The sequence below is a fragment of the Hippoglossus hippoglossus genome, chromosome 13 (genome assembly GCF_009819705.1).
Source record: "Hippoglossus hippoglossus isolate fHipHip1 chromosome 13, fHipHip1.pri, whole genome shotgun sequence".
Taxonomy (NCBI): Eukaryota; Metazoa; Chordata; class Actinopteri; order Pleuronectiformes; family Pleuronectidae; genus Hippoglossus; species Hippoglossus hippoglossus.
In genome coordinates, this window is record NC_047163.1 from 4,547,377 (window position 1) to 4,819,912 (window position 272,536).

Consider the following 272,536-nt stretch of genomic DNA (forward strand, 5'->3'; position numbering starts at 1 on the left):
ATTATATCAATTTAATATTCATTTCCATTCCTATTTCCCTGCTGTTTATCCTTTTCCTGTTAATGTTATCTTCTCACTTCAGTAATACTCTTGCTCCATTTAACCTTTCCTGTGGGATTAAACTAATTATGGATGGATTCATATTAAATTTGTATAATTATTATTATAATTATTATTATAAGTAGTAGTAGTAGTAGTCTTAGTAGTAGTAGTAGTATTGTTATTACTATTATTATTAGCATTGTTGTTGTTTCTTTGACTCTCAGTATCTGGAGAGGTAGTTTTATTAAAATTAGCTTGAAACCCGTTTTAGATGCAGGTCAGCAGTTTAAGGTTTTTTGTTACATTTATGAATAATCTATAAAATATCAAATTTATCATATTAAATGTTGGCTGGATATATTCAGGGAAGATCAAATGTGAGACAGAAGAGCAGTATTCATATTAATAAAATCACTTTACTTTAGTCACCTCTGATTTTACCTTTTGACTGAATATGAAACTGGTGATTAAATACAGAAGGTAAAAAATTAAAATATTAGTCTCTCACTTTGTAAAACAATTTGAAATTCGAATGTTCCGGTCACTGCGTTTATCTGCAGTGGGTATGAAGGAAAACAGTGTGAAAAATGTGACACATTTTCTAATGCATGCTAAATCTACTCCTCGGGTCCACTGGGCAGAATATTTCATACAAATGGCCACAGAGCAGGCTGCTTCCTACAAGCAGGCAGAAATGTAAAATAGCCAAAGGAAAGGGCAACACATGTGGAGTGATTCAATAGTTTAATGAAGCAAGCAGAGCAGCTATCACAACCACATGGAAATCCTCTTTAATCTTGCATGAGGTATCTGCCGTCAGCGTGGAGTCCATGTGCACATAAACCTTGTTAATTCAATACCCACAACGACACTTGGTTTATTCCCACCATTTGCTGCCGGAGTAAATCAGATCATGCCAGCGATGTAATAAGATTCCATAGACAATTATTCACCTGGTCTCGCCTGTCAGCTTTGGAGCCCCTGGTCTGGGCCTGCCAGCAAAACACAGAGCCGGGTGTCTCCACCTCCGGCTGCTTGTGACACATCATCATTAAACCCAACATGATGCATTTGAAGAGTCAGCGGGGTCAATGATATTAATTATCTTCAGCACGGATGGAGCAATTATGCACATGGTCACATCTTAATGGGGAGCAGAACAATTCTATTTTCTGATTCATTGAGAAAGAGTGCGACAGAAAATGATGGGGGGTGAATTTTGCAGAGGTCACGTATGTTTCTGTGTCTCTGGAGCAAAGTTGAGACATGGTGACAGTCAGAGCTGTGGAAGCGACCAATCATTTTACAACTAAAGATAAATAAATACAGAAAAACAGGAAGTAATAATAGTAATAAAACTATATTTCAATAGCACTTATCTAAACAGGGTTATAAAATACTTGGAAATAAAATAACACAAAACAAATCAAGATCAAAACAGGGAGGATGACATAAAAGATACGGTTTTCTGATAAAATGTGTTTTTATCGATGACAGGAAATAATAATAATAATAATAATAAACAATAATAAACTTCATTTTCATAGCACTTTTCAAAACACAGTTTAAAGCTGCTTTACAAGTTAAATGTTAAAAATTCAAGGAAAACAATAGGAACGAGTTAAAAACAATTTGAAGACCAAACAGCTTTAGAGCACAGTTAAATAAAAAGTGTTACAGATGTGAAAAGAGTGAAAACAAGATTTAATAGAAAACTGTGTGAAATGGTAAAAAAAAAGAGAGTGAGAGAGTGAGATATCTACAAAAAATGTGTATTTAAGAGAGAATCAAAAGAGGATGAAGAGTGCAAGTTCAGAATGGGCCTCCAAAGTCAGGGATAAAGAGGTAAAATGGCAAATCTAAACTCCTCAAACAAGGAATTCCAGCCATAGTTTCCACCCTTGACTTAAAGGAACTCGTAGCAAATGTTGGTTGCAAGATCTCAGATTATCACTTGGAGCACAGGGAGTTAGAAGCTAGTAGCAAAACTGTGCTGTTATTTAGAGAATCTTAAAATCCTACTGGCAGCCAGTGAAGGGAGGAAAGAATTGGAGAGATATGGACCCTCTGCTTTGAAAACCTATGTAAAACCTGCTCTGTTCACTGTCACCATGTGCAATATCCAACTCCTCCACAGGGTAGTGCTGTAGCTCCATGAGACTTTCCATTCACCTTCCTCATCTCCACCAGCTGCAGATTTATTCATTTACCCCTGAGTTGCCTCCTGTACATTATTAATTTGCTCGAATGGAACCAAGTTGGGATTGTTATGTTCTCTCTGCAGTTCTAAGGACGTGCTGCATTTCACCGTCTGCAGAGAGTCCAGAGCAAACACCGAATTCATGTTTCATCCAAGAACTGTTTTCCACAAAACAGAAAACAGCGAGGTTGAGGTATATCCCCCAGTGTCCATATCCATAACTGTAATTTTGTAATTTCCTCCCTTTTTGGCAGGTCTGACACATCCTGTGACGACCTGCACGTGGGAGAGAGGCTTGATGCTGTTGCATGTAGCAGAGACTATTTATATTCCTACAAATCAGCCCACACGAACCACAAGGCGAGGCATGGAACAAGGTTGCAGCAGCATACTCTGCTGTCTGTGTAAAACTATAAGAAAAACACCCCGAAGTGAAATGTTACCCTGTTTACACTCCACATGTCGGCCTAATAAATCAAGAAGGGAAGTCAAAGGCTATTCCTAACGGGCGACGCATGGCTCCGTGTTCCCGGAGCCTCTACAGGTGGAGTAGGTGTTTGGCAGTGGCCTGACAACCTTATTTGGGCTTAACAACCAGTTAAAATCAATACGCGATTAGTCAGCAAAACAAAGGATTTTGCTGTAAAAGCTTGGATCTCGGGAGGATCTCTGAACTTAGAGGGCGAGTGCATCCTTTGCTCTCAGCAGGCCTGACTGTCCGGCGACCGCGGCGCCGTTATCGACAGCGGCTTCTGCCCCCGTCCACGAGCCTTCATCGGCTCCTCCAAATATTCTGCATTCTGGAATGGAAGGGTGCATTGATTTTGTGTAACATGGCTCGTTAAGTGCTGATTAGACCATTATAGTGATGTGATTTCAGGGAATGGGTTTGGGTGACAGGCGGCCAAACACAAATCAAAAGGAACTAACAATCCTTACACTGAGGGAGATTTGGGGCGAGCGCACCGCTTCACCTACAACTCTCCAGTTCCAACCAGAACAATGTGCCGGGGTTCGATTTATATCTAATGGAACAGCTTCAGAAAATCTGCAGAGTGAAGAAAATAATGTCCGTCAACAGAGCTCAGGACTTTCACTGTCGGGAAATGATGATGTTCAGCCATCGAAATCAACTGAAGAGTCAACTTGAAGACGAACAACCCAACGTCCCCTTAAACACTCGTAAATGTCAATTCCATTATTGTTTTCATTAAGATCTCTGAAATTATTCTCTGGGCAATTGTCTCTCCATGTTGAAGAAAGTAAAATCCTGATGATTTGCACTTTGTTTTCCTGGTTCTAACATTTTATAATTGTGTAAATTGTCCTGTATCCTGGTATCCTAATTTAATTTCCAATCAATTCCATGAGTTTGAGTTGTAGAAACATGGATTTAACTTGTTAGATTTAATTATTTTAGTTCAGTTTCAATGTAACTCATTATAACAACATTATATTGCATGAATGAACTTATTCTGAGTTAGACAAACACTATTAAATCATATTATATAGATGTACTTAGTTTGAGTTGGTGCTACATGTATTTATTGGATGTAAATCCTGCCCACAATTTAATAGCAGTTCATCCAATTGGCTATTTCTTTAATCGCATACTAAACTGAGTGTTGGGTTATATTTGGGTTTTGCTGGTGAGACAAGAAAAGAGCATTAATGTTTCACATTCTTAAATCATTTTAGAGCTCGATTCATTCATCTATTTTAAAACTCATTTACTAATAATGACAAGAAATGATTGGCCACATTCCTAATTCATGCAGGGACGTTTGCAGAGCGTCTGGTGAAAAGCCACGTGAAGAGAGAGCTGAAATTATAATGGGAAATAAAAAAAAAGTGCTTGACATCAGGTTTGACTTCTCTTCTCCTGGACGGACGAGAATAAATTAAAGATATTTAAGAAAAGTCTCCTTGAGGTTTTCCCCTCGGGTGCAGCTATACTTTAATTATCATATTTATCTTTTTCTTTTATTCAGCACATTTTTATTCGCTGCTGAACTGACTTGTGACGGACTGTAAAGTTTCTTCTGTTTCTACCGCTCCACTGTAATTTAGGTTATAAATATATTACCCTGAAGTCAGTTTTCTGTTCTATGAAACTATTTTCAATGCTTTTGAGAAAAGCTGTTGCTGATTCTGAGTCGAACTTGTCAAGTTCCCGCGGAGCTGAATAAGATCTTCTCTTTGCACTCGAACCTTCAGATAATTCACTCAGGGTGAAGAGGAACAATGTGGTGTAATCCCTGATTGCCCCATTGTTCTCACACTGCACTGCGACAAATTACTGTTTCTTTTTCTGTGACTTACAGTGACGCTCTTTATGAGAAATTGTTGTAGTCGTTCACAGTGGAACCATCGAATCAGGATCTGACGTGCACGTGTAATTTGGAGGCAACGATCCTGCAGTAGTGAGGCTGGTGATTACTGCGTGTCGAGCTGGAGCAAAACATGAATTTATCATAATTTAAGATTCAAACGAGACAAATACTCAAAGATTTCTGGGTATTTTCAGTTTTTTGGTGGAGGAAGTACTCAATTATTTTACTAAAGAAGTACATCTATCTATCTATCTATCTATCTATCTATCTATCTATCTATCTATCTATCTATCTATCTATCTATCCATCCATCCATCCATCCATCCATCCATCCATCCATCCATCAATCAATCTCTTCATCTGTCTATCTATGTACAGTATCCATCTATCATCTATCTATCCATCCATCTATCTGTAAGAACAGAATAGATTGAAATATATTAAAGTAAAAATACCACATTAACCTTTCTACCTGAGTAAAAGCCAGTTCTTGCTTTTGGATATATTTAAAGTATTAAAAGTGAAAGTACTACTACACTTTGCCAAGTGTAGTCTATTCACGATACTACATCATCAACTGTGTCTACTCTATATTTTGTTTAATATAATAATTATAAATTACTCTGAGTACAGAAACATAAAAACTGTACTTAAGTGCAGCAACAGAGTAAATGTACTTTGTTAGGTCCCACCACTGTGCGCCGGTCGTGTCGTGAGGAGTGATAAGCATATTACAACTTCAACCTTTAAAAAATGTCTCAACAGTTTAACACCTGAACTTTTTCCTCTCTGTTCTCTCGCTGAACGTGTCGTCAAAGACACGACTCTCCTGAGGAGGCTGAGAACAGAGGAGCGGAGAGGTAATATCCAAACACCCAACCTCATCACACTGTGTTATTCTCATCCGCACACATTGGTCACGCTCAAATTAAACAATTCATTCTCATCAACACTTTACGGGCAGCGAGGAAACAGCGAGGCCCCGATTCTCCGCCCGCAGGTTCTTTCATTTGACTTCCAATAAGGACGCGTGTCTCCCTCGTCCTCATTTACAGGATCATTTGCACAAATCATCCTAAATGTTAATCTCAACTGTGATGCAGGGATTTTAGTTTCTATCTAGGTCGGCCCAGATACAAGTGGAATTCATTTTCACACCTTGCGGGACGTACAGTATGAAGAATGTGTCTGTGAGAAACATGCAGCATTTGTTATATTTGTTATTTGTATGACTGCATGTTGTCATAGTGTGAAATATTAGAATGGAGCTCACTGTATTGAAAACACCTCAAAGCCTTGGAAACAGTATTTTGTCAGTCTGGGTCTACGACTGAGACGACTTTGAGAAAACATGTCGTATATTTCCAGGGAGGTTTTGAAAGGGAAACGCCTGCTGTGGGGTTTTTTTCTTTATGATCTATAGCTCCACCCGAAGGTAGAACAACTCCTTTGGACATTTTTAGCTCCCTAACGTCGCTGCAACTTGCTGCGACTTCACCTCATCTGCACCCAAAGTCTTAATTTTGAGGAATAGTTCAGGCAGGTCTTTCTAATCTCCCCCAGAGAGCTTATGCATTTGTGCAAATCCATTTTATACGAGTACAGCTGCTTCTCTCTAAGTAAAATAGCGAACAGAAATTTTGATATGGATTTTGAGGCCAACTCAATCGAGTGAAGAAAATCAGTAGTTGTACCAACTTATTATCTTTTGTTATATCTTAAACATGACACAAACTTAATATCTTGAGTGCTAACACTTTTAGCAGGTTCCAGAGATTTTCCACATCTCTCACCATGAACAGTTTTCTTTGCCACATGAAAATGTAAATGTCTAACCACTGCAGAGCCAGAATTTCGACTCAAAACCACTCACTGTCATTGGTCGTCAGCTTTTCCTCAAAGAGAGATGAGAGCATGTGGACACAAACCCCTGCAGAAATGATCAGTAGACCCCGTTTAGATAACTTTGACCTGGCCTCCATTCAGGTCGAAACTTACAACTTTGGTTTTTTTCCAGCACATTTTGGGCAACAAATAAAACTTAAAAACATAAAAATAAGTTGAATCAAACATGATGCTAAGTTTCATGGGCTCACCTGTTGGTACGTGCACCTTCACATGGAGGTTGAGTCTCACCCGGACCTCTGTTGCTGTTTTATCCCCCAATTCTCTTCCCATTTCACACGTGAGAGCACCGTTCACAGTTTTTTGCTTTTTACTTTGCAGCCTAAGTGAAAAGAGGTGTGGCGCGGGGGTGCAGCGGTGTGAATGGTGGTTTGTCTCTGTGTTGATCTGGCGACCCGTCCAGGCTGAACCCTGCCTCTCACCCGTTGTCGGCCACGATTGGCCTCAGCCCTTTAAGAAGCATAAGCAGTACAGATGATGGATGGATTTATTCATCCAAGAAGGAGACACTGACTTTTGTCGGCAGCCATTTCCTGACCTTTCTTTTACCCTCACATCAAACATTATCTACCTTACGCAACTATTTCATAATCTACACTTTAGATCCGTCTGCGAGGAGCCAAATGAAGGTTGATTTCGGCCTCTTGGCCACGTTCTGCTCTCTGCTCCGTTTCTTCCTGTTCAACAAGCACTTGTTTAGAGGCAAGACACAGTGTCCTACTTCCTGAATGCCAGTAAAATGATGAACAATTCACTAACAGCAAAGTACAAATGAGCAGTGAGAGCTGCTCTGCCCTATTTGTGTGTGTGTGTGTGTGTGTGTGTGTGTGTGTGTGTGTGTGTGTGTGTGTGTGTTTGTGTGTGTGTGTGTGTGTGTGTGTGTGTGTGTGTGTGTGTGTGTGTGTGTGTGTGTGTGAAGCAGTCCTCCTTGTGTTCTTCCCCGACTTCCATTTATTTTATTTACCCCCCCGGTTGAAGCAGGGACGATCTGATATGAAATGTTTTTTAGGAAGAACAAAAACAACGTATAGTAGTGTCCCGGTCCAAGCTGCTCTCAGCCAATCAGGAGAGCACATTGTCACTGTGCACGCTGCTGATTGGTGGAGGAAGTCGAGGTTCTCAGGTCAGTTCTAATTTGTTTTTTAGGTTGTGTGTTGGGCCTGAGTGTGAGTCACCGTGTTGCTGAGACACTGTTCATGAACTACAAATAAAATCGGAGCTAAACTACCACCTGAACTCCTCCTTTATGCACCGACACTATAATATTATCATGACACATAATGTAATTTCAATGGGGAAACTTCAGCCGATCCAGTTTGACACCAACTCCTCTGAAGCTAAGAATATCTGAGACATGTACTTTTAATCACAGAGGTCAGGGTGCTGAGGTAACGGGTGGGATACCCCCCCGGGGGCAGTTTGTCAAGGGCAGTTTGAAAAGTTGGACAATGTTCTTCTCCTGTGGTGGAACACGTCCGTCCGTCCTTGTTGCGTCCTTGTGTCCGGCGCTGAAGATTTTTCTGAAATTATATATATTTTACTGGAACACATTAAAAAAGAAGTCTCGTCTTCTCCGGCTTCCTCACTGAGACAATAATCCCCCTCAGTAGACGCAGGAACCTGCTGCCTCAGCAGCGCCGCTATAAATCTATGACTAATTACTTTAGTTTATCAAGACACACCAACTGCCCTCTAATTAGCCAAACAATGAATGGTAATGTCTTGCTTTTTCCATTTGGGCTTTTTTACACTCACTCACTGCATCAAACCGAAGATGTGAGTACTCAACCAAAGTATTTTCTGTTTTTCAGCGTATTTATGCAAACAAAGCCGGCTCCCATATGCTGTTTCGTTAATTATGGAACAATTACGACCTCTCTGAACAATCCCTCAAAATTAAGGGGCCGTCTTTTCACGTCCGCAGAACAGAGGAGGTGTGAATTTTTGGTGAAAGTAATGGCAATGCTTATTTTATTTATTTTTTTAACAGTAAAATGTTCTCCTCCAGCTGCAGGTGATTTGTGCATCAGATTTATTTATGCAGCCAATTCCCATTCAAGCTCCTTTTGTTGTTCAGCAACAGAGACGCTGAAATAATAAAGATTTTTTTTTTTTTATGGGATACAACAGAAACACCTGCAGTGTAACCTGGGAGTCGGCACAGTCGCTGCTTCTGAGACAGATGTCATCATTTAAAAAAAAAAAAAACAGGTCAGAGTCAGCAAACATTGTTTTCAGCTCAAATTCTACTTTTCAAACACCAAATATTTGATTTATCTATTTATGTCACTGTGTATTTACCCCTTTTTTGGAAGTATTATTGTATTATTATTGTATTATTGTTAATACTCATCATTAAGGGGGAAGTGAAAGACCAGACCACTTGGTATCAGCCTAGTTGTGAAAGTTGTCATCTTCCTTTGTATTTGTTTTTATGCAGATTTGATTATTTCTGACAGCCCCCCCCCCCCCCATGTCCCAATAAAAACAGCTTTTACTCCACTGGGAAATCACTTTATCAGAAAGTGAGAGCTATTCCTGATTTTCTGTTTCATGGCTCGAATTGAGAAATCAGCATCATTGTACAAAAGGAACATGTCGGATAAATACGTTTTTCTTATTTGCAAGTGTGGAGCAGCAGTAGCCACAGTGAGCGGTGAAAGCTGAGGAGTGTAAACAGCAGAATTATAATTTAATTCTGCTGCACGAACATGTTCTGGTCTGAGGTTTGTTGCCAATAAACAAAACATTTGCACATGTGTGAAAACTCCTCGTAAGCCAGGAGGGATCAGGGAAAACTGAGTCACCCTGATAAAATCATTTTCTTATGTGTGTGTGTGTGTGTGTGTGTGTGTGTCTTCCTGTTTCATATCTAAATGATATTCAGTGTGTCACACAACAGCAGAATTCAAGCTTTTCTAAAATGGTCTTTCAAATAGGAAGTGACTGTGAAAACCTGAGGTTAAAAACGTTTTTTTTCTCCTGACAGCAATAAGAATTGTGTTTTCATGCTTTGCCTGCGGTGCCGTGTGTGTGTGTGAGTGTGTGTATGTGTGTTAGTGTGAGGAAGAGGTGTTGGAGGAGGTGGGTCAGTGATTTTATCAATTCTACATTTAAAGAAAATGTGGTGATAAAAAAGGAAAACAAGTCTCTCTGTGAAATGTGCGAAGAATAAATAAATAAAGAATCTGCAGAACTTTAAAGCGCTGGGACTGGCAGGCTGATTTGTGTGGGTAAATGAAATGAGAGGCCAGGCGTGTCACAATCCAAACGCGCGACGTGGAAATAAATTCCCCCGAGGCTGATCTACATAATAGTATTCATAATGGGCCCAAAGGTTCTGTAACCAAAATAATTCCGTCAGACTGACTTCAGGCTCTGTGTCTGAAACTGAAAAGACACGATTTTGAAAAGAGGACGGGAAAGAAATACAAGTCTCTGCTGTGCTTCTGTTGTCTTTATAGGAGACACATCATTCCCCCTGAATCTGAGTGTAGAACAGAACCACATTTATACAAACACTAACTCCACTGCTCACAGGTTTGTTGAGCTTAGGAAACTCAGAAACACGAATATTTATCTTCGTTTCCTCCCCGTGTATTGCTTGTATCACTTGTCTGAAGGGAACATCTCGTAAATTGTACGATTTAATAGTTTTAGCGATAAAAACAGGGAATGTGACAGATTTATGAAGTTTGGGATTTCACCCTCAGTCTGGGCTGGAATCTTTTCTGTTGTCTGAGCACTTCACCGACTGTTACACATTCAAAAACTCCCACCGGAGCAGCAGCAGCAGCACAAACCCGCTCTCAACTTTTATCCCCTTCACCAAAAGTTTGTGACTAAAGCTGCAGTCAGACGTGCACTGAACTCACCGAAATCTTCCGGAGGAGCTGTGTGTGAGAACGCAGATGTCAGGAAGTCGTCCTGTCAGCAATACAGAGTGAGTCCATGTGAGGATACAGAAGGAAAACGTCCGGAACATTCACGGCGAGCGAGTGGGCGTATTGATGACGTAAAAAATACAAATATGAAAAAGGCTAGCAATACATGTAGAGGACCCTGACAAAGATGTGAACTTGAAGATTTGAAAAGCTTCCAGTTTAGTTTCCTGTTGTTGTGAACGTCTCTTCAAATGTGAAACACAGACTGGAAAATGTCCAGATCCAAATTTGGATAGATGAACATTTTCCGGAGTTCAGGTCTGAAAACGACTTGATTATCAGTTACAGCCTTAAAGGTTCAGGGTGTAGAATTTAGTGACATCTAGTGGTGGAGTTGCATATTGCAGCTGAATACCCCTCACCTCACCCTCCCCTTCCAAACACAACACATCGTTCAATTCAGATGAAACACACTAGTGAAAAGAAGGATTCTTATATTTCCAATTTCAGCCAATAGATCCCTTTCACCTAAATCTTACACACTGAACCTTTAAAGGCTAAAATCACAGGCAGCTCCTTCATTTTTGAAATACACTCTCTCCACTGCTCTATATGTCTTTAATATATCCTGCTGCTAAATACCTGCAGCAGCTGAAGCCTATTAAATATAGATGCGCCTTGTTTCAACACAGACAACAGAGAATCTCCACTGAGGACGACCCCCAACCTTTATGACTCATCTTTGATTAACGTCCTCTCTCTCTCAACACACTTCCACATGATTGACTGAGCTGCTTCTGTAGATGATGATTTCAAACTCTACTTTCCAAATCTTTGTTGCTCATCATCACTGTCGTTCTTTTTAAAGATGGCCCCCGAAATCAATAACACCTATTCTGTCATGGTCGTGAAGTGCTACACGATAAGTTGTCCTAAGACATTAAGCGTCCGTGAACCCTTCGGTCGACCACACTGCTCCCACACACTTTTTTTTATTGGATGAACAGATTTGACCTTAAGCATAATTACCCTAATAAAAGCATTGGATACGCTGTCAATATGATTTGCATAATGTGCAAAGGCAGCTTCGTCGCTGAATGCAAACAGCGTCCGAGTCACTTCAAAATGCTGCAGTGACATTTCTCTGGGTCCTTTGTTCACACCTGTCAGGGGAAATGTGATGGGAGATGGCAGCTGCAGCTGTGGCTTCTGCCTCCAGTGAGTCCACCAAGACCAGGAGTCCGGCTCTCATCCACCACACACACACACACACACACACACACACACACACACACACACACACGCGCGCACTCACAGTAAGCATCTGTGGAAAAGAGAAAAAAAGAATTTCACCTTGTGCTGACAGGATTAATTTCTTACCGCGTCGATTCCAACATAATCCACGGAGATCAGAGCGAGAATCGAACGTGAACTGTCGTTTCTTGGCCAGGTAACCAAGGAGACAATAATGAAAAACACACAGCCGAGTTACATGAATTCACATTTCACAAACCGTCAAGAAAAAAGGCTTTTCAGCGACACGCAAATCAATTTCTTCTATTTGTTTTTTTTTTTATATTTCTCATAAGAAAAGCGAACAGCAAGTAAGCGCGGTTACAGTCGACAGCCTCCCGCTTCCAATGAGAAGCTACAGGCTGCGAATGTGTGAGGCCGCTCTGATATGGCTGCACTTCACAGATTATTGATTATCCCTGTGATGTGTGTCTCAGTGAAAATGACTTCAACACTGAAAGCCATGTAATGAGTCCCTCTCACACTGGCACCAAACTGGTCGTGTTGCTCTCCAGTGGAGGCAGCCGACGCTCTCCCAGGGCTCTCAAGTCTCATTTTTGGGGAAAATAATGCCTCTCACATTACGAGCATGCAGCACTGAGCTGCTTAAGGTGCTGGTACTGCACATTTTCCATTTCCCCCCCCCCTTATGCAGGCCAGTCGCATGAGACGTTGGCCTTTGTGTGACCCGTAGAAATATGACACTATGAAAACCATCACCTCAGTTTTATGTCCGTCGCTGAGCGCTGCTGTCGCGGGTGCGTTTTGTCATCAAGGCGTCCAAACGAGAGCCAAACCTTGAGGAAAAATTCGCCCTCGCCTCTTCTACGGCCAGTTGGTTTACCATTCCTCGCGCCATTAGCCTTTTATGATTGGTCCGGCCATTTGCATAACCGGCGGAGAGGGGAATGTGGACGTGGATGATTAAAGACGGAATCTGCGGCGGCACAGCAGATGTGGACCTTCGTACCGACCGCTTCTTTTACTGCTGTTGGGGAAACTTGAGTGTCGCCGGTGTGGAAACAGCATGAACATGTCTGCGCAGGGGAAACTAGAAAACACATTAATACAGTTTATGTTTTAATCTCATCTTCGTCAACGTGGGCCTGGGTAATTTTCTTATCCGAGTTTCCTCATGTCGTACGAGGAAGGTGAGGCCCAGAGGAAAACCGGAGACAGGTGTTTCATTTTAGTGGTTTATTTTTGGATTGCACACAGCTTTCAGTGAGGCAGCGGAGAGCCGGACCTCGGTGGGAATCAGCTGCGTTTTTAACTGCAACAACCTTCGCCCGTGTTTATCCAACACTCGGGCTCAGAATGTTCAAATTATCAGTGAGAGGAAACAGATGGAGTGTGAAAGCAATGTGGAGATATCGCTTCTCATCAGGGCCCCAGCTCAGGTAATGGGAAACAGTTCATGCATGGTTCTTGGGGAAAAAAAGCCCCTGTGCCTCCGGTCGGCTGCGGTCGTGGATGTGAAATCTGACAAAAAGCAGGATTTTCTCCTTTTCCTCTAACACACACATGTATCTGGAAGGAGTAAGTCAAATCTCAATGTAATGGGTGTCGAGTGAGAGTTGGGGCTGCATGCATCAGAAACTGGTGTAGCTGTCAGAGAGTCGTCTCCGATTGAACTGGGAAACCAATTTCTGCAGAACAAGTTGTCTGAAAACAGGAGAGAAAACAGGAAATAAAGAGCAGAGCAATCATTTCCCTTTAACCTCGTCTGATTCATGAGACCTGATAACAGACAGAGGTCTGCTCTGTGTCGCATATGATTAAAAGATCATCGGCTAGTTGTAGCATCGTGATTTGTTGCTTCGATAAAAGCACAATTAGAGACGTTTTCCCAAACGACAGGAGCGAATTTGTGAGGTTTTAATAAGGTCGTTCATCAGCACCAGTGACTCCGCCATTACTTTTAACACTTTCTGGAACAAACTGTTTTCCTCACAGTCTCCAGTGTTGAAGTGCAACCACAGGACAGTTTGTTCTCAAGGCAGAAAAAGAGAAACACTGCAGCATTTCACATCATGATTGAATATTTACCAACAAATAACACAGAGTTTGAATTCTTGTGAATTTTGTGTCTTGCAATCATTTCGCTTCATGAACCTTTATGCTGTGGCTGCTCAGTTTCCCCAAATTGTACCGAATTCAACCTCATTTCCAGAAACACAAAAGTAAAAATGCAGTATTCTGTCATCAGAGTGCACTGTGTGTGTTCCCTCTGCACCAGGGGTTTAGGTGAAGTTTTTGTTATTAAGATTCTACCGTAAGACTTCAGTCCTCAAGGCTAAAGGATATTGCCTCTCGGCTGCAGAACTCATCCTGCACAGCCTCGATCTGCTCGCAGGACTTTCTGTTCCCCTGTGAAGAAATCCTCTTTACCAGAGCCATGTGGTGCTCGAGGCTCAGGCTGTCTCAGGGAAGATGAGAGCCGCAGATTTAAAATTTACTCAGCAAAAAAAACCCCACGTGTGTAGTAAAACTAGCCAAAGCAAACACTAGAGGGTGTGATCGTTTCCATCGACGCTCACGTATCACACAGGGACATCTGCTGTTTTCCCCCCCATAATGTAAAGTGAAGAAGAACAAAAGAGAGAGAGAGAGAGAGAGAGAGAGAGAGAGAGAGAGAGAGAGAGAGAGAGAGAGAGAGAAGTGTCTGCTGAGGTAAAACAGGCCATCACGCTTCCTTCTGGGCATCGAGCTCAGCTCCGCCTGCAGTGAGCGGGAAAGCTCCAGGCTCCCTCGCCGCCGCCACCACCACCGCCGCCGCCGCACACTGGCAGCTAACTCCCGAGCCGCCCCGCCTGCTAACAGGATTAGCCCCTGAGCTCCACTTGTTTCCACAAAGTTATCAAGTTTTAAAAAAACACAGTCTCTCGGTGGCGTTTGCAACATCTAAAGATCGGCCCACGACTCTGACAAGTTAATTAATAGTCAGGTTTCGAGCAGCGTTTTCCTTGAGGCTTGCTTATATATTATCATGACACTAAAATGCATTTACCACAGGGATGTTGTTTCTATATTAACAGTCTGTGTTTTATGTGCTGGTGATCGACCACATGTTCACAGGTGGAAGTGAATATTTAACTAAATAACGGCACGTGTTGTTATATCACATTATCATATCATTGAAGTCATGAAATGTGATGTCGGGTGAGAATCTACGTAATTAACTAGCAATTAAATATACAGTACGTTGATAATCCACAATCAGTGAATATAAGGGCGTTTCCACACCTTGGCTTCACGTTGTACTTTTGGAGACGCACTAAAGACTCTTGTATAACAAACCTACGTCCTGTCATCACCACCTACCTGCGTCTGCGTAGATTTGACATTGATTGGTTTGTAGATGGGCGTGTGTCTGATGTTGGCGTGTTGTCAGTCAATCAGTTAGTTTTTCCATTTGAATGGAGAAAATGAATGAACTGGGTCATTTTGTTAATTCAGCTGCTACGGAAATATTACGGTTTTCACTACCATCTCCACGCTAGCTCGTACGCACCGAATGAACGTCCTCGTCGTTCAGACATATCGTCAAACTTAGCAGTAGCGAACTTTCCTCCCTTCAATCTGTTCGAATAAGGAAGCAAATACAACATTTGCTTCTTGTGGGCGAAGAAAATCTGCAGCGTGGCTTCACAAGGAGTTTAACTTTGGAGAACTTTGACCCATCATATCGAGTATGTGTGACCGTGGCCTCATCTTGTGATCTCTGCTTTAGCTTCTTTTAATTATTCTGTAGTTTAATTCCGTCTCACTTTTACACCTGATACTTTGGTTTGGACTAAACTAAAAAGTCTGAAGCTCTGGACCAAACAAGATATGTTTGAATGAGCCCTAAGAGAAACTGATAACTTGAATAACATTTTTAAACTAACAATCTAGTAGCACTTAAATGGCACTTACTTATAGCACTTTGTAGTTTAGCTTTTTTGAAGAAATTGTACTTTCTCGATTCTTGTTGTTCTGGGTTTGTACCCTCATGGTTGAATACACTTATTGTAAGTCGCTTTGGATAAAAGCATCAGCTAAATGAAATGTAATGTAAATGTAATGTAATGTATCATGCAGAATATATACAGTACATGAAAGAAAATACACGAAATAAACACAAAATATTCCCTTTATTTTTTTTCTACCTTAAGACTACACAGGGTCACCGATGTAGCTCTAAGAGGTATCTACATTTGCATTTTATTTACAGCTTACTTTGATGTCTTCATATTTACATAGTCAAAGAGAAGCGCTAAAAACACAGTGTTGAGAACAAACCGAAACTCAAAATGAGTCCAAAACGTTAGAAAAAGATACAGTCTTATGACGCAACAGTTCTCAGTGCAATATTCCACAATGCAAATATCCTTCATTCATATAAGGTTGAGCATACATATTTTTAATTTTTTTTTTGGAAACAAAAACGTCACTGAATCAACCGACAGCAGAAAAGAATAAAAAATAAAAAATAATAATAACCGTGTACTGTTCGCTTTAAGGTTTGTACAGATTGAGACGCTCAGTCACGCTCCCACCACCTCTACACACACAAACACGTTTATATGTCTGATGGAACAAACGATGAGAAGAGTGTGCAGTGGATTGGCATAGTTTTAAAAAAAACAAAACAATAAAGTACCAGGAGTCAAAATCGATGTCACAATTTCCAAAATAGTCTGTGACTCCTTCTTTTACGTTTTCACACGTTTTTCAAATTGTCCTCTGCCGTCTCCACTGAGGGGGGGGGACACACGTGTTTCAGAGCTATGACTGTGCCCACGTGGGTTGTTTTCAAGGTTGGGCGTGTATAGACGACCTTTAGTCTGTAAACGGGAGCAAGTAGACCTGCAGGTCTGATGCATTTCAGCCGGCGATGGGGCCGAGCGGAGCCGCATTCTGGGGGAATGAAAGCACTTTGGATGCCGACCTGCAGGCAGCCCTTAGGGCAAAGGCAATTTGTATCTTCACCTCAACCACAACAGAACGCGGAGCCTATCCATCTCCGCAGCCAATATGTTAATGTGGAAAACATCCCTAATGAGACCGGTTCCTTTAGACATCCTGGTAACTTTTAAAAAAAACGTATTTTCAATCCGTATCCGACTGGTAATCGTGGCGAGAAATACTGACTCAAGCTCGATGATAAAAACAAACACTGCCTTTCATATGAGTCATCAGTAAAAACGTAGCTGGTCTAATAAAACAAAAAAAACACAGTAACTGATTTAACTAAACCACCTGTCATAGTTTATTCCATGTGTTGAAACACCCTTAAGTATTGTTCAAGTACAACAATTAACAATAAAAGGGACAATAGTTCACATTTTCTTTAAATTCACATTTGTTATACTGTTAATTCATATAGCTATTTATAAAACAAAACTAAAATGTAATTCAAAACCATTCCTGTAAAATACTTTTTGTCGTTTAATACACACATGAGCGCCACGGTATTTTCGTTGGCTCATCGCTATTTTCAGAATTGAGTTGTTTGACCACAGTCAAATCAAAAAAAGGACAATTTATTCTGTTTTCATTTTCTCTTACTTGGATTAAAAAAAACAAAACGATTCCAGTCAGAAAAGAAAAACCCCCACACACGATGAAATAAAAAAAGTGACCTCATATCCCTTTGTTGGCTTCACCACACATCGTAAGCATGATTAAGCAGTTCTGTTAATTTTGTAGTTCATGGAGAAGGCGGCCGACGTGCGCGCTCAGGACGAAGCCTTTCCACGCCAGGACCACGGCGTGAGCATCAGGCCTCCTCTTCAAAAAATGACAAGACATCACAGGAACGAAGGTGCCTCGACAAGTACAGCTCGTGGTGATGAAGGGCTCCACCGCCAAACAGAAATCTCTCTCATCATTTATGGATGACTGGGGCTATGAGGGTTTCAAGTATAAAAAAGAAGTGATTAAAAGAGAAGGAATCTCCTTGGCTGAGGCGCGGAAAAAGGCAGAATGGAGCGAGCTTGTGAATAACAATCTGCAAGTCTGGCACCGGAGTGAGCCGGTGAACATAATGCATTACCAGGACTCCTCTTGGATTCCTTTGAACAGAATCACCAACAGGGATGAGGAAATGGAGTCACAAAAATAAGTCACAGACATCGCAAATTTTCATCCTCTAGCAGCCGCACTTGAAGGGCAAAGACTGTTAAAGAATCTTCAAAAGGAGAAGGGCACTCTTCTATTAATACAGTGCAACTGATTGCAACCATGTTTTTCTCTTTTTTAAGTTTTTTTTTTATAGTTTTTTTTACGGTATTTTAAAAACCAAGTTGAGCACAGTCAAAGAAAAAACAACAACAAAAAAAAAAGTGGTCATGTACACAACTGTCTTTGGCAAGAAGTCCCCATGTCCTACATGTGAGTCCGTCCCTCCAGAGCCTCATGTTCATGTCACCTTCGGCCCATTTCGCTCTGTCTCATGAAATGAACGTTGTTGACACTGTCCGCCAGCTCCGGGTACTGGTCCACCGAAACCACGTAGTATCCGTCGTAGCCCTGCACCTTCCCCGAGCCCAGGAGCTGCTGTTTCTCTCCCTCGGTCCAGGTTCGCGAGCCCTCCTCTCCGTCCCTCAGTCTCTGGCGCTCCCGGGCCCACGCCTGGGCGACGGCTCTCTGCCGGGCCAGCTCCAACACGCGAGCCTTCTCCTCGTCCACGCTGCTGCCGTACCGCGTATTCAGACACAGGGCGCCGTACTGCAGCTGGATGTCAGTAATGCGCCTAGTCCTGCCATTGAGAACCGTGTTGACCTGAGACACCGTCACGTTGACGCCGGTCTCTAGCGTGCGGCGGCCCACCGTCATGCCAATGAGGGCCAGGTCTCCCTCCACCGAGCCCAGTTTGACAAAGTAGTGCGTGTCCGTGCCTGTGATGGTGAAGTGCAGGTCTTCAAGGTAGAACGCGTCGTTCAGCACCGCGGCCATGCGGCGCCCATCTTCGTTGGCCAAGCTGATGATGTCGGTGCTGATGCGACCTTCTCGGATGGCGAATTTCACCCCCTTCCCGAAGATGGAGCCGCCGGAGCCAAAGACCTTCTTGCTCTCGGTTTGAGCACATCCGGCACTTTTGGATCTGTAGATTTGGCCGAAACGCTCCAGCTTCACAAAAGCCTTCAGCTGCCTCTGAACTTCACACTGAACGCCGAGCAAGGACTGCAAGACAAAGACAACACGATTTAAAGACACACGTACACACACTAAAATATAATTTCTGTCAGATTTACACAATATCCCTCCATTGCTCGTTTTAAGACGTTCATCTTGACCAAATATTCACCTCTGATTGCTGCACACCGGGGATTCTAACCCTTATCTTAACCCAGCTGAGCTTAGACCGAGCAGGAGAGTGTGCTTCAAGATGACATTAGATTCAAACCGCTTCATTAACACCTCAAACATTTTACAGTCAGTGCTAAAATATTCTTTTTTTTTGTGTTAATATGTTTCGACTGGAATTAAAAGATTCAACACCTTTTGTAAAGAGAGTGTTAACGTGATGTCACACACGTACACAAACACTTTCACCCTGACTGCTCAGACCTGGACCAGGAAGGTCACAGCGCAGAGTTTCTTATTTTAATCTTTCATTCCGGATATAGTTACAGTTCTTTCTTTCATTACTATATATCATAGACTGTATTGATCGCCCCTGGTGGTTGGCTGCTGTATAGATCATAAATCCCACCTCCTCAATGTGAGATTGAATTCATTAATTCATTAATAATCATCCACTTATATAAGGATGACAGATGCCACCAATTGGTTTAAGCCGATGAGGTATAAGGTATAATAACATCTTACAGGTGGTACGAAAAAACATGTCGATATGAAATATCTTTAAAACACAATGTGCCGCATATAAATAATTCTGTAATTGTTTCACATTCATCATCAGAAGCAAACAACAAATCTGTGAAGCTTTGAAGCCGTTAATGAATCGCGCACAGCGGAGGCACGGGGCAGAGGTGTTGCTCAGCAAATGCAAATCTCTCTGATCATTCGTGACAGGCATGATATTTTGAAAAAGGGTGAAATTACAGTCTCCTGACGGCCGCGCTGCACTAAATAAGAAGCAGGGATCTGTGGGTAGCTCGTGTACAGTTTAGATCTCGTCCCCTACAGACGAGTGTCTGCGTCCACGGGCAAAAGACATCATCAACATGAAAAGCTGTTGCTGTGGCTACAAGTAAAAGAAAACTATCCTCATATGGAAACCTGCTTTTCTCCTTTCAGAGTCTCTTTTCATGATCCTGTGCAGCCCATCGATACCAGTCCGCCTGTTTACACTGCAGTCATTTCCAATATTAGATTCTGCTTTGGTTTAACACAGCTGGAAGTTTCCAGGTGTATTCTGGGGGAAGGAGCAGGATTCTCATATATGCTAATGCTTCAAATACAATAACCGCGGTGAGCACAGCAGAGCTCCTGACTCGTGCAGCAGGTAAACAGCATGACGGCGTTTTTTTCAAATGCTAATCTCGAGCTTTTAAGTTGGGCTGATGTGTTTCGACACACACAGGCCACGTCTCTCTTCCTGTGGAGTTAACTTTGTTGTTATAGTCTCGTGTGGCATCACAGGAACTCGCTGCTGCTCCTCACTGGAAGACGCAGCTGCCACGGTTGACAGATGTGTATCAAAAGGTGGCGTGTGTGTAAAAAAAAACATTGTTTGTAAATGGGAAACCCGTCTTTACTCACAGACGACTACTGTTGACCAACATTTTACATAATATTATATTAACATGCAAATGAAAGACAAACACTCGGATCTAACGCTGGAATTGAATCTTATTTTTCGAGTCGACCACGACGTGAAGTCTACGTTGATAACAGTGGTTGACCACAACCTAGGAGACCCAAGCGGCTTCGCCCTCTGAATTTTCAATTGAGATCAAGCCACGTTTCCTTTAACCCAAAATGAATCCTCTGTCTTAATACTTCTCGACAAGAGACGCTCTTCGGGAATAGAGAGAGATGTTAGCGATATGAAATGGAAGCTGGCCAGCGATGAGACGGTCGCCTGAACGCGTCTGTGCGGCGACCAAAAGGCCGTTTTAAACACGGCGCCTTCTCGCCGGCGCCCGAGATGAGAGGCTGCGAGCGTCCTGAGGAGTCTTTGTCAACCAGTCACATTCAAAGTCCTCCTGACAGTTTCTTATTCTGTCTCACTGTTAGACGGAGACTGCAGGCCGGGGGGACAGGGTGGGGCTGAGTGACGAGCACATCTGCCCCCCCCCCCACCGCTCCTTGACGCGACACCACATCAGATCCTGCATGAAGGGGAAACATATGACAGCGAGGGGGGGCAGCTGTGCTCTTGGGCCCCTGACGAGCGACGGCCTGGGGGGGGGACACTTCACACCATGCCACTCCGTGTTTGTTTACCGTGCCAACAGTGTGACCCGGTCAGACGTCCCGGAGGCATCAGGAGGAACGGGGGCAACGTCCTCCACTTTAGTCAAACAGCCTCCCGGGACACTCCCGGAGAGGCATCATTCACATCGCATGGGGCGCAATCAGCCTCCAGCACAAGGCAGAATGAGAGATCAAGCCTTGTGCAGCACAAACCTCATCTGTCTGGCCCCTCGTGGCATTTTTCAATCTGGGTGCGGATTCAGCAGCGCGGCGGAATAGGGGCTTGAATGAAAAGAGATGGAACGGCGGGCGTACTTTTGTCCTGTACAAAATACAAATAAAGTGCCAGGGATGCGCAGGATGTACCATGTGTGGTTTTGAAGCTATTTACGCTTCAAAAGAATCCTATATTTAATTAGGCTGGTGTGTCCATCTGCAGTGAGGATCAACATGACATTAACCAGCACGGGGCGCGAGTGAATGAAGCAGGAACTCCGCATAAGGAGAAATCAGGCCTCGGCACATACGTGGGTTAAAGCCTCATTATCTCCATCTTTCCTAATATACCGTTTACTGTTGGTACTTCAGAGGCGCGCTGACGGACGAGCTCCCCGCACAAACACAAGCAACGTCTTCCAATCTGGGCTGACGCTGCTATTTAAAGCCTCGATTACAGGGTTTTTTCAGAGATATCACAGTCGATCACGGATATTCTTGAACACACGCTTGAAAGGCAAGGGCGAGAAAAATTAGCTTTCAGGAAATATTATCATATCAACTTGTGCGTCGTGTCTCTGAGTGAAGCAAACTGAATATAGATGCATATGTGACTAATTCAATTTAGCAGAACACAAGTCCTTTTAACCCCGAGTGCTTCTAGGAAACAGAACGGTGGAAATAAAATGTACACAGCCTGATGTGAAGTGGAAATTACACATTTTACAAAGAAAGATGTTTTTAGTGATTAAGAAATGTAAAAAAAAGCTAAATTTGCTTTTAAATGATTGAAAAATGATTAAATTGTCAGATCTGACTCCTCCATTGATTCAGTGAGAATTGCGAATGCTTTCTTTTTGCATTTATTCTTTCTAATCTCTTATTCTATTCCATCACACAGTATCTGCTCTCAAATATTTGAAATGGAAATTGCCCGGGATGTCTCTGGATTGAATTAGATATTTCCTCTGTTGCCGCTCCTTTGTAGATCGGTACCTTGGGTGAGTTCAGAGATCCTCTGTGGACCGACGGGCACGAGCAGCGTGCACGTGTCCGTCCCCGGGGCCTTTCACACTTACCCCCACTCCCCGGAGTGTCTACGCTAGATGAGGACATAACTGGAATTTTCTACAACTACTATCTATTTCTTTATATTCTTTGGCGCCGCTGCCTCCTCTGGTCAATATGCCTGGTTGGATCGCCTGTTTATTATGGATGGCTGGTCAGATCAGAGGTCACACAACGAGATAACCTTGTATTCATCATAAGCTTTTAGGCTTATAAATAGACAAGAACACGTTTTTATATAACAGCAAATCCCTGCTGTGTTAAGGTGGCAGCCAGAGTGTCGCTCGACATGACTCTGACCTCCTGATGGGTGGCATTCACCAGTCGAGCTGTAACCAAACCCCAGACAACAACATTGGCCTCTTCAATAATTCAGGGGAGTTGGGGGCAACTTAAAAGGGCTGATAAACGCGGGAATCAGAGCATGTCTACTACTCCTCAGACCTTGGCTAACGGTGTAAGACTGAGATGAAATCAATGGGCAGTGGTGGAGGGAATCGAGAGTGAATTTCCCTAATGGCAGGACAATTACAAGAGCTGTTTAGCCTGACCCCATTCCCCAGGACGAGGACGAGGGGCAGGGCTCACTGGGCTGTGTGTTGGCCCGATGGCTGGCAGCTCCTCCGGGACTCTGGGCTACATGGAGCATGTCTATTCTCTAATCGTGCTGAAACGGAGGAGAGGGGCAGGAGGTGGAAGAGGGTGAAACTGTGGTGAGTTGACAAGAGGAAGAGGTGAGAGTGACTTGGTTTACCTTGGTGCTATCCCACTCCTGGGTCTTGATCTGGGTCCTGACCAACTCGTAGGACGGCTCCATGGCCTCGGTGTTTGGTTTCCGATAGCCGGGAATGACGTTGTACAGTTGGAAGCCGAAAGTTACCAGCCAGCTGTTAACATCTGCAGAGGAGGGATTCAAACAGAAGATCAAACAGTGATGTAGACACAGATGAGCTGTAAAATTAAAACCAGTTACTGTGTATATGTATATGGTTCGGTTCATAAATATCTCAATTCAGTATGTTTTCTGTTATTCTTTTGTTAATTTAAACACTTGTTTACTTTAAGTCTGTAGTTCGACATTCTCTCAGCATGTCTTTAAAACCTGTGTTCTGCTGCTGCTATAGAAACACCTATGGTATTTGTTATTAGAGTCTGGACACTGAACATTTGAAATTATATTTCAGGTCGAACTCGGTCGGGATCGAACAGAAAATTACCTAAAAAATAGCACAGAATGAAATCAGATTGTGTTAATATTTATTTTCTTACGTTTAATTTTCATGGCATGAATTGAAATACTCTTTTTTAAGTTGGTAAACAGTTTTCAGGGGTTTTCACTGCATTCGGAAAGTTTCAAATTGACTCCTGCACACGCACGTGCAGCACACATATTACACTGTGCATGCTGAACACTGAGGATTCATTTGACACTGGGGATTCTGCAGTCAAGTGCTTGTCTCCTTAATAAACTCCTCAGTCGCTCGGAGCACTTGATTTGTTTGTGGAAGTGGACGAGCTGTAATAAACACTCGAGGCGGCGTCACGGACTCGTGTCCACTCCTGCAGGTGCCACACTAATGACACACAGCTGGGGCCCACAAACGCCAGAGTGATATCTGCCAGTGTCTGATAATTACACACTGAAAGTTGATGTCATTTCAAAGCAGCCGAGACGCGGACGCAGGACATTCCGAGGACTCAGCAGGTTTTATCCTCTAATGAGATGCTAAAAAGCAGGCAAGTGACATGTCGGAGATTCAAATCCGTGCGATCAAATTAAACGCGGGTCATATAACAGCAGCTGCGTTTGTAGGTGCAGCTGCCAATTCCTGGTGATAAGTTGTCATTAACTCGGAAAAACACAGAAAAAGGCGACAGACACGACTGGAAGATAAAAAAAAAGAAAAAGAAAAAAGGCCTGTTTGTTACGGACAGCAGAATCATTGCCGTGACACTTCGGGGGTTAAGTCTGTGACAGACGGGCGACGCCACACTGTCGCACCTGACAAAGCTTTTTTAATTAAGAATTTGTTTGAGGACAATGAAAGGACCCGGGTAATTCAGTGAAAGGAATGGAAATGTCAGTGCCATCAATCACAATTGAGACGGAGAGCCACTACAGTATATCTAACAGTCTGCTTAGCATTCTATCGCCGGTCGGCCCCTAATGGTGGACTGTGAAGCCGAACGCCTTTCTCTGTTTGGCAGAAGGCTAAATGGCTTTGTTGATCAGAGAGCAGCGGCGAGCTGGAGAGCAGCCGGAACAAAGAAGTGGCTGTTTTTTCCCTCTCATCATTGTCTACACAGGTTAATAAATGAAGGATAACAGGTTAAAAAATTTGTTTTATTTCACAGCCAGCGTGAGCATCAACGGAGAGAATTCTATCTCGCAGTTGTGATGTGATCTGGCCGAGGCTTGTTTGGTTCAAACCACAGTCGTATTCAGCGAGTATCCTTAACAATGCTGTTTAACTTGCAGCCAAAGAGGTTGATACCACCGGCCCTGGCTGACGTTTCTATGGATCTATTGTGCTCTGCCTCTCCGCTGGGGTGCTTTCACTGCCATTTACCTCCTCCCTGCCACAAAGCAACACAGGACGATGTGATATTTCTGGGAAGGGACCTGAGTGTTCAGCAACAGATGGGGGGGTGGGGTGGGGGGGGGGCTTTGCCGTACAGCATTGTTCCCTTTGAGCACTTTCAAAACGACTGGGCACTGGGCACACGCATGCAAAGCAACACGCACGTGCACGCAGACAAACAGCAGAGCAGGAAAAACAAGCTCAGCGTCCCTGTGAGGAGGCTATTGGAAAAAAAAAACCTCTCTCTCTCTCTCTCTCCCCCCACACTGCATTTCAAATTTAATTTTGGCAGGATTTGTTTTTCCATTTGTGGCTTGTTGTTTAGAATAAATAAAAAAAATTCAGCGTCAACACCTGAAGGGAGAATAGTTTGCTGAACTGGGAGAAAAAGCAAGTTTCCTGCAGGTCTGAGGCTTAAGGTACGATCCCACCATTACTTTTAATTTCTTCTACATGAAGCGCAAATCCCTCCACCAAGGCCCAAGAGTCCTATTACTATGAAACCACATTTAAATTCACTAGATCCAGATTTTTTATCCTTTATACATGAATTATTCTCTGAGAAATCAATGTTAATGATGCAAAAACGCCCAATCTTGCAATGTTAAAGAAAGAACGTGCCAGAATCCGCCCCCTGAGCTGGATCTGCACCAAAATTAAATGGGCTCTTTTCCTACTGATACCACATCCTTCCACCAAGTTCTGTGGTAATCCATCCAGCAGCTTTTGATTAATCCTGCTAAATAACAGAAAAAACGAAAACATAACCTCCTTGGTGGAAGTAATGATATGAATCTAGTAAAGCTGACTTAATAAAAAACTGCCATTTACTGTATATACACAGTTATTTACCAGTAAAATTGTGATAATCTTGGGGCTGCTTCAAACCTATCTTCTTGTTACAGCTGAGTATTTTACAGAAAGTCCTGCATCTATGTAGAATCTGCCTGAAGAGTTGAGATGTTTGCTGCTTGCCGCTTTGCAGAAGATGGCAGCTGTGGTTGGAGAAATCTCCGTTTTGAAACTTGTTAACACATTTATTTCTCTATTCTCTGGGTTGCCAAAGCTTCCATCCTCTGCAAAAGAAGGGGTCGGGTGGATTTGTCTCTGTGTTGAACATGACGTGAACTCACCAGTCATGTAGCACTTTATCTCCTCGTTGTTGCTCAGAGGATTGTTATTCTTGAACATGTACAAGTTGAATGGCACGATGTGGTTGCTGTTGAGACGTTTCCAGATCTCGTGGTTGGGCGTGGTCCAGCGGCCAGCCAGGACGTCGTAGTCCCGTCTTCCCATGTGCACCAGTTTGCTGAGAGGCTCATACAGGCCTCCCTGGTAGCCGATGATTAGCTGGAAGCTGGGGTTAGTGTCGAGGTAGACCTCTCCGAACGCTGTGTGGAGAACCTGTTTAATCATCAGGCCTGAGCCGCTGAACACAGCCAGAGGGGTGCCTATGTTATCACAGGCCACATAAAACTCATCCCCGCTGCTCAGCTCCATGGCGAACAGGTGTCCCTGCAGGTCATAGTACAGAGAAGTGATCTCCGAGCTGGAGTGATTGTACATGTGTGTGACCCGAGTGGGGCTGGACAAGTCAGCATAGAAGAACTGCAGGTGGTGGCCGGCGCTGCTTCTGCTCGACACCCTCCTGCCCACGCCGTCGTAGCGGTATTTGATGCTCCAGCCGCTCACTTTGTTATACACTTTGATCAGCAGGCCGGCGGAGTTGTACTCAAAGTATTCGTTTCCTCGCTGCCTGAGGAAACCGTCCTCGTCCACCCTGTACTGGACGTCTCCCAAGCGAGTGATCCGGTCTCTGATGTCGTAGCGCAGCGGCGTGAGGCGTGCGCTGTTTCCAGGGCTGAGGAGATGCAAGTTGCCGTTCAGGTCGTAGCTGTATCTCCACAGAGGCTTGTCGTTGATGGAGACCACCTGCAGCTGGCCGTCCGCGTCATACTCGTACGTGTAGCGCGTGGTGTTGGCGTAAGGCCCGACCTTCAGCTCCTTGGCCACCACTCGGCCCATGTTGTCGTACTGCACCATCATCCAGTACATGAGCGAGCGAAAGATCTCATATTGTACCTCCTTCACCCGGCCGTAAGCGTCAAAGTGCTTGGTGTGGGTCATCACCGCCGTGGTGATTATCTGATTGATGTCGTAGTAGATTACCCCAAATTTGCCGAACTGCTCTGTTTTGCCAGACACGTCGTCATAGCGATACAAGTCGATCGGCAGCGGGGTTTCGTTGATGACCGCCTGCATGCTTGTGACTCGGAAGCTGTTGTCATAGACATAGTCGAATCTGGCGTTCACCATGCCCTCCTCACTGAATCGGAATATCTGCCGGTCAATCAGCGGGCCGATCTGACGGTAGCGGATGGTGCAGGTGAAGCCCTCGCTCTGCAGGTTCACCGTCTTCAGCATGCCCGCCACCTCGTCATAGGAGAAAGCGATGCGCGTGGTGTCGTAGAGGATCTCCAGCAGCTTGGCCAGCTTGCCGTATTTGTAGATGACCCTGCGGCCCGTGCCCAGGTAGGTCGTCTGCAGCAGCTGACCGTTCTCGCTGTAGTCCTGGAGCACCGAGGCGTTACCCTCCGGGGGCCGGTAGGTGTTTCTGTAGTAGCCGATGGAGCGGGAGGTTTCCAGGGTCTGCCGTGCCACGTTGGGCATGGTCACAGAGGAGAGTCTGTCGTTTTTGTCAAATTCAAAGATGTACTGCCTCTGGCTGTAGAGCAGAAGTACCATGGACTGTAAAGAGGAAAGAAAAAAGAAGTAATTTATAATTACATTTAACTAGAATGGCACACAGTAGAGTGCAAACCAGAACAGTCCCCTTATGAAACCACATTTAAATTCACTAGATCTGGATTTCTATCTGCACCAAATTGCACAAATATATAAATAAAAAACTAAAAACACTGTATCTGGATTCGCCCCCTGATCTGGATCCGCACCAAATTTTAAATGTGATCCTCCCTTCGCCACCCACCCCTCAACAAAATGTCATGGAAATCATTCATGTGATTTTTGCGTAATCCTGCAAACTAACAAGCAAACATAGACGGAAACATAACATCCTTGACGGAAGATACAAATTAAAAAAAGTACTAAATATGAATTATATAAAACAAAAGTCAAATCGTGAATGTACCAGTCACTCGTCCTGTCCACAAGAGGACGAACAAAATGTGAAAAGCAATAACATATCACGTAAGCAAGTCTGAGTCGGACCACATCTAATTTCCATCTTGAAAGAAAGAGTTGTTGATATTCCTCCGACATTAACATTTTCCTTCAGAGATTATCTCACAAACAGGCCGCTACTTGTTTCTTGGAGCTTTTGATTCAAACAGAATAAAAAGGGACCAAAGTCGGCAACTCAAAGGTTTGAAGTCTTAAATGAAGTCTTTAAATCTGTTCTGTGGTTGTCACAACACGCGGCCGCCATCTCGGCATTTAGAGGTTACTGAAAAACCGACAAAAGACCGTGGACAAGGTGACTCTGAGCTATTTTCATATCCCCTCGTCTACAGCGGAGAATCGCAGCGCTTCACCTTTTCCTCAACAATCTTGGCTTCAATTAGTAAGTAAAAAGTGACATTTCATTCTTACAGGTTGAACTCTGCTGTCAGGATAGAACAAAGTCTAACATCCGTGCTGCACCAGACAGGTTTTAATTACATTTCTGCTGATATCTGTTCTCGAAGCTGATAATGCGGCACAAACAGTGCTGAAGTATTACAAGTTAACTTTTAACTCCAGTCTAAAGACTCCCGTCAAGGTTCTTGCACAGACACACCTCCACAATTTAACGGTACAACATGTCCCCATCGTCTCTTATTTAACGTTTTATCTTTAAACCATTTAATCAATGTTACAGTGCAAACAATTCTTACCTTCTCAAGGTATGTGTAGCTCCAAGATTTACCATCAGCGAATATCTGGGAGGTGATTCTGCCGTTCTGGTCGTACTCCATGCGAACGGACATGGTGCCTCTCTGGATGCCGGCCACATGCCCCCCGGCGGAGTAGGTGACGTTGACCCCGTTCAGACGACTGCTTGGCGCCCACAGAGTGGGACGTCCAGCCTGGTCGTAGTGGATCCGTAAGGTGAACTTCCTGTGGTCGTCATAGACCTTCTCTGTTCTCGTGATTCGATCAAAGTCCAGTGACAGCAAGTTCCTGTTATGAACCTACAGAGGAGAGGGAAGCGGAGAATTAGAAAAATGTAATTAGACCTCATCAGCTCCACCACGAGGAAATAAACAAGTTTGGATGCTTGAACTAACAGGAGTCGGTGCCTGGCTCCTCCAAGGTGGGACCTTATGAGGAGAGCTTTAATCACAAAGTGATTATTTTATGTTCCTCTTTCTTTTCAGAGCTTTTAATTACAGCAGAGGAGCTGTATCTCAGGACTGCAGGAGCCACTGAAGTGATGAAATTATAAGAATTACCATATTTCTTTGTTTGTTTAAAAATCCAGCGGTATTAGGGGGAGTTTGTCTATTCATGCACAAAACATTAGAGTCACATTGATCATTAAATTCATTTTCACTGCGCACTGAAAGGAATTACCCGGCGCAGATGACTCTCATTTTATTTAGCCATTTCTGTAAATTGGGAGAAAAAAAAGAAAATCAATTCTCCTGCCGTGTGACTCAGAAGATTGTTTAAATGACACTTTGCATTGTTTGGCTCTTTTGACCCTTGGATCAGAGCCGAGCAGGGCTCTCAGCAGTGTAACGGCCGTGTCTGGGTCACAGAGACGAATCCACTGTCCTCCTCTAGTCAGGAGGCAGCTCCTGGGCTGCAGTCAACAAGATCAACCAACGTCGAGGATTCCAGACACTGAGCTCCGGACGTTCTTCTGAGAAGGGGCTGAATGTGGGAACACTGATGTCCGAGTCACTTGCTCCGGACATATTCCTGTGTTGTTGTGAATGCATCTATCTGAGCGTTAGGTGGAATAATCGGAAAAAATTGTTTTCAAGTTGGAACAAACTCGGAAATTTTACAAACAGCTCAAACTAGTAGCTTACAGTGTTAGTTTATTATTCATATTCCAACTTCAAATTGTATCAAAAGACTGAAGTTGGAAAAATGACTTTACAACTCAGGATCTAGGACCTTCAAATATGTAAAAGGCAAAATGTCGAGATCCAATTGAGTTCTTGTCTGAAAACGTCTCATGTTTTCCAACAGCCTCTGTGAGCAGAAGCTAGTGAGGAAAGATAAATGAAGTGACTTTGGGTTGTAGTTCAGAGCGAATCCTCAAACAGTCACTAACTTCATGTGGTAGTTTTTTGAAAATACAGCCGAAGACGTCTCTTTAAACTGCTCCTCTGATTCTGTGCTCTTGTCTTTTTTCTCCCCCCCCCCCCCCCCCCCTAATAGTTCCTCTTTAGGTGTGCTACCATTTGGCGAGCTGAAATACTTGGCAAGGCTTGAAACCATCTTGAGGCGGCTCAGAAAGCTGCTTCTGGCTGCCGCCCAGACACATGCCGCGGAGCAGGCCGCGGCGGGCTCGCTGAGAAGCCGCACTTTTTCAATTTCACGTCGGGGGGGGGGAAAGGATGCTTAGGTCTCTCATCTGTGAAGGGACAATTACCCCAGAGGCAATTAAGGTCACTGATACCTAATTGAGAGGATTACGTTGCACTAAAAGCAACAGATTCATGAGGAAGACGATTGTGTGTGAGTGGCACAAACAATCTGATCCCTGAGACTGGGGGTGGGGGGGGGTGGGGGGGGGGGGGGGGGGGGTGGGGGGGGGTCAGGGAATAGAAAGGTGGACCACATTTGTTATCCTCTATTTTACCTTCACATACAGATTTCACTGACAGAAAAAGAAATTGCTCCACTTGTTAGGACATTTCCTAAACTACTTATATTCTTACAGATAAGTGACTTCGGCAGTCGCAGGCAGCACAGGGCCGCCACCTGTCCGACAAGATTGTGTTTGAGGTTTGCTCACAAAATAAAATAAGGTGTAAGAGAGAGAAAGTTCCGAATGCCAGGATGGGGTTCGCCAGAGACTCAACAGGGTGAAAAAAAAAAAAAAACCCTCTCTCTCATATCAGAGTTCCCACGATCCCTCGAGAATGGAAACCCACTCAAGAGGAATCATTTTAAATTGGACATCGCCTCTAAAAAGGAGCTTCTAAAAGAAAAGGAGATGTGTAGAAAAAAGACTATTACAGAACATTAGACCCAGAATATTACATTAAGTCTCCTCAACATGAAACATTACAGACGACGTCTCATCTCTCAATCAATACGAGTGACGGTCGTGTCGAGTGACAACCTCAATCTGTCGCTTTACCAGTGAAAGCGTCTTTCAACAGTTTCATGATAATTTCAACAATTACTCGCTCTTCAATAACATCAGTTTTGTTTATTCCAACAATCAAAGAAAACTAATTCTATCATTTTATTTGTTGCCAACTTGTTTCCCTTTTGAACAAAAAGACATTATAAGACGCTGTGATGAGACAGAGATATCAGCCACGTATCTTTATGTTTTTATAACTTAAAATAACAGCTTCGACATCATTTAGATGGTTCACAAACTTAATAATAGCAACAAGGGCATGTCGGTTATTGCACACAGCGCCCCCTGGAGCACTACGACCTGCTTTACGGTAAACGTCACACAACAACCAGTGCCAGAGTTAGTAACTAGCTATAAGAGATGAGTAGCTTGACACTCTCAGTACGGACATCACGGCAGAGCAGCCGAAAATAACTGAAGAGGACGTTGGTTGGAGGAAACGAAGAAGGAGCTAAAAGATGCCAAATGAATAAATAAATAACTTCTGCTTGTTTGCTGTGACTTGTCCCTGTTCTCCTTGCTTGATGATGGGAAAACGTTTCTCATCAGAACCAGGTAAACCCATTTCGATAGAGGTTTAGCAAGTTAGCCAAACGATCCGATGTGATTTGATTTATTAGCTTGTGTAGTGAATGTGCACAGAATCTCTGTCAGATCCCAAAACCCTTGTCAGGCGACTTGGTTCTTTGGTGTCTGAGGTGGCCGGTTTGTGTAGCGGAGAGCAAATCTTAGCCTTTTGTCGCTTTCAAGGGATTGAGGATTCTTGCTCTCCTAATGTGCACACCACTGTAAGAGGTGGGCTTTTCTTCCGAGGAGATAAACCATTATTGTGCCTCGGCGGCGTTAATCATGATCATTGTGGTGAGGCAGGGTGGGGCGGGCCAAGGGGGGGGGGGTAACCCACTTACCCCGAGGACACGAGGAGCAGAACACGGCGAGCACACGCACGTGCAGTTCCGCAATGTAACAAAGTTTACAGTCTGATAAACAAACAGCAACAACCTAAATGCTTTGGTCTTTCCGAGCAGAACGAGGATCTGTGAAGTCTTTCTCCTTTTTCTCATGCATCACTCTGCTCTGCACACGAGACCCCCATCCCCCCCCCACCACCTCCCCCCCCGCTCTCACACTGCCTGCCACACACTCACCCAGCCACCCACATAATATCACTTGACATGCCACTCAAGGTCGCTCAATGATTCCAGCTCTGCTCATCCCCTCTGCTCTCGCCATTAGGCTGCTCCCATTTCCTATCTCGCCCCCGGGGCCATTGTCTGTAACATACATTAGAAGCTTTCACTTCCAAAGGGACAACAGGGCCATTAAATGAACAGCCAACGACAGACAAAGTGGCACCTCCCCATTAGCGGTGTCACCTCCCAGAGAATGTGGAAGACAACTTAAACCAAGTTGTTATTTGCCTGGGAAACCCTAAGAAAAACATAACAGGACAATCAGCCAGGATCTTTGGCTGCTTCTCCACGTGTTAATGTTGATAACCAGATGTTGTACGATTAAACATCGGCTGTTTGACCTGTCATGAGAAGGGACCTGTTGATTTACAGGATGGATGCATATAAAAATAGATATGTCAGCCAATTTATATGTATTTGAAAAAGAATCGGCAATGATTCCTAAGTTGTCGTTATCAAACCCCCTTTTGCATTGTTTATTCTGTAAAATAAAGATTTTCATATCGACAAAAACATAAACACAGATACCAATTTGTCTGCGAAAGCCTCATATTGGCAGATTTTTATCGGCCAAGCTTGAGTCATTGGACACTTTCAGAGGAAAGAAAAGAAGTCTGAGTTAAAAAAAAAATGCAATTTGTGTTGTGAAAAGCTTTGATATGATTCAGGAAGTTGGGTTTTGTAAAACACCTGAGAGACCGATGAATCCCAAAACACTACACGGCAGTTTATAGAGATGATATATACGATATTTTAATTCTTGCAAGCTTATTACAGTGTAAATATAAGCTACAAACAATAGGATTACACTATTCATGCTAAAATGACCCAAGGAATGTGTGCATGTAAGTGATAGTCCCCTGCAGCGCATTGCTAGATGAGAGGTTGAGCCAGATTCAATTTTCTTTCCTCAAATGATCTTGCATTTTGACACAGTACGATGCAAAATGCTGAGTCACTTGTTAAAAACCTTAAGATAAAAGCTGCTTTAATCATATTAGGATTCATTTGGCGACGCACATCCCAGTGAGTCTGAAAGTTGCCTCCTGACAAACTCACCTCCAGTGAAGAGGTTGTGAATGTGTCCGGCCCCACAAACTCAGACTCATGCTGAAGAATGCAGAGGTTTTTTCATTCAAGGATAAATTGCAGTGAGCGCGGTCACATCCAGGAAGAGGCTGGAATTCAATTCCATTTTGAGCCAGATAGAAATTTTCCTCACCCTCATCCATTTTTAAACAGTCACCTTGTGATCCTTTTCAAGTGTGTGCGAGCGCCAGTCACTTTTCGCAAGCTGGCACGCTTACCCTTAATCTGCGTCCATAAACAGTGACCTGGCCGCGGGCCTGCTCCTTCCTCTGCCTCCACTCCACCAGGTTGAGGCCATTGTCGATGGCCAGGGTCACGTTCCTCTTGCTGACTGTGGGGTTGACGGTGCCAGCCAGCAGGTGGGGCTCGGTGTGCAGGGAGACCTCCATGCCATTGGCCAGCACTAGCCGCAGCGAGCCATCCAGACCAATGAAATAGCTGTTGCGTACTTGATCTGCAGAGGGAGCGTGGGGGGGAAAATGATTATAATTAGGAATTCGCAATCACAGCCTCTTTGCAGCTGAAGTAAGAGGACTAAATCTAATATTCATCCCGGTCAGACACAAACATAATGACCCAAAATGGCTGCTCAGCGAAAAAGAAACCCATTAACAGCAGTATTTAACTGAACCCCTGCAATAATATTGGGTCTGTGACAACAAAGATCAATAGTGAGAGGTTTCCCAGCGCCAGTAAAGTTTTACAGCTGTTGCGGCAGCCTCGAGGATATGGAAGAATGAAAACTATCAAAGATTCAAGCTTGCCTGTGGCCACAGAGAAAAGGAGGGCGGAACGCAAGTGCAAGAACACACACACACATGCACACACACATACACACGCACAAGCACACGCACAAGCACACACACACTCTCTCAGGGGATAAATCTGAGCCTGTCTGTTACTGTCCCCAGGTGACGACAGCCTGTGTTCCAGCTCCAGACCAGTGACTAATGTTTCCACTGAGCATCTCATGTACATTCATCAGAGATGTCTCCTCCTCGCCTCCTATCGGTCCACTGACAGGGACCAGGATGAATATTATTCTCATTAAGAACAAAGGGAAATTAATGGCTTGTCAAACATTAAATTAATTAGTTGACTTCATTTAACAGAAAGGAAAAAAAAGAAAATCAAAACATTGCACTTTAATTTTCTCGTGTTGACACGTCAGGGCAAAGTGGCTGCGACGATTTCTTTATTAATCACAGAGAACAACAATAGACATCACGTGATCGGTCGGAGTTTCGCGCTTTGTTCTTACGCAGCGAGCGCCACGGGACACGTTGTGTTGCGGAGACAAGAGAAACGGGCGGAGGAGGAGGAGGAGGAGGAGGAGGAGGAGGAGGCAGGGCCTGACCTTGCACTGGCCCTCACCTCGCTCCATCATGCCGACACCTCGGACGGTTGACCGAAAGGCCTCTGGGACACACCCGGCCCGAAAGGAGGCCTCTGGGACCAGATGAAGCTGGAAAATACTGCTGAACTGGGATGTTCACGCTAATGCATGTGCGCACAGAGCAGCAGGGGAAGGATCTGACCTGCGCTCACATGTAAAATGGGGCTGTGGTCTGCTTACAGGAAAACAAATGATAGAACACCTGACCCTCATGCTCAGGCTCAGTATTTTCATTTATCAAATACAAATCAGGACATTACACAATATTCACGCTGTCAAAATAACGGCGGACAGAACGTTAACATAATTATGACATATTCATTTCTTATTATTAAATTTAAGATTTTTTTTTAAGACCCCGCGGAGCCTAGTTAGATAATAAAAATTTAATAATACAGTTACAGTTCACTTGTAGTTATTATAACTAACAGCTACTCAAGTGCAATACGATGACATTACTCCACACTTGACTCTCAGGCTGATTGATGATTTTTACTTTGGTTTCATCTCAATATTATATTCACATTTTAAAAAGTCATGTTTGGCTTTTATACACGACATATTTTATTATCTCGTGATGAGTCTTCACCTGATTGGAGTTTAAAAAAAAAAAAAAAATTAAATCTGCAATCTTTTTAATTTTATGGTTATCAGCTTCACGTAACGACACAATTAACCTTGCGGTGCGTTGAGGCTCGCGCGGAGGAGGAGGACAATCCCATTAACAGATGACCAGGAAGGAAATCTTTAAGGCCGTGCATTCGTGTGCTATGTGATCGCCACAGTTGCAGGCGTACAAAGACCGACAACAGTGAATTAATTAACAGCAGAGATTCCTGGCGCCGCTCCTCTCGCCAGCAGATGTCTAAGACAAGGTCACAACGCGGAGGTGACCGCTCCCTTTGTGCAACAGTGAGAAACTGGAGAGTTTCATCTTCTGTTGCAGCGAGTCGGGGGGGGGGGGGAACGACGAGAGGGTGGAGGACACGCGTTCAAACCCAAATCAAACATTAGCAGGTGTAAGGTGCGGGTGGAGCAGGTCCAGGCAAATTCAAAGATAACACCAGCTCATCAAAACAGAACATCAGTGAGACAAAATGATCAAAACAAACCAGGCGGGTTAAACCACAATATCCGTCCGTCCTCTGTCTGCATCTCTCGCTAAATGTCCTCAACCTGGAGGATCTGCTATGGACAACCAGCGCTGGGTTTTATGACAGAAAATCAATTCAATTTCCATTTTGGTAAATGGAGGTTGCACAACATTATTATTTTTTTTTTTAATAAAAAACAGAGCAGCAATAAACTCAACTGTGGGAAAGCTCTGTGACTGATAAGCAATGAGTCATTACATCTTCATTTGAAGTCTGTTCACTCGAAACACACAAAAATAATTACCTCCGCCAAAGAGGTTGTGTTTCCATCAGTGTGTGTTTGTCTGTCGTTTAGCAGGATTACGCACAAACTGTGGGACACATAACCAGGGAACTGCAGAATAATGGATCTTGATAAAGAAAATCCTGGCTTGTTAAGGAAACTGGTATCGATGAGTGTGTGTAATTTGGTGCAGGTCCAAATAAAAATCTGGATCTGGTGAATTTAAATGTGATTTCATAGGGGGACTGTCGGGTCTTGGTGGAGATATGGATTCTCTGAGTGCCTTTCTGGTTTCTAATCTGACTCCTGGTTTTAACCATGCAGGAGGTTAAAGTCTTATTTACTCAGGGATCTGGATCCGAGGTCAGCCTCCACCACAGAATGGTAAAACAATTGAAATATGTTTGTGTACTGAAATGTTTTATATGAAAATGTCCAGAGACAAAGAACAATTTACCAGGTCCAGTTTAAACTATCCACCACACCAGACTTTGGCAGAGGGAGCTCGTCTCCCATTCAGGAATCCCTGACTCTAGGAGGCTCCATCCCAAAGTGACAGTCTCTGAATCGCTCATTCTCTCGTCCCTTATCTAACACTACTTGTCTCGGGACGTCGTACGAAGAGCTATCGGCCCCGACAACACACCTTACAGGATCAGAGAAGCACATTAAACCCTGCAACAATGGCGACTCTGGACAATCCCTGACACTAAAGACGTTTTTAGACAAGAACTCTGGAAAATGTCTGCACAATGTGGTCCAGACCTTTTCTGAATTTTGCCTTTCACGTATGAAGAGCGCAGCAGGGGATTCTGGGGTTAGATCCCAACAGGATAATGTCCGGAGTGTTCTGGCGAAGGGGTGGAGAACCACTGACCCTGGCCTTGGCTCGTATTGCCACCAAGTTAGTAAACTTTTTGTATTTTTCAGTTTCCATCGCGTGTTTATAAACTTCATCAAAAACTTCAGGATAATCTCCTGCTGTATTCTCACATTGCCTTGTTTGGATTTCATCTGGAGTTGTATTGGGGAGCTGGCAAGGGAAACTCCAGATTGTTCAGAGCCTCTGACATTTGTCTTCTCACATAAAGCCCCTCCCCCCCAAGGTAATTTCAGGAGATTATGCCCGTTTTTGATTATATTTTACAATTATTGTGAGTTCAGTGCATGTCTGAAAAACGCTTAAATCTTTTAGAATAGGTGTCGCTTTCAGAATATATGTCCAGAGTACTTAAATATAAAAGTGTGATAAATGCAGCGCTGGAAGTTTATGATATTTACAGTAAGTGAGAATAACTTTATACATAAAAAAGTTTCCGTCACTGACATTGATAGAACACCTTAAACATCACCAGCTCCACCTACAGACACTTACCCTGCATGAGTGTGTAGAAGGTGCCAGAGGCTGACAGGTTGGTGGTGACGGTGATGTCCTCCTTGTTGGAGCCCTCCGCCTGGATGCGGACCGAGCTGTCGGCGGCCGTGCGGTAGCTGCTCACTCGGCCCGTCGGGTAAGTGATGTTAGTCAGGCGCCCGTAAGTGTCATACCTGCAAAGAAATACACCGATGTGAGCCAAAACGAAACGGGGGTGTCATCTGAAGCTGTGCGAAAAAACAGAAGCAGAATCATCTAAAGCGCTTTGCCCGGACTAAAGATTTACCCGGCGTGGGTGAGATTTGTTAAAACATAAAGACGCCATCATCATCATCATAAATGCTGGTCAGGTTTGCATAAAATTCATGAAGGTGCATAAATGTGACTAATGAGTTGCTCTGTCACCTCTGATTTACTGTGATTATGAGTTGTTCTGTAGGATGAACTGATCAAGCAGTAATTACGGTAGGAGGAGTGTTTTTTTGCCGAGCCTGAGATTTCCCTCTTGGTTGTCACAAATTGTGAAAATGCGTCAAACGCCGGCAGTAAACACGACAACAAATCCATCGACGTTGGCAGCCGGAGGTAATAAAACTCAAAAACTATTGGTTTTAATCACCGGAGCACAATCAGCACAACCTCGTGCAAAATGTGCAACGTCGCGAATGAGTTGAACTTTTCTAGCTCTTCCAACAGGGCGTGCACGAGACATGAATATCAATGATGCTCAGCTTGGGGGGTAACCTTTAAAAAGGATGGACGCACTTACTGACAAGGAAAAAAAGAAAAAAGCACACACCTCGTCACATTTGGAAAATCTGCTTATTAGTTTAAAAGATTAGCGATGTGGCCCTAATCTCGTGATGCAGTCTGTGAAACGGGAGCGGCGAGGTGCGACTCCTTCCAGAGATCAGTCGGTTCATCACAAACAGGAACACGAGTGGCCAGATTGTTTCATTTCACTCACAGAGCACATCAGCATGGAACAATTTGAAATCTCTCAGATTGCCAGTGTTCCAGAATAGGAGTGAGTGAACGGTGCATTACTTAGAATGAAGACTTTTATCTGCGCGCTGAATACAGATTGGAAAGCCCTCTGCGACGCTGCCGCCTGCCATAATAAAGCCTCTAATAAATGAGATGGTGGGTGCTGGTTTACGGATATTTCCTCAGCGCTGCCATCTCGAATATCCAATATGGAGAGGAAGAGTGAGGGAGGAATCATCTCCCAGAGATAAACGTTATCTGATTTCAACTGCAGGGACTGGGATTCATAGATGCATTTCAACCCCAGCCTTCCACTTCAGGAAACACTAAATAGCAGAGTCATTTATATCTAAAGCATTTGATTTCTTTTGATACCGCCTGTATTTTATCGGCGACTCGTTCTCCCGCTGTAACAATCAAAGTTTTCGCAGCGAATGCAAGACGAGCCGCACGTTATCTGGCCCGCTACTTTTAACTGCTCCATTCATTGCAGACAAAAGGGTGTATCCCTGTTTTGCCGTCACCTCCGCACGAGAGACTGAGGCCACAAGACAGAAATCTCAGTCTTGAGCGATGCTGCACACCCCAGCTTGATCACTGACCCAAACTCTCTCCGTCTCAATTAGGGCCTTGAGCTAGAGCCATTCCTCGGGCTCCGCCGCTGAGCCGTAATGGCCGTGCCTCGGCTCAGCTGCCTATTAGCTTACTTTCTCTGGACATGAGGGGCATGCGGGGGCAGCGTTCTCAGCAGAAGGGAGAGGACTGCTTTCCCCACGGATGGCCACACAAGTCCATTCAGATTGCATCACCCCTGTGTCACATGCTAACTCCGTGACCTTTCACGCTGGCGCCCAACAATAGGCCGGACACTTCACATCAGCGTCCCCTGTAGCATACCTAAACTCTGCTTTACACAGAGTCGCTCTCATGCTTTCACTTCCAGTTGCTGCCTGTACATTTCGGAACACGTGTGGCTAATGACCGTAAAGATGAAAACATACAGACAAGATGTTTCACGTGATTGAGGTGTTGCTGTTCCTGATGTACTTAATCAGCCGAAGAACATTTTCTCGAAACCCAGCAGCTTATTCACATTTGCTGCTAAACAGAAGCGTCACTGGCCTGTTAATTGGAGGCTAAGAGAACAATTAGGCATCCTTCAGATGATTTAATAGATTTACAGTAGCCCCTAAGTGTGAGCACTTATCATTACAACAGAAACATTAGGAGGTCAGCGGAGCATCTGCGTTTACTGTAGACGTCAGAGCAGATGAGACTGAAAGTAAGACGATGAACCAGATGTCCTTTGTTCTCCAGTCAATCCTCTACGTTTTTACTTCTGCAGACACACAAATGAATCCTGATCTACTGGCTGCAGGACAAGAACAGGGAACTAATTAATAAATTTAGATTGCATCAAATATTCAGCCACTTTGTTGAGCAGAGATAAAGGCAGATATCAATCTGGATGATAGCAACTTATTGTTTTGACCCTCAGGTGATTCCCAATCGAATTATTCTGGAAGAAAAACAACAACCACTCTATGAGGTGGAAATTAAAACAGGGATTATCTGCTTCGGTTGTAGAAAAGTATGGAATCGTTTCCCAATTTGAAAGAGAAAAACTGTAAATTTATATAAATATAACAACATAATAACAATACAACAACTACTAGTAGTACTACGACTACTACTACTAATAGTGACAGTAAAAATAATAATATGAATGTCACTCAGGAGAGCAAATACCTGCACCAAGGCCCAATAGGCTGTTAAACCACATTTAAAGTGACTAAATCCAAATTTTTAATTTTTAATTTTCATTTGAATCTGCACCAAATTTCTAATGACTAATTATTCTCTGAGATATCAACAAACATGTTGTAAATCGCTCAATCTCTCTTGACAGATACCGAATCCTTCCACGATGAAAACATAACCTTGGTTTAGGTCTAGTTCTCTCTTTTGAAATGCAAGTTTAAAAAGGAAATCAACGGCTCCACAACCTAAATTAACCATTATTCTTTCTAACCCTTACTTACACAGTAAATACAGTATAAAGCATCTACCAGAGGCCTTAACACTAAGTTGACACCTTTAAAACAAATCCCTTTGCATTTTGTATCTTGTTCACACACACACACACACACACACACACACACACACACACACACACACACACACACACACACACACACACACACACACACACACACACACACACACACACACACAGATGGCAGGGGGCTATTATACACGGCCTATCAGGAGCAATCGGAGGTCTAGTGTCCTGCTCCACTCAAGGACATTCTGAGTGCCCTTGAGCATGCGAAGAGCAGGAACTGCAGATTGAACCACCAACCCTGTGATTAGAATATGACCTGCCGTCCCCCCTGAGGCAGAGCCAAACAATGATGCAACTCTGGAATGAAATGTGTACATATCCCAGTACCCCCCCCCCCCCCCCCCCCCCTTCTTTCTTTCATGTTAACTCTGTGTTTGAATAAAACATGCGTCTTTCAAACATCTTGAAAATGCTGCACTTGTTTTTTCTATTTCCTTAAAGTCAAGGTGAGATATTTTTTCGATCGTTGTTTGCGTTGCATCTTCACAAAAAGCCCTTTGCCTTAACGCTGCTATAGCAACTCACTGTTTTCTTTACATAATGGGTAAGACTGAGCTCAAAGCTGATAACAACAGACGCCATTTACAGAGACATAATTCAGAATTCCAACCACCCACTGGATTTGTTTAAGCCTCAGGCAATTCACTCTACCTTGAGAAATGCCTATGCACGGCTGCGTTTGTGCCGTTTCCGCTGCGTCGTTTTTTTTTTCTTCTTCCAGTTCAACCGTCTCGGGTGACAACCAAATCAAACACAGGTGATAAATGTCTACTCAGACTAAACAGAGCACCTGATTATGTGTCAGAGAGTGTTCTATTCCTCCGGCGAGGTGTAACAGATGTCTGACCAGCCGATCTGCTTAATCACACTTTTTTGGAGTGACAACCGGTTAGCACAGTATCCCTCGGCACGGCATATTAAGCTAAGGGACAGATTGCTCAGTGGAAGTCACGAGGAACATGAAATCCTGGGCTTACTGGCTGCGGCGCGTGGGAGCGTCCGACTGTTCCCTCACAATGTGCGGGTTTGCCTCGATCAATTACTTCCTCTGTCCAATCTATTATGTTCCTGCGCCCAACAACTCCAAACAAGCCGCGGCCTGGATGCTGTCACTGCAAGCAAGGGTGCAAATAAGCAACATATCATGCGGTAATCCTGTAAACGGCAAATAGGATTACACCCATACCAGAACAGGTCCTGTATTCTGATTGGCGTAGACATCCAGGCATAAGGAGGCACCTCGCGTGCCAAACAACTCTGAACTCTTCAACTCTGAACATTTACTCACTAAAGCATCATAGCATTTACTGCCACGACAACTACTGCAGAGATATTCTATAAATGACTTTGTACAAATTGTATTTTGGATTTAGGAGATTTAACAGATCTATTTAGTTGCTCTCGGTGGCAAAGCGCTAATCTATAATCAGCTCAACCGGGATCCAGACTCCAGATTATGTGGATTATAAAGGTGTTTTGCAAAACGTTTCTTAAAAAATCACTCACTCGAAGAAGGTTGTCCATCCGTTGTCGTTCGTCTTGGTTGCAAGAAGTCCCGAGCTGCCGTGGTAGGTCATCACAGCGAGTTCTTGACCCTGAGCGGCGACAGTTTTAAGGGCAGTGTTGGTGCCGATGGTGAACCAGAATGTCTGCCCGTCAGGGACCATCAGCCACAGGGGCATTCCTGTCGTGTCTCGTCGGATGATCACCGTGTTCTTGTTCTTATCGGTGATGCTGCTCAGATCCCCTCCTCCCGTGTAGGTCAAATTGTAGAGGTGGTCTCCCGTCGTCAAGCTCTGTGTGAAAATGTGGCTGCCGTTCGAGTCGAACAGATAGAGCTCGTCATCAATGGGAGAGGACACCTCGTACATGCTGAGGGGATTCAGATAGGGCTTGTTTCGGCGCACATAGCGGATACGAATGTTGCCCAGATCTGCGATGTAAAGCTCTCCATCTGGACAAACCGCCAGCGAGGAGGGCGCGTTCAGCTTGGCGTCCTTGGCGTAGCCTTCGTCTCCGGAGTAACAATCGCAGTTGGCGTCAGTCTTGCAGTCACAGCCACTCGGTGCCCCTGCAACCAGCGAGATCTCTCCGTTCGTGGACACCTGTCGGACTCGGTTTATTTTCTTCTCGTCTGACTCGGCGATGTACAAAATGCCATTGTGGGACACAGCGAGGGCATTGGCAGACTCCAGGGTGGCGTGGATGGCCACTTTGCTCATTAGGAAATGATCAATCCCGGGGACCTGGCAGTGCATCGGGCGGCCTGCCACAATACGGACTTGATGGTTCGCTGAGATCTGGAGAACCACGTTGTTGTCCAGGACGTACAGGGAGTTGTCCATGGGACTCACGGCCAGGTCTGTGGGCCACTCGAGACGCACCTGAGAGGAAAACAAACACACACACCAAAAACATCAGCTTCAGGTCACAGGAACAGACCCAAGCCCTCATCGATCCACACACTTTTCTTTTTATCAGAGGGAAACAGTCCCTCAAGGGAAGAATCACTGAAAAGTGCTTATAAAAAAAGATCGGCTGCTGCTGCTGCAAAAAGAGATGGGCGATCTCAAAGTGTAAACTGGAAGCAGATACATTTTTTGAAATGATTTATTATCTGATAAGACGGGAGAAAAAAAGTTGCTTTACTCTTAAAAGGGTTGAACCACAAAAAACATGAAATTTAAGATCAAATACGATAACGGTGGTGGTGAGGAAGGGCAGACGAGGGGAGATCATTCAGAGGATCAGATTAACTGAAAGGAAAAAGCAGCACTTTCAATTGATCATGAGAAGTGTGGACACCTTAGGACCGGGCGTCCGCATCGCTCACCTCCACAAAGTCACTGTTTTCCCTCGCTTTGGGTTATTAATTTTGTAATGACGAGAGATTGCATGAGTCCTTGAAAGGAAACTGGAGCACACTTTACCAAATGAAAGTCTAGCCTGCCTCTGGCATCCTAAATTATGACTTATTGTTCTGCTAACAATGTATCAGGCTTTTAACAAATTGGAATGATTAGATTCATCCAATTTACCGGTCTCCCTCTCACTTACGATGCAACGGGGATCTCTTAGGAGCATAATATGAAGTGCTATATTTCAATAGAAGCCTTGGGGCAGCAACAATGGAGGCTGATTAAAATCTGGACCAAAATACAAAAACAGGTTCAGATTTTAGACACAAGAGCAGCGTTAGCAGTGTTTTTAATACTTTGTGCCACCGCTGGGAAATGGGAAGGTGAATGAATTCATGTGGCTTGCTACTGCGGTTGACTAATTTGTCATAATGACCTGGAAAGGCAAATTGCATCGACCTTTATCACTAAAAATGAGGAAATCTCCTGAGCATCGGGTCATGTGCGCTTTAATATGAAATAAATTGCCGCCTCCGCCACCGTATCATACTCCTTAATTATGCTTTTTAGAATAAAAAGAACCTTTTAGATTAGTCAAGTGAGACAGCTTTACGAAATAGAGCAAAGTAAGTGCGTTGTGCGATTGTGGGAGCCAGTAAAAAGTGGCCAGCTGCCTACTGACTGTCTGTGGTTAAAAATGCATGGAAAATGTGAATTAAATAACTTAATAGATTTGTGATAAGAGAGAGGAACAACACACGTATTTTTTTGAGAGAGCTATAAATTATACTTATTTGGGGGGAAAAGTACATGATTGTTATGATTAAAGACATTCTGAATTGTACATAGTATACACGGGATAATATGCAGTTATATATCTGTCCGTTTGTACCTGTACATGTACCCGTCTTTTTTCTTTTTCACCTGTTTCTTACTGTGTCTTTGTCCCATCATTACCACTAACATTTCAAACGGGAATCAAGTTTTGTACTTTTTCTTTTGTCCGATTTTTTTTCAAACGATGTGGAAACTGTCAAAACCAAAACAAACCACAGACAAATCGTGAATATGATGAGTTAAACGTGTCTTTCAGCAAGAGGTTTGTTTTTTCTTGTGCTTTATTTTATTGAGTTTATTATAATATTTCTTCTAACTAGACATTGCTATATTTTAGAACTGATGAGAGAGAAATTGATGATTTCTGATGCAGCTGAAAATTCCTGTACACTATAAGATTAGATATAAGAACTTAGATAACACTTGTATGTGCCCTTTGACAATGGACACTTCTAACCATAGCAGATAGGTTCTCTTTCCTCTTTTGTTTGTTTGTTTTTATTGACTGTGAAAAAGTCAGAAGTCAACTTGCCCAGCTCTTCTGGCTGTGAGCTCAAGAAGGATCCCGATAAATATAAAGAAAACTGCACAACAGTTAAAGTGCTTCAGGGAAATAGTTTCTGCTGATAAATGAGGAATAAAGTCAAGGTTGACTAATAACATTTCGTTTAACATTGCTTCTCTGCACCACAATCACAATATCACATTGAGCAAACAGTTGCTGAAAGCCATTTATTGCCTTTTATTTACCTGCAATCGGCAAAGATTCCTAATTTTCTAGACATTAACGCAGTGAAAATCATTTCAAACTGATTCTGGATATGGAGATGATTATTTAAATCTCTGCTCCTCTCTACAAGTGGTCCACCCTTGATTGAAAAACAGACTTGAGCCTCTCACGCAGCTCCAGTCTCATAAAACCTCACACAAAACAGAGGAGGTTTTAAATAATAATACCACACGTCGTTAGCAACACACAACAAACAGGAGACGGGCTGAGGACACATGTCGTCCCTTCGACGAGCAGAAAAATGCATTTGCTCGGGGGAAATGATGGAGAGACTTTCAATTTCTTAAAACCTATATCTTGTCAACAGTGGCGGTTAAATATTTCATGAGGCGGAGTGTGGAGTGGCTCGGGGGAGCTGCCTGTAAGGAGGTTTTCACGCCACTCTGACTGATGAGGGGGATATTTCCCGAGCTGCTGTCCCATATGCTGTAACCCGATCACACCCTCCCCTTTCATACAGTGGGGCAGCTGTCAGTAATGTCTGCCACTAGCCGAGGAACCCACAATGTGCTCATCAGCTGCGAGAGCCGGCCACGGAATCAAACAACACAACACCCGGGGACTATTTTTAAATGTATTTGCACCGGCATTAGAACTTTAATGACATTTTCCATTAGCGATCTCTCCTCTCTTTGCTCACACCAGCACGATGCCTGTCTGAAGAAAAGTAATATGTCATTATTTGAAGCCCCTCTCATATTTTAATTGAATGTCACAGTCAGAGGCGTGATAAAGCTTTCTGAAGCCGCTAACACCCTTGAAATATGTTCAAGAGAACTTGTTTTAAGACACACGGTTTTTCCCTCTATTTGAGATTGAACTCAGCAGCGGGGGGGGGGTGATGCGGAGAAGATTTCCAAGACTTTCCAAGCCGATTTCTGAAACACGGAGGAACCTAAGGGCCTCGGTGTAAACAACCGGAAAGATTCCTGAACAAGGTCAAACTCTTGTCCTCTTGAAGTGATAATAGGACGATAGGAAGATAATAGGACGTTAGACGGACGGAAGGTTAAAGCGACGGACCTGGAATCCTGAGTGAGTTTGGCTGCAGTTCGCTTCCTGCACAGATGGCGAGATAACAATGACCTCATCAGGGGCGACAGGGAAATCTGACATTATTATATATATTTTTTTGTGCCTTAAACAGGTGAAGTACAGAAGTAATGACCACCATGATGAGTCCTCTCTGGAGAAACTCGGGGCCTAAGTGAGGGGTTGGGGAGTGTTTGAAGTAGGAAGCTACAGCGTGTGCCCTGGATGAATTTTTAATGGATGCTTTTTACCGTCTGAGTGTCTCTGCTAGTGCTTGTGCGATTTGTCATCGTTGCGGAGCTGCAGTCTCCCTGTGTCCTCTCGGCTTTGGCACTGGGATGGCGAGCATCTATAGGCGCTTGTGTGTGTGTGTGCAGTGGGGTGGGGAAGGGAGGGGAGGGGGGGGTAAGAGAGCAGCGAGCAGGGGTCATGATGGGGATGGAGTTCCCTCGGGCTGGAAATGGGCAACTGGAGGCTTCGCTCCCTCCGCTGAATACTTCATTTCAAACAAAAAGCCTCCAAAAGACGTGCTCACGGCCCCTCAGGACATTTTTTTTATGATCGTTGTACTCAATAACACACACGATAGGGCAAGAAACAAACTGGTGCAGGAACACGCGGAGCAGAGCAAAGAGTCAATCAGATCCCATCATTAAAACCAAGAAATGCTCTGTTCATGAGAGTGAAACGAAAACAATTACAGATACTGAAGACAACACATCAAAAACACACAGTGTAGTTTTTAAATATGGCAAAACAACCCTCAACAGCTGCACGAATAAAAAACAGTGAAAGCTCTGTCTTGTCACTGAGCGGAGACCGATGTGACCTCAGTGCAGCGTCCTTGCCTCGGGGGGGTGTGCTCTGTCTGGTGTAGCAGTATGGTACATATGCCCATATGTGTGTGTGTCTGTATATGCTTTTGCGTGCATGAGTGAATTTAGAACACGTGGGGTCAAAGGTCACCCTTGTCATCCCCCTACAGCTATAGGTCAATGGCCCTTTGTGTTTGTGGAGGTGCGGCCACTTGACGCAGGCGTGGGAGCTCCTGGGACTTCGGCGCTCGTCTTTATGCTCCGAGGCTGCTACGTTCAATTCCTGTGATTTCCTCCCCAGTCTGGACCGAGGCCAATTAACTGCTCATTTTCAATTATTTATACGTATTTGTGTGTTAACCGTAAGATGATTTAAATTTTTATAATGCGCCAAAGCCTGCACAGCTGTGTTTGGGGCCCACTTTCCTCAATTCATTATCTCGTGGGCCAATTAAATCCATCGTGGTGAATCCAGACCGTCCATAATGCAATGAATTTAACATCCTCTCCTTTCTGGTCAGAGATGCAGGTTTTGCTTTAAAAAAAAAAAATACAGCAACATCAAAAATGTAATTTATTCTAAAGCTATAAACCGCACACGGCCTGCCTCTACTCACAGATAAGAACTTTATTTTGTTCTTATTTGGGATTTTTTATAATCACTCTTCATTTTTTTACCGCCGCCGAGGAGGTTATGATTTCATTCTTTGTTTGTTGTTTGTTATAAAGAAGATTAAAAGAGGAAGAAACCAATCAATTTTGGTGCAGATCAGGATCCAGGATTTGTTTTTCACTATATTTAACATATTTCTGTTGACGAAGAGTAAAATGAAAAGAAAAAAATAATATTTAAGGGACTGATATCAGATCAGAGTGAATTTAAATGTACTATGTATTCTACTTCTAGTTTTGCATTGTGTTTATAGTATTTACTTTATAGTTCTTCTACTGTCGTATTGTATTTTTATGTTTTTCTTGTTAGCCTTGTTAAAAAAGAAATTTCCTTTTTTCAAAATATAAAATGACCTGAGAACTATTTCATTTATCCCTCGTCATCATTCCTGACATACCACAGTTTTCAGACTTCACCGACACGGTTCAGGTGAACAAAGGAAACGGTAAAACTGCAGGCAGAATCCCAACAGACGGCTAAATGCCTGTAAGCTCTTACTTTCTTCCTCGGTATCCTCTGCAAGTGCTGTGAATCTGAAAAACTGGCATCATGTAGCCGATAAACAAAACAAAAAAACTAAACCGAGGGCTACTGGATCCAGGCAGAGAGTTTCCATCTACACAAACAAAAGCTCTCGGTGCCCCGGAGACCAGGGTCAGTCAAGGAGAGTGGTGTTGGCTGAGAGACAGGAAAGCACACGCTGGCCGCGCGGGTCAGAGAGGTACCTGAGAGATGTCCATCACAGCGTCGCAGCTGAGGGGTCGGGCAGAGGTCAGGTCATTGAAGCCCAGCAGAGTGGAGATGATGCCGTTCTGATCAATCCGGCGAATCATGGTCCCGTCCACAAAGAAGATTACACCGTATTTATCCACCGTAATTCCTGCAGATAAAGTCACACGGCGGACAGAGGAGTAAAACACTCATCGGTTATTTTGTTTATCTGGGAGCTAATGTGAGGACTGAGCACCGCTAATTGCAATTTGGGGCTATTTGTTAAGGGTAGAAATTAAAGAGTAATCACGGCAATGAAACTAATGCTAGGATTGATTCGTTCAATCAATAGCGGGGAACAATTGAAACATCAAAATAGATGAATAGTACTGTAGGCATTGATTCAATTACAGGGAAAATTCCATCGATGCAGTTCCTTTCTCTTTCGCTCTCGGCCTCAAACAACAAGGAAGCGGAGAACAGTGACTTCAGCTGTATTCTTCCATTACAACGTGTATTTAAACACAGATGAACATGTTCAGCCTTTAGAGCCAAATGTTCTCTTTTCATCTCAAACCTGGACTATACATGTTGCCCATCTCCGAGGGACCGGAGTGTTATTTCAGTACATATGAATCACGACTTCCATCCCAGCGGAGGACAAAGAGAGAGCATGTGATCTAATGACTAATGCATCATCCAAATATGGAAGCAACGAGAATAAAAAAGACCCCAGGAAAACACATGGAGAGGCAGGCTTTAAAAAAAATTAATTATGTTTTTATAATAAACCGAGAGAAGAGAATCTGAAGAGTCTACATGACGAACCGGCCCGACACACCACATTGGTTATAATAACATCCATTCATTACCTCTGGGGTTCGTGAGCGTGGCCTCGACGGCCTTTCCTCCGTCCCCGCAGCGGGTGTCGTCGTACGGGAGACACTGGTCCCCGGTGCCGGCCACCAGCTCCAGGTTCTTGGCCACGTCTTTCACAACGTTCAGGGACTTGACCTTGAACACCTTCCTGCTGCTGGTGTCCGAGAGGTACACGGCGCCGTTCACCGGACTGGTGGCCAGATAGTACTTGTGAGCGGGGCTGTTGCTGGAGGAAGGAGGGAACAAGAGAGGAAGAGGAGGAGGAGGAGGAGGTGGTCAATAAAGCTGGAGGGGCTACAGTGCTTTCAATAAGAAACATTGTGTAATACAATTAAAATGGATTCAAAAGCCATTTAGAGAGTCAATTGGGCACAATTAGAGTTTAAACCAATGACACGGAAAAAGGAAAAAGCAGAATGAGATTAAACATGACATAATGATGGAGCTTATAACTCATCTTCAAGAGTCGGCTTAGTAGAAAAATCCCTGTTGTCAAAAGTGAGTGGGTACTCCACTCCTCCACACGCACTGATATGTGAACATACTTCCTGCGTACGAATACACGTCTCTAACATATTTCAAATCATTGAAGAAGTGGTGATGTTGAAAGGGGAATGCGAGACGACAAAGAGAAATGAGGGTTTAGTTGGACTCTAAAGACTTTATGACAGAAATCCTAATTAAAATTCCTCCCCTGGCCCTGAGAAATCTCTGTGATACCATCTGAGAACAACAACATGAAACACACACACACAGTCGCACAGCGGCAGGGAGCTGCTTATCGCTGGAACAACTACACACATGTATGTTTTTCTATTTCCCCTGGGACAAACAGAAATGTACTGCTGAAGCTGCAATCCAAACACATTATGTATCCATCAGGCATCCCTTTAAACCCCCAAACCAAGTCAACAAGGTAAATCCTTCACACACACACACAGGAGGTCGCCCCCCCAAACCTGACAGACAGACAGACACAAGAGCCAAATATAGCCGATCCCTGCTGCGGCGGGATGTATGCGATCTGCTGGAAAACTCCTCGTCAGGGTGGGTGTCAGCAAACAAAGACGACTGCAGACACATCCATAGAAATACAGATGAAGTGACGGAGAAGGTTTATTCTCCAAACTTCGAACCCTCGCACTAAACCCACCTCATCCCTGACCCCCCCTATTCTTTGCAAAGGAGAAGGCCATGTGAAATATTAAAGCATGACACAATGAAAGGCCCAATGCCACTTTACACCACAGGATACTGGCACTGGTGGAGGTTTAACAAAGATTTTACAAGCTCGCCCGTGCTCCCATAAACACAGCACAAGGCCCAAATGGCCCAAATGAAAGCCTTTTGTCTGCAGGTGACACAGTTACGTTAGTTTCTTTGCTGATAACAGAAATACTGTGGCTATGTGCATGATTTCCTCGATTATAGGCGCATGCAGCATAAAAAATGAGGTGGATAGATCCGCCAACAAGGCAGAACCTGAATGATATTAAATGTTATGTCCAAGCCAGGCTCAGAAAATGTATCATCAACTATTTGGCTACTCGATAAAAGCATAAATGCAAAGTTTAACTGTAAATGTACAGGTTTGATGAGTTCATTCAATTGAATCGTTGTAAATTTATCATCCTTGTTTTGTTATGTCTTTATACTGCTGGTCATCGCCCCCCTTGAAGATAACCAGAGATCTCAGGTCAGGACACAACACAGTTCTGCCAGACCTGATAAGCATTATGGAGAAACCTGTCAGCAGGGCATCATTCAAAGTGGATTAAGACAGAATTTCAACTACAACCTTGAGCTTATGGTCGACATGCCAGACGGTGCCAAAGCTCATATTTTGTATAAGGCAACGAGGTCACAAGACTGGTGGGTCTGTGGGATTGTCAACTCCGGTGCATGATTTTAAATGACAATTGACCTTCATTGAATCAGTGTTGACAGTGAACCTCAGGCGCGCACATGTCAAAAGATCGGCCCACTGACCAAATTGACTGATATGTTGGTTTGTAGTTCCAGGTGCAAGTGGCTGCTTTAGAAAAACAACTGCTGCGTATGTTTTTTTAATGTTTTGCAAATCATACAATATATATATATTTATATTTTTGACCTTCAACAACCAAAATATATATATAACAGCAAAAATGAATTGGTAACGATTCCTTATGACAAAGAAGTGGAATTGATATTTTACCGTTTAATGATAAATAAATCATGTTTTTTTTACAGGTACATAAAACCTAAATGCATATCTTTTCTGTATTGTTTATTCTGTAAAATAAAAGATTTCACATCAGCAAACATATATACACTGATGCAGGTACGTCTGTGAAAGGCTCATATCAGTTGATCTTTATAGGCAAACCAATAAAAAAAACGTTATTAGCTGTTGTGGTTGACTAACACGATGACACAAAGAGAAAACTCTATCTACAGTGTTTGAGAGAATCTCCACTTTGGATGGAGCTTCTGCAAAAGGCTGATTTTTATTCACAGATTACACCCGAGAGGCCGAAAACACCCAGAATAAAGCCTTGTTTTAAAAAGATACCTGTGTATGTGTTGACAGGGGCCTCAGAGTAGGTCAGTGGCAAGCCTCAATAACCGGATCCTGCTTTGCATTCTATCTGCCATGTGCATTCAGCTGATACCTTATCAGCTCCCCAGTTGCATGTCGAACAGTTCTGGACCCCCCCCCCCGTGGTGTTTGAAACTATGAGGCGCTATTGCCTGACCTTGAGCCACGGCCATATATTCCATCTATATTCACTGACAACATCTAGTTTGTAGAAGATAATTGGATTTTGCCGCATGCTGGTGTGGCAATGGAGGGAGCGTGTTTGGAGTGGATGGGGACACCCTTAGTAGGGGGTCAATGAACACCGCGGTGGGATCACCCAGCATCCAGTCCGACCGCGAGCTCACACATGGACAGGAGGCAGCCACCCATTTTAAACAGACACATGCTGTGTTTACCAGGATGTAGCTCCTTTATAATTTGCAAATGTGCTCGGAGGGCCGAGGCCAAAGGAACAGAGCTCTGACATTTCTTTAGTCTCGCACTGGCGAACAGATCATGTGTGTGTGTGTGTGTGTGAGAGAGAGATTTATAAGCTCCTGTATGTAAGATAACATTTTTGTTCTGCACAAGGACATTTAAGAAGTAAAGAGAGGAGGTAGTTGCACAGAGGGAAGTAGAATTACTCGCCTGCATCCCCACGTTTTTATTTCCAGACTCATATGAGATCACTGTGACCCATGACCACTGAAATCTAATAAACTAATCTTTGAGTCCGAGAGACAACTGATCAGAATTGTCACCGTGACATTGACCTTTGACCTCCCAGATCTAATCCATTAATCCCTGAGTCTGAGTGAATGTTGGTGCCAATTTTGAAAGAATTATCTCGAGGTGCTATTAAGATAACATGTTCAGAAGGGGGGGGAAAATAAGGGTTGGTGAGGTCAGAGTGACCTTTGACCTCCAGATAAACCAGATGTAATGAAATTCCCGATATATCAAGTTCACAAGATCACCGTGACAGGAACCTTTGACCTACAACAACCAAAATTGAATCAGTTTGTTTTCGAGTCAAATTGAATGTTTTCGCAAAATTTGAAGAAATTCCCTCAAGGCGTTCTTGAGATATCGTGTTCACAAGAACAGAACAGACATGAGGCCGCTGTCTGTCGCTGCTGCTGCTGCAGAGACATTAACACCAGTAAACTGCGTCTGACTGTTTTATTAATCTGGTCATTGTTGAGGCCAGTGACCAGCATCACAAGCCTTTTCATCTTCAGCTTGACAACACGTTCCCCTGCTGAAGTCGTGACCCCCCCCCCTGATAGAAAGTCAATCAATAATCCTTTGCCGCAGACATGATATCTAAAGACAGCAACCAGAGATTTCCCCTGCTGCCTCCTGCCATGGAAAATTAGGTTTGTGCATCTTAAGCCATTGATACAATCTACACCGAGCTGCCATTTTAGGAGGCTTTGTACATAAAAACTTCATAAAATCACGTCTTAATCAGATTTTACATCGACACCGTCAGGAAGACGTTGATTTAATTCAGCGACAAATCTTTATTTTTAGGGCGCTTTCAATACATTTCAAATATTGCTCCTTCAATAGGAATTAGTTCATCCTGCAACGTTTCTCTGACACTGCCAGGATAAAAAAAAACAATCATGCCTTTCACGAAGGTTGGATTTGTTGCAGTCGAGTTGTGTTGCATTGCTCTGGATGCACGGTGCATGTTTTATATCCTACTGTACTCAGGTGTTGTTTTTTCAACACATCACTCGTTTGTGACAATTGCATAAATCATATTATATCGGACAATACGTGACTCCTGTTATTAACCCTGAGTGAAAGTACGGCCTCTATCGACTCAACAATTAACTGGATCTTCTCTCTGCAATCACAGGTACAGACGCAAACACACAGAAGTGAACAAGCCACTGAATCCGGAGATTAGCTCGGAGGACGTAGTTACTAAACCCCCCAAAATCTACAGCTTTATGAAGATGGAGCTGATGCAGTCAGTGTTTTAATAACGGATCTTCCCGCTGCCTGTGTGAAATTGGCTCAAAAGGTCAACTTCTGCATCAAGTATGTGGACTGTACAATCTTTCATCGTAATTTGGACAAATGCTGGGCGGCTTACCTATGCCTGAAGTCTTTATTTCTTTCAGTTTGACAAAAGCAGCAGGAAATGAGAGAAGGAAGAGAAAGGAGAGGAAATGTTAGTTGTTAGTAAAAAAGAATTAAATAAGAGAGAATCATGCAAAGCCTTCAGATTTCCACTCAAAAATGATCTGTGCTGACAAAGACAAACAAATTCATCTTATACTGGAACATTTTTTGCGCTAAGACCCCATCACATCCTCTTCATCCTCTATCAGGGCCAAGCTCCGGCTGATACAGGTGGACCAGAGAGGCGAGACCATCAATCCTGGGGCCTTTAGGGCATTTCTCTCGATCTCAATCGACCTCGGTGGTTTATGACCTGTGCGCGAGCCCATCTGAGGCCTCGGTTCTGAGTGAATGTTAGTAAGGCTACTCCTCCGTTACCTCAGCTCCAGGACACTGGTGACATTCCCCGTGGAGAAGATCCTCCTCACGTAGTTGAAGTCCCCCACGTACAGACTCCCGTCCGAGCCGCAGGCCAGAGCCACGGGGGCCAGCAGCTTGTTTCCGTCAGCCAGGCCATTGCAGCTGGGGCAGGAGATGCTGCGCCTGCGCCCGTTGCCCATCACGCTGCCGATTACAGGAGGCTGCTGGGAGATGAAGACGTTCTCCCCATTTCCCATGTGAAGAATCCCTAATGAGGACACAGGAAAGGAACAAGTAACACCTGCAACCTGTTTAGGTTGAGCAGTTTTAAGGCTGGGGGCTAAAATCGGAAGCAAGATGAAACCAAACAAAGAGCAGTGTGTCTTAAGTGGTTTTGAGGGCTGCCCCCTGAAAGTCATCAAGTCAAACAGCCTTCAGCCAACTGAGATTCTACAAGTCCAGCCTTGTTTTTGTGTTGTTTTTTTTTTCTGTGCTACTACTACTATTAAATCCAGGCCAGTTTCTCCTGAGAAGAAAACTTGTTAAAGAAGTACAATTACACAGAAACTAGAGCATCTAAAATATGTCACAAAAGGAAGAGGTGTTGAAGTTGAATTTACATTTTCAGCTGCGCTAAAATTCCTCCCCATATGTAATAATGTGCAAAAATATATTTTACAATTAATTTATGTAGTTATATAATGTTATAAAACTAGCTGTGGCAAAAAACTAGAGTCAACACTTACAGTGTGAAACGCATTAACATTTTTATAACCTCTTCTTTTCACCACAGTGATAATAAAGGCTGCACCCAATTAGTTTTTATGCTTACATGCATATATTAATTCCAGCTCCACAACTTGTTTATGCAATTTATATTACTTCATTAGCTGCTCTCATTATTATCCTGTTTACATAAAATGAATTCTTATTCGATTATATGGAGGAAATACTCTCTGCAGTTTTACTTAAATTTAAAAAAAAAGTATTGAAAGCAGAGTAAAGTTACATCCTGATTCTGGCAGCTACAGCTCCAGAAATATGCAAATCAACTTGGAATCTGCGGAGAACAGATTTCCAGTCTGGTGTGTGGAGACGCACAGAGGGCTTTGCAAATATGTTTGGAAATTTCATGTCATAAGATTTAATTAAATAACTAAGATACTCGCGCTGCTTCGTGTGTGTGTGTGTGTGTGTGTGTGTAATAATGTGAGGTGCAATTAGCGAGTGGCGAACAACAAGATTAAAGTGGGACGCTTAACTGCGCTTAACTGCTGGACGGGCGTAGTAGGAGAGAGTTTGAAAAGCAGAGGCCGTTCCAATGCACTAATGCTGCAGGTTCCCTATGTTTAAATGCAGATGAGATGACAATTTTAAAAAGAAACACTTTAGTTTTTGTGTGTGTGCAGCTCTGCCAACTCAGGCCATGAAAACTGCTCTGAGTGACTCACGTTTGCATATAGAGGTGAAACAGGCACAGACCGAAAAGCCCTCGGCACGAGTGGAATCTCTCGGAGCTAGAAAATTACCACACAGGCTCAGAAAAATTGACTTTCCTCAAGTCAAGAAATTGCATCTCGCCCTCTTTTCTACCTCCGCCGGATTTGTGCAGCGGCAAAAAATAGGCAGCATGCGTGCGGCTCGCGTGCAGGCATTCAGGCTTGCACCCACCCACCCACACACACACACACACACACACACACACACACACACGCACACTTTGCTTCCATTAGCGTTGCCAATCTTCTCTTGGAGAGATTTCAGATATGCAAATGTAAAGATGTTCCTGCTGCCCGGTCGATGTAATCATATTTGAAAGTCAGCATCTGCATGTGTTTCTGCTCCTGATGGTTCTTGGTGACCTGAGTTCTTTGAGCAGCACAACATTTGGTCCATCGGAAAGGATCAGCCAAGCATCCCCTTCTCGGGACATGATTTAATCTTAGGGGCCGCTGCTGCTGCCACCGCCGCGAGTAGCAGACTGGTGGCAATTAAATTAGGGATGATTCTAAAAATGCTGGGCATGTACACGACACTGAGGTGCCAAAGGGAGGATGGGCTGGAGGAAGCAGCGGCGGAGGTGATGCGGGGGCAAGTCGCAGCTCTCTCCTTCCTTCCGGACAGCACACATTCAGACTCAGCAGGTTTTAGTGCGATGGATCAAAGTGCCACCTTCCCGAGCACTTTTCATATAAGTATGCCTCATCTCCTCTGATGAGCCCCTTTGCAGACACAAACACACTGTGAGGCCCGGCTCGTGACAGCAGCTGCCCAAAGTTGTTCCGTTCCCCCTTCCTGCCTCTCAGGAGTAATTTGCTGGCAATAAGAAAATTGATCCCGCCCTCACCTAAAAAACGGACAGCGGTAATAAAAAGAGTGAGACCTATCTGACGGCACATGGCGCTGCTGAGGGGGAAAAAGCCCCAGAAGGCTATTGACAGGGGGGGCAATTCAATGTTACACTAAAAGCATCATATAAAGGCTCAGCGTGGACATGGTGGTACTTAGGTGCACTCTTGGCCACGTTCTGAGTGATATGTGTAAAATGTGACAGGCAGCAGCCAACTTAAGGCGTGAAGCACCAAAAATGGGGCCATCTTAAACTTAAGTTCAGTAAAAAGGTCATAGTTAAATGATTATAATTGTCCTTATATCTGTAATTTTCCAGGTCTTTACTCGTCGTTAAATCACTACAGGTCACCTTTACAGTTTCAGAAAGAAAACCTGCAAACCAGCATCACCACAGACTAGTGCTCCAGTTACTATAAAAAGCAATCTGCTTTGTGCTGAGACAAATTCTTAGAAGATTTCCTACAATAACTAGAACTGCACCGGAACACAGGTGTATTTACTTCTCTGTGACAGTTTAAAAAAAATTTAACAATGGAAGATATAATGTGCTGATTTTTAAGATTTCTTGCAGTTTCAAATTATCCTCGGAGTCTGTGTTTTTGATGAATGAGAGGCTGAGCATGGGAATTTAAAAAAGAGGATTAGGCGCTGACTCACCACTCTGGATATTTAAAGCGTGGTGCTTGTCTATGGTCCACCCTCCCAGTTTGGAGGCCGTGAGTTCGTAGCCCTGTAGAACAGCCGTCCTCTTCTCCCACAGAATAAGATCTGGACACGACTCGTACTCATAACCCACAGATACTGGAGACAGACGACAAGATAAATGTAGCATGAGTGAACTGCATGTGTAATCTAAGCATTATTGTATATTCGATTTATCCTGTACTTACCAAAGGCTTCAGACAGGCCGTAGACCTTCTGGCTGTAGACGTCAGCCTTGTCCCACACAAAGTAATACGAGAGGTTGGGGGCGGCAGGAAACCACTTTCTGAACAGCCGGCCTTCCACAGCCACCATGAGGTGAACCTTCATCAGGTTGAAAGGGATGCTGGAGTGGCTGAGGGTCACTCTCAGTATTGACTTGTAACCTGGGGTCCTGCTGCTTAAATAGCCCAGTTTCATATCTGATCCTGGAATAGGCACTTCCTCCTGCAGGGACTGTGGACACACAAAACAACAAATGCTTATCGATGACAGAAAGAAAACACAAATCGTTAGCCAGCTGCGCTGTGAATGCTAAACCGATTAGAAATTATTGTCTTCGGGGGTTAATGTCTGGATTAAAAAGCGATAAGTCATCTTTTCTTCAGGCAGATTATCAATTTGTCATTTCTTTGGTCAGCGGCCACTCTCACCTTTGTCAGATATTTTTCACCGCCTCATCTCCAGCTGAATATTTGGACCCGAGGGGAATTAGAAATATCAATCGGACGACAATTACTCTCATGCGTGATGACGGATTTGTTCATTATGTACTCCAGTGACTATTTTTCATAATTGATTGAATAATAGCAGGTCCTTCATTAGGACAATAGCCTTCCCCGCAATCCATATGACAAAGGCATCACAATAGCTCCCCCGGGCTCAGGGATTTTATAGTCCGATATTATTAAAGTTAATTTGGATATTTCAGCTGAGGTCAGACTTGCGACCTCTCGATGATGCAGGAGTAGGTCAGCAGTCACACATCGTGCGGGGTTTGCGTTCAGGATCAAGGGTCGACAGCGCAGGTCTGGTTCACCAACTCTGCTCTGCTCTAATTAAGTCACCTCTGGTCGCTCGTCTCCACGGAGCAGAAGAGGATGACAATTAAAACGACTACGCACAGACTCACTGGGCATCACGTCCGATCTGCTTCCTTTCATCAGAGCGTAGCTACGCCTGGTTAACGGATCAGAATCCCCCCCCCTTTTTTGTGGACAATTTGGATGATGTCCCTGTAAAGTGCAGTTACAGCTCAAGGAAAGACGAGGCTGCTATAAATAGAGCGGACTGCATAACTAAATTCACTGATATGCCATAAATCTTATGAAGCAAACTGGGAGACAAAGTAATTAGGGAAGGGCACAGAGATGCCTGCTAGTGCAGCCACACATTCAGCTGCACGCTCAGGCCCCATGCAGGTGTGTTCTGGCAGCAACAAGACAAATTACATGTGGTCATGGGGACAGATATCAAAATGTATACAGTCAATATAAAAACACAAATCCTTTCAATTGGAACCAACAACCCTGGAGAAATTAAAAAACGTCCAGTCGGTTTTCTGCCGCGCGAGGTAATCATCATCACTCTGCGGCCGGACAGTACAATGTACACTGTAAATTGTCCAAGTTCCGCAAGCCAATTACACCAGAGAGATAAAATCACAGGACCGCCCTGAGCCAGAGTTACTATCACACTTGTGCTTGATGAATAGTCTTCGTGGTCTCTCCCAGATGTGTGGCATGAATCATTTGGAGGAGAGACCCGTGTGGATCACAACCTGCGGGGCAGTGGCAGGAGGTAAAGCAGGCAAGGGGACAATCACCTGGATCTCGGGCACGACGTTCCCCCGCTCGGCGCAGGAGCCGGCGAAGGCGGTGAGCGCGGCCGGCGACACCACGGGGCTGGGCCGGGTGAAGCTGCTGAGGTCACAGCTCGGGATGTCGTTCTCCTCGTGCCGCATAACGATGGTGTCCATGACAAAGAAGCGTCCCCATGGCAACCAGAGCGTGTGTTCCTGGGTGATGAATGGAGCGCGCTCAAAGTGCAGGGCGATGGCTATGCCCCCATTGGTCACCAAGTCAAAACTGGAACACAGACAAGGATGTCAGGGAGGATGAATGTTGATTCACTCACAAGTAAATACATTTCAAATACACAAAGTAAACAATGCATGTAATACGGTAAAATGGAAAAACCAACAATTTGCAGGGAATATAATGGATAATTTTCTAATTAAGTGTTGTTAGAGCATATCAAAGAGTCATAAAGTCTTATTTTGATAAATGGGGGTTGAAAAAAAGATGGTGTTTCATTGTTCAGCATTATCTTTCAGGCACACAGAGGCGGAAAAATGCAATAGGATGATTGATCACAATCTTATAAGCACATCTCTTAATTAGCAGTATAATCGGTATATTTTATTTGAAGTACAGTAAACGCATGAGTTCAGATATGACTGTTTCACTTCTGTGTGTGTGTGTGTGTGTGTGAGTGTGATGCACTGCTCCTGTGCTCACATTTATATGTGGGAGAAAGAGAGATTTGTGCTGCAGGATGGAAGCAGCCGCCACTTCTCTATCGATCTCTTAGACGAAGGCTGTCCACTCTAACATCAGTCTAAAAGCCCTGCAATGCAATCCCATCTACAGTTGCATTAAGGGGCCTCTACCTCTGCACTGACCTGAGTGGGTCTCGGCAAAACAGGCTGAGCTCGGGCGATTTCATCACCTCTAACTGCTGCACGGTGACACCGGCACGCCTGCACCTGCACCGGACTTCTGCAGCGCTTGTCACTTCTCTTTAAGAGCCAATTAGCAACGGGTCACCCGAAGGCTCGGGGGACGGGGCCTTATCCTCGCATGGGAAACATCCTTTACAGGTAAAGAAGCAGGTCCAAATAATGGCCTCTAAACGGGAAAAATCCCTCTTGGTTTAAGCTCCTATATAAAGAATCTGCTCAATCTAACTTCCCTTGAGGGTGAACATCTGATTGGCTGTGGCGATAAACAACGGTTTGTTCCGCCCTTGGTGTTTTGCCCTTGGCTCGGTATGAGCGGAGTGAGTAAGCCCGGCAGTGCGGAGGCTGCGGCGCTGACGGGGGGCTGGGATGGCGCTGCCCTTGTGCTGCCGCGATCCGTCAGCGAGCCATGCAGCTGGAGCCGGTCAGCCCGCATGACACCTGGCTGGCTCTGGCTATGCACGCTTAAAACACTTCTGGACAGATACCCATGGGCGGCGCGGCCAGCCGATGGTGAGATTCACTGGTCGTTATCGATCATGACAACAGCCTTAAGCCATGTGACAAAACTTATTAAGCTACCTACAACAGCCTTGCTTGCTCGTGCCCTTGGGGAAATGCATCAAGCTTGAAGAGTTAACCCTGCCAATGAACTTGGCATGCCTCATACAAATTATACACAATCATTCCTCAGACGATGTGTATTTATAATGAACTGGGCGGCATCAAGGACACAGCAGAGTTCGAAAGAATGAAAAAGAGCTGTGCAGCGTCGACCCTGAGGATGTAGGTGTGGTGGGCACTTCAGAGTGTGTGTGATTGAAAGGGGCGAAATATCACGAGTACAAATTAGAAATATTGAATCCCCTTATAAAACTACACTTTCATTTTATGTGGATCTGCACCAAATTACACACACTCCCCTAAACATGCCTGATTTATTTCAACAAGATCCATGAATTATTCTCAGAGAAATCAAAGAAAATGTGGAAAAACACCCAATCTCGCAATGTTAAAGTTAAAGAAAAATGTAATCCTGGATCTGACCCCTGAACCGGATCCACACCTAAATGTAATGGGTTCTATTCCTGATCTACACCACATCCTTCCAACATGTTTCATGGTTGATCTGTCCAGTAGCTTTTGCGTAATCCTGTGATTTTACAGACGAATAAACAATAACATTACCTCCTCGGCGGTTGGAGGTAATCATTGTTATTTTAAGGATGGATCCTTTTAAATCAAGTCATAGAGAGCAGGCTGGTTTGCTCCTATACATCACGGCTCCTATAGAAGTCCTCGCCTCACCTAATAATGTAATAAGCCGGACTCCATGTCAGACTTTTACTCATTATTGGAGAAAAGCATAAAAGGGAACGGGTCTGTCTCAAAGCTCAGCCAGGCAGAAAATGGCTACACAGCTGCAAAGAAACTAAACTAACCTCTTTTGTTTAGGCCAGAAAACTTTTCTAGATAGTGGAAAAGGTAATTTAAAAAAGTAAGCCCTTAGACAATAAAGAACACATCATAAAAATGAGTTGAGACAGCTTTCCTATTTCTAAGTGGCTGAACAGGTGCATTTCTGATTTCACGCTGCACTGAGCGTGTTTACAGTGATTGCAGGGGAGTTGCTGGAGACTGGGCATGTTTACAGGGGAACCTGGGAGATGGAGTAGTGTTTACACATATGCCGAAAGAGAAGAAAGAGTACTGAGCTTTGCAAAAAGGGAAAACGGACGGATGCATAAGAAAAATGGGACATGCATAAATGGGAAAGGGATGGAGATGAGGAAAGCCAGTGTGGTGGAAAGGACATGAGACCTGGGCTCAAGGAAAGCACAGGAAGCAAGTAAAGGAGTAGCGCCCCGGAAAGGAAAGGCTTAAGGGCTGCGGGTGATTAGAGGAGGAAGAGCGTGAAGGGATGGAGAGCGAGAGGAACGAGTGAGGAAGGTCAAGCTGATGAGGTGAAGATGAGAGATTTTTTTGTGTAAAACCAAAAAAGAAGAGGAGAGTGACAAGAAGACGGAAGCAGGAATGATCAAGATCAACCCGGCTGGCAGAAATGTGGGCCTTTAGAGTGCGAGTGTCTGATAAAAGTGTCAGGAGGAAGTGGGGCTCGGAGAGCAAACACCGATTCATGCTGTGCTGTGATAGAGGGGCTTGGTTCGCCACAAAGCTTCTCTAACACCGACCACTATGAGAGATACGGGGGATTGGGGGTTGGGTGGGGACTGTATTTGTGCGCAATCTGATCTGGAGGAAAAAAAACAGAAGCTATAAACACAATATTACTCGACGTTTCTCTTTTTCACAGCAAAACCAATCCGAGGTGTTGGTCTGCGTGTTCTGTGAGGAACTCGCGAGGAGCTGAAGCAGGTGGCGCCGAGTCGCCGAGAGAAAAAGCCACACGGCGACTTTTTCCCACGTGTTATTTTTAGAACTCTTCACGACAACAATTCATCTTTTCTCCAAACGGCTTCTCGTGGTACCGGCCATGAATCAACCAGCACCTAGACAATGAGTTTATTGACAAGGTCAGAGGCTTCTTGCAGAGGCAGGAGATGTATGGATTCGTCTGAAGAAGATAGCGCTAATGATCCACGTCAATCAGCGCAGTCAGTAAGTGCTACTTTATGGATGCGGGTTTTTAAGACAGCTACATCAGTAATTTGGGTTAGGGACCAAAATATTTTCTCATGCGTGACATTGATGGCAAATTAAATAAGTGACGACAAAAGGAGGAGGATGCACAGTAAATTAATCGCGTGTCTGCGGCCTCAACTTAAATGTCTCACTTAACTCTCTAAATCCTCCATTGTCAAATAAATAATGTCCATCTGCACTATGCTTCACAGCCCCAGTGAGCCGCTTTGAATCGGCATATTTTATTCTTTCCCCTCCCTTGTTGCTACTGAAGCATAACTTATGAGTGTACCAGAAGGGCTTTGTTTGATTTCTCTGGGAATTGAGCCGAGAACTCCAAAATTGGACCAAATGAAAGCGCAAAGCAGATCAATGGCTGTACAGTTTGCTGTGGCAACTGTGTTTTTTTTTGTTTTTTTTTTCTTCTCTCCGTGCCGTCATTAGAATTCAGCGCAGCTAAACAACAGCATCTGACAATAATGTAAGCATCACTGTGTCATCTCTGCAGCGCACGTTTAGGGTAGCAGTTAGTAGTTGTGTGTGTGTGTCTGTGTGTTGCTCTTACCTTCCATCCTGCCGGGTGATTGTGTAACCGTAGGACGGGTTGCTGATGAAACTGATGTTGACTCCGACCAGCGGCGTTCCGTCCGAGGTCACCACTTGTCCACGAATGACACAAGCATGGCTGTTTGGGAGTGAGAAGGAGCCACACAGTTACAATGATGGAACACTTACAACACTTATTTACAGTAGATGAACCAGTGCAAATACACCACAAATACACAAATAACTTCTGTAAATTACAGGGTGGGTATTTTATTGCATTACATTTTAGTTTTGCTATGTTTCTACTGTTATCTGCCCACCTGACATTTGGATAAAATATTAAAAACACATATCAATAGTAGGCAGTTTAATATGTCATAACCAGAAAGTCAAAAAATACCATCGCGATGAATCAACACCACAATAAAAACGAGTGTTTTCAGTTTCGACAAAGTGTCATTTATTGAAGAGCAGGATCTTGGATGTCACTGCATTGTAGAGGCATCAGTGATCCAATGCACAATGTCATATATATAAGTATATGATTGCTTTCTTTCACCAACAGAAATCAACCAGTGGGAAACGGTGGCTGTTATCAAAAGGAAATACTGTACACAATAAAAGCAGAGAGCTCCAACAGAATCAGAACATAATAACACCTCCTAGGTTTTCTCTGAGGGTTTTTCTATCCAGAATGGCAGGATAATGAGATAAGGACACTTTATTTTGCTTTTGCTCTAATTAAAAAAAAAGGAGGAGGATTTATCTTTTCCATTACAGAATGCAAGAGCGGGAAATAATAGGTCTGCAGATTGCAGGACTTGCTTGGCTGGTTATCAAGAACCTCGACAGATTTCCAGACTGACATGGAGTCTCCAGAAGCCGCATAAATTAGATCTGATCATCGGTCCCCGCCAATCAATAGTGGGACGTCATCCAAACTCAACTGCTAATCTCAGTGAAGTGATGAGACCAGACCTCGCTGTATCACATCCCCCTCGCTGAGCTCTGCCCTCGTCATTAGCGAGACCCAACTTACGGTCAGCCGTCGTTTCTGTCGTCGTTTGCAAAAAAATCGGTCCCCTAACAAATGCCTCGCTGCCACTTCTTCATTAGACCGTGGCTATTTTTAATACATTTGGGTCTTAAACACTGCCACATACTGGAAACAATTAACACTGGCGTGTTAGTAGCTGCCCTCAACATGTCCTTACCAGAGGCAAGATCATTCACCCCACACTATCCCGGTCCCCAGGAACCCAGCTTTATGTTAATTAGGGCGGGTCTCCTTCAGAGGACCTTGGCCGTCCACCACCACACTGTTAACCAGCGAGGAGATACTGCTCTGAATCCTTGAGCTTATAACCAAAGATCTTTCTAGATTTACATAGAATTACTACTAAAGCTAACCCAGCGTTAGCCTGGCTGTCTACGATTAATCATTCATGCCGGCAGTTTATTTTAGAGTCATGTTTGAAGAGGCAATCATCCACACTTTCTTCAGACGGAGCTGTGAAAGTGGAACTATCTCCTCGCTGCCTCTGTGAACCACATGGGGAGATGATTCCTCGCCGTCAAGACAAATGATTTAAATATTGACATCAAATACAGCAGAGGGGGAAAAAGCAGCAAAGGAACCATGAAGCGTTCCGTTGCAGAAACTTCTCCCCCCCTCATGTGTGAGATTTCACTCGTCCAGGAGGCTTCACAAAGTCGAAAAAAGGACAATATCTCCAACCTCCAGTTTATCGTACATCATCCACAGAGGGCAGAGTGAGGACATGCGGTGAAAAATAAACAGGTGAGGCCCCCGGACTCGGCAGGACATCGTCTCTGCTTTGGCTTCTTTTAAGAAGGAGTATTTTGGACGACAAGACTTCAGTCCAGTCAAGTCTTGAGATGGATTTTGCCGCGCGTGACGCACACGCTCGTCTCTGCTCCGCTAACGTTGTGACATTAAGAACTTGCACCATTCGAAAAAGCAGTTCTGAGCAAACTGTCGATGTCGCAACAGGACAAATTTCAGTATCTGCCTTTTCTAAGTGGCGGTGTGAATCAAGGTCGCTGTCGGATAATAGTCTTTTGGGTTTCGTCTGTTGAGAGGAGCCCGATTAATATTTACAGCAGTGACTCACTACTTCTTCTACTAATTTACCACAAACCACAGAGGTGTGCGTGTCGCTTTGGAAAACCAATGACAGTTAACAACCACTGGTTAACAAACATAAATATCACAGACGTATGGCGGCAATACGGTATAAATTTGGAAAACAGTCCCTTTTACCAGCACGAGGAAACCACACTGCTCTGTAGTATTTCAGACGAGATACAAAAATATACGTTAGACTTAAGTATAGAGTACTTTCAATGAGCAAGGCTAATAAATGGCACCATCACCGCAGAGGCAACAAAAACATCATTACCAATGCAAATGACTTGATTATAGGGTAAAGCCTGCTGCAAATACAAGCGTGTCACTGCAGCACAGTTGTTGGAGGCAACAGAGGAGACACCAAGGTAAATTTCCCGCTCTCCAAATATATAACGCTGCTAAAAAGCCACTGAGGAAAAAAAAACAAACAAGAGATTTCCAGGCACTAACGGCCTAATGCTAATAAAAGAGTTGTAAATAAAATAATAAAAGTGCAAGCCCGTAAATTAAGGGGATGGCGTCTGCCTTGCTATTATAAGCCAGCTATCAATCTTCGGCCAAATTGTTCCACGGACAAAGTCCCTGTTTACTATTCTAGGCAGCGCCCATTGCCGGGCCTGGGCAGCGTCTCGTATTATGTGTCATGGTGGAGAGTCGAGACATTCTATGCAGTGGCAGATGCTTTATTTAGTGGCACCTTTGCAGCTTTTTGTGGTGCGAAACATCAGAAATAGCACTCCAACATGTCTACTAGCATGAGGAAGTGGTTAGTGGATCAATAGAGAGATGATCGGGTGACAGGGGGGGGGCAGGCGTATCGGGAGGATGCTGAGACCGGGCCTGGAAGGCTCATCTGCAGCCCAGAGCCCCCTGTCACAACTGCTCATATCTGTCAGTGGGTGGGGAATGAATACCAGGCATGAATAATAGATCACCACTGATATTTTTAGGTGAGCCCAGGCCTCCAATCTTGCAGCTCATCTCTGGATTCTTTGATTTTACTTATTTATGACTGCATCTTCTTGTGAGAGAGAGACAAGAGTATTACTCAATCCCGTAGGCCTCTGCCTCTGTCCAGTGGAGATCTGCAAAATGTTGAGTGGTTCTTGAAAATCCGGGGGAAAAAAATGTCAATGAGGGAAAATGTCACAATGTATGTTACGAGTGGTTCTCTGAGGCGTCCGAGTGAGCCCACGTGAGAAGGCAGCAGGAAAATGTAAATTCACAGCGAGCGAGTGGATGTGTTGATTATGATTTCTCACACGTGTCACCTCTAACCTGATCATTCCTTATTTCTTAAGCTGCTTTCAGACACACACCGAACTCCGTTTTTCTGAAATTTTCCAGAAGCACTTTATATGACAACACAAAATGTCCTAATCGGTTGCTATGGACATTCAGTGGAATTGTCAGAAAACTGAAGCGTGTGACGGACGCAAAACTGAAAAAAAGTAACAAATAGAATACAAATATCTCAGGATCAAAAAGAGAAGCGATACACGTAGAAGACACAGATCAAAATGGCAACTTGAAAAGAAACTGAGGTTGTTGTGACTGAGTCTGACCGACAGAATCTGCGGCTGCGTTCTTCATTTGTTAAAGACTAAATGTCCGACCAGATTTTTCTGTGCATTTTACGGAGTTCATGTCTGAAACAAGCAAACTACGGCGTTAAAGACCAACAGGCTGAATGCAGACTGTTTCCGTGAGGTGAGACTGAACACATTAGGTTGGCAATCATCACACTATTCTCAACAAGCACCCAATAATCAAAAGATGATTATACCAAAGGAAATGACTCCTGCTGGACCAGGAACACTTCTAGAACTGATCTGTCCTTCATGTACAAAGCAACAGCTCCACTGGAGTAAAAACAGTGACGTGTGAAACCTTCCAGTTTGTAAGCCTCAAATATCATCTGCTTAGTTTGTGTGATTTCTCTGCTGTTTTTGTCGCCATTCTATGAAATATTATCAACGGAGAAAAAAACCCAACTTTCCACTATTTTGTTGTGATTGTTTGTTTCGCAGTGAGTATAATGCGCCGAGATGAGAGAGATCCATAACCAAGCGAGATGCAAATAAGGTGACACAGCCTCGCGAGCGATTAAAGATGAAAAGAGACGGAGACAAAGGGAAAGGGAGGCAGGGGAATCTTATGGGACTCTGACAGCCATCCTGCCTGATATGAAAGCGTCTCAGATTCCATGGCTGGGGTGTCGTGAGCTCTGCCGCTGGGAGTGGGCCTCAGATGGATTACAGTAAGAGTAATCACAATACATGAATATGAGATGCCTCACTTGCCAGGGAATGCTCTTTGCTTTTTTTGCCACATTCTATGTTTGTCAATCATCATCTGTCCATCATCCTGGGAGCGGTGTGCGCCACCAGTCCCTGCCCATCTCAGCCTCCATCGCCCATGGCTGCCTCCCTCACACAGACATTTTGTTCCAGGGGTTGAAAAGAGCAAACATTTTACATCCACCGCGATGTCAGTGCAATAACCGTAGCATTGTAATTGCACGGGCCGACATAAATAAACGAAAGCCGCCGATTGATACGTGCTTGCACCTGAAAAGTCATTACCCGCGTGAGGTTAGCTCGGATGCAAATTCAAACTGCATCGCTGTTGAATCTAATGGAAATGAGCAGAGCCGCACAACTGTGTGTACAATCAAAGTCAAGCATACCGGGCGGCGGAATTAAAATGTGAAACGTATTGAATCCAGCATCTGACGGAATGAGAGTGGTCTCACTAGAAACCGATGCATGAAAGACCCAAGGAGGACGTGGAAAAAAGAAAATTCAATTTAATATTGATGTCAAAAAAAAACCCTCCCCCATGAAAATAATAGCTTTCGTCTGGCTGCGGAATCTCACACTGTGCGGGGTGTCTGGTGGGAGGAATGGACAAGTCACTCACTTGCCGTCGAAGGGGTTGGCCCCGGGGACGATGTGGGTGCTGTCCCTGCCCACGAGGAAGCGCACCCGCTCGTAGAAGGTCTGCAGGTTGTTCTGTGCGGAGGACATCTGTGTCTCCTGGATGATGTCCAGGGGGTCCGGGGAGCCCACGCACAGGACGGTGGTGTGACAGGTTGACTGCAGACAGCAGTCCGGATCCATGCAGTCCACCAGGCCATCTGACAAGGTCAAACACACACATCCTCTCGTTTAACAAATACCTGGACACACACCTGGCAAGAGAAACCAAGCACTTATGTATCTGAGTCACCGGGACGTTATTAAGTTTGGCTGCTGTTCTACTACACGACTGCATGATCTAATCCTGGAGAACATTCAAAAATCCAGCAGTGCTCGTTGTCATTTTTAATCTGTAATTCAGATGAAATAATGCAGGGACAGAGGGAGCTGCTGTGCAACGCACGTTACTTTGCTGAAGTGGGTCATCGGACTCCCTACTCCTTGCTTTCAGGGTCTATCTGGCCAGATGGGTGATAAAAATAAACCCTGCTGTCAGGAGTCAGTCAAATCCCCGGCAGCACCCAATCTTTGCCACTGAGAGCCGTGTGGTCCCTGCACAGTGTCACGGGGAGACAAACAGCCTCTGCATAAATAAGGGATGCTAGCACGTAGCTTAAGCCCAGAATAAGGTCTGGAAGAAAGGAAGTCACGTCTCCCACTTGGCCCTCGAGAGTGGTGCGGCCCCCTGGCCCTGGTGTGTGTGTGTGTGTGTGTGTGTGTGTGTGTGTGTGTGTGTGTGTGTGTGTGTGTGTGTGTGTGTGTGTGTGTGTGTGTGTGTGTGTGTGTGTGTGTGTGTGTGTGCCTGGCTCTGGCACACACACAGTTAGAGGGCAGAGCCGGGACTTTCTCCCGGGGCCAGCGAATGCTCGGTGCTTTACGCCCGCTAGTCTGCTTTTTAATAAAAACCCGGTGTCCAGCTGACTGACTGGGAGCCATTCCTCTTCCTCGCCTACAGAAGAGTACAAACGAGCCTGGGAAGCATAAAGCAGGTACAGTGTGGTCGATTCTATCGTGTAACTGTGTTCGAGTCCCTGATGATGCTCAGCCGGTGTCAGAAAAGGTAACGCTACACCGATTGTGATTTTACCTCCATCGTTGTCCTTGACGTCACTGCAGGCCGTTTCCATAGAGGTGTCACAGCCAGTGCCCCTCCAGCCCAGCTGGCACACACAGTACCAGCCATTGTTACCCAGAGTGCACCTACCATTGCCATTGCATAAACCAGGGCAGCCCTCTGTGTGACAAAAAAGGACAAAGACAGCGGTTGGCACAGAATATCAAGTAACGCAGGTTTAATGGGACACAGATGAATACTGTTAATAGAATTCAAACAGTAAAAACGATGACAACAAAGCAGCTTGTTGATGACAATGGATTGTTGCTAATATTTTCTAGAGAAAGACTAAAGTCATTTTAAGATTTTAAACGTGTGAGAGTGGCGTTAATGACCCTCCGCTGAAGTTGATTAATATCATGAACCTTTTGTGAAGCTTCTAATATCCCTTTGCAGTAAAAAATCAGATAAGAGGGATCTTCTAAATCAATATTCACTTATTACAACAGTACATTGGGCTTATGCTACCGAAGCTGGGTAATGAGGGTGCTGGTGTATATATGACGGCGTTCTCGCACATAATTGGATCCGTATTTTTATGCGATTTTCCAATGTGACCATCATTATGATCATAGAATTACCGCTGCTGTCGTCGGCAGAAAAAAAAGAAAAAGAAAACAGAATAGGCTGCAACAAAACTGCATTAGTTATTGAAAAAAAAGATGTATATCAGTACTTGCTCTCCGTTTTGATAAATGTTCTCCAGACACTTGTTAGAAATCAATAAGATTATCCTACAGGGAAAGTGGGTGTTTTGTCGTTAAGAGAAGGAGAATGCAGAATATTAAAAAAAAAAGTGGATGAGGCTGAGCTCAGACGCATTATGCAGGGGATGGAGGGAGGGAGGGGGGGGGGGGGGGGCCTTGGCTTGCACTCGCTGTGTTCCTGGGCATGTGACTCCAGGGAAGCTAAAAGCAGGCTGGAGCAGAACGACAGGTGGAACATTCCTCTGTTTCTCTCCGGATAGGTCTTCACAAGGGCATAGATCAGAGGATTATTTCGCCCCATTTTTTTTCCCGGGGCTGTTTGGAATTTATCTGGTAGCTCTCGCATCCCCCCCCCCCCCCCAGCTGGAGCAGAGGCCGAGGGTAACATCTCCCCGATATCAAAACGCACGAGTCTGTCACAGTCTGTGTTGTTAACAAGACGTCGAGATAGAGAGAGAATGCTAAGCTGACCCATTTTATCAACTAGAGAAGAGCGGGGCAGCCGTCTTGATGCTCTTACATCACACGGGGAGAACGGGGGGAGCAAGAGGAGGAGGAGGAGGAGGAGGAGGAGGAGGAGGAGGAGAGATGGGTGCGGTGAATGGGAGACATTCATTAAAGTCAGAGAGGAGGAAACAGTGATGAGAGAAAAAGTATTTAGAAAGATAAAGGTATAGAATCAGCACCAAGAACAGACGGGTATGTAGATCACAGGGTTCAGTGACATCAGCTGCTTTTTGGTTTGTTGTTGAGTCGCAATACAATGACTCAGAGAAGAATCCACATTTATACATATGATTGTACATTTAATCCTCATAAAGCAAAATCGAAACTTGACTTTATTTGAAAAACTCTGTAATTACATTTCCAACGTTCTGTGATTCCTTTTGATCTGATACATAAAAAAACACTTTAAACTTTATCCGACTGACGTCTTTCATTTCAACACAATAACTAAAGACCTGGCTTGATGATGCCGTGAAGCAGCAGGGAATCATGGGAGTTTATTTCTTCACCACAATTGCCAATGAAAATCTACCTGACGCAAAACAGACGCGGATGAAGTATTTCAGTATAATTCACGTTACGCTAACGGAAACGAATAATCGGGATCCATTACGAGTGACCTAGGAGAAAAAACGCTACCTGGCTAATTGTCTAACGGCGTGTTTTTCCTTCGTCACACATCATTTGCCCCCGAAGTTACAGCAGAGACGGGCAAACTCAAACTCAAGGTTAAAGCGGATGTGCCGCGATTAAAAGGCGATCAGAATGAAACGTCCCATTACCTGGAATTAAACTGGGGATTTCTCTGGATTTGAACATTTTGGATAATGTGAGTACACAAGTCAAAAAGTTATATGACAAAGGAGGTCTCATCGCTTTTTAGACATTTTAATGAAGAGCTGTTAGATATTAAAACTTTAAATTAATCAATTGTTATATAAGTTTCACATTAAATTATAAGGACACACTCAGTCAGGTGGAATGTCCTCATGAAAACAAATTTTAAAAATTACAGCAACAGCAATTTGTCCCTGTGCTTTCACAATCGCAGCCATTCATCTACACTTTACACATTTACTACAGAGGCGGAATATGGGTTTTTGTTGAGTTGTGAATAGCTCCTCAGAGACCGAATCAATACAGGTGAATAACAAAAGCAGCATGCACCGGTGTCACGCTATTCAACCACGGGGATGAATTGTGGAGCATTCGAATTTTTTTTGAAAAATAAATAATTCCATCTCCATTTTCCTCTTGTTTCCCTGAAGAATAGGACTGACCGTCGAAGGCTAATGCCATTAGATAGCGTCTTGCCTCCGAGACACGTTCGCGCATTAGCTGTCCTTTTATTGAGCAAATGGACAAAACAACTCCGGTTGGACCAGTGGAGACAGATGATTAGTGCGCTCTGAATGTTTATTACGAGGATAAATAAAGATCCGCTCTCTGCTGGCAACAGTTCAACTTAATTGGCAGCCCTTTCAGAGAGGAGCCCCCGCTGAGCCCGGCCTAAAACAGCTCCAAACGTGAGCGTGCGAGTGTTCGAAGGACTCCTCTGGCAGCCGCTCTAATGCCAGGTGGTCCATTACCAAGGACACAGTGAGAGTGAGAGAGGGTGCTGCAGGCGGAGAGAGGCGGAGAGAGGCAGGGTTGCAGCGCAGCCTCCACCCCCTGCTTGCCCTGCACCAACCAGACCATGAACTCTTTTAATTAGATAGGATGCGGCCTCAGCACCTATCAGGCCCCGCTCACAGCTGCACACTCATCCATAATGCATGGCACAGGTTATGAAGCCCCTTTCCACCCCCCCTCCCCACTTTTGAGAAAGCGAGGCTGCACACAAAACCCCAAGAAATATTCAACACGTAAAGAAAAGCGGCACAACTTGACTCACCAGGTGCGAAAGTGCTAAGTGAAGATAACGTGTGACGACATGGCAAAAACGTTGATGGCGGGGTGGTGGATCTTTAGAATGAGTCGTTTGGGGGCGACCAGGGGTGCGTGAAGTTTGCATATGTCGATGTAGGGGGGGGGGGGGGGGGGGGGGGGGGCATGGTGTGTGTGCATGATTTGTTACAATGGGAGGAAGGCAAAATTGAAGGAAGGAGGTATGCCATACCTTTCACTACCTTATCCAGATAGTGAGCTTGGGAGATAAAAGACACAGGACATATAAGGGAGGTTTGAACAGTGCCACTTCTATGACAAGACGGCAAGCCACGGTGTTAGTTTACATTACAAAATGTAAAGAGGAAAAAAGAAATGTGCAGTCATGAAGCAAAAGCATGCACTACAAGCACGACAAACACGATCCGACACCGAGGGAGGTGGGATGGAGACAGGAAAAAAGACGACGGGGGGTTGAGGGTGTGGAACACAGAGAGAGAGAGAGAGAGAGAGAGAGAGAGAGAGAGAGAGAGAGAGAGAGGGTAAAAAAAAATGATATGTTCAGAAAGAACATTTCAATCTGTCCCCATTTATCAACTGCCAGGATCGGCAGAATATCTCAGGGGAGTATTTCAAAAAGCAACATGATTGATGCACATATTACCGCCCTTAAATCTCTCAAGCAATATCAGACAGGGGGTCAGGATGTTCGACAAAAAGCACTTTTAATCTCGAAACACCGCTATAGACGATGAGGTCACCGGAGGCTTTGCCGGGGCCGCGCCGGACCTCCCGCGCTCTGCGGCGCGGGGCCCGGGGCCAACGCAGAGCTCTCAATAATGAAAATTGATTTAAATTGAGATCTTTGGCTTCTTAATGGATGACACCGAGGAATATTCTTGTCGAGGGAGTGGGGATCTCAATATGGCACTTATAAAAGGCCCATCAATTATGTAAGGCCGGCATATAAAACATTCACAGATTGAGTCGAGGCTCAGTGCTCGGGCGGCTCCGCTCCAAGATGTGCAGGAGAATACTGCGAGAGGAAACAGCTTCATCTCTTTGAACGTGTGACAAAGCTCTCACCTTTAAGACGAGCGCTCGGAACTTTTGTCCCGTCTGTGTATTAACTCAGATGTGTGACAGTTGCAAATTTCATGTCCATTAAAATGCTGCGGCAGAAGAGGGACGAGGCGGCCATTGTGATCCCCACTTCCCTCGGTGACGCCTGTATTCCCCTGTAAGGCCACAGCTGTCAACAGAGGGCCAATGGATCTATTACTTTAACGACAGGACGTTTTCGTTCCAATGATATATTATTTTGGGTTGTTTATCCAACAAGAACAAATTATACTTTACGTAACATTTTGTATGCAAGATATTAATCAGTAACATTCAAGTAAATGTGCATTACCATATTCAACCCCTATTTTATTTGATTATCTTAATTATTTATAGTGTTCTACTTTATTTATTTGATTTAGCTTCTATTGATTTATGATTGCTTGATATTTGAATTAATTTTGAATTGTTTATACAAGTTTTATCTTGTAAAGCATTTTTTTAACTTTCTTTATTGTTAACATTATTCTATTGCCCTTGGATATATAGTGGGATGGAAAAACAAAATAGATATATTGGAAATACTCTTGTGTACCAAATATCTCTAAATTACACATATGTATACATATATTTCATTGTTGACATGTTATAATTTATGCACGTTTACATGTATAATCGAATGTTCATGTTTACATTCAACAGCACCTTACAGGTTTTAAACTAAATAAGTTTTCCAAACAATTATAAGCTTTTTCACAGTTTTTCACTAAATCTCCATTTGTGTGAATTTACTGACGGGGTTGCTAATTAAACTTTAATTTAATCTATTCAGTAAATGAACTTAGTTTCTTCCCACAAGAGAAGAGAAGAGAGGAGAGGAGAGGAGAGGAGAAGAGAAGAGAAGAGAAGAGAGGAGAAGAGAAGAGAAGAGAGGAGAAGAGAAGAGAAGAGAAGAGAAGAGAAGAGAAGAGAGGAGAAGAGAAGAGAAGAGAGGAGAGGAGAGGAGAGGAGAGGAGAGGAGAAGAGAGGAGAGGAGAAGAGAAGAGAAGAGAGGAGAGGAGAGGAGAGGAGAGGAGAGGAGAGGAGAAGAGAGGAGAGGAGAAGAGAGGAGAAGAGGAAAACACAGGATGGTAAACTTGCAAACTTGCAAAGCAGGCATCTGCATGTCCTCTGGATGATCTCCGCTGATGTTCACAGGAGGTTTGAGAGTCCAGACTTTGAATATCGTGAAGATAAATCACATTAAAACACTCGTCGAAAACTGTCAAACCTCAGAACATCCATCAACAGAACCCCAAAATGTCGTCATGCCGACCTGGCAGTGGGCACTTCAACAGAGGTCAGAGGTCAACTATTGCTAATCTATGAACACAGCTTGGCTGCGTCTGTTGTTGCTGGTATTTACATATTAACACTGATTCCTTAGGAGAAACTAATGCTCATAACAGCAATATCCTCTCTTTAGGAAAGTAAATTTTCAATATATGGTAATTCAAACACTTTGGAAAGCAAGTTGGCTTCTTCTACCTTTTTCACTATTCCCTGCGTAGAAGATTTGAACAAAAAAATATAAAGAGCCAACATTTTAAACGCATGAATCACTGTTTGCTTGCTCTGCTGCACAGTTATGAAACAAAACACACAATGCTAGATAACTTCTCTCTCTCTCTGCAAACACAGTGAAAACTCTCAGAACTTTTGGGTTTAAGCGGGTCAGTGTTTTCAAGAACAGCTCTTGACATTCGGTCAAGGTCTCGAAAACTTCTCTTCGACAAGTCTTTACAGACAACTGTCGGTTTGAAGCTGCAGCTCGAAGTGCCGGTCGGCCGTGCTCACAAGGACTCACACGTAAGCATTGGAAATTAATAGTAAATGGAAAAAAAGGGGGGGGGGGAAAGAAAGAGATGAGGAAAAAGGATGAGTTAAAATGAAAGGACACCTTAGCACATTCCCACATTAAAATGCAAGAAGGCAAGCCTCAGATCCTTGAGTAAACCTGTTCATGCTTTACCGAGTTGCACAAATTCAATTAAGCATGCTTCCCCCCCCCCCCCCCCCCCTTCTCCGAATGGACCCTTCCCCTCACACCCAGCGCTTCACACACACACACTGGCAGACAGACAGCCCCACGCCTTTGTTGCCCCCCCCCCCCCCCCCCCCCCCCCCCGGACCCCCTTTTCTAAACACACACATACATTCCCCCCCCACCCAAACCCCCAAAACCCTCTTCCCATCCTACCAATAGTGCAGTGTTCTCCGTTCCAGCCCGGGCTGCATTCACATTTGCCGTCCTTGCAAGTGCCATGCTCGTTGCAGCGAGCGTGGCACGCCCTCTGGTCACACCCGGTGCCCATCCAGCCGTCGTCACAGCGGCAGGTGCCCGACACACAAATGCCATGGCCACCACAGTCCGCTGCACAAATCTCTGTGGGAGACAGGGACATAGAAAGAGACAAAAAAGAAAAAAGAGGAGAGTGAGGGGGGGGGGGACAGACACAGAGGAGGAGGGATGGAAGGGGAAGACAAGGCGGTGACAGGACAAGGCAACAAGGGTGAAGAAAAGACAAATCCAGGAGTTATTGTCAGGGAAAAGGCGGCCACGCTTCACTACCTTGTCTGATGGCGGCTGAAAAGAAATTCCTGCACCTCATAAGGGGCAATCCTTTCTGACAATACAAATCTAATAAGTCCATTACAAAGTAAAGACATGGATTGTGGCGACCTTTGCAGACTTATTCTTCCCCCCCCGTGCCTCCTCTCCTTTTTTTAAATTCACCTCTTTCTATCACAAAGGAGGTAAAGAGTGGGAAAAAAAAAAACATGGCAGGAGCCTCTCGCAGGAACAACATCGGCGCTACCATCTTGATTAAAGTGTACATTTTTATTTCCTGTGTGGTACAGTGCTCGCAGCTTTGCCATGGACTCAACTAAAGGATGGAGGTGAAGCTCCGCAGCTTCACGTCTATATCTGCTGGCTTTTATTCTACCTATAGGAGCAGTGTACCACCGGAGGGAGGACGTCCAGGGAATGAAGGGCGACTGAGCGACGGAGCCACAGTAGAGCTCGGCTGGTGCCATTGTGCGGCGGCTGAAAGACCTCCCTGCCAGGCTGAGATAGAGCCCGGGACATTACCCCCGTCTCATGAACTCGAGGGAGAGTATGACAAGACCAAGACTCAAAGAAATTAAACACTGACAGATTACTTATTAATCGCATTGAAATGTTAACCTCTTTATTAACCATTCTGTTTCAAAAGAGGCTTAGCCGTATGGGCAACGAGGAACAATAGCCGCGTATTTCTGGCTTATTAGCCAAGCCAATTCAAATATGACCACAGGGGACCCAACTGGAGGTAAAATCTTTTAATAAGTCAATTACTGCCTATTTTGTCATACAAATTAAATTTGAGGGGTATTTTCACCCACAAACCATAACATGACATTACCAGCTTAAAAGGCTTTTTAAAAAATCACTCTCCCCCCAGCTAATTACAGCCGAGCACTTTGTTAAACTAGACAAATGCTAATTTTACATCCGACTTTTGATTTGGAGTTACAGCGTCAGAGAAGCGTGTGAATATTGAAAATTCACACACGTACCCAAAACAATCATTACACATGCAAACATAAAAACATCCCTCATTAATAATTTTCTGATAACCATTAATTGAGGAACGATGCCTTAAGACAATATTAGCACAATTAACGTCTTGAGTGATTTCACTAGCACGTATGTCGACTTTAAAATGTAGAAACCGACCCTCCCGCATCCTTCCTCTGAATTATCAGAGCAAAACATGCTGGTCAGGGAGAAAACAGACTCAGACTAACTGTGAGACAACAGCTCACTTGTGAAGAAGAAGGGGGGGAACCTTTAACATGATAAAGCTGCAATTACAGCCTGCAGGCAAACCCTCATTATCCGCGGTAAGAGTCGTCCACGGTGAGAAACACCCTCATCCCCACGGTGGCCGTAACCATTTGCACTAAAGGAGCGTGTAAACAAACTTTCCTCTGGGTGGGAGAACGGCAAAAAAAAAAACGGCATAAAAACACACATATTAAAGGACATAAAACCTCAGGCATTGTTTTATGGGCAGTACCGGCCGCACTGCCGACCGCGCACGTCCAGGTTGTACTGTTCCGAAAGCCGCACGAGAAAATGAGTTTGTGACTTAAAAGTATTGGGGAAGGGGGAAGGGGGGGGGGGATTACAGAATCTTGAACGATATATTAAAGGATTTCCGTCTTTTGCGTTACCCCAGTCTCCAAGGTTATAGGCTAGTAGCTGTACTACGGCAGCAGCGAGCTTAGTGTTGTATTAGAGCACAGAACGCTCGACAATGAACGGGATAAAGGAGGATAAAGAGCCAACTCATCATCATTTACAGAGCTCTTTCTTTCGCGAGGCAGACTCAGACTAACTGCCCATTTCCCTCAAAATCCCCAGGATTACCTAATAGGTCATTGTGTCTGCTCGGAATATAAAGGGATTCGTTGGAGTTTACCGCTGGACTCCAATTTTAGTCCTCATTTCAGAAATGTTCTGCGAGGATCAAACTGTCTCGTCTTAATAACGGCAGCTGGAGGCGGGAACTGTATCAGACAGAGTTGACGTGATATTTACACGTGAGGTCTGAAGCTTATTTTATCCGACAGAAAATAACAATACAAAGTAAGAACAGTCTCATTAATATATTTTTACGGTTGATATAGGTGTATATTGTTATTTAATTGGTCTTAAAGTAAAAGAAGCTGCGGTTAATGTTCAGACCTGGTGTTGACATCCGTCCTGAGAGATCCGATCACGATTGGACAACGTTAAGTTTGTCTGTTCTCACCTGGGATTCAAATTCGTCCTGATTGTGTCTTCTGTGACCTCCTGGGATTAAATCTCACTTCCCTGCTCTACATGCAAAACAGTCATGTCCGTCATTAGAGTTCTCCAAGACCAAATGATGCTGATTTTACCCAGTCTGAGATTATAACAACGAAAAAATCCAGATGTTAGCTGGTGTTTTGACCAAGGAGCTAAAGAGAGCAGGTAGAGTCAGGAGGGACTGAATGAATGAATGTGTAGATCGATCATTATCATTATGTGTTGGTCTGTGTCAATGGTGCGACGGTGACCACAAACAAATCACCACATGGGCTCTGAAGAGTAAAAATAACAGCACTCAGGATGGATGTTAATAAAAAGGTCTGAACAGGGTCTTAGATTTACTCCTCAACAATATAACAACAAGTTCACTGAAGCCTCATTAGGAGAAACGTCCTTCTGTAGTTTGATGTGAGCTGAACCTAATCTCTCGTGACTTCTCCTCATCCTTAAGAGTCCAAGACGCTATATTCTGTGCGTTGGACTGTTACTCACGCTCGGCCGAGTCCCGGCGACTACCACGAGACATCAGTCCCCGTGGACGAAATAAAAAACAATGGCAACAATCCTCCGGAGCAGAAAAACTTATCGTCAGCTGTGAGATTTGTGCCAGCGTGAAGAAATCTGCAGCGCAACGAGGAGCATTAACTTGCATTAGATCATTCCTCTGACAACTTCTCCCTCGTCTCTGCCAACGAAGCATGTGGCGATAGTGGCTGAGAACCATTCACAAGAGAAATAGATTCAGGACAGAATCATACCGGAGATTGATTGCTAGCTGTGGACCTCCGACTGATCACTGATGTGAATAATTGGGGCTTTTATGTGACAATTTTGTTTTAATATAACCCTAAATATTTACTTCTGTGGGGAGCAATTGCCAAGATTATAATCAATCAAACAGTGAACGAAAAATTCTAAGGGGATGTTATCGCAGATGAAACGACAGAAGGTGTCAAGGTCAGAACATGATGTTACAAACATTGAACAAGAAGAAATTGTACTGGATACAGTAAAATATCGACTGTTTGTGAAAAACTGTTTGTCTGGAGCTGAGGATCAATACGAAAGAGAGATGACATAACTGAGAAAACGTCTAAAACTACAAATAAGGCAACGGCTAATGTTTTTATCTCCACAGCTGTGACCAAACTGTATTAGATCTCAGTCTTTTTTTTGTATATTTTCCTTTTTTAGCCAATGCTCCTTTAACATGCATCATTAAAAAAGCGGCTGAATTTATAGGCACCTCAGATGGTAGCGCAAATGTTGTTTCCACTCTGCAGGAAAAAAAAATGCAATGTTCTCCATGAATGTACTTATGTTTTACAACTTGTTTACAGCTGAGTTAGCACCGGCCCTTGGTAGGAAAAATGTTTGCTCTCAGTCGAGGGGGACGCACTCACCTGTGGAGCAGTCGTGGCCCGTCCAGTTGGGATCACAGCTGCAGGTTCCGGTGTCTGCCAGGAACGCTCCGTGTCCAGAGCACTGGTCCATGCAGGAGGCCCTGGGGCTCTCACATCCTGGCCCCCCCCACCCCACAAAGCAGTGGCACTCTCCCTGGACGCACACCCCTCGCCCTGAGCATGTCGGGTCCAGGCAGTCCACTAGAAGGGGGTCCAAAGAGACAATGTCAGACACAACAGTCACCCGCTGGGAATCTCTTTCAGCAGCAACCTGTCGCCTCTGTTTGAGCTCGAGTTAAGTGACAAAGGCGGAGGGAGCGCACAGAACAGAAGATGGGAGCAAGGACGCTCACTTTCTCTCAAGAAAAAACACAGAAAAGATTCACAAACAAGCAAATCGAACATCTGTTTTCACTCTGGGGGTCGTCTACAGGTACTGCCCACACTCCTGCTGTGAGTTTCCCATCATCTCAGAGTGAAAACTCATCCCAAAAAGAGAAGGTGCCTTGATGGGAGTTTGTTTATCGAAAGATAAACTCCTGAAATGTGAGTTTTTTTTCTGCCAGCACACGTGAAGAAACTCTAGATAATGTCTGAATGAGCTACCTGCGTTGTTGATGTTTCTACACGTGATGGATGCAGAACTGAAAAATAAAACTAAAATAATAGGAGCCACACGTAGAGAAGAAGAAGTCACAGACAAATATGTCAGATGTGAAAGATAACGAGATCCAAGGCCCAGTGGCCATGTGCTCTAAACAGAAATGTGGTGATCCCCTTGGTGGAGATGCTTGAACGCTCCAGAGAGTTCCCTGTTGTCGTGGACGTGTTTAACCGGATTATCTCCTGCTGCGTCCTTCATATGTGAAAGACAAAGTGCAGACCCCACTGCATGGACATTCTCTGAAAATGGCCACACTGAAGGAAACCCTCTTCCCAAAAGAGAAATAGCCTTAATAGGAGCTTGTTTATCTAAAATAAAAAGCCGAAGCTGGAAGTAACCAAAACTCCCGTAAACAGATTGTAAAGAAGAAAATAGGGTTAAGTGAGTAAAAGCCTGGGGCAACATGAGAGACTTCTTGGAGAGCGTGCTCGCTTACAGAGGCTTTGCACCGGCTTCCCTCCACTGTATCGGTTAAAGCTTAATTCGTATGCAAATATCAAATTAAGGGTCCGTTTCTATAGCTTCTCCTCCCTTGACTAGTCGTTAACTGAGCGCTCACGTCCTAAGGTGCAAGGGGTTGTGGGAGAGCGTACAATCACACTAAGTAACATTCCTCCTGCCAGACAATATCTGTACGGTACACACAGATGGCAAATGGGTGCCGAGCAGCAGCAACGTCTCGCCACGGAGAGAGCAGTGGGGCCGCGCCGTGGCAGCTCCCCTTTACCATGACACAAATGGGTATAAAGGCCGTTATGGTGAGACAAACAGCATCCCGCGCCTCTTAGCAGATGGTTTGGGCACAAGGCACAAAGATCAGAGGCTAACTGACAAGCAACTCTCTCCTGGCAATTAATCATCGCGGCTGAAGGTCGCCCGGAAGAAAGGTAAAAATGTTAAAGGGCCCTCGTCCGCCATCCCCTCCACTCCTTATGGCTGGCACTTCACCCGAAATAGAATGGGGGCCTATGGATGTCACCCACCCCCATTTATCAAACTCCCAGGGTCCATTTTTCATCCTGAACTGAGAGCCTTCAAGAGCTGACAAACACAATGGCTCCTTCAATCCTATCTGGTCAAGCTTTATCCAGAATCATGAATGTGGAGTTCCTCAGGGATTAACATCAGACTGTGTGTGTGTCTGCATTTCAAACAGCAAACGAACATTTGGGATTAAATTAATTCCTTATATTCATGATCTATACAGGAAAAATCACCTAATATGTATATAGTGATGAGTTACGGCTTTATTTCTATTAAGAGTATTATGGTTTGCGTTTGTTTGCTGTTAGCAGGATTATGCAAAAACTTGGAGATGGATTTCCACAAAATCTGTGGTGCAGATCTGGATCAGAGGACAGATCTACGAATTTCTTTTCTCTTTCTTTAACATTGTGAGATTTGTCAACATTTTCGTTGATTACTCAGAGAATAAATCATGGATGTTTAGGGGACTGATATTTATGAGTGTGTGCAATTTGGAATTAATTGAATTACGGGACTGTTGGAGGCCTTGGCGGCGTTTGTGCTCCTCTCCTCTGTAGTTAGCAAAGATTTTAAAATGTCATTACATGTAGAGTTTCTTTGAAATTTAGGATACGTGACCAGGACTTATTAAAACACTCACCTTCTTCGCAGTTTTCCCCTTTGTAGCCCGGGTTGCAGATGCAGGTTCCCACGATGCAGGTCCCATGGCTGCTGCATGTGATGTCGATGCACTGGTTGGTGGGAACGTCACACTCGGCGCCCTTCCAGCCGCTGTGACACATGCAGCGACCTTTAAGGTATTGACCATTCCCGCTGCATAGCACCGGACAGGCGGCTTTGAAAAGAGCAGACGGCACACATCCGTTTTGAATGGACCCCTCCAAGCATGGCTTCAAAGAATAGTGAGCTTGTGCTAAAAGCCTCGATCCGACAATGAGCTTCGGCAGCAAAACGATTGGAGGTTCACTTTCCTCTGTACAACATGCAGCATAGATTATTGCACTTGGAATTACAGATTCTAGAAATATCACTATCACGACTGTGTGGCTGTTAAAGAAATATCAGATGGATAAGAGATGTGTAAAGATGCGACTAAAACAAACTACTTCAACAAATACAGCCTTGATTTCAATCCTGCAATTTAAAGCTCTGTCCTTTACAGTTAGTCGAGAGCTCTTTTATTTGTGATCACAACGCAGCTTTAGAAGTGACAGAGGAAAAAGTGAGTCATGTGGAGTGGCATCGAACAGATCTGAAGAACAATTAAAAGTAATCGACAAATTAAAACGGCTTTGATCTCGTCGTGCGGTGAATACAATTTGGTCAGCGACGTGAAACGCTGTGTGTGTGAGAACGATGATGAATAAATAAAACTTTTACGACGGCGGGATGAACTCACCTCGCCCACAGTCGGGTCCTTTGAATCCCAAGAAGCAGTGGCATGCTCCGGAGACGCAGTCGCCGTTCCCGAAGCAGTTACTGGGACAGTCATCGAGAGATTCTGCAAGAGGGCAATCAGCGGCTTTTCTGAGTAATGTGGCTTGAGAAAAAAACCAAACAATTTTCCTCCCACACATTTTCTCTGGCTTGATTATTATCCCCTCTTTTCTAATGACAGTGATAAACACCAGCCTCCGATGCTGTCAACATTTCTGTTTCTCTCCGCGAAAAAAAACCCTTTTGAGTGTTACTAATGTCAGGGGGAGAATTGACTAAGAGAGTAAACAAGTGTTGTGATCATATTGGGCTTCGAGCAGGAGGCACGAAGCAGATAAATGCTCAGACGTTGCACGGAGTGATAAGTGTGATAAGTGGCACACGTCGCTCGACAAACACAACTCGACACTTTTAACACAAGCAGGTGATTTGAAACTGCAGCAACACTAGAACCTCCATTTCACCACTGAAATAAGTCATAAATAATAATAATTAGCCCTTTTCAAAGCATACAATGTGGCTTAAGGTGCTTTACGGTGGCCGAGTGCAAAAGTGACAACAAGAGCCACACAACGGAAACACAACCCACGACGGAATTGAGCGACAACTGATGTTGACGGTGAAGGAGCAGCTGTACCGTAACACCTCAAATAGACAAGCATCACATTTTTAAGCGGCGACTGGCTCGATCACAGAAGGTAACTCTGCTTGTTTCATTGTCAACACCATTTGTCACTCGCTTCCCATTGTGTTGTGGCTTTTGTTGTCACTTTTGCTTTTGTGTTGTGGCTTCTACGTTTGTGTTTTCCTTTAATGTGCAACAGAACAACAGAAGCTTTCAGGGACAGGACACGTTAGGACAGTAAAAGATCCAAAACTTTGGTGCATGGCTACAGAAAGCTGCTTCGCCATATTTTTTGCAGTTGACCACTGAGCAATCATGAACATATTTTCCTCTATGGTGTGAATTTAAATAAAATCTTATGTATGTCTGCTTCATGTACTTGCAAAAGCAAATTCATCATATACACACAATTGTGTTGTATCAGGTTATAGAGGAACCTTGTCTAGCTCCATTTTGGCTAAAAATCAAATAGTGTGAGATTTAACTTGATTGAAAAATCACTGGTGCGATTGATTTTAGGAAAATTAATTAAAATAGCAAGAATAAGAAATACAAAAATACTTGTATTGTGTTCCTCTCCATGGAACATGCAAATAAAACTTAGTTTTTGGGCTGAAATAATTTTGCAGTGATTAAAGCCTCTGATCAGAAATGTGGGTTTTTAATGTGTCTGCTCAGTAAAACAGTTTATAAGACATTACAATCAATATTTCTAATGCTTGAAAATCGCCTTCAGTCGTCTCTTTCCTATTCAAGTTCTAAGAATATCATTGTTTCTCTCCTTCTAAGAAAAAAACTGCATAGAAATACACGTTCCCTATAAATAGAAACCAGTATTTTCAATGGGAGCTCGGCTGCATTTGACATTACAGTATTTACGTCTTGTGCATCCATTGGTTGTGATTCATCTACTCTCCAGTTGAATGTGTAGCTTTATTCTTTTTTCTCACAATCTAGGGCATTTTTTATCCAACGCACACAGAGCATTCAGCGCCCCCTCCGTCATCTTGTCTGCTGATTTAACTTAAAATCAAATAAACGACAAAATAACTATTTCTACCACCGAGTTCTGGCACTTGCTTTTATTAGGAATAAAAGTGACCAGTGATCTGAGGAACTCGACAGAGGCAGCATTTCGGGGGAAACGCGATGCTCGCCGAATTAAGCCTGAAATGGTGCTGAAAAATATTCAGTCTTGTCCATTGCCTTCAGGCAGCAGAGGCTCTGAGGCAAAACTTACTGAACAAAGGATCTCTTGTGCTCCACAAAGGGCTAGAAATGTGAGCCGTGGATTCAGCTTCCCTTTACTCTGGAGAGTCAATCATCACGGAGGATGCAACTCAAGACAGAGAGAGAAAAGACAAAGAGAGAGAGTGGGGGGGAGAAGGAGACGGAGACGGAGGCAGACCAGAGGTACAGTAAAAAAAGAAAAAAAAAGAGAGAGAGCTGGGAAATGCTGCTGATGTCTTCTGTGCTGCCGGCTTGCCTTTGCCATGTTGGGTCTAACTACAGTAGGAGGCCTGGGCTTTTCTGTTTCGCTCAAAGCTCGGGAAACCAGCGGAGCGTGTGTGTGTGTGTGTGTGTGTGTGTGTGTGTGTGTGTGTGTGTGTGTGTGTGTGTGTGTGTGTGTGTGTGGGTGGGTGTGGGTGGGGTGGTGGGTGGCAGTTAGGAAAATGAGGTGTGGTGTGTGTGCATACTTGCCATTAGAAATTCCTCCCAGAAGTACAATTATACTGGGGAGATTCTTGGCGTGAATCTTGCAGCTCATGCACACAATGCTCACCTAGCGAGGCACGGAAAGATCTAACTTTCAAAACTGCATTTCCCTGACATATTAAGCATCAAGGCAGTTATTCTGTTCCACATTAATGTGCCTCTAATTAAGGTTATCTTATCTTTATCTATCATGGGCATTTCTTTGGTGAACAACAAGCCGAGCAGAGTTTAATTGAGTAATCTGCTCCCATTCTGACTGCTGACGCAGTTTAGCAGACTTCACACTCCCCATGTCGAAATGCCCGTTTCCTCCGAGAGCAGGCAGGGGAGGCCATGAATATCTCTTAGCCACACACTCGACATAGGCCAACGCATAAATCATGGATTCAAGCAGAGCTTCATTGAAATTCATTACCCTTCATATCAGGGGAGCTAACTATTGTGTGAGTCTCTGCAGTCGGCGAGGACAGAGTCGCGCGCAGTAGGCAGGTTTAATCAGAGCCTTGCCACGCTCTCCGAGGATGCTCAGCACCTCTGAATGATGGTCCGCTGCGTACAGAGTGAGACAGGATGGGCTAAGACGTTAGCAGTAAGTCTTTCTTCCCTCTTGCTTTGCTCCCCCTGTATAGGAAGCCACGTTTGGACTAAAGCATGTCTGGCACCAGGCAGCAGGGACAAATGGCTTCATGCTTCAGAGGGCTGTGAGACAAAACATTCAGTACATCTCAGATTGCCACGGAGCCGCTGCCAAGTAATGAGGAGTAACCCAAATTAAAGACGGGGACACTCTATCCCCCAGATGCCTCGTGGGCACGGCTACGTGCGACGTGCAAACCTTCCATTTAAAGTGCAACTTCAGCCTCGGCTCAGAGACTCACTCCACCCACTGCATCATTTTGAACAATGCTCAAAAAACTGGGCAGGTGGCTGAGGGAGTGGGTGAATGTAACGTTAGTCAGACGGCCAACGTTAAAGCGAACGTTAGAGTAATTTGCAAAGCTATGTAATTGCGATGACATTAAAATGTCCATAGGGGACACTGTGATGTCCTCTATCCAGGTGTGTGTTGGCACTGCGGTGACATGTCTCCCTTAGAGAATGTGTTGTTGGAGGGAGGTGCCCGAGCCAAGGCTACGCTACTGGAACAAGACCAAACCACATTTAGTAAATTAACACAATTTCCTGAGTCTGATAATGAACCCTTAACTTATAAATCTCTAAATGATGTAGAGAGACGTCAGAATCCATAGCCCCTTTTCCACTGGTCTAAAAACCCACAGACATCCGCTAACATTTGGCTTTTGTCTACCCGCTAACTTTGGTTTAAAGGAGCGTGTCGTAGGGAGGTGACAAAACCAACGCTACTGGAATAACATCCACCCACATTTGATTAGAAGGCATTAACGTGTAAATGTCATGATGCAGAGACGTTTTAAACATCGGCCTACAAGGTCCAAGACGGTTTTGAAATGACCTTATGAGCCATGTTCAACCGGTGATATACAGATTTTTATACATCTGGTAAGAAAACAATAATGTTTTTCATCACAGTGCATTCATAGTATTGAGTTTACAGGTAAAAAAAAACACATTCTGTGCAGTAGTAGAGCGCACGATGCCTCACTGACGGTCAAATGAGACATTTTCTCTCCCACCAACACCGCTGCAAACACACTAAAATCATTTTACTGCCGGTGTCTTATAAACAATGCAGCTTGTGTCTCTCGGCGCGCCTGTTCTGGATATTGCTCACATACACTTCTATACCTGGGTTCCTCCATTTGAAGGTCAACTCCATCCCTCCACGGCTCAATACAATCCAGGCAGTTGGTGAGATTCAATTTCTGCTGAAGGGCACTTAACCGGTGACCCATTTTAGAAAGGGCCCCTCTGCCTCCCTCCGAGCTCCCGTGGGCGGATCAGCTCCAATACAAATGAACAGACGCAGAATTCCAGCTCTGACTAAGACGGCCCCGCCCCGTCCTGTCCCCGGCCGCTGCACAGAATACCTTATCTACTTGTGTTTACCGTGATGCAAACCACAGGAGGCCTTCGTCGACGCTCAGCCAAGAAGACATATAACATGACTCCCCCTGCTTGTGTCATATCACATATTACGTATTGAATTACGGTCGTTGTTGGCACAGCGAGGGACTGGGGGTGCGGGGGGGGGGGGGGCCACGGTGCATCTCTTGCCTGTCTCCTCTTGGTGTTACATTGATGTTGAGGACAGCTTCTCATCGATCCGCTGCCTGGCACAGCCCCTGTCACAGATGGACTCTGGCCCAGGAGCTTTTAATTAAAGACCATGTGAGAACAGCTCCCAGCTGCCATCCCTGTGAAAGTCGACACCTCGGGCCCTCTCACACCTTGCTTGATACAGCAGTGCTAATCAAAGGCGCTTTAGGGAGAACAAAGAGGAGCGTACAAACCCAGAATCACCTTCAAAAAAATAAAATAAAAAAAGACGTATGTCTGAAACGCAGCTGTGTGCCGAGCGTGGAGTCAGAGGAGAAGGAATATCTCCCCGACTTTGATATATGGAAAGTAGATGGAAATTGGAGCAAATCATGATCAAAAATGGCACTAGCAGGAGGGTACAATCATACTTTGAATTGTATGCAAATGGTTCCCAGAAGCCGGACCCCTGATTCGCTCGGAAGACACTCAGGCTAATGAGGATATTATGATCTCTCAACGCTCCACTCTGGGGCATGGCAGGATAGCACTGATGTCCTGATTTTTGTAATATTCAACTTCACCTTGATTAACCTGCACTTTCCTTGACTATTGAAATCTGTCAAAAACGGTCTCTGACTCATGCCCCCGAGTCGAGGCTGTTGTGGATTGCTGCTGGTTGGTATTATAGGGATTATGTGGGTTGCTATTACAGGTTCCAGTGGCGGGTCATGCTCGGGGCGCTCACCTATGGCAGTGGTGAGGAAGGAGACGGTTTCGGTTTCTTTCCCGTCGTTGTAGATGGCCAGATGCCAAATGCCCGAGTCCATGTACTGGATGAAGCCTGTGTCGTGCGTGGTGATGGGCACCAGGCTCCGCTGCATCGCCACGGGCCCCTCCAGACCGTGGAAGTCCTGGGCGAGAAGCCGCCGCCCGTCCAAGAGCTCCACAAAGTCAAACTGTGGACAGACACACGGAAAGTGAGACAGAACGACGGAACGGACCGCAGACATGCCATTAGAGTGACATGTGAGACTTGAGTGCTTTCAGCCCTCTTTATGTGGTCTGCATGAATAACTCATCATTCCAGAGGAGCTTGAGTAAGTCCTGGAACATCGTGGCTGGATGGGCTGTGTGATAATTTCCTCTTCCTCATATCTCATGTGAAAGGCTGTTAAAAACCATCACAGTAAAAAAAAAGGGAAGCTAGGGTGGAAAATAAATTTTACTTACTTACTGTTTACCAAATAATGTCTGCAAAGATTTGCTTCATATCAACAGTGACTCAATGAATAGCAATGAGGCAGCGTTTCGTTTTTCATCTGCATAAAGAAAGAAGTCCTGACTCATCCGCCACTCCGCGTGCAATCAGTCACAGAGCGAAAAAAAACTCCGGCAGATTATATTCTTTGAAGTAAAAATAGAGGGAAGAGACAAACATGATGCTTTGACGGAGAGAAAATGAATCACACCGGACATTAGTGCAGACGCAGAAAAAGAAACAAAGCTACGAACAGTATGTTGAATTACAGTTGCGTTTACAGCACAAATGTAAACTCTGTGAACCGAGCAGCCAGACGTGATTAATAGCCTGATGCATCTGATTCTGTGCAGCACATAGATGGGGAATTAGTGCAAAGAAAAATCTCCTGTTCTTGGCCCCTGAGCTCTGTGTGTTTTTTTTTGTGTGATTCATTGATGATACTGAACCTGAAAGAAAGTTGCCATAAATCCTTTCTGCAACAAAGAAAGTGATTCATAACACAATAGAGAGATTTATGAATTGGTTTGTATTCATGACGCGTAGCAACACGGTGAGATAGATTTTATTTTATTTTTTTCAACAATATCCCGATTCGTATTCTGCAGCAGATGAGGGAGGAATAGGGGAAAAGAGGCTGAATCCTTATAGGACACAGGCAGAGTGATTTTAAGTTGTTTCACAAAGAATCATATTTTTTACAACTTGCTGCTGTTTTTCACAAACAAAACATAACGATTTCCTCACTGAAAAACATCGAGATGGGCCAAGTTAGAGCCCCAGACACATTTAGAGTTTAAACTGGGATTAAACACAACAGAGGCTACATCCATACTGATACCATCTACGTGTTTTATCTCCGTGTTTTTCAACATTTTGATTTCACCGCTCGTCCGGACGACAACACAGCTACAGAGTTTTCAATCTAAAACAGCAGCGTTTTGAAACTTCTCTGCTTTAGGCACTTGAAAACTCTGCAGTAGTTCGGACGGCAGACCTTTTAAAACGTCGTAGTGTGGATGTAGCCAGAGTGAAACACTAATACTAAATACAGAAGAGACATTCATACCTGTGTGTGTGACGGAGGTAGACCTCTCCTTCCGTAGATTCCCACTAAGGCATCTTTGCTCAGGGACACGTTAAACTTCAGGTACATGGGATGATCAATGAAGACCTGGGACCTCCAGAAGATACCGGGGGGAATCTGCTGCGCGACCTTGCGCCCCACGTCAATCTCCCCCATATCTATATAGCTGTCATCTGGGAACAAGCTATCCAATTTGCCTGCAATGCACACAAAGTAAATCGGTCAAAGAGATCACGCCATTAATCCAGCGTGTGGAGGGCAGGGAGAGTCAGTCTGCTGGAGCATGATAGTCTGACCATATCACACATATTCAATCACATCGCTGACAAGCAGAGGAGGGAAATATAATGGATGGCCCCGTCTGACCGCTGCCAGAAAATGTTGTCCAGAGAAAGAACAAAAGCAAGAATAATCTGAGATCTAGTTATGTCCTCGAGTGTTTTTGTGTCGATTCCTCTGAGATGGAAAGCAGGTCGCACCGATTATATGAAAACACCAACATCCAATAACTGAACCTGATGATCTGGCTACGTTTATTTTGTTGAGGCTGGTTTCCTAAACAAGGTAAATTTGTTGTTTTTTATGAATCTTGTTCATTAAAGTAAATATTCAGGACAGGTTATGAATAATTATTTAAAAGACCAAACATATGGTGCAGAGATTGCAGTGAAAATACAGCCGCTTCAATACTGTGATAAAACACATTTATAATTTAAGTCAAAATAATAAAATGTAAAACTGTAATGACAGTGGAGAGGGATCTCCGATGCTAGTGCCTCGCTCAGGTACTCGCACTTTCGCTGCCAAAAGAAATGCGCTCATAAGCTCCATAATGCAACTTATATTGGACTCTGTGGAAATGGCAACATCTGTCGGGCTGTGTCGATGAGCTAATTTCAGCAGCGATGTCGACCAAAGCAGACGTCCTTACAAACCACCCCCAGGACTCGGTGGCAGACACGGCTTTAGGTTACACGTGGCACGGCAGATGGCGGCCTTCTCAAAAGTCCATCAGCGGCGGGCGTGTCTGATCCGAGCAGACACGACACACTCCCCCGTCCCTCAGATCTGGACTTTGCATAAGGCTGCAGCACCCGGGCTCGTTTTCCACACGTTGGGGTTGTGTGTGTGTGTGTGTGTGTGTGTGTGTGTGTGTGTGTGTGTGTGTGTGTGTGCATCTATGCAGCACATTAATGGGGTGCTCATCAGCTTGTTTATATAAATCATAAGCCGAGGCCTGGGATAATAAGACTCATGGTTAAATAAATGATTATTGTTCTTGGATGAAAACAAAGGACTCGGATGAAGAGTTACACTGAATATCAAAAAAACTGTTCACTTCTGCATCACCTCGATAAAACATCCGACGGCTCCACGTTGCTTCTGGTGGAAACCGGCTGCAGAATGAGACTTATTTAGAGAAACAGCTATTGATTAGGTATCAGCACCGGCTGCCATGCAGGGTCTAAAGCTCAGCTGTTGTCATGCTTGCTGTTTGCTCGACACACTTTCTTGCTGTCTGTTAAATGAGAGAGACAACTCCTGGATTCATCTATATGGTAATGACCCCATCTTCTACCTATTGTCGTCTGCCAGTGGCAAATCACTTGGTTAAATCTGGGGGCCCATTTTGCCGGAGAATGGAACAGAGCAAACTTTCCTCGAGTCGAGCAGTTGGTACCGTGGGGGTGAGCACATGCTTTCTTTGGCTGCCAGGGAAGGCAGCCCAGGCAAAGGACATGGAAGGATCACATCCGTTCTGAAGGGGACCGAGTGGCTAATCCCCCTCCAGCCCCTGGATACTCAGTCCCTTAAGCTGTCCCATTTTCTCCCTCCAGGAACAAATAACACTTTCCCCACTTACAACAACTTTCATAGGATTACAAAGCAGATCTCTTTGCATACCGGGGAGACGAGCAGAAACAATGTGGAGCCGGACAAGGAAAATCGTAAGAAACTCGCTGGAGCTGCAAAATGTCATCTGTAAACTTGGAAGATTTGAAAAACTTTCTTTTCCCCCCCAGTGCAGTGTTTTCTGATGTGCACCAAACAGCTTGAGACGCAAATGGTCCTGAAAAACGAAAAAGCTGCTGCATTTAGGACGGGTTTATTTATATGAATATATCCATAAACAAAAGAAATATTGCACTTACTTTCATCTTTCCCTTTGCGGTCCGGTATTTCTACACCAGTGTTGCCGAGTGGCGGCAGGCTCAGGTCAGTAGGGAAGGGTAGGCCACTGGTGTTGTCCTCAGACAGCTGGTACATCTGTCTCTGCATCGGCTGCAGGTGCCAGTTTAATCCGAAAAGGTGCATGGCTGAAATGTTCAACATACGGCAACGTCAGAGTCGATTTGCTTTTAAGTGGCTTTAAACATATTTCAGCATTTTATCTGAGTGAAAAAATACTCTCCATAAATTATACAGAAAATACGAGAAAGTATTTGGGCCCCGTTGAAGGAAAAAAAAGTATAAAGTTGTAAAATTATGAGGAATAATTTGTAATTTTACATGAATATGTATATATATTTTAGAAATAAGCAGCAAGGAGAACCTCTGCTTGAGTTTCACTCCTGAATCACATGTAACCAACAACACATTATTTGTGAAATTTTTATAACTTTCTGATATTTCTAAGGGTGGGAATCTCTAGGCACCTCCCGATTAGATTCAGATTCAAAGGGCTACGATTCCATTATAAAACCATTATTAAAAAGTTGTATTTCCATACATGATTAATTGTGTGACTACTAGAGGTGTGCATCTTCACTAGCCTCTAGATATTTCCCTTATAAAATAACACGCAGCCTGAAATTAAGACTTTATTCTTGTAAAACTACAACTATATTCCAATAATACGACTATTTTCATAATATTGTGACTTTTTTCTCTTGAACCTTGGTCCTTAAACAGCGTCTTAAGTCAGCAACACCCCCAAACTCTTGAGTTACACTTGCAGTATTTTTTGGAGGGTGCTGGGCCTGTAATTAACTAAAGGTGTCAGCTGCGAGATGGAGCAACAGAGCGTTAATTCTAAAAGAATAAAGAACAATGCACGGTTTAATGGTTAATGGCATCTTTCTTTCAAAATGTGCTGAGGAGTTAGGATCAGAAGACGAATGACCCCAAGGGGACAACATCTGTCTCCCCACACCAGCATCGGCAGGATCCCTCCCCAGAGCCCTGTCATTTTTCCTCACCCCTTCTACCTTTCAATTCCCTCCACAAAACTAAGGGACAAAAGGGGGGGGACAGAAAAAAAAAAAAGCCATCAGCAGGAAGGAGACGAGGGGCGCTTCAATGTGAACTCAGTGGATGAAGCATGCTGATATTTTACAAGGTCGACAAAAGAAATGTCCTCTGGAACAATGGTGGTGGGGAGCAGGACGGAGTGGGAGGGGCCCGACCATGACAGATCACCAATAAGAGAATGGACAAGACGAGCTTAGCGAGGCAAAAGCCACCTTGGAAGTCAACAGTCAGCAGAAAAAAGGCCCAGGAACTCAATACAGCTATTTTATTGGTTTGTTGCTTCTCTGGAGCTCCTCAGGTACATAAACACACAACTGAACTATAAAGAGAGAAATTATATGACAGGTCTAGACTGAGGGAAGGAGTAAGTTGTTTTCTTCAGATGCACTTTATTTATTTCTCACTCATATGAGCAGAAACTCGCTCATGTCACCGCTAAGCCCTTCAGTCACTGATGAGACAACAGACAGAATCACTGCGTCAGTCGTTGCTTCGAGAAATACACACACATTGATTTGTTGGTGGGACTTGAAGCTTTAGCGGATAAACTATAATACCAGTGATACAAATCCTTAAAAAAAACTGTGACTCACTTATACTCACTGAGGTTTTATACATGGAGCGATGAATAACTTTATTTTTAGAGTAAGGAAATAAAACAAAAAGTAAAATAGGCCTGATTTTCACACACACACACACACACACACACACACACACACACACACACACACACACACACACACACACACACACACACGTCTATATATGCATGTATGTATATGTGCACATCCCAATCAAGAAATCTCCATTAAAATAATCAACAGACTTCTCATCATATCCTACACTCATAATTATTCATACATTAATTCAGAGATGATCACACCTACAGTTTGAGCATATTTATATGAATATATTGGTAAACTGAGCCAAATGGACTCGTGAGTTGGTTTCACGTAACTTCGTTTAAACGTCATTTCACAAAGTGGTTAAGAACAAATGCTTTTTAAAATCAAGTTTCTTCATCAGCTTCATCACTCGATGTAGGTGCATCGTCTTATTTCACTCAAGACCTGTTCCACTTCCTGCTGCTTTTTTAAAGCACATTTAAAGAGAGAGAGCCGGGAACAAGGTCGTAGAAATGACAAATTGGAGTCAAACCAGAGACTTGCTGCTGAGTGCGGCTCGAGTCACAATTCTCCGTTTGACCTTGAGAAAAAAACTAAGCGAGCCGTACCTGACGGGCATTCTGCGTCCAAACCTGATCTTTCCCTCTATCAATCAATCAATGAATCAGCCAACATGAGTGAATCAAAATATAATATAAAATCTTTTTTCCAAACCAGTTCTGCCCCGAGTGAATCCACCCTCTAACTTTCTGCCCAGGTGCTCTTTCAAACCTTTACTATGAACTTCACTTTTAACTTTTGAATAAAAAACAATGTATTCATTCATTCATCACAAGTACGATGGTATTCTCACTGTTTGTATTTTCGGCACGTGTTGCTCAGTATCGTCGAGCAGCTTCTTCACGTAAAAAAACTTTCCCTGCTGCATCTTCCGGCAACGTGCAGCCGAATCGTGTGCTTCTCAAACCAAGGACGGCAACTCTCAAGAGAGAAAGTAAAGAGCTAGAGTGCATTGATTGATTTGCAGACTTAAATAACAGCAACAGACCGATGTTCAGACGTGACTGTGCCATCGTGAGAGCTGGAGAAAAAGTGCTATTAACTTCAAGTTGACCATGTGAATGTAAAAAACAGCAAATCAAACAAAGCAAGGGTGTGATGGAGAACACGCCGTGTCTGGTTCCTTCATTTAGATGTCTATGAGCAATATTAATATTCCGTGTGTATGTTGAAAGATATTCTAGATAAATCAAACGTTTATTGAAATATTTAAATGGTTTTCTGATAAACTGTAGGTAGCCATAGTTTGGTTAGCAGGGGAAATGCAATATAAACTCTTGAGTGAAACCGCAGCACGAGCATCTGTTCTGCGTCCGTCCAGCTCCCGTTGACGTGGACGTGTCAGCGGAGAGACGGATAGCTTTGTTTGTCACTGCGCAGAGCTTGAGTTTAAAAAAACATTCCCTTAGATTTGTAGCGCTGCGCTGCCTGGTGAAATGGAAAAAGAGTTAGTGTGTGTCGCTGGCAGAACCGTCGCAAAGTCACCATGCAGGCTGTCGTTCCAAGTGTCCTAGTAATCATGTCTTTGTGAGCCTCGCTCTTCATCCCATCCGTCCCCGAGGCCTCTAATGGAAAACAGTTGCAGAGGCCTGCCTGCCTTCCCCCTCCCGTCCGTACAGATTTACTTCAGCGCCTTCTTGGTATCTGTGATATGCAGAGCACTGGACCCGAGCCAGGGAAAAGCCTCCTGATTTTGTTTTTGCTTACTTTTCAAACTTTGCAAACGCTGTGCAATGACACTCAGAGGGCTGCCGCAATTGGCTGCAAAATGAAGACAGGTTGCAGGAATAACAAGGTACTTCTAATGAGACGGCCACTGGCAGAGACAACACTGACCTGTCAGGACTGGTGCACTTCCTAGCATCACCCATTTTGTCCTGAGCACATGTTGTGCCCTCCTTTCGCTCATCTCTTGGCAGGAAGTTGGGTCACGCTATGTGCCAATTAGGGAACAGAGGTACTGTAGTAGGGAGACTTCTCAGCCAATCTGAGGAAAGTCGCTGCTTATTGCTGTGGGGTCATCTGCCAGCATTCGTGTGCTTCTATCCTCTGATCTGTGGAGCACTTTCCAGTGAGTGCACACTTCAAGGGAAGCTATGATGAGTAGAACCTTTATTTTTAAACATCTTACTGGTCAGAAATCATCAAATACATCTTCAGGTATTTCAAAAAGGAAGACGGCAGAGAGCATAGTCTCATATGGCTCGGTGAGAGGAATTATTTAACCATATGGGGACTTGATCTAGTTTCAAAAAATGTGATTATCTGAATCTGTGGTGTAATTTACCAATTTCTGCAATATCCTGTTGACACAATTACTCATTTCCAGGTACAAAGTTGAGACGAATACAAATTAAAGCCTCACATCTTGAGCATTAAATCATTTCATAACTGCCGTGTTGAATTTCTTCATATACATAAATATAATTTAAAAAAGGAAATATACTACAGACTGATTGGAATATCACAGTCTGTCTGAGTTTGGGCTAAAGTGTTTTCTCCCCTCAGAATTAGGTTGTGTCTTAAATTCTGCAACATCTACGTTGGAAAGGAAAAAAAAATCAATGTAAAGATAGAATATTGAGGCTTGAGTCCAGCAGCTGCTGCACGTTTCTCCCTATTTCATCTTTAATGTTTTTCTTATTCTTCACCATGGACATGATGCATCGTGGAGCATTTCTTCCCCTGCACTGCAGGAATGGATGATATCAGACGGATAGTGATGAAACACATGACTCGGTGAGCATGTGAAACCGTGGCGTGGTTTCAGTTCGCCTGCGCAGCCTGAGAGTTAGTTCAACGTAGCTTGAAGCTCAGTGTCGTGAGAGAATCTCTAAATACACCAAAGTATTTCAACCCCTGTCACTGTGTACAAAGACCCAAAACTATTTTTTTCTACTCGAGCTAATTCAGATTCATATGTTCTTGTCCTCTGTTCACGTCACGACAGCAGCAGCTCAATGTGAGAGCTGGGGTCAATGAGTCTCGCTTGTCAATACAAACACTTGATTGAGCTCATGAACACAAGAAATGGCAGCGTGAGGTTGATGACTATATGAAAATGTAACACTAATGTTACATGCTGGCAATAACATGAAGCCTACAGTGGAGTGATGCATGTTTGGCAGCTGTACGCGGCAAAAAAACACACTTCTGTTCACTTCTCATACATGAAGAAGGCGTCGTATAGAGAAGGCGACACGCAGGCAGCTTCGTTCTTAGGTTTTTATTGGGTTTAGATAATTGTTATTGATGCTGCTACTGTGGTTTCAGGTTTCTTTTCTTTTTTTTGTTTTTGGCTGAGCACACCAATCAATCAATCAATTCCGATATCTACTCCACGATGTCTGTCTTATTTTTAATCTTGCACTTGTGTTTATTCTATTGTAAAAACACATATATTTTTATTTCTCTGTTATTGCAGTTATTTTTCTTTATATCCCTACCGTCTGTCTCTATTGCCTCGTATTTATTACTTACCTAACTTTATGTCTTCTTGCTAATGGAGCCTCCCTGCTCCCTGTGTATTGTATAAACATCTATAATCTTTCTAATAGCAACAGTAACGAGGGATTTCATTGTTTTAGCCGATGTTTGCCAGTAACTGAACATTGCAGCAGAAACATTAGCCAGTTTAAATATCTGTTTGAAGTTTCACTGCAGGACTTTTCTTGACCATTAAACAAAGTCAGATCCGACAGTGCAAGTTTGTGCACTTAAGTGACTTTTGGTCTTTAGATATCAGTAAGATTGATGTAACCTTCATAATAAAAGTGGTGGGAAATTCCCTTAATGCTCCAGTATTCCCTTAGACGTCCTTCACATATTTTATTTTTCATTTAAATTACCGTCAGTATTGATAAATCTAGATTCTGCAAATATCACACAGGGATAATGAAAAGTCAAATCAAACAAGGATCTAATATTAAAATCAATGAAAGAACCGACAAACAGGTAGAGTCTGTGATGCAGAGGAGATTTATCTTTCTGGGTTGGATGTTCATGCTATGAATATTATTTCTGGGGCCCAACCTCTTTGTCCTTGGCTGGAAACCCAGAGTGAATGGAGGCGAACACGGGGGGATAGCAATGACCTTAAAATGACAAAAATATAACAAAATGTGCTAATGAGTGAGCGAGGAGCTGCAGATATACAACCCCCCCCCCCCCCCTGAACCTTTCTGGACTTCAAAACGTGTCCATCTAGAAAAAGGCTGTGACAAAATAAAAGCATGCTGCAAGTCAAAAACATCTGTCACGAGGCATAATTGGGTTCATTAGACATCTCACCCCGAGTTCCCAATTAGAGGCCTCAATAATTAATTGCACTTCAAATTAAATGTATTTTCTCATCAGCCTTTAATTAAATACGGCCCCTCGTTCTTGATTGGAAATTCCGATCTTCGGGTGAGGTTTCGGTCTCCAACATGTTTACTTGTGGTGCATCGGGAGACGGTCTGAGTTTAGCAGGGTATAATTACACAGGCTGATTAGGCACTATCAGGCGGATGGTGCTCGTTGGCGTTCGGCCAGGTCACACGCCGTAAACAGCAGATTCGTACTGTATCTCCTCTTCCTCCGACAGCCAAACCCACGCGGCCGGTGCCAAGAAACAAGCCAAACCAGCGCCCGGACACACCCATCGTCATCTTACTGGACACGTAGATTTATCGCCATGAGAAGCAACCAGCTGATTCCTCTCATTCCCCCCCCCCCCCCCGAATTCCAAATGAAAGAATCTAAATGGCTCCGGTGACAACAAGAAAAAAAATGAATAATCAGTTTTTAGTTCGTTTGGCCTCAAGCAGAAACGATAGCTTTTCGCGATTGTTATGGCATAATACATATCTATAACAAATGTCCTCAATGAAGAATTCATTTATCTCCGCGATGAAGGCCACACAGAAGGATCTGAGCTGTTCTTTCATTGACTTCATGCAAATGAACTGCGACGCTCTAACCATCCCTCAGTGTGAGAAACTTTCTTTTTCTGTGCCAGAGTGAATTCAACAGTGAAACCATTTATATGTTAAACAGGTACCCACCGCCAATCAGACGTATATTATATGGTAAAATATATTAAATAGACGCGTGTATCACCTCCTTATTTGAATTTGTAACAATGGGCCAGGCGGAATTTGTATCTCTTGAACAAAAAAAAAAGGGGGGGACTGCTATCTTTATCACGTCGGCCCCCACATCTTTGGAGCCGTCGGCCACTTGAAGCAACAGAGAGGAATGTTCTCTGTGACGTTCAGAGACGTTAAACCACTCAGACCTGGTTGACTTTACCTTTTTTTAAGATCTCTACTTGTTTTTCTCTTCACTCACTGTGCAACAGAAACCTCCCTGTGTCATCCCTCCTATTCTGGGCTATTCTCAATGCTTACCCAATGTCCTCACACTAATTGAATCCATTTTTTAATGTTGCTCATATCCCCAATCCCCATAAGAGATGTTCCAATACAAATTTCCGCCTCCTGATACCGATTCCGATACTCCAACTTAGAGTATCAGTCAATATCAGTGCATATAACGAATATTAACTTGTATAAAGTATTTTAACAGCTGTATGCTGTACTGTACGGAAGTGATGATTGTTGTCACTGTTGTCAGGCCCGGTTCAGGTTAAATCCTTTGAAATACAACTTATATAATTTGGTTCGACAAGTAGCTTGAAACTGAAGTCTTATATACACATCACCATTTTACTCACAGGACTTTCCAGTGTGAATATTACCTGATTGCTGACTAGCTCTGGTTAACACTACGCGACCAGAAATCACTTCTTCTTCACTGCTCTAAAAACAATACTTGCTATGGTGGTGGTACAGCACAACTGCAGTTTTGATGCAGTGAAGCAGAAGTGATTTAATCTTTTTTTGTGCAGCGAATACACTTTAAAGACGCGACATCGGATCAGTACATTAGATTCATGAACATGGCAAAGCCCGACCTGGCATTTTAAACAGTATAGGAAGCATTTCTGTAGTTGCTATGTGACCTTAAACGCCCCCTTAGGTCTTTGCACAGGCAGAGAGTTAACTCATATTTTCCCTGACCTTTCCATAATCCTCCATCTCTTCTCTATCTAACCAGACTGTAAACCTATGAATGTGCTTCCTTCTATTGTTCCTGCTCTCACTGATTCATTTAACAACAGACGTTCTCCCTCCAGCCAGTTAAAATCATGGGAGCGCTTGTTTTAAACATCAGGATTTGGGAGGATTTTTTTGTGAAGATATAGTTAAAAAAAAAGAAAACACTGCATTGCGAGCATGAGCGGTGATCGGCAGCATCATTGAACAGTCCAGAAAGAAAATCTATAGTCCAAGTGAGAACAGTTGGACTTGTTTAACTATCTGATCTTTGAGAAATATGGACCAACAACATTATAGCAATTACGTGCAGAATCCACTTACATGTACTTTAAAATTCCCTTTTATAGTTTAGATTTTTTTGGGGGATGTTAATCAACTTCTTTTTCATGTCTCTTACTCGTAAATAAGAGATAAATAAGAGGCTGTGTTATCAGATATGAAGATTATCCCCTTGAGGACGAACATCAGTCAAAAAGAGCAGATGTAACAGTATAATTCTCGTATCCCAGCTGGTCGTCTGCACCCAGCTGAGACCTGGGTGCGCTGGTCTGGCATCCTCAAATCAAATAAGATGAATATTCTGCACGTGTCTTCTTCTCTAGTGTGATGGCCCATGTCTTTTTAATTCATTCCCTATCTGACCTATTCACACGAGCAAGAAACTGGATTACTCATCTCAGATTCACTCGACCAAGTCTATGAATGATAATGTTATTTTGCACGAGGAGGGCGACGAGTCAATCTGGCGAGACCCGATTGTGACGACGCTCGCACAAAGAGCGGAGACTCGACGGCAGTGAAACGGCTGATGGAGGAAACACAATGGATTCAACCTGTGTCTGCGGCTAAGTGAGGGGTGGGGCTTGGGGGTGAATAGGTGGCCCGTCCTGGTGTGTAGGAGCAAGTGAAAAGGTGACTCACCGATAAAGTAGGCCAACAGGAACAGCAGTGTTACTGAGATGAGGATGGCACTGAGAGCAGCGCACTTCCAGTTGCAGTGCTTGTAGGGCTTCTTCAGGCTGAAGGCGGGTCGGGAGAAGGTGTTGCGAGGCAGAGGGCGCGGGGGAGGCGAGTACACCGTGCTGGAGGTCAAAGGGTATCCTGGTGATGTTGTGCAATACATTGGTGAGGTTCCACCTGGTTTGAACAGGAAGTGCCTGGAGGGGGGGGGGAAGAAAAACGATATTTTCTAAACAAAAACTCAACATTTCTACTTCTGCAGGATTTCTAATCATCATGATGTTGCAGGTTACAGTCTATCCCAGCGCAGTCCCATCCACTGGTAAGTAATTCTGCTTCCAAGCACTTTCACTACTGTTGCCATAGTCACGCTCCTGCTAGATTAGTAAGAATACTAGAGCATATTGGGCTTTGCTCAGTCGAAGCTGTGAATCAATATTAAATCCAATTTATAGGACTAGTGACCGCAGCTGGCTCTTGTTTATGTATTCATGCCAGCCTGGTGAGGAGTAATTCCCCGTGACTATGTGTCAAGACCGTCCAGAGGAGAGATACGGTGTATATAAGGTTGCGGCGCGAAGTTGAGCAGATTTATTTGCCCTTGAAGAACACGGCCGGCTATCTCTGAAAACATGTGTCGGGCTGCATGTCCAAGTGCATATGATCAGCCCATCAGAGAGTCGGTGGCGGCGGCGCTGTTGTCAGGGCCGTTCTCCTGACAAGTTTACAAGAAGCGCTCGGGCGACAGTGACATGGACATGATGGAATGTCACATTGCAATGTATGATGTGGAAAGTCACTGCGAGCATATTTTATTTTTTTAATATCAGGACATATATCCCTGTTCTAGCAGTCGGAGATAACACGGGCAACTGTGCTTCACAAAGCGGTCATGTTTCACATTAATCAAAAGCTAAAGAGCCCGACAGCCTTTTTTTTAAAGTTGTATTTAACAGGGATGGGACGAGAACGGCAAAAGATCGCACCGCTGCAGAAGATATGACATTGACGACATTTCAAAACAGTGGATGTTTGATGGGGGGGAAAAAAAACAAAAAAGCACAGGCACATTTGTTTTCATGGCAAAGCAGAATCTGACATTGGTTGTGAGTCAGATAGCAAACATGCAACATACCCGTCGTTGTACGGGGCATCGTGGTGAGCTGATGCCAGAATGTCCATCTCAATGAGGTTGTCCTGTAAAGTCTCTAGGAATGTCTGCTTTGCTATGTTTCTACACACAGGTGGAAAGATGGAATATGAAGCTAGTTTGAGATGAACATGCAAGAAAACACAGAAATACATGTGTGTGCAGGGGGTGGAGTGCTGTTTCTCTGCCGGAGCGCACCTATGACGAATGATTGACATCCATTTGACAGGTTGCTTAGCAGGTCAAGTTCAGGTCAAGGCTTCAGCAAAGGCTAAATCCACACTACTACATTTTCATTTGAAAACACATGACGTCCACAGTATACCGTCCACACCAGGTTTGGAAGTGCCGCTGGTCTCATTTTAGTTTGAAAACTTTGAGGCTGCGTTACAGTCTGGACGGACAGAAACAGAGACGTTTGGAAATGATGACAAAGACGACCACTTTCTGATTGTGTCTTTTTAGGTCACGACGTAGTCTTCGCTGATTCGTCAGGCTCCTATCACATGACCCTCTTTCCGAAAGAAAACCACCGGCATTAGCCTCGGCTACTAGCGTCGAGCACAACGTGGATAACAGCTGTTGTGCCGTTAACGGAGCCCGACAGTGTAGTGTGGATGTAGCCTAAACTAGCTTCTAGCTAAAGATGTTTTTTCTATGTTTTCATCTTAATGTTACCAAGGTGGGAAAAAATAATTAAATTCACCCTTCCACTCAAAGGCTACCGACAGCTGGCGGCAATAATTAAGGTGAAACGTTGTCTTGTGAGTGCACGAGTTGACGTTGTGAATCAATCAATACACCTCGGATGTTAACATGACAACTGACCTTCTCCATCTGTTTACATTGGCACTCATTGAATTGGATCTCCAAGTGCTTTTAAATATATATATATATGGATTTTTATCATCACTTCATCATAATGCAAATGTACAATTTCGTCATTTTGGTGCGCGGCGGCGGCAAAGCACTGCACCCCCCACCTCCGCCCCACCCCCGAGTATGTGATCACCAAGCAACATCAACAACAATGAACAGATGGCGATCAAGACGGACAGTGTGTGTGTGTGGGGGGGGGGAAAGGAAACCAAGGCCCTTATGGAACTACTTCTACGAAAAAGTGTGAGACAGATAACATCTAGCTCTCTTGTTCCCCTCGTTTGGGCACTGCCATACCTGGTTTTGTACGAGCCCTGCCCTTCTCTGCAAGCGTCCTGCTCTTCTCTGATAAACATTAGAGTATTCTGGCTCCTTTAAGGTCGTGATTGGAAGAAAACAATGCATCACTTAATTAGAACTTAAATAAAAAACTTTACGGTATCGCTCACTTATTTCAGACAAAACAGTTCTAATATATCTTACTTTGATTCTTGAATACAAATGAACTGGCTGTCACATCGGATGGTATCTGTAAGTGCAGGTGTTTCCTATTTAGAGGGTTGCAAAACTAATTCTCCCATAATGCACTCCTCCCCTCTGAGAGCTCCGTTCCATAAGGAAACACTGCGGCAATGCAATGGAGAAATGAACCGTCCACATGCGATGGGCAGGCTGAACATGTTCCGTGTGACAAGAGAAAAGCCTTCTTGTTGTTTCGTCGTTGTTTCATCTCTGGCCCATCGAGGCCGCGCTCGTGAAGTCTGTTCACGGTCGCCCAGGCTTGTGTTCTCGGGAAGAATGCAACTTTTAATGAAGAGGAGAGAGAAAGAGAGACGCCTGGCAGAAAGTGTTGAGACTGGAAAAGGCCAGCCAACTGCTGGCGTCTCTCCAGTGGCAGAGCGGGATAAGAACCACCAGCACAGAATTTATCAGGGCCATTACATTCCATAAAAGTGACGAGAGAGGGGCCATTGCTATACGATTAACTAAGTAAAAGTGACATTTAATATTTCAGGGTCCGCGTGGGTATTACTAATGGTTTCAATTTCATTATTGGAACTTTGGTAGTTGATCCTTTTTTCAAGGCAATAGATCATAAAGAGACTTTACATGCGGTTTAAAGCAGAGCTCTCTCCTGTTGCAGATCCACTCTCCTCACCATCTGCTTTCTGCTCCACGGGGAATACCTGTGTAGGATTAACTCGGAGCTGGATGACGCATAATCATTCATTATAGCTCTAACTGTCCTTCTACCAGATGAAATTGATGCTCATTATCCTGTTGACTGAACCGTCCCACCAAAAAACTGTGGGAAGAGAACAGTGAGTCTGTTCATGGCTGCTTGTTTACGCTGCCAACTTAAGTATCGGCTCGTCTGCTGCCAATACCGGTTTGATTTACGACAAAGAGTTTAATACACCTAGTTTTAATAGGGTTGAATACACTGAGGACTGAGGGTTGTGCGATATGATGATATCTATTGTGTGAAGAAAGAAAAATGTAATTTCAATATTGTCGTTGTGCCCTAAATCCCTCTTAGTGAGAATATTTATTTGTACATTTTCAACAATTTTGACAATTCTTTGCGTTTTCCATAATATACTGTATTTATATTAAGTTTGACTTCATTGCTGCCCATCTTGACCAGGACTTCCTGGCAGAAGAGAGATATTATATCTCCATGGTCCTGGTTAAATAAAGGATACATAATATAAATAGAATATATCAACAGAAAAACGTAACAAATATAGAAATCATTTAACATGACATCTCAGTGAGTAGTTGTCATGGTATTATAACTATTTTCCGGCGTTTTCTGGGGCTCAGCAGACGGAATAAACTGTGTATATCAGAGCAGGCGACGGGAAAATATAACACGCGACATAAGAGTGTAAAGAAATGCACCTCAGACATTGTCACGGTCTGAGACACCCGAGTGTGAGCTGACCAGCAACACTACCGTCAGACTGAGTGCTTGGCTGAGAGCCACGTTTTGGCTGCTTGTGGATATCCATCATTCAGCGATAGTGCATTGACTGAGGTATTCCCAACACCATATATGTGCAGAAACTGCTCGTCGGTGGTCAGAGCCGTGCCCTCTCTGCTCTGAGAGAGTGTGTCTGCAACAGCAGGCTCAACAGTCACTGCTTTATTTGCCTTTGTTCATCTTAAATATAATATTATAATATTTTGGAACAAATATAAGAGGAAAACAATATTTAAAGCTGTTACAACCGCCTGTATGTGGGCTGTAATGAGCGTTGGATTGCAAAGGGAGCTGTAGGAAAAGAAAGAAAATTCCTTAGAACGGCTGCTGCGCTTTAAAAAAGTTTGGTAAACACATATAAATAATCTAAATAATGATATCTTTATAGTAAGTTCCATCAAAGATGGGTTTTACTGTCTTTTTATTCAAATTTGCTCAGCGGGCCACCTGTTCACGCTGAGAAGTCGGGTTTTGTTTGGGGAGTCTTTTCTCCTGCGAGCAGCGTAACGTGATCATCAGGAGGGTTGGGATAATTCCGCCTTGCTATTCCTGATTTCATAGCACCTCGCAGTAAGACCAGCCGAAGAAATACCAACACATATTCCCTGTGTTACAATAACACTCGACAGATCTACTTCACACGAGGGGCCTCCTATTGAGAACTGTGCTAGAGCACTGAATACTGATTAATATGGAATAAATAAAACTCTAGGTCGACGTGCAGGAGCTCGGAAAGTAGTTTTCCAACAACTGTTTCATTTTGAACGTGATTCAAATTACTCTGTTTAAAAATTGAATGCTAACATTAGACCAAAGACCCAAAAGCAGCACTTTTCTCTTGTTTGCCACAAAATCATGTTCATCACAAATGTAGGCCTTTGCCCCTTGCAGGGTATTTCCCATTCTATTGCTTTGCTCCTTGTTAGCACAGTGGTAATTCAACATGGAGCAGACAGCATGAGAACGCTGCGTTCAACGGCACCGGGTCAAGCTCACAGTCAGATGCCACTACACGCCATCAGGAGACGAGCTGCACGGTACCTTGTTTCCAGGGGGATGTTGCTGTTGAGCAGCCAGTTGTCCTGCGCGCTGCCGGGGTCTTGACCACTGGCCGGACCCTCGGGAGGAGCGGAGCCGTCTGTGGGCGCGGGACTCGGGTTGCTCCGAGGCGTGTAGTTGCCCCTGTTCAAGGAGTTAATGGAGGCCGCATGGTGCTGATGGTTGGGCGAGTGGGAGTGGGAGAGTGGTAGAGGAGGCGTCCGTAGCCGAGAGTGGTTTTGAAAGGCTCCGTCTGAGAGGAAGAGAGGAAAACAATAAAAAACATGTTACAGAAAATAAACACAACTCAGTTCACCAATGTTTTCCAGGCACTTTTGAATCTTGGTTTTCTTTGGAGGCCCCAGCACACTGAGGGGGGCTCTGGATGTTGCATGCGTGTGTCTGTGTGTGCAAGCAGGATTATTTACAAGTGCCTCCTGGTGTTTCTTTAACTCCCAGAGCATCAACTTCGGGACTGATAAATGATTAGTTGTGGTTTCACCGGCAGCACATTAATTCCCACCTAAAGACTCTTTCGACTTGAGAGCCACAAATCCCTCTGAAAAACAACAAGTCCTTCCTCCGCTCATTATTTCTCCAAACTGGTCTCTATCAGAGTGCGGCCTCTGCCTCCCACAGAGACCTTTGAAAGTTTACTCAGACGAGATAGTGGCCCCTGTGTAAACAGACGAGCTGGCTCCTTCTGGAAACTGACCAGTTCTTTACAGGTTTTTTTTTGGCATTATTCAGCCAGGGGAGGGAATCTGAGTCTGTGAAGTCTTTTTATAGAAACAGTCGAGCTGCTCACAGACATTAGGGCCAGCAGACTTTCTATTTTCTTGTGTCCCAACCCGACCTGAGCCCGAAGTGATTTCCTATTACAGGCACGTGTAGCATGAGTAAATCCGGTAGATAGCCGGCTCAACGTCTTTAGGAAACAACAGGCTCAAGTCAGGTTTCCTCTATCCTCTATCAGACGTGCACTGAAGTCCGGACAGTTTCCTAAACATTTTCGTGAGGGGGCTGTATGTGAGAATGTCCGAGTCAGTTGCTCTTGATTTGCTCAGGAGCTTTTCCTGCAAGGCCCCTATAGTAAAATGTGTGTGTAGAATACAGGAGGATAATGTCACAGTGAGCGAGCGGGCGTGTTGATGATGTGACGGAAAACAGAAGAATACAAATAAGTAAGTAGGTAAGTCATGTTCTACCCAGGCTCCGCCCATCACCTGAGCGTTCTGGACATTTTCTAGAGTCCGTGTCTGGAAACAGCTTCTGTTTCATTCTGCGTTGAACAAAATCTTTGTTCAACTGAAGCAAATATAAGATTTAAAACAAATATGTAACAACACGCAGCTATTTGCAAAAATAATCAGCTGCGTGTCACTTTCACATTTGCAGTGTTCAGCCTCAGAAACACAGATTCCATCTCGTGTTGTTTTATCAGCACAAACTTACTCTTTTTATGTCTTTTACAAGCTCCGTTGTCACTTTTCACCGGAGGATTTAAAACTATTAGATATGAAGTGTAGGAGAACAGATTGTACCCAGAGGTCCTATATGCACTATCTGATACTCCCTGCACTTCACAAGATAGAAGACCAATGTCCTTGTGCACTCTGTATCCATTTATTTCCACATCTGCTAAGCCATTCATCAATCAATGAACTGGCTTTACACAGAGTTGAAAGAGTGGCTTTTCTTTAGAGCAGCGAGCCTCCCTTTATTTCACAGATATCCACAACACTAAATTGCCAATTTATAGCAGAAAGAGTGGAATACAGACACACACGGAGAGAAGGCTTACTTTGTATAATCAGCTCCTTCGTTAAAGCAACACCTACTCGTGCCGGTGAAGAAGCTAAGAGTCAGTTCAGGGGTCAGGAGCATGAAGCTGCCTTATCTACATGTGCCAATCAAGGCAAATGAATACAACTGCTGGAGGTGGAGAGCCGGCTTTGCGGGGAACAAAGTGGCACTAAGTTTCAGCGCTTGAGGCATTTTTGGGGGGAAATGGAAATTGAGCCCGTCGTGTTTACAGGTAACGAGCTAACGAGCGACTCAGCAAAGAGAAACAGGACAGAAGAAATGTGCCGTGTTGCAGTTAATCCTCATTCAGCCTCTTCCTGTAAAACCTCTCGACAGACACGTGCTTCACAAACGAACCAGTGTTTCAGCTTATTCTGTACATTTCATTCGTCGTCAATGAAAAATAAGAAAAGGAGAGAATTCTAATTCTCACCTTCAGACTAGATTTCTGAATCTGGTTCACAAACTTTTACAGTAGGGACCACTGACGGGAATTGTTTTAGTTCTTTTACATTTTGGAGCGAGCGCTATATTCAGGCATCTGTCGCACTGACAGATGGTTCCATACTGAGCACAATGCTGCCCTCGTAATTAGCTGAGACACTGAACGAGGGAGCGAGAGGGAGAGAGAGGGAGAGAGAGAGAGAGAGAGAGAGAGAGAGAGAGAGAGAGAGAGAGAGAGGTATGCCTCCGTCCTGTTGAACAATAGACCGCTGTACGGTAAAACCACACAGTTGTTGATGACCTCCCTCCTGCTCGGTAATGTACCTGATCCCTAAAGCCATTAATAAGGTTATGCTAATTTGATTCGGGGACAGTACAGTCATATTCGGAGAAATACATCACAGGGACAAATGCATCACTGGTCTGGAATTCATTCACTGTCTGGTAAACAAAAACTTTACCTCCTAGGATGATCCAGCCAATGTGAGGCAATAAGTAATTCAGATTTTAGTTGCACTATGGACTCAATAATTACCACAGAAACGAATGAATATATATCATATATACATATATATATATATATATATGTATATGTACCATAAACTTAACACAAAGGTTCTGTTAATGCAGGTCCACAGACTTCACACTGTCTGGTGCAGCTGTTGTTTTGTGTATTTCTTGCATTGAACAGTATTATAACTTCAATTTAACTTAAAAAGGATTTTTTCATGACCAGGAGCAAAACTTTTGCAAATAATATCTCACCAACTTCTGTGCTAATAAAATAAAATCTAAGAAAAAATGTATTAATTAATGAATTCTAAAGGGTTAGGGTTAGGTCTAAAAAATCTAATATAGAAATGTTTATTTAAATAAAATATGTATACGTTGTTCGTTTTAATAATATATAACTGAATTCATTTTTAATCAAAGCTAATCCTAAAACTGGTCATATAAGCAGCATAAAGTTGTGTTACATTTTCTCTAGTTATTTTAACATGTATGTTAAGTGCTATGAAGGTTTACTCAACTGAAACATAATAGAAATAAAAAACGTTTAAATTCAAAAGTTTGCTGGTGAAGACAAAACCTGGCTTTAAGTTAAATCATAATATTTGTAAGTAAGAAGTTTCTTAAACTATGTTTTACATGTAGTTTCCTCCAGATGCTTTAACAGTCTGCAAAACCAGTCGACTTCACTCGCCAAATCATTTGCATATAATCCATTACCATTATAATACATGGTAGAACATGTTCTACAGAGAAGGAGCCAGATAAGCTCTGAATCATCATTTGAATACATCAGCCGACTGTATGTTGCTTGTCCTTGTCCAACCAATAACCCTTCACCAGCCACATCAGTACTCGTGGTGTGTTTTTTTTGTTGAGAAAAACAGAAAGATGAGAAACACGACTGTTTATGAGACAAAGCGCGCGGCAGCACGACCCCCACAGATGTGGTGACTCAGCAACAATTTTTCACCAGCATTCAAAGGACAGAAGGGAAAATAAATGGTTTTCTATTGACCTGCTTCGCACAACGAGGCGGCGGAAAAAGGAGATTAATTTGTTATCAGAGAGACAGAGAAGGAGGCTTCGCCACAATGGCCGAACTTTCACATGGCATTCAGAGCAGAGGCCTGAAGAATATCCATTCAGTCTGGGAATGTGCTTTTTCATTTTTCTTCCCAACAGATGCCTGCACCGGTGGAGACCTCCTGATGCTATTCCAGACAAGTAATTAAGGCAAATCCACTTCATTAGCCGCCACCTCGCCCCCCTCACCCCAACCCCCCAACCCCCCAACCCGGAGGGATAACGGGAATGTCTGACTAATGGTAAGATGTTATTATTTCAAACTGGTGAGGTATCAAGTAGCTTCATTATGAAATTAAATCTGGTAACTTTCCAGAGTGTTCATTACAAATAATAACCCAAATCAAACAGATAGCAGCAGGGGATTTTGAACCATATTTAACTGATACAAACTAAGTAATTGATTTTTATTTTTTACTTTGGCTGAGGATTTGTTTTCTGTGATTTTGTGTTTTCTGATAATGTCGCTATTTACTCATGATCCACTAAAAACTGATTCCTTCCAGGGCTGAACAGTCCTCTCGTTGAAAACTGCACCAAATCCCACAAACCCAGAAATATCAGTCCCCTGAATATGTCTGATTCACGTCTTTAAGATCTGCATTATTCCCTGGGAAATCGTGGAAAATGTGAAAAAGCTCTTTCTTGGCCCATGTCAGCAGATGCTGCTTTCTGAATTCTTTCTGTTTCTAAAAGTTTCATGTTGAATTTATCTATTTAATACATGAAATACATCAAACCCAGACTGAAGAGTGCATTGTTGGTAATTCTCCATTAAATCACATCCAAAGGTGATTCAAATAAACAAACCCCACGTGCTAAATAATTCAAAATGTCATAAATATTCTAATTAATCTGATTCACCTCAGGGACCGCCATACTCCTCTTATTGGCAAAATGTGCTTAGTACATCAGGTTGGCTAATAGCCAGTAGCCTGCAGCTGAAATGCTGTGGCGCAGTGAAAGCTAAAGTATGTTAAAGCTTTTATTATGAGAATAACTTAGTGAATTCGCTGAGTTACAAAACCCCAAACTATGCTTTTTCTCAAGAGATGAGTTAGTGTAGGGCAGGGGGGGGGGGCGGGGGGGGGGAAGTGGAACTACATAAAATAACACTCTAAAATTGACTTGTCAGTAATGATGGCGCTCTGCAGCTGAGGAGCAGATCTCACCCTCCAACATCAGCAGCGTATATACAGTACGTCCCGCATGGCCAAGAGTCAGCGACAGTAGTCATGGAAACTGTTTCAATATACTGTAACTGCAGCAGTTAAATGTGTGTGTGTACAAGATCGGCCCGTCTTTTTACTGGATACACGTTTCCTCGTGTATTGAGCAACCAGATGGTAGCACTTGTAATTATGCAGCACTGTCTTTTTAACAGTAACAACGATTAGCTGCATGCAGGGACGTGCGTGTGTGCTGCTCAGATAATGCTCAAACAGGAAATAATAAACTTGGCACCGCTGGAATAGTTCTCCACCTCGAATGGTCAAATTTCGAACTGAATTTAATTTTTTTAACTTCGAACACTCGACAAATATCATGTGGTGCCATTTTTTGGCCACACACATATTGAGGAACACTTGCTTCCGAGCTAATGCGGCTCTCTCCGTGCGGTATCCAGGGAGAAGGTCTATTTCTGAACAAGGACGGAGGATAAAAATCACAGAGCACTGATGGTCACACCTGACGAAATGAGGTGATATGACATGCCCCGGACACCCGATCAAAGCAATGAGGTGTGAGCCATTCGATGCAGAATTAATCAAAAGCCATCCAGCACCCGGATAAATCATTAAATCTTGCTTACTGCTGTAACGCCTATGGCTAATCATAGGAGCACAATTTCCAGTTGAGCACCGTTTGTCTATAAAAGTACAAATAGCATTTGTCATGAGGGCAGTGGAGCTGCTCTCTCCGCTGGCCTCGACGTTTTGGAGGAGTCTGACGGGGGGGAAGAGCCAGGAGGGAATAGCAGCATGTCTCTCCTGGACTCAACTGAGAGGTAACAGGCACCACAAACAGCACAAGGTGGGCTTAACCATCAGCTCTCCACTGGTTCTCGCTATGAAAATAAAGGGGGAAAAGGACCTTGTGTAATTTGAATTTAAGTTCACCTTCATTAGCACCTGGAGGGGGGGGGGGGGGGGGGGAGGCTTTTGTATAACATCCTGTCCCCGGTTTTCACAGAGGACACCAAATGAGGCATGAAACAAACAAAAAAAGAATTAGTTTCATGCTATTTATCCTAAGTGCATGTTGGGTAAAATAGTAATACGAGTCCTTGCAAAAAGTAAATTCAAACACAAACAAAAGAAACTATTTAAAGAAATCAAACTCTCCCAATCAATTTGCTTTATTTCCAGCTAAGGTCCACCGCAGTTTGCAACCTAATCCATTAGGGTCCCGGCATCTGCCTCCCTCCACCTTTGTGAGATCAAATGGATTTTCTGTCAATTTTTTTGAGCCGCCTTTGCAAGAACAAGACAAGTGGTTACGTATGCTCTGCTGTGTGTGTGTCACTCCGCTGCATATCCATCAAGAGGTTGAAGATTTTGTTAGAGGGCACAGATGGTCTGCAATTATCATGGAATGAAAGTAATGCATCTCAATTTATGTCAATGAAAAGAAGATATGTAGGTATGCAAAATGCATTATCCAGGGTCTGTGTGCGCTGACGAACAGCCAGTCGGATAGAACTGGACAAATTGTCTGTTGGCTTCACTTTATTGATAACTCGACAACATCAAGGGGAAACAGATTCCTTTTGATATGTCGAGTCAAAAGTGAACCCGCACATATTGAGGAAAAACAGGGACGTGCCATTGCCAGTGCCATGTGCTACTCATTAAATTATTATTTAGCCTCAGATAGCTTCATCCCTCATGGTGTCTGTGGCTAAATTACTTTCTGGTGTGACCTCTTTTAACCAGATTTCCCCCCGTCCTTGCAGACACAGGGGGAAGATTAAGCAGTTCCAAATGAAGACTTATTTGAAATTCACGCAGGGGCCGCGTCCCCCGAGCCTCACACCCCGGACCGGCTCAGGATTCCTGCTTGGTCAGCTGCGAGGTCGTGGTGCGTTTGGCTCTTTCACCAGGGAGCCCCGGCCGCGCTGAAAGCCAACACTGGCCCGACCCCATGCTGTTTTTGCATTAAGAGATGCTAATGCTAGGAGGTTGCAGGGGCTCAGATCTTTGGGCTCAGCGTGGCAGCGGGCTCCCACTGGCAGCCTCCCCGGGAAGAAGCCCCTCGGAGAAAGCCGAGGGCCACGGTGAAACACATGCTTCACAAAAGGACTGCAGGCCTCAGCGAGCAGCCTCGTCGGGCTTACAGAAACCCCCGGCTCAGTGTTCCTCCAAAGGAAAACGGGACCCCCACCCACCCAACCACAAAAACCACCTCGAAAGAAAATAAACACTGCAACCTCGGAGGCTACTAATGTGAATAACGACATGCTGCTGAAAGCGTTTACTTATTCCAAATCCAGCAGAACATTTTAAGTCCTGTGTGTGGGCTCAAAGATGACCTTGAGCAAATGTAATCTGCAGTGATAAAAAGCCACCTGTTTTCCACTGCAACAGATACGCACCGCGAGCCAATTATTTCCAGGCATACATTTTATCCTCCGCGATTGTTTACCCGACAACACAAAAGTAAATAGTTCTCGCAGCGTGTCAACTCGGAATTTGAATATTGCTTAAGGAACTGACCCGTGTGTCAAAAAGATCTGATTTGATATTCCAGTCATCTTTACCACGGTGGCTTTTAAATTACTTATTTTTTCCCGCTCATGTAATTCCAACTGAAAACCTGACGTGCATACTTAATTCAAGATCACATTACATTTTGGCCCCACGCAGGGGTTTTCATATCCGCAACGGGAATTCCAACATCTGCATCAAACGGAAAATGTTTACATATATTTGTGTTGACTGGTTTAATCTTCATAACCCTGGTCTGCGCCCAATCTGCACCACGACCCATGTTGCTCACACTGGTTCTGTCACATTCAGAAGATTAGTCGTTTTGTCGCTGAAGGGGAACAGAGTCGCGACACGTCGAACTAGCTTCAGCAAAGTTACATCATTCCCTGAAATGGTGGAAGCCAGCCTGGGTTGATGGAGTTCTTCAGTTCTATCAATTATTTGTCACAAAAGCTTTCGGAGTCTGGAGGTAATTTTCCCACAGAGAGCCACGAGATATCACTCTCTCCTTAGTGACAGTCTACACACGTGTCTGAGGAGGGTACAGAACAATATCCAACTTAAATTAGGATCAGGAAGAAAATCCATGATCCACTCTTGTATCCGCATCAAAAATCTAATGTGGGTCATTTGTATAAGATATCACAATCTATCTAAGAATTCCAGAAATATCTTTGTCTCTCTGTGGCTCACATATCTCAAGAACCGTCCATCTTACCGGCTTAACTCTTGGAGTGTTTATCGTTAAGGGCCCGAGGAGGTGCAGGGTTGAAGTTGGCGTAGTTTGGACACAGCTGGTACGAGGAACTCTCCCAGTTCTGGGTTCTGCGTACGGAGTCAAGCAGCTCTGAACTCTGGGCAAACAGCTGAACAGCTCTTTGAGCCGCAGCGTGGTGCAGCTCCAGGTTTCTGTGGACTGAGTCCTGCAGCCGCTCCTCAATTACTACAGGTCACTTTTTACAGATTTCTAAAGAAAACTGCAACCAGCGTCACCACAGGCAAAGTTAACAGCGTATTCCTAATAGGCAGGTTGAGGACGGGCACTGGGCTGGTTTCAATGGCTGCTTTGAAAGGACATAAATTGAGTTGGCCCCCATGAGTGAGAAAAACGTCAACCAAAAATGAAAAATATGCACGTGTTTGTTCAAAATCTGCTTGTGAAGCTTGTTAAGTATTTGAATGTGATGTGGAAACGCATGAGCAAGTTTACATCGCTCATTAGAAGTTATTTTCTTTTCCCTCACTTATTGTAATTGGCTTCTTACTGTCAAAGATATCATGAAACTAAACAATGAGTGATGCCAGAGAAAAGCTCATTTTGGATAATTTACCATTTATTTCATATAAAACACCAGATGGGGGGAACGTCCTCGATGTGGAGGAGAGCATCAATTTATTTTGAGTGCTGCACTGGTTGGACATTTTTGGAGATATGAAAGTGAGAGAAAGTCTTTTGCAACGACTCTCAAGAGCCACACAGGAACACGCCATACTTTGCAAATTAACAGGAGTCTCACAGAGCCCCGAGGACGAGGGAGGAAGCAACCAGAGCCGAGGAAAATTCCTCCTCAGTCCTCTCCTGTTCCCCTCGCTGACAGCCCGAGGCCGACCTAAACGCCGCACCTATGCAAATCAGAGTCATTGTTATGAGACAAATCTGCCGCGGTAAAGGCCAGTCCCCCGCCCATGTCCATGTCCCCTTCAGTCATGTCACCGCTGGGTGACCGGCTTGTTGCTGCTGTGGAATTAGGGGAGGTGGTGGGGGGGGGGGAGATTTGTGACAGGATTAATAACTCATTCTCTGGGTTTTTCTGAGCTTTGCGAAGCTGGGGGGGGACTTTGGAGTTTGATATAATTCAACCCTTTGGGTAGTTAAGCTTTAATCAATTATTTACATGCTTTTATTTTGTTTGGGAAGTGGGTAGAAAGAGATCTAATATAAAAAAAAATTAAGAATTCAGCATGCAAATTGATGAGTAATGTGAGATAAGAGCTGTACATCTTAGTTTGAGTGACAGCGTTTTATGTCTTCATGTTGCTGGATCATAAACCAGAGAGTATAACTGGCCGCACTTCTAAACGTGACCACGACAATATCTGACGTCACCTCGAGGACAGACTTGAAATCGTCGGCATTGTTCAAATGTCACGCACGTCAGTGTCCGTGCCGTAATTAACAAAGCACAGTGAGTTAGTGGGCGTGAAGGCCCACTCGGTAATAAATCCACTCAAGCCTATAGCGACACACGAGTAATATTATATCAGAGCTACAACACGCTTACACGGTTTCAGCCCCACAGACCACCCAAGCTGTGTTATCTGAAGCACGCGATTCATTAGTGTCCCAGAGTGACACGTCAAATAAAATGTTCCCAATAAATACAGGAGACGAGTTAACAGCTGGAGCCGAGTGTCACACACGTTCACTGCTTCTTGGTGAATCTACTGTTTCAGTGCTGAACGCCATGTTTTCAGTTTGAGTGCAACATGCTACTGTGTCAGTCTGAATGAATGTGAGGCCAAGGAAATCCAAGAGAAATTAATATTGTAAATTAATGAGAAAACTACATATGGATTGTTCAAATCTCATAAAACTGTTTAATCCAAAGACAAACCGCAGGGGCTGACACTGATTTAAGTTTAACTTCAGGTCCTTTCAGTGCTGAACAGCAGGATAAAGCCGGGACAGCACTGAAGCAGCTCTCCTTATGTCTTTGCTTCCTCTCTGAGTTGCAGGAGGATGTGTTCAGGCTGGTTACTCCCACCAGCGTGTGCAGAAACTGAAGAGAAATATCTGTGACAAATATCTCCCGCTGAACCAAAAATGGTCCACCTCTTTGACTGCGGCTCTGAACTTTGCAGACCTTGCTTCAGAGAGTTCCGTGCATTTCCCGAGGCTAAATATTGACTCGGAGTTTCAACTCTCTCTCTCTCTTATGGTGCTCAGGAGGAGAAGGAAGGGAAAAAAAGGGACATAGTCTTGCCCGTAGCCATCTGCATGACCTATAACACAACATGTCCAGGAACAGGGGAAGGCTAACCTCTAGTAAGCAACAGTAGTTTGAAAACCAACTCACCATCAGCAGTCGCAGTGGCAGGAGCATACAGGTTCCCTGAGCCAGTTTTAACTAAGAATGAATTGGGGCCAAACTCATCCTCAGAGTCAGAGTCCTGGGCTGGCTGAGCCGCACAGTTACCTAGCAACCCTCCCTTGCACTCATTGGCTGCAATGGAAGGGGGAGGGTATGGGAGCTGCTCAACAGGGGAGGAGGAGGCGGATGAACAATGCAGCGGAGGACCTGTAGACCACAAACAGAGACAACACATGGGGGGGAAATGAAACACACCCAAACACAGGCAACATCATATAAGAGCAAAAACACACAAACGCACACACACACACACACACAAACATGCAAGAGTTAATTCTGACACTTCAAAAAATAAAAAGAAAGAAAAACAGCGACACATCTGCCTTTGTCTCCGCCACCTCACCCCAGCTGGGACGAACAATACAAACAAGTGAAAAGACTGTGAGATAGAATAAGAAAAGGTAAACATCTGCCACCGGTTTGGAGAAAGAAAAACAACAAAACAGCCTTTTTAGGACGTTAAAGGCAAAAATATAGAACAACAATTGCGGCTCAAATCTTATAAAAAAAGAAGCTGATTGGTTAGTGCATGCAAACATCAGAGCAGAGCCGCATAAGAATTCATAAAAACAAATTAAAAAAAACTTTGACCTCAGTTTTAAAAATGTTTCTGATAAACTACGCTTCTCCAAATGATGCTGGCAGATTCAGACGTGTTTACAGCAGCCGTGCGAATATGTTCCTGAAATAAGGCGGAGTCGTTAATATCATCTCCTGTGGAAACGCATAAAAAAAACGCTGCCAGCCAAGAAATGAATCCACCCTGAAACAATCCTTCCTCCTGCTTCTGTGTCCATCTCAGCTTTCCTGCTTGTCAGTAGCATAAAATACCACAGTCATCAGACCGGACACTCACCTTAACAGCACAGTATGAATAATTTACAGGTGTGATTATTTATAGCCTCTTGTTATATAGCGATGTGCGACCCCAATTCTTACACATCACGCAGTTTCTCTATTTTTTCCCTCCCAGGCTTATTGACTCCAATCCCCGCGCTGTCATGGAATGTTAAATCTCCACAGAGCTCCTATTAATGTATGATTAACTTTTGATTCGGCGCTGTGCCGCGCTGAAAATGGGAGTACTTCAGAAAACGCGACCGCGGCGAACAAAGCCATCAGTTTAGTGCTCTCCCCGTCTTCCCATCAGTCCGCTGGCCTCGACGCTGAAATTCCTGCTGACTGGACTGTCATCCATCAGCAGAGAAGATACATTTCTCCTCGCTCTGTAATGATCCCTGAAGAGCATTAAAATACGACTCACTGACTCGCATCTAATTAGGAAACAATTAGCGATATTAACATATCAGCCGCAGCCCCTACACAAGCAGCAAAACGTCCACTGCCCCAGAGAGTCACAGTTTGTGCTTTCTATATACTCCACAACACACACTTCATTTCTCCCTCAACCCTCTGATGCCGATGCAGTAATGGGTGCAGAGGCACAGTCGCCATGCTGCGGGTTAATGACTGTGACACTGCTGTGCTTGAATATACAGCGACACACGAGCGGGAGAGGAGCTGTTGAAAACAGCATCATTACAGTCATTCCCAGAATCCCTCAGATATACATCTGAGACCTTCGCATTTAACGTGCGTCAAAACAACAAGACCCTTGCTGCCGCACCAAGTGGCGCCCGATGAGCTGGTATATATCTGCCGCTTTGAAAGATCAAGAGCGAAAATGTCGACATGAAAAGAAAAAAGACAAAAAAACCGAGCTCCGCCAGGTCCTCGGCAGAATATTACAGCTTTTACCTTCAAGCGAGAGTTGATCAATGAGACAAGAGGAGATTAAAGTCTGCTAAAAATGGTCAAAGTCATAACCTAAATGAGGTCAAGGTAGTCACGCTCGGCGGACGTTATTCTTTCGCACAAAGGTTTTACTGTCTCGCTGTGTTTAATTAACACAGTGGGTTCATGCGTGAGCCGCACGCACCGACTGGGGGAGAAGCCGCCACTTGAGACGGCCAGAGAAGTTTCTGTGGCTGCTGTGGGAGTTGATTGACTTCGCCTTCACTCGAGATGTAGCGGCAGCAGAGAGGGAACCTTTACTTAAAAGCCCCGGCTTTAGTTCCTGACAGCTGCAGGAGGCAGCAGTGACTTTGGCCCGGCTGCAAACATTGACCACCACTCACTGCATTATAGGTGTTAATCAGCTCATTAGTAATCCAATTAAAATCCCAGACGAACAAATTGGGTGGCTGTGATCTGCAGGTGATGATTACTGGTAATGATATTGGAGCATTTAGTGCAACACCCTCTCCCACAGGACACAATCCCACATACATGTCCGGGAATATGAAGGATGTTGTATCATGACGGTGTAGTATTTAATTCTATCAGTAAATAATCATGAAATCTTACACTCTGATCATATTAAAGTAGATTAACTTTGATAAGATTCATTAAAAGCTGTTTTTATTATTATTGTAGTATTATACTTCAACCGTCTGCATTGTGAGACTTAACAAAAGACGTTCACGCAACAATAATTCAAAAGAAGTAAACTTTATATCAAAGCTCTGGTTCAAAGAATGACATTTATTTCCAAGGGAAAACAACAACAGTATGTGGTGCCAGTAAGAGAAGCCGAACGGCAGCAGAAACATGAATGTGGGCGGACGGCTGCGCGTCAATATTTCTTTATTTCCTACAAACCTACAACTTACAATGAAGAAGAAAGAACGTGTAACTGTGTTGTACTCGGAGACTGTGAGAGGACGCCGTGTGTTGGCAGTCGTGCAGAGACGGAGAAGATCTGTTTGCAGGGATGTTTCTCCTGTAGATTAAACTGCAAATTTATTTTTTCCTGGAAATCACTTCTTCTTCTTTGCTGCTTCACAACTGCTGAGCTGCCACTGGCAAGTATAGTTCTCAGAGCGGCTAAAAAGAAATTATTGCGATGTAGCATTAGCCAGAGCTACATTAAATATCAGCAATTTCATGCTGGAGAATCCCACGATAGATTATTAGCAACGGCATAAAGCTTTTGTTTATTATTTTCCAGTTACGACTCTCAAACTAGATAATCAAAGAAGTTCTATAGCGTTGATTCTCTTTATGCATTTGTTTTTCAAAGGCCAAACAACGATAGCAACCATCACTTCCACACAGGGTGAGTAGCACCCAGCTGTTAAAATACATAAGCTTTGTTTTTAAATGCACTGGCATGGGATCGGTTCTCGTTATCGGGGCCGATACGCAGGAAGTTGTGGGATCAGAATCTGCGTCAGGAAGAGAAAAATGAAATCCCCACATCTGATTGAAAGCTTTCCCAGCAAGCGTCTAATACAAGTGTAGATATTTAAGGGAGAGCTACCTCTGCAGCTTAAGAAATCCATATGGGTTCACAAATCTCTAAAAGCTGAGGTTATATAAACTGTGATATCATCCAGCACGAGGCTGAAGCTGTGTCACCGTCTCTTCCCAAACCGAGAATCAGTTTCTGGGAAGAGGCCACATAAATCATTAAAAAGGCCATTTTGGAAAATGTGAATTATTGACAAACTATCAGCTAATAGAAGCATCAATATAAAAAATATGTTTCTGCCTTTAACACAATCTCACTGAAGGTTTTTTATCAACAGCATGACTTACAGCTGCTGAAGATATAGTATCTCCCATCTGTCACACCACTTTGATACCACACACCTTCATAGCAACACAAGGGCAGCAACTATCAGCTATTTCTACTACAAATTATTCTGTTGTTTAATTAATAAGTTGATAATTTGCTCCAGTAAAAGCATTGCATATTTTGTCTGACGCTCTTAAACCCCAAAACACATCGAATTTACAATCATAGAACAACAGCGAAAAGCTATTTCTCACATTTAAAAGGCCGGCACTAACGTTATTAGCGACGCTGACAATAAATTGCGCTTTCAAAATTGCTTCGTAATTCATTTTTACGTCAATCAACCAATCAATTAATCAACTAATTGCTTCGGCACTAAAACCAATAAACAATTACAAACTTCATAAGGATTTGTGGATACACTTTGTGCTCCAAAGACATTTTAAAACCTCTGTATATTATGTTAATGGGTTTAATCTGTGTATGCATGTGTAAGTGTGTGTGTGTGTGTGTGTGTGTGTGTGTGTGTGTGTGTGTGTGTGTGTGTGTGTGTGTGTGTATGTGTGTGTGTGTGTGTGTGTGTGTGTGTGTGTGTGTGTGTGTGTGTGTGTGTGTGTGTGTGTGTGTGTGTGTGTGTTTCTGGTTGTGTATATATGGTGATGAGTGATGAAAACGCCAGCCCACACCCACGGTCACTGCAAACATTAATGTGGGGACTGGGATGCAGAATCATGCGCCGGAAACCATGTGCATGAGACTGAGGCAGAATCAGTCATTACTACTGCGTGAAAATATACATTTAATTCATTTGCGTTTAAGTTCTTTTCGAGGAAAATAAACTTCAGAGCGAGGATGCTACCACGAGAGAAGAAAATCGAGTGAGAAGAGCGAATATCTCTCAACTGAGGAGTCCTTATTTTTAATCCTCTCGCTCGAAACCAAGCTAATCGTTCTCATCTCGCCTCTAACTGCCGTGAATTCTGAGGCTATACATTGAATTTCAGATGGATCAGAGGAGATGAAAGCCGTCGCTCTTCAATTCATCGTAACCACCCTGGTTAAACGCGCTGCACGCTCACGGTACCAAAGCGTGGTGAAGCGGACGTGTCACTCCACGGTGGCAGCAGGAATTATCTGCTGCTAATTCTGCACTCACATCTTAGTTAGGGGGTGTTAACCATTAACCGTTTGACACATTAGCCAACTAATACGAATTTGGACAGATGTGCACCAGACTGACCCCAGAACATGTGGCTGTATCTGAGCCGGCCTGTTAATGAGGGTTGATTTTTGTGATTGCCCGCTGTACACGTCGTCAGTTTACCCTGTTGCACATCGTGGTGACTGCACGGCCGTCACGGTTGCAGGAATGGGCGCGGCTACTGCAGAAAGGTTTCGCTGATGTCAGCCTCCCTAAGACGCTAAAAAACCTGGAAGTATTGACGTTTTTACGGTCCACTGGATTTCTCCCCCGACGGAGACAAACTGTTTATGCTGTTGTGTGCAGTTAACCCCCTTAGATGTTGCATCAGACACTCGTCCATTAAATATATTTTTGATCCTGTTGGTTTATGGTTAATAAACAGTCAACATGCGTCTGTTATCTGTTGGAAAAGGAATTCAAAATGTACATCCCATATCTTAACATTTGTAAATGACAAGTGTTTCCAAATTGGTCATTGATAGTAATCGTACAGTAAAATGATGTATACTTTGTTCCTAGCATCAATTTAACTATAGGAGGATTCTCAACCTGTGGTAGCGTGTTCAAAGCTATTGTCATATCTGTAGCTGTCTGACTCTGATCACCATCCTCCTCTTCCTCGCTCGTGTTCTTCCTGCTCACACTGAAATGCACAGCTCTGTTCTTGTGCAGGCACATGGCAGGAATCTGTATTTCCTAAGGTGCAGTGGGTTTTTATTCCTTGCCTGCGCCTTCTTGGTATTTTGCAGTGAACGTCGGTAACGTGCCGCAGTGTTGACACAATCCTTCCTGTCGCTGGCAACCAGGAGAGCAGGGCATTGTTGATTTAGGGGCGAGCAACTCACCACATTTTCTCTCCTCACCCTGTCTGCTCACACCGAGTCAATGGCGTACCACAGCTGCAAGCATGTTCTGTGATATTCACATCGCTAATTGGAGGAAGCACACCTTCTTTAAAAGTGTTCATTTCAGCTGATTAATTCCCTTTGGAGTCGCACGAAGGCGGCAGGTATTTGTCCCTTCTGCAGTTTCTAATTTGAGTGGCACACATTGTGAAAGTGCGATTACGCACACCACATCCTCTGGTAACCTTGATTAAATCTAACACGGGGCTCTTTGCAAAGTCACCGCACAAACTTCTGTGTTCTTGTGAACTGTCAGAGTTGTATTTGGATATTCTTCACAGTCTTGACGCGGTTTTAAATCAGCTGCGGCGTTGGGGACGCAGGCGTCCTGAGGACCTTGTTATAAATGTCTGTCTACTGTTGATATTAATCCTGCACACAGGCCTTAAGTAACTGCCGGGGCTAAACTAAATATTACAGAGTGGGTGATCATAATGAATCATGAGCAGGGTGTGCTCTGGAGTTCTGGGTGGAAATGAACCTTGAGTTTTCATGTTGTTTAGACAAGAACACTAAGTCATAGTAACTAATGTATACGGTCATGTGAGCGTTGCAATAAAACATCAGGGATCTACTGTAAGTCTGTTCGAATGGGGAAAAGGAAACAGTTGGTTTAATAAATAAGCTTAATATGTCAAACCTAATGCAAATAATAGTCTATTAATTGAGTTACATGTGCCTACAAGGGACTTTGGCACACAAAGGTACCTTAATTGGACATTTAATAGCTTTTAAATTGCCTTAGCTATTTCCCTTTTCGCTTTTTACTTGGTCCCCCCCGCCCAATGATGTCCTGTAGCTCAGCTCAAGTGTCCCAGTGTTTACAGTGTGCAACACGAATGTTCACAAGGCCCGGATCAAGTTGTCCTGGAAATGTCATGCAACACAAAGGTCTTAGAGCCACTAAACCCTTGAAAGGACGCTTGATGCCCCTTTTGATTTGAAGTTTTTTTTCCCCGAACTCACTGGCAGTATGTGACGCTGCCACGACTGATTAAATGTGCCCTCTCGCCTGTAGTATCACTGCTCTTTGTCTGGATTGATCTTCAAAGAGTGTGGAGAGGCTGCGTTAGTCCTGCCTTTGTGCCGCCGGCAGTCTGAGAAATTTAATGTGTTAGTGACGTCAGTGAGGAAATTAAGCTTCACATAGGTGTTTTTGTAATGTGACACGAAAGATGTGGTAACAACAGACAAACACAGTGGCTGAGGTTGTGTGACATGACTGCAGAGAGAATTACATCAAATTAAAAATCTGTCAAACGTCAGAGATGACGGTGTTTAGTATTATTTGCTGTCTTAGGACTGAGTGAGCTGTTTGGTGTCTCTCTGGCAATGTTGGATATACAGGATAATTAGTTTCTTGATTTTCAGATATGTAATTATTTCTAGTTATTATTATCCTATAAATACGTTTTTAAATCCACAAAGATTTACTAAAAACACAATTTTGTGTGTGTGTGTTAGAGTGTGTGTGTGTGTGTGTGTGTGTGTGTGTGTGTGTGTGTGTGTGTGTGTGTGTGCTTGTGCATATAAACTGTTTAACCGATAGGTCACGAACGTTTTTGTTGATTAACGGTTTGATTTGTTTCAGCAAATGTGAAAAACTACAGTAATAAGTATAAGCTGTAGTTTAACTTTATGACAGAGGCAGAAGATATAAATCACATATGCATAAACCCAATTTATCACTCAGTCACTTTTCATGTGCTTGATATCGATACTGGTCAACTATTGTAGCTGGTCAATGAATATTCAAATCATAAATGCATCATAAATATGTGTATCTTACATATATCCACTTATATTATACAGTCACATTCCATCTCAATGAGACGCCACTGGATTCACGTGAGTTTATCAGACGGACAAAGCAACATTTGAAATCGCAAAAATAATCACAATATTGCTTGAATAAATAAGATGAAGCTAAATGATCTAAACTCATTGTAGTGACAACAAGTAATAAAAATTAATTCAATCTGTAAAAGGTTTCGAAATCCTTACAAGTCATTGGTGTTTGTGCTCAGGTAATAATTACCAGAGCTCTCCAGGCTGCACACACAGCTTAATTCTGGATTTTGCATTATTAGGATTCTCAAATTGACGTAATTGTTTTCTATTGCACAGCTGCAAGCCACAACTAGCCTTTTATGAAATAAATACTTGATAGGTGATCTAATCTAAATCAAGAAAACCAAAAAAACGATTGAGCGTGCAGCACAAAGGGACAGTTCGGATAAAGCCACACGCCTGAAGCATCACATGCAAGTGATAAGCTGCATTGTAATTATCGAGCAAACATTGCAGACGTGTGGTTTTAATGCAATATTGTAAAATGAAAGTTTCTTCACAAGAATTTACCCAATTGATGTGGTGCAAATTTTATGGATCTGTCCCAAACTCAAACTGTACGATGATCAACACAAATACACACACTTGAAAAAAAAAAAGAAGTGGAAAATGAGCTTTTATGAGTCGACATCGGAGAAACGATAACAATTTCTCTGACTGTGCCGTTTACCTGCTCGGGATCAATATCTATGCAGCCAACATAATGTATGATGAGGCAAGAAAACTAATTGTAATCCTGCACCTGTAAATGTTTTTTTGTGTGGACATGCCTGCCCATTACTGAGAAAATGGAAATTATAAATGAGCGTAATAAAAAAGCATTACCACACAAGGCACAATTCCATTTAAGGCTGACCCACAACATTTCTATCAGCACTTTAAACCCAGCATCCATTACTTACAACTGCCGTGCGCTCTTTAGGAGATGCTGAAAGACAAATTATAAATGCTTCGCTAATATGCAACCAGAAAACAAGCAGAGGAAATATCTCTGACTCTGACTGCGGCGGTTGTGTCGCCTGCAGGACAGTTTGGACGATAGAATCCGAATCAACACGTCACCTGCATCAAGTTCTGCCAACAACAATACCATCATTGCATTCGATTACAAACAAGGAAGATTTACGTCTCACGTGTAACGTCACCGTATCACGTGATGTCCAAACCTCCCAGGAGCAAAGCTGCTGCAGTTTTCTGAGTCAGGTGCTGCAGTTCTCCTCCGGCTGAATCACCCCCGTGACGACACAACGCGGCCCTTTCATTGGCTTAAGGCTTTTCCGACATGCGTGACGTGTGGTGGGTTTAAATTCCAAGAACTTCCAGGACCTGTTATCTCGTCCAGGAGCGAACGCAATTTATTAGATCTCCACCTTCTGGAAGATCATGTTTTAGATATGGGCACCAACATGGTAGTTCTTAATTTGGAGGAGCAGAGCTGTTTTGTTCAGGAGTTTGTCCCCATGTGTTAAGGTTGTGTTAACATTGCAGCACATTCTGAATCAAACAACAGGTCGAAGAGGTGTTTTTCTCGTTGTATAGTCACAGTTTGCAGTTTCTGAAGAGAGTGAACAAGACTATTTTCAACAGGGTTTGAATTTATAAAGTTTTTCAGGTTACGTTATCTACACAGACCAGGATTTGGCCTCAGTCTGATGAGTTCAGGAGTCTTTCTAGAGAAACTTTCTTCATATGGGGTAAGATGTAAAAAGACTCAACCTGAAAAACAGCATTTTTATCCCACATATTCATAATTGCACGGAGCCAGCTGACTTAGCGATACAGCTCGTTAATTACAACTTTCTCCTAAGATGAATCGCATCACATGTACATTATGGAGAAGGTTATTCCTCCCGAATCACAGGAGCACCTGGACTAAACCTCATTTCATCCCTATTTTGAGACAATAAACATGTCCATCTCTAAATGGATGTCTTGAATTGCCAATTAAGCTTAATTAAGTAGAATCACATTGTTGAGAGGAGAAACTTTAAGCTGATGAAATGTCATCATGTGAAGAACAAACACAAATGCGGTGCTAGGTAGAAACGCGTGATTTAGACGAAATTAGCAGTTGTCACATTTCCCATATGTTCGCAAGCCATGGATCCCAGACACGTCAGACATATGCCTCTCGCTCTTCTTCAAATGACACTATTATTAAAATGTAATTACTCAGTGATAATCTATTCATCTGCATGACGGAGGAGGAGGAGAATATCCAGAACAGTAGCAAACAAACCTCAGCACACAGCAGAATACATACCTGGGAATATATATAATATTTCCCTGGGAAGATGAAGAGAATGCCCGAGTGGCTGGGTCTAGAAAATGGCATTTCTTCTTCTCTGGCTGATAATAAGCACAGACTTCCTCCACAGTCGTCTCTGCCTGGCTTCTGCCACTCTCATCCACCGAGTCCACTCTATTTGTCTGTGCTGGAGAGACGGCGTGTGCCCCGGCGCTCCAGCCCAAAGACACCATCTGTTTCTACTTCTCTGCGACAAACAGGATGAATCGGGGCTAGAAATGTGAAATTGAAACCCTAAACGGAGCGAATGGAACTTTCTTGTGTTGGAGAGGAGAAACCTCGCCGGTGCTGCTTCACAGAAAAGTCCGGGAGGAGCAATTTCACCTCCTGCTAAATGTTTAGTGGACACATAACTGGAGAAGAGAATGAGCAAAACTCCTCTTCCAGAACTGAGTAATAACAATTTTCAAGACTCCTTACTCTTAAACTCCAAAGTTCAATTTTCTCTGCTCTTTACTTCACTAGAATCAATGTTGGTTCTGACATGGTCTGACGTTGCTAAATCCCTCCATGCAGCCCCATTCAAGCATCCCTGGGGCTTCTCTTTGTTCGAGGATGAAAAGTAAAGGTTCCAATCTCCTCACCTCTGGGCTGCTAACAACATCCTGCAGGCATGCGATGGCTGATTCTCAGGATCTCCTGGTGACAGTTTGTGACTAAACTCGACACAGAATTCTCCTCCAACTGCGAAAAAGTGCCATAAAAACAGGCTTATGGACGCATCCGCACCCAATCCCGACTTCAAAGCTTGCGCATGCTAATCAGCTTTAAATGGATGTTTCTAGGCCTCGATCTCAGATAGCTTGATCATCAACTGAGCCGACTTAAACTATGGCTGAGAAAACAATGCTAATAGTGGATAATTATCAGCTTTTACTCCGTCTGCACTGGCTGCTCTATTCCCACTCCCATCACACACAGAGGCTGGTGAATAAACACAATGGCATGAATAAATAATGACCCCACAATCCTCTTAAGGTCCCCGAATAGTGGGGGGAAAATAGACAAAAGTTTACTTTTGGTGTTTGAGAGCAAGCGGAGCCTGAAATTGTAAGCGACTCATTAGGGCTACATGTGGCTTGCCTGGGGCCTCGCTGAACAAAGATGGCAAGATCCCCATCCTGTCATTCCTCGGCACATTTTAGGCCTGGCCTAATAAAATTCTAAAGTATACCCTTAAGTAAAAGCTACACTCCCAATAAAAGATAGTAAAGAGCTAAAGCACTGCCTCAAAACAGCTGCAAAACCATCACAGCTTCCAAACTTCTGGAATCAACATTTTATGAGACGGAGTGAGGGAATTCTGGGAGTATTGAGGCGGCCACGTTTTACTTCATTCGTACGGATTTGCCGTGTTGTGTATAAACACTGCAGTGATGTGTACGCACACCTCTGTCAAAACATTACTTCCTCCTCTCATCATGCTCTCCAGATAGCTTACGTGAAAGCCCACTGTTTTTCATTTCAGACACTTTGTCAGTGTTAAAGAATTGATTTGTGAATGCCTCCCAGCTCCCACTGAGTGCATGACAGTTCAAAAGGCTATCTAAAGCGCATGCTGTCAAGGAGCCGGTGTTTTCTAAGTACTTATATAATTCATGCCAAGGTAAAACTTGAGCCGGTGAGAGTCTGCAACACGGCAAACAAGGGATTGTTTATAATGGGAGTAGTTAGGAGAACTTAAGAGGAGCACGGCTCTGACGTTGAATTGATTACTTGAGCAAAAAATATGGATCCTGATCTCGTCAGTGCAAAACATCTACGTGCATCTTTCACATCTCCTTTCCTGAAAAAAATACACAAGTATGTATTGAACACAGTGGTGAGGGCAGCGCACGCCTTCATATAATTGTTGAGGCTTCGGCCAAAAAACGAGGTGAGCCAATTTAAATGAATCACTTCCACTGAGGCGATGAATAGAAATGCTTTTGCCTGGGGTAGACGGGAGTCCGAGCAACTGGAGATGGGCAACGACTTGAACGCGACAATTAATCCTTTAACATTCTGTCAATCCTGCAGTAAATCAGAATGCAAATATATTTTTCATCGCTGAATATTACTCCGCCACATGGTTATTTTTAATTAAAGGTAGTGGTAGTGAGGAGGACCAGTATCCTGCAGCAGACTCTTTTTAATGGAACATCTTTACGAGGCCTCTAAACCTCTAACTTATAACTTTCTTATGAAGAAGATACAGTAAAACACATCTGTACGTGTCGAAGCCGTGATAAACAACAAATAAACAAATGTGTCCTTAGTTGATCCACAGGAACGAGAGCGATCAATAATTGATCAGTTAAAACAATTTGAAGCCTGATCCACAGTCCTTTAATCACTGCACTCCAACTTTTATCACTTGTTATTATTGTTGTGTTATTTTCCAGAATGAAATGCATCCGTGTTAAATATGTTATTTCCGAAATGCTTAGAAACGGCAACTGAGCATTAAAGTAAAAAAAGGTATCTTGTAATGAATCCTGTTTTCTCCACATTCAATTTTAATGACAGATTGTTTTTTTATATATATATTTAATGCCTGTTTTTCTGTTTCTTTTCATGCTCATAAATGCAGCATGTAATACGTCTGCTTTATTGTCCTGTGTAAACAGAGAGCCCGTGCAACAGTAAACAACAGTGACTGGACCGCGCTGTACGAATAACAGTCCACTGAATTAATTAAAAAACTAAAACAACAACAACTTCCCTCGATGCGTTTAATGACGCCCTGATCAAATCACTTTTTACAGCTCTGCGGTTTTCAAGATTAAAGGGTCTATGTGTAACATTCAGAAAAGCCTTGTTATTAATGACACTAGTGGCCGTTAAGAGAACTGCAGGCAGAATCTTGTTACGTGTCCATGAAACAGACCCCCCCCCCCAATTAAATTGATCTGACTTGACGAGGGAGATTTTCCCAGATAATTTGGCCACAAGTCTCCAATTAGAAATAGAACCACAGATTGACTGGCATCCGAGAGAGTTGGGGAAGATTTCATTTCATAAATTATGCTACAATCTGTTTCCTTATTGACAATAGGAAAAGGATTCTTACAAATAATCTATTTAAACTAAATGTACGAGCACAGTATGACTCCAAGGTTGCGTTAGGTTCGGAGACCGCTCCTCTTCACTGTCTTTGAAGCAAGGCTGACACTGAAAAGATGATGAAACCTATTACAAGGGTGGGACATGAATACATTTTTTTTTTAAAACACCAAAGTGAAAGTCTGACCCAGGATTGAAAAGCACCAAGCGTCCGTTTAGTGTTGGCTAACAAGCCGTATCCTACAGACTCTGTTGCAAGGTGAAATACAAGATGAGATCAATCCTTCCACTTCAAAAAACACTCCCAGACATCGGGGAAATCAGGACATCGGGGTCATCGCCCAGAATGTAAAACAAATTATTGTAATGTAATTTATCAACATAAACAAGGTTAGGGGGGAAAAAAGACACAACTTCCCTGTTCCTGCTGTTTTCTGTAGGGTTTTTATTTAAGTCTGACGTTGACATTTTGAGAACGTCTCGCTTCAGGTTGCCGTCCAGTCCCTAACTCGGCTGGAGAAACGTTTCCGTCGTTTCCCATTGGCACCAAATGAAATGCTCAAACTGTTAAACATCCCTAAAATCACTGTTAGTGCTCAGTCTGCTCAGATTGTCTCGATAGCCTCACGTGTCTCTACGCCCAAAAAACTTGACTATTCCCACAGAGCAGGCGTTGAGGTTCGGAGACGGAGAGGATGCAGCTCCGGTGCGACCTGCTGCAATTTATACGGCTGAGATAAGACTAATGTTTCTAGTGTGACAGCAGCACTTTAGGGGAACCTCTAAAGGCGAGAGGGGGGGGGGGGGGGGGGGAATCTAGAGCTTATGTCCGCAGCTATTTTCTTCAACATGCACAGGATGTGAAATTTCCCTGTGCCCTGCCACTTTCACCAGGAGCCGAATGATCCAGGAAGAACCTGAGCTGTCCGGCACAACAAGGTTTCGGGGAATCGCAAAAAATCCTGCATGTGCCCCCGTATCTAAGGAGGCTAATCTTATTTTGAAAACGTACAAGAAAGACAAAACCCTGAGAGAAGAAGTGGGAGTGTTGCAAATAATTAATCGCACAGATATATGATCATCAAAGTTATCACACACACAGGATCCTGCGTCCCAGGTGGCTCAAATCGAATGCTTTCAAGTTCATAAATAAAAACTTCAGCTAATTGCTTTTCACTAAAGATAACATTTAAAACTGTCTGCAACTTTATGCCAAAAGTATATATAGTGTTACCAGCAAACAATATCAAATAACTGGGAAATTGGTCTGTGTCTATATCGAGCTTTTCTCGTCTTGATGACCGCTCAAAGTGCATCACGGTGGTTTTGCCATTAACCCGTTCACACACACACACACACACACACACACACACACACACACACACACACACACACACACACACACACACACACACACACACACACACACACACACACACACACACACACACACACACACACACACACACACACACACACACACACACAGCATCTGTGTGTCTCCATTACACACAGCTGGTACAACAACTGAGGCCAGTTCTGGGTTCAGTATCTTGCCTTTGGCCGGTGAAATGGATGAGCTGGGGATCAAACCAACCTTCTGGATGGTGGACGACCCACTCTACCACCTGAGTCACAGCCGCTGACTAATAAGATAAGTTAGCAATGAGATAAAATCAATTATATTGTTGTAGAAGGTCTGAAAAATTATCTAATTAATTTTATACCAAAAACAACTCAGAACTGACCTGCATACCTGCTCGGTTTATTAAGGTTAGTATTATGTGCAGATCCAGAATCAGAAATCAGTGCACGGCTAAGCAGGGAAAGTATTCCCCCCCGAACCGACCATAAATATAACATGAGCATAGATAAGTGACTGTATGTTAAAAATGAATATTGCTGTGCAGAGGGACAGACGTTGGGAGGCTGCGTCGGGATGATCCTCGGCGGACGAGGGCTCATCCTGCTCCGTGTCGCGCACTGAGCTGTAGCGAGGCCCCTGAGCCCCGGTTGTAAGATGGGCCCCGATGTGCTGTTGGTTTAGACTGTCAGAGGCACTGGCAGTGGAGTGGGCATGCAACTCCACAGATAACAGCCCAAAACTGTCCACCCGGGCCTCTAAAACCCAGCAAATTAGCCTGCAAATGAGCCAGAGAATATCTCTACTAATCCATGATCTGAGCCGCGACTCTGCCAAAAAAGTAAACAAATAAATAACTTCACAAGAAATACTGGGGGAGGATATAACCGCGGCCGGGAGCTGGGAAACCACTAGTGATTTCTTTGAAGCATCGTTCTGCCTGATATTCTGCTTCCGCGACGCCCGTGACCGTTTCGGAACAAGCCTCCATGTCGCGCTCAATCTGGATGCAGGGAAATTACAGGACCCGGTATTACAGAAAACAATGTCCCCGACAGCAGATGATCACAGTCTCCGTGTCTGTCACAGATGCCAAAAGGCGACGATGCATCAGGATACCACTGTTTTTTAACAAAAGAGATTATATTCATCTCGGCAGGATGGCTGCTCATTAGCAATCCCAACTGTGTACAGGATTTAATTGTTTCTGTGACTCTTCATAAGACGACTTTAGTCACTTCTGTCATAACTCAGCCGATACAAATACTTACTGCTTTACTTGATCTGGATTCTTCAAGTGAGTTTCAAACTTGTTTGAACGATCGCTGTGTAATTCTGGACATGGAAGCGTCTTCTTAGAGAATATGGCAATATTTAGGAAAAGCTAGTTTCAGAAAAATAGGTTAATAAAAGCAACATACGGTAATAAAGATAGTTTACGTTGTCAGATCAACCCATGTGAGTTTTTTGTTTTGCTATTTGTATCAAGCCTTTTGAATTGTTTTATACAAAACACAAGCAGATTTAGGTTTATATTACCGGAGGTTCTCATCTTACTGAATATTCTACAGCATTCAGAGAATTACAAGTAATAGCTTGGTAAATTAAAAAAGACAATCACTCCCTATAGTCAGTTAAAACGTTTGTTTTAGTCTGTGAAAAGATTCAAGGTGAAGCATCTTACATAAAAGATGTTATTTATATATCTATATGTAATATGAGAATAATTACATTTTAATGTGCACAAAGTTATCTGTCACTTAAACATACTGATATGTAAATGCTATACTGTGAATATATATTTTTCCTTTCCTAAAAGAACATTCTGTTAACAACTAAATGCTTTTGTATAAAGAATTAAGAATAAAAGACGGAAAGGCTTTATGGACTAAAATTCATTTTTTCAAACTAAAACTGATGAGACTCAGTAACAATATGACTCTCACGTATGACAATAGATTTTTCTGTCTTTAATTTTCATGCATAAATAGTGTAATTCATAATTTCATGTGGTCGTGTACCTTGTCCTGTGTTTAGGCACAATCAAGAAAGTCCATCTCTGTGGTCCCACCACACAGCGTTAAAACACGCTCTCACCCTTATACAGGAAGTGTCTAATTGGAAGTCTGATTCCACTTCACCCCACGAGCTCCGTATGTTGTGTTAAAGCTCCAGGGGAGAAAGTTCAAAGATAGAAATCACATCTTAAATGTGGAATATACATCAAAGCAATGTGCTGATTCTCCTCTGGATGACGAAGGATCAACAGCGTTTTCAGACGTTGCAACACTTCCTGGGTCAACTTAGGGTAAAAAAACAACAGAACGAGAGCCTTTAACAGAAGAAAATAACTAATTAAAAAGGTTAAATGTCCTATAATAATAATTACGTTGACCAATCACCCTCGAGCTCAGTTGGTGTTTTGCTACACAACGGAAATGTGGCTTGGGCCAAGAACAACAGGAGCGAGTAGAGCTGAGGACAGGTTCCTTCAATACTTCACTCTCAAACACAGCCAGGGGACAGGCTGATGTGTCGTCCCCCCCCCCCCCCCCGGCTCAAGTGCAAATCCACCAGAGATTTGCTTTTTCAGAGCCCTTCATCCTTTCAGGGCTGTGACACGCGTCGACGTCCAACACCTGTCCCTCAAACAGGAGTCAAGCTATGTTCAAAGATTTAGTAACTGAGCGCCGCCCGGAGCTCTTAACCTCAACCCCTTCAGCGGTTCAAAGTTTCGGCAGCGAGGGAATAAATCACCGTCAATGTGGGATACACGGCGTTCAACACGGATAAGGAAAAGTACTTCGAATTATTGCTCTAATATTATATGTCTTGTTTTACGAGAAGCTATAAGTATTATTCGAAGAGACAGAGGTAATCAAGTATTAATTCGTAGCCACTATTAGTAATTTTGTGTGATAATGTGCAAAGCAGATAAGCTTCATTAACATAACGCAATCTGAATAATAGAAGTTGGCTTTTATATCTCTGTATGGAAATCTAAGGTTATCAGCAGCAAGGGAGGCGGAAAGAAAACATCCTAATCTTGACAGCTGTAAACAAATCTGTGTAGAAAAAAATAGGGCGTGCGCGTTAAATCCTGATGAAAAGGACCGGCCACTTTTCATCTGACAACTCAACGTCAATAAATGGTGCTCTCACCCCCCCTCCGACTAAAAGCCCGATCACATCGGGAAATTAGCCACGATGTGCTTTGAAGGTAAAAATGCAGATTGATGACTCGTGTTTAATCACGAAGACCAAGAAAGGCAGAATTGAATTAAGAAACACGACGATCATTTGTCTTCAAGTCCGTTTTTTTGGTTTTTTATTTTTGCTTGCCACTTAATATCATTAGTCAGTGTTGTAGCCTCGTGATAAAAATGTGAAATGCTATAAAAACTATGAACAAAAAGCCACTATATATATACTTTATATAACATTTTGAATGATACTGCTGATGCTTTCTAAAAAACATCCTTCTTCCAGTGTTTCACAATCAAACTGGTCCCCTACTCGAAAATAAAACATGAAATTGCCATTTGTATGTTTCATTACGTCCAGTCGGCTTTAATGCGATTCCCTTTGTGCTGTCATAAACCCTCTCCTCCGTGCAGCAGGCCGGAGATTCAGCTGCCACTGAACACACGGATACATCGCACCAATCCTTGCGTCATCCCTCTGGATACCTGTAAGAATTTCTGAAATCGGGCTGAAGAATTTATTGAGGACTTGTTAAAAGTGCAGAAGGAGCCCGGCCTCCGTCGTTCGACCTGCTTCCTGTGTATACACTCGTTTTTTTTGTGCGATGGTTGTGAATGTGACATTTGCCATCGGGGCTGCTAATCATGTATTAGTGGCTGTTTCTGTGGCACATGCACTCTTATTATCATCAATATAATTACTGCTACTGGTCGAGCTCTGCTAAAAGGGAGTGTTGTGATTCCGTCGGTGCTGAAAACCAACAGTCAAGGCTGCGCTCTGATGGACTTTGAATGAATTTGACAAATGTCGATTTTGGAGACTTCAGACGCGTGTGAAGATCTCGACAGGCGCATCAGTTGCTCGAGTGTTGCAGTTATTCAAATTGAAAGGTTGTGGACGGACTTTCACAATAAAAATTTCAGCGGTGCTCCTGGAGGCGGTGCCCCGGAGCGATGCCTGTGCAGCTGGCAGGATTCGAGTAGTGAGAGATGATTAAAATTAATTAGCTCTAAAAAAAAAAATGTTACACAGTGGAGGACCCACACTGGCAAAATAAAACTACAAAAACCTACTGCCCCAGTATATATGTGTTCCTGGTTAGTCTGGGGTCTCTCCGTGTGGAGTTTGCATGTTCTCCACATATTCTGGAGGTGAAGGTAATTTGGGGGACTTTAAATTAACCATAGGTGTGTTGGACTGGTGCCTCTCCCCCATTATCAGCTGGGATTGGCTCCAGCTCCCCCCACGACCCTCAGAGGATAAGCGGTACAGATAAGGGGGGGATGGATGTCTTCCTTGGCGTCTCTCCTAAGACTCTGCTCTTCTGGATGGAGATTTGAGATGTTGGGTGATTCCTTCTCTTTAAGTCTGGGGGTCACAGCCCCACATGCTCGAAGCACCACTTTAGATTTCTCCCTCCACATCTGTTCCAGGTTGTTCTTTCAGCCCCTGGAACATCTAAACCTCCTCATGCTCCTTCCTCTTACTGTTTGAGCCAGTATGGATTTCCTTATGTTTCTCTCGTTCATCTTAGGTACAGGCTTGTGAACTATTAGGGGTCTAAACCCTCGGAGCTAAATTTTACAGTAATTTTTAATTATTTGTCATTACTCAAATCCTGTTTGCTGTAGGCATACATATAGGGTACATGTACCTGTGTGTGTGTGTGTGTGTGTGTGTGTGAGTGTGTATTCCCAGGAGGAGAGTGAAGGAAAGCAAAGTCAGTACACAAACTAACCAGCCACTGGAACTAATGACATTTTGTCCGTAGAAAAACACCAGTGTCAGTCACACGAGCATTTTTCCCATCAAAAAGAAACTGCGTAGGCCTCAGCCGCATTATTTCTCTCCACAGGTTATGGAACCCATGAATAACAAGAGTCCCTCAGCAGGCTTTTGTGGCTGCATCTCCACTGCTGGTTCTCATGGTTACAGAAATGTAAGAGTCTCGCCATAACAGTGGGGGGAAGGCTGAGATTAGAGCACACATCTGGATAAGCTTTAATGGGCCCAAACTCAGAAACAGCAGCCCTCTCCCAAACAAAGCAAGTCGGGCCGGCCTCCGTGCGGCTCGGCCTCGCTAGGATGTGCAGTGACTCAGCAGTCACAGGCAGAAGTGTTGTTAAGGGGCTCCCTATGGACCAGAGGCAGTATGGCTACAGGACACACACATACCTCCACATACTGCATTATTAATACTAACCAACACGCATACACACATACAGCAAGTCATCTATACGTGTTGACAGAACACACATGTGCAGACTCTAACAGTAGGTGGGGAACATAATTGCTTTGCCAGTGCTCAAAACCCCCTAAACACCAGTGATTGGAGGGGATCACTTATGTTTTCTGTCAATCAATGTAGCAGCAAATGTTATCATCTTATCACAGCTGGAAAACATCTGGAGTTAAGAGAAAGTCGTGTTCAGCAGGGGCAGGGGTGGGGGGGTTTACCTCACAGCGTGTACAGTAACAGACGCCTCGGAGTCACATGAGCCCTCAAAAAATATTCGCTGTTGCCTATTTGCATGAATTAAAACCAGGGTCAAGTGAGTCACACGTGAAGAGGGGGGGGAGCTGCCCAGCGGCTTGAATACATTAAAGCAGAGTAAATGGTTTGTTGATTCGCGGAGATTAAAGCACACACAAGCAGGTCCGCTCAATGGATTTTAATTAACTTGCCATATATAAATTGTATGTTATCAGGCATTACTGAATTAAACGCTGAATACAAGTGCTCTTGCTGCTTGGGTGAGTGGAATAAAAAGCTACTTAGAATCTCGATTGGGTCTCACAGATGCGGCGAGATGCCGCAGCTACGGGTGCACCGAGTACATATACCGGCCCCCTGAACAGCCATCCGAGGAGATTCTCTTTAATTATGTACAATGCAGCCAAAATCCAAGTCCCCTGGCATCTCAGATGATCAAGCAGGGGGGATGCCACGTTCGCTCGCTGAGTCATTGGGGCAAATGGATTCCACTTCCAAGAGTCATTTCTGTCAGTTATAATAAGAAGCTAATACATAATGTGACACACTTTGAAATGCAAAACTATTCACAAGGTTCTCTGCAAGGCTGTGCAGGGGCAATTAGAATTTCGCTGCTGGGCCCCTTGATGAGTTCGACTATCTCTGAAGTGTAATGTATGCATAATGTGAGGGAGAACTTAAATTTCACCACGGAGCAACACTATGGCAGCAAACGAGGGAGGAAGAGAAAAAGAAAATCCCAAAACTGGCAGAAGCGCCGGTAAACAAATGCAGAGAGGAGTTGGCATTTTGGACGCAAAAGGGCGCCGTGAGTAGAGGAAACCTGTCTGCCAGGTACTGCCTCCGAAATGTACTGAAAATGCTCCGAGAGCCAAATAAGCAAGACAAATAAACGCCTGGGGGACGGAGCCGAGAATCCAAATGGTATTTCTTGCTTCCAAACAGAATTCTGTAATATCATTACTTCATCGTATGCTAATCTCCAAACTGAATAAGAATACTGTGTCTTCAGCAGAACCGCCCGTATCTTCTGGCTCATTCTGGCACTTGACACGGCTCATATTTACATATTATCTGAGCTCATGTGACCTGAGTAAGCACACAGGCTGCGTCAGGCCCTCAGGGCAAATTAGAGATACCGAGCTACGGAGAGATAAACTCCCTGCATGTGACCGCACACTTCCTGGCACTGATGTCATCAAGAGGAACCTGTCAGGCCAATTTCTATCAAAGTTAACGTACATACCCACATGCTCCAAAAAAAAAGAAATATAGAGGGAACAAAGTGATGAATATTGTGCTTGTGCTGAAACAATAGAAGTTGTCTTTTCATAAAGAATTAAAATCCTGAATATGTTGGTCTGGAGCCAAATTCAGAGACGGTTTACAAACAGCTTAATCAATCTGTCAACTTTAATTTGGTCGGACAGAAATAATTCCAGAAGGATGAAAACACATCCAGAAATTTACACAGACAAGAAAAGATGCCGCTCATGTGGTGATCGTCAAATAGGAAACCAATCCAAATCAACACAATCATCCTCCAGTCTCAATGACACGCAGAGCAGTCTAGTCTGTGTTGTGTTTTTCTGTCTGCCTCAATGAACAGAAAAACATGTCTGAAAAAATATGCACGTATCCGTTTCATTTCAACTCCCAAATCAAATCCACGTGGTAAAAGCAGGCAGTGTGAAGTCAGGCAGCCTGACAAGGGCTGGCAGAGAAAAGTGAGGGAGAGAAAAAAGAAAAAGGGCCCTACCGTTTTCTGTGTTCTCGTGTTCGGTGTCAGTGAGAGTTAGGTTGGAGTTGGCCCTGCTGGAGAGGCACGAGCTGCGGCCCGACTTGGTGTTGCTGCGTCCCCATAACCTGACGGCGTGCTCCGGCGACATGATGCCGTCCGTCTCCGTGTCGGCGTCCGAGCCCACGCTGACCGAGTAGTCGCGGTGCGGCATCCCCAGGTCGGTCCGGTACGTGGCTACGTGGGACGGCAGGGCCTCTCCGAAGCCAAGGTCTCGGAGGGAGAAGTCGGCCCCTACAGCGAGCCAATAAACACAAAAAGCTCTGGTAATTAAACCTGCCGCTAACTGCATCACTTAACATAATGAACTGTATTCATAGCAGAATGAAACCACAGCAATATCCCGGCCTTGAGACGTGGAGCAATCATTTCAAAGTTTCACAAAGCAAAAAGCTGTGAAGTTATGTGAAGATGCAGGTGCAGGTAGTATTTTTAAGTCCCTATGTGTGAGAATGTTAAGTGATTGTGTGTCATATTTGAAAATTGAGATATCTGCCACTTTAATTTTCTCTCTATCAAAGTAATAAGAACAATCTCCACGAGGCAGGAGACACAAACCTTCATGATTTAAGAATCTCAGAAGATTCAGTTCAATTTAAATAAGAAGAGCTTTGCTCTTTCTGAGTTTATCCCCCATAAAAGGTCACTGATGCATATAATTGAATATTAATATGAACTTTATATATATATCTCAACCTAAGTCCCCCATTGTTTCTCATGCCGTCATAATCAAGAAGTATATTTTTTTGTACAATTGCAGACAAATACTTCCGTGAAGGTTCAATAATTTATCTAAATGAGCAGGTGGAGATCTACATGAGTCCCCTGCACTTTTTAACACTGGCATGGAAAGTTGTGTTAATAGTTTAACTATGCAGAGTGACCTCTACAGGGGCTGAATGTGAATTACCCAGAGACGCCTTAATGAAAATGCACTGATGCATACATTGAGACGCGGAGCAACGTGCCCTTAAAATAATAATTGGCCTTTTCATGCCACTGTGCACAGCTAATATACTTATCGATGGACAGAACCGGTATCAATGACAATCACTTCCATTTAAGATACTAGCGCAGTGTATCAACTATTTGGCACAGACCTTGCCGGCTGAACTCGTCCACTTCGTGATGGACCATCTCTTTGACGCGGCTCCCGTAGGCCATCCTTGAGTCGTGGTCAAAGGCCTTGAGTGTTTCGCTGGAGCTGTAGGATTTGGGGTTGGGTTTTCCATCCTCGCTGTCGGCGGAGGAGCTGGTGTAGCGGCGCTCTGTGTCCTGCCGGGCGGTGAGCGAGCGGTAGGGTCTACGTTCCTTCACTTCCATGGCTTCCTCCGCGCTGTTTTCAACATCAAACGAGGGTTTACGACGGCGTTTTTAGTCTGAGGGATTCTGCAGAAGAGAAACACAGGAGAAACATTTTGCTGTAAGAAAAGAGGCTTTGACAAAAGTGTTGATTTTTAAATGGAATCTCGTAATGCATTGTTGTTTTTCCATTACACGATGTGAACAACATCTAAGGCAAACATTTAATCACTTGCAACCATGAGCAACTATTACTCAGAGAGGCATCATACTAGTTCACGTTACACACAACACAGATATACACACACACACACACACACACACACACACACACACACGGCAATCAGGGAAATAGATCAAATGCAAGTGCATGTACAAGTAGTGCACGCAGGCCGCAGCACACAGACACATGAGGAACCACCAGGATTAGATTTAATACAACATGGCACAACAAATCTTGCTCCTATTAAAGTTTACGGTACAAGTCCCCCACAAATATTCCATTTTATGTGGCACACATAGAACTACTGGGCCTGTAGCATCGGTAAAAGTGGCAGGTGTCCTTCCATGAAATGTGTTGTTTATATGTTAGAAATCATCACCGGCGGAAAAACCAGAGGAGCCGAACAAATCCAGGGCTAAACTGAACCAGCAGAGATGATTATAATCCAAAACATAAAACTACAAATGTCAAATAGCACACGGAGAACAAGATCAATATAGAGGGGGGGATTTCAGCACTTAGCACTGAGCTGCTTTGGATTTTCTTGTATTGAAGGACACAACATTGAATAATCTGAAAAGAAGACACGTGATTAAACACAATCAAGTATAATTGTTCTTGGTTTTGCTCGCTCTGTATTTATGTATATACACACACACACGTACAAATATTCTCATTTAAAACAAACGTCCCATCAAGAGACTTTATCATCTCAGTGCAACATAACAAAAATGTGATAAATGACTAGTATATATTATTGTAGTTGACCGACGATGCTGAGGAAACAGCTCATTCCGAGCGACCACATGGTTTAAAGAATATTGAGTCGGATTAACAAATGTCAATACGGATGTAAACTTGATTAAAGGCTCGGCCACTGTTTACTCCGAAGCTCATTTACTGACCATCGGGGATTAATGAGCCAGATATCGCAGCAATACTGTATATTTCCCTGCTGCGTCCAAATGCAATGACACGATGACGTATCCACGATTACATGTCATGAGAAGCGTATTATTCATCTTGCTCCTACACCACTTGCTCACCACCACTTGAAGAGTCAACAAACAAAGAGAACACAGCTCGTTTAAAAATAGGTGAATATCTTTTTTTTTCCTGGAGTTTCTAACTGACAATATGGCCGTGTTGTTCATTCAGGGATTTCTCCTCAAGATAAGCTCTTTATGAATTCTGTGCCGGACAAAGCAGTAAACAATAATCCCCAGTGAACTATATTTGCCCCTGCTTCCCAAAAAAAAACTTTGTATTTAAGACGCCATTGTTGGGTTTGTGGGTTTCTTTTTGTACGTATTGACAGCTGAAAAGATCCCAATGATTAATGACTTGGGGGCTCAATGGGCCTCAATAGCAGGACCTCCGCCACATGGGGGGGTGGGGGGATGGGGGTGTTCGGTGGGGGTGTTCCCACTCTGCAGCCGCGAGAGCACTTCAGCTGCTCTCAAGATTTCAGATGCAGCTTGTAGGGGTTTGCTAATTTTTTTTTACCTTTTGCTCAAGATCCTTGACGCTATGCAAATGTGAGCGAGCAGAGAGCAAGCAGCTTTCTAAAGTTGGAAGAATGTTCTGTAAAGTGCATTGTTTTTGTTTCCAAAGAGCCGGGCTCAGGGCTCCGGCCATCTCCGTTCCACCGAGGCTGCCGCTCCTCCTCATTATTAATCGGCTGGTATGCAATGAGACGTACCTTTGAGGCCCTGGGAAACCGAGAGAAGTGTTTCAATGAAGCAACAGGCCCAGAAACAAAGACGGATGATATGCGATGCAAATGCAGGAACCTGGAAACGTGTCCACCTCATGTGCGGCTGTAAGAGCTTTCACACGAAAATATTGTGTAAAAACCGAACAGCGTTGTTCGTCGTAAATCGGCAACATCTGGCATTATTATTGCAATTCAGCGCCAGACAGCAAAGCTGTTGTTTTTGTTCATCTGTCTATGTCTAAATCCTGAGAGAAAGAGCCAAAACAGAGAAAATGCCAGCATTGTATTAACTGTACTGGTACGTGAGGATAATAAACAGAAGGTTTTATTTAACCGAGGTGTCTCTGCGTGCCTTCGTAAGTAATAATAAGAGGGTTATTTTTAAAGTGTTATTCTCATCTCATGCTAACACATAAGGGGGCAGGAAAAAGTAGCTTGAAACACGGAAAGAAAAAGGTTAATGAGGGCACGTTCACAAAGGCTCAGTTGGAAAAAGTTATTTACAAAGACCAGTGAAAAATGACTTCCCTGAACCGAAATCTCTGAAATGAAGATAACAATCAAATGCTGTTATTTCAAAGACAATGTTCCTCTAAAGCCTGAGCTGCAAAAGCTTCAGCGCTGCCGAAAAGGAGCCCACCGCCCTATCTATGCAATGATCCAAAATCAATTGAAGTCTCTCTGGATAGACAAAAGAAATGATGGATGGTCTGTTTCCCCCGTTAAAACAACTGCAGACTCTACATTTCTGAATTGCATTGTCTACAACTGGCCAGGGTAGAGTCAGGTTTGTCTGTGCGTGTAAAGCAAATGTATGGCAGCTGTGAGCAGACCAATAATGTGCTTCTGCAGAGCGAGTGTTGCCGGCAGCGATGAACAATGAATTGTGTCGATTGGAAGTCATCACATACAGTGATGTTGCGTAAGATCGGTGTGTGTTGGAATGCGTGTGTGTGAAGGTTGCGGCTGCAGACTCGAGTATTGATTCTACTAATAATGTGATCAACAAAAAGAATTCGGCAGCTTTAGAAACACAGAATACTGATACCAGCAAAAATTATAATTATCTGCAATTAAACAGCACAACGAGCAATTTGATTAATTAAGTGTTTTAGTATGTGCCGGTTGTTTCCTATCAGTTGCATGGATGTGGGACAGCAGGGTCGGTGTGTGTGTCTCTTCCTGTTCTCCCTGCAGGCGCACAGGACGTGCCAACTGATTTTGGCTGGAGCGCGGCAGCGGGGCCTCCCCGGCCAACACGAATATCCGTGATTGACTGAGTGACAGAGTTTCACCACTGGTGGGCCGGCATAAAAACGTTGGAGGGGCTGATTTTTAAGAAATAAGTTGCTGCGAACAGTTTCTATTACGTCATCTGGGAGTCTGGCTTGTTACTGTTGGCTGCTCTGATGCCCTCGGCTCCGGCGTCAGGTGCTGCTCAGGTCTGCCCGTCTATTAAGAACCTGCAGGCCTGTCATGGGAGCGTGCACAGCTACAGCGGAAACAGGTGTTCTGCCGAGTTAACACCAGCTGACAGCGGCAGAGGAGACTTAGGTGCAACCGAGAGTTTTTCGATTGTCCACGGTTTGTCGACGAAGCAGAAATATACGATTATGGTATTATTTTGCACGTGCAATTTGGCAAAGCATCTCACTGGCAGACATGTTGACAGGAGAAAAGTAAGTGAATGTGATAAATAACATAATTATGAGTTAAATAAGAGCAATGAAAACTATTTACATCGACTAAGCTAACTTACCAATGTTCACACTAGTTAGATAACGTCACCACAACATGCAAGCTGCTAAAAATCAGGCGGCATATCAACACCATCGCTTATATATACAATCTATTTATTCTCAATCTATGGTGGTAATGGGATTCATGACATGTACATGACTGAAAGCAATTATTTATATTGCTAGAGAATGCACTCTGTAGAGTTTAGATTATAAAATTGTAAATAAGTTCATGCGAATTTGAGTCACTCACAGAAAAGCTTCATCAAAAATGATTTAATTGGCGGTTCAGGGAAGCTAATAAACATTACACATGCTGTAGCATGAAAGGAGTCGAGTTGTTACAGACAGCTTTTCATCACTAGCCTCTGCATTTCCTTTGACCGGTCTTGACAGATCATTTTTCATCCTTTGTGTATGATTTCTCTGCTTGTGATCAAAGATTAAGACCAATTTAATACAGAGTAAACCCGACAGAAGGCAGAGTTTAAACTCTCTTGTGGTAAAACATTTTTTAAAGTGGTGCCAGTGGCAAAAAAACGAAAGAAACCATTTTCAACCAAGGCTTTTATTTCCTAGGTTTAACTGGCATTACACTTAATTAAGTCTTAAGTCATCTGTATCACTGTAGATCTTTGCAAACCTCCAATTCAGTGGTGCTGTTTAACTGCTGTTAAACAGACACTCAAAGCATTTACAAGAACAAGAAGGTGCAATAAGGAGTATTTTCAGTATCAATCAATACTAAATTCAGTTTTTAGATGTATTATTTGTACTTGCTGCAGATATGACGATCATGCGATGATCAAAACTGAGGACTATGTCGAGATTTGAGTTTAGTTCTTTTCTGAATTGGTTGTAATTTATTTGGCACATCTTGACTCCTAGAAATCGAGGATTGCCAAACGCTAAAATGCAAAGAGGCTGCTGACTTTATAGCCGCAGACGATACAATTGCAGCTTCTACAAACTCTGTCAAACGAACCCATAAAACAAACCACCCACAGTGTGAGCGGCGGGTTGCAGAGCCCCACTCGCCGGGGTTTCTGCCCGGGCAGCCTGTTGTGACCGTTGCCCCAGTGTCAGGAGTTAGTTAAATATGGGATCTAAATAGGTGGGAGGAGTTTGGGCTACAATATAAATGCAAATGGCTCCGTACTATCCATCAAACAATTAGCAGTGTGCTGAGAATTGCTATTCAGTGCTGCCGCATATAAATCTAACCTTCTCTCGGAAGCAAAGCCCTGTTTTCCATGATAATTAGCCGTTTGCTGCTTTTTATACATGTCGAATGAATTTTTAAACATGCAGAACCCGCGACTAAATGTGAACTAACAACAAAAAGCAGTGTTACACAGAGGGTGACGTGGGAAACACATGCCCGTTGTTCAGCAAATCCCTGGGAGTATAATCTAAAATGATTACTTGTCTGTGAAATCACTTAATTACGATTGATCACTAACATCGAGACGTAATGCATTGCTGATTAGTGATGACATTTTTTAGACAGATGATTGCTGATATTCTGCGCGCGAGCTTTATACTTTTCCTTTGCGTGATTGCGGCTTTGCAGTTCACGGGGAAACAAAGCAACATTTCATCAAAACGTCGACTGTTAATTAGCGTGTGACACTGTATTAAAATAACTTGTGTATATATATATTTATAGAGGTAGTGAAAGGGTTTGCTGACAGTTAGCTCACACACTGCACACAAACCCAAGCAGCCTTTAGAGCAGCATAGAGGGAATTTGGGCAGATATCAAGAACATTGTCTACAAGGTCCATTGAGAGGAAGGAAAACTCCATACAGGCACCACTTACTTCTTTTCTGCAGATCTTTCACATGCCGGGGCTCTTTAGAAAAGCCTCCTTGGTCGACAGAAAGGTGTGTTTTCAATGGAGACTTTGGTAGATGGGGGGGTGGGGGGTCGGGGGCTGAATTGCTTGCCAAACAAAACTGAATTGGGCAGTGCTAATGCAGGCTGAGCAGGGGGGGAGGGGGGGAGAACAGCGGTGGGGTATTTCAGCAGCCACCTCCTTGCGGGATCAAAAGCGAGCCCCGCACAGTGCACAGAGCAGAATGCGTAAAAGCCTGAGCATAAACAAAAGTAGCCTGGGACCGCGGCTGCAGCACGCTCCCTGCTACTAATCACTCTAAGCAATTCAAGGTTTAGTCCTGACAGAGGGAGCAGGCAATGGAATAATGCTTTTAAATCAGCCTGGTAAATAACAGAGAGGACAGGCAAGTCTCTTTATTCACATTCTGCACTGATGTCTGCCCCTGACCTTCGCTAAATACAGCAAAAACGTTAGCAGTGCTCACGTTGGGCCGAGATTTCCACTCATCCGATATCGATATTGCTGCTAAACGATAATACGTTACTATGTTCTGCTGGATTGCCGCTGCAGATCCAAAGTAGATCCAGAGTAAAAAATTCTAAAAGGGTTTAATGGAAAAGAACAACATGAGGTTCACGTTGGTTTCTTCTGAACGGTAGGTTGAAGTGTTTCTGTTTTCAATCCCGGCCAGCGAGTGCAGAGGTCGCCCTGGTAGCGACCTGTCTCTCATTAGGGTACAATTAATACTCATTATACTGCAGTATAAAAAAACGATAGATCGCCTGCAGTGAAAAACCAAACCTAATTCCCACTGAGTAATAATCAACTTACTGTGAATCTGTAACTGTCAGACCTACTGTTACGAGTATTTGAAGGTTTGCCGCTGCAGCCTCAGGAAGGTTCAGGACCAACATGCTGGAAAATAATTGATGCTGCGACACCAATGTTTTAAGTGCTGTTCAGATGCCTCCGGGGTCGCTTCACCGGATAAAACACGTTTTCTTCCTGCATGTAAATTACGTGAGTCCCGTATGCAAGGTTTTGAGAGATGTGCCCCCGGTGCATTGGAGGTGAATGGATTTTTTATTTATGCTGCTCATACAGGATTGAAAAATTACTTTAACGAGGGAACGTCTCAATTAATCTGAATAGTTGATGGACCGCGCTGTCAAGCTGGAACTACATTTGGACTTCAACTATATAAGGTATGGTCTCTTTGAAAGTTGTGGACATCAAGGGGCGTTCACGAAGAAGAAAGGTCAAAAAACAATTAGCACAGAGACGAGATTAGAAGACGCACATCACATTTGTCTCGGTCTTAAGCGCATGAAAACAAAACCACCTGTCGTGTGAGTTAGTGCGAGAAGAATAACATATTTATACAAGATTAATGTTGACCTCCGCTCCAACATGACAAATCAGCGGAACGTAAATTAACATTTATTTAACACTAATGTATGAATCATAACAACACAGAAAAAATATTGGAAATAAAAATATTGTCTCGGTTTGTTTAAGTAGATCTGCACTCTATTATTTTAAATATCAAAATATCTACAAATAATTATAAAACCTAACTAAATTTAACAAACAATATGACTTATTAACATCTAACTTCAGCTGCTTGGGGCCTGTCAATCAAAACAAAAACAAAAGACCTAATTTGATGACATCATGAACCGTGTGCTCTTTAGTTGACCTTATTTTCAGACATTTAATGTTATATTGCTTCTTTCTTTACTTCTTTACTACACGATACACCAATGGCTTTATCAAATACTCTTTGGCTTGGTCTCATTGTAAAAACCTGCTATGCATTAGCCTCACAATTATTAGTATTATATATGAATGCTAATTTAAGTCACATTAGTATTCATACATTGAGGCGGCCTCTGAGATTACTTCCCTCCACTCGACGTTGTATTTAAATAGTAAAATTAAACGTCTGCAGTTCCTTAGAAAATCCAGTGTTTACTAAATGAGTCACCGATGTTATCACACCTTAATGCCAGTAATGATCCTGCAGCTCCTGCTTGTGATCAGAGAGCAGGAATCATATGTGGCAGTGTAACACACTGATGAGAGTGTAAATTACACTGATTATGTAGAATATACCTATTTACTGATAAACAGGATTCTTTTCAAAAAGACAGGGACAGAAATAATCATGGTAAAACACATATGGTGTCATTCACTGTCTGCGCAGGATTACACAGAGACACAAGTAAAGACGGAAGAAGTAGAACAAATTAAAAACACCAAGAAGCCTCATCAAGTCAAACAGGTGCAATAAATCGACCTCAGTATATTTTAGTCGACTCGTGGCGTCGGACTTTTGTCTCGAGTGTGTCTCAAGTGACCACTTGTGTTTGCATTTCACTTCCCTGCCCACTCTGCAAAACACCATGTAAATCATTTCCATTTCTGTCGGCCAGCAATAACTGACTGGAGCTGCATGTTGAGTATTCACAGAACACAGCGTGTGGCCCCGTCATCCCTGAATCCATCCCTCCACAGTGCCGCCGGGATATTGGATATTAATATGTTCTCAAACCCTCGTAGGTGCAGTCCAAAGACTGTAAAGATGGACGACATGACGGCTCCCAGAAGTGAAGCCAAAAGATGTGGATCGCCCCCTGGTGGCTGGGTGCTGTCTGGATCAGAAACCCTGTCTCCTCTATGTCAACCCTTGACATTGTGTATAAAGATGGATGACATGACGGCTCCCAAAAGTGTCTCAACCCATGATGACTGGCTGCAATATAGGTTATAAACCCGACCCCTCCATGTTAGTGGATGGGACATTGACAAAACTACAAAGTCAAAGAACACGTCTAGTAAAATATTACCAAAGATTGTTTAACTTTAGATAAATCTAATCACATTCAAGAGTTTACATTTGTTGTCTGATGCTATAAGAACAGGGAGAATTATCATTTTGACAGCTGAGACTGACTCCTGATTGGTCAAGCATGTGTATGAGTGGGACCTCGATACCGCGGCTCCACAACAAAATCACTACTCTGCAGACTCTGGCTCTAAACTTCGTCAGAAACACAAGATGGCGGCCTCCATATCTGGGCTGTTTTGGCTTTAGTTTCCGTACAGTGGGATGTGAAGTCTTTATTTACAGTCCATGCTGCAGTCACTTCTGTATTTAGAGCATTACGCTTCTTATCTAATCAGCCAAAACACAATTATCTTCAAAATCTGAGTTCCGCGGATCCCACCGTCTCGCTGCCCAGTGGCAGTGGACTGGTGAAGAAAACAAGGTCATTAACACACCACTGAATTTCTCTTACGGAGCAGCACTGAGCAGCAGAACTCCCACCCCCCTCAAAGAGACTGAGATAGTACTGTCGTCCTGCAGGATACCACTTACAGTCCACTCACAATGGGGGTCCTGAGATTTCCTCACGATAACTTGTGCAGACCCAGAGAGAGGAAGTGCACTGCAAAGATCACAGACTGAGTTAGGTCCTCCAATCACCGATCACCACTAACCTCAGCGGGAGCTCGTACCTACAGAGAGAGAACCAAGTCACTTCCTTCACATTTCCTCTTTCTTATATAGTCTTTGCTTTTCTGGTAATTCTGTGTAAAATATTACATCATATGAAGCATCCTGGCTGTTGAGTTGCCCTGAAATAACCGGTGAGCTCTGACAGCTAGTCATGGTCACACCGTTGTGCACAGTAAATACACACACAGTGTATACAGGCACAATTAAATGAATACAGCATCACCGACCCACCTTTAGTCCAAGTAAACCAGATAGAAAAGAGGATATTTGGTTTCAAATGAGAGAGACAATCAATCAAATCAACTGTTGTAATTAAGTTTTCTCACAACAGCAAAAAAATAAAGACCTTAGCCGGGCTTTTCCAAATGAATCGGCTCACAAGGCAGACTTCAGAAGAACACGAGAACCATATGACAACCTCGTGCACAACAAGCTGCAAGCACGACTGTTTTGTTCGAGACAATAAAACCAGCGGCTGTTCGATATAAACAATAAAAAAAAAAAAAAACAGCACACGCAGCAAAGCTCGACGCAGGGTTCCTGCATGGTAATGATCTTACTCTAAGTGCCTGACTGAGTCATCTCTGCAAGCCCGGCTCCGACAACCACACACCTCCCACCTCTCCCGTCGCAGCAGCCTCTGGGTGGGGCTAATCACTCAGTAGCTTCATCAGCGACTGGATGATAACTCTGGCTGTTAAGATGCAACGTCTGGAGGGCGTGGCTGCTGCAGTGGCCGACTGTGCACACACACCACACACACAGGACTGAAAATAGAGCCGCACAAACATACATAACAGCCCGTGCTCTGTCGCGGAGCAGGAAGAATGAAATGTATTTTGCCATCCTTTCATACGGCACAGACAAGAATCCAGAGAGAATTTTTCCCGGGGCACTGAGAGCTGGTGTATGCTGATTTCCCCCTAACTGGTTATGACATGAAATGGCCAACGGGCAGCTTGGCAGTGCCGTGTTGACCTGAACAATCTCCTTCCTCTGCCTCCGAGGTACCAGAGGTTTGTACTCTCTGATCCCACTGGCTGAACATTAGACAGTGCTGATGTTCGCAAAAAAAGAAAAAACCCTCATGCACCAACTCTCGTGCAGTTTTCCTTTTTTTCCTTTCTTACAGCTGATCTACCACCAGCCTTTAATGCAGCTTGGTGAAAGCCTCGGTGTTATACGTTATTAAAATAAAACGCACAACAAAAAAAAACAAATCAAAATGGAAGAACCGTCTCATTTTTTCCCCCGTAGCTTGATTGTTGATGCATATGAGGGAAATGCCCTTTCATCTACCGGGGGCAGGGCACGGCATCCTCCCATATATAAATTTAATTCTCCAAGTAAATTAGGATTGATCACCACAGCTCTAGGCCACAATCAGCATCCGTGATCTAATCAGGGCCCGGCCCTAGACAGAAAAGGATACTCCCATAAATAAAAACCATATGAGAGCCAGCAAGTGCTCATAACACTGGGGGTGGGGGTGGGGGGGGGGGGGGGGATTTTATTACCCACTCCCCCTCTACAGGTGTGCTTTTAGCCACCTACCTTCAAAGACTGCCACTCTGCAATAAACATGTGCAGCCTCACTGTTGTTTGCCCGCACTGAGGGTTTTACATCATACTTGCGTCAGCGGATGTGAACATGCACACGCGGTGGAGCCGCTGCTCGTGTGCAGACCGAGGCCCATGGAAGCTGAGGACGATCCCAGGGAGACGGGATCCGTCAGGAGCTGCTCGCCCAGCGACACCCAGGGTAATAAATTACAGAGAATTAACACGTCATCCTGGGCATCCACACAGCAGCCGCACTCCACTCACACCACGCTGCTTAATGGATCTATTAACCAAATGGATACAGGGGGGGGGGAGCGGCTTTCAGGGCTGCAATTCTTGTTTGGTATTTGCTAACAACATATGGGCGGAGAGAAATGTGCTCGTCCATCTGGATTCAAACTAATGTAAAATTAGGTTTTGATACAGGACTCGGAAAATCCAACTCTATTTACCATAAGAATATTAGATTATGGAGGTTTTGGCTCCACTGACTTGCGCTGTTTTTAACATATCACCTGAGTAGTTGTGACGTTCCGTGCTTCAAACTGAAAAATCCGTGCCAACAGAAAGCACTATGAGATGTCAGCTTGCTCAGAACACCACAGCTCCCCCCCCCCCCCCCCCCCCCCCCAGTGTCACCTGTTTGGGGATTCCTCTGAGACGCGTCTCTGCAGCCATTAAGAGTATACTCCACTGTTGATGCCTGTCACTGATAGCAGGGCATATTTAGTAGAGGATTCAAAATGCCAGTCGTGCAGCCTGTATCTCCTCGGCATCTCTGGCAGCCTGCCAGCGCTGTGACATGCTGACGGCGAGGCGGCGCGCAGCGGGAAGTTTCCTGACCGGAGCTCGCTCATCACAAGAGGTAAACACAGATATGAGAGAGAGCCTCTCATTTCTCCAGGACCCCACTGTGTGTTGCTGTGTCACTGCGTCGCAGGAGATAGACACAGTATTAGAACTAGAATCGCATTCAATAGAGCGCAAAACTTCGCCAAGGCCCAACAGTCCCTTTAAAATCAGTCAAGCTGGACCAGATTTCACACACTCTTAAATATCAGTTCTCTAAATATGCAGATTTTATATATTCTCTGAGAAAATGGGGAAAACACAAAACACCCTATATCTATCTATACCTTTCTATATCTACAAATAATTCTAGATCCGTCATCTAATCTGGATGCAGCGTCCTTCCACCAATTTTGTAATCTGATAATCCATTCAGGTGTTTGTCTAATCAAAACATAACAGCCTTGGTGGAAGCAATTAGCTAATTCTTTAAAAAGTGAAAAGCAGTAGTGATCATATATCAGGTTAAAAAGCTTATTTCCTCTTTGCTGGTTTGGACGAATCCCCTCTGCCGTGAGGAGGGCAGCATTATTTATTCCCACTATACTCTTCATCTTTTCCCTTTTCCATGTTTTGCCTCTGAAGCAACCATAAAATTTTAATAAGCGAGAAAGAACAAAACCTGAAAAGCATAAAAATCGGATATCTGAATGATAAAAACTTTTCCTGAAAAATCATGCATAATATTTGTAGCTGCTGCAATGTATAATAAAGAAGGTTTTTCTTGGTGATATCCCTCGATGCACAAAGTGGAAGAGATCAATCACCTGCCAACCAAGGCTGCAGTCACACTCAGTGTCTTCTGCTAATTCGATTCCTGTTGATTCTCCCTGAATTAAAGACATTTAAAATACACTTTTTTTTATTGATTTATGTATGAATGTTTTTCTTTAAAGAGAAATTCTTCCCCCATGAAGCTTTGATTAAATATACTCACTGCTGCTCACTGCTTTTGAATTATTCTAAATCAACTTGTTCGTTCTTAAAACATCTCTCAGCTCTACACTGCACAGATATGCTGCACAAATATAAATTAGTTTATATGCATCTGCCAGGTTGAGACACTTGAAGACCCCGAGTCCATTTTGTAAACACACAAAAAGCACCAGAACCCTCGAAGCAAACAACAACAACAAGCTTGTAAATTGACACCTTGAATCCCGTCCACTGGGTTAATGAAACTTCATTAGCCTTAAATCAAGTACTCGATTGCTCCTGATTGAATTCACAGAAGATGCATAAAGGCCCGAGCCATTGAAAACATACCACATAGCGTCAGTGACCTTCTGGCTAACTATCGCCGACAACAGAGAAAATCCAGCACATACACAGCTCCATTAAACAGACAGTTAACATTACGTTTCCTTTTGCCGTCATTAAACAAACGGCAACATTAAAACCAATAGATTTGAATAACAGTAGTGTGAATGCTGATAAATGATCTGGTAGTAAAAAGGTTTTATTCTGCTACTAAGATGGAGAAAGTAGTAAAGAATTGTGAGTAAAGGAAGTGGGGTCCTTTCCTTATCATCAGTAAAAAGAAAAGGGTTGCAACGATCCCCTTAAATTAAAAATCATATTTTTGTTTTCTTTACTGATCGCTGTAATCTAATTGACAGAAATTTGTCATAGTTACAGACAACTTCAATCCCCACGTCTCTTAAAATGCTGCAAACTTCAGCCGAGCTTGGGAGGAAAAAGAAAAAGACCTCCACTCAGACCACATCCAATTTGTGAGGAGTTAAGTGGCAAGGAACTGCCATTAAAATTGTAAGTGTAATAACTGCAGGCTTAATGTAGCCAGGGAGACCGATTCAAAAAATGTGAGTACACATGACAGGAGCCTTTTCCAATTCTCATCAGAGCAGCGCTGCAATGTCATATTTAAAAAGTTCACAGAAAAGAAGTTAAAATCTGTCTGGTGTGATTCTAACCTCAAGTCAAGATACATGTAGAGAACAAAGCTAAATAAATAGACTCAGAATAAGAAACTAGAACCCTCTAAATAATAAATGAGACAAAATGCTCTGATAGTTTTTCAATGAAATCATATATAGTGTATTCAGTTAACAACACAACACACACGCACACACACTGGGTCGGTCCCGCCCTCATCTACTCACACAGAGCCACAAAGAGAGTGAAGCTGCCGGAGGTGAAGTGAAAAACCTTTTGGGGTTAAAGGCGTTAAGAATAATATGAAACCAGCCCGTAGCTGCAGCCGAGAGGAGCGGTGCACTTTACCTCCGCTGCTACGACTCCATCCCAACGGAAACTCTGATATCACATTCAATCAGGAAGAAAATCTCTCAAGTTCAGTTTAAGTCGCAACTTATTTGACTCGTTTCATTCAAACCACGTCTCGGGTAAATAACAGCGCAGCCTCTGAAGTGGAAGAGATCATGCGAGCTGTGTGACGATTGTCAGCAAAAGAGAGAAAAATTGAACTTTGGATTAATAATAATTCCCACATCTACCAACGTGTACGTGTACAAACGAGTGTTTTGAGCCCTAACTTTCTCACAGCACGGCGACAATGAGAAGCAAAGAAAAATGTGAGTTTACAGAGTCAGAAGCATCGAGGGTTGAAAATAGGGAAGACCTGCTCAAGTGCGTTCATTGTCTCGTGTTTAAGTGGGGTCAAGAAAGACCACATTGAGTCACGAGCACGGAGCCTCGGCGAAAAAAACACCCGCTCTCAACCCGGCATACCATGCAGTGTCTCTCCCGACACAAAGACAGGCTTTATCCCCCCCCCCAACCTGCACTCAAGGTGCGCTCTCCTGAAACCCTCTTATGAGGTGGACTTGCTTAAAGTCCAATGGGAACGCTCGTTCAGAGCAGAAGAGCTGATGAGGAAACCTAAACTCTGGATCTGACACGGTGCATTAAGGCTTCCGTCTGCTCCAGACAGAAAGATCTGGAGGCGAAGGAAGGAGTGAATAAAAATACTGCACAAATAACACTTAATTGAGGTCAGTGTGATTGAACGCTGCGAGGCTGGGATGGCTTTAGCATAGGTTCCAGATGGCAGGCTGTTATTTCACTGTGCCCTGCTAATGCTGCAGGATTCGATGCTGGTAACCTGAGTGTCCCCTGGGCCCCCCTGGCTCCTCCACTGCACTGAAATCAGGGCCAAGCTCCCGCCGCTGCGACTCTGCAGGTTTACTCAACTTCGAAAGAGGGAGGGGCGGGTGTTTGGATATGGCGGTGGAGGAGGGGTGTGTGTGTGGCGGTGGGGGTGGGGGTGGTGCTGGAACAAAGCATGTTAACACCATCTCTGTGTTTAACAAGTTAGGAAACAAGCAGGGGTTTCCTTCAGTCCCCCATCGGAGGCTGGTTCTTACCTCTCCTCAACAGCAGGAGACAAACCCGGAGTGAACGTTTGTTTTTCTCCCCAGTGCTGCCACACTGGTAAACAGACTGAAATCCTTCTCAAGCTGCTTTCAGACATGCACTGAACTCCGGTGATCGTCCTGGGGCTGAATACCAGAATGCAAATGTCCGAGTAAGAGGCTCCGGACAAGAGTTCTTCCTGCCAGTCCCTCCCCTGAGTAAAAACTCTAGATTATGTCCAAGTAAACTCATGTGAGGATACAAGAATACAGCAGGAGAGAATCTGGAGGATTCACTGCGAGTTACATACTGAATAAAAATACACAAACAAAGATAACAACTTGGAAAGAAGGAGATTTTGAGAGTTTATGCTAATTCCTCCAAGAATTAAAAAGAAACACACAGATCTGCCTATTTAAAAAAAATAAAATAAAGCATTTAAAACCCTCCCACTCATGCAGAGCAATTTCTTTGCTGTGTTAAAATAAAAGCACGTTTCAGAGCCAAGGCCAACGCAGAGAATTCCAGTAACGTTATTTTTGGTTCTTGTCCAAGTATCGGAGAATATCTTCGATGACTCGCTCCGGTGGACGGCCTGTATTGTTTTTTCCTTCTTATAAATTTGCCATCCAATTGAATTAGACTCTAATTTACATTTAAAATATAAACCTTTTCCTCTTACTTCCTATGAAATCACGCAGGGCATAGGCTCCAGCCCCCTGTGGTCATAATTGTAGAAATGTAAAAGACTGGAGATTAGATTAGAAAAATAAAAAAAGACAATTACAGCAACTTGGAGTCAGCACGGCCTTAATTTGAAAAGGGGTAAAGAAATAAGCAGAGCAGCTAAACACCTATAAATAAACTTCCTTATGTTATGTGTATGAAGTTCCTCCACAGTCACCTTCACATCAGACCAGTGGCCCATCATGCTCCCAAATCCCTTGATTGGGAATCAGCCATGAAACCTCTGTTCTATTAAATGCACTCTCACTGAAGGATAATAAATTAAATGCCTTTTTTTTTTCAAGCAACTAGAGTTTAGGTGTCAAGGATACAAAAAAAAATAAGAGAAGATGAAACAAAATCCTCCGCCGCGTGTTTTTTGTGCAATAGAGATGTAAATGAGCAGAAGTGCTTTCAGTGCTGCACACAAAGACGTCCTCCTGAAGACACAATCGTCTCGGAATAATTACTCAGGACAGTTGTACCATAATCTCCGACGTCATAATTATGTGGAACACTGTTACGTATCCTTTATCTCACTGGGTTTCATTCCTATTTGACCTTCAACACGGGATGAAACTTGTTTATCGAGTCCAGGTGGATGCGTCGTTCGCCGGCGTGGAAAACTTCTCAGGTGGATCATCGCTCTTACGCAAAAAAAACCCCAAACCCGTGGTTTCGTAGATCAATAGCCTGCTTAACTGGGGAACCGTGCACACACTGCATCTACCCCAGAAAAAAAAGAAGGGACAAATGGTTCCTGTAACTTCCAAACTCAGCATTCCTAACTTTCTTTTTTGTTGTTTTTTTTTCAAAAGTAAAGTGCGAGCTCGGTATGTTTTCCGGGCACCATTCATATAAAATATAAAAATATGTTCTCTATGAATTACAGTCTCCCATTCACATTTGGATATGCAGGTTATCCTGGTCTCTGGAGAGGCTGCAGTTCTCTGAATGCATCTGCCTTGTTGCCAACTCTGAATATAACTGCGCTCATTCTTAAGACCCACAAGATTCAGGTGATCCAGATTTCTCTTTCCTGTGGCATTTCCAGGACAAAGAGAAGCCGCACTTAACGTGTGTTTTTTTGTAAAGGGAGCTATTTTAATGATTGATTTATAGTGTATAATATTTTACAATGCACAAGCAGATGAGCCACCTCTGTGAGAGGATTTTATAAGCAGGGGATTTTATAGTCTCTTGCCTATTAAAGCTACTTCTTTTACAAGCAGGAGCAGGTCAATGCGAGACGTGGTCTCCTGGCAGAAACAGGCCGGATCACTGTCTCCGCTTGACTGTTGTCTTTTTGTTCTTTAGTTTGTTCTTTAGTTTGTTCTTGAGTTTGTTCTTCATTGTCCCCTTTTATCTCATTATCTTTGTCACAGTGTATTGCTGCTCACAGACATATGCTGAACTTCACAAACGTCATAGTCATTTGCTCCAGATACTTTATGGAACTTTTCCTGCCAGGCCCCTGGTACAATGCCCCTAAAATATCAGAGTGAGCCACGATCCAGCAGGAAAATGTCTGGAGTGTTAACAGTGAGCGAGTAGGCGTGTTAAATATGTAGATAGGTGGAATACACGTAAAACATGCCGACAAAGACTTAAAAATCTCTGTCCAAGCAAGCGTTTTGGTTTTGTATTCATTTTAATCCCCGTCTATACTAACACGCATATCACTTGACCTCTTGCGTGTACTGAGCGTGTGCTTTACTGAGCGTGTGCTGGTCGCGTTAGGATGCATTGTGTTGTGAGTTGCAGCAACAGCAAGATGGCTTCTCCTACTCATGTAAGCAGTTGTATCATCGTAAAATGGAGACTTTTAACTGCACAACAGCTGTTTGCAGAGACAACTGGGTCAGAAACACTTTTAATTGATTATCCATGTTGTGCTCTACTCAGGTGTCCGAGGATAATGCCTCTTGTTTTTTTCCTGGAAGACGTCATGTGATCAGAGCCGGACGAGTCAGCGAAGACTCTGTCATGATCAAAATGACCCAATCAGCAAGCGGTTGTGAGTCTCTACGTTATTTGTTTCTTCAAGCACCTCAAGGTGTCTGTAACAGAGATGATGTATTTTCAAATGAAAACATAGTCGTGTTGATCAAGCCTTGGAAGGACCACAGGACTCAAGATCTGTATCTGCAATTGTTTTTTGGTATTTACATGTTTTCTTAAGGAACAAACTCAGCTGTACCTTATATCAGATCTAAAGAAAAACACTGTTATGCCATGCCCGTTGTTTTCAGGTTAGTTACTGCGGCACTGGAAACGTTGGTAGACACAGATTGTCCCCAGCAGCCCCACAGTACAGCAGCAGTCCTTGAACTGATGTTAGCAAATCAAAATAAATCACAGAGAAATGGAGTTACGAGCAGACAGCAATAAATAATCCCTGCTACGGGTCAAGTCGTGTACCATAGCGCAGCGGTTTCCTCTGCGGTGATATTCTTCGAACTCAGCACAACAGCAGCCTTCCCAGTCATGATCCAAATCACATAAGCTCCTTCATTGTTTCTGCTTGTGTTCAGGCACAGACGGGGAGAGTTAAAAAAAAAAACATTTCAGGCACAGACGGAGCTCCACTTACAGCTACGAAGGCACTGGCCTGGAATACTAAAGGCTTGGAAAGCAAATACAGGTAACTGATGGCTCCGAGTCAAACCAGCACAACTTCAGTCTGCATGCGCGGGACTCACACTTTTCATGTCTTCTCCCGTTTCCCCCTCATTTTCACTTTACGCACTTTAGAGGGAAAAATAAAAAACGTCGTCTTACCATCTGGTTTCTGGGCGGATGCCGTGGTTTTGAGTTTTCTTATACTGCCCTGACCTCAGTTTATTAGAATAAAGAAAGTCACACAAACAATGAATGAATAACTGAACCGTTAATAAATAAAGTTGTGGTTTCCAACTAAATGTGGAAAGATATAATGTCACAGTGATGCTGACATTTGACCTTTTGGATATAAAGAATTATTTCATCCCATTAGACTCTAGTTAAAATGTCTCATAGTTTGCATAATGAATTCTTGATAAATGGTCAAATTAGGGCCCAGTGACCTTGACCCACGACCTTTGTGCACTAAAATCTAATCAGGTCATCCTTCAATTTTAAGTGGAACTTTTAGCATAATTTGTAGTAATTCTCTCCACATGTTACTGAGATATAGAGTTCATGAGAACGGGAAGAACTGACAACCGAGAAAAACGACAACGCCTTCGGGCTCAGCTGTCGTCGGCATGGAGGCATAATTACACATTAAAATGCGGGACTACGTGTGACCTCATCTCGAGTCCTTGATTGATAGATGTCATACCTGCCAGGTTCAGGTCACAGCCTGAAGAGTAAATAAAACTATATGGAGATAATGTGCATTAAAAGCATCTTGGGCTGACCTGTGCAACATGACAACATTTAACACGTTTAAAGTGAAGAGAAAACCCTCTGACAGGTCATGTAATTGGAATAATTCATAACACGCAAACATAAATGATTAGTCAGACACTTTTTTTTTTTTTGCATTGATGATCATGTCCATGCATCAGAGCCGTCACTATTAATTACCATCATTACTGCGATAAGAAACTTTAGTTTTTTGCCAGGACAGCAGATCTACCGGGGCCCAGTTGGTCCGTGCACATTAACGAACACATTCACATGTTTCGCTTCTCCGTCCTGTGCAGTGAGCAAACGGAGAAGAAAATAACCCAGGGAGCATTAGAGGAAGGCAAAAATATCTTGTAAAAAAAAAAGCAAGAAAGCATTTCCAGCAAGTCGTTCATTTTACACAACACAGCATTTGAACAATGAGAAGCCGAGCAATAGAGGCATGAGGCGGTGTGTGGGTGGCACAGTGGGCAAGAGGGACAGACGGAGACGTGCCAGAGCTTTTTTTTCTCCTCCTGATTAAAACCGTTAAAAATAAAAAATCACATACTCGGAAAGTCAGGGGACAAAACTGTAGGATACACAAAAACAAGTTGATCTACTTTCCTCGTCCTTAAAGTTCAACCTGAAGAGCAGGTAGCAGGAAGTCATTGTGAAGAACCTGGATTCAGCGCTGGGTGATGTTAACGCTTCTGGCTGCAAAGTGACATTTTGACAACGGCGTCTCAAACCCGATTCCGTTGGACGTGTTTTTGGGAGCAGTCGGATTCTGACGCTCGTCGGAAAAAACTCTGGCAGCAGCTGAACACGAGGTGACTTGAACTATAGATTCTGTATAAGAATTATGCAACGCGGGAGTCAAGTGAGAGCAAGAGGCTGCCTCACACCGGGTGCAGCCAGTTACACTCCAGTATATGTGACGGGAGTGAAGCGTATCATCCGCGAGTGAGACTGAGCAACGGAAACCAACACAGATAGAAGCTGAGCTAATTGATGTTGTGCGTTGGAAGGTCAAAAATACAGCGTGATGCATATGAAAAAAATAAAGTGGCATCAATAAACTACACACAGCTCACTCATATTTAACAGTCTCCTGGTCTGCCATCCCTCCAGGGGCCGGGGGCTCGTCTATTTTGCAGTGCCGCTGATAGGTTGCACGTATATTTACATATAAAAATCCTATGTGAGACATTAAAGCAGATGCCTCGAACCGAAAAAAGGCGTAAGGGCACACAGGGAAGTCGGTGGGTTTAAACTTCATTGAGCATCTCTGTTGATCGGCGTCGGTAATGCATGCACGCACGCTGTGCCAAGGCCATTACTTATTCGACAGTGCACATGTGCTACATATCAAACGGCAACAAAGTACTGCTCGTAGGATATGTGAAAAATGCAAGCTAGCTGGGAAATTAACAATATGCTCTCTGATCCAAGGATGCACTGCATTAATGTGTAAAAGGTCCCACGCCTATCGAACCACTGAATGGTTACTACGCTCAGTAACGTCCTATGCTGGCAACGTTCAGCTTATTAATATTTTATGTCAAAAGGTCATTCAATGAATCAAAGCATTCAAAAATTTGAACAGACATAAATACGTAGTGGGAACTTTTCAATTTCAGTTTCAAGGTGGAGCATCAAGAGTTTTGTCACCGACTCGGTGTCTGAACCAAATGTGAAAGATGTTCACTCTCTCTCTCTCCTCCGGTTTCTGAGTTATGGCCAGAAAAGAGTTTCTGCAGAACATTGAGACGTCACAGTTAAGTTGACATTTTGACCTTTTACACATAAAATGTCGGCACCTCATCCTCACAACCTGGTACACATTTGAATGGGACTTTCTCATAATTAGCGTATGAATTCTAAATGTGTTCTTGTGAGGCCGGAGTGACCTTGACCTTTCACCTCTGACCACCAAGTTCTAATTGGGTCATCCTTGAGTCCAAATGGGCGGTGGGGCCGGATGTCATGGAATCTCCTGCAGGCGTTCCTGATGTATTACATTCGCATCAAGATGATCCATCTTGAGCTAATTAAATTAGCCAAACTTTTACCGTTCCTGCACGATCACTCAATCACAACTGGACCAAAAGTTGCGAGACACATCCATCCATTAAAGGTTTAAATTTGATATATTTGATTTCACAATCAACACTATTCATCTTGGTTTGAGAATTGTTCCACCACCAAACAACAGAGTTTAAAGTGAGCTTTTACTTGACTGGAAGGAAAAACAAGATTTCACCTCCTGCACTTTAACAACTCTCAGTGAGATACAAGTTAGAAATAACCCTGACAAAAGATGGAAATGTTTCCACGTCCCTGAAAATGTCACGTTCTTCAATTTTATTCTATTTACGAAAACATTGAGTCCGAAGCAATTTGCTTTATATTTTCAACGAGGTTGTCACAATATGCCGTGTCCACGAATAAAGGCTGTTATTGTTACGTGATGTGTCCTCTATTAAAGAGTTGAACTAAATAATACGCAGGACCTCAGGCTTTCCCAAAAATTGCCCATTTAGATGCATTCACTGACAAAAATGATGTGGGGGGGGGGAGAGGCAGTGATTGTCAGTAACAGTGTTTTTGAAGTGTCTCCTGCTCCGACTCTGTTCTACTTTAGACACAGAGGTAGAAATTAGACACAAGTTAAAAAGCTGCCTTTTCTCTGTGTGTCTGAGTCGTCACCGCTTTTATTTTCCTCAGTTACACAAATATAAACACACACAGACACACAAGCATTGCACTGTGACTCTTTGTGAACAGCTGGCTGTATTTCAAAATGGGCATCTGCGCTGTTATATTGAACAGAACAAGCTTGGTTCATGAGATTGACTTTGTTTTCAGATAACGAAGTGATAAAATCAAAGAAACAGAAAACAGTGACAGGACGAGTGTTAGTTGCTAACAAATATATTTTAGTATTTGACAAGAAAACCATTCACTAATTTAAAAAAGAATAGCTCTTGTTTTTTAAACTCCTGCAGCTACAACACAAAAACGTTAAATTAGAAATGAAATTCAGCCAATGTGAGCATGTCTAAGCATGAAAAAACGAATTTTCTTAATATTTAGAGAATAAACAAAGCAGAAAATGTGCGTTTATATTTACATTTTACGTAAAAAGTAGATTTTCTTTGTTCAAAATCTAAATGAATGGGTTGTTATTGTGTTTTCTTTCTATTTCTACTTAATATATATACATTTTATAATTTATTTGGTTAAACTGGAAAACATCAAGCCTCCATTACATTTCTCCGTCACAATCATCCAGCTCTGCATCACATGTGATATTTACGTTCTTCCAGGCACCTCAGTAGTTTCTGGGGCTTCAGCAGAGCAGTGGAGGAACTGATCCAGTGACTCACTCACTTTTTACCGCCCGGCCTCTGCTTTTTGCTTCCTCTTTATTGCTCCCTCTGCATATATGTACGTCTCACATCAGAACCTGGCAGCCGGAGTTTGAGAACCGACTTATCATATATACGACCGTAATGTTGTTTTTCCACGGGCACGATATTCTACACTTCACCACCGTACCTACTTCTAGTAACTCGACATCCTCCTGCCTTCTTTTTCTTTTTTTTTATGTGGAAACAACTGCAGTGTTGTCTCTGCACTGAAATCACAGTCGCTCGTTGCCTGACACAGTTCCGGGGCCTCAGCCTGATGAATATCCACCATTAGGGAATCCACTATAATTATAGAGGTGAGACAGGGTTCACTAGGTCCTGATATTCAACGCTTTCACATTCTTTCTAAATACTATAACAAACATGTCCATCTCCAACAGCTCAATATATCCGAGGATGGGACATATCACATGACCCCATCACTCCTGTTCCAGCGTCTTTACACTGGCTCCCTGTATGTTTTAGAATTGACTTCTATTGACTTTTAGTATTTTTACGAGCCGTACATTGAGATCCTGAGGAAATCAGGTTTTGAATCCCTTGTTAAAACATACTTTTATTGGAGATCCTTTCCTAATTCAACCTGAATTTTAATTCTATTTTATTGAATTTTTCATTTAAAAGATTGTTATGTCCTCTCAAATGAATATTGTCTTTTAATATTTGTGATCTGTGATCATTTCTGCTCTGTAAATAAACTTATTATAAAGTTATCATGACACGTTGCTCTACTTGACACACAAGCCTTTGTATTCAATATAAAACCCAGTTTGATTACACTGAACACTTGGAATTATTCCTGTATTTTTGGTGTGGTTACGCGCTGTGTGTAATCCCGAATAGAACGTTGGCTTTTACCGACAACTTGTCAACATAAATATTCCCTGAGCCCTTTAATATCCCCGCTCGACCCGCTGTGTATTTAGCTGTCACGATTCACCGGGGCTCTTCACATCCATCCGCAGACGGATCGCAAATACATGCTGTGGTCAAGTTGTATCACTCACTGGGACAGCTCTGGCAGATGATGCAGAAATGAGTCACCTACAGAGAGCAATATAAGCAATTTTCGACTACATGCAAACCACATTAGCACGGAAGCTTCTGGAAATTAATGGAGCACAATAATGGAACCTAAACATGCCGTCTGTGATTCAAATATTAATATAAAAATGCATAGAGGTGCACTGCTTTACATGTTGTTATCTTATCTTTTGCCTTTCAACTAAAAATGTAGCAATCTAATCTCAGGCCACAGGGATTACAGGAAATCCAAGAACCCAAAAAGGATTTTTGTCAACTAATTAACACCGTCAACCTCATCTTGAATCTCAAATAAAAACGCTTCACATCAAAGCTGCTCAATTTTACACCTTACCACACAGGACTTATCTCCTCGCTGGTGTGAAATGCCATTAATACAAAATACTTCAGAAACAGAAAAGCAAGAGAGAGAGAAAGAGGCTCCTGCTCAACGGCTGCCCGGCTGTAAACATGTCTGTAGATAGTGTTTATTCTTTGGATAAGAGAAAATCATGTGTCCACATACAATGTATAGTGGTGACGCTGGGGGGGAAGAACTAACCAGGCCGTCATACACCATTAAAGACAATTTGCCTTTGGTGCATAAATATTTAAATAAGATGGGAAAGAAATGTAGAAAGAATGTATAGATGCGTGTGAACTGAGAGAGATTATTGCATTTCATTGGCTTTAGGTTTTCATTAGCGATGGTAAATCTCTTCTTCTGGGGAAACTAACTGTTTTGGTTCATACAGATGGACTTTAGATTGGAGGATGTTGAGAATGTATCTTGCTGAGGCCTAACGAGCTGATAATTGTATATTGGAGAATCGAAAAAAATGCCTATTAATTATTAAAACGTTAATTCCAAACCGTAATGTATTCAGTTGATTTACTTTCACTACTTTTCTTTGGCTCAAACACATGATTACTGCACATTCCAGAAACAAAGCCAGTGTTGACGTACTACTACCCAGAAGCAACAAACAATAAGAGACGACAAATTAATTTAATCCTCTGCCAAGGATAATCCCATAGATTTTAAACCCACACAACTCGCAGCCAGACCACAGTAAACAAACTGGAGGTTGTGTTCTTCTGGAACAACAGCATCACCACTTGAATACTTTAATGGTCGACTTCGCTAGAAATGTATTGGCACCAAACAACCGTTGGTGTAATACTGTCACGCAATTTGAAGAAAATGTTAAATGCATGTACTAATACACAGGGAGATAATGACAACCTCCAAATCCAAAAGATAGACTACATCTCAACAGGCGGAAATTCTTCCATCAATATAACAATATCCAAATTGTATATGCGGTTATATACAATTCTTAAATAGTTGTGTGTATTTGAATTTGTTGTTCAGAGTAAACAATATCTGCATGTAATATAGTTTGTAAAATAAATACCAACAAAGCTCTGTGCTGCTGCCTGGAAGCGTTTGGGTTGAATTTGATTGATCCTGATTCTCGTTGCTGGTTCATATTGATCCAACGTTTCAATCCCAACGTGGTAAAACAAGGTCAAATGCTTGGATAACAAATATATAAATACTTTTAAAGGCTGACCGATCACTCGCAAAGTACATTCACTGGTAGTTACATACAATACAAATGTATGATACACAGACATTTAAATATTCAAATATTAATCAAGATCAATCTCAGGCAAGATAATTAAATTATTAAACAACTACTATTATTTTGGACGTTTGGTGACAAACACGTGAATCACTGTGTTCAAATTCAAGATAACATTTGAAAGTATCCTCAACCCTGCTGCCAGGAAAGCAAAACAAATATATATATAAAGTACATAACAATTTCAAGTGTATTATTTCTTAAGATACGTGTCAAAATATATACGAATTTGATCTACGTACTTTCTACCCAGTGTTAATATGAAAGTATTTCATTATGTGGCGATGTTAAACTAAATAAATAAAACCCAGCAGGGGTATTGTTTATCGTGTCAGAGTTTTGTAAGGAAGAGGTCAGCAGCCTCAGCTTCCATTTTCAGTGACGGCATTTCATATTTGAAAAATGAGGCCTGTCACTAAATGTCACCTTACCGCCTCTTTGTCATCTCATCATTCTTTTCACAACTTGTCACGGCGAAGCCCAGTTTGTGACACGAGCAAACTGTTAGCTTCTTCCCAGGCAGGCTAGTGGGCTTTATTAATATTTATAGAATAACAGCTTAAGGCCAGCCCCCTTGAGAGCTATCACTCCGCTTTGCTGCCAAACACTCGCAAAATATATTGACAACTGCTTTTCAGCACCGCTCTTCCCCCTGAAACCCTCCGTGTGCAGGTGTGCAGCAGCAGCAGGTTTTTAAACAATGTGCCGGCTTATTCTGCATGAACAAGGGAGAAACCTTTACCCCCCCCACTCGATTTAACGACTTGCACGGAACCTGATGTCATTCACACACAGACTTGAAAAGGACATTTTAACAGAGCTGGGACTGAAACGTCTTGTTGCTGGATGAGGAAAAACAGGCATAATGATGATGTCACGTCAAAAAAACAGTTTGCAGCACTAGTTTTCTACTGCACAGACTGAAACTTCTCGTGTCACTCGTCCCCCCCCTTTTTCGAACATAAACAGTTATAAATCTGGCCCCTGACGCGAAGTGACATGCACATGGACGTAATCAAAGAGGGGAAAATGTTCCTTCCTGTGACAGGATCTGATTGCCGTGGATTAGTGAGACAGAGACTACCGACCGCAAAATTATTTCATCACTCTTTCGGCAAACTAAATGCTTCCAGAAGCGTCCTGATGGCTACGGGCAGACTATACTCATCCAATAATGTCGTGGTTAGTGGAGTGGGTCCACAAAGAATACTTTGGTTGTCAATTCAACTTGTTTGCCTCGTTGGCTTTAAAAGTTCGGGAGATTTTTTTAAATTTTTTTTTAACTAGTTTTTTGTCTAAGCTCTTAAACTCTTAAAATGTTGTTCTCAAGTCAAATCCTTATACTTTGGGAGAGTAGCTGGTATTTCATCTTAGAGACGTCCACTGAATTACCATTAAAATTCTAATCACACTGAAAACAATATCTGTGGATGTCTGACTTGGAAAGGAGGCAAAACTCTGCAAATTCAGAAGCCTGTGAAATTTCTTCAGTGCAATTTTGTGAGACAGATGCCGACAGGGAGCTGATTCCAACCTTAATAAAACACAACTCTGCTCTGAATGTTTTAATGTCTTCGAGCATCGTCCCTTTAATGTCGTCCTAATTTGTATCCTTTAAAAAAACGCCTCTGTCACGGCGATGACAAACTCACAGCAGCAAATTAGCTCGGGTTCTGACAGGAGCGCAGCGCTGTGAAGTTAAACCTGTAATAGTGCAGGGTCAGATTCTAGAAGCCCCCCCCCAGTCAGGCCTGAATGAATGGCAGAGGATGAATTTCATGATGCCTCCTTTGTCCTGCTGAACAAACTCGTTGTCCAGTTCAAACAGGTTTAAAAAGTAATGTGTAAAACAATGTACATCAACAGAAACGTCTGGCCCAGTTTTAAATAGTCAATATATAACGTGATGATTATTACAAACATTTATGTGCTTTTTTTGTTGCATCAAACTAATGAGAAAAGCAAGAAATCTATAAGAGTCTATTTAAAAAATTGGCCGATATGAGCATTTGCATTTAGGTTAACATTTGTTTCACAGAATAAAAGCTGCAGAAAAGATGTGAATTCATCTTTGTTCTACTTGAAAAAAAATCTTCAAACTCTTAACTGAAGCTCTTTATATTTGGCTGTATTTCTTCTTATTTATCATTATTTATAACAAAGTTTACAATTAAACCGTAAAATATCAAGACTCACTTACATTTCAACACCTTAGGAATCATTGCCAAAATTATTTTAAATACATATACTGTATATATACTGTTTTTATTACACACTCAGGCTTTAAACATCATGGTATTTCCGAGACCTGTCAAAGTATTTTGAATACAAAACATCAAATTCCTTTTTCTTTTTTTTTTTACTGCAAGCCACCAAACCTCCAACCAGTCTCTGATTTTCCTACATCAGCAACAACTCCCTCAAAGATTATGAGATAAGATCTAATATTCATGTCGTGAGCTACCAGGATGTGCAGTAAACAAAGGCACAGCTCTGTATCAAATCAGCAGTTTCATAAGCTGCCAACACTCCCCTATAAAAGTCCCCCACGCTGCGTGAGACATAAATAAGGTCCGATAGCGCCGAAGCAATGTCATCATTCAAAACATTACACTGCTATATTGACCACGGCCGTACAGTAGACGCTTGCTTTTCCAACTGTAAACCACTGGGGTTTAATTACCTGCAAATTAACTGCTGTTTCACAATCTTGCATAAGATTATCCTGGCCATGATGAAATGCCACCAGGGAGGCTGTGCTGTTGGTGGGGGTGGGGGGGGGTGGTGTGTGGGTTCGAAGAAGCAGAAAATATAAGATACCACATTGTTAGTGTGATCGCTGCACGGACTGTGATTCCTGTCGCCCCCTCGTAATGTGACCTTCAAACAGTCTGGACGTCTGATTGTTCAACACGAAGTTGAAGTTCCATCATTGATTTACTGGCCTTTTTAGAAATCTGCTGTCCATAAGTGAAGCAGGCCACAGTACACACACACACACACACACACACACACACACACACACACACACACACACACACATCAACAACAACTTGAGTGTGGCAATTTTCTGCAGTGCATTTAACTCTGGTGGTGTAAAACACATTGACCCGACAGTTGGACGGAGTGAGTCTGTGAACAGTAGTTTGCAGCAGTTTGAAATGGTCAGCCTCAATTTCGCTCCATCAGTGGACAGTTTTTAGTGCGCGATGGGCAATCAAGCACCGAGATCTGTTGGGTCAGCAAAGCCAAATCTGCTCTATTACTGAAAAACGGTTTGATGGCACATTTATTTATTTTTTAAAGCATTTTTTTGTTGTTTGGGATTTCAGGCTTCAGGTGAGAGATTTTTAGCAAAACCTGCAGACACCAGAAAGAGTTTTCATTAGCCGCACTCGCAGGATTATAATCTAGTTTCCCCTTATCGACATTCTCAGTATCTTCCTGGGACACTTTTGAAGGGGATGCGCAGAAACAACGTTACGTAAACATGAGTGGGACGAAACTATGTGCTCTGTGTAATGTAGGAGGGAGAGAGAGCATAACATCAAAACCACAAGCTAGCATTGTTACAACAGGAGGATTTCTAGAGTAAATCCACCGACATAACAAGAGGATCCAGACTCTGATGATGACTCAGTAGCAACTGAAAAGCAGAATTCCCCTCAAGAGGTCTAGAGAAACAAGAAAAGATGTATCTGTGTTGGTGTTTGTGCAACACACCAACAAACATTGCTACAGTCAGCTTTGTTAGATTCCCACAACACTCATCATTTCATTTCTTTCAAGCCTGTCATTCTTCAGGACCTAATCACACAGGATTCAGTTTTTGCAATGAGGCCTCCAGCAGTTTTCTTTGGGAATAAACCTTTATTGCAGGAGCACCGAATGCCTCGAGTTCAACTCAGAGCAGAAAAACACACCCATCCTTTTAAGGGTTCCCCCCCCCTCATTGTCCAGTCTGATGAACCAAGAGGCGAGTCTGCATTGGACCCGACGATCCTGCAGGAGAATCCAGCGCTGGAGTTTTGTGACTGAACAGAAAAAACAGGAGGCCTGGAGGCAATTTAGTGCAGCACTTCAAATTTCGGCGTAAGTTGTTTTCATTAATTTAAGCTGCAGTTAAGTGGTAGCATGCAGGTCATGGTTTCTGTTAGGCTAACGTTAGCTCACTTTCACTGTCAACATTCCACGTCTCTGCAGAAAAGCGGCAAAAACTATCTGAAGAAAAATTGTAGCTATTAGGAGCAGATTGTCAAAGTTTCAAACGCTCATCGTAGAGTAGGCCTTCAACCTTCCATTAACCAGGTGGCGCTCCTGGACCAGGTACTTCCCCCATTTACGTTTCCTCTTTCTGAGGGTCTCACGTCCCCACATACATCTCAGGTTCCCTGCTTCCAATGTATTAAATTGGGAACAGCCTTCCACCCTCAGTGCCCCTCACCTGTAGCCTTTATATTTAAAGAGCAACGTACGGATCTATGAGTTCACTTGTGGGCTTCAGCAAAACAGGCAACACGGAGCTTCTTGCACTTTTCAACCTTCCTTCCTTCCTCCGTGGAAAGCGTCTGATCGGTTCCTGTTGTTCACTCCTGAACATGCTCGTCTGAGAGCATCTGAGAATACGTGGATATGCCAAGAGACAGCATTTGCACCACTAAGTGCACCTGGTCCTATAAAGTGGCCTCATATTATTACAACCATGCAAGGCAACCATCAGTTCTAATGACCCTCTCGAGATGGCTGCTTATCCCATTTCTAGTCCAGAACCATGTTTAAAAGTAGGAAGGAGCTGCCGTCGGTCGAAGGCCTCCTCACGCTCCCTGCACATGTTAACCTCCTTTAATCTAAGAAAAATAATCAATGATGAGAGACACAACCTTGTATTAGATGCTAAAAGGAAATATGTCTTTCATGCTGCACACCAGGTAACTCACTGTGCTTTTATTTTGCAGCCCTGTACTGAAAGTGCCAGCTTTAGGAATTTCCTAAATGAAGTTTTCTTTTTTCTGTTTTAACGCCGTGGGGGATTCTAGGGGAATTCTAAGGCTGTGAGAGCATCTACCTTACAAAGTGCATCTACAGCTTCTTTAACCACTGTTCACTTTTCATTTTAACAACTGCCCCTCTCTCCGCTCACATCGGAAAGTCAGCCCCATGTGTTCCAACTAATTTGCTTTCTTTGGAGCTCGGCTAGTTATCTCGTGTTTGCCAGCGAGACCTCACATGCTGACACATCCACCTAAAAGGCTTTCTCCCCATTGAAATGCAGAAAATGGGATTTTTTATTCATACACCTGAGGGAATATCTTTTTATGATTATTATTTTACACACCCAACTGTCATAATTACGTGCATTCCCTGAGTAAGTGTTGTGTCGTGAATTTCTGATCTGAGTGTGTCGCCTGCAGAAGCAGGGAACAGACAGCCAGAGGCAGAGTTGCAGCTAATGACAACGATATATTTCTTTAACAACCTCTGATTGTTTGTTTCTTCCTCTTTAATAAATGAAATCAAGTGTTTGGAGACAAAAAAAAAATCATTCTTAATTTCCTTAGATGAAATAAAAGAAAGGGTCTTGCAGGTCGGGAGCAGTTTTACTTTGAAAAAAAAAAAAACTGGGTCCTCTGTAACATACACGTAGGACGGTTTGCATTATTAATGTAAGAGATGCAGGATTAATGCATGAAGTGGGATTCTGAACAATGGCCTTCACCGTAGATGGGCTCTCAACTCAACTTGGCCCCAGTCTACTCCGAGGAAGACGGTTTTCCTGCTCGGTGAAACGTTCTAAATCTTTCTGGAATATAGGAAAACTTTTAAGAAAAACCAGAGCCTATGCTGCAGCACCGGGGCGGACAAGGACATATCAAAGTGGACGATGTAAGGATAATGAGCACCACACCTGCGGGATTGTCGTTAGCTCCCGTAGAAATGAGAGTCATCCTAAAAATTGCTACATGTGTACTCTGAAATGTGGGACACAAAGGGGAGTCTGTTGCCCTGCTCCCTGGAGGAGAAACACTAGCCTGCGTCTGGGGGCTCAAGTGCATAATTTCAACCCCCACCTCGTTTCTCAAGTACTTTGTTCGAGTGATTCTGACGTGCCGAGCACCAAACAGGTGTAAGATTCCACTTCTTTGAAAAGTGGATTGGATAGTTTTAGGGAAAACAGCTAAAAAACACGCAGGGATACAGAGAATGGGCGGATACATAACATTATGATTACGGCTGTTAATCAGGTTTGTTTCAGATCTCAGAACCTCAACCGGAGATCAAATGTTGTTTTCGTTCCCTTTCATATCTGTAAGTGAATCTTCTACAAAAAACAAATGAATCACTTCCTTCTCCCAGAGAATTTGGCTTTGTTTACTTTCTGATATGGGCCCAAATGCATAGAAGTCAGCCCAGCGCTGTTATAGCGTTAATACAGCAAAGTCAAGTTCCTGCTTTGTGTTTTGTTTGGAGCTAAAAACATCAAGGCGAAATTGACTGGGGACCTCGCTGCGGTACGTCCATAGATTTTTTAAAAAGGTTTTCAAGATGCTTGTCACTTTGACTTTTTTTGATTCACCATCACAAGAAACCAAGGAAGCTTTCTGAAAGCAGTAACACACACAAATGTCATTCTACTCTCAAACCCAGGTCGGGTCAACACTGGCAGCAAAAACAAGCTGTTTCCAGACGTGGCACTTAACTCTGAAGTTACTCCGTATTTTCTCCGCATGCGTGAACGCAAATGTCCGAGTGAGAGGCTCCACAGTTTCTGCAGACTTTCTCCACCTGGCCGCCAAGTATAAAGTCCGTAGAAATTCAGGAGAAGTGGAAGGGAGCTTCTAACGTGCGACAAACGCACAAATTAAAAAAACTAAAAGAAAACAAATATCTCCCTGTGAAAAAGAAGCGGCGACACACACGTCGAAGATATCAAGAGAGTTGGCGCTGATCTCTGCAGCCGAGTTAAAACGTCACTTCCTGTCTCTGTCTGCTGCGCCACCATCTCGCCCGAGTAACGCGGAGGATTTGTTGCTGTTGTGAACGCGTCTGTGCAGAAAACCTCCTGCTGTGTGAAAGGTAAACTGCTGTAACATTCACTGCTTGTCCAATTAGAACGATCCAGCACGTAAAGCACTAATTCCCCCCCCCCCCGCTCACCCTTCTCACCCTTCTCACCCTCATGTCTCTTCTCTCAACCCAACCGGTCGAGGCAGACGTCGCTAAACTGACTGTAGCCAATAACTTAAGAGACACAACTACAAATAATTCACAGTCCACATGTTGCAATGTATTTAAAAGCCCATTTACAACATGATTCTTAAGAGGTACATTAACACAACCTCCCCCAACGTCCCCATGTTTACTGTCCCTCAACTGTGCTGCCTTCTAGTGGACGCATTGCTTGTCCCCATTTCAACTTAAAGGACGCACGGACGCAGTTTCAGCAACACGGTCTGAAACGGATGTGTCTCTTTTCATACAGGCAGCAAATATGAGCCTTTGGTATTTCTAATTTATAAGACATTCCTCTCCACTGCTTCCTGCTCATTGTGGAAACTGTTTCTCTTTAAAAAAAAACATTTCAGGGTCTTTCACCTTAATTGAATTTTAAACACCTCGAGATTATATATATTTTATGAATTTGCCATTGAAATGAAAATACAAAAGTAGGTTGTAGATGTAAATCTGAGGTTCGTGTACATATTTCTATCTACGGCAGCCATACGCATAAAACTGAGCTACGAAGAATAGCTGCTCTGCCACTGTCCGTTGGTCACTTGGTAACACCGCATGCTTCTGAATTCTGCAGTGTCCTCGACTCATCACACAAAGTCTGGAGCTGTCCTGTCAACATTAGAAAAAAAAAAAAATGAGGGGGCTGCGAGTGTGAGTGAGAGAGTGAGTGAGAGAGTGAGTGAGTGAGAGAGAGAGACAAAGGGAGGGAGAGGGAGAAGGAATGTGGTGCCCAGCTTTCATGTCCAATAAAGTGGTGTAATTGTGACAGCTACCCATTAGTTCTGTGTGTGATAAATCACAAGATGACAGACTGCAGCTTCAACTAAACATAATGCTCGGGGCTAGAAAATCCACCTTTTTCGCTGCACTCAGTGCGGCTGCATTGGGAAAAAAGAAAAAGCGAGGTATAGGTATGGATCACAGATTAACAGGAAAAACTGAGATGCATAATTCATGTGTCAATATTAACCTGACACAGCCATCAACTGGATTTCAAGGTTTTCTGCTGAACAAATCATTTTTCTTTTCAATGATCGTGGCGTCGTTTCTATAGTTGTGAAGAAAATACTCTCCAGCATCCACAGTATCCATTTCCCTCATATGCAGTGCCCCCCCCCCCCCCCCCCCCCCCCCCCCCCCCCTAGATGACCGTGCAGTCTCTCACAACAATTATTACTTGAAATACACGATCTCCCCGTGGACAACTCCAGGGGGACGGAGGCATTTCATTGTTTCCTCTCTGTCATCGTTCTGCCCCCGTACACTGCCGACGTTAGTTCAAACACAACAATCGCTTATGGAACGTAACGAGGTCCAACTGCAACTTACATGTCATCCTTCTTCCTCTCCCCTTCGGAGAATAGCTGTTTCAGGCTCACAATGAAACGGCGACGACAAAGGGCGAGAAGACGAGCAACAGATTTTTCATTTTGTGACCAGGGAGGGGGGGTTGCTTACCCCCCCTTATCATGCAGAGAACTTGTGCCGAGGCTGCTTCTCTGAGCTCATCAGCACGACAAAGAGGAGCCGGGAGAACACAGCCTTGTTCTACAAAGGTTAACCTCAACGGGACCTAACAACTCCAGACTTCTCATTTGATGCCTCAGCCAAACACTTGCCATGAGAGGACAGAGGGGCCCTGGATTCCCCTGGATTTAACCTCTAATATCTGGGGTCACGGATCCTACCACGGCCAATGGTGCAAACTCCCCCCCCCCACACACACACACACACACACACCTCAAACACATGCACACACACCCACACAGTTGTTTCTTGATTGTCTGGATGTCTGCAGCACGTCCTGGGAACAGCCTCACTACTAGAACACACTCAAAAATAAATCTTGCTTCTCTTTAATTCATAATCACTGTGTTTATTTTGTGTCAAAACCTAATCTCGAGTACCAGAGCAATTCTTGCAAATTAACTCCCAGTTAATTAAGAGGAAAAAGTTGACTTTTTGAGAGACTTTTATGAGATTTGGCTTTAAAAGGTGTCATGTTCTCCTCGACCTCACTCTGACTCTTAGCAGACTTTAGTTAATTACCGGATAAATTCTCCACTAATAATTTGAATTAGCGTGATTAAGCTTCAGCTAAAAATGTACTTCCACTATGTCAATCCTCAGAAGAGAGTGTGTGTGTGTGTGTGTGTGTGTGTGTGTGTGTGTGTGTGTGTGTGTGTGTGTGTGTGTGGAGATTTACAACTTGCCCCAATGAGTGTGGAGCTGGTCTATAAGCCGTGTGCAGGGGCCCCCAACAATGACTCCCAGGGGTCCTACTCACGCTTTTTTTTACTCCCCGGGTCTCAAATGTTTGTGAGCTGCTGAACATTCAAACAAACTGCTTTCTTAATTTACTTCATTAATTCGATTGTGGGGCCATGTGATGACGCAGTTTATTTTTTGAAGGCTTTGTCTCATAAATTTAACAGGACAGAAAAGGGAGAAGAAAAATCCAAATCCCATTGTGATGACTTTAAAATTTAATTTGATGTGACTCAAAATAGAGCTTTAGTGAGTTAATCATTCATTTTTTTGTTTTTTTAATGTGGACATTTTTTAGTATTTAATGGGACTTTTTGCTTGGATTTTTTTTGTTTTTTCCTCGCATCACAATTGAAAAACTATGAGATGCACACTTTACCCTGAGCCTCGATCCATTTTGAACAAGACCAGCAGAAAACCCACAAACCACTGTGGTGCTGCAACCACACTACAACACACAGGGGCTACAGGACAAAGTTGAATATGGATTCTCCTTTTTTATCTTTTTCAAAGCGATAGAAAGAAAACAAGGGGGGGGGGGGGATGAACTAAATCTCAACCATAACAAATCTACACTTCCTCGCAGAGCCCTTTAAATTAAAACAACGGGGGGGGGGAACTCGCAGCTCACACATCGAGAAAACACAGGGTTTGTTGCATGCACTCGCAGCAGAGGCACTTTAACCCACCTATAAAATTCAGGAAGCGAGTCTTCATCCGTTATTCATGCACCTATCCCACCTCGTTGAGGACAAGCTGCAGACGGTCCCTGCTCGTGCTGGGGAGGGGGTGGGGGGGGGGGGGGACCAGCGGTCAACGATGTGACTTTTTTCACCGCCTCGGTGCGAGACGTGAGACAACAAACCTTCCCCCTGAAAAAGCTGCAGGGAAGCCGAGGTGCAGGTAGGCTGAGCCCCCCCCCCCTCCGTGCACGAAGCGACGCGCACATCCCCACCGGAGGAACAACACGCTGCAGGTTTTTATAAAAGACACAAAAAAACCCGAGAAAATGCAAAACACAGGAATAAACGTAACACGAGTTTATGCTCCTCGTGCTGCAGCTGCGAGATGATGCCTGCGTGCAAGATGTTTTTTTTTTTTTTGTATCTTCCTCCCTCATGCAAAAACTGAATAATCGCAATAAAAATAAATAAAAATGAAGCTCACCATTCTGCAGAAACATCCAATGTAGCAGGGGCCTGTCCCGATGGAAATTCACCAATGTTAACGTGGCCTCCTCCTCGTCCGCTAAAAAAAAAAATCCCTTATGCTTCTCCTGCGCCTCCGTCCTCCCTCTTCCTCCCTCCGCCTGGGTTTGATAGTACCCGGAGTATCGCGCACGACACGGTGCGATCGGGGAGGAAGAAGCAAAAAAATCCTCCTCCTCCTCCTCCTGCTGCTGCTCCTCTTCCTCCTCCTCTTCTTCTTCTTCCGAGGTGCTGTTTCTGTCAGGAGAGGCTCACATGGAGCAGAGAGGCAGCCGTCCAAAGGTGCGCAGTAACACGCACACGCCTAACTGAGCGTCGTGGAAATCCTCCGGGAAGAAGTGGAACGGACCCGGGGAGACGAGGTGACACGCCGGCCGATGCGAGCTGAATGACGGGCTGCTGCTGCTGCTGCTGCTGCTGCTCCTCCTGCTCCTCCTGCTCCTCCTGCTGCTGCTGGTGCGTCCCTCACGATTTACAGTGGAGTTTGTGGAGCAGGGGACGTGCGGCTGTGCGTGGTCGCCCCCTTCGGTACCAGGGTATAGTCCCATGCTCACTGAACACTGCTGCCGACAGGGTTTCACATGTGGTTTTAGTGGAGGTTTGCAAACACATTTACACATATTATCAGGTATATTTCACAGGTTTATCACTATAAAATAAACAGCGAGAATATATTCATACTGTCATTTTGTCCTCTCATGAACCCACACTCTTTATAATTCATAAATAATCTGTCTTTGACTTCATATTTCATGTTTTGCACAATGTTACTGTGTAACAACTCATAATCAATTCAAATTAGGAGTATTGCATATTGTAAATGTGTCCTGTCATTAAACCACAATCAATATAATCTATATAATCTATAATCTGTCTTTGACTTCATATTTCATGTTCTGTTCAGTTCATGTTTTGCACAATATTCCTAATAAATAAGTCAAAATCGATTAAAATTTGTGTTACATGCTGTAATCGTGTCTTCGCATGAATCCACAATCAATATAATCGATACAAAATCTGTCTTTGACTTCATATTTCATGTTTTGCACAATATTACTAACAAATAAGTCAAATTCAATTAAAATGAGGCGTGTTACATGCTGTAACTGTGTCCGATCATTAAGCCATAATAACTCAATACAACAATAAACCGTCAAGCTGGTAAATCTGCTCTAACGCTGTTTGTGTAATGTTTTCATACATTTTTTTTAATGTGACGCTTAATGGACCATCATGAATGACGGTAAATCTGCTGTTGTTTTTGTAATGTTATTTTAATTATTTTTATGTGGATTACATTGTGTCATATTTGACTTAAGTGATTACTGGAAGTCATCATGTGAAATGACTATGACCTGTACTTTGTTTTTGACTTTGTTTTGCCTGACAAAATGATTTAATCATGATCAAAATCAGGGATTTATTGTTGATTATTGTAATTGTGTCCTTTCATTAATACACGATCAATATATAAATATAATGTTGTATCTGTTTTTGATTTTGTAAAGTCCTAACCAGTCAAGATTAGGGCTCGGTGTGTTTACCTGTGTCCTACTATTAAATCATCATCAGTCAATAAAACAATATATTGTCGTACTAGTAAATTTGGTGTAATCCAGTTGTTTTTGTGATGTTTTTGTCAATGATGTGTTCAGGGGATCACATGTTGAGCCAAGTGATTAGAAGGAGTAACAGCGCATGAGAAACGACTTGTTATTGACCTTGTGTTGCGTAATATCAGTAATTATTATGTCATAATGAGTCAGAATGAGAATTTGGGCTAAGTGTTGTATCATGTTTAAAAAGTGCAGAGTCATATCAGTTATCGCAGGGCAGTTTCCACGACAACACTAAGTCCTCATTACAACATGCAAAGGTCATACAAAGTCCTAATATAACTTCAAAAACATAAATCAATACTCTTAAATTTGATTTATACAGTTTGGAATTTATCTCAAGGCACTTTAAAGAGTTAGGTCAAGACCGAACAATATCACTGAGAGAAACAACACTGGCTCCATGTATTTGTGAGTCATAACTAATATTATATTCACTAAGTTAAAATCATGATATTTCCCTTTTGAACTTTTAAAACATATTGTGTAAGTTTCTCAAAAAGCTGTTTTAAGCATTCCTACATGTTCACCAGTTCCCACCTGACAGCGATGTGCTTGTATTTATTTCTTGTTCGGGAGGATTTCCCTTCTTCAATAATTTAACTGAAGATGTAATATATCTAGAGGTAAATATATAATCAGCTGTAAATGTTTGACTTGTTTGTGAATTCTTCATGAATATTTCATGAGCAGGAGCATTTTAACATTAATTGTTACAGCCAAATTATTTTCAATTTGAACTTTAAGGTTTTTTTTAGTTTACCAGTCTAAATAAACATGCATTTGATATCTAAGGTCTTCCCCACCTCCCGATAAATAAGTAAAACGTACCAGAGTACAGCACAACTAAATATTTCAGGACCAGACAATGCTCCAAAGTGTTTTCTTCTTCAAGCTTTGCAGAAACCTCCGATGCTACAGTTTGGTGGGCTAGCGAGGAAAAGGACCATCTGTCCGGTTCCATCTGACTACACTTTTGTCTGGCGAGTTTCTGATCCTAAATCCATTACCATACACTTATCTCCAATTCCTAGTTTCTCCTTGTGGGTTAAAAAGACTGGTCAAGAGTTCCTGGCCCTGGAAGTGTGTTTGGTCACCCAGAGAACAAGAGAGGGGCCATGTGTGGCCTTTAATTCACTGCATTGTCTGCCAAAAGCTAATCTTGGCCAGACTCAGAGTCTTACTGCTCACGGCCTGTGAATGGGTGAGTGAAAAGTTAAATATGCTTTCAAATGTAAAACTCAAGACCGGCCCCGGTATTGTGGTCTTGTCGCTGGGGGAATGTGAGATTTGCCGTTGACCCGGGCAACAGGAGGGGAAGGGGCCATTTTGTGTTTGCGAAGCCACATTCAGGCTCGTGTTTGCAGGTGGTTCCCTGTAATCCATTGGTTATACCCTGATTTAATGTGGCCCTGTGCGTGAAGAATATATGGTGCAGGTTACAACTTGGATCACTCAACTATCAAAAAGAACTGATGTTATATTTTACTAGGTACACGAAATACACGTTTTTAAAACGGAGTTATTTAAGGTGACGTACATGAAACACCAAGTTTCCCCGTTTCATCCAAACTTCACTTAAATGCTCTTGTTTCATCAAAACCTTTTGTTGTTTGTGGAAAATTTGCAATTTGTGCCAATTCAATCATCCATCCATGAAAATAAGTTTCTAAAAGTGATGAGCACACAGAGAATCATCACCTGACTCTGCAGCTCCCTTCAGTTTGTGCAGTTTTAAAAGCAGTAGCGTGCCGTCAGGGTGAAGAAAGTGGAGAAGTGCTCGTGTCCCACTGACAAAGGCTGCTGCTGCTTGTCAAGCGGAGGGGAGAGCGGCATGTTGTGGGTGTTTGCACATGTGCATGGAGGATAAAAACCTGGAATCTCTGGTGGCAGACTGGATTTAGCTAGCTTAGCTAAACAGACAAGCTAGCTTTACAGACAAGTGTGTTCGACACGCTGCCCTTGACTCAGATTCCACCGTTCCGAGATCAGGTGTCTTGCACACAGTGTGATTTAACATGCGGTGTTACCTTGTGCATCGTGGAAAATTACTTCAATAAGCTTTTCTTCATAATGTATCAAACAATTTATATTGATTCATCATTTCTGTCTAGGATCAGTGAGACATTTAAGACATATTGCTAGAAGTAGTGCTGCTTCTTTAAGGGTGAAGTGAAATGCACGTGTAATTTAGACTATTTAGCAGTAAATAAATGCTACAACTCCTGAAAACCAAAACCAGTTTCCCGTACTCAGATGTCCGGGCCTTTCTCCCAGTGTTCATATGCTACGACCAGCAGACCTGCCCCCTCCACTATCTTTATACAAGGTTCAAATATAGTTCTGACAACAGGCTCTTAAGTTTCCATGGGATTCACTCATTTACTCCACTGCTATATTTAACCCAGTGGATGAAATAAATGAAAATTTCCCACCACAGTCACATACTGGTCCCCGTCAGGAACACTGCTCTCGGATGCACTGGTCCACTTCACAATTGTAAGATACTAAATTACAATATAACATTTAATAAAGCTTTAGTGCAGTAAACAGCTGACCTCCCTTCTCTTTCCACAGAGCTGTTCCTACCTTTAAAAGTCACCACACACCACTGCAGGTCACGGTTTGGCGGACCAACCAACTGTTTTTGGTTCACTCTCACAGTTTTTGTTTTGGCTGCAGCAAGCAGCTGCTTTGTGCGTTGAAAGCTGTAAAAAGCCACCACACACTCCCTGCTCACTGCCAACCAGACGACAGACAAAGCCAGCTGATAAATATTGTGGTATTTTAGCTGCGAGTTGGTAGATACCAAAAATAGAGCTAAGAAAAGGTGAAGAGTGGACTAAAAGCCACCAGGTCGAACGATGACTGATGAATCTGGCTCCTGCTGCTGGATGTTCAAACGCAGCACTTGAAATAAATCAGTAATTGCAGGTTTAATGTAAATAAAACGTTCCATACAATAAAAAATATCATATACCTACAGTAACAACATTCAGATTTTAGTATCTTTAGTTCTGGATGAGAGGAAGTGGTGGCAGTCATAACTACAGCATCAGCAAACCGAGGTGAAAACACCTGAGGCGGTGGAACCTCAAGACCCGAGATGATTTAAATACAGTATGTGTTACATGCAAAGAATATATAAACTGGTGCTTTGTAAATTAAGCCTCAACAAGGAGCTGGATATAAATCAACACATGTATTCATATCACAGATGTTGAGCTGTTCTCCTCATCACAACTCCAGATGCAGATACAGTAAGTGTTCAAGGGGAAGTGACGGTTATGCAACGTGGATGTGTGCAGTTGACTGCGATCATAATCACTCTGAATAATAGAACACGCTGCATGTGGATGAAGAATGGAGGCAGAAATGTAACCGTCGCTGTAAAAGATCCACATCGCTCGGCTTTGTCATTCATCATCAAACATCAGATCCGTGACATTCAAAATATTGTCTGAAGTATTTGATTAGCGTGTATTTTTCACATACAACACACAGAGTTCAGCCTGTTGTGAATATCTTACTCGGTGAATCAATTTTTCAGTCGCTGTGAACTTGTGAGATTTCACTCTTCTTGTGTGCTTTTAATATCCAAAGAAAAAAATAAATAAAGCGTGTTTGCTTTTGAATCAAAGCTTAGTGCTGTGCCTCAAATTATATGCCCCATAAAACTCCTAATTAGGGAATGCTTGGCAATGCTCTACTCCCACTCGCTGTCTTCTGTTTTTTTTTTCGGTCCCTTTCATTCTCCTACTTCTTTGGTAATGAACAAAGGCAATCATTAGAAAACATAAGCATATTGTATGTGGCGCGAAGTTCTCTCCGCTTGATATTTGTAAAGCAGTAGAGCAAACGTGACATTTTGTTGTATTTTCAGGAGATGAGTGCTTTTAATACACATCTTTTTACTGGACTTTTTTTTACAACACACCATCCTAAAGACTGGGCTTTGTTTTAAAGTCCACTGATTCTATCTGTTCAGGCTCAATATGTCCCTGCAACAGCTGCTAAGATACGGTTTATTCAGACTTGTGACTGTGGCTTCAAAGTGTTACCCACACAAACTGTGCCACTGCAGGGCTTATATTTAAATTTTTATGCCAAAAAAAAAGTCAAGTTAAATAAAAATGTAGGCGTATAAAGAAAACTTAGCTGTCAACCATAATTTAGATGCTGGAAATTGAATTACTTTCTTTTTTTATACACCACCGCAAGTGACTAAACAAAAACCTGCAGCAAAATTATAAACTAAAAACAGCAGCTCGGTGCAGAGCTGATTTAAATCTTCTGCTTCTCGAACCAATTAAGCAGCAATTTCCGCACAAAGTGTGGCAGCTGCAGAAATAACCTAAACATGAAATGCTAGTTATCCAACTTAGCCGGCCTAGGCTTCTCCAGCCTGATGAATAAAACCAGAAGCACTTCTGAAGTTTTGTCTTTATGAGTCAAATTCAGCGCAACGCTGTCAAAACATCGGCGGTTGCTTTAACTGTTTGCGACCATGAAAGATAAACGAGCAATTACCAGAGTACAAATCCTGCTACAGATCTGCAATAACATCTTTTAATTTACTCGGCAGCGATATTTCTTATTATAAATTTTAGATGGCGCTTATACGGATCCCTAAAATGATGTGTCATGTTTAAACGCAGCTGAGCTTAATGGTTATAAGGTGAGAAGCTGCGAGCACATGTTATTATGCAACTGAAAAGTAACAGAGGAGCACAAGTGCACAGAAAATCCAATATTAAAGAGGCTCCCTGTAGGAAGTAATATAGCAGAGAAGATGCTTCAAATAAATAAATTAACAGGCTCTTCCCTGCGATGTTGTTTCAGCTTCGAGACCCGAAACCAACATTTTCCAGTTTACAGGTTTAGTTTACATTTAAAAACATGTTTTGCTCAGACAAACGTGGCACAATGATCAAAAGAGCAAGTCAACACTTTTTGGAGTCATTTGGACGTTAATGAGGTGGTGAGGCCGATACGCTTAAGATGCTGCGTTTCATTTCTCCAGGAGAATTAACGTCTCATGGTTGTAAGCTCCAACAGTTTATATCCACGTCTGTGCACAACCGTGTAGCACACAGTGGAGAATGTAGGGAAGCCATGGAAGGAATTTAATAATATGAAGTGTTTTGCCTAATATGGACATAACAGAAGTGTTTTGTCATTTTACTAATTAATGAACACGTTTATAAAGATATCATGATTACATCGGGTGCCAACTTTAAAGAGACAAAGTTCTGTACACTTGTGTTTTGTTAGTCAAATTATAATTTAACTCTTTTAGAATTCAGAGTCCGAGAGACTTTCATTTGTTTGTGAAGATATTTTCCGATATTACGCAAAAACTGAACAGCCTTCCCCAACAGGAAGTGGAGGGAGGGGATATGAGCCAAGAGAAGACACAAGATATTTCGAAAAAAAAGGTCACATCAAGCAATATTCAATAACTTTCTTTAAATCTTTAAGATTAGGCATTTTAGGAAATTCTTCCAGATTTCCCATGGATTCATTTAAATCAGGCATCTTTAGAGACTGATTCTGAAGACTGACTGGCTTCATTGAATTTAAGCGGTGTGTCTCCTGAGCACCTGTAGTTACTACGGCCTCAAGACCCCTTCAAGTGTCAAAAATGTTCTGTCAAATCGTTGAACACGTTATTGTTTGGTTTCTAACGACAAATTTAGGCCGTTTTCAGAGCTGGTGCAGGGTGTGTGGGCTCATGGAAATTCTACAGTTGACACTAAAAACCACCATTATCTCAATTACATTCTCCTGCACAGCAAACCGAGGGTAACAAGTTTGTGATATAGTGCTTCAGTGTAGTACAGCTACAGCATCTCTTTAATAAGGACACACTTATTTACTGTGAAGCACCTTTCCAGCTCACTGGTCTTGATTCGGGAGCAAACTTGGACCGAAAACGTTGGTTAAATTACTATCAGAGAGACTTTGAGCTGTAATGAACTGTCCATTATCCGTTGGCTTTATTGCAAAGTGTTCCACTTAAAAGCAACTTGGCTAAAGCAGACTTTGTAAATTCAAACGCAATCTAGGTCTGCTTTTCATTTGGCTCAGCTGCCTCGGTGATTGCCACTTTCAGTGCTGCTGAGGAAAACAATTTTTAGAACCCTCCTCGTTGTCGTTCTCAGAAGAACCTCGCGCGCCGACACGAGGGAAAAACAATTTCTAGTTTGTTTGTTTGCTTTCAATTTTAAGCAAACCAGCTTGAGGACTTTTTTTTTTTTTTTCCTCACTCAAATTTCCAAGTCAAACCCGAGCTTCCATCACAAGTTCGGTGCACGGCAAACTTTCCCCTGCCGTTCTCATGCCTGTCAATTTGGAGCTGTTGCCCTCAAACTGTAATAGGATCACGGCTCGGAGCCACTTCCACATGATTGATGAAAGATTAAAAGGATTGTTGAGACTGAAGGCGCATTTAGCTCCCGCTGAGGTCCAATTTCTTGTCCTTGTGCCGGCGAGGAGGAGGACCGCCACCATGCAGATGAGAGGATCACTGCAGTGAATGCCGATGATATGAAACGGTTGTGGGAAAAAATCTTGGAGACGAGGCGATCGTTTGTAATCGGGACAACTCGGTTTCCCTCGGGAGGGAGCTCGTGTCAGTTATGGTCAAGGAGGTGATGGGGGGGGGGGGGGGGGGAATAGAGGAAAAAAGATTGTGAGTCTACAGTATGTGATAATAGTGTGGATTTCTGCCGTTGGTGATCGTGTCCATGTTTAACCCCTCGGGGGGGTACACATGACAGCTTCTTAAGAGAAGACAAATGGCCTCACACAAACCCAGTTGTCATCTGTCTTTGTTAACTGAGCTTTGTCCTTCACGCATTAGTACATTTGATTTAGATCAGACAGCTTTGCAGGGATCTGTCTTTAACGTCAACCACGTTAGAATCAGGCCGTTACAACATAAAGATATTATATATGGATAATAATTGTTCGCGCTATTTACCGTTCTAGATCATTCATGCAGAGCTCATGTAGTCATCTGTCAGGTCGGCTCTCGCACATGGTATCCATGTCACACTGCAGCTATAAGAGCCCTGTAATTAGTGGTCATACAGCTAAATATAGAAACCCCTAGTCGTATGAAATGAGGTGCTTATTATTTCTAGAGGAGGGTGTAGTTGTGTCATGCAACGATACGGGGGCCTAACATAACTTTGCACCTTGGATCGTCATCCACTCATTACTGCTGGACAGATTTATTTCAGCCAAGCACTTTATTAATGCTTTTTTATTGGCTTTATAAAGCTGCAGAATATTGCACCATGTGTCACTGTGGTCGCAGTGTGCGCGCCGCGTAATGGCGAAGCACACCAGCTGGCTTTTTTGTCTCAAACACAAACACACCGGGGTGAGTTTTGCCCTTGAAAGTCTGTCATGCCTGTGACCCGAGCCGTTTCTCTGCGGAGGCATATGATTAGCGGCGAACCAACAGAGATAACGACCGCGTGTCCGTCAAAATCAAGTCGCAGCTCGGTGCCTTGGCCCTGTGTGTTGTCTTAATATGAGCTGAAGTGTGGTGTCAGGGTCTGGGGTCAATTCACAGATTCAGCAGTGCATTAAGTCAGCGCCTAAGCCAGCTCACCGCTCGTGACATTTATTAATATGTGGCCCTAAGCAGAAAAGAGCTGTAAGATGTCACCAGGGACACACTTAGAGGCAAGAGAGTTGAATAGTAGCACAGCTCGCGCACTGATGCATGCAAATATATTGGATACTATACAAACGAGACAAATTATAATGTAGGCTTAGCTTGCAGTGTACGTACACACACACACACACACAGGGCTGGACACTTAGACACAATCATAAACTGTAAGTAGCACAACAATAATCTTTTTTTGAAGAAAGATTAGATCCTTATTGAGTCATCTGCAATTGATCGAGACAACTTAAAGGGACAATATCCTCGTGGAGGGAAAGCCCTTGATCAGCTCTCACAGTGTTTCGCTCTGAATATGAATGTAATCATGATTTTTAGATGCCTCTCTCTGAAGAACACTCGGAGCCATCAGCTATTATCTGCCAGCGCGCGGCATCTGTGGTCTGACCTCATCCGCTGCACTGTCCCTCACAAAATGGCTGAGTTATGACCGGCGTCGAGCGGAGCCGGGCTGCTCGCCTGTAAATGAGCGCAGCGCGTAACCGAGACTTCATGCGTGTCACGATCCGCCCATCATTGCTTTTTTACAGGGTTCGATTCGAGGCACAGGCCCAACATGTGAGTTATACATGCGTCAGACCGTGTACACAGTGTGTAGTATAAAAACAGATGTTTCGCAAAAACTACAAGACTGCATGAGGCGAAGAAGTGTGTTTGAGAACTCTTGACTTTAATCTAGAGTAGCAGCACAATAAATATATTTTGAATAATAAAAATCTGTTTTTTAAAAGCCAGAAAGAAAATGTATTACTTTGAATCTGTATCGACAAATCTCATCATCCAAAACTAAAAGTAAAAGTAACCATTTACTACCTGGTTCTTTGCTCAGGGCTTTAATTACACTGATTGCATGCATTATTCACTGTGGCCCAACAATGTGCATCACGTCACTTTGCACGTTATTGACAGAAAACACACCGTCTCCCTTTTGTGAGTCAATGTTAACATTTAAATCAAAAATCGCCCTTGATGTGAAGTCATACTTTCATTAAATGGCCATTTTCAAGCAACCATCTTCAAACAACTTTGATTTTTTTTGTTTAATGTCAGGATCCGTTATAAATATGCATGGTGGTGTTTTCCCACATTAAAGTTGCATGACCGGAGGATCAGTCAATCCAGCGTTGACTGTTACCACCTACACGGCAACTCTCCACAGACACCGACATCCAAACTCCAGTTATTGATCGCCACAACGTCGGCATCATAAAACCATGTTTGAACATGTTCTTTCGAACTCGACTGAGGTCCTGTTCGGCCTCGCAGCTAATTTCATCAACCATCTTTCCCTCTTTCAACTCTGAAACAGCAACACCGCAGGAGAAAGGCCATTTACAGATCATACATTATTTAACAGAGTGTCAGAAAACCTCTACACTACACACAACTCACCAAACTGGTCTATTTGCACTTCATAGCATCCAAAGTAGCTTAGATCTGTCTCAGTAAGTGGAGATGGGATGCTTAGCTCTAATCCAATCCTACCTTGCTGGCTTAGGGTTGCAAGACAAGGATGCATTTACATTTAATTCTTGCATAAATCTTGAACATAGCCCAGCAGAGTTGGCCTAAGTCTTGCAGGCTCACTTATTCTCATGAGGTCTTAGCTCAGGAAAACATCCTGAGCTTGGCAGCTTCAGCCGGTTCAATCAGCAGATGCTGAGTTTAGGCGCTTGATGTTAACATTTATGAGCATTTCATTGTGAATAAAACTCTCTGAACACATGAGTTACTACTCGAGGTGCAGGAAGAACTGGTCATTCTTCACTTTAAACCATTTCATGGACAAGTTCCTACTTTCCAGTTTAAAAACCAAACGTCAGACCCAGACACTTTCTGGGTCAGACGTGTTCACAACAATGGGAAAATGTCCGGGACCATTCAGGCAGGGGGGGGGCTGGTAGTTCATGTAGCAGGCAGGACATGATGTACGCTGCTGACAGCACAGTGTTTTTGTTAGTAGCATATTGACACCGGCGCCAAAAGCTCTCGAATCTCGCAAATCATTCCAAGTTGACATCTTTGTTCTGCGCTTGCTACATGTACAGCATCTCAATTCCCCCTGAGACACTTGTACTCTTTTTGGGGTACTTGTTTTTTCCACGTTTGCGTCTGTCAAGAACTCGAACCACTCGCTCACCTGCTTTTTCCTCACATAAGACATTTTACTAGAGGGCTGGCAGGAGACATATAAACAGACTATATTTATCCATAGTGATTTTCTAACCTTATTGACCAACTCAAAGCACTTTTCAGTAGACACATGATATTTTCCTTTGCACACAGGCGTCAGGGTCATTCGGGAGTTGAGTATCTTGCCCAAGGACTGGAGGAGCCAGGTATCGAACCAACGGCCTTCTGGTTAGTGGACGACTCGCTCTATCTCAGCTGCCCCCTACATTTTGGGGGCTGGACAACTGCCTAGACTTCAGTGCTTGTCTGAAAACAGCTCAGTCATCCCAGGGAATTGCTTGAAGAGTCTGGAATGTGAGAAGAATCTATGCTAATGTTCTGAATCATCTTTCATTATTTAGAAACAGTCACCTGCTCAGTAATTTCACCGCCGCCTTTGATAATGCCCTCAAACCAAGCACTGTCTATTATCTCCACCGAGCTTTAATGAGCTAGCTTCTCCATATTTTGGATCATTAATTTAGCACTAACCCAGTTTTTTAACATCAATATTGATTTGAGTATTAGGCAACATGAGGGATGGGGTTTAGCAGAGTTTCAGCTTCTCCTCATCATGTTCCCTGTTAGCATTCAGTGGAGAAATTAGGCTATTTGCTAAATGGTTTGGCTGAGAGACTCTTTGCTCCACTCAAGACAAATTGCCTCGCCGAGTGTTTGACGGTGGTGTTGCATGTGTGCGAACCAGGTGATATACAGCATCACCAATATAAACCTGAACCTCACAACTCTGCAAGCATGAGCTCTCGGAATTAGTAGAGCAGCCAGCACCCGATATAAACGCTCCTGAATATCATTTTCTTCGTATGATTAAAAGCTCTCCTTGTATTTCACATCTTGCCACTTTCAAACTGTGAGGGGTCACGGCTAATTGCCGTTCCTGTCAGTAATTTTCTTAAATTACAGCCAAAAATACCCATTAAGGAGCTCTGTCCTCTGTTTCCGAGCCGGTTCATTATTATCTGAGATTAATAAGGAGTTTGACATTAACGGGTGATGTAAGAAATCTATTGATGTCTCAGTTAGAGATGATACAATGATGGGGAAACGCTTCAAACGTTTTTTGAACATCAGAAGGTTTGAAGCATTTTGAAGTATAGAGCAGTTAGAAAAGAAAACTTGAATCCATGACTAATCATTTTTTGTTATATATCCGATTACATTTTATAGAAAGCATTGTACTGCAGCTATTCAAGGATCTGATGTTGTATTGTTGTGATACTGACATCAATAGCTCTAAAGTGTTTTTCAGACTTCCTTGTGCATTGATGTGAAATCGCAAATATTACATTTGTAACATAAGGAAAACGCTCAATATCTCATTGACAGAAACCTCCATAAATTATATAAACTATAGTTTAACCTTTAATTATTCAGGACAGCTTGACTTCCCCTGTTGAAGCTTGTTCCAGCATGTGGGCAGATATTATATGTGATCAATACTGTGGACAGTATGTACAGATATCCAATGCCTGCTCGTTACTACAAACCAGAATAACAAATATTCTGTAATACAATTCAGAAGAATAAAGGAAAATGCTCCGTGAGCAGAGGTGTAGTTAGTTTACTGTTGTATGCATCCATACAGACATTTTATCACATATATACATACCCTGGATATAAAAAGTTTATTAAAAACACATGATTAAGAATTATACATTAATATACAAGTTTGTTTAATGTCTATCTTTTATATTTGCATATACTTTTAATATGTTGCTGGGATTTTGGATGGATGTACATGTATGTTACATATATGTTTTACAATACAAGCATATATTATATATACATCTGCATAAACACATGTAGGTTAAAAATGTATGATTGACATACATGCATTTCTTTCACATGTATAAATGTAAGGAAAACATACGTTGAGCAAAAACATACATATTATATGTATTTGAATTCCTTATGCAAAATATCAACGTTAAGAGATTAAAAATATATTTTTATATGTGTTACATGTAAAAAAAATACTTAAATACATGATATATATATGTAAAAACTAGTCAAATATATACATAAATATTTATATGGGCTGGACATGTGTCAATATATGAAAGTATTCCAATTACTGATAGGTTTTATATACAATTCTTACATGAATAGTGTTTATCTTCATATGAACATATATTGTATACATGAAGTAAAGTAATATATGTACAACATATGTACATATATATAACTTTTCCGAATGAGCAGACTATTTGTTTACAAGTCAAACTGAATAGTTTAAGTGACCAACTATTTGCCGTTCACCAGATGACAGGAACTCCTTCTGTGGTTTTACTGTATATTTTACATTTGAATTGAAAACCAGAAAACAATGTCCTCCTTCCAGAGAGGCAGATTGTCAGAAAGTGACTCGACTTTTAACTTTTCAATCAGCTTCCCCTCATCCTTGAACAAATTAAATTTCCTTGTATTGACAAGCAGGCAGATATTGGCAGAACCGGCTCTTCTCCTCCACACAGGACAACATCTACCACCACATCACGTTTACACCAAATTAGCACCGATGCAGAAGAGCTCTATTCTATTCGGTATTGACCAGCACAGACTGTGTTTCCGCCCACTTGCTTACAGCCTCCAGCAGAAAAGATTGTGTGAGATGACCCGTTCTGTCGTGTGACCCCATTCAGGGCAGCACCTGTGAGTTTGCTCACCGAGCGTCGGGCCTGATAAATGAGTCTGTGGTGATGAGCAGCTGATGGAGTGAATAGCAAAGGTCACGCCGGTCGGGGAGGCTCCATCCTGCTCTCCCGTTTCAATCTGGACCCTCACCACCTTTTGCAAAAGCTTGATAACCCTGGGCAAAGGTCAGCCCGGTGGAGCCAAATATCCATCATTTGGTTGGGACTCTATCTTCTCCATCAGCCTGAGTTCACACGCAACTTCCTCGGTTGAAGCAATATACAGAAAGAGGGGAATTTAATTTAGTGCAACTGCGTCTCTGCCAAATTAGGCTGCATGCTGCTTGCACTCAGGTGAAGCCACTAACTAACAAGGCCCCGCAGGGTGGTTGGTAGCAATAGACGCTGGAAGCATGCAGAGCGTTTATGGCATTTTTTTTTTGTTTCTTAAAGTAAATTACTTTTTCACATGCGTGCACCCATTGAGTTTTATCACCACTTCATCCACAGGGATTAAGCATTTATCACGAAGGCTTTCAGTATCGTGAGGCCTCGCATTTTAGAAGAAAATCAGATTCGCAAAAAGATATTTTGTCATCTTTGTGGTGGTGATGTCCTCGTTTGTTCTATATTCTATGTTTGTGATCATGTGGATGCACGAGAGAGCCACAGTGAGCGAGAGAGAGAGAGAGGGACACAGGAAGTGATGAGGTGAGAAGGGGAGGGAGAGTGTAATTTGTATGGCAGTGCCGACACCTCCCAGCACATATGGACACAGGAGACAATTGACCCGAACACTGTCTGCACTCACCCGTGCTCGCAACTGAAGATGGTCCTGATAAAATGTCATCTTTCAAATGGTCATGTGGCAACCTGTGGCCCCCACAGCCCGCCCGCAGCCCAGATTGGAAGAGGCAGGTGTGAATACTTTGAAGATAATGCCCTTTGCAAACTCCCACAGTTTTTGAATTTGCATCACAGAGAACAACTGCAAAATGTCAGTGGTCAGTCAATTCAAATAATCGGCGCCGCGGAATATAAAGCACGGCATATCCATAGTGTTGATAGAAAATGTAATGAAATGACCCCTCGTCCCCGAGAAAATAGTGAAAACTCATTTGCTCCGGTGAGTCAGTTTCAGGACGGGGAAAATGTGAAGGGTAATTCATCCATGGAAATTAAACACATCCCTGGGGTAACGTATCTAAATATGCAGGGGAAATTGTTTGTTTCTTTCCTTCAGTGTTTTCCAGCATAGCAAGTGGAACAACAAGTAGTTATGGGGGTGGAGGGGGGGTTGTTCTATTTTCATTTGTTTGCATTTATATATATAAAAAAACTCGGAGCAGTTTTCACAGCGTTTACAAAAGCACCATGAGCTATATACATGATAACAGCACAGAGCTGTCGAACAAAGCCACGTTACAATGGCCTATTGAATTCTGCACAAGTTCAGATCCCCGGGTCATTAGGGAGCCCTGCGTGTGGCTGCCTGCGCATTCCACAGCTACAGTGCGATTGTTTGGCTTCATTAATGCACATGAGCCGCTCCCAGGCAGCCTCGTCAATGCTAATCAGCACATTGGTTTGCTCGGCGGCCGGCCGCTGTCTTTTGATCAAGTTAATATCGGTCGAAGTCGGAGGGGAACCTTGCACCCAAAGGACAGAGGGCAGAGGAGGAGGAGGAGGAGGAATATTTGGCGTTTCCTTTCACCACATCTGCCTAAAACAAACCAGGTGAGGAAATAAAACCAGTCGTCTCCTGTGGTTTTCTTTTTTGTCATTTCTCTTGCAAGCGAAATTAACAGAAAAAAGAGCTTTTTCCTTATTTGCCCTTTGGTGAGAAAGATGCGATCTGTTCTCTGTTTAATGGTGCCACAGTTCATTAGCCTGTGATTTTAAGCTGTGCGTTTGCAGCATGACTCCCCTGCCTCAGATGTGTAATATTTATGCCTTAAAGTGATACTCTACCCAAAATGTGTCTTTGGAGAATGAAACACTCACCGGCTGAAGTGTTGCCGACACACGCAGCATCTCAGAGGCTCAGCGCGGCCGAACCTGAGAGAAACAATGAATTCAGCCATTAAAATAAATGACTGATTGTCATTTTCTTGTGTTATTGACAACTCAAAGTACTTTACATACATATTTACATACAAATTCATACATGCTGCAATATTCTTTTCAAACACACACGTACACTATTTGTAGAAGATGTAGGGGAACCTTGCACAGCCATCCAGTGCCCGAGGACACTTAGGCATACGGACCAGAAGGGCAGGGGCTCGAACCACCGACATATAATTGACGACCTGCTCTATCTCCAGTGCTCCCAAACTTTTTAGAATCCAATTTGAGCCCATAAACCTCAGGCTAAATGTAGGAACAGCTGATTGTACAGCAGTATTTTCACTTTAATTCTGCCCAGTAAAGGTCTCTCAAATAAAATAGAACCCTATCTTATCCATTTATTTAAGGCTTGGCCAAGAAAAATTGACTTCAACCATTTTTACTTTTCAAATTTTTGCCGTTTAAGTTTTACCGACACTAAACAAATCCTTTTAGGATCCTATTTATGCATTTATTACTTTGGTTATGATGTTTACTTATCTGGTTTCTGGATAAATTAATGTTATGTTCATGTCCGATGTCAAATTTTCTCTTGCATTCTTTTGATATCCTGACCACAATCTGCTTTTTCCCTGCTCCGAACTGATGGTGATTATAATCAGCCTTTAAAAACTCAGCTGACCTCTGTTACTGTGTAATATTACTTGATGCAGATTGATAACAACTATGTTTGAGATGAAAAAAAGTAATTTCAGAGAGTGTGAAGCGCTCAATGCTTTACAATCAGCCCACACACTCAAAAGAGCAATGTTGCCATAGGTGGGAGTGAGAACGCAGCCTGAACACTGTGCAGAGTGCTTAGCCAGAAAATGACAGCTCCATCTTAGCTACTTAAAAACACATATCATTAATAAAAAAGGCAAAAACAACAGATTACTCACATTGCACTTGATTCATTTTACGCCCACTCACGTTCACAGTTGCACACACACACAGAATAAACGTGTTAACAGTGATCAAAAAGTAAAACAGACTGTCGACATCGTACCAGGGAGTTGAGAACACACTTGGCTTATATGCACTGTGGCAGCTCCCTGATATTCTGACAGACTCTCTCCCACACAAGCTTCGCATGGAAATGAGTGGCACTCGGTGAAATATGGACTTTTAACAGTTTGGAGCCTGTAAAGTTAGACACTGTAATTTCTTCTCAGTGTTTAAATAGTAATACTATATGTGGCTGGGGCTGGACACAGGTTAAGTAGAATGGCACAGTACAAAGAATACCTACCTCCTAGATATCAATCCCCTTTTATATTCATCAAGATCCATGAATTATTCCCAGGGATATTTATGAAAATGTCAAAGATTTAGATTAATCTGAGCCAGACTAAAGAAAGAAAGTGACAAACAGGTTATATATCACTATAAAAGAGAAAATCTGACATATATCAATATTTGCTATGAATACGATGTGAACAACAGAATCTAAAAGATAATTTTCATTGTAAATCAAATGTTCAAACAGCATTTCTAATTCTGTTTTTGCACATGGACAATGACAATAAATTTCACGTTTTCGTTCGAAAGGTGAATTTGACCTTGAAAACAAATGCACAGATTTGTGTCAATTTAAAATAGTGTATTAATAGTTATTCAGTAATCCTGCAGACAAACAAACAAACAACAACAAAGAAACGGGGGGGGGGGGGGGGGGGGGGGTAAACATTCGAGATTGAACAGCGTCTACGGACTTGAACAATCGCCCGTTCATCACTTCATGTGCCAAACCCAGTGTTGATCAAACGTCCAGAGAGTAAACAGCCCATAACAGGAGTGGAATGGTGCAAGAGGGAGCTGAAGACAAAAGGAGCCGTGGGCGCTGATAGATGGGGGTGAGCGAGCACATGAATCTGGCCGGGATCACACACACATCCATCCCCACCTGTCAGGGAGTGACTAATTTCCAAGTGGGAGCCGGGCACTGGCAAGCCAAGTGCCTCGGGTCAGAAGAGCCACTTGGGTTACAGCGAGGTCCTCTGCACTGGCTGGGAGGATAATGGCCGGGTGCTTACATGACACACCACCTTGTTACAGAGGCTGCCTCAGCGATGGAGCCACATATCTGATCAATCACACCACGACTTGTCACAGCTGGGTAACGCAGCCTGGACGGAGCGCAGCTCAAAAACTTAAGGACCTCCCGTCGTCCTGGAGCTGATAGAAATAGGACGGAGGGGAGAATGTGAATTAATATGTGTGACGGATTTGCGACGAGAAAAAAAAAAAGAAACGGGTAAATGAAGTGAGATGGAAATGAAACTGGAGGTTTTTTTAAAAACACCAAGACAACATTACACACAAAAAAACACACACACTATCGACTGTGTATGAAGATAGACGACATGACAGCTCCCCAAAAGTGAAGCCAAACCATTTGGATCACCTCCTGGTGGCTGGCTGCAGTATAGGTCACAAACCGCGCCTCCTCCATGTTATCGGATGGGATATGGACCAAACTAAACCTCAAAGTACACATAGAATTAATGTTTTTTATCATTTCAGGAGGTTGAGGTGTTTATTTACTAGTAAGTTTGGTTTGAATTTGTCACAAAGACACTGGCACCAAATTACATCGAAAGCAGAACGTTTTTAAATTCAGGACACTCGTTAATTTCGGTACAGCTAAGATTGTATTTGTCAGTTAATAATTCAATTTCCGTCCAATTCGTTCATTCTCATTCGTTGTTTAAATGATTGAACCGTTAGTGCGGCTGCTATCTTCCAAAGCAACGACTGCTGTTGCTGCTGCTACTGCTACTGTACTTGTTCCTTCTATTGTGAGTGTTTTATGTAGTTGAGAGTGAATTCTGTCATTTGCGAGGCACTTGTACGTCACTTCAAGTACAAGGATGTTACTCCAAGGACTCGTGGCGCTCGTGTGTCAAGTGAAACATGGAAGCGAATGTTTTTGTAAAAAGACTTCTCCTTGATCTGCCGCGGCGCCGATTGTTCCTCATTTGGACAAACGCATCCGCCAAATGAATAAATGCAAATTCACATCCACCGCTATCACTCGTCTAGTACAAATAATGCTGGTTTAGCTTTAATCGCAGCATGAAATGTTCCACTGTCCCTCCCAACAAGATAAAGAACAAAAGCCTTCCAATAACGATGAAGAATAATTGAGTCTGCACACACAAAATGACTTTAAGAGAGATATTAATTTGCCCAGTGAGATCTCCTCCAACGGCCTGTGCATAAAACCACAGGGACCTTGTAAAAAAAGGACCTGATTACATTTTGTTTGCCGTCTAGACGGTGGAAACATGAACGCAGAGGCCAAATAACAGCATAATGAAAATGCTTCCCGATCGTTCTACTATCTTAAGCGACTCAAGCATCTATAAACGGAAACAAAAATAATTTTCCAGCGCTTCCAGAATAACACATGCAGGATAATGATCTCTTAGGGTCTTGTGACCACCAGGGCAATAAACCTGAGCACTGGATTATAGGTTGCTCTCTGAACTGCACTGAAATTACATCCTCCCCTCCACCTTCCTCACTTCTTGCTATAATAAAAAAACAAAATGCCTCTGACCTCTGCTCTCATAATGACAAACTGCTTGTAATGACGGGGATCTGGGAAGCAGAATTTGTATTGAAATGTGAACCTAACGCTCCAAATATATAGAGACTGCAACATGATAAATACAGTAGTGTGCGTAGTAGCATTGTAATCTGATTCTCTGTTGTATTTTGGTCATATCATTGACGTCTGAATTGATTGTACAGCTCCAGATGAGGCTGCTCACATTGAAGGGACCTGCAATAAAAGTCTAATAGAGAAGGTGAAGGCGACTCACTTCCAGCTGAGACATTTGTTAAAGGGGGAGGACATCACTCCAGGCACCGGCAGCCACCGTCAGCTGATTCAAATTCAGATTTAAAAGCAGATAAGATTGTATGTACGTGTTAAGGAGAGCAAATCTCAATTTGAAAGTCTCACCTCTACTACATTACTCCCCCCGTTTTCACAAGTGCGTTCACAGCCGTGGATAAACACGGGGTGAGGGAGCCGTGCAACTCTGAGTTGAAGTTAACAGGTGAATAGTTCTGCTGCTAAAACCAATACAAATTTAGACTCGTTTTTTTTATGCTCGCAGGATGATGAGAGAGTGTGAAACTGTACAAATAAAGAAACAGAAGTGCATATTGCTGCTATTGTGAGTAAAGCTGCTTCTCAGTCGTGCACTGAACTCCAGATATTCTCCTGAATTCATCCAGAGGGGCTGTGAGTGAGAAAAACAAATGTCCAAGACAGTTGCTCCAGACATTCTCAGGAACTTTGTCTGCCCCCTCGTAAAATGTCCGGAGAATGTCTCAGGGAGTAACGACATCTCTTAACATGCGCCTGACACAAAACTGGAAGAATATAAATATCTCCGGATGTAAAAGAGGTGACGTTCATGTAGAAGATGCTGAAGATTATAACAATGTGAGAAGACAATGAGACTCGAGAACCTTTGATGATAAAAGCCAATTACGGATCACAAAGAAAACATGCTAACTGCCTCTTGGAAAGAAAGCAACACGTTTCTTACGGGTGTAAATTACATTACCATAAAATCCGCTGCACGTATTTATTTCAAAATGTGTGTGAGCTGTAGCTACTTATCATGTCTATATATAATGCAAGCTTGTGCCCGTAAGTTAAAAACTGCCAAACTGAAGAAAACAGCACTATTACCAGAAATGGATTTTCCCATTTACAGTAATCTAAAACTATCTCTTCCATTGGACACCTACTGAAAGTGTGTTCCTGGCACTAACACAGTATTAACACAGGTGGGAAATGTTTAAACCTACACATTCCAGAATAAGGACAAACCACTAATAGAGGAAAATACCACTGTGCTAAATACATTTCCAAAAAAAAAACTCATAAGGGCAAAGCTGTGCCCAACAAACTGTGTCAGGCAAGCACACAAGTGGAGTACAGGACTATTTTGGACTCAGACAGAAAACACATCATCCTCTAAACCGGCCTAATAAGCCGCCTGAACTCAACCGGTTCCCGCGGGTGTGGAGGCTGGGGGCTCGTCCTGATACAGAGAGAGAGCGGGGAGGGGGGAGCGGGGCGGGGGGGATGCAGGTCCTGCTTCTTGTCTGCTGCCGGGGGAGGCGAGTGTAACGCAGCGAGGGCAGCTGAGAAAACATTTCACTGGAGACAGACAGTCCCAACCTGCCGTTCACCCAACAGCTGGAATAATAAATGTCCTGATTTAAGATGGGTTGAATGTACCTCTGTGCAACACAAATAATCTCAAGACTGTGTCGACTGACGCCTGTGTTATGTATTAGCTCCTTAAATCACACGATATCAGAGGCCGGTTTTTACGTCAGATAATAAAACTAAAAAGCTAAAAAAGCAAAATAAAAAGCACCGTGACCTAAAGAGGATATAAGTAAAACTCTGCTTTTGTAGTTTTGGCAACATTTTTGGTGATAAATTGTCACTGATGTTAACATTTTCTTATTTTTTGCTCCTGAAATTTGAGCTTTTGTGGTGGGGGGGTGCCGTCTCTGTTTTCTTTTCAGCAGCGGTTGCCATCACATCTCATGTTAACTCCGCTGTTCTGTATTCATGCCTATATTTATTCAGGACAAGAAAAGCAAGCAGCTGTCAGAAAACACACAAGCGGGGGGGATTTTTTTTACAGGGTGTATGATATTTAAATGTTTTATTTCTTTAACTGGCAAACTCAATGTGAGACATTCCCCCCCCCCCCGAAAAACAAAACTACTTTCATCTGGTTCCAAGAAAACATGTCAGGAACTTTATCAATGTGAGTGCAGGCATCTCCCTTCAGTGTTTTGTTGAACCTACACTGGGTTAGGGGGGATTTTTTAAATTTAAATGAAGTACATTTTTTACACAATACCCCCCCGTTAATCACCATCTTTCCACCCTCCCACGACACATTCAGATAAAATCCAAATTCATCAGATCAGAAGCCAAGAGGTTTCCAAAACATTATCACAATTAAAATGTCAAACTAGAATCCAGATTTTTTTTTTTTGGGGCTCTGCACCAAATTACACAGTCCCCTAAACATGCCTGATCATTTTCTATCTATAGATCCATGAAATATTATTAAAATCTATTTTACACTGTTTCAGATGGAAGATTCCTTGGTACGTCCCCTAATCCGGATCCACACCAAATGGTAGGGTTGGTAAACACTTAATCATATTTGTAGAAATCGTCTTCACATCCCAAAAGCCAACAAATATCTGTGGCCGTCTAATAAACTCTAATAAAGACAACCAATCATTTAGCTTTGATGAGAAGGCAGATCATTAGGAGGGGTGGGATGTTTCTGTCGCATGTTAGCGTAGCCTGCTCTTGCTAACTTTTCTAGGATTACCACCTTAGCTTTAATGGGTTCTTCCTTGGGTCATGCCCCACCCCTCCACAAAATTATATGGAAATCGCTTGAATAATTTTTGCATAATCCTGCTAAATAACCACAAAGTTCTGTAACATGAGTGATGGTCGAATTAGAATTGTTTGTAACAAGGTATAAAAAGGAGGCGTCGAATGTAAATCACCAAATAAGCCTCTGGTGTTAATACTTGTCTGATTAAACTCACTTCTATCTGGGAGGCATCACGCACAATTGCCTTTTTTCCATATCACCCATTTGCATGTTCTCCAATCTGATCAGTTGTCAGTGGTCTGTTCTGCATCCACAATCTGAAAAGGCTGCATTAGCCGGCTGGAAAATGGACCCGGAGAAGCAGACTGACGGGCCGGAGGGAGACTGAATGAAAAACTGTCACTAGTTGTCCCTTGATACAGAAAATTATTCGCACATGGAATTCATCTTCATCAAGATGTTTCATCGCGTGTGCGGCAAAACCTTTTAACTCTCCTCTCATCAGCGCAGATGACAAAAAAAATACTACAGAATGTACTTGTCTGTGAAAATCACGGAATTAAGTGTTCTTTTTGGGCAAGTGCATTACACAACTCTTCAGAGAGTTAAAAGGCAAATTAAATGTGGAGAGAAAAGAGTAGAGAGCGTTGGTTTTAAATTATTTTTTATGCAAAACAGATAATTGGGACTATATTCAGCGTTTGGTGTTCCTGTAGGTCAGGAGGAGTCCATGGTTTATTAAACTGACCAAACAGACATGCACAGAGAACAAGAGGAGGAATAAATACACGATAGTGGAATCAAAATGTAATTATGGGAAAAGAAAATGGATTTTTCAACCTTTGTCTTGATGATCTGCTGTTTGCCGACATTTAACCATTTTTATGCAGCATAAAGGGGCCGGTGGAAAAATGGGTTGTCCATTAAATGTAGTAATATGGTGTAGCCACACTAGAGATCAGATGTCCTTAGAATAAATCAGACCCACAAATGAAAGACTGTTGTACGATTGACAAAACTACATTTCTACTTGAGTAAAACTACATTTTAAACTGGTGTGTGTTTACCATCCTCTCTCCCTGCATGTTGTGCTGGGTCTTTATTCAAGCAGCAACAACAGGGAAGCATTTGCATATTATTATAGTTATGCTCTTATAGTTGTGTGCATCTGAGGGACGGTTTGCTGCGATGTAACCACTGGCTACTGAGTCAGATGTTCTCAGGCCCCGAGTCCATTTACAGATTAATCGTATGTGAAACAGAAAATCCATCCTCTGCTTGCAGTGGTTTATGCACAAATACAAAAAGGGAGGGAGGAGGAGGATGAGGAGAAAGAGGGGGAGGAGGAATCTTAGAGATGGTGACACTGTCAGAAGCCTGGAAATAGAATAAAATCCTCCAGCCATCAGGAGGAAACGAGGAGGCTTCTTCAGCTGGGAGGTGAAACTGCTCGAGTAAAAAGTCGACAGAGGCCTCGTTCACAAATAAGATCCCTCACCTCTGAAACTTCCACTGACAAAACCTCAATATTACAGTAGAAATACCTCGACAATTAATTCCTTACACTTTGTTTAAAGTTTAAAATGACTATCGATCTACGTACTGAGATTTATCAGATAACTTTCAGTGTTCTTACCAATACTGAGCTACAGAGCCCGGGCTGTCCCGCTTCTTCATTCAGACGACGTTGCCCTGAGCGTATCTTGTTGTGCATGAATAGTCAGAGTCATTTAGCGTCTGTGCGTGTGGCGTATTTCAACTCCACAGGCAGGTGATCTCAGTGCTTTTGTTCTGAGGCCAAACTCACTGAGAGGAAAAACCTCCACAGTTCATTTTACATTTTTACATTTTCAGAACCACTCTTCTTGAGATTAATCCGCAAAGTAATTTTAAATGTACGCACACGTCGGCTCAGACAGTGTCTGTCTGGTGGAGAGTGGAGCTTAGGAGGTTAAACCCTGTCAAAGGTTTGGGCCACAGCAACTGTCCCCATCAGTCTGAACTGATCGGGTCCACGAGTCCTTCTTTTGTTTGCTCTATTAACATTAGCTTTAGGAAGTGAAAAGCTTTGTCACACTCCCATATATTAAGAAAATCACAGAGTTCATACTGCAATGATCTATTTTTTTACTTCTATACAGTTTAGACCAACTATCTTTAAATTCTGGGCCAACTTAAAAAAATGGCTAAACAGTGAGATTCTTTTTATCGGTTGCAAATAGTTTAGTGCTTGAACAATGGACTACAGGTCTGGAAGTGAAGCCAAAGCACAAGTGTCTGAAATCTGTCGAATGTTTCTGTACAAGTTTATGTGAAATTTTATGAGTTAACATTTCCCTAAGGAGTCTGTGGTCCCAATCTCGAGTTTCAAGTCTTCTTCAACACAGCATGATGTTCACTCTGTACAATATGGTTCCATTCAGAGTCGAATTGACGATTAAGCACTGTATGCATTGGGGGTGTGGATCCTGTGTGTTCAATGGGTGTTTCAAAAAAAAGAAGATGCTGGAAAAATGGCACAGTCCAGGCTTCAAAACAGCAGCTCACAAACCAAACAGTGGCTTAGCACTTGGTTTCTTTTTGTATTTGTATAGAATTTTCTTGATAAATTAAACATACCCAGCCTTAATGGATGCTGCTGCACACATGCATCCGTGTGGTTACTCTCAGCCACTCACTGACACTGGCGTGAAATACAGATCAGTGTGGTTGTATTACTGGTGAGTCCCTCTGCCAGGCAGCGTCGCTGACCTTGGTCTTATCAGTGCGACCTCATGCATGATTGATAAATAAAAATGAAACTCAAGCTTTCTTCCGAAGCCGAGGTGTCTAATCTCATTACTGGAGCTGGTTCTTTTGGGCAAAAAAACAAAACCGAGAGCGGGGCCCGGTTGGTCTTGGCTGGTGAGGCGTTTAATTTTCCAGCAGCGTTTACGCAGTGTCAGACAGGGAGTGGGGACGCAAAACAATATCTCCTGCACTCCTCTGCACCTAAAAGACAATTCAACTCGCAGATGAGTCAATAAATATTCCATCTCCGTGGTAATGAAAAACCATGTATTGGCCAGCGGTGCTCGCTTTCAGCCGTTGCACGATGCAAGTAAAGAAAATGACTTCATGTGGGATTTTACACATGCATCGCCACTTTGCCTGCAGAAATTTGTTTACAGTTAGGCTCATGAATTATTAAAGCAGAAAAAACAGTGTTTACCCTTGATATCACGAGGCCTCCCCGAAGCTACGGCTCAGCATTAAATGCTGTCGCCATCAGTAACACACGGTACATGTGTCACCGTACAAATGTGCTTCTCAGCAGCGTGAGCCAGTAGCAGAACAACAACGAGTCGGGATTCAAATTGTAACTGACTGGTTTCTTCTTTTATTGCTTTTCATTTGCTGTATTTAAGATTAAAACAGCCCGTATGATATTATTCTCTCTTTCATAACGAGGAGTATTGTTTTGAACTGTTAATCAATAACCGTTCCCCAGCCAATGAGACTGCGTGGAGATGTTTATTCATAGATTCTCATATTCCTCTCTGCAGATAACGCAGATCACTGATAACTTCAAGATGAATTACTCTGCAACAGTGTACGTGGCTATTGGCTCCATTCATGTGACCTACAAAGAGGGCTTTACCGGGCAGGGAAACATAAAACCAGAGGAATTGTTTTTCGCGTCCCCGCCTATGGTCTCCCCGTGAGTGATGATTACCGTGTAATTTCTTCCATGAGCATATCCACTGACACAAAACCATGTGCGGTGTTTTATTTCACAACGGTGCACCGAGGTAAACTTTTGACTACAGCGAGTCTGAGAAAATATATATTTTTCCTGGCACCTTCGAATGCAGATGCAGTGGATGACATTAGAGGAGCCGGGTGCGGCCTGATGCTTTGCTTCAGTGACTAAACACAAAAAGGTCAGTTTGTCGCGCTCGTGCTGCGTGTTCACACCAGACGTGTTTGAGGAACTGGGATCTGCCAAGAGCAAAATATCTCATTTCACAGGTTAGCAAAACTTCTATGAGATCACAGGCTCTCATGCCATGTGTCGGCCTGAATATCATAGCAAACGTCTCTGTGCCTTTTCTTACACAAACACGCGGCCAGGTTTGAAAAGGGCGAGCAAATTGGATCCGTCTGAGGTTCACTGTGCACAGATAAGTAAACCACATGTTGGTTTTTTCCAACTGGACGACCAATAGGAAATTCACCGTATTTAAAAACACAAAATTCCATGGAGTTTTCTCATTTAGAAATATAGTTTTGTGTTATTTTAAAATATTGTGTTTGCGATTGTGATCTTTCTCACACAGCTGAAACTTAATAAAAAAGTTTATTTATCGATTGTAAAGTAGTTTTGAGCAATGATGAGCAACCAAACTTGAACCTTTGGATCCCTTGTTACCGTCGATATCTTTGCTCTTTGTGACTTCTTCTTATTTATGTATAAAACTGGCCAGTTTGGCTAAATATTAAATATTGTTTTCATTTCTTCTAACAAATGCTGTTGAATAGTTTTGGCTGGAAACCTACGTGGATGTGAAGTGACTACGCCAAAGAAAATATAACAAACGTATCTCACTTAGTCAAATGTAATTACAGGTATGCTTTTTTGATGCAATTATCAAAAATGTCTATGATGAAAAAGGTAGTGAACCTTTTCAAATGACCTGCATGTGTGAATGTATGTATGAATTTGACTTCAAATATGGACGTTTATTCATCTAAGAACGATCGAACCATCTATTTTAACTAATAATACAAGAAGCAAAGATGGTCGTGGACTTTCGTGCAACGCCTCCGCCAGCATCACGCTGTTGTAGCTGCAGCATTCCAGCAGGTCAACATGCTTGAAGAGCACAAGGCGTCCTGAAGCTGGACCTGGCAAACAACCTATGGTGCACAGAACCACCCTGATCAATAACAGCCACACAAATAATTTGTCCATTCCAAATGAATCATTAAATATAGCACGTATGCCTGGAGCGAATTGTTTGGGAAGAACAATGCAGCAACTACCTGTGGTGTACAAAGGACACTAGATACTAACAGAGCATCGTGACTTGGGCCTGAACAGCTCAGCATCTAGAAAGATAATGTCCTTGTCGCTGTCCACCAGTAGAAGTGATAGATCTGTGCAGCAGTGAATGTTCCACAGAACCACGTCGAACAAAGCAAAGCCCCCTGCTGGAGGATCCCAGTCAGACCTTGAAACAATAGAGGTGCAGGAGGAATGACCTCATGAGAGCAGTTCGAGTGAGCTGAGGTTTTTCTGCAGGAAGAGTCGTCCAAACTTCCTCCTGAACACACAGAACTGATCCAGGTTATTTTCTGCCAAAGGCGATTCGACAAGGGGTCGACTTTCTTTTTCCCTCCAGCGCTGTGAATGTTTTCATAGGTGCGTTCAATAAAGATCAGATCAAAGATTGTGATTTTTTTTTTTGTCCTTACACTGTGTTTTTCTTCTCTTGTGACTAAGATGGAGATCAGATCAGATTTTATGAGCATTTAATGCAGGAAAAAAACCTGGAATTTCCGAAGGTTTCACTCACTTTTTTTTCTTCCCACTCTACCTTGGAATGAGAAGTAATAAATAAAAACAGAACGACAAGGGCAGGATCTTTATGTGTTTCTCTCCTCCCCGCGTCTCCCCTCCAACGCCTGTTAGGAGTGAGGGGGACAGCATGGCAGGAAATGGTCCAACAGCCCTGATGTGTGTGTGTACATACTGTATATGATGGATGATGAGAGAGTTGCCCTCTATACCCGTGGCTGTGACCTTGTTGCTGCTAATGTTACATGTAGTTTCATCCTGACCCGTTACCGATAAAGAGGCTGATCTCACCAACACACCCTCCTCCATCAGCCGAGGAACAGCGGCGGTGAAGGATCCAGGAAGCTGGGAAACACTCAAGGCCTTAACCGTAAAAAAAGGACGCGTCCAAAAATATATTTGACAGCAGAATTTGAGGTATTCAAAACCACAGTATTCCACAGGCAGGGGTGGGCGGGCACTCAGCTCACTATGTTGAATGTTAATAATAGAGACTATAAAGTCCCATTGGCAATAATGGAGTAATGACTTCACAGCTGGGCGGCAGTAGTAAGTTAATCTGTGGCTTTATTCACCTCATAATCCCAAAGTTCCCTGGAATGGTCAGTGAACTGTTAAAGTGAAGTTATGAGCTGCCAAATGCAAAGATTATCCACGGAGGTGCCAGCGGAGAGCGGCCATGTGACCCTGATACAAAAAATATTTTTTGATATCCTGTACTGTCAGCAGGGTAATAACTCCGCCGACGGTGCAGCGGAGTTATTACGCTCTTATAATGTGGCCCATTATGGTGACTGTCACAGCCTTTAAAGAGTTACTAAAAATCATCATACAAATAAAAAAAGTTAAGAGGTAAAAACTTTTTTTATCTGATGGATCCATGAAAGGTAATTTCCAGCGTGGAACTACACTGGCAATCAATAGAGGGCGTCGCTCCGCCAAGGCCCAAGAGTCCAGCTATGAAACCACACAGCCACAAGACTCAGAAGATATCAGTTCCCTTAATGTGCCAGATTGTATTTAAACAACATCATTTAATTATTCTCTGAGAAATCAATAAGAAAATGTCAACAAAAGCACCGTCTCATAATGTTAGATTAAGTGATAAGGAAAAATCCTGGATCTGCTTCTTTGTCCAGATCCACAACAAAGTTTCACAGAAGTTTTTTGGAAATCCGACTAATAAACAAACAAACCACACAACAAAAAACACACACAAACAGACAGGGGTGAAAACATCCTCCTTAGCAGAGGTACATTTAAAATACTAACTAATTAATAAACTAGAGTATCAGTGAGATATCTCTGCCAAGCCCCGACAGTCCCCTTTCTGAAATCACATTTAATTTCACTAGAACCAGATTTTTTTGGGCTCAGCACCAAATTGCACACATTCATAGATATCACCCCCTAAATGTGTCGGATTTTTTCATCAAGATTCTTGAATTATTCCCTCATAAAAAAAATGCTGAAAATGAAAACGGCCCGATCTTGCAATGTTGAAGAAAGTGACAAAAACACATTCCTGGATCTGCCCCCTCATACGGAACAATGCAATTTAATATGTTCTTCCCAGACCCGTCACATCTTTCCACCAAGTTCCATGATAAGTAGCTTTTTGTGCGATCCTGCTAACTAACACAACTCATGCCTACAAAATTTCTATCGCTGCCATTCGCACAGAAATAACTCGCAGTATATTTCTGCATTAACACGGACAGAGAGTTCGTGTAACGAGAGGAGTGAGACCTCTCACATTGTTTAACACGTGTAGGATTTATGTCAGGGAGATGCATTCAAATCATTCTACAATTCAACCTTCAGTCACCGGGTGCATTCAGGTACATCCCGACTATCTGTGGACCAAAATGTAGTGGCTGTGCTATAGTGAGCTATATATTAACGCATCCTGTGGTGGTTACGTGAAATAGAAAGTGACACATTCAATAAATTATGAGCATTGTAAATTACAGAGATAATTCCTGAGGCTGAGAAGTGAGCCTGTGTGGGGGGGGGACTCTAGTCTCACAGGGGGATGTGCAGCTTCATCACTGAGGCTGATGTGATACTCATCATGATCCATCGCCAACAATCCAATACATTTACGCTACTTCTGATACAACCCGATTCCCCCCCCGCCCCATTGCAGTGAAGTGTGCTCTGGCATGATTTGATTCGGTCCAATGAGATTCATTGCATTCTACGATTCTATGCAATTCAATGAGGTGCAGATAGTTAGATTTTTATATCTTCGGTTCTTCTTAAGCAAAAAGTGACACTTTGACTTCACTTATATTTGTTTCTCTAAATCAGAAAACATCTTATTTATGCCGTTACTTTTCGACCCTCTAAAGAATAAATGGCTCTTTCGCAAATAGACCTTTTCACAAGTCTGACAAGAGACAACAAATCCAACACAGGTCGCGTTAATCCAACTCTATCTCGGTCTTAACTTTACCTAAAGCCGTTGTCAGACATCAACTCCAGAAAATTACACAAAAATTAGGTACAACCCTTTTCTGGAGTTGTCCTTTCACATATGAAGAACAAGTAAGTGTCCACAGCATTCAGGAAAAAGTTGAGTGTTTGTGTTTACAGCACATTGACATCATCGCCAAAAAGCTTTCAAATATCGTCACTTTTCCAAGTTGCCGGTGTCTTCTGCCTGTTTGTCTTTTTCCTCTTGACACATTTTTATTCTATCAGTTTTGGCATCTCTGTACATGTTCCTGCCGTCTTCTCACATGGTGTCACTTGGACATTTTACTACACGGCCGGCGAGAAAAGTTCCAGAAAATGTGAGGCTGACTGAGACATTTGCATTCATTCGCATATAAAGCCCCTCCAGAAAACTTTCAGAAAAGTGTCCACCAGTGCATGTCTGAGAGCTGCTCAAGTGACAAATTGTCTTTTTCACACAACAACAACTGCCTGCAAAAATTCCATATCGATATTTAACAATCTAGAAACACTTCTAGCAGCTTAACAGTGCTGCAGAAACCATCTTACACTTCCATAAGCTCCATAACGACCCTGTCGGTGTGGCAATCCTAAAAACCTGTATGTGACATTCTAATAGGCTGCCCAGTCGTCCAGCTAAATGCATGACCTCACAGTTTGTCAGGTTGTCCATTTACCAGTCAGCCAACCCTGATTCATTTTAATTAGTCCAGCATTTTCCTTTTCTTTCAGAGCCAGCGATACAAACTTCACCGCTGTATGTCAACCACCAAATGTGCTGCCCTTAACTTAGTGGAACCTTCATATCAGAGGCTCTGGCGTCTTCTCATCAGTGCAAACAACCACATAACCTACACTGTTATACATGTTTCACTCCGTTATCTACAGGTGAAAATCTGATCAGATGCATATGACCTACATGCAGATTGTGTTTGAGCTGGAAATGGAAACTTGCCGACATCACCATGTCAAAAAAATTGAATCTGAGTCCCAACCTGAGACGTTATAGTGAAGTTGGCGTGCATGCAGCCAGCAGGAGCTCTGCAGACAACAGCACCAAATGGAAAGAAACTCTAACATATTCCAAACTCAGCTGGAGGAAATGTGATTTCTCCTCCCAGATATTCTCCACATGTCTTTTCAAAAATATCTGCCGTTTCTCAAAGGTTTAAAAAGCTATAGACTATATATTCTAAACTAAATCCAGAATCCAGAATCAAGGTCAACCATACACAGAAAAATGTTTTATCCCATTCTTCACATCTGTGGTCAAATAAACTACAATCATTGTATTCAACAAGACCAAAGTCTAAAATATATTAAAAATAGAAGTAAATCTCCTACAATATAAACTAGGTCATGTGAGAATGGTGCAACTTAGTGAAAGTGTGAAAAACAAGGACAACTTTTTCAAAATGTCTTCTAGAATGGCATGTTGCTTTTTTTCAGACGCTTTAAAGGGTCAGTGTGTAGGATTTAGTGACATCTAGTGGTGGAGTTGCATGTTGCAGCTGAATACCCCTCATTTCATCCTCCCCTTCCAAACATGACAGAGAACCTGTGGCAGCCTTCAGTTTGTCATAACAACTAGAAAGATGTTTAGTTTGTCCAGTTTGGGCTACTGTAAAAAAGTTGGCGGCCTCCGTAGTGAGGACCTGCTTCTAATGTAAAATATAAAGTATTTAAATATAAAAGACTCATTCTAGAGTAAAGAAAACAATAATTCATACAATTTATATGAAACACACTAGTGAAAACATCACTAGGATTATCTTATATTCAAATTCTGCCAATAGATCCTTTCACCTACATCTCACACTCTGAACCTTTAAGCACCGTAAACACAAACCCATTCACTTTGCTCGTGTTGGCAAACTGCCCAAAGTATCAGTCGTGGACGCGGCTGAACGAAGTTAAAAAACTTCATTCACAAAACTTTCCAGGATTCCAGTCAACCGGGATAAAACGGATAGAAATCTAAAAAACCTTAAACCGCCTCTATAGCTGCCGCTGTGACCTGCGGTTCACTGCAGCTGAACATTTGTCACGTCTCTGCGTGCGGTAACCTGTAATCACCGTACGTGCCAAAGACTCCTCTCACAGCTTCCAGCTCACGGATGACATTTCAGACTCTGTCAACACTGTGAGGCTGCACTCATCTTTCAGTTTACACTAAAAACACCTCCACCCTTTTTTCTCAGACCTCTTCTATTACCAACGCACACGGATCTGCCAGTTGTTGACTGTTGTTACAGCCATTCGAGCGTTTCTGGACTAAAACACATAAAAGAAAGAATTTGGTTTTGTAGGAGTTAGATTTAAAAATCTGTATTTTATGAACGTGGTCAAAGAAGACTTACAGCCTAGTGGTTGTTCGGCTCAAGTTGCAGGAAATATGGTTCAATGCACCCGTCTATTCCTGAGATAAGGTGGTAAAGTGTATTCGCTCAAAGTTAAGTTGACCTTTTGACCTTCTGCATATTAAATGTTTTCACCTCATTATTTCGACCCTATTACGCGTTAATCGGAAAAGTTGTCATAACTAATGGAGTCATTATTCAGTTATGGAGAAGCTTATACGCAACACTGGAGTGACCGTGACCTTTAACCGTCAACATCTAAATCACTTTAATCTAAACCCACATCTAAACCCAAGTTAATGTCGGTGAAGAAATTCTCTTGAACGCCTGATGCAATGGTGCTGACACCAATGTAACGGACGAACAGACAGAAAACATTATGTCTCCTGCATCGACTGATGCTGACGTGAAGGTATGAATAAGTTCCAGCGTAGGAAGACAACTATGTCGACTTCTCCATTTAAAACGTACTGTAACTGAATCGTCTCTGGTCTGCAGTGTTTTCCCCTTTTGGATAAAAAGTTGGTTTTCAGTATTCCTGCTGTTCTCAATCTGAAAACTTTTCATCATGATCCGATTGCTCATCTCTTATTTCTCCAGTGCATGAACTTACTTCGTGCAAATACTTGATGAGAAGTGTTTTCTACAAGCTGAAAACCGTTGTTAGTGTTTAGCATTACAACGCTGCCCTTTGCACTTATGAGTCAGTGTGAGACGAGTCACATGTTTCGACACCTTCTAATTGCAAACTTTTATCCCTTTTGCTGCGCTGACACCTGCGAGTACGTTTTTGCTATTTGCATCCGAGTCTTCCAGGAACCTGTCATGTCCGTGCACGAGCTAATTAGAGTTTGTGCTTTCATCAGCGGCGGTTTACATTGGAAGTGTACAGTGGATTACTGTGACACCGTGTGCAGACACAGGCGACTGTTACATGTCTGATCAAAAGCAAGTCTCCCTCCTGAAGGAAGGCCTGAACCCTTGATGTCTTTTAAGTTTATTCAAACCTGCTTTCGACTTAAAGTGAAAGATCCAGGAGGTACAGAGTCGTGTGTTTGGTAATAATCCTGGAAAATGAATAATATTCCCTCTCTTTTCACTCCGTTTTTTGGTCTCCAAGGTCCGAACCAAGCTTCATGTCTCGGTGAGTTTTGTTTAAACATATGTGCGTCCTGTCGTCATCACATACGTGAGCTATACTTCACCTTGTTTGCTTTGTAGATGAGCTAAACTACCAAAACTGTAATTTCCCAAAAGTTACATTGCGACATGATTATATGAGTAATTTGGATCAAATTGTTAACGGTTCATTCTTCAACTCACTCACAGCTCCAAGAGGAGGGTAAATAAAAAGTAATATGATAGATGTTTCCTATAATGTGGAGTTTTGCAACCGTATGAAATAGACGTTTTCAGTTGGTTCTTGATTGTCTGGCCTTTTGAAACAATGCAGTGTTGTATAGTCGGGCATTTGTCACTGTCAGTGTTACACTGAAGGTCGGAGAGTATGTTCAACTGCGTTCTTATTACAGGGGGGGGGGGGGGACTGTACGGCCATATAACGTGTAAGCAGTTATGTCAGTGTGCTGCCTCTGTGCTATCTGCATGAAGCACTTTACACTCATGCATAATTTCTCATTCAATACAAGGTTGTATTGCAAAATGAATGCGCAATAACGGAGGGGATCTTTGACTTAAATCAACGTTACTGACCTAGAGTCACGTTAATAATTAATTCGCACCACTAAAACAGCAGAGGGAGATACCAGTGGTTTTGGATACGCTGGGACAATGATGTGCCTCAAGAAATGCCTTCCAATGAAATCCTGCAAATCAACACAACAAATACCGGCTCTCTGGAAATTGCTCTGGCATATTTAGTGTTGTGGTGCAAAGCCATTGGAGTGGTGGATAATAGCAATGGTCTGTATAAGTGCGACTTTGAAAGGCGCTATAAATATGCAGTGCAATTTTGGCATTCACGAGGGCTGCTCGCGGTGTTGCTGGATACATGCATTGTCAACAGCATGTCGGCGAAGCTTCTCGTTCTCACGTCAGATCACAGAATGCATCTGTTTTAAAGGGCATTCCATAAAACATGGGCTTGAGAGCTGCGGCGTGCGATTTGCAGTTGGATCTTGTAGTAAAGGGAAAGCAATTTGACTTGTATAGCACATTTCGACAAAGTGCTTCACTCGGGTTGACTCACACGCGTGCTGAATCTGACATTTTAGCTGAAAGCAACAGAGGTAACAGGAAATGTCTTATTGCATTTGTCACCTTTTTATTCCTCCGGTTTATCTGTATTTTTATATAAAAGCCCTTCGAGTAACAGGTGTCGCGAAACTGCATCCACTCGACGGTATTCACATCGGACAGCTGTTCTAGTTCGTCAATGTTAAAACTGTATCCTGACGAATAAACCATAAATAAATGCATTCACATTGCAAACAACAGGACCAATAACGCACCCTGGTATTCATATATTTCCTGTTGCTGTGCAGGGGAAACTTTGCTCATGAAAAGTTCAGGCCAAGACAAGTTGGCCACAGCCGAACATTTTTCCTGTCAAACAGCCATTCAGCTATTAACAGCTCCATTGTTTCCCTGGAGTCGTTTATTCCAGGAAAACTTGTTTTCATGGCTAACAGCAAAACGGAGGACGTGTTGATGGACACTGAGATCAAAAGCATTCTTATTTGATTTGTTGGAACCACCTCTTCTCATCATCTGTTGTTTTTATAGAACCATAGACTATAAACTTGATACATTTGCAAATTAACTGCAGAAAAATGACACCATCACAGAGAAAGAACACGTTATATATCCGTGCGTTTACTCAGATGCAATTAAAACATGTCGACGTCTGACAGAGGACACAAAGAAATGAAGCTTAATCAATACAGCGTCGTTTCTTTTCAGAGACGCTGTCGTGGTCACTCAGTAAAACGCCACCGACTTCGCTATGGACAGAAAAATGTCGACTGCAGCACATCGTTAGCTAATTGGCTCTCGCTTGCTTAGCAAGGTTAGCTCGTGACAATGATGTAACCCAAAAAACAAGTCCTCTGCTTAAACAGGGGTTTCTCGTCTGCAGACCAGTGTAAACATGGACAGACGGGAGGAGTTGAACAGTTTAGTTTAATATCCACTGAAACCCAATATTACTGTGACCACAGCTCCCTCCCCGACAAAGTATCTACACATCTGCACGAGGCCGAGAACTAAAATGAGCTCCCGAACGTCTGAAGCATATTAGCTCTGCTCCTGACTTCATTTGACATCACTCAGAGTCGTGCTTCATCCTCCTCATTACATTCTGTATTAATTCACAGCCTCATTTCATGCCTCAGGTAGGATGGCTTCATTTCTTTCATACAGTGTTAACTTTAGCAACTGGGCTTTATTTGGGTTTAGTCTTTATTGGTTTTAATCAAATTTAAGTCGTTTCATTGGTAGTTTTTATGCTAGTTTCTCTTTGTCTCAATTTCATTTCAACACATTTATTCTTTTATATCATCAGTGGATTGTGAGAGCACAGACATCACCGTCTTTGTGTCAATGTGACCCTGCTCTTCGGGCTTATCTCGGTAGATCCACTTAGTACTTTTTAATTCTCATACAGAACAGTTGTTCCTGAGGCATTACCGCAGCCTCATGGGCTGTTCACTTCAGTCAACTTGTTCAATAACATATTATTAATTTTCTATGTTTAATTTGTTTAATCATTTGTTTTGCCCTCTGGAAAACAATTTAGATCAATTGCCGACTTACATCCTGGAACTGAATCACTCCTCCTGACAGCAGCTTTTAAGACAACCAACTAAAAATAATATTTCCTCCACATCCAGAGCACTTGATGGGCACATTATTTTTTTATAAATGTCAGTGCACTGTCCGCAGGTTTTCACAGTTTCTCAGCTGTCTGGGTTTCTGCTTCTGGTCCAATTCTCAGTGGATTGTAGATGAATTTAGTTCTTCCAACTTTGCTTTTCTTAAAAAACTTCTGCCAAGGAGGCTTCTCTTACCTTCATCAAGGAGGTTTTGTGGAAAGATGCAGTATAGATCAGGAAAGAGCCCAATTGTTATTATTATTTTTGGGCAGATCCAGACCAAAGGCGGACCCAGGAAATGTTCTTTGACATTGTGAGAACATTTTTACATATTTCTCAGGGAATAATTCATGGATCTTGATGAAAAGAAATCCGTATATGAGTGTGTGCAGCTTTATGGGTTAAAAGGGACTTTTGGGCCTAAAACACGTCCATTTGTCAGTCTTTTAAACTATTATTATTATATATTTTTTAAGAATGATATAAAGTCATAGTTCAAGTCTGCAAAGGTTAAGTCTTATTCAGTTTAAGTCTGTTGTGTCATCATAAAAACAGGTGAACAAATGCTTTCCATCATCGTTTTGAATAACACAAATCAACGCTGGCTTCCCAGTGTAACGTTTGTGTTTACTGTATGTATATGAAGCTTCAGTATTTCTAATAGAAGCCTTGTTAAAGCTCTTCTTCTGTGTGAAACTCTGCTCGTCTGAGTGGGAGGTTTCTATTTGAGCGAGCACGTGTGCCTTTGCGTAGGTGTTCATGTGAGTGAGGGAGCGTGTTCCTCTGGTGCTCGCTGCTTGACTTCATATCTAATATCCAGAGACTGTGTGACAGTCAGGCTACGACATGATTCTGCCGGTACGGTTTGATTTAAAGTAATAACATTCGCCCTCGCTCACTATATTGTAACTGCTGCCGGGGGTTAAATCACATCAGTGTCAAATGGAAATTATACAAATGCTGACGTGACAGAATAGAAACCGACCTGTGCTGTGTGAATACTGACAAAATTTGATGATGTGCAATACGGCAAAAGAAATCAGAAGTTTACTCTGTTTCTGATTCTCGACGGTAACTCACGCTGCAACGGAACGTGAGTTATTCAGATGTCATTTTTCAAAACAGACACATGATGACCAAATTTGTTAATTCACCTGCAGGAGACATATTCTGAATGTCAGTGGACACCATCTGTGATGTATAATTATTGTCAAGGTCCTTTTCTCCTACCTATGGATGATACATTCTTGTTATGAGGGAAATGCCAGGTTATATTCCTATTGCATGATATATTATTAGGTTTAATTACCCCCCTGTTGTCTGTTTCCTCTTCCATCTGTTGCATGTGCCACACGCTGCAGTGAAGAGCCCAACGGGGGAAACACTGCAACAATAATTATTACTCCCATGTAGACAATCCACTGTTGGTTACTTTCCCTGGCGATACTCATTCTTACAGTTTATTGCTTTCAGATCTATGCATCCAATTACACAGTCTAAAGACAATTGCCCAATTACATTTGCTCGGATTATTAAAAGAACACTCAAACATTATGGGGTATTTATTTGTCTGAAATTTTTAACGCACTGTATAAAACCAGCTGTTAATTAAAAGCCGGTTCTCCAGAGTCTCCAATAAATCGAGGGGGTGTGGTTGACACGAAAAGGGTCAGTGGGAAAGGATCAAGCCTTCAGACTAATATATGACCAATGCACTTATCAAACAGGGGGAATTAGAGATGTGTGCCTGCCTCAGATAAAGGCCCATTAGCTTCTGCAGTGGAGGTAAATAAGGACATCAGCCACCATTTAAGGAAACACCGTAAATTGGCCTCAGCTTTATAGTTTCTTCGTGTTTTGCCGTCTTGTTGAGTTCTGAAAGTAATGAAACAGCTTAGCTTACATTAGCATGAGTGTGGGATACAGACCCTGTGTCAGAGTTACACAGGTAATGTGTGATTGTCATGATATTTTGGGAAAAACACCCAAGATCAGGGGCCTTTACCTATTGGCAGGATTAGCAGTTATTGAGGTAACTTCTGGTTTAACTTTGTTAACTTGTTTAACTTGTTACGATGCTGGTTAACATCTTGGCAGCTGATCCTGACAAGCTAATCTGTTCCAGAGCAGTTCAAGATAACAGATAGAACCTTGTCTGGAGCCCAGCTACTGACCAATCATTACATTATTACATTACATTTCATTTAGCTGACGCTTTTATCCAAAGCGACTTAAGTGCATTAAACCATGAGGGAACAAACCCAGAACAACAAGAATCAAGAAAGTACAATTTCTTCAAAAAAGCCAAACTACAAAGTGCTATAAGTAAGTGCCATTTAAGTGCTACTAGATTGTTAGTTTAACATTTTATTCAAGGTATAGTCGAAAGAGGTGTGTTTTTAGTTTCCCTCGGAAGCCCATCATCATTCTGCGGGATCCTGACAAAAGGAAGTTTACAAATAATTCCACATGAACACGCTTTTACCAAGATGGGGAAAGATAACGGAGAAAGTTGGAGCATCGTACAACAGGATATCCAGAATGGGCGATGTCAGGTTCAGTGACGCCTGAGAATGAAAAGAGATCCGAGGTTATTTGAACTTTCTTCTTAGTGCAGCGACTGTTGTGTAGCTCGGGGACACAAACCAGCCAAGCAGCATCAAGTGCGAGGGCCTGAATAGACATCTCTCTAGTTTGAAAGCCTGGATGTGATTATTCTTCTCGTCTGCTCAAGGCCAGGTGACACGGCACTTCTGACTTCTCTGTCCTGCGTAAAGCAATATGAGGTTTTGTTCCCTTTCTAAACGGTGTCGCATTGCAAAAAATATGAAATGTCAACAATCCGACCCTGCCGCCTCTGCTTTGATCCCAGCACCGAGAGTCGGTAATGTGTCGGCAGTCGTTTCTGGAATGGCACACTACTAATCCTTCTAATGCTCATTCACAGAGCGCGATGACCGCTTATACAGGGAGAGCGATCTATCACAACATCCTCCATTCAAGGTTGTTTTCAGCACACTTTCCCTGGGTGTTCTGATATCCATCTGCGCCGCCCATAATGGATGCCATTTGATGATTTTTTTTTTTTTTATCCTGCATTATCCTCATCTAGTTTAAACCCGACACTTTAGCTTCCAAGGTTCTCGTCTGACAGCTGCTGATTTCCATTTGTTGTTGGAGCTCAGGCAGTTTTGGTAGATTTGTGACCTCTTAAGCTGTCAGTCTAACAAGCGTTGCTAATTAAGTTACAAATATCTGCCAGCGCTGTTTTTATTTCTGAAGAACATTACGGTTCTTTTGACTTAAAATGAATATGTGACTTAGCAAGTAAAATGGAAATAAGCTATTTATAACAGCAAAGAGGTAAAAAAAAAAGAAAAAAAAAGAGCTGTCTTGTCTAATCCATTTAAATGACCTACATTATTTATTTATTTTTAAGTTGAAGCCTGTTAACCTCTTTTGGCAAAAAGCTGGAGCATTGATCTTCTCCCTCTTGATGACAACCAGGAGTCAGCAGCAATTGATCCTGATAGCCATCAGGAAACTTCACGGCGTGAGAGGAGGCAGCATCTGAGAAGCATCCCGTTCACTTGTGTGCACGCAGACGTAACTCTCGCTGTCAGAGCACTTAAATTGACAAATAATCTATATGGGGCCCACAAGTCTGGAGCACACAGGAGGAAATATTTGTTTGCATTATTTGAGCAGCACATTACACAGGGGGGGGGAGGCAGAGACCAGAGCAGCACTTCAATGTGACATTACTATATATTCTTTTTTCTCCATTATCTCCGAGGTTGTTTTCACCTGTGTCCGTTTGTCAGCAGCAAAATCTACGGAACCGATTTCCATTAAAACTTTGTGGGGGGGGGTTGGGGCATGACCAAGATAGAACGATCCAGTTTAAATGGGCCGGTCCAGGACTTTTTAAAAAACTTTTTTTAACATGGTGAGATAGGGCTTGATCCTTGGCAGAGGTATTCACTCTCTGAGTTCCCTTCGATTCGCTCATTTGTTGGTTCATTTGTTAGAAGGATTACTTCTATACTGATTTCCACCAAACATGGCGCGACGGGGCCTCAGAATAACCCATTACATGTATGTGTGGATTAAGGGGCAGATGCTGGAATTTTCTAACATGCAGAAAGAAAAAAAAAAGGTTATCAGACAATTCTGTTTCTCCTTTAAAATTATTTTTTATAAGAACTAGACACACTGTAAAATTGTTTAATTTGGTGCCTTTCTACTTTAAAATGTCATGTTTCATGAACACGGTTTAAAAAAACAACAATCAAATAACAGAAGTGAAACGTGGACCCAACATTATTAATATAATTGGACAGCTTTTGCTGCAAAGTTGCCGTTAACGATACGTTCTCCAAAAAATGTATTAAACTACCATCTGAGAGGAGATGGTGGACCTGTCCCCTGAATTAAGAAAGTGTGCTGCTGACTCTCTGAAATGTTCCCAAGCAGACATCTCCCATTTCCGCTTTGCCAAAGAACAATATCACATTCAAAAACAGATCATTTCAATAAAGAGCATCTATTCATTCATGGATCTGTGTCTTGGCTTCCTTCACGGGGGATATGGATTATTTGATTCCATGTACAATACTTTTGAAATATCTGGTATCCAGTTAAAGCCCCATTCTTAAATATCAAATCATTCTTTTATTAGAGCCTGATTTAACTTGTGGAAACTGCAGATCTGGAGCAGTGTGCACTCATCAGGCTGCAACATTATAAAAGATAAACCATTTTCTCATTTCTGAAACAAAACCCAGTGATTCACTGCCAGAGCAGACGCGCTGTGCTCATCATTGCCAGAGATTGTTTTTGGTGCCCTGATTCATCCCTTTCATATGTTAGTGAGGTCTGCTTACACAAACATTTTCACACTTACTCAAACTATCACTCTTACTGCTCATATCACTACTCAAACGTAAGAGTAGTGGCTATAATATCCCACAATAAAACAAGTCCTATCCCAGTAGGGTCAGCTGAGAACAGTGTTTCCCCTTCCATTGCCTCTGGCATGGGGGGGGGCGCAACCCACCAAAATATATTTTAAATAGATGCAATCTGGCGATGGTGGCGGTGATGCTAGGAGCTCTGCCGCTGTTGGCAGGGAAGCTAGTCCAGGCCAGAGCGCTAGCAGCTCTCCAGCTGTTACAGCTACAGGCTTCGACCCATCTCTGCCGTCAATGAGGAGACACTGGCTCCTGGAATCCTCCTGGAATCCTCCTGGAATCCTCCTGGAATCCTCCTGGAATCCTCCTGGAATCCTCCCGGCTCTACAAGACACGACGCCGGGGCCGGAAGATGCAAAAGAAAATAAAAACACGAACATTTAATTCAACGACATAAAATCTTGCAGCACTCAGACCGTGATCAAAATGTCAAATTTTTATCTTTACGCAACAACAAAATGGGGATAAAAAAAAAACTGAGATGGATAACAACCCCCCCCCCCCCCCAAGACGTGTTGTCGTTGACAGCCCCCCCGCCTCCCCCAATGTAATCAACCGAGGGGAAACACTGGATAACAAGCAATAACTGTGTGCAGCCCCAGCACGGATCATTACAATGCAGCACAAGTGTCGCAGACACCGGCAGGCGACCACAGGCTGTCCATTATCATTGTTTTTGGCTGGTGTCACACGTCTTCAAGCTCAAAATATGTTTACAGGGTCAATCACCTGCCACCTACTCAGTCTGAGTAATTGAAAATGACAACTGTTACATATTGCATTTCCAGCAGAGAGGCAATTTGGTTAGTGGTTCTGTGCTTCAGTAAATACTTATTGCATCAGCGGGGTCCTTTGCGCTTTACATAAGCAGCTGCTCAAACGACCTCAAGATGTTGTAGCAACGAGTTTGCATTGCACACTGCGTCTGACAGTAGCCAATGAAAACACCCGACGACACGACATGCAGCAGGAACACTGTGTCTTTGTACAGCGAGTGAGCGATAGAAATTAACAAGAATAAACCCGATACAGTACGGAAAGACTGTCTCACGTTAGAGTCCTTTAAAATATGTAATTATGTAAAGAGGCGTCTATAAAATCAATATATTGTTCACATTTTACTGTCGCTGTGAATGTAATGAAGGAAATATTTGCAGGAGCCGCAGTGGTTCATAAATAAAAAATGAGGAATTAACAGAATACTAAATCACGGGGGTTGTTTGCCAACATTAGAATAATCACGTTGCTCTAAACAGCATTTACGTGGGCTTGGGAACACACTAGTTCAGCTTTTAGAGTAATGAAAGCTAATCACTAAGATTGTGTGTGTGTCCTTCACTCGGCTCCCATCAAATAACATTAGCGGCCCCGCCCCAAAGAGAACGGCAGTCCTACTTGTTTCAATTAGCGCTGCAGTGCCATTAACAAAAGTAATGAGAAGCACTCTCTTGGATTGTGGTCCAGATGCACTGTAGGGTAAGGCTGGAAAACACGACTTTATTAATAAGATAATGAAGTTGGATTTATTGCGCCGGTTATCTCTGTGGGATACATAAACCAAAAATAAAAGCACCGGGAGAAGACAAGATGTTCACGCTCGTCATTCCTAGAAATTACGACGTCCAAATTCTGCTTTTATTACATATGCATTTTTCAAGATTTGCTTAGAAGCTGCTTCCAGGAGAAGTGGGCGTGTTTGAGATGGTTGAGCATTCATGGATTAAAGCGTGTCAATCATTTGATGCACTTTAAGTAAACAAGCTTTGACAGTATAATAACACCAGTGTTGTATAAGGCTATCTTTATGCTGCAGGTTATTCCACATAATAGAACTGAAAATGAAGAAAATCAACGACTGACTGTTTTTTTTTTATTAATAGATGTAACAGACATGGTTAAACGTAGGAGTTAACGAGAGATTCAGCATTAGCGAAACCTAATGTATCAGAAGATGTCACAGGCTATTTTTACACTGGCTTCTTTCCACTGGACTTCAGCAAGTGTCAGTAATCTGTCAGCAGAGTGGAGGGGATGATTCCACTGCTTCCCAAATCCTGTCAAATAATAATCACATAACATTCAGGGGCCTTTTCTGCACGTCATCCTCTTCTTTCTTTCTCACTCTACGCACACACGTCCTGTTTTTGTCCATCGCCATCTATACAATTCATAAGACCAGAATAAAGTTTGAGGAAACAAAGTTGAAAAGTTTTGTATCACCTACGTTTTTTAAGGACAAGAGGAGCTATAACTGATAAGAGGTTCATACGGACACGGGTCACTAAACTGGCCTTACAGATGCCTGCAGTTTAAATGACTCTTTTAAACCAGGGCCTCTGAGAGAATAAATAACACTAAATGTGTTGGAACTGCACAATAAGTGCAGACTGGTATATTCCTCTATTATCGAGTTTATTACTTGTATTTAGTCATTCCATAAAAGCGTGACAGTGCGGCCTGTTTCACCTTTTCCTTCACTTATGCCTGATGAAAATAAAGATAAAATTGATGACAACAAAAGTCCCTTTATGGGACAATAAAGAAATAGTGGATTAACTACTCAGGATATTACAATGATAAGTAGAACATGAGTTAAACAACTCATTTGCATTTCTGATTTGTATGAAAGTACCACTCAGACGAGTGTTTCTGCTGTAATTCAGCTCCTGGATTGGAATCTGGGTATTAAACGGAGCATATGGAGCGATGTATTATGGTTATTAGAGGATTAATATCTTATTTAATATTAACATCACCACAAGATTAATACGAACATCAGTATAATAGGATGAACCAGATCTGAGGGCGGGCAAGGTCACAGCAACCTTTTCATCCGAATCCATGCATATCGAGTTTTTACATCCGAGGGCTCAGAGCGAGCGCTTTTTAACCGGCTGTGTCAAGAGTCAAGCTCTCCTGCTATGAGTCATGGTTTTGGAAATGATACAAGACATGTGTTATCTGTTTCGTACTTTGAACCACAGACTGTGTGCTTTGAACTCAGCGGCCGATTTCAAACTCTGTTTTCCAAACTGCTGCAAAACTCACCATCCTCCATTTTGCCACTTATCTCCTGCACTCCCAGGTCCAGCCTGGTATTGTTTTCACTACCGGCAGTTTCAAATACGTCCGTCTGTCCGTGGACAGGGTTCGTCACACCGTGGTCAGACCATACATAAAGTGGACGATAAGAAAAATATCCTGGTTCATTTCCTGAACTTTGACTTTTTAGTTTGGGCCATGTCCCATCTGGTAACATGGAGGGAACAGGGTCTATGAGCTACACTGCAGCCAGCCAGCCACTGGGGGTGATCAAGATATTTTGGCTTCACTTTTTTGGGGTACCATCATATCATCCATACGTCCAACCCAAGAGTACTCAAGTAATAATATCGTAATAACTACTTTGTACTCATAGAAACTAAACTAACAAAACCGTTAGCATTCCTGCATCAGACTTATCACTTCCTAAGTTACTGACATGTCACCGCCACCAAACAAACAAACCCAGTCGGCTTTTGATGCCCGTTTTGTGAGCTGCATCCTGAAATGCAAATGCAATTGTTTCCGTCAATTTGCTTTTCTGCATTCCGACAGGCAGCGCCGGTCAAATGTAAATGAAAATAACTAATTTATGCAAATGTTCCCGTTGTTAGCAGTCTAATGAATTTTAATGCAGGTTATCAGTTCTAGAGCAAGCAATTCACAAGAAAATAAGAGGCTTTGCTTTACTAAGCTGCTGTCTGCTGTGCAAGCTATCAGTCAGAGAGGATATTAACAGAGCACAGGGAACCTCTTTAATCAAATTTTGTCCAAAGAAACAACCACAATCATCCGTCGTCTTTCTTTCAAAACTTTCATACTATCCTTGAACCAGTTGAGTAATGCAAAGGGGATTTTGATGGCCGCTTATATAACAGAGTTGATGGATACTCTTTATTACAGTGGGAATATAAATTAACCGGCAATTTAAATGATTGACTGACTGAAGGTGATGAATGCGAAAGGCAAAATAATTTCCAACTGCACTTGATTTAATCACAATACACTGATTTAACTGACATGAGGGAGAAAAAACAATACAAGAGCTTTACCCCCTCTTTTAGATTAGCTGTGATTTCTCTGCAGATAAAGAACCACATCCTTTCGGAGGGGTCGACTCCCTGAAGCGTGTAAACACGGAAACAATAAGTCATTTCTCCAAAACACAAAGTGCTGATTACTTACTTTAATTAACTTCAGTTTTTCATCTGCTCGTAAAAAGGCCACGAGGGAAAGTCAAAGTCCTTCTTGTTTACCCAGTAAAGACCAAAAGCATGTAAAGGAGGTAAATGTGCGTAATGGAGGCTGTGGTGCAGTCGTCCAGAATGTTTAATGTAAATAAAGCTGCCAAATACTTAATCCCACAGGAAAATGAGAAGTGACTTAACTGCTGCAGGCGGGGGGGGGGGGGGGGGAACGGGCCCTCAAGTTGTGACTATCTAGTGTGGATGAGGAAACGTATTAATGTCCCGGGGCTCACCTTTATTATTTGTGCGGATTAATTATCCGGGTTGTAATAGCAACGATCACCTAATGTTAATGTAGTAAATTGGAAAATCGCTTATTTAAATTATCGACTCAGGAGTTTGTTTTAGTACAAACGCTACCTTATCAGGCGAGGTTCGCGAACGTGCTGGTTCTTTAGTGGGGGGAGGCTTTGTAGATAAAATAAAACTGATTAAATCGTCCTCACACGCCGGTTGCTGCAGAGAACACAGGTAGACTGTACATAAAAGGTCACAGCACAAACAAGAACAACCTTTTAAAGCTTTAAATCTTATTAAAATGGCATTCAAGGTAAAGAAATTTTGTCCATTTGCTATTAGTCTCAGTCCCCAGCCTTTAATCTGTCCACTCTTCCAAATGAAAGACCGGAGGGATGTGATGGCGAAGAACATCGGGCTCAAACAAATTGCAAAGCATGAACGCATCAAGTCAGAACAAATCCTCATTTCGTAAAACAACACGTGCAACTTTAGTTCCCGAGCTACAGTCGCTTATTCTCTATGATCTTAAAGCAGCACAATATAGTTCTTTAACTAAAAAACTAAAACAAAACTTGAACTTGTTTCACAAGATATTAAAAAAGGAAATAATTTTTAATAAAATAAAAGATTTAAATAGCTGCAGGCTGACACCTCACATCCCTCCATTAGTTCCTAAGTTACAATTGATTTTATACCATTCAAAGAAGCTCACAAAATGATTTCCCTGTCACAACAGAACAAAGGTTTCATTGTATTTCCTCAACATACAGGCTTTAATTGTTGGATGTTGGTTGGCAAAGTTTTCTCATGAGCTTCATACATAATTTGCAGAATACTGTAATCTACTAGTTCCTCAAATGTCAACAACTTTAACTGAACAAATAATGGGTTTGAAGGATCTACATCGACTTCTACTGACGATTCTTATGGCTCTGTTTTGTAAAGGAGGCTTGCCTGCAGAGGATGGTAAACATATATGGATGTAATAATGGGAAAATAAAAATATGAAAACGTGGCAGGACAAATATAGCAAATATAGTGCAAACAGTACCCTGTGTACAACATGTGTGTTTAGAGTAGCCATGGTTCTTTTACTTGTGATTACTTTTTGATTTGCTGGTAAACAAATGCACGTGTGTACCGCTGTGCAGGGGGAGGCTCGAACCACAATCTGTATTCGTGACAGCAGGAAAATGTAGTTTATATGACTGTGTTTTAATGGTTTTATACCAGTCGCTCTGAAATGACTTCCATGGCAACAGCGGGAATGTCCATACATGTGGGTGCATTGACTGATCTGACTGTTTAGCATAACGCGAGGCAGAAACACCCCTTGGGTGAAACCATTTCTAACTAGAGTGTGGCCAGACACGTCTCATGCTGTGATCTAATGGCGGAGCTACTACACCAGAGAGTCACATGTTCAGTCTGAGATTTATCACTCCTCTGATAGGTGGTTACCCCACTGATGCTGGGACATAAAATGTGCAGCGTGACAACAAAACGCTTGTAGTCTTCTTCTCGTTGTCACCGTTTACTATCAACCTGCTTATCTCTGAAGCCATTGTTTCAGTTGTCCTGAACCGACCAGTGAAGTGGAAGCAGCTTCTTATTTCGCTCTCCAAATAATGAGGCCAGGCGAGCTGATTGTGCTGAAATAATAAAAACCCATAACCCCGCTCTTCTGCTTCGAATAACACCGTATGCATTCCTCATCTTGACAAAGATTCCGTCTTATATTTGTTAACTTTGACTATGCAAATAATTGTATTTGTCCCTTTCTTGAAAGAGCAATTTTGGCTTGTGCTGTCCTATCCTTTCTCAAAGGAGATGACCTTTTGGTGTATGTAAAGCCATTCATCTGTAGCGCGCCGCTCTCACACGAGAGCTGAATGATAATGATGCTGTCGAGCAGAACCTTTTATAATAAAGTTGAACCTCAGTGCAGTGATGATTCTGGGGGGGGCCCCAAGATATTTTTTACAACCAACCTGCATGCGACTATGTCAGTGCTTATGATCATCTTGATATGATTTCAAAAGTAGCTTGAAAGTGGAAGGAGACATATGATGCTTTTTCAATTTCTCTTTCCTGGAGTGTGTTATAAAGGTTTTTTGTGTATTTTAAAAGTCCAAAGTCTGTGGTTAAAGGAAGCTCCTCTCCCCCCACTGCTCCTGAAATGCCTCATCAGTAGTCTAGCCTATACTTCTGTATCATCTTGCCCCACATTTGCATAATCCACAACTAGCGGCTAGCCCGGCAACACCCCCCCCCCCCCCAGCAACAAAGCCAGGTAAACAGGGGCAGAGGCCAAGATTTTCTACACCTGCCAGAAACCGTGTACAAATCACGACGGAGTGGATCAGCTGGCCAATCAGATTAAAGTAAGCTTTATCGGGTTGTGGGCCTTAAAGAGACAGAAGCCACCGTGTTTCAGACAGAGGCTGAGAAGAGGGGCTGCAGCAATGTGCAGTCTGAGTTAGGTGATGTGTTTTAAAGCATAGAATTATGGCCCAGAGAATGTTTCACATGCTTTTCAAATTGCCCTTTATTTGAAAAATATGGTGTGGACACAACATGCTACGCTGGGCTGAATCCTTTGATGCATTTGCTCTGGTGTTGTTCACAAAGTCGAGTCCTCCTGTGTCTTTTGGAAACTGTTCTTAATAAGGACACAGAAGGTGCCATTATTGCTCAATCTGATGGATGAGCTGTTGGCTGGAATGTGAAACTGCCCCGGCCTCCACTTTGGTTCAAGAAAGAGCTATTCCTTGAGGGGGAGACACGCTGTGATTGAAGTATTTACGACAAGACAGAAATGTGATGGCACCGAGAATGTGGGTGACAGTGACGCATGACTGAACAGATTACTGTGTACAGACTGTAGAGCAGCCCCCTTTGAGTTGTGATGGCCGACTTTATTGTGCAGAGGTTAAAAGGCTCACCTCTCAGGGAGCGGTAATACTCTACCCCCCCTGCTCTTTCTGATATAGCAGTCCGCAGAACAAAGGCCGTGTCAGCACAGCCGCCCGAGCCCACAGCGGACGGTTTGGTAAACCTTAAAATGCAACGTGACAGGACCCTGAGTAAGACTGATAGAATGAAAGATCCTCTAACATCTAAATGTCTCTCCGCGCTTGATGAAATATACCTTCCCTTCAAAGCACTCGTGATTCCACCTAATCACCAAAGTCTGTTTGTTTGATAAAGCCTGGTGGAGAGAAGTGTTTTCTCTTGTAGAAGAACCTGTTTTAAAAGCAGGAAACACTTCTTGATGCAGCGCGGCACTTAAAGCAATTACAGAGGACTACTTGAATAAATGCGGTTTCTCCGTCTCTACGGTTAATATTAATCACTACGAGGAGCTTGGGATGGAAAAATGGAATTTCATTCTGCTTTAGTTCCTCCAACTCAAAATTATGCATATTCCTTTTTCCGAATTCTTTGTGCTCTCTCTCTTTTAAATCCCTTCTTAAAACTTTAATGCAACTTTTTTACGGTGTGATTAACATTGGCTTTTATTTACACTTGCTAATCCCATTTATCTGTTAATGTGTTTTCATCTGATTTTATTGTTCTATTTTCTCTGCTCATACTCCAAAACAATTTCTTACTTTTATTGCACTTTGTAACAATTTAAAAATGCTAAATAAATTTGTATATGTTATTTCAATGCATTAAGAAGGTATAAATTGAATAGGGAGCCTAGACTGTATGTAAAGATGTCTCTACCTCCACATCTACTAACATGGAGGAGGTGGGATTTATGACCCATACTGCAGCCAGCCACCAGGTGGCGATCAAGACACTTTGGCTTCACTTCATCTACAGTCTATGATGGAAAGTTAAGAAAAATACTTCTTTAGCATTAACAGTGCAGGAGCTGATCGAGCGACACTGGCTTCGTATCTTGGCTCAACCATCGCCTGTAGAGATAAGACGTCCAGATGTGCACTCCAGCTCGAAAATATATTCTGCCAAGTATAACAAGACAGTGAAACTATTGTGAAATTGATTGTGGTACCTTGGTTTCACTTGCAGGGGGAAAACAACTGATAAGCCTTATCTTATGTCAGCTGTGTTGCAAGTTTCCTCCATTGCTAATCAGTGCTATTTTTTTTTTTACAATTAAAATCCTACATCCCATTAACTCTGCTGCTGCCGCTGCTTCTCGTCGTGGTTGTTGTTTTCTCGAAGCACAGTCCAATAATCCAGTTTTACTTTTACAGCGTTGGGTTTTTTGAAAACTGTGAAGCAAATAAGCTGTAGAAGTAAATAAAAACCTGCATATATTCAATTAGACAAGTTAAATCCTTTTTTACTGGAGCCAATTTTGCTCGTCTTCCACATTCAGAGCTATGTGCTGAATGGTTGTGTCAGAAAGCACAAGAACAAAAGGCCGATCCACCCTCTGCAGCATCTGACCCTTCATATCCAGACGACTTGGCGAGACACAGTCTGTTATTATTAAGAGACACACAGTAACAACGCGAGACAAGAGACTAAATACTTTCTGACGTTACATTAGCTTCATCATTGTAATGACACACTTACTTAGACAAGGGAGAGGGTCATTACTGACTGATTGGCTGCCCTGTCTCTCGGTGACATGACAAATGGACTCTGCATTTTTCTGCTCTTCGTTTTTACGGGTCCCCGGCGCCCCTATCTCTTTGCCTCCATATTTTTTTTTTTGTCCTTCATCTCATGTGTCATGAAGAGGTGAGCTATAAATTATACTGCCTTTGAAAGAGAGTGCCATCATCTGCTGAAGAATACAAGTGTACCTCTTGTGGATTTTACACAGCTGCAGACACGTAGCCGTCTGATCCGTTTCAAGGAAAGCTGATACTGGATGATGTATCAGTGTCAGGGTATAAATCCCGCTGTCAGTCTCAGCTGCTGCTATCAGTTTATGTCCTGTGAAAATGAAATGGTTACCTGAGCAGATCATCACTATTTACACTGATTGTACACTCTGTTGTACAGCTGTGAAGTCCTCTCGTTCCCAGACTGCAGGGCAAATTTTCGAACACACCGACAGCAATAAAACCGGGGGGCCTGCGGGAGTAGCGAGCGAACCAAGGCCACGCAGACCCTCGACTTTACAGCTTTTACTCGCTGTACGGCATAAGCCTGTTTCTGACATCGGGACGCTTTCCGGGTTTTCACAGCCGTGACTAGTGTAATCATATTTTTGCAGATATTTAAGTTTATCTTGTAAAACCGAACAAAAATAAAGCACTGGGTGTAAGTCAGACTCAGCAGGACAGTGAATTAATAGACTCCATGGGAAACTGATTTATCAAAACGGACAACCATATCTTGCCGACCTGTTTTCGTTTACCATCCCCGTTTAAAAATATTTCCGTGTTCAGATACTCGTACACTGTTATACATCAGCATTCTGTGATTTTCAGTGCATTTCAGAAGTTGATTTGTGATAAAAAATGTTGTAACTTACTTTCTTTTTTCCCCCTCAACATGTCTTATCTTCTTCAGTTAGTGAGTTTGTACGTTTCCCGGACTATCGACGACCTCCTGTGAACTTGTTGCCTTCCGCCGTGGGTGTTGTGCGTAGGTGGGGAGAGTGAGAGCGATAGCGACGGCGACAGTGAGAGCGAGAGATCAAATTCTTCATATCCCTTTCTCAAACTGTATCGTGTCTGAACAGCACCACGGTCTGTTGAAGCTACTGTCAGCTCAGAAATTGGTATTTCGGCCTTTTCTGCAACAGATTTGCTTTCTGCCTAATGGCTGAACATCGGCTCAGAATACTGAAACCAGAGAGAAACCCTTGATTCAACCTGGAATGTATTATCTCATACAGTACGTTCTCTGTTACTGTATCGTAATACTTTACTTTATGTTTGGACTCACAGAGAATCACCACGTGCCTCTGCAGCCCCTCTCGGCCCAAAATAGAACCATTAAGCTCCTTTTTTATTTGTTCACTTTCCAGTTTAACTGCTCTCATAGCATCTTCTCCTCCTGCAGATGTTTTCAGCAAGTAAGATCTAAAATCTAACTTTACACTAACTGGCCGTATTCTATCTGCACGGAAAAGGCAAACCCACAAAGCTGGCAACTGGCTGCTGAACATAGCTGGGGATTTAAGAGCCGGAGAGCCGTTCTCGTGAGTTAGTGGAAACCTAAAACAGAGCTGAAAGGAGATCTGATATTGCAACTCAACAGTGCACAGGTGGCAGGAAATATTCCACAATACTAATTTCGGGTATGCATTTGCTGGGTGTATAAATAAGCAACTAGAACGGCACTCAATAGAGTGCATACCTCCGCCAAGGCCTAACAGTCCCGTTAAATTCAATCACGCCGCACCAAATTGCACACACTCATGGTTATGTCTCCTAAATATGCCTGATGTTTTTTACTGGCACAAAAAAAAACAACCATCCAACTCCTACAAATTGTTTTACTGACAACTTAAAAGCTGTTAATATGTTAGCGTTGTGTTTACAGCTTGTTTCGGTTGCGTCCAGGTAGCCAGAGAAAAAAAGAAATATAAGGTTAACAATAGAAATGTCCGTCCATCCATCAGTCTGTGATCTAAACTGTTTATCCTTTGAGCTGGACAGGTCACACCGTCCATCACGGGGCTGACATATGAAGATAAACAACCACATTTAGGCTTACAGGGAATTTTGAGTCTCCAATTAACCTCAGCTCCATGTCTTTGCACCATGTGAGGCAAACACAGTCCAAAGAAAACCCACGCAGACACAACACGGTTCACCAAGATGGAGTCAGTGCCTAATCTTGAACCAGTTCTTTATGTTTTCAAAAGGGACGGAGAGAACATGCAAACTCAACACAGAAGGGCCTTGGTCGGCTCGCAGGTTCAAACCCTGAACCTTCTTGCATGTGGGGCGACAGTGCAAACCACCGTACCCCTGTATTGCCTACTATAGAAATGTTAAATATTGTAATGATAAGACAAAATAGAAGTATCATACTGTGGTGTAAAGGGGGAGAAATACCTTGATTTGGCATCAACTGCGCTGACGCTGTCACGAGCATGAAGCCTCGTCCTGAACAGGAAGTGCCACAGAGTCATTGATCAACAGGCTCATGGTGAGAAGTGATGCTGCAGAACAGTGGCCCATGCACTGGCTCGTGGGTCCTCCTGTCAGTTCCATAAGATCTGGGGAGTAAATTAAAAGATAACACAATCTGACATGTTACCTTTTGATCCGTCACCATTGTCTGACACCCCCCCACCCCCACCCACACAATCCCCCAATTTCTCATATTGTGACAAGCTGACAATAATATTCTCAGACCCTGTGACATATCTCCGGGTAATTGGTTCCTCACCTCTGATCTCATGGGAGGTGTGAGCTGTCCGGCTGCAGGCCAGGAGCACCTAATGTCCTGGGGGGGGGGGGGGGGGGGGGGGGGGGGTGCAGCTGCTTATTATCTGTGGACAAGACAACGTGTGTGACTGACTGTGATTGATATTTGTTTAATTTTAAGACTGAAACATCTGGGATCATGTCCTGTCTTTTGAATTTATGCTATGTCCATTAATTATCATTTAAACTAAATCTACAATTCTGAGCATTAAAAAGTTGAATTGCAATTCAAGTCTTAAAACTTTATATCACCTGACAACGTGCAACTTTCTGCTGCTTATATTTCACACATATTTTAACAGCAGCTTGACTTTTGATTCAATTGTGAGTGCTGTCTTATCTGAATCGATGGCTGGGACCTGGTTTGACTCAGACGAAGCTGAAACTCAACATGTTTTTGCCCTTTTCCCTTTTCCATAAGATTGCTTTCTCGCAAGAACAGAGACAGACAGGGAGACGGTGCCAGAGCAGAGAAGAGTCTTCAAAACTATATCCAACGAGGGTTTCCTGGGAGGGGCACGTAGTCCCATTCGCTGTGCAGAATTTGAAAATTCCGGGAAGGAAATAGGATCTAATCAGCCCTTTAGTGAATCTGTGTGGATACGTGTTCTAGTTTTATTCTCCTACTGAGGCGATGCTCGGATTGAATAATGCATTAGCTCTGAACAGGGTGATGTAATAGAAACTACAGTCGGTCAAAGTCATGTCTGCTGAGCTTCAAGTCTGAGTCAACCTCAGTGAATGTCACATATTTATCGGAGTGATTTGCTGGATTTTCAATTGTGTATTTCTTCAAATGGAGGCCGGGGCCTTCATTTACCTCAACTGCAAAAGGTTACTGTGGAGTGTTTTTGATAAACACGACCCAAATGAAGGCTGGTAGAAGCAGTGGGGATTTAATCTAAAGGAACGCAGGCTTACTCTTAGATTGCACAGGTGTAGGCACGAAGAAATCCAAACTCAAAGCAAAACTCGGCAACGTGAACGAAAACAGAAAGTTTGGGAAACACCAGGGAATGAAAACAAGACTGAGCTGAAGAGATGCACCGAGAGAAATGAGGCTGAATGCACAAGGGAGGTTTGGTAAGAATTGAACACAGGTGAAACACATGTGGGCAGAGCAGACATTTACATGGGCAGGAAACAGGAAGCAGGAAAAAGACAGGAAGTAAATGAGGTAAGACACACACAAGGTATGTAACTTCAAAGTAAAACAGGAAATAAGTGTCTAAACACAAGTATTCAACTCAGAAAGTCATGGAATACAAACAACTAAATGACAACTTCGAGTATACAGCTCCAAAAAGTGCAACAGCTAACAACATTTACAATTCATTCATTTAAAAACATGAAAATTCAAAAGTTAATCCAAAGATCCCGACAATAACAGGCCTTGTAAAAGCAGTGTCATCTTTTAAATCACTTCTATCCATCTTTCTTTTTCTTTTTTTGTAAATCCTACAACATTTTATTATCTACAAATGTTAGTATTTAACATTTTATTTTTGTATTTCATTTTATTTATGATTTATAAATTTGTCCTAATGTGTTTGAATCCCATTTCAACTATGTAAATATGTAATTGAATTTATTAATATAATTATTATTATTAGAGGCAGGAGTCTATTTCTTATTCCTTCTGTTTGATAAGTATATTTGGTTATATATTTACATTATATACCTGCAAATTAACACACATAAAACAAAATAAATGTTGGTTGGTAAAGACAAACTCATTAGTGGACCCTGTAGAGTTTAAAAATTAAACGAAAATCCCCATTTTTTACACACATCATAAAAAACAACAGACAATGACCGTAGGCCGAAAAAATCCAATACAATACAGTAGACAAATATTTGCTCGCGGTGTCCTTGACACAGAAGCGGCTGCCGACGAAATGATTACATTATCAGGGAATTCAGGAATTTTAACTAGCTGTTGTCCAGCTGTGATAACAGATAGAGAAAAAAACTCTGGCTGAAGGCATTTTGTCTTCCCCAGCATCCTGACAGTTTTGTTCCACTGCCCATTTGTCAACAGTGATGTCCAATCGCTCAGTGCCAGACGGGCAAATCAGCACCTTGTCACTTCTCGAAATGACAATTTGAGTCTCAGTCAAGTCTGCAACCAGTTTGTGCCTCACAGCCACTCGCTACCTCCGAGCGGGCGCTAAAAATAAAGGCAGCCAATCTGCAAAGACAGGCTTGCATGTCATCCGCAGCACTGACCACATTAGAGCTCTGAGGTGACTTCCAGATCGACGACTTTTCTTTTATCAAAGGGAGTAGAGTTGAATCGGAAAAAAAGCTCTGAGCTTTGGCAGTTTCATTCTTATTGCACAATAATCTAAATAAAACCAGAGGATACACATCATAGACAATCAGCCGTGTAATAAAAGCTATTTAAAATGACTCTGCAGCCCAAATTGAAGACACAGATTATTTAACATGATGCGAAGCTTGTCACAAAGCAGATCTCGTTGTGGCAATTAAGGGCGAAACACTCCTGCGATTATCATATCAGTCATCCCGGGAAATAAAAAACATTTAGTCACTTTAAGATTCCCATGCCCTGTGACTGTTATCATTACTTGTACATATTCCACGCACCCTGATGCAAGCGCGTTCAATTTAGTCCAAACCAACGGACAGTTTGTCAAGAGATTCAAACGCAGATGCCGAAATCTGTTATCTTCAAGACCCGTGTGTGCGATTGCCTGGTGGCGCCGCTTTTGATCAGCTGACAGCTCACTCATTAAAAAGCCCCTGGATGTAAGTGCACGTTGCCAAGAGAAGCATTTTCAAGGCTTCTTTTGTATCAAGTGAGTGTTAACGATGAGCTGTTGTTGCAACAATGTCGAGGATCGTGTGCGAACCGTTTGAGAACAAACTGCTAAGCTCGCCACCTTTTTCTCCATCGTCAGCCGTGAGCAAACAAAAGAACAGCATCTCCCTGATTGAAGTCCCTTTTTCATTGCTTCGGTGTGAAATTCTGATCTATAGCTTTATCTCCCCCCCCCCCCCCACCTACTGTACATGGACTTTGCATAACATTTCTAAAGCAGCCGGGGTCCATGCTGCACACAGTGAAAATCAGTGGGCGTCTCTTTTACCACCTACCTCTGCCCTGTGCTTGCTTTTATGAGGGGTCTATAGTTTTTTGTCCACAGAACCCACTTTAGCTCCCACTCCACATCGGGCCTGACTCTCCAGTCTCAACTGCTTTCTATTGCTTTGCATTTTCTGCTCTTCGCTGAAAGTCAAAAATGCTGTCTGCAAATCACTGCTGAAGTCAAATATTATCAACGTCAGACGTTAAATTGCAGTAAAAGCACAACAGCCACACACTGGATGGTTATTCAGTACAGAGAAAATAATCGTTAAGGTATTCTGGAATAAGAGGAAATCAAATCTGTACTTTGAAAAGATTATTTAGGGAAACAAAGGTACAACTATTAATGTCACATTCAGGACTTCCTTTCTTAAAACTTGACAAACCCTAACTTTAAGCAAAATTACCAAACCTAAAACTTCTGGGAGAAATAATCCTGGAAAAAATACTTTGAGATACATCAGACTGACTTTTTAGTTCAGCCCCTGTCCCAAGGTTTTACGACTTGTACTGCAGCCAGCCACCAGGTGGCGTTACAGAGGCTTTGGCTTCACTTTTGTCTAAGTCCATCTTTCTAACTATTTCACTATATGGGATGTAACAGAAACAAATCTCTAATAATATAATGTAATGCAGTTAAAAAGCATCACAAATGACATTCTCCCAAATTATGAGGAAGTTCAATCAACAAACTATTTCTATTATAAACTTATATAAACTATATTGCAGGGCTGTGTGTACTGTAGAGCTAGGTGTTCCTAATTAACTAACAACTGTGTGAACGTGTCCCAGTAACTTTGTTCATTACTTCAATTGCCTCATAGCATTGTCACTAAAAAATGACATGAAAATTAGTGCTTGTCTCAGGAAATCGGGTGTAAACTGTGAGTAAAATCAGAAACTTTCCTCAGATCCTGTCGTGAAATAAGCAATTAACTTAAATATGTATGGGACCAGTGGAACAGAGCAGCAGGCCAACTCCCTTCAGTCCCGCCTGCTGAGCACTCAGTGGAGCCCGTTGTTTCAGTCACAACATAAGGATTGAAGCCTGTCTCGGGCTAAAGGTGAGCTTTGAATATTTCACACGAAATTAGATTTATGTAAATGTGAAACATGTGCCGTACACTCGGCTGCGCTGTTTATTTTCCAAGTGAATTGGGGGGAAAATGAAAGATGGCGTGTGCTCGGGCAGTCGGCATGAAGCCCTTGAAGGAGACCAGATGACTGATACGCTCAATCCCACTTTATTTGATTAACTTGTGTTCCTCGTTTCCAGAGAGAGAGAGAGACGGTCGAGATCTCCCCAAAGTAAAACAGAAAGGAAAAGAAGCGATGCATTCTGTGATGCATCGAGATGACCGCTGACATCTCGTAAAATTGCATGACCCATCGTTTGACACTGATTAGTTCAGATTGTTCCGGAGCTTCCGATTTCAGATGACAAGAAGTCGAGCTTTCTCCGTTCAGCTGTTTGTCTCGTTAAAGGATTTTGTGACTTGTGTCTTTTTGAATAAGTTGTCAAAATGCAGAACATTATGCAGAAATGGTTGTGCTTCAAAGAAAACGTTGGAAATTCCTGATCGTGTCAACATTTTCAATTCATATGATCCAAAACCAGTGGGTTTAATTATTTATTTAGTGTTTCCCAGTGATGAATTATGAAGGAGCTGTATGATAATCAAAGTGCAATAAACCTTTTATCTCAACGTCAGGTATTAATGTTCAAATTTCAACTGACATGATCCATATTTCGCAGACTTTGACACGAGAACTTCAAACACTTCAATCATATGAGAGAGAAGATGTGATTTTAAAACACATTTTTTATAAAATAGCTTTTAAATTGACATTTGCTTGTTTTGTTGCTTTAGGGTCTCTTGCATCATCGTGTTTGAAGTGTACAACGTTTCACTGTTGAAGGTCCACAGGAGTTATTTTATTTTATTTATTATGTCATTTTATGTAGTTCTTACCACACAAAGTAAGCTTGGTTTTAATTAGTTAAATGATGCTATAAAAACAGGGTGAAACATCGGGATCGACAGCTGAGACTATTGGTCGAGCTCGTGTACCGCGGGAGATCTCGCTCGGGCTCCAAATATGTAAGATGGCGGCGTTTTGACTTCATTTCTGTATCGTGGGAGTAGGCGGAGACACATCGTCCATCTTTATATACAGTCTAAGGTCTGTACCTCATCATATCTTTGTCCAAATGATTCTCAAGAAGTACAGACTTAATGGCGACAGGCAGACATGTGCGTGATTGCGGAGTTCAGGAGCGTTTAGACATTATAACAATGTGAAGTCTGGCTGAAAGGATTCAGCTCTCTGGGTTCTCTGAAGCCATTCTGTTCAGTGATGTGTTTTTAATGACAATTCAGGAAGAGGCTATTAAGGTTACAGTCTCCTTCCTCGTTGCTGTTCGCTTTATGCTGTTTTCTGCGTGACAGTGTGTGCTGAGGAATTTCAATTTTATTAACCAAGCTACATGGGCTGGTAAAAACATCAGAGCCCCGTGTTTCCGTTTGCAATTATTCTCAATTTCTACTCCAACATTTAAGATGTGTGATTAAAGAGACCTTTGGTGAAACCGAAAGATATCAAGGACGAACCAAAATTTGAAAATGAAGAGCGTCGGCCCAGAGAATCTCATCTTGTCTCTTCTTTCTCACAGTCAATGATTTGATCTTGTCTCTGTATGATGGTACAGTGGGTCAGTGTCTTAATCACAGCGCAGAACATCTTCCAAAGTAACTTTGATGTTTACAGTGTGACGCTTTGCCCCAGCAAACGTGATTCAGAGACGGATCCACGGCGCCTTTGTGTCGTGGATAAAGTCTCAAGACTAGAACTTTCTGGCCCTAATGAGGCCAGTCTCCCAGCGTACGAGAACACGAGCGTCCTTGATCTGCGAACACATCAAACTTCTGTGATCGCGCACATCAGAGTGGAGAGATACTCTAAGAGGAGTCAGCGCACTGGAGCCAAGTTGCCTGCTTGATATTCCCTTTATGGCTGGGGTGAAGAGGTAATCCTTATCACCCAGACTGCGAAAGAGACGGCGGCTCAGTGTTTTCATTGCACAATCCAGAATGTCATTTCATCAATATTCAATTTGCATTTCGCATTTTTGATTCCGCGCTGAAATGCCACGCTGTGTAAGTAATAGTTAGGCTCAGCGCTGCAATAAATGTTTGACTTAGTCGTGACAAACTGACGGGGATAACAAGATGATTCTCTCTGTCTGCGGGCTATAGTGTGGTGTTATACCAGTGCCATGCATTTATTCAGTACCAGGTGTTCTAGGGTTTTTATTTTTTTCAGCAAGTAACTCAAATGAGAATAGCATTTTCTGTCCCTCGGATCCAGGCTCATTAAAACATCACTTTGTTAAATTGGAGAGCCACCAGGCAGGCCCACAGCCACGGTGAAGGCCCGTCATGAGTAGGCTGTTCGCCTCAATAAATAGCTTATTGAAGTGCCTTATATCCTTTTAAAATTCAGCTCTAATTCTCCACAGCATAGTGATGCAGCCCAACGCCCACGGAAGGACACCGAGAATTTACCTACGAAGGCTCCAAATCCATTTAGGAGGAATCTGTTATTGTGTTCATATAACAAAATAAACCTGCTACCGTCCTCTTATTAGCTTTTATAGAATGACACGGAAAAAATGTGGATGTCAATATTACACAATGCAAGTATTGATACACGTTACCTGCAAATGAAAATGATAATAACAGTGATGAGAGGAAAGACTGATGCTTTTCATCCCATTTTCCCTTTTCTTCTTTTCAAAACCATGCAATAATTGGTACATTCGATAATTTATATCTCAGGGGGGGGTTTGAAATGCCAATCAACACCTGCCGCATACTGTAATAAAGGCAGGCATATAAGTGCCTGCACAGATGGAATGACAGGGCAGAAAATAGACTTGTCAAGGTGAGTCAAGCAAGCACCTGAAGCTTTACCGGGAATGAAGATGGAGTGGCTCGGTCCCAATCATTTGAAACTTATATTTTTCGTATTTCAAATGGGCCCAAACATGTCATAAAAAATGAACCTCGATCATATAATTTAGAAATTTAGAAATTTTTATTTAGCCTTTCAATATCGGTTGTTCAACAGCTAATGTGGCTCCACAGCTTTTCAGCAAAAGCCCAGATTTGGATTGACACTGCAATCTGTGCTCTATGACTGGCAACGCCGGCGCGCTGTCAGTCAGCCTGTCAGCAGTGCAACAGTGCCATCTACGGTGGAATTGCAAATGAGCCCGGTCACCCGTGACACGGTGATGACATGATTGGACCGCACTCGGTTCCCCGATCATTACCAGGCCAATAAAGACTGGTTTGTCCATATTAGTAAAAATGAGTGCTTTAATGCCTGACAAAACCTAATGACAGAGCGAGGTGTATGTAATGTGCTGGAACCACATTATGTTCTGGCAACACGTCGTAACGATCTCTGGACGTTGCCCCTCTCTTTACAAAAAAAAGAAAAAAGGACGTTCACCCTCACCACCCTTTGTTAAAATATCCTATTAACCCCCGGATCCCAGCGAGCAGGCGTTCTCCTTTATGCCTGGACACCATATATAGGAAATGTGAAATGCTGCGAGGAGATCGTGGGCAACTACAAGCAGTAATGGAGCATAGAGTTCTGCAATTTGCATGCTGTGATAGGGAGAGAGACAAGGCCGTCGTAGTCTCTCGCTTCTTCTCAAGGTCACGGAGTGCGTCCCGAGATGTGAGTTAGTGAACTTTAAAACAATCACGCACGTGCAGGGGGGGGGGAGAGAAATTGCTTTTACACACCGTGCACACAAAAGGCAGCGAAACGACGCTCCCGACGGGGAAAGGTATTTTTTAATTAAAATAAAGTTATGTAATTAAAGTCATAATAATAATACATTCTTTAATTATGAAGTTCACTCGGTAAGGTCTCCCTGATTAGATGCCCAAATACGGATGAGATTAACAAGATGTGACAGAGAAATAAAATCTCCGGCTCCAGAGGTGCTGCAACTCTATCAGGAAATATTCCTTCTCTGGGGTTTATGGGCTTACATGGATTTGTGGGGATATTGCTCATTCAGTTTGAGAAGAGTGTGAAATCCCTCTTCATGTAAATGAAACAATCAATATTAAATTAATAAACCGTCTCAAACCATACCGCCTAATGATTTCCTCAAATTCACGCGAAAGAACAGAATTTAAAATCCATATTAAATTCATTGTATAACGCCCCGCCTCACACCTCAAATCCCAATTTCGAAATCCAATTGGAGGTTTTAATCAGAAATTGCTATGCCTCCATAACCCAGTAATCATCAGTGAAGAACAAAAACCAATTATCAGCCATTCACACACGCTGCCTTTTTTAAAAAATCATTCGACATTGATTACATAAGAAAAATGGAAAAATGCTTAGTTGATTCAACATCCTTCATTATCACATTCACAGAAATACAAACACCCGAAGGTCCCGCGTGCAGTTACATGAACAAGCAGGAGACAAGAGCGGGATTCGTACGCGACTTGTCGACGCTCATTTATCTCGCTGACCCCACGTGTACACTCAATTTACGACGGCTGTGAAACCCAAAAAATAATTGGAGTATTGCGCTTATAATGGAATTTCAGGGCCACCCGGGGGGGGGGGGGGGGGGGCAGAGTGTTGCCCACCTCGTGACAGCATAAAACAAATCCACGACCGAAGAAAGGGTTTGCTTTAATTCAGGTCCCACAACGCGCGGAAACTCAACCCAGATATGGCTTCTAGTGAGGGAGGGAAGTCCATTAGGCTGCAGCAGATGTATTTCAGGAGCTCGGAAACCACCGAAGACATCTTTATAAGCATACATTTTTGCAGTGCAGGCTTTCTACCAAATGACCTTCCCCTCAGACTGAGTCCATACTGAGCAGCAGTTTTTACAATCATATTCATGAGGCCTGCTTTATGGGACTCATAAGGCCACCTTCATCCAGGAGCATAATATGTTTGTGTGAGGGGTATAAAGCACATAATGTGCAGTAAAATGTGTCCTTTAATGAACTTTATGGAAAGATTGAAGCGTCCGCACAGCCATAAGTACAGGGCACATAAAAAATGGCTAATGGCAACTTCCTGTGCAGCTGCTAATAGGGTAAGTGTTCTGTCTGGTCTTCACCTCTGCTCTGCTTTCTATTTCAAAGATTAGAAATCCAAACACAATCATGGTCAAGGATCGAGCATCTCGACTTCCCATTAATTTCACAGAAGCACGGACAATAAAAAGTACCGGGGGTTCATTTTAGGACTTTTGGATTTCTACTACAGGCCAGCCCTATGGAGAGTATATAAAGATGGATGACATGAGTGTTATCCGAAGGCGAAGCCTAACGTCTTGATCGCCACCTGTGAGTGGCTGCAGTACAGGTCATAAATCCCACCTCCTCAATGTTAATGGATGGGACATGGACATGGAAAAGTACATCTCAAATAAATTTCTATCACAGAGGATTTCCTTCAGTTTAGGTCGTTTTTATCACATTGATGCAAGTGTTCAGGTTTATGGTTTGGTTATTTATTTATTTGATGCTATAAGAATTGAGTGAAACCTCATAATTGACAGCTGAGACTGAGTCATCATCCTCTCTTCCTGCTGCTCAGACTCAAGCCCTAAATGCGTTTTCATATCAAGGATACTCAAGCTTTGTTTCTGAATAGTGGAATGAAGTGGGAATTCATCATTTGTGGTCTACACTTAGGGCTTGGGATAACAAAAGGCTTAATAAATTCCATTGCTTAACAAAAGCATCACGCATCACAGCATATCACATCAATTTTGAACTGCACTTACTGTTTGTCTTGAGCTTGATCTCAGAGTTATCTCATCGCATCAAACCCACTGAAATCTGTTGCGTGCCATGAATCAGGCATGACACATGATGGATGACGGCGGTGTAGGAGTTGAGAGGACTGGTGGACAGGGCAGACCCTTACACCTGAGCAGCCAGGGATGGCCCGGCCACATGCTGTTCGCATCATTACACAGCCTCAGCCTAGACCTCTGGTGCAGCCCTGATTGATGGGCTCCACCAGGCCAAACGGCCCAATGGAGGCGTTCCATCCAGACTATAGCCCGGCCCATCCATCTTGAGTCCCTAGTAGAGAGTCGCGTTACCGTGTGTCTCATCTGGAGCTGGGCTGCTCAGCCTTAATCCCATTCCCTGATTAAATGGGCCGCTGCATGCACAGAGGGCAGGATTCAATATCGTATGCTAAATTGCCAGCGACAAACCAGGAAGTGGGAAGGAATGCAACACAACATAAATACAACGCAAAATATGTCACTCATTGTGATTATTACATGGAATGTGTACGAGATGATGGTGTCTGTTCAGTCGGCTGCAGGTGATATTGATCCACAGTAAATAATCAAACAAATATAACGATGATTTACGACATCTTACAGACCTAAGACCTGCACCAAGGATAAGAGGATAAGGGCGTAAGATGGATAAGGACAATTCAGATGAGCCTGTTGAGAGAGAAAGATATTTTCACTGAGAGAAAACTGCTACAACAACATTATAGATAATTATATAGATAAATGTCATCGTATTAATTTGGCAAAAAGGTAATTTTTAATGAATTCTCTAATAGTTTTCTCTTGCAGATGTTGAGGAACGATGGGCTGGTTTGAAGCCAGATATTGATTGTGATTATGTCCAGTACGAACATTAAATAAGAGAACATACAAACGATAAAACATAACAACCCGTATAAGAATGTTTATCTTCATATCCTATCGCCTAATATTGAATTGTATTGTATCTATTGCATTGTGCAGCATTGTATAGTATCGCATTGTATCATATTGTATTGTATCGTTTTGTTTTGTATCATATTGTATTGTGTGAAGTAGTTTTTTCTTCTCTTTGTTATTTGTTTCAGGAGCATGTTGATGGGCAGGTTCGGAGCCAAATATTGTTCGTGATTACGTGCACTACAAACATAAAAAAAGCATAAATACAAACAACAAACATAAAGATAATAACCAACATAACAATTTCATTGATATCGTATCATATTTCTTAACTTCTCTTTGTTATTTGTTCTTTGAGCAGCATGTTCTTCATCTGTGGTTGACGCTGAGATGCTAATGACAACAGCAATAATAAGCCAGTTTATCAAATCATGGGTTGAGGTATTAAGCATAAGCTGGAGAAAATCCTTTTGTTCTCGATTGGATAACAACAATGGTTTTGAAGCATTAGTTAAAATAATAATATGTCTGCTCTGGTGCAGTCTGGCTGCCCCCTCTCTCTCTCTCTCTCTCTCTCTCTCTCTGGCTGCTGTAGCCAAAATAAAAGATGTAGATTCGATACCTATCAGATAAAATCCCTGCTCATCTCTCGACACAGGGGGGAGGGGTTTGAATTACATTCCCCTCAATCTATCCTGAATGACATCTTGAGATTTTCTTCGACAGTGTACTTTTCGTGCATCAACACGCAGCCCGTGAGATCATTTTTCCGTATACATGACAATTACCGATGTGTCATTTCTCCGTCCACAGGGAAGAAATGGCCATAACAAATGAACGCCTTCCTGCCTGCCCCTTCGGATGCTCTGCCACTGCAGCCAGATGCAGCAACCAGATGCACACAGCTTGTCTGCTACCTTGCCGCCTCAATAACTCTCATTACGGTAATTGTTGCTTAATGTTTTCATAATCTGCTGCTTACAGGAAACAGTTTTCCTTTCTCTAATACCACAGCTAACTCCCCGCGGTCCTATTCGTGATGCTATTTTTTGAAAAATCATTATTAGTATTTTTTTTTTTCCATGCCAATAATGAATCAGGAACTGTCCCAGCTGGCTGCTGTCCCTGATCGAAGAAAGTCTTGTGCAGAAGCGCTGGCGGTTTGAAAGAGCGTCGGAGCTTTCACGGAAAGGCCAATGGATTCCACTCCGGTTTAATGAGTCACTCACATGCCAAGCTGGCACCGGCTTCCAGCATCTGGCACTTGGGTGGCCGTGCACATTCACAGAGTTTACTTACATTTCACCTCTGCTGTTCCTCAGAATGAGCGATTGCCTACTTAGCCCGGCTCTACAGGGCGTTTTCCTCCTGAAGACGTACACTGAATGTGCTCGGTTGGAGTGATGATTTCAATACCACAAGGTAGAGATGAACTCTATTAAAGCCTGCGTATATATATATATATATATATATATATATATATATATATATATATATATATATTTCTATATAGGGCCAGAAATAGATTTATTTTCATGCGGAGATTTGTCTTCACCCCAGAGGGTTAATTAGTGGGCAATTACTGTTAAAACCTCTTTACAGTGTGCTGACAATTACCCACTCATCATCTTCATCATCTGTGATTCTGAACACACAGTTTTTGAGATAGCTTGAGGTGTATATAAAGCCAGGAGGAGCTGATGCACTGCAGGCAACTGAATAATAATTTAAGGTCTTATTATGAACTTAGCATATGTTCAAAATTCAAATAGGCACCACACTCTGTTATAATGAACCTCACTTACTGATTCCAATATTATTATTTGATATTATGGATTATCAAGGTGGGATTTCTGTAACTTACATATTCACAACAAAGTGTGATATTGAGGTCTAAAACTTAAGAAGTAGTTTCAAGGGTAATAGTTTATTAATTCTTGTCACGAGGCAGCTCTCTGCTATAAAACTCTGCTTGTCTCACAAAAAAGTGTTTACATCGATAATATAAAATAAGATAATACAAGATATCCCTCATTCGTACCAAAATGGGGACATTTGCCGTGTTATACCAGAAAAGGGGAGAGCAAAAATAGAAATCTCCGTTTGAAAAAATTAATACAAACACAAGGAAATATAACAAATAGCAATGGTATATAGAAAGTAACAGAATGTGCACAGTATGAACAGGATGGCAAATATTGACATTGCATGTGAAAATAGAGAAGATATTGAAATACAATCGTACATCCAGCAATAGAATAGAAGTGGAATTTCTTTTTTTTAATTTTGAATATGTTTCAAGGTCTGTTGTGTGACGCACTTTGTCCTCGTGCAGCCACAAGTAACAGGAGGATAAACTGAAGCTAACAGTGTTGAATTTGCCAGATTTCCCCTCAGTAAATTAGCTTTTCCTAAAACATCAAATTTAGGCATCAACCGAAACATTTTCTCTGCTCTAAAACAAATATGTTTGACATCTGCGACGGTGTTTCCTTGACCAGTGCGATCATTCATTTGTCTCTAATTATCTCACGTGCGCGTTCTGCCAGCCCTTGACATTTACCAAGGGCTTTTTCACTAAGTCACAGGGTGGACCGAGATGCCATTAGGTGATAAGGTTCATTTATTGTGGGGCTCTCATCAGCACATTTTCCTGCCTTAAGGCATAAAATACAATCCACACTGATTAGCATCAGCCCCATATCAGGAGAAACATAATAGCCCCACTCTGAAGGTGAACCTTTTGAGGGCACAATCTTTACTCAACGCAGACAATCGCCACAGATTTATTTTTTCTTCTTCTCGCAGTTAGAGGATTATCTCTGCGATTTGGGTCTTGATTGTCGATCGCACGCGGGAGATGGAGTTGTTTCGTATTCACGTAACGTCAATGTTGAATTCTGTAATTAGATTAAGAAGTAACGGCATGTCCTTCATACTTACAGCTTGATGTAATGTTGCTGTCAAGGTTTATTAATTGATATAAAGACAAATTAGAATCGAGCCAAAGTGTTTCTGCGGACTCAGTAATTGAAACGACGCAGTCCCCTGTTCGCCCTTGGGAACAGAAAAGAAAAACAGCCACAACTTCACCTGCCTCCTGTATCTGTATCCCACTCATATGTGACATTACAGAGAATTAAAAATATAAAAATAAATAAAATACGCCTTTCTCCCTATGTGCCGAGCTATCTTAAAATCAGACGTGATCCATTACAAGCTTAGAGTGACACAATCCATTAATGATTATGCAAGAGAAACCACCTCCAGCGGTTGTTAGTGGATGTAATGGTTAGGACGGCTAATTAGTTGGGTTGGTTGTCTTTGATTTATCCTAGTCCTTCCTATCCCTCCTTAATCAGCTGAAATCAACGATCCACGTGGAGACAAACGTTTCCCCGTTTAACTGCAAAGAGAAAGTCATCGTGACAGAAACGCCGGGCGCCACAGAGCAGTGTTTATAAACTCACAGGAGACGGTCATATTTTCTACATTGATAGATCCGATAATTGAGTTGTAATTGGACACATCACGTTTGTTTGGGGAGCATCCAGACAACTCGTGAGTGAATCATTCACTCGGAGCGGAAGATCTGAACGAGAGGTGATAAATCGGTTACGTAAGCAAGTGTCTGCTCCAGATGTGTATATATTTACTGAGGGTGGGAATAACATGAGTCACCCAATGTTTAATAAACTAGAATGGTAGATTGCATACCTCCTCCAGCTTAAATTCAATCAGGCTGCACCAGATTTTACTCACTCGTAGGTAGCAGTTTCCTAAATATGCCCAAATAAATTTTAAAGATCCATGAATTATTGAAAATGTCAAAATACTTCCACTATTAAAGAAAGTGAGTAATAAACCCTGGATCTTCCCCTTTGTTTGCATTCTGGTGGAAATGTAATGTCATCTTTCCAGGCCCTTGTCCTGTCCTTTAACCAAGTTTTGTGGAAATTCGTTGTGTAGTTTTTGCTAAATCCTGCTGACAAACAAACAAACCAACCAAAAGGCAAAGTCCCCTTAATTTGAATCATGCTGCTGGACGATGCTTCTCTACCTTGTCCCACAATCCAGTAAGGAAGCCAAAATATACCCGGTAGGATGCTGCCATCTTGCGCCGGTGCTCGACCAATCGCAGTCAGTCCCACCTTTCAATCATGATGTTTAACCATGTTTTTATAGCATCAAATAACTAAATAAAACCAAAGTTACCAGAACAACCATCAGTGTGGTAAGAACTACCTAATATAACAGAAACCATCTTTGAGAAAGATGTATTTGACGTGTACTTTAACTTGACTCATGTCCCATTCGCTAACATGGAGGATGTGACATGTATGAGCTATACTGCAGTAAGCCACCAGGGGACATTTTGGCTTCACTTTTGGGAAGATGAAATGTCTTTGTTTAAAATGTTAAAAAATATACAAAATCGTAGCCGTAGATTCTTAGAAAGTAAAACGCTGTGGATTTACACTGGCCTATTTTCCTGTTACCATTTTTTCTGCTGACATCATAACGCCAGTGCAGAACAAACAGCGGAGCAGCGGACTGAGGAGCAGAGCAGTCGTGGGGAAGTCAGGAGGGACATCAGTTCGGTCAGCGGCAGGGGAGGAGGAAAGAGACGGAACATGAAACTGAAGAGATATATGGAGAGAATCAATAAACAGAGAGCTGCTATGAACAGGTTGTGACAGATGGACTCTCCCTCTCCCTCTCTCTCTCTCTCCCACTCAGACTGCAAATACCGCTTGGACCGTTGTGTTGCTGAGCCAAGTTCTGTTTGCAGTTTTGCTTTTTTGGAAATCACAAGCGTACGAGGACAATATGTTGAATTAAATATAAAGTTTGGCTTTTAGAATGTCGAGGAAGGAGAAATGGACGATCAAAATTGAACTACTTGCGATGTGAAAACGCCTACTAGGAAAGTTTGGATTCTCTGACCAATTTCAGGAGGTCGAGACAGAATTAAACAATAAAAGAAGCTTCGAGTCTTCGTCTCTCGTGAGCTAATGTTTGAACGATGTGGACGTTCACTTCGCTGGTGGGAAAACGGTAATGATATTCCAGTGGAAACATGATTTACGAACTGGTTCATTAATTTTCTCCGTTCCAAACAGAATGACTAATACTCACTGAACTGTCAACTCACGCCAATGTCAGACTCACATGCATCAGAATCAGGTTTTATTGCCAAGCTGGTTTACATATACAAGGAATTTGCTGTTGTGTATTTGTGCAAGTATAAATATAAAAAATATATAAAAATAGGAAACAAATTTAATATAAAAAATACTATAAGCAGCAGGGGAGGGATTTTGCAATATGTTGTAAGTAAGCACTAGAGACTGGATTGTGCAAAGTACAGTTAGTCTGTTATTTTCCACGGGAAGTTAAAGTGTTATTAATTATTTTAGTCCGCCCCCTGAATTACAACGTGAAACCAAAACTAACCAGATCACAAGTAAGCAGTGGAACAAAGAGGTGGACCTTGGTTTGGACTCTCAGGTGTGAAAACGCCCTCGCACACAAACGAACAGTCAAGAGCACTGAGCTGAATTACAATATGTGTCACTTGAGTAGGAGAAGCTTGGAAGAATTAGGTAACATCGAGTCAGTGGCTGCTTTTTCAGGCTCTTACTGGTTCATGTTTCTGGTTAACTTCCTCCTCCGGTGAACTCTGGGGTCACATCGACTTCAATAGGTTTTTCTGCAGAGTGTATAAATCCACTGACTGCTCCCCCCCATGACTCCCACTGTAAGCTCCTGCAGCTGCTGAAGTTAACGTCAGTGCACCGGCGTTTGCTCAGTGTGCAATATTCCACAGTCATTCCACAGCCCTTATGAACATTAAATTAGATTCCGCTGAGAGTATACCCCTGGGTTAATCCTCTGTGATCAAATTAGTTGGATGAAAATTAATAAAAAGGCATCACAACCTCTTCAAATGCATAATTATCTCATTTTGGGCTACAGGCTCTTTTTTGGGGGGGGGGTGATGGTTAAACACAAAAACTTTTTCCTTCACAAGTAGGGATGCCTCGGCCTTGTGGGAATACACAGATTTGTTTTTCAAACAGATGATAACTTGTGGTGAAGATGACATCATCGTGCCGAAGCAGGAAGCAGAGGGGTCCTTGGGAGGACCAGCGGACCATGAGTCCTCCCACGTCTCTGGGCTGCGCAAGACTTTAAGGGCACCTCTGACCAGAGGACGGCCAGACGGTACGAAAAGCAACAAACACAACAGAACACACATTGACAGTCCCAGTACAGCTCAGTCGCAGTGCCGAGAACACGGTGTGATGTTACACTGGGAGTCTTGTGATTGATTTTGGGGGACAAAGCAATGTTTCAGTCTGTTAAAACATGAATGCAAAACATCCGGCTTTGATGCCGCTGCCTCAGAATCAAACGCACATGGACTTTTCTCTGGTTTAAACATTGTGCTGTGCAGTCAAACACCGACACATCCAAGCAAGAAAAGGCAGAGATATAAAAAAATCATGCCACCGGACGTAGCATCGGCAGAACAAATTTCAATTCAGCTACAAGACCCCATGTTTTGAGTGGAGGGTTCATAGCTGCAGTGATGCATGATTAAACCATGTTCATGAAGATGGTCGATGCGTCTCCACTTCCTTCCACTAGCCAGAAATGAAGCTAAACTATCACATATACAAACCATCTTGCACTAATAACGTAATTTGGAGCCACAGTCTGTGCAGCAGCGATCGAGGGATGGAGCCGCAGTATTGAGGTCCTGTCCACATATGTCCTTGACTAATCACAAGTCAGTCTCGGCTGTCAATTGTGATGTTTTTGTGGCGTCAAATAAATATAAATCAAAATGATTGAAAAATGGAACAGATGAACATACATCAGTCTGATGAGAAATATACCTAAAACGACATAAATCCTCTTAAAACAATCTTTCGGCTTAAACTCTGACTACATGAAATTAAAAAGAGGATGTTTAAAGTTAATTCCCGACTTAATTAGCCTATTATCAATTTGCTAACTCTTTATCACAAAAGGACAAACTCAACAATACAAACTGAAGAATACTGTAAGAGTATCTGAGGGTGTCCCCCCCCCCCCCCCCCTCCTCCTATTTAAACCAGCATTCAGAGCCCGTTCCCTTGATCATTCATTTTCAAGTTGATGAAGCATTATTTGTTCGGGCTATTATTAGTTCACGCTTTCAGTTTCATCAGTAACTCCAAAGCCATTTCATGATAATCTCTGGAATGACACCGAGATGATATTACACAGTGTGTTCCACGCCTGCACATCGCCAAAGCCTCTGCGGCGGAGCAGTGCCAATGCATTACGGTGCAGCTAATACAGCCTGCACAGCACAGGTACCACTGAGAGATTACATTCAGACACACGTGGCTCATTAAGTCCCAATGTCATATGTATTTTGAGGATCCGCCCAAGTGAAACTGTGCACCTTTGATATTGTCTTCACCTCCTGGAGCAGAGGTTTTTCAGAGAACACTAATGAGCCGTTACTTTGATTTAAATCCGTGTGACAAAAGCACCTTTCCTGTTATTACCTTGTCGAGGAATATGCAGCGTAATTGTCCTCTGTCGACTACAACACTGTAATTTATATCAATCATGATTGAGGGAGCGTCAAGTGAAGCAAAATGATGTGAGGGATAGAGATCGGGGCAAAAAACTGGGAGGACAAAGTCATATTTGTTTTTTGGTTTTATTTCTTCATCTTGTTTTATGTCAAACATCACATGCAGGAAAATATCTACCGACTAATTCCACAAACCTGTGTGTCTGTATGTTTTAAAAGAAATCTTGCAAACCACTCAACTTATCAACTTCAAACTTAGCGTGTGTTTTAAATTACCAAGGGAAGTGCAGGGCCGAGTTTGGTGCGATTTAGTATTAACAAAGATGGAAGAAATATGCAACCAGCTCTCGGGAGCAGTCAGTGGGGCCAAGTTGAGCCTGTCTTCTTCTACGTCCTCATAAACTACAGCATTGGTCAGACAATGGGTCAAACAGCGTTTTCTAAATCGCCACCAACTCATTTTGGTAATTAAATTGTTTAGAATTCGCCAAATCGGACTGACACAGACAGACTAAACCGCGACGGGCGCAATGGTAGAAGCACAATGTTCGTTTTGTTGCTGCAACACTTTATATCAAGATGAATTGCAAAACTTTTATTTTGAAAAGTTTTGAACTTAACAGACCTCTGAAATAGCCGACATTAAATCTATGAAAAATGTATACCCGTTAAGAAAATCATTCAAACTTAGATGTAAACCACACGTGAAGAGAAATAAAATACAATTACATTTAATGAAAAACATTAACTATATAACCTTCACTGCAGATAAACCAGGTAGAGTGAAGTTAGAAAACTTCAAAGTCGCTTTAGACTGTTTATAAAAAGTAAACAAACAACAACAGTCAGGTTTAGAACGGTCACTGCACAAGTATAGTGGAAATAAACGAGTTTGTTGGTAGCATTGGTTCTTCCGACATCATTAAAAGCACAATCTCTTGATTGTCATTAGAGGAGAGGCGTGCTCATTAGCCCCGCCCCCTGCATTTATCAGCCAGCGAGTGATCGTGGCGTGTCTCATTAGTCTTAAACTCGCCCTTTAATTAAAAAATCTACACATTTCAATTAGGATGAGCTCAAGATTCATGTATGTTAATTACACAATTAAACAGTGGGTATTAGCATTATGGGGCCAAAAGAAAAAAAAAGATGTGAAAAAAAACCCTTGAGTGGTTTTGTGTTATCGCCGCCTGTACGTTGATGGTTAGTGGAGACACTAAATGTCACGATAACACCTACACAACACAGGAACAGTCAGCACAGCAGGCTGATATCAAAGTGTCACGTTTCAGAACACAGGACAAGTCCCTGCAAAGGAGTCGCCCGGTTTATCATCTCTATACGACAATTATAATTACAATTCATGCGCCAATGATCACGTAAACTGGTGTGATCAGAATGCTTTAGTATAGTCTCAAAGTAAAACGAAGAGCAGTAATGATTTATGCTTCCTGTAACACCCCCGGACGCAGTGTCTGTCAGGATGGAGCCATCACAGCACAGCTACTTTGGTGCAAATTGACTAATTTACTGCCGAGTCACGTTTTGCACCTATATGCCTGAATAGGTTTCATATACATCCATTAAATGGCAAAATAAAAAGAAACTCGGCCGTGGTATAATAATAATGTTTGTCTTCCTTCAACAGTGATGTTAACGCTGCACAGTTCTATATCACAGCTGACTTAGTGGGACACTCATTAATGGTGCACATGATTCTACCAGATTTATGTAAATGTTGTAATAAAGAGTCAAACAAACCTTTTTTTAATTTTAATTTTTCAGTCAACATGCTAGAAGATGACAAATACAGAACAGCTTGTGTTTTACCACATGAAGCCAAATATCAGACATTCACATTTCATGCAACTGTTTTGAACACTGACGAACGCTGCTACAAATCCTGATAAAATATTATCTTATCACAGAGGCTTTAAAATCAACGAAAATTAAAAGTGCCGAGTAGGAGTTTTAAAATTATAAACTATTTCTTTCTTAGCTAGGACCACAGCTTTTCTTGTCTGGTGGCCATCTGCAGTATGGGTTCATCTCCTCCATGTCAGCAGATGGGACATTGATCAGAATAAAAAGTCAAAGTACACGTCAAAGATAAAGTATTTTCAAAGACATCTTCTTTTAGGTAGTTCTTATCATACTGGTTTGTTGAAGTGTTCATTCCAGTGAAACGTGTGGTTTGAATTAGTTATTCAATGCTATAAAAACAACATGATGATTGACAGCAATTAGCCAAGTGTATTTACTGAAAATGGCAGCGTCCCTATCCAGGATACTTTGGCTTGATTTATGTACAGTGGGAGGAAGTGGGGACGCGTTGTCCATCTTTATTTACAGTGATTGTGTTGCGATAGATTCAGGTCTATACTACTTTGTAATGAATATGAACACAAGGAGCCTCATCACACAAACATTCTTTACCCTCGCTTTACATTTTAATATCAAAACTCATATAAACATCAGTTTGTTTCTTGTTTGTCACTGACGGACAAGCACGTTGAATTCATTCCAGCAGCCCAAGGCTTTTTCTTTCCATATTTATATCATATTTGCACAAAAATGCGGCTACAGCCTATTCATCCGCTGTTTTACAATCAATAGAATGTCCCAGAGAAATTAATTAATAAGGTCAGAGCTGGGGGTTGTTGTTGAGTTCAGCCTTACCTGACCAGAATTAAGTGGCTCAGGTAAGTGAGAGCTCTCAGTTTGTTCTGTTGAATGAGTCGCTGCAGGCAAACAAACAAACAAAAAAAACCCCGCTGCCAGTCTGAAGCGCTGGAGTCGCAGTGAAAGTCTCCATTTGAAAAGTTTTTAGCCCATTAAAGAAATCTTACCTTTTCAAAACAAGCAGCAAACTGTCGATGTGATTATTTTGTTTGTTCAGTCTTGTTTCAAAATATTTGCACTCAAGTCAAGGAACTACCTGACAAGAATCAAAATTAATCGCCCCCCAAAAAAAGAGTTATGCACGCAGGAGGAATTATTCAGACTGTTTTTCCTTCTTGTCAAAGATAAAAAAGATTATTTTCAATTTTAATTGTCTGAGACATCAAAAGTCGGGAAAACAAATCAGAACAAGCCGAATACTTGTTTTTTTGCAATCTTTTAACTTTTATATAAAGATTTAATTTCCTCCCACTATCCAGGAATGAAGCCAAATATCTCTGATGCTGCCATCTTGTCTAGATGAAGTATTTTGGAGCCAGAGTCTGCAGAGCAGCGATCGGGGGTGGAGCCGTGATATCGAGGTCTCACGATAAACACGTTCAACCAATCGCCAGTCTCAGCTGTCAATCACGACTTTTCACCCTGTTTATAACATAATTTAACTAATTAAAATAAATCTTACAGTTTAGAGGAGGGAACTGAGGGACGCACACCCCTCAAAATACGGATCATGACTTGGATCTGCACCAAATTTCATCTGCTCAGATATTAGCACATATGTAATTTCTTTCATAAATAAATAAGAAATTACATGAGAAATTCACAAAAAGCTGAAAAAGAACGCAATGATAAAGTGAACATTTTAGGGATTCTTCCTTGATCTGTCAAATATTTTTTGTGTAATGCTGCTAACTAACTAACAAAGTGAAAACATAACTGTCAGAAACCATCTTTGACAAAATTATATTTGACGTGTATTCCGTCTTTTTAATTGAGTCCCTGTCCAATCAGTGAACATGGAGGAGATAGCTTTATGAACTATACTGCAGCCAAGCCACAGGGGGGCGATCAAGACACGTTGGCCTCAATCTTTATATACAGACTATGTTTTAACGCTTCAGGGTAAAGTTTGTCTTGACATCTATCGTTCATGCCAATATATTCTATCTTGCGTCCGTCGAGTGTCAGCCGATCGTTCTTTGTTCGTCTTCGTCGTCTCCTCATCTCGTTCCTCGGCCGTTGCTGGAGCGTCTGCATCCGAGCCGCTCACATTGTGCCATGTCTCCTCCTTGGTGCAGAGAGGGCATCCGCTGACCTTCTCACTGTTTTCACTATCATAATGCAATCTGAAAAGGTCACAGCGGACTACACTCATACTAATGGTATTCGTCCTGATTGATAGGATCGGACCTGTAGTTGCACACGGAGCTAAAGTGCAACCCAGTGAATGTTTAATGATGAAAAAAATATCTTTACCCTCAAAACCTGCAGCCGAGCTTTTGTTTATTTCTTTGAATCGTGGTGTTTTGCGCGTGAATCTTTGGCTTGAATCCTGCAGGAAGGAGTGAAGCCGCTTTAAATGGGCGTCATTTGTATGCACATTTGCGCGTCTGTGTTAATGTCAATAAAAGACATTAATGCGCCCTCATGTTGAGGATCAGATGCTATTGGTTTGAGATTTTATTTGACGGAGAGTTTGGCAGATTTACTGGTTTGGAATGCAGGTTTATTGATGAGTCAATAATCCTGTTGCTGGGCGTGTAAATAAATGGCTGCTCTTAACATCTGCTGTATTAAATAAAGCTGGAATATGAGACACGCAACATGTTTTTAAACAATAAATCTGATCTGAGGAATTTATCTGAGAAGCAGCATCTTGTTACTCATTTTTATTTTGTTTCCCCTTTAACATTTATCTGGAAAATGGGCATCTGTTGTCTTGTTGCTATGACGATCAGACATGTTTTATCACCGAGAATGACTTTAGATATTGGTGACAAACATTTTAATATTTTCTCTGTGTATTTATTGTTTATCTTTAACTTCACTGTTTATTAAAGGAAAATATGATTTTGATAATTTGGATATAGCTGTTAAATTAGGTTTTTGTTGATGAAAGTAACTAGAACGACATCCAGTAGAGCTCATACCTCCACCCAACAGTCCCCTGAGTCAAATCTCTCATGTTGGCTTGGACATAGTTCTAAAATCATTGGAGTTACACATAAGATGTTGATTTTCTGAATCCACATTTACTCCACTTTACACATTGGTGCTAACTACAGGTTTGTAGCTCTATTTTTTCCATCAAGTTTGTATGAATTATTCCATAAAAAATGTCGAAAACTTTCCTATCTCGCAAAGTTAATGTTAAAGTAAAGGCCAAGTCCCATCATTCCACCAAGATTCATGGAAATTAGTTCAGGTGTTTTTTGCGTAATGCTGCTGAAAAACAAATAATACACTCAGAGCACACGGCTTCGCCGGGGCCCAAAAGTCCCCATTAATCAAACTGCCCCAAATATCACATCCTCATAGATCATCAGTTCCCTGAATGTGTCTGATTGTCCTCATCGAGATCAGTTAACTATTCCCCAGGAAAACAGTGAAAATGTAAAAAAAAAAAACGCCCCTAACTCGGAATGTTAACGTTAACGTGTTTTTCTGTGTTTGTGTGTGTGTGTGTGTGTGTTGCACCTTTTCAGGGCCTTCCTGTCTCTTCCACGTTTATTTCCAGCTCCACGTTCTGACTGGAAATCCATAGCCACGATGACTCAGCACATAACGGCCCCTATCTACAACACAGATGGACAGAAATATAAAACTGTGTCGGGTACCACCCCCGTATCAGCAAACTGCCCCCGACAGATAAACAGCGTTTTTATCTGCTGCGTTAATATTCAATTAATCAATACACTATTTTGCATCTTTGGGCTTTAAAACGTTGAATTATTTACGTTTTGTGAAGCCCCACAATGCAACAGAGGCTGAACTAGAAGAAAAAAACATGAGCCATGTTCTTGAGCATGTTCTTGACAACAGGTAATTCTCAGTGTGGGTGAGCGCGATGATAGCGATGCACCGTGTTTGCTCTGGTGTTGTGGGTGAGCTGGTTGTGTGAGTGTTGCAGCAGAAGGAAAACAGCAGAAGAAAACACACCTTGTGAGAATGTGACGGCTGCTTGTAAAACAGCTGTTAGTCATTTGTCTATATGCTCAATGAAGCGGCATCGAATACAGCTGCTGCAGAGCATTTCACCTCTTGCACACATCTGCTTCGGAGTTGGTCTGGCACTTTGTTCGCCAGCACTGCTCCTGTGAAAGAAAGTTCTGGGATGATGCCATTGTGCACTCATTTATATTTTAGGGAGTTACACTTGTTAAATGGCTGCTGGAAAGAGAAATAAAATTACTTGCACCTCGCCGAAAAATGGATTCTGCTGCGAACTGCACATCCACGGCACCGAGCACTTGTTAAGCACATCTTCCCAACATGTAATTGTGTTGTCGGAAACCAGTGATAATTATTGACATTCCTGGAAAATGGGCTGTCTGGTTATTTGGAAAGCCTGAAATTATTTTTTCGGAGGAAGGCTAATAGAACAATTTAGCAGACGAGGTGGAAAAAGAAACTTGGCTGGTGCATATGAAATTTTTTGGCCCCAGAAATACAATCAGTCCACACAGACGAATCTCCTGGGACAAAGATGCTAATGGTCCCTTAATCTGCATACATTAGCATATGACAAAATAAACAAGGCCATGGAGAGACGCCGTCTTTTTAACGTCATTGCTGTAATACTATGGAAACAGTGATTGAGTGAATGTGACTGAGACACATTGTTTCCTTTGAATAGGACGTATAAGGGCTAAAAAGTCACCCTATTACATGCAATTGTTGTAATATCACTGTTATTACACATTGTTATCGCCAACATGGAGGTTATGTTTTCATTGCAGTTTGTATATTGGCTCATTTTTCATTCTACAGAATGAATTTTAATGAAACTTGGTGGAAGGATGGAAAATGGGTCATGAACGACCCCTTTTAATTTTGGTTCAGATTCAAACAAACTATGAAAATAATAAACAATGAAATGAAAAACTTTTTTTTTATTGTGTGATAAAACACTAAAATCCATGTTCTTCTGAAGAGATGCTATCACTGTGCTAATCTGCTGCTGCTGCCATGACCCGATTTCTCCTCAAGGATCAGTCAACTTTATTTTATCTCATTATCTCATCCTGAAGGAACTGCGCAGTATCACACTGAGAGATGACCTGACTCACACAGGAAAAACACTGAAGACATAAAACAAGGGGAATTCGAGTCTCTGAGAGTCGACGTCTGCGAAAGTCAGAATCCTATAAATTATTTGTGATCATTTATTTCTATCCTTTAGGGACCTTTTAAATTCTACAGAAATCTGTAAGTTTCCAATAAGACGCAACAAAATGTCTAGAGTAAGAGTTCTGTTCCTCTTTCTTTCTCTGTGCAAACCTCAAACGTTTTCATCGACCAGACCCGAGGTAAACAGTTCATTAAAAGCGGGGTCACGCCATCATTCACGGAATGACAGCGTTCAACCTGACGCAGGAGAAACGACGAGTCAAACAAACAAAGTGGTCTCGTCCAACAAGACGCCTGGGTGAAATCATTTCTTGGACAAATCGTCTTAACAGATGTGAGGATCGAGTGATAGAAGCCAGAAATGAAACTCCAGCAGACGACAAACTAAACAAATGGAAAAGAATTACGTGAAACCTGAAATGTTGGATGAAAGATGATATAAGTTCGATTTTTAGTCAGAGAGTCGATGTTTTTTATATTAAATCTGAACCTTTTGAACGAGAAAAGACCTAAAGCTTGACATTCTATGCTGCATTACGTAATGTCTGCATTCGTAGTTTATAGATCTTACATAACCTGCGGGTGATTACAGCCATTTCTCACAAGACTCGACATTTCTTTTTCATTATACCTGAATTACAACCAGATTTTATTTATTGTTTTGTCAGGGGGGTAGAGGGGGGAAAACACTCGGAGCCGTTTAGTGGACGAGACCCCAGATATCCAGATTGTTTGTAATTGGGTTGATTTAGACGCAGAGTTGAACAAATGGAGCCGAGGGAGCAGAACAAACAAGTGTCTGGACCGTGAGATCTGAGGTAACAGAGAGTCTCTCATGTCCGTCCACTCACAGAAGTGCTGCTCCGGAGGAGAAAGTGTTTGTTGAACCAGTGTAATTAACTTCACCTTTTGACTCTGTGTGGTTATTGTGCGATGCGTGGGGGGGGTTTGCTCCTTGGAAAGTTTCCGTGTAGTTCGTTCGTAGGTGTGAGGTAATAATTTTATTATGTAGCTGTAAAACTGGGAGTGGATCGTGTAGCGCATATATTGTAAATCAAGATGGACGACGGGTCTCATACATTGTGATAAGAATTACCGATAATTAGACACCATATCTTTGGCTGTTTAGTTTGTTTAATGTCCAATCCACAAACACGGAGAAGGCAGGGTGTTGTATCTTTAGTACATTGATACAGTAATTCATGTAGTGATTCATAAAGTGAAATCATTTTTATGTGGTAGGCTATTAGTTTAGAAGATTCTGTAGTTACTACTATAGACCCCAAGGTGGCAGTAATGTTTAGTTCAGTTATTTTTGCATGAGTCATACGAAAATAGTGGAATGCGTTTGTCAATATAACAACATGCAGTTCAGTAAAAGGTTGAATGCACAAAACGTGATATTACGCAAATTGTTTGCGTCCCACACAGGGTTTATGACCTACACACAGCAGTCAGCCACCAGGGGGGCGATCAAGAAACTTTGGTTTAACTGGTGTATGTTCAAGTGTTCATTTTCCCGGTACGTTTTGTTTCATTTAGTTATTTGATGCTTTAAATATTGGGTGAAATATCATGATTGACAGCAGATGACTGTATCTTAAGTGCATGTATCGGCAGGACATCGCAACATGGCGGCACCTGCATCTGGGATATTTTGGCTTTATTTTTGTTCAATAGGACGAAGTGGAGACTTGTTGTTCATCTGTATTTAGAGTCAATGGAGTGAAATGTCGTAGACGAATATTATGGTGGAGTCTCTTCCATGTGTTACATTGTGGTGCTGTAGGAATATTGGCGTGAGATGCTTTAACCTTCACCTCTCAGCAAAAGGTTTAACAGACTAAGATTGAAGAGACAAGGTTGTTGTTAAATTTAGATTTTCTTTTCTTTTCTTTTCTTTGGACCCAAATGTAGGACTCAGAAAAAATCGTAAAGAAATGTTGTAAAAATGTAGTGGCTGCTTGTTGGCGGAGCAGAGCAGGCGGCTGCAAGGACAGCTGAGCCAGGAGTGAATAATGGCAGCTCTCCAGAGAGGTACTGAATCTTCAGGTAACACACAAACTGAGCCGAGTGCAGCAAGTAACCAGGATGTCATAGAGCGACAATCCGAGGCAGTGCACGCAGGAGTTGAGCTCGAACAGAAAGGAATAACCTAGAACAACGGTGTGATACACTGTATGATCTAGCGAAGAATGGAGTGAACACACAAACAGAAAACACAAAGACAGACACAGATAAAGTCAGACAGGTAAACAAACAAGAAACAAAAGGTTTAGTGGAAAACTGAGGAAGGAGGGAGAGATACTGCAGAGTTGACCATGACATAGATTAATGGATGAATCAACGAACGGACAGATCAATGAATGGTTGAATGGTTAGAGAACCAATGCCACCATCTAAAGCTGTAGCCGTCCTGCCTTTGTTCTCAGTTTGCATCCTGCCAGTTGGTTTTCTGGACTTTGCCTTTTGTTCTTTTTGCTTCTATCTTCCTCCCTAACCTGCTGCGGCTGTAACTTAACTTTTGGTTAACTATTGATTTCTGGATAACAAATTACAGGTTTATTCTCTACTGTTTTGTACGGACTCATAATTATTATCCTGAATGGTAATTGTTTATTTAAGGGGCTAAACATGTTAACAAACTCTGCACATGAATCAGACCAGGTTACATATTTTGTGTGTCTCAGGTGCCTAAGGGGCACATTTCAGACTTGATAATATTTGGTCATAGACATTGCGCCACCTACTGGTAATAAGAAGTATGCCTCACGTAAAGAGACATGCCAAGTGTGACGCTGATAATATTAACGTTTCCTAAGATATGCAACATACAGTTTGACAGAGATTTCTGGAATCAGCCGATAGAAAATAATTGGATTGCTTGACATCGAGAAGCATCATCAACCCATCGCGTCTCTAACCAAGTAAAATGACGCATCTTTCAATGACATGAAACCATTTAGAAAATAGATGAATCTGCACCGAGAAATTGGCCAACTGCCAGAGTTTCTACCAAATTACCATCTTTCCTTCGTAACTCACCATCTGTCATCAATTAGCTTCATCACACAGACGAACGACCGACTGATGGGGCAGTCTCGTCGTTCCAGTGATGTTTTATGTTGAGGCCCCTTTTTCGAGGATTGAACGGGGCCACACTTTGCTTTGGGAATGACAAAAACAAAAAATAGATGTCCCCTAGATTTTTTTTCGGAAGATAAGTGTGATATCGGCATGTCTGGCGTCCTTCACCCCCCCCCCCCCCCCCCCCCCCCCCCCCCCAAACCCTTCCAAAGGGGAGGCTCCAGCAATTATGAGGAAAGAAATCCGTAACAGGTAATGGGATTTTTTTCTCCTCTTACAGATTATTATGCTTCTCGGGGGACGTGCAGACGGTGTAATGCAACTTTCTCCCCTTCAGATGATAGGCACATCATTTATATCTTTAGATCAGATCCTGCCCTTGGTACGATACAAAGACAAAGAGGCTTCACAGCGCGCTCCCATCCCTAACATCCTTGAACACTTGCACCTGACAGTAGCCAGGGAGACATGTTCTTTTACAGGATGCTATGAGTCATAAGTCAAGACACAATAGAGAGATAATTGCAGCCCGCCAGTAAGACGTAACTTCATAACTGAGCAGCTCCGCGGGTCTCGTTGGCAGCCCATTTTGATGATTTCTCACAAAGTAACATCTATTTCGAGGTGAGAATGTTGCTCACGTTCCCACTTTGCATGAGGACAAGCAGGATACACCAGAAAAAAAGAGAAACCTGTTATCACGCCGTGTGCAGTGGCAGACTTGGCTGCATTAAATTACCACAGACAGGCTACAGCCTACATATCAGGTCCTCAGCAGTGGTGTTATGCAACCGCCTTGTTTCTCGAGTCTGTCGTACTAAACCAAAAGCCAGTAAGTGATAGTAATGGAAATGAAATGCAGTTTTTGTTTTCGTTGTTAGCTGTAAGGTATTTGGACCCAAACCATAAATGAACATCTTTTCAGACTATAAATTGAAAGTGGCTGCAGGGTGTTTGTCGGCGCTTGCTGAGTAAGTCATTTGCTGATTAGTTCATTTATTTTTGCCACTTATGACTTCGGTTTTTTTTATTGTGCTGAGGCTCGGAGGATTAATATCAAGGCTAGTGAAGAAGAGTATTATTATTAAAGAACTTTAATGATGTGGGCATCAGATATTTAATCAATCAGGCTGCTATATATTGTTTTGTAAATAAAAAAAACATGGTTTGTACAGTTGTCCTGAGCACTGCAACTTAAGAGAACACGTGCGAAGAGACATAAGACATACAGATGGAGAAAATAGCAATTTGACAACACATACGGTGCAAATAGAAAACGTCCTGCAAATACTCAAAACGCGGCAAAATACTCACAGCGGAAGTTCTTCCAGGGGTTGCAGTTGCCATGGTTTGAAACTTGTGAGGTTACCAGTAGAAGTTAGCTTTCCCTCAGTGTTATCGGAAAATTACATAAAGCTTATGTTCACATGGTGACCGGATGATTCAGGTATTTTTTACAGATGTTGTTAACCTAGCGTTAGCCTGCAAATTTAAGGGATACACTTGATCTTTTGAGAAACAAGCTAATGTCATATTAGCTAGCTATAACACATGCTAACTTCATCTTTTTCAGATGAACAGTCTAGCCATTTTGAGCTTCCTCTGGAAAAACTCTGTTGTGTTGTGAGCATTTGTTTTTGTTGTATTTGATTGTGTTGTTGTGGTATTTGGTGGTGTGAGTATTTGCAGTGCATTTTCCCAAATGCTATGCATGTATTGTCAAATTGAAGTGTGTTGTGTCTATTTACTTGTATTTTCTTAACTTGCAGAGCGATGAGGTCTCAGGACCATCGCAGCAATGGCTCTTTCGATGTCTGATATTTGTTGGCACAAGGTGTGAAACAGGACATGCAGAGGTTGTCACATGCACAATGTCTGTATATTCCATTCCACAACTCATGTTGTCGTCGGTGGTATCTGCAGGGAAATTGCCTTTCTGAGCCACTGGACATCAACCACAGCCCAAATGCATTTTTATGCAGTTAACACCAGCCCCTGCTGCACAGTGCCGGAGCTCAGCAGAGAAACAAAACAAGCAGACATGTAAATAAATAACCAGCCGTGATTTGTTTTATCTGGGAGCAGTCGTGCGAAGCGTCAGGCAGTGAAAAGTTGCTTTGGAACTGCATCACATTAAAAGAGACAAAGCTAATTCTTAATATGTTTTTAACTGTCGCTGTGCTGCCTGCTGATACCTGCTGCCCTGCTTTCTGCATGTCAAGTAACTCGGAGGGATTATAACGATGAAAACAGATGAATATTTCTCATGCATCAAATTACAAAGTCTGTCTTTAGTTTAAGGGAAACCTGGACTTTTTATCAACAGGAGGCCAATTGGTGCGTTCGTTTTCTGGACCTGAAGTGCAGACACAGCAGGTAGGTGCAAACAGGATATATAATGAAGGACTGGCTTACTGACCAAGAACTCTGGTATCCAATCAGGAAAAACTCAGCAACAAGGACAAAAACCACGAGGGAACCAAGCATGAGCCAGACAGGAACAAAACAGGCAAACTGAACAGGACTGGAGCTCAGAGATGAAATACACAAGCGACACTGGTATAATTGAATTCAGGGGACACACATCAGGGTGGGGCAGATGATCACAGGAGCAGGAAGTAAAACCAGTAAGAGACACAAAACTTCAAAGTAAAGCAGGAAATATCATCAAGGGAACTGGCAGTCCAACCCAAAATCTAAAAAATCATTATATCTAAACAAATCACAAGTTGGAACAAACAGTTTCAAAAAGCCCAAGAAGAAAAATATACTAATTACAGCAGTTATCAAACTTTGAGTTTTCTGCTGAGCTTATATAACGTACACACTACCTTTCACACTGTTTGTCAGTTATATGGGGATAAAGGCTGTAAATAAAGATGGACGGCGCGTCTTCACTTCCACCCACTACCCAGAAATGAATTTAAATCTTCCAGTTTTTGAATAACAACATCTGGTGCATTTACAGCCAGAGTATATTTCCATCTTTAAATAGAGTCTATGAGAGAAACATGTATTTCCATCTTTAAATAGAGTCTATGGGGGAAACATGTATAAATCCAGTAGACATGTGTTGGCAGGAGTTGGAAAAGGAAATGACCAGGTTCTTTGAGGTTCCGCAGGAGTATGATGTTCTCAGAACACCGAGTCTCCACTCCCGTTTGTAATATCCAAAGACAGGAAATTAAGAAAGTTTGGGAAATCGGTGTGTTCTGTGATAAAATACTCCTGTAGTTTCAAACTTAATGTCATCCTTCTTATCGCTGCTGTTTTCAATTCCAAGCTTTTGCAGTATGACGTGATGATAATTACCTCCAAAATCCCGGGCAGCGCGGCTCTGTCCCAGATAAAGGTCACCTGTCCCATCCGAGTGAGAGAACATGTAGCTACAGCAAGACGGTTGTAGATTTGTCTTCCACTTAGGACGATCAGCTCCACTAATGTGAACAATGTGTTGGAAGAATAATAAAGACGCATGAAGCAAAGCTCGTGATTTATCAGCTGATCTCCTCCCTGACCTTCACCTGTGGGAACATGCTTTGGTTAGTGACCGTATGACAGAGACAAATGGCAGAAATTGACAGGATGTGGGGGGGTCATCAATAAGAGATGACCTCTGTCGGATGCCAAAGTCACTTCTCTGTCGAGGTTTACGAAGCATACAGAGACACTTTTTGATGCTAGGGAGACCCTGAATAATTCAGGGGCCCCAGAGCTGGAGCGGAGTGCTGGAACATTTCAGGGTTAATAGATATTCAGTGTGTTAAAGCTTCTGTTTAGCTGTTGTCAGGGGGCACAACATTTCTAGCTGTGGCTCTGACGGAGCATGACCAACTATGAGGAGAGGAAGCTCCTCGGATAAAACATGCCTTGGATGCTCAATATCCCCCAAGCACGTCCTTCACTTGGATAAAGAAGCAAAAGATGGATGGAAAACCGTATTTGTCTCTTTCAATTTTCACATTTCTCAGTTAGCCAACCTCCACAATCTGGTGGGAAAACAATTTAATGAATCATTTAGAATTCAATTAAAATGTGTTGAAGTTCTAAGGGGAGAAAAATACTCCTCCACCTCTTTCTCCACCTACAGATTTAAGACATCACATTAAATTTACTATAGTGACATTTTCATTTGGCCCAGGTTTGTCTATTCAACTTTGCTTTAGGTCCTAACAGCAAGTGCACCAATGAAAACCTGTCGCCTGAGTAAAGAGTGGCTCTTCGACTGATATTTATCATTGTCATTTGCATGAGAGAGTTGCGTCTGTCAATAGCATCTGCTGGAGATGAAAGATTCGAGGCGGTATTGTCTTTAATTTAGCCGAGACTTTTGTCATCTGCACAGCTCGCAAACTGCACACTGACAAAAACACACAGGCGTAAATAAGCACACCCACAACACCCTGCGGAGGGAAAAACGAAAATGAATGCAAACTCGAATGGAAAGCGGTGAGACATGAAATGCATATGGAAAGAAACATGCAGCGCTGTAAGCAAATTGTCTTTTAGGGTAATGTCACTTGCATAGAGAAGAAAAGGATCAGACAGGAACACATTGTTAATATAAAAGTAATATTTACTGATGCTTTCTCTGGTTGAGGCTTTGCAACACAAAGATGTGATAGAAGCAGGGTGTATTGTGAAGTCACATCTTTCTGCACTGACCTTGGATGCAGTCCTTAAAGAACTCGCTGTGGGAGGACCTTGAAAAGTGAGAAGCAGCTTACAACACCCTTCAGGATGAAATAACAGTTCTGAAGTCAAGCATTTGAAGTTTTAGTTTGGTGTTGACAAAGGACCGAGCTCAAAGCTTATGTATGTAACCTCGGTTATTGATAACACCGGTGGTCGCTCAATGAACTGCAGTCTGTATCCTATTTGCTCATGTTCGTTAGTGAGCATCCTGGGAATCGGCCCAGGATTTAAGGAGTTACCAGAGGAAGGAGCAGCAGTCGAGCCTTCTGTCGCCACTAGACTGTGTGAAGTTTCCAACAGGATTGTTTGGGACTGTAAGACGAGAGCGACACAACAAGTGCATGGGAATTCTACCAGCGTCGGGATGACTCTCTGGACGTTTCTATACATGCAGAACCTTGAATGACAGATATACATTGAGGGCCGGTTAAGAGACTGACAGGGATGGTAAAAACTTTACGGGTTGTTTGACAGCCCAACAGCTTACGGATGTGACAACCCACCGGGACTCGTCCCAGTTGTCCCGATGTCCAGACCGACGCCACAAAACGGGACATGATTGACTGGCATCATGTTGATGAGGAAACTAGAGTTGCACAGATATATTTTAAACTATATTTGCCTCAAAATGAAATATGAAGCATCTGACTATGCACTAATGCCACAAAATGTTTTTTTATAGGATTTATAAAGTATAATTTTGTTATCAGCTGATATTGATCCCCCCAATGAGCGTCACATTCCCATTTGGCCGGACTGGCTTCACCAGATACAACATTTTGTTGTTGTTTTTTTGTGCTTATGTGTTCTGTGTTGTGCTGGGAGCCGGTTGAATTCCTCCCATCACCGCATTTATTCACCCTCCATAAAACAAACATGTAAAAATTATTCTTTTACTTGAGCACAGAGAGAAAAAAAAGTTGCATGTCACCGAGAGAGGCTATAAAGGCTTGTGAATATCCTCTGGCACTGTGCCTCCATCCTGATGGTGTTAACAAGATGTGAGGACTAGCTGCGAAAGGTCAGTGAGAGGGCAGGTGTGGATGGATACTCAATTTCTGGAGTAGAACAATGAAAGTAACAACTCCAAGATATATAACTTTTCTGCTGTGGAGTTCATTTCAGTACTGGTTGTGTGTTTTTTTTTTGCCACAATCCTGTGTTTGGATTCAGTGTTGTGTGTGTTCATATAAAACCTGGTATCATCTGCATACACACACCTTTTGCATTACAGGCCATCACATACCATACCAGAGGAAAAGCAGCTGTGTATTTTTCGAGTTTAACTCGTAGACTGACTCTTGTTATTCAGCTCCGTGCCCACACAGATCTTGTTAATCACTTTGACAAACATTGCATCTCCATTGTGCCACAAATCAAAGCGGGGATGCAGTTGTGGCTCCATCAGTGGGGCCTAATCTAAATGTATCAGCTGGTGTCAACTCGGGGACAGAAAATCCATATGCCTTCTATGTCTATAGTTAGCCGTATTGCAGGTTGCCAGATATTGTTCTCCCCTGCTAATGACATAGGATAGTGTTGGCCAACCTACAAACAAAGGTTGGCAGTGGGAGGCAAGCAAAGATTCCCTGGGAATATTGGTTTTAAAGTAGAGCGTGTATTGCAGTGAATATATACATCCACATACAGTATAATCAGAGTCAGCGTTTAAAGGTTCAGTGTGTAGAATCTAGTGACATCTAGTGGTGAAGTTGCATGTAGCAGCTGAATACCCCTCGCCTCACCCTCCCCTTCCAAACATGACAGAGAACCTCTGGTAGCCTTCAGTCGTCATAAAACACAAAAGGTGTTTTAGTTTGTCCAATTTGAGCTTCTGTAAAAAACATGGCTGCCTCCGTAGAGAGGATCCTCTCCTGATGTAAATATAAAGTATTTAAATATAAAGGCTCATTCTAGGTTAAAGAAAACAACAATTCATACAATTTAGATGAAACATACGAGTGAAAACATCACTAGGATTCAATTTCTGACAAATAGATCCCTTTCACCCTGAATCCTACAAACTGAACCTTTAAACCAATGCTGAAAAAGGACTGATTAAAAAAAACAGTTTACAACCATTCACTGCCTTCCAACCTAATTACTACAGGAGAGATTAATTCAATGGAACAAGAACTAAAGGAGCCACTTACTTCTGACCACACAGGCTACAATTTCATACATAATCTCTTGCATCAGATACAAGAGCCTCTCTCTGTAATGGGAGTGGTTCACATTAGGTTTTCAGTGGAACATTACTGCCATCTAGTGTAGATGTTGAGAAGCTTCTCATGGGTCTGTGGGTCCAGCACTGAAGACCTAACACTCTATTTGTGGTCCTCTACCATTTTATTTCTGTAATTGAAAATTGAGGAAGCTGTGGTTGAGTAAATTGAGCAGAAAAACTGCCTTTGATGAGTTTATGTTTCTTATTTTATCCGTTACACTTTACAAGCGTTTCACAAAACCCCACGAGGAGGCTGACATCTCCTTCTGGAACAATAATAACCTAATTACATATATCCAGTGGAACTCTTAATATAAGTGACTTCAGCTGTATCAAATAGACATTGTTCACCACAAACTATATTAATAATATTGTGTATTATAGAAAGTGCTGTACCGGCTCGATTAATCAATCACAAGGTATTTAATGGATATCATTTTTTATTGCAGTACAAATTACTTTCAAACTGAAGAGTGATATTGTTTTTTACAATCCAGACCCACAACTCAGTATAAATGTTACAAGCTTTTTATGAGAATTGTGGCTCTAAAAGGCCCAGTGCAAACCAACTGCATCTGAGCTGCCAAGTACACAAGAATAACTGTGTACTGCTGTGCAGATCGCAGTATGAATGTGTGTACATGCATTACTGTGATGTGACGGAATACGTACTGAGGCGGACGCAGTACTTCTTCAATCACCTGAAATCAGGTGACAGAGTCAGTGCCGTCTTTTAAGTCCCTTCTTAAAATGCATTTCCAGACTTTATCTGAGTTGTTTGTTAAACTGTAATTATTTTATTTTCCGTGTTAATGTAATTAATGTATTTATACTGGTAGAAGTACCTAAGAGATTGGCTCCAGCTCCCCCGGCGACCCTTGAAGGATAAGTGGTTTAGTTTATGGATGGATTGAAGCACCTCTGAACGTACTACTAGAAAGCCTGTCTTGATCTAAGATGTTTTCATATTTCAATTATTATTTTGATCTATACAGGCATTGATAGGAAAAACCTAAGCAATGTACCTCTACCAGAAAGTTTATTTTGATTTAATACTTTAATTAGACAGTTTTTCTGGCCTTTATTATTATTATTGTTTTGTAATATACAAATGATATTAAAAATAAATAGTAATGATAATAATACTATACTCTGATGCAACAGCAAGCATTATGTTCTCAATAGTTGTTCTTAGGCCCTAAAATGCAGATTTAGTTTGACTCAACAGTCTCAAACTGACACTGAGGTTCGCCTCCATGTTGGAAGTTAAACGAATGAACCAAACAACCACCAGGGGGAGATAATGACGTACACAACAACAGTAGGATCCTGGTATTCAGATCCAAGATGGACTGACCTCCTGTGAGAAGGTTATAAGTTTAAATGTCCAGTCAGCTGAACTGAAACACTACAGGAAATCATTATTAGCAGAAAGCCCATATTTACGTATTTAGCCACCAAAGGTGCCAGTGCAATGATTCTGTGGCCTAAAGAGCAAATTTCCTGGAAACTGCTGCCATGATGTCTCCCTCTTTCCTCCTTAGTGGAAATAAAAGGGTGTTTGTTGAAAAATGTGTTAATTAAATGTCCTGTTTTAAAAGGATTTTAACATTTGCATGAACTTTTCCTTTTCCCCCTTTTTTAAAAGAATCTTTGAGGTATTTAAAGCACTGAGTGTTTATCAACCTGCTCGTGGCCCCAGAAATGCAAATGCAAAATTAATCACGCAGCATTGAAGGTTTCCTCCAAAGTGCTTAAAGGACAAAATGTTTCTCCTCATCTTGTTTAAAGATGTTTCCCCTCCTGGTCTTTGCACATGGATTTTTTTCTATGTGCTCTTTACTTATTACAGCAAAAAAAGTTATTTTTTAGACTTGAATTCCACGTTTTTGTGAGAAATTGAATTAGAAAATGTTGAAATGGTATAAAATCAGCATTGTATTGATGTTATATAAACATGAGTGCACGGATTAGAAACAATTTTATATAATACTGTACTACACCTACTGTAAGTTAATGTAATGTAACGTGTGAGGCCTGCAGTTAACATTCCTTAAAATGTGCTTCTTCTGTACTTTTATTTTTTATTGTTTGTGTAGTGACTCAATTCTGTCACAGTTGCATTGAATTGCATTATAATCTTCATTTTTCTTTCTTTCTTTCATCATCTAAATGCAGCAAATTACTTGTATATGAATTTCAGAGACATTTACCTTCCTCACAATTCAATTCACACACACACAAACAAACTATGTGTTCACAGGAATAAAGACCAGCTTTATTTTTTCTTCTTCTTACAATAACTAGATACATTAAAGGCTTTTCCCAAATGAAAACAAACAAACACATGCATACAAGTAGTAAATGTGCATCTGAAAATCACTTCTGAGCTGTAAATGCATCAAACACTGTTGTAATCATAATCTCCACAGAATGGATTTCCCCGTTTACGTCTCTGCACCGATTTGTTACTAATAGGACTGAAAAAAAGTGCCTCGCTGAGAGATTGTTGCAGCATATTTCTTATCAAAATGTGACAAACTTTCTATAATATAATTTCCTAACATAACAGATGCTTAGTGAACTAAACCAACAACTACTTCTGCAGCTTGTGTCTGATTTCTTATTGTCTTAAATACCAAAATGTAATGAAATGTCTTGTCAACACATTTCCAAATGCATAAGCGCCACATATTCGAAAAACATACCAAGCTTCAGATGTGTTTTCATTCAGAGTGTCACTTGAAGTTGCCTGAGATAAAGAAAAATCACATCCACTTAGTGAAACCATGTAGAAAATGAAAGTGGCGTATTGAAAAGTACATGGCACCAAGTCATTTTAAAGAAAAGTAAAAGAAAAACATGTTTTTCTGAAGGACACACAATTCTGCTGAGCAGGGACGACATCAAAACTCTCTACTGTTAAACTTGTCACACTTCTAACCACAGAATTGTCAGTTTTCTCATAGAGACGAATAATTAGCTCTGTTATAACCACCACTTAAATCGTAAGTGACCTGAGGTATGGAGCAGTCTGTGAAGAAGTTGGGGAAGGCCAAAGTGCACAGTGCGTTGTCCTCCAGGGGCCCCGTGGTGGCAGCCTCGGACTGACAGTAGACGGGGGGCTGGGCCGGGCCTGTCCGCAGGCTCTCCCCGGCTTTCTTAGAGGGTCCAGAGCAGCTAGTCCAGGGCTCCGAGTAGAGGAGGCCACCAACCAAATGGTGAGCGTCGTACGAGGCAGGATCCAGGCCTCCCATCTCCGGCTGCACCCGCAGATGCATGTTCTGATAAAGGTCCTGTTCACTGACCATGTTGCTGTAATCGGGCCCCAAGAGCTCGAAGAAATCCGCGGCCTCCGGGTTTCCTCGCTCCAAGTCCTTCAGCGTCATCCCAGACGTGGAGCTGACTTTGGAGCAGTTGGCCGGCTCGGTGAAGAAAGAGGGGGGCAGGTTGCGGTGCCTCAGGGGCGGCTTCTTGGCCTTTTCACCCCTTATATCCTTCACAGGGCTAAAGAGCGCGGCCAAGCTCTTGCTCTGTAAGTTGGCCTGGACTCCATCGCGTTTAGGCAGAGTTTTGCTCTGCAAAGGGCTCGGCTGAGCCAGAGGGGACCCCTGTCGTTTCACTGGGGCTTCAGCAGCGTTTCCTGGTGTTATGATGCCGGTGCACCTCTTGATCTGCTTCTGCAGATACTTCCGGTGGTTGACTTTCCTTTTGGATTTCACTGGCTTGTCCAGAGCCAGCTTGATATTGCTGGAGGCCGAGTCTATGAAGCTCAGCAGGTCCCTGGTGGTCTCTTTGTAGTCTTCGTCATTTTCTGCCTCACCCAGGAGACCCCCGTCCAGACTCTTCTCCACGTCGTACTCCACAGAACCCGGGAAGCAGAAATTCATGAACTGAGGGTTCATGATTGCAGTCTGAACAGCCATTACTCTGTCGAGGCCCGGCGGCTACACCTGTGGCATCCGCTGTGATCCCTGATCCAAAAGTTTCCTCAAAGCATGTCTATTTTCTGCCCCCTGACAAACACTCGGTCCTGATGCTGCTCATGGAGCTCCTGTAAACATTCCAGAGTAGAAGTGACGGACTCCGAGGGACGTGAGGAGATCTTAGGGGGGGCTGGACTAATGATGTCAGAACATCAAAGAGGAGGGGCAAAGGGACCGCGGGACTTAACTCTTTGCTTGTGCCCGACCACCTGCATCTAAGAGGGATTTGTCTGAAATTCCCTGCTGAGTCGAAGACAATAACCTCTGTCACAACTCTCCCCCTCTGCTTTAACTGTTTGTGTGTGCCCTGAACCAAGAAACGCTCTCGTGAAAGTGGAGGATATTACTGTAGCTCTTAAATTCTTGGATTTAACATTGTTATAAAGTATAAACTTGTGTAAAAGTGAAAAATTAAAGCAATGTTTTTAAGTTAATTGAGTTAAATCCTGATCCACAGCATTATAAGTATCCCGATTCCTGTTTGCTTTTCTAAAAAACTGTAACTGTTATTCAACTCTTTTATGCGTATCGTGTCTGGATTACCAAATAGAAGTTAACTCGTAATCTAATTACTGTTCATTTAGCCACTGAAACTAACCCGGCATTAAAAAAAAAAGAACGGAGGCTATACAGTAAAGAGAGAGGCCTCTTTTCTGTGGGAAAATCTCTGAGCCCAAACAGATGCCACAATCCGGAGGAATCTTCCCAACTGCTTCGCTTGTGTCTTAATCTGCTCATGGCAAAAGTTGATTTCTGGTGCATTCCCAGGCCAGTGGGAATTTCTGCCCTGGCCTGACAACTATTATGGGCTGCCTTTGACATAAAGCCCTACAGGGTCTAAATAGCCTCTATTCTTTGCCCGGCAGTGAAAGGGAGCTTTGTGCCAGAGATTCATTAAATTGCACCTCACAGCCCCTTCGTAAAATGGGTCTCAATAATGAACAGTCGATTTAACTAGAAAAGCTGCCGGAGCTGTTAAATTAAAGGGGAATAAAGTGCAGTTCGGGCTCAGTGTGCCAGAAGAAATGTTGACCTTACGGAATCCTGGGTATGAAACTTTCTGCTGTAAACAATAATGTATTACAGGAAGTTTCTCGGGCTGTGGTGAATACATTAAAAAGGACGTGTTGTTGTGTTGCCAACGCTTTTTTGACCAATTTAAGAGGAATTTCAAGTGAATTTCCAGAAAAGATAAGTTGACTATACATTAAAAATCTGTAACTTACTGCTACACTGCAGCACATTGTCTATTCTTTACCAAAGAATCCTGTCCGTCCCAACCTCTGACCACTTTAAACTAAATTATTCCTACTTTGACATATTTTAAGATTAGCTGCAAATTACTAATTGAAAGGACATCACTCCTCTTACAAATGAGCGTGTCGAGGGTTAGGGGTTGACGCAGAGTTAAGAGTTGACGGAAGGCAGCAAAAGGAAAAAAAATCTTTCTTATGTTAATGAGGAGAAAAGGGACAGTGAAGCTGATAGCACTGATCTCATTATCTGTGGCCCAACACAAGTCTATGAATGTAAAGGAATCCAGTCGAATCTAAGCAGATTTAGAAGAAGAAAAATAGAATATCAAGCTATTTGTACAGATGGTGGTTAAATACTTTATGACATTTCCCAGCAAAACCAAGACTTCATGTGGGGAAACTGCTCAACGGGCAAACATTACATTTGTCAGTTCTAAACTTTCACTTAATTAAACCAAAGCGAGGGAAGCAATGCAGATCAGCTGCAGCAGCGTCACGACGTCTCATGGAGCGGATTTTCTGCTTCCCTCTCTTTGCAAGCGGCACAATTTTGGCACAGTGACATCATCACAGTCATGGCAGCCATATCCACCTTTTTTTTTTCTTCTCCTCCTTCTAGTCAAAGGGTGCTTTTGGCTTTTGTGCTGGTGGGTCATTCACATCACAGAGCCTGACGCACAGATCCCGGAAACAAGTTTCTATTGTTGCTCAAAGGCTGAGAGGGCGAGAGGGGATGGGCTGCGGCGGCGGCGAAGGAGCTCGGAGGAAGAAAAAAAGAAGAAAATATGTGAACTGAGAACACAGCTGACGAGGTCGTGACTTGTTTCCACTCTTTGGGACTTTTAATGTGAGGTAGTTTGTTAATTGATTTGTTTAATCCCCGTAATGGAGCTGTGTTTATTTTAGCGTTAATCACAAAGGTCGCAATATGGATTGCATTCTGAGAATCTCATTTTGTCTGGACCTCAGGGGGGGAAAGTTTAATTTGGAGAAAATCATTAGTAATCTTTCCCCCCACAACCAGCTTAAGTACCCAGATCCATATTGTTGAGATATTGTTAAACATTACCACCCAAAGAATTCACTTATTCAGCAGCACCCATCCCCGAGGGCGCGGGGGTGCTCGGTGCAACGTGACGTGACACACACAGCCCTAATCTCTTCCTATACTAGTGTGTGGTCCCCGTCTGAGCAGGGACATGCTCGGAGTTTGTGTTCCAGCGAATACTAATAACACCTTTGATTGATGGCCAGTGTCAGGGACTTAGAAAAGGCTGACAAAATTAATGACCTCTCAAAGGCCTGAGAAAAAGTTTAAGGAGGGCATTTAGTGGCGGAGACCCCGTCCTCCCCCATGTTTAGCTGTGTTCCTTTAAAGCGATGGGTGATTCAGTCAAGCCTGTGACAAAATGTGGGGAAATCAACCCGCATTCCAGCGCAGGACATGTTCCCCGTCTGTTTCACACGCTCACGTCACATCGGGAACTTGTGGCTTTAAAAGAGAATATGTGCAATATTCATTATGTCGGTTTACATCCTATTTATCTATTTATTCAACGTGTTATTTCGTTAATGTATATATTCAAATAACCACTATTTTAACCTTATAGTCTTTATACCTAGTTAGGAAACCAATAACCAATTCTAAATTATATTTGTGATGTACAATCAAAGTACTTTTATTCTACTGTGAACAAACATACTAATTCCACAACTGTCTGTTTGTCTGTATGTGGAACTCATATCTAATGAACCGTTTATTTTATTGGCTTCACACTTGGTGTGTGTGTCCTTATTGGCCCGAGGAAGCGCAGTGTTCACGTAAAGTTTAGTTTGGAGTGATTTGGACGTTCAATATGAATAAAATGTGTATTAACAGGCGACCAGCACTCAGTGGGGGTGGGGCAGTGTGCCTTCAGTCTGTGGATCGAGTTAAACATTTCTTAGATAAACTGCAACACTGGTCTGTGACTGGCAGCCTGCGCCCAATAATATCTGTCCAGTCAGATCATTTACGTTTATTTCACCAAATCGGAGTGACGGACATTCATGATATCCGTCATGGCAACAACATTCAGATTTATTCCTGCTTTTGCAATTTGTCTACAAAGTAAAAGCACAACGTTCGATTTATTGCTGCAATGCTTTATATCGAATTGCAGAGCTTTTATTTTGAAACACACCTCTGCCGATATGCAAAATAGCATTTGTTAAGTAAATCATTCAAGCATATTTCAGTTTATGTCATTTTATGAAAAATACTGACTGCAGATAAACCAGGTAGGATGAACACAGCTTTTTCTAACTTTACTCTGCACAATAGACTGTTTATAAAAAGCTCCACACACAAATCATCCGGCACACAAACAATAAAAAGTGACACTATATTGTAGAACTGTTTGAGGAGGAATCACTAATGACAGGGAATAATTCTGAAGTGGCTCTGGAGCATCAACACAG

At 42.6% G+C, this 272,536-nt stretch overlaps 2 protein-coding genes across 14 annotated transcripts; both read right to left on the reverse strand.

Annotated features, from left to right (window-relative positions):
• Positions 1–17,915: 17,915 nt before the first annotated feature.
• tenm4 (teneurin transmembrane protein 4) lies at positions 17,916–176,125 on the reverse strand. 13 transcript variants are annotated; one of them, XM_034604120.1, is made up of 33 exons: positions 175,540–176,125; positions 139,672–139,960; positions 138,533–138,805; positions 116,745–116,966; positions 106,115–106,364; positions 103,384–103,458; positions 102,193–102,291; positions 101,019–101,254; positions 92,212–92,376; positions 90,041–90,255; positions 88,459–88,669; positions 83,154–83,255; positions 82,395–82,589; positions 80,104–80,304; positions 76,058–76,243; positions 72,989–73,015; positions 69,629–69,775; positions 68,483–68,699; positions 63,428–63,547; positions 59,305–59,566; positions 57,668–57,935; positions 57,435–57,578; positions 54,444–54,693; positions 54,037–54,057; positions 49,357–49,589; positions 48,499–48,653; positions 42,275–43,152; positions 37,657–37,829; positions 33,727–33,962; positions 28,792–29,088; positions 26,029–27,643; positions 23,068–23,210; positions 17,916–18,827 (listed from the first exon to the last, which is right to left on the reverse strand). In XM_034604120.1, the coding sequence occupies exons 2-33, from the start codon at positions 139,892–139,894 to the stop codon at positions 18,069–18,071; spliced, it is 8,598 nt and encodes a 2,865-aa protein (XP_034460011.1). In that variant the 5' UTR covers positions 139,895–139,960; positions 175,540–176,125; the 3' UTR covers positions 17,916–18,068. The 13 variants fall into 13 exon arrangements, with proteins under 13 accessions (XP_034460011.1, XP_034460019.1, XP_034460015.1 ...); XM_034604128.1 differs by lacking the exon at positions 116,745–116,966; XM_034604124.1 differs by lacking the exon at positions 103,384–103,458.
• Positions 176,126–267,090: 90,965 nt separating this feature from the next.
• Positions 267,091–269,289, reverse strand: LOC117772363 (protein FAM181B). The gene has a single exon (XM_034603436.1). It carries the CDS (start codon positions 268,758–268,760, stop codon positions 267,798–267,800), a length of 963 nt encoding a protein of 320 aa, XP_034459327.1. The 5' UTR covers positions 268,761–269,289; the 3' UTR covers positions 267,091–267,797.
• Positions 269,290–272,536: the final 3,247 nt, after the last annotated feature.

Coding starts and splice junctions, on each gene's coding strand:
- tenm4 (XM_034604120.1), bottom strand. CDS start 139,894: ATGGAAGTGAAGGAACGTAGACCCTACCGCTCGCTCACCGCCCGGCAG. Junction 90,256..92,211: donor CCGCAAAGGGAAAGATGAAA/GTAAGTGCAATA, acceptor TGTGCATTGCAG/GCAAATTGGATAGCTTGTTC. Junction 33,963..37,656: donor CTTCTACACACTCATGCAGG/GTAAGTGTCTGT, acceptor CTCCCTCTGCAG/ATCAAGTACGCAACAGCTAT.
- LOC117772363 (XM_034603436.1), bottom strand. CDS start 268,760: ATGGCTGTTCAGACTGCAATCATGAACCCTCAGTTCATGAATTTCTGC.